The 258,612-nt window shown below is 53.8% G+C and overlaps 2 protein-coding genes and 1 non-coding gene across 6 annotated transcripts; 1 reads left to right on the plus strand and 2 right to left on the minus strand.

Moving 5' to 3' along the window:
• Positions 1-91,037: 91,037 nt before the first annotated feature.
• On the plus strand, positions 91,038-163,622 carry SLC25A13 (solute carrier family 25 member 13). The gene is made up of 18 exons (XM_029071136.2): positions 91,038-91,083; positions 96,867-96,920; positions 100,015-100,157; positions 107,289-107,404; positions 111,651-111,790; positions 112,084-112,230; positions 114,220-114,358; positions 115,711-115,804; positions 119,820-119,907; positions 127,066-127,153; positions 131,248-131,406; positions 140,971-141,023; positions 141,438-141,518; positions 145,319-145,459; positions 160,589-160,727; positions 161,407-161,565; positions 162,886-162,976; positions 163,188-163,622. Exons 1-18 carry the CDS (start codon positions 91,069-91,071, stop codon positions 163,345-163,347), a joined length of 2,007 nt encoding a protein of 668 aa, XP_028926969.1. The 5' UTR covers positions 91,038-91,068; the 3' UTR covers positions 163,348-163,622.
• A 2,053-nt stretch (positions 163,623-165,675) lies between these two features.
• DYNC1I1 (dynein cytoplasmic 1 intermediate chain 1) lies at positions 165,676-240,228 on the minus strand. 4 transcript variants are annotated; one of them, XM_029071241.2, is made up of 17 exons: positions 240,159-240,228; positions 229,119-229,235; positions 227,763-227,877; positions 225,420-225,477; positions 220,386-220,445; positions 217,453-217,574; positions 212,427-212,516; positions 210,572-210,734; positions 208,478-208,577; positions 207,123-207,248; positions 199,949-200,095; positions 198,878-198,991; positions 197,568-197,701; positions 193,625-193,769; positions 181,429-181,569; positions 174,297-174,422; positions 165,676-166,117 (listed from the first exon to the last, which is right to left on the minus strand). In XM_029071241.2, exons 2-17 carry the CDS (start codon positions 229,224-229,226, stop codon positions 166,007-166,009), a joined length of 1,860 nt encoding a protein of 619 aa, XP_028927074.1. In that variant the 5' UTR covers positions 229,227-229,235; positions 240,159-240,228; the 3' UTR covers positions 165,676-166,006. The 4 variants fall into 4 exon arrangements, with proteins under 4 accessions (XP_028927074.1, XP_028927072.1, XP_028927073.1 ...); XM_029071239.2 differs by having other exon boundaries at positions 225,420-225,510; XM_029071240.2 differs by lacking the exon at positions 240,159-240,228 and adding an exon at positions 231,832-231,980 and having other exon boundaries at positions 225,420-225,510.
• LOC114814094 lies at positions 173,784-173,921 on the minus strand. Its single transcript, XR_003761836.1, has one exon. It is a non-coding gene; the product is annotated as a small nucleolar RNA SNORA7 (small nucleolar RNA).
• Positions 240,229-258,612: the final 18,384 nt, after the last annotated feature.

Genomic DNA, 258,612 nt, shown 5'->3' on the forward strand with positions numbered 1-258,612 from the left:
GGGTTTGCGGGTCAGAAGGCCCCGGGTTCTGATCCCGCTCCGCCACATGTCTACTGTAAGCAGCGTGGCTCAGTGGCAAGAGCCCGGGCTTGGGAGTCCGAGGTCATGGGTTCGAATCCCGGCTCTGCCGCTCGGCAGCTGGGTGACCGCGGGCGAGTCGCTTCACTTCTCTGGGCCTCGGTGACCTCATCTGGGAAATGAAGATTAAGACCGTGAGCCTCGCGCGGGACGACCCGATGACCCCGGATCTCCCCCAGCGCTTAGAACGGTGCTCGGCACATAGTAGGCGCTCAGCGGATACCAACATTATTATTCAGTTCTGTGGACCTCAGTCACCTCCTCTGCAAAATGGGGATGAAGACCGAGAGCCCCATGTGGGACGGGGACCGTGTCCAACCTGATCAGCTCCTATCTACCCCAGTGCTTAGGACGGTGCTTGGCACATGGTGCCAAGAAGCAGCGTGGCTCAGTGGAAGGAGCCCGGGCTTTGGAGTCAGAGTTCATGGGTTCGAATCCCGGCTCGGCCACCTGGCGGCCGTGTGACTTTGGGCGAGTCACTTCGCTTCTCGGTGCCTCGGTGACCTCATCTGGAAAACGGGGATGAAGACCGGGAGCCCCACGTGGGACGACCCGATTCCCCCGTGTCTACCCCGGCGCTTAGAACGGTGCTCGGCACGTAGTAAGCGCTTAACAGATACCAACATGATTACATAGTAAGCCCTTAACAGGTACCGTAATTAGTATTATCATCATTATTATTGCTATCATTATTCCAACAGAAGAGGCGGGCAGACACATTCATCCACAGTGGAATCAGAATAAATAACTGGCCAATGAAGTACCCTCTAAGCGCTCAATAAACCCCACTGAATGAATGAACTCAACTATATATATCTTTTTATCACCCTATTTATTTTGTTTATTTTGTTTAATGAGATGTCCGTCACCCTGATTCTATTTATTTGCCACTGTTTTTATGAGATGTTCTTCCCCTCGATTCTATTTATCGCCGCTGTTCTCGTCCGTCCGTCTCCCCCGATCAGACCGTGAGCCCGGCGAAGGGCGGGGATTGTCTCTCTCTGTTGCCGATTTATACGTTCCAAGCGCTTAGTACCGTGCTGTGCACATAGTAAGCGCTCAATAAATACTACTGAATGAATGAGTGAATGAATGAATGAACGAATGAAGGAGATCGATGGTTTGATCCCGGTAAAATTCCTTGGAATGCTTGCTCAGGTTGATGAGTGGGAATTTAGTGTTCTTGCCTTAAAATCGAGCTTCAACAGTAAAATCTTGCCCTCAAAGGGAGCAAATCAAAGAATCAAGGGAAAGCTGCAAGGCCTAGGGGGGTAGAGCACGGGCCTGGGAGTCAGAGGATCTGGGTTCTAATCCTAGCTTATAATGACGTCCGCCTACTTCTACTGATATCTGTCTTTCCCCCTTCTAGTGTGTGAGCTCGCCGTGGGCAGGGATTGCCGCTCTTTATTGCCGTATTGTACCTTCCCAGGCACTTAGTACAGTGCTCTGCACATAGCAAGCACTCAACAGATGCGATAACAGACACACTCTCCGCCCGCAACAGGCTCAGAGTCTAGTACAGAAGCAGCATGGCTCAGGGGAAAGAGCCCGGGCTTGGGAGTCAGACAGAGGTCACGGGTTCTAATCCCGGCTCCCCTCTCGGCAGCTGTGGGACTTTGGGCCGGTCACTTCACTTCTCTGGGCCTCGGTCGCCTCATCTGGAAAATGGGAAGACTGTGAGCCCCCCGGTGGGACAACCTGATCACCTTGCATCCCCCTAGCGCTTAGATCAGTGCTTCGCACATAGTAAGCGCTTAACAAATGCCATCATTATTATTATTATTATTATTATGACAGTCTTGTACTTCCTCAAGAACGGGGTAGGGCAGGGAATATATCTGTTTAGTGTTGTACTGTACTCTCCCAACCGCTTAGTACAGTGATCCACACACAGTAAAAGCTCAATAAATATGAATGAATGAATGAATGAATGAATGAATAATTATGGTACCAGGTAAGCCTTTATTATATAATGTTGGTATTTGTTAAGTGTTTACTATGTGCAGAGCACTGTTCTAAGCGCCGGGGTAATAATAATAATGTTGGTATTTGTTAAGCGTGTGCTATGTGCAGAGCACTGTTCTAAACGCCGGGGTAATAATAATGATAATGTTGGTATTTGTTAAACGCTTACGATGTGCAGAGCACTGTTCCAAGCACTGGAGTAGATACAGGGTCAGCAGCTTGTCCTCCGTGAGGCTCACAGTTCATCCCCATTTTCCAGATGAGGTCACTGAGGCCCAGAGAAGTGAAGTGACTTGCCCACGGTCACACAGCTTGGTACACTGTTCTAAGCGCCGGAGGAGACAAAAAGTCATTCAGACCGGACACAGTCCCCGTCCCTCATGGAGCGCCCACTCTTAATCCCCATTTTACCGATGAGGCCCAGAGGAGTGAAGCGACTGGCCCGAGGCCACCCAGCAGACAGCCGGTGGAGCCGGGATTTGAACCCAGGTCCTTCTGACTCCCAGGCCCGGGCCCTCTCCACTAAGCCGCACTGCTCCGCACGCTAAGCTTTCTCGTCGCGGTTGTCGGCTCGCCGTCCCCCTGGAAGGAAATCGAGACGTCTGTATTCATAAACCGCGCCGTGTGGTGACGCTTTGATACTCGGCTGAACTGCCGGAGTGTGTTGACTTATTCTTCGGCGCTGACACCGGGACAAAACAGTACTAAGGAGGAGAAATCAGGAACGTAAATAATCATCTTTACAAGTCCTTCTGTGACAAAAAGGATTAAGTAGACGATTCCTTCCGGGTCTGGGCGCTAACGCTTTCTGTCATGAGCTGAGCCACGTGTGGGGTTATCTGCCTTTCTGCTTTTCGGAGCCAGGTAATAGTAGTATTTTCTTTTTGTCTGGGGAGCTTCTGGTCTTTGGGCAATTTAAAGTGAGGGTTTTTTTATCGTCATCATTACTATTCTTATCATTATCGCTATTGTTGTCTTTTGTTTCCTTCGGTAAGCAGCGTGGCCAGGCAACGTGGCCTAGAGGCCAGAACCCAGGCCCGAGAGTCAGAAGGACCTGGGTTCTAATCCGGGCTCTGCCGTTCGTCTGCTGGGTGACCTTGGACAAGTCACTTGACTTCTCTGGACCTCAGTTTCCTCATCCGTAAAATGGGGATTAAGACGGAGAACCCCATGTGGGCCGGGGACTGGGTCCAATCGGATTAAGCGGTGGGGTACATCCAGGGTCATCAGGTCGTCCCACATGAGGCTCACAGTTCATCCCCATTTTCCAGATGAGGTCACTGAGGCCCAGAGAAGTGAAGTGACCTGCCCACAGTCACACAGCTGCCGAGTGGCAGAGCTGGGATTCGAACCCACGACCTCTGACTCCCAAGCCCGGCCTCTTGCCACTGAGCCACATGATAGTCTAGAGGGGTGAGACAGACATATATATATATATATATATATATATATATATATATATATATCTAGTAGTTTTATATAGTATATAGTAGTAGTATTTAGTAGTTTGTAGTAGTATATAGTATTCATTCATTCATCCATCCATTCAATAGTATTTATTGAGCGCTTACTACGTGCAGAGCACCGTACAGAGCGCTTGGAATGAACAAGTCGGCAACAGATAGAGACGGTCCCTGCCGTTTGACGGGCGCACGGTCCGATCGGGGGAGACGGACAGGCGAGAACAATAGCAGACATTAATATATATATATATATATATATATATATACGTATATAGTATAGCATAGCAATATATATTATATAATTGTATACATATATAATTATATCTATATAAATAAATGACAGTTATGGACACGGTAAGGTCTCAAAGAGTAGAACTGACCGATTGCCTCCTCCCCACCGACCCTCCAACAGGGCCTCTAGGCCTCCGCGGAAACCCGACTTCCAATTTCTGCCAGTGACCCCTTGGGAAGAAAGAGCGGGCGAGGTTCCGTGCAGGTGTCCAGCCCGAGCTTAGTGAGTCCGTCTTGGGGGGTCCCCCGGGGGAAGGGGTGGGATGGCATCCTTGGGGCTCTGCCCTCGGCGGGAAAGGAGGAAGAAATGCGGCAAACGGGGCCGGGCCGGGGGTGGGCCGGGCGGCGGGGGGGGGGGGAGGCTGGAGCTGCTTCCAGCCATTCCACCTGGAGACGGTTGCCATGGGAACCGCTTGGGCTCCCCTCTCGGGCTCCGAGGAAGGCACGAAATGGCAACCGGAGGGGACGGACACCGGAAAGGCCGCAAGACGGTTCCGGGCCTGGGGCCGTCCCGTGCCCGGGAACGTGACGGGCTAGCGCTCACTTGGCCGGGGAGGATGAAATAGGGGCTAAGAGGCATGGCCGGGCCCGGAGGGGCTACCACGTGGAGGCCTTGGCCGGGCCCAGAGTGGCTACCCTAGGTTGGTCTTGGCCGGGCCCGGAGTCGCTACCAGAAGGAAGTCTTGGCCGGGCCCCAAATGGCTACAAGATGGAGGCCTTGGCCATGCTCAAACTGGCTCTCTTAGGGAGGTCTTAGCCACGCCCAAAGTGGCTACCAGATGGAGGCTTTGGCTGGGCCCAAAGTGGCTATGAGATGGAGGTCTTGGCCGGGCCCAAGATGGCTACAGGATGGAGGACTTGATCGTGCCCAAACTGGCTATCGTAGAGAGGTCTTAGCCACACCCAGAGTGGCTACCAGCTGGCGGCTTTGGCCGGGCCCCAAATGGCTACAAGATGGAGGCCTTGGTCATGCCCAAACTGGCTATCGTAGGGAGGTCTTAGCCACGCCCAAAGTGGCTACCAGATGGAGGCTTTGGCGGGGCCCAGAGCGGCTACCAGATGGAGGTCTTGGCCGGGCCCAAAATGGCTACTAGATGGAGGCCTTGGCCATACCCAAACTGGCTCTCGTAGGGAGGTCTTAGCCACGCCCAAAGTGGCTACCAGATGGAGGCTTTGGCCAAGCCAGCAAGGTGGGAGCCGACCGGCCTCCGGTGAAAGTGAGCCAAGGCGGACATATTTTCTAGCTGGTCCGCTCTTCTGGGACCAGGGAGACGGCCTAGTCAAGTAGAAACCACACGGGGCTGGGCCTCAGGAGACCTGGGTTCTAGTCTCGACTCTGCCATTTGACCCTGTGCAAATCCCAATATTGCTCTGTACCTCAGTTTCCTCATCAGAAAAATGGGGATTCGATGCATGCTTTTTCCTCCCACTTAGACCGTGAGCCCCACGTGAGACAGGGACCGTGTCCTTTTCCCAACACTTAGTGCGGCGCTTGGCACAGAGCAAACACTTAATGCCACGGTTAGCATCATTATGGCCCGCGAGGCCTGTTTAGGACCGGGACTATATTTGAGCCGACTATCTTAATGATAACTGTGGTATTTGTTAAATGCTTATTCTGTCCCAATCACTGGAATGGATAGAAATAGTGAACTCTTGGCGAGCAGGGAATTCATTCATTCAGTCAGTCAGTCATATGTATTGAGCGCTTACTGTGTGCAGAGCACTGTACTAAGCGTTGGGGAAAGTACAATGCAACAATAAACCGTGGGAATTCATTCATTCAATTGTCTACAATCGTCATCTGTAAAATGGGGATCGAGACTGATTAGACTGTGAGCCCGTCATCGGGCAGGGATTGTCTCTATCTGTTGCCGGATTGTACATACCAAGCGCTTAGTACAGTGCTCTGCACACAGTGAGCGCTCAATAAGTACTATTGAATGAATGAATGAATGAATGTGAGCCCCCCGTGGAACAGGGACTGTGTCCAACCCGATTTGCTTGTCTCCACCCCGGGGCTTAGTACAGTATCTGGCACGTAGTAGGTGCTTAACAAATGCCACAATTATTATTATTATTACAGAGGAGGAAACTGAGGCCCAGAGAATTCAAGGGATCGGACGAAAGTCACAGAGCTCTAGACTGTGAGCTCGTTGTGGGCAGGGATTGCCACTGTTCACTGTTGTACTATAATAATAATAATAATGATGTCGGTATTTGTTAAGCGCTTACTGTGTGCAGAGCGCTGTTCTAAGCGCTGGGGTAGACACAGGGGAATCAGGTCGTCCCACATGAGGCTCACAGTCTTAATCCCCATTTTACAGATGAGGTAACCGAGGCACAGGGAAGTGAAGCGACTCGCCCACAGTCCCACAGCTGCCAAGCGGCAGAGCCGGGATTCGAACCCGTGATCTCCGGCTCCCAAGCCCGGGCTCTTTCCACTGAGCCACGCTGCTTCCCATACTATGCTTTCCCAAACGCTTAGTACGGTGCTCCGCGCACGGTAAGCGCTTAATAAATACGACTGAATGAGACTAAGAACCGAGGCCTCCGGTTGGCAAATGGGCCAACTGGGACGAAAGACGCTCCTTGGAGCAACTCCAGCGTCTTTAAGGCGCTTAACCAAGCCGCGGGGACCTGCCGGCCTGAAGCTATTCTATTATTTTTCCCTTTCCCGCCTCCATCCGCCCGGGAATACAATCTCGCCCTCGTTCCACGCGAGCTTTGTTTGGAACGGAGAGAAGGAAAGGGTGTCCTCCCGCCCCCCCAATCCCCTCACCTTCTTAAACCCAAGAGGCAGACAAAGAGCCCCAACCCCGGGCCCCTTCCCCTTCCCCTCCCGATACAAAAGAGATGTCATCGGCTTTATGTCCGGTGACCGGTCCCCATTTAGCAAAAAAAAAATGATCCGCCCCGGGCGAATGTGCCGAGGTTGCTCCCGGACTTCAAAGGGAGAAATGGGGTCCCAGGTTCCACCGCTGTTCTACGCCGGCCGGACAGCTGTCCAAACAACAGCTGCCCTGAGGAAATCGACATTGAAATGGTCCTTGTCCGAAACCGCTCCATCCCTTCACACCTAATAATAATAATAATAACGGTGGTATTTGTTAAGCGCTCACTATGCGCCGAGCACCGTTCTAAGCGCTGGGGGAGACACAGGGGAATCAGGTCGTCCCACGTGGGGCTCACGGTCTTCATCCCCATTTTCCAGATGAGGTCACTGAGGCACCGAGAAGTGAAGTGACTCGCCCAAAGTCACACGGCTGACAAGTGGCCGAGCCGGAATTCGAACCCATGACCTCTGACTCCAAAGCCCGGGCTCTTTCCACTGAGCCACGCTGCTTCTCTTAGGCCTTCACCTAAAGGCCCCGATGGGAATTAGGGAATCGTCATGGGAATTAGGCACCGGAAGCAGCGTGGCCTAATTCATTCAATTCATTCGATAGTATTTATTGAGCGCTTACTACGTGCAGAGCACTGGACTAAGCGGCGTGGCCTAGTTCATTCATTCAATCGTATCCGTCGAGCGCTTACTGGGAGATTGTATTCCCGGGCGGATTGAGGCGGGAAAGGGAAGAATAAAAATATAAATAAAGATAAAATATCTTCAGGCCGGCAGGTCCCCGCGGCTTGGTTAAGCGCCTGAAGACGCTGGAATTGCTCCAAGGAGCGTCTTTCGTCCCAGTTGGCTAACTGGACTAAGCGCTCGGAACGGGCGGTTCGGCAACAGATAGAGACCATCCCTGCCCAGCGACGGGCTCACGGTCTAAACGAGCCCGGCGCTTAGTTCAGTGCCTGGCACAGTGAGCGCTTAGCCGATTCAATGATGATAATAATAATAATAATAACAACACACTTAGCTGTGTGACTGTGGGCGAGTCACTTCACGTCTCTGTGCCTCGGTTCCCTCATCTGTAAAATGGGGATTAAGACCGTGAACCTCACGTGGGACGACCTGATTCCCCTCCATCTCCCCCAGCGCTTAGAACGGTGCTCTGCACCTAGTAAGCGCTTAACAAATACCAACATTATTATTATTAATGCTTGTTCTACCTTCTCCTTGACAGTGAGCCCCACGTGGGATGGGTTTGGGTTTTTTTAAACGGTAGCTAAGTGTATATTTTGTGCCAGGGACTGTACTAAATGCTGGGTTGGCTACAATTTAATTAAGTTGGACCCATTCCCGATCCCATATGGGGCTCACAGTCTTTACAGATGAGGCGACTGAGGCACAGAGGAAGTGAAATAAGGGTCCAAGGTCACCTAGCAGACAAGAGGCAGAGTCAGGATTAGAAACCAGGTCCTCTGACTCCCGGGCCCGGGCTCTAGCCACCGAACCACATTGCTTCCGCCGCTCTCCTCCAGCTCACTGTCTTCTTTCCTCCCACGCCAGCCTCGTGGGAGACAGACGTTAATACAAATAAATTAATTACTGATATGGATGTAGTGCTGTGGGGCTGGGGAGTGAGAGAAGAGGAGAGGAGGGCGCAGTCAGGGAAGCCCTCGTGGAAGAGACGGGCCTTCAATAAGATTCGGAACAGGGGTGGGGAGAGGAATTGGCAGATGTGAAGAGGGAGGGCGTTCCGGGCCGGAGGCGGGACGTGGGCGAGAGGTCGGCGGAGAGATAGATGAGCTCGAGGTACAGGGAAGCAGCTCAGTGGAAAGAGCCCGGGCTTGGGCGCCCGAGGACTTGGGTTCGAATGCCGGCTCCGCCACTTGTCAGCCGTGCGACTGTGGGCGAGTCGCTTCACTTCTCTGGGCCTCAGTGACCTCATCCGTAAAATGGAGATTAAGACTGCGAGCCTCACGTGGGACGACCCGATCCCACCTCGATCTCCCCCAGCGCTTAGAACAGTGCTCTGCACAGAGTAAGCGCTTAACAAATGCCGACGTTATCATTATTATCATTACAGGGAGATGGTTGTTGGTAAAGGAGGAGCGAAGCGTGCGGGCCGGGTTGGAGTAGGAGAGCAGCGAGGTGAGGCAGGAGGGGGCGAGGGGATGGACGGCTTTAAAACCAAGGGTGATGAGTTTCTGTTTGATGTTGAGGTGGTCGGGCAACCACTGGAGGTTCTTGAGGAGGGGGGAGACACGGCCTGAATGTTTTTGTAGGAAAATGATCCGGGCAGCGGAGTGAAGCACGGACTGGCGTGGGGGGAGACCGGAGGCGGGGGGGGGGGGGGGGGGGGGTCAGCGAGGAGGCTGAGACGCTAATCAGGGCGGAATAGGATAACGTTAGTATTTGTTAAGCGCTTACTATGTGCGGGGCACTGTTCTAAGCGCTGGGTAGATACAGGGTCATCAGGTCGTCCCGCGTGAGGCTCACAGTTAATCCCCATTTTTACAGATGAGGTCACTGAGGCCCGGAGAAGTGAAGTGACTCGCCCACAGCCACCCAGCCGCCAAGTGGCAGAGCCGGGATTCGAACCCATGACCTCTGACTCCCAAGCCCGGGCCCTTTCCCACCGAGCCACGCTGCTTCTCTAAGGGCTTGGCCTAACGTAGTAGCGGTTTGTGGCTAGCGGCCCGTCCGGAATTAGAACCCAGGGCCTCTGACTCCCAAGCCCGGGATCTTTCCACTAGGCCGTTCTGTTTATCCTGATGAATTTCCCAACACCTCGGGCCAGATCACTCCTCCAGTAATCATTCATGATGGGATTTGTTAAGCGCTTACCATGTGCCGAGCTCTGTTCTAAAAGCTACCCGTCGTCGTCGTCTCTTAGGAGCTGGTTTATACCTTCCTCAACACTCTCGTATGAAGATATACTCCACTGTTTAATTGGGCGGCTCTTGTTGTCAACATCTTTGTGTCTGTCTCCCCCAGCTGTTAATGCTAACGGTAACAAATAATAACAAGAATAAGGTATCATAAGCACTGGGTTTGCTATAAGATAATCAGGTCCCCCATGGGGCTCACAGTCTAAGTAGGAGGGAGAACAGATGTCGAATCCCCCTCTTACAGATTAGGGAACTGAGGAAGTGAAATGACCTGCCCAAGGTCACGCAGCAGGCTGGTGGAGGGGCGGGGATTAGAATTCAGGTCCTCTGGACTCCCAGCCCTGGACCCTCTCCACTAAACCGTGCTGCTTCACGGTTATAATAACGATCATTATAATTACGATTCTCCTTAAGCGCTTACTGTGCGCCAAGCACTGTTCTAAGCATCGCGTCGGCCTCAGGATCATCAGGTTGGACACAGTCCCTGTCCCGCACGGGGCTCACACTCTTCATCGCCATTTTGCAGATGAGGTGACTGAGGCCCGGAGAAGTGAAGTGACTTACCCAGGGTCACCCGGCAGGCATGGGGCAAAACTGGGATTCGGACCCAGGTCCTTCCGACTCCTAGGAGTGGAAGCTCCTTGGGGGGCTAGGAGCCCGTCAGGGTCCTGGCTCCGGCTGGGCTCCTCCAGGCCCCCGATCGTCAACAGTATTTATTGAGCACTTAGTGTGTGTGGAGCACAGTAAGCGCTTAACAAGTACCACCATTTATTTTATTTATTTTATTTTTATTCATTCATTCATTCAACAGTATTTACTGAGCGCTTACTATGTGCAGAGCCCCGTACTGAGCGCTTAGGGAAGTATAACAGAGTTGGTAGACGAGTTCCCTGCCCGCAAGGAGCTTACAGACTAGAGGGGGAGACAGATTAATGCAGATCAACGATGGATAATACATCATTTATAGATAGGTAATGTAATTTATAGATATGTAGGACCCCCACCGCCCCCGATCGGGGGTCTCTCCCCACCGCCGCAGACCGTAACCTCATTGTGGGCAGGGAAGGTGACTGTTTATTGTTGCATTGTACTCGCCCAAGCGCTTAGTACAGTGCTCTGCACTCAGTAAGTGCTTAATAAATACGATTGAATGGAGGAATGAATGTCAGTGGGCTGCAGCTTGAAGCTGTTAGGGTGCAGTTTTTAATAATAATAATAATAATCATAATGATGTTGGTATTTGTTAAGCGCTTACTATGTGCAGAGCACTGTTCTAAGCGCTGGGGGAGATACGAGGTCATCAGGTTGTCCCACGTGAGGCTCCCAGTCTTCATCCCCATTTTACAGAGGAGGGAACCGAGGCCCAGAGAAGTGAAGTGACTTGCCCACAGTCACACAGTTGACGAGTGGCAGAGATGGGATTCGAACCCATGACCTCTGACTTCCAAGCCCGGGCTCTTTAGACTGTGGTATTTGTTAAATGCTTATTATGTGCCAGGCACTGTACTGAGCGCTGGGGTGGATAGAAGCAAATCGGGTTGGACACGGTCCCCGTCCCAGGTGGGGCTGACCGTCTTCGACCCCATTTTACAGACCAGGGAACTGAGGCCTAGGAAAGCGAAGAGACTGGCCCAAGGTCGCACAGCCGACCGGTGGCAGAGCCGGGATTCGAACCCATGACCTCTGACTCCCAGGCCCGGGCTCTAGCTACTACAGCGTGCCCATGGTGGATTTCTGCTCTCTGCTCGCCGGACCGTCGGGCGAATCCATCGTAAGGGGGCACAGAGAGGAACCGCCGTCAGCTCACTGTGGGCTGGGAACGTTTCCTTTCCCCGTCGTATCGTCCTCTCCCCAGCGCTTAGCCCAGTGCTCTGCACACAGTGAGCGCTCCATATAATACGACGGAGTGAAAGAATGAGCGACGCGGCTCCTTCGCGTATTTCCGTCTCAGGTCTCGGCCGGGGGGCAAGCGGTGACCCCGGGCACCGTTTAGGGTGGACCTGATCCGAGACGGGAAAAAAAAAAATCATAATAAAATAGATCCCGGGCAATTAGAGGGGCCTCCCGGCTGAAAAGGAGGGGAGGGGGGCTTCCCGCCCCACCCCAGCTCCCCGTGCTGGAATTTGTGAGCCTGGGCCTTCCCTCCCTGTAATTTGGGGGGTGAATTCAGGCCGCAGGCGGTGGGAAAGTGCCCACCTTCCCTCCCGGCCCTCCCCCCCTCGACCCCTGGGAGGGGCTGGGCAAGGGGGTGTGCCGCGCTAAGCCCCCCGCTAAGCCCCCCAAGTCCCGGCCCCCTTCGTTCACCCGAGAGGCTCCTTTCATGGCTAACAAAGGCCCCTCGGGAGCAGGAAACACAATTGATCCAGGTGCTTCCCTCGATCCCCGCCAACCAGCCCACCATTCGTTCATCCCTCAGTCGTATTTATCGAGCGCTCGGGGGAGGACGGCAGAACGACGGACGGGCGCGTTACCCGCCCACGACGAACCTTAACCGACCGATGTCGGCGGTCGAGAGGGAGACGCCGACATTCGTGGAAAGAAATGAATTTCGCCTGCGGGCGGAAGTGCCGTCCGTTCCTTCGTTCAGTCGTACTCGTTGAGCGCTTGCTGTGTGCGCAGCGCTGGGCTGAGCGCTTGGGAGAGGACGGCATGACGGTAAACAGACGCATCCCCCTCCCTCAACGAGTCTGAAGTCCAGAGAGGGACACAGACATTAATAGAAATTGATAAATAACAGCTATGGACTTAAGTGCTCTCCGTTCGTTCGTTCGGTCGCATTGGTTGAGCGCTCACCGTGCGCAGAGCGCCGTACGAGGCGCTCGGGAGAGGACGATATAACGATAAACAGACACATTCCCTGCCCACAACGAGCTCACGGCCGAGAGCAGGAGACGGACACGAAGAACGGTGCTTTGCACATAGTAGGCGCTTAACAGATACCGCAATTTATGAGGAGAAATCAATAAACGACAGATCCGGACGTCGGGGGTGTGGGGCCCCGGGGGAGGTGGGATGAAGAAAGGGAGCAACTCCGCAGTCAGGGAAGGCCTCTTGGAGGAGGTGGGCTTTCACTAAGGCTTCGAAGCAGCCGGCCAAAGAGCCGGTGAGTCCCCAAGCTCCCAAGATCACGCCTTTTGTCCGGATAAAGAAGGAGTAAAAAGGGGGAAGGGACAACTCGTTCCCCTCTTTTTTTTTTAATGATATTCGTTCAGGGCTGTGCCAGGCACTGTACTAAGCGCTGGGGTGGATAATAATAATAATGCTGGTATTTGTTAAGCGCTTACTCTGTGCAGAGCACCGTTCTAAGCGCCGGGGTAGACACAGGGGAATCAGGTCGCCCCACGTGGGGCTCACAGTCTTAATCTGCATTTTCCAGATGAGGGAACTGAGGCCCAGAGAAGTGAAGTGACTCGCCCACAGTCACCCAGCTGACAAGTGGCAGAGGCGGGAGTCGAATCCGTGACCTCTGACTCCCAAGCCCGGGATCTTTGCACTGAGCCGCGCTGCTTCTCTATACAACCAGGCCTCTGTGGGTAGAGGAAGGGTTTAAAGTCAATATATTTGGGAGGGGGGCTGAGCGTGGCCGTGCTCGTACGCATCAAAGCAGACGCACAACCCCATCCCTACTCTACTACTACTAATAATGATGTTGGTATCTGTTAAGCGCTCACTATGTGCCGAGCACCGTTCTAAGCGCTGGGGGAGACACGGGGGGATCAGGTCGTCCCACGTGGGGCTCACGGTCTTCATCCCCATTTTCCAGATGAGGGAACTGAGGCCCGGAGAAGTGAAGTGACTCGCCCACAGTCCCACAGCCGCCGAGTGGCCGAGCCGGGAGTCGAACCCATGACCTCTGACTCCAAAGCCCGGGCTCTTTCCACTGAGCCACGCTGCTTCTCTACTGTCAGGGCCCCAAAAGAGCCAGCTAATGAAAGGTGACCAACACACCAGGAGTGTTTCAAATGGAAGGAAAGTGGGGCTGGACCTGACGGATTTATTTATTTCTATTATTGTCCGTCTCCCCCTCTAGACAGGAAGCTCACGGCGGGTAGGGAATGTGTCTGTTGTATTGTACTCTCCCAGGCGCTTAGTACAGGGCTCTGCGCACAGTAAGTGCTCAATAAATACCACTGAATGAGCGAAAGGGCCCCGTTGCGAGCTGGAGCAGCCACAGAGGAAGCTCCTCGTGGGGCAGGGAGGGCGTCTAATCTGTTGTATTGGACACTCCCGAGCCCACAGTGGAGTGCTCTGCATCCAGGGAGCGCTCAGTAAATACCCCTGATTGAGAAACGGGGTGGGCCAGGGGTAAAATATGGGCTCCCCACTCCTTCCTGGTCAGATCGGAGACCCCCAGGGAATGCCCCCTCCCCTACACCTCTCCCCTAGACCGCTCCCCTCCCCTCCCCTCCCCTCCCCTCCCCAACAAGCAGGTCGCTTGCGATGCCTCAGCCGGGCCCGGGGCGGTGGAGTTAAACGGTGGGAAAACGAGTTGGGAGAAATGAAGCGATTGGAAAACTCTCCGGGATAATCCAACTTTATGGAAATGGAGGCTTAAGGAAAAAAGGATGCTGAATGCGGGGTGTGGATCTGAGCGACCCGGGGAGCCGGGTTCTAATTTCGGAGCCTGTAGTTCACTTTGCTCAGGGGCTCAGGACAGGCCTTTTTGTTTGTCTGTTTGTTTGCTTACGACCGAGGAAAGAGCTGACGGTCCTTATAACAGGCAGATGGAAGACCTTGCAGAGAGCTGGGGGGCTTGGCTGCTTATCTGGAGGATCCATCGAAGCCAGCTCCAGTGGACCTGGCTGGCGTTTCTAAAACAGGCGGAGTTAAAGGGAATGAAAGAAACACCCCCCTGGAATTCACGTTATAACAACCACCACCACCAAAAAGCTAAAACCCGAGAGGGGAACCCTACCCTTAACTGAAGAGAACACGAAAAACTCCGACTGAGTTGCCTAGGGTCCGAGGACAATTGCAAACTCACTCTGCTCCTTTTTTAATGGTATCTGTTCAGCGCTAACTATGTGCCGGGCACTGTACTAAGCGCTGGGGTAGATACAAGCTCATCAGGTCGGACAGAGTTCGGGTCCCACGTGGGGCTCGTGGTCTTTGCTGTCCGTCTCCCCCGTTTAGACCGTCGGGCCCGTTATCGGGCAGGGATTGTCTCCATCTACCCCAGCGTTTAGAACAGTACTCCGCACCTAGTAAGCGCTTAACAAATATTCATTCATTCGATAGCATTTATTGAGCGCTTACTAGGTGCGGAGCACTGGACTAAGCGCTTGGAATGGACAATTCGGCAACAGATAGAGACGGTCCCCGCCCGATGAGGGGCTCACGGTCTAGAGGAGGGGTCGGCGTGAGGAAGGGGAGGGAGATCTGCCCTGAGGGTGCCCTCCTTTCCCCCCATGCCCTGGCAGTGGGGATTGGCCCCGGGCACAGGGCGGCCCACTGTCAAGCCGGCCCTGGGGACGGCGGACCCCAAATACCAACATTGTTATCATTATTATTATTATTATTATTATTATTATTATTACCAAAAGGCTTTGAAGGTGGGAAGAGTCATCGTCTGGTCCTCTGACTCCCAGACCCAGGCTCTCTCCACTAAACCTCGCTGCTTTCAGCAGGTTTGGGGCAGACCCGAAAAAACTCAAGGGGGAGAAACCAGTAGATGGAAACATGCTTTTAGACCGCGAGTCCATTGTTGGGCAGGGATCGTCTCTATCTGTTGCCGAACTGTCCATCCCAAGCGCTTAGTCCAGTGATCTGCACACAGTAAGCGCTCAATAAATACGATCCAATGAACGAATGACCGCATGCTCTGGAAGGGCGGGTGATTTTAATCGGATAAAGCGAGCCGGGGCCTCTGACTTAGCTCCTTCCTTCCGCGCATTCCCTTGCGGTAGGGGGTTGCTGCGCTTCTCGGGGAGAATAATGAAATAGCTACAAATTATCCCCGGGGTTGGGTCACTGGTGGGAGACGGAGAGATGAATGGGGAGATCTCGGGCCTAATTCCTCCCTTCGAGAGAAGGGCTTCTTTTCATGTGTGAATATGGAGCGGCCGTGGCTTTCTCCCTGAATGGGCGTGTTATTTTTGTGCATGACCTCTGAAACGCTTTCCATTACCCCATCATCCGCAGTCACTCAGCACCGGAGACGCCTGTGGAGGGGAGCGCGTGGAGAAATAGTGTTGCTCCGGACCATTTGCCTGTTTCGGAGAAGATGCGGATGGGCCGCCGGCTGGCTCGTCTCTCTGCCTCTCTCCCTCCTTCCCTTCCTCTCTCCCTCCTGGCCGCCTTTCCAGCCTCCTCCTTCCCTCCCAGCCTTCCTGTTGGTCCGCCTCCCTCTTGCCCAGGCTCCCTGCATCCCTTCCTTCCTGCCTCCCTTCTTCCCCGTCTTCCAGCTTCATTCCCAGCCTTCCTCCTTCCCTCCCGGCCTTCCTGTTGGTCTCCCTTTTCCTCTCTCCCTTCTTGCCTCCTTCCCAGCCTCCCTGCCTCCCTTCCACCCTGCTTCCCTGCTTCCTTTCCCTCCTGCCTACCTCCTTCTGAGTTTTCCAGCCTCTCTCCTTCCCTTCCAGCCTTCCTGTCAGTCCTCCCCCTACCCGTTTTTTTTTTTTTTGTAATGGTACTTGTTAAGCTCTTACTATGTACCAGGCACTGTACTAAGCGCTGAGGTAGCTCAGATTGGACGAGGTCCCTGTCCCAGATGGGGATCCCCATCTTCATCTCCATTTTTCAGATGAGGTCACCGAGGCCCAGAGGAGTGAAGTGACTTGCCCAAGGTCACACAGCAGACGAGTGGCGGAGCGGGATTAGAACCCACGCCCTCTGTCCCCCAAGCCTGTGCTCTTTCCACTAAGCCACAGTGCTTCCCCGTAGCAACGGGGTAGAGCCGGGCCTGGGAGTCAGGAGGTCATGGGTTCTAATCCTGGCTCCGCCACTCCTCTGCTGCATGACCGTGGGCAAGTCACTTCACTCCTCTGGGCCTTGGTGACCTCATCTGAAAAATGGGAATAAAGACTGTGAGCTCCCTGTGGGTCAACCCGATTGCCTTCTATCTACCCCAGTGCTTAGAACAGTGCTGGGCACATAGTAAGCGCTTAAAAACATACCGTAATAATAATAACAATAAGCCGCACTATTCCTCTGGGTCCCACGGGCTCAGGCTTCGTGCTCCCGGGGGGGGTGGGGGGGTCTGCCGGCGGAATGGCGGTTCTCCACCTGAGCCCACAGTGACCCGGGGAGACAAAACTTCCACGCCCCCTCTCCCCGCCCCCTCAGGACGCACTTAGGGAAATTGTGTTTTTCCCCCGCTGCTGCTGACCTTCCACTCTAACGGTTGCTTCTGAGATTGTTTTGACTTTCAGGGAAAATACACTTGCCATTTTTCAACCTTCACAGAAAGGGTAAGAAGTCCCAGAACTCAAAGGGAGTCTCTCCTTGGCCCCTCCGCTCCTCCCCCCCCAATCCAAAACCATTAGCCGACAGGGTCGGGGAGGGAGTCCTCCAACTTGCCTTCTGCAAAACATTCATCCAAACGTATTTAGCGAGCGCTTACTGTATGCAGAGCACTGTACTAAACGTTCAGGAGAGTACAGTCCATCTCCAGGTGCTCGTGGGTAATTGATACTTTGGGATTTTTTTTTTCTGGTATATGTTAAGCACTTACTACGTGCCAGACACTGTGCTTGGCGCTGCGGTAGATGCAAGCTGATCAGGTTGGAACCAGTCCCCGTCTCACAAGGGGCTCCCGGTCTTCATTCCCATTTTATTCATTCATTCAATAGTATTTATTGAGCGCTTACTAGGTGCAGAGCACTGTACTAAGCGCATGGAATGGACAATTCGGCAACAGATAGAGACCATCCCTGCCCATTGACGTGCTCACGGTCTAATCGGGGGAGACGGACGGACGAAAACGAGACAACTTAATCGCGATAAACAGAATCGAGGGGGTGGACACCTCATTAACAAAATAAATAGGGGAATAAAAATATATACAAATGAGCACAGTGCTGAGGGGAGGGGAAGGGAGAGGGAACTGAAGCCCAGGGAAGTGAAGTGCCGAGGTCACCCAGAGCAGAGCAGAGGAGGAGCCAAGATTAGAACCCAGGTCCTTTGGATTCCCGTGCCCGGGGCCTAATAATGTCGGTATTTGTTAAGCGCTTACTATGTGCAGAGCACTGTTCTAAGCGCTGGGGGAGATCCGGGGGATTCAGGTTGTCCCACGTGAGGCTCACAGTTAATCCCCATTTTACAGATGAGGTAACTGAGGCATAGAGAAAGGGAAGTGACTCGCCCACGGTCACACAGCTGACAAGCGGCAGAGCCGGGAGTCGAACCCATGACCTCTGACTCCCCAGCCCGGGCTCTTTTCTACTGAGCTGCTTCTAGCCACTAGGCCTTGCTGCTTCTCTACCCCGATGGCCCCTCTTTGCCCCCCGCCCATTCTCCCCACCCCCCGGTGTCCCCTCCCCCCTCAAACTTCACCCCCTTAACTCCACGCCCCCGCCATCCCCCCCCCCCCGCCCAGTGCCCTCCTCCCTCTCATCTCCACCCCACTCTAACCCCCTCCACTGCCATCTGCCCCCGGCCCACCGACACCAGTCGAACATCCCCCTCCTCTCTTTGATGGGGTTGGAAGCGTTGGGTTGTTTAAAAGATTCCAAGCTACTGTTCAACCAAAATTCCCTAAATCTACACCAGATGTCTGCTTGACCCTGCCGGCGTGAATTAGGGAAGCCAGCGGGAGCCCTGGGCGGATGGGGAAGAGAAAGAAGGCGGGCGGGGGTGCCGGGAGCACTGTACTGATGGGAGGCGAGCGACGGGGGAATGGGGAGCACCGTACAGGTGGGGAGGGGGACCGAAGGGGGCAGAACCAGTGGAGACACTATAGGGGTGGGGCGGGAGGGGTGGGAGGAGAGCACTTTACAGATGGAGGGAGAGCAAGAGGGCCTTGGGTGGCAAAAGCGTCGGATAATGATAATTACGGTATTTGTGAAGCGCTCACTACGTGCCAGGCACTGTTCGGAGCACGGGGAGATACAAGCAGATCGGGTTGGACGAGATCCAGCGTGGGGTCCACGATCTCCATCCCCATTTTCCAGGTGGGGTAACTGAGGCCCAGAGAAGCGAAGCGATTTGCCCCAGGTCACACAGCGGGCCCGTGGTGGAGCTGGGGTTAGAACCCGTGACCTTCCGACTCCCAGGCCCGTGCTCTGTCCACTGCGCCGGGCTCTCCCAAGTGCTTAGGCCAGTGCCTGCCGCATAGTATGCACTTAATAAATACCATCCTTCATTCATCCCTTTACTTGTCACACTGGCTCGTTAGGGATCGAGGTCAGGATCCTACCTTTCACTCTTTCTAGCATTTCCTCAAGGGCCCAGTAGAGCGTTCGGCATATAGCAGGCTTCCAGAACGGTGCTCAGCACACGGTAGGCATCTGGTACAGCTGTTTGCACACATAGGGGGCCCGGGGCGGAGCTCAGCAGAGAAACAGCGTGGCTCAGTGGAAAGGGCCCGGGCTTGGGAGTCAAAGGTCATGTGTTCTAATCCCGCCTCCGCCACTCGTCTGCTGGGTGACTTTGGGCCCGTCACTTAACCTCTCTTGGGCCTCAGTTACCTCATCTGCAAAATGGGGATTGAGACTGCGAGCCCCACCTGGGACAGGGACTGTGTCCAACCCGATCTGCTTGTGTCCACCCCAGCGCTTAGTGCAGTGCTTGGTACACAGTTAAGCGCTTAACGAATACCATAATTATTATTATCGTTGTTAATTCGTTCAGTTGTATTTACTGAGCGCTCACCATGTGCAGAGCAGTGTACTAAGTGCTTGGGAGAGGACAGTACAACAATAAATAGACACATTCCCTGCCCACACCGAGCTGACAGCGTCCAGTATAGCACTCAGCACACAATAAGTGAGAAGCAGCGTGGCATAGTGGAAATAGCCAAGGCTTGGGAGTCAGAGGTCGTGGGTTCTAATCCTGACTTCGCCACCGATCAGCTGGGTGACTCTGGGCAAGTGACTTCACATCTCTGTGCCTCAGTTACCTTACCTGTAAAATGGGGATTGAGACCGTGAGCCCCACGTGGGACAACCTGATTACCTTGTATCTACCCCAGTGCTTAGAATAGTGCTCTGCACCTAGTAAGTGCTTAACTAATGTCATCATCATTATTATTATTATTAAAGAGCACAGGCCTGAATATCAGAAGGACTTATCTGCTCTGGGCCTCTGTGACCTCATCTGTAAAATGGGGTTTAAGACCGTGAGCCCCTTGCGGGGCAGGGACTGTTTGCGATCTGTTGAGTTTGTGTCTCCCCCAGTGCTTAGAACAGTGCTTGACACCCAGTAAACACTTAACAAATACCATTACTATTATTATTATTATTATTATTATAAGTGTCCAGTAAAGGTCTCCGTAGGCAGTTAGCACCCAATTCAACGTTCTCCATCCATATAGCAGGCATTTAGTACACAGCTCTGCCCCATAAAGATGCTCAGTAAATCCGGTTGTTCATTCATTCGGTCAGTCGTATTTATTGAGCGCTTACTGTGTGCAAAACACTGTAATAATAATAATAATAATGTTGGTATTTGTTAGGCGCTTACTACGTGCCGAGCACCGTTCTAAGCGCTGGGGTAGACATAGGGGAATCAGGTGGTCCCACGTGGGGCTCACGGTCTTCATCCCCATTTGACAGATGAGGGAACTGAGGCCCAGAGAAGTGAAGTGACTCGCCCACGGTCACACAGCCGACAAGTGGCAGAGCTGGGATTCGAACTGAGAGTACAAGAGAACAATAAACAGACACACCGTTGAAATAATAATGATGATAATCATGATTATAATAATAATATTTATGGTACTTGTTAAGCACTTAAAATAGTGCTTGGCACACAGTAAGCGCTTAACAAGTGCCATAAATATTATTATTGTTATTATTATTATAATAAATATTACCGTTAAGCACTCACTGCGCGCCAAGCACTGTTTCAAGCGCTAGGGTAGATGCAAGACGTTTACGTTGAACGCGGTCCCCGTCCCACAGGGGGCTCACAGTCTCGATCTCAATTTACAGTTGAGATAACTGAGGCCCAGAGAATAATAATCGATTATAGGATCTGTTAAGCGCCCACTATGTGCAAAGCACCATTCTAAGCGCCGGGGGAGCTACAAGGTTGTCAGGTTGAGGTCACTGAGGCCCAGAGAAGTGAAGTGACTTATTCAAAGTCACACAGCAGGCATGTGTTGGAGATGAGATTAGTACCTAGGTCCTTCTGACCGCCAGGTCCGGTCAATAGCTACTAAGCCACGCTGCTCTGATGATGAAGCGCGTTATTTAATAATGTTGGTATTTGTTAAGCGCTTACCATGTGCAGAGCACCGTTCTAAGCGCTGGGGTAGATACGGGGTCATCGGGTCGTCCCACGCGAGGCTCGCGGTCAATCCCCATTTTACAGATGAGGTCTTGGAGGCACAGAGAAGTGAAATGACTTGCCCACAGTCACAGCGCGGACGGGGGGCAGAGCCGGGATTCGAACCCATGACCTCTGACTCCCGAGCCCGGGCTCTTTCCACTGAGCCGCGCCGCTTCCCCGCCAATCCCCCCGGGCGAGGTCATCGTCTGGTCAATCCTGCCCCCGCACGCGCGGCAAATGGCCCCACTCTGGCCGCAAATCCAGGGCTGCCCGTGGGGCCTCTCGGCTTCCCTGGAGGCCCCAAACCGCCCGGTACCCCCCCCCGACTCTCCCCTCTCCATCCCTGACCCGCCCCCCTGCCGACCCGGTGGCCCAGAGAGGTGAGGCGACTTGCCCCAAATCACCCAGCGGACGTGGCGGAGCCGGGATCAGTACTTAGGCCCTGACTGCCGGGCCCGGGCTCTCCCCTCTCCGTCCTTCGCTTAATGATAACGGTATTTGTTAAGCGCTTACTGTGTGCCGGACGCTGCCTTGCCCCCGTGGCCCGACGTGGACCCTCCCACGCCCCTGGCTCTCCCCTGTCCACCCCTGACTCTCCCCAGTGACCCAGAGTGGACCATCCAACCCCCCTGCCTCTCCCCTTTCCATCCCCGACCCTCCCTCGGTGAACCAGCTTGGTCCAGCCAATACCCTTGACGTTACCCCGGCGCCTCTAGATCCTCTTTATTTTATCCCACTCGGTCGGTCTCCCTCCTCCCCTTTCCCAGCCTCCTGTTCAGCCACTGATTTCCCAGTCAATATCCCCCCCCCCCCCCATCCCATGGCTCAGAGGAAAGAGCCCGGGCTTGGGAGTCAGAGGTCATGGGTTCTAATGCCGGCTCTGCCGCTTGTCAGCTGGGTGACTGCGGGGAAGCCGCTTCACTTCTCTGGGCCTCCGTTCCCTCGTCTGGAAAATGGGGATTAAAACTGCGAGCCCCACGTGGGACAACCTGATGACCCTGTATCTCCCCCAGCGCTTAGAACGGCGCTCTGCACAGAGTAAGCGCTTAACCAATACCAACATTATTATTCTCTGGGCCTCAGTTCCCTCAGCTGTCAAATGAGGATGAAGACGGTGAGCCCCACGTGGGACAACCCGATTAACTTGTCTCCCCTCCAGTGCTTCGCACCGCGCTTGGCACGTAGTAAGTGCTTAACGAATACCTTCATTCTTATTCTCCCGCTCCCTTCTGCGTCACCCCGACTTGCCCCCTTTGCTCTTCCCCCATCCCAGCCCCACACCACTTAGGTATATATCTCTAATTTATTTATTTCTACTGGTATCTGGTCCCCCCACCCCCATCTAGTCTGTCGACTTGTTGTGGGCAGGGAATGTGTCTGTTTATTGTTGTATTGGACTCTCCCAAGCGCTTAGTACAGTGCTCTGCACACAGGAAGGGCTCGATGAATTCGACTGAATGGGCGAATGAATCTGCCCCTTCTCTGACCCCCTGACTCGGGGGTCCTGTGTTGAACTCGGACCGTGTCTTACCTGATGAACTTGAATGATGATGATAATGACTGTGGTATTTGGTAAGCGCTTACTAGAGAAGCAGCGCGGCTCAGTGGAAAGAGCCCCGGCTTGGGAGTAGGAGGTCATGAGTTCGACTCCCGGCTCTGCCACTTGTCAGCTGGGTGACTGTGGGCGAGTCACTTCGCTTCTCTGGGCCTCGGTTCCCTCATCTGGAAAATGGGGATTAACTGTGAGCCTCACGTGGGACGACCCGATTACCCTGTACCTACCCCAGCGCTTAGAACGGTGCTCGGCGCATACTAAGCGCTGAACAGATACCAACATTATTATCATTAACATTATTATAATGATGATTAGGGTCCTTGTTGAGCGCTCCCGATGTGCCGAGCACGGTGGTGGATAAAGGTTAATCAGGTTGGCCAGAGACCGTCCCCCACATGGGGCTCCCGCTCTTCACCCCCATCTGACAGATGAGGTCACTGAGGCCCAGAGAAGTGAAGTGACTTTTCCAAGGTCACACAGCAGACAAGCGGCAGAGCCGGGATGGGAACCCAGGTCCTTCTGGCTCCCAGGCTCGGCTCTAGCCACTAGGCCACTAGCTCCTGACGGAGCACAGGCGAATCCGTCGTGAAAACCAACCCCCCCCGACAGTGAAACACGAGTCGGTGAAGAATTGCCGGCAGGGAGGCGACTTGTCGCTGGCCCCGGGTCAACGACTCTACACCTGCAGTTTGCGACTGGCAAATCCGCAATAAGGAATAACGACTCGGAAAGTGCTTGGCTTCGCCTAGCGGCTCGGTTCCCCTGGCCTGCTCCCGGGGATTGTGGATTGAGCCGGGGGGAGATCCCACTATCGCAGGTAATAATTAATGATAATTATGGTGCCCGTTAAGCGCTTCCTATACGCCAAACACGGTTCTAAGCGCTGCGGGAAATACAAATAAATTCTTCATCGTGGGAAGCGGCGTGGCTCAGTGGAAAGAGCCCGGGCTTCGGAGTCAGAGGTCACGAGCTCGACGCCCGGCTCTGCCGCTCGTCAGCTGTGTGACTGTGGGCGAGTCGCTTCACTTCTCTGGGCCTCAGTTGCCGCATCTGTAAAATGGGGATTAACTGTGAGCCTCACGTGGGACAGCCTGATGACCCGGTATCTCCCCCGGCGCTTAGAACAGCGCTCCGCACATAGTGAGCGCGAGTTGATCAGGTTGGACGCGGCCCCCGTCCCACATGGGGCTCCACGCTCTTAATCCCCGTTTTCCAGTTGAGGCCCAGAGGAAGTGAAGTGACTTGCCCAAGGTCACACGGCAGACGAGTAGCGGGGCTGAGATTAGAACCCAGGTCCTTCTGACTCCCGGGCCCGGGCTCCATGCTGCGACACCTACAGGAGGGTGGGAAGCCCAGAGTCTGTTCAGCCTCCGTCCGCCATCCATGAGGAGCAAAGCAGCCTAGCGGAAACAGCCCAGGGCTGAACAGCAGAAGGACCTGGGTTCAAATTCCGGCTCCCCCACTTGCCTGCTGTGGGACCTTGGGCACCTTATTCCTCTGGGCCTCAGTTTCCTCATCTGTAAAATGGAGCTGACACACCTGTTCTCCCTCCACTGTAAATTACGAGCCCCGGGCGGTACAGGGACTCTGTCTGACCTATCTTGCATCCACCCCAGTGCTTAGTACAGTGGTTGGCGTATAATAAGTGCTTAACAAATACCGCGATTACTGTCTCTTCACTGTGGGCAGGGAACGAGTCTACCAACTCTGCTATATTGTACTCTCCCAAGTGCTTAATACAGTGCCCCACAGGTGGGCAGGGGACGTGTCTGTTTATTGATGTACTCTCCCCAGTGTTCAGTGCAGTTCTCTGCACACAGTAAGCGCTCAGCAAATACGACTGACCGACAAGAGCCCAACAAATACGATTGATTAATTGATTGACTGAGCAATCTGTAAATGGGGATGAAATCTCTCCCCCTAACACTGTGAAGCCCCGTCTGGGGGTAGGGAGCCTTTTCTGATTACCATTCTACCCCATTCGCTCATTCAACTGTATTTACTGAGCGCTTACCGTGTGCAGAGCGCTGTACTAAGCGCTTGGGAGAGCACAATATAACAAGAAACAGGCGCATTCCCTGCCAGCGCTTAAAATAGTGCTCGGCACATTGTAAGCGCCCCGTCGATGCCAGATTACAGCCGTTATTATTGTTATTATTACTACCCGAGGCTGCCTCTGGCCTGCGTACGGCCTGTCATCGCCTCCAAATATCCTCGTCGGGCAGCGAAAGCAACAGCTGGCCCGTAAACCCGGGGAAAGTCCACGGGGAGGGGGAAATCCCGACTCCACCCAAGAGCACGACGTATATTTACGGCCGAGGGCCGAAATTCAACCTGCGGAGAGCCGGGGTGCTCTGCCCGCCCCAGCCCTCAGGTCTGAGGGTAATTGCTTTCCCAATCCGAAACAGATGAACCCATTTCCCGTCCCCCACGGCTCCGGAAGGGCCCCGAGAACGGCTCAGGAGGGGAGGACCGCCCCGGCCGGGGGGGGTTTTCTGACTCTCTCCCCCTTGGGATGTGGCACCCCCTTGGTCTCCCTCACGAGGAGATCCCCGCTCCCGGCCCTCGCTCGGACGCGGGCCTCGCCGCCGAGTCCGGGATTTTAGGCCGCGCGGGTTCCAAGGGCGTACGTGGGTGTGTGTTGGGCGTGTTGCCGTGCGTGTCGTGCGGAGGGGGGACTGGGTCCTGAGGCGGGCCGGGGTTCCCGCGTGCTCGGGCTAATGGGGGCTTGCGGTTAGCCGCCGATGAGACGCGAAGCTATTTACTACGAGGCGCGTTGCGCTCTCTCCCGCTCCAGCTCCAGAGCCCATTAATCACAGCGCCAAGCAGACATCCAGAGAGCGGCAAGAAAACCTTTCTGGTTTCTGTCTGAGCAGAGCACGGGGTAATAAAACCCGCGGGCCTGGGCCGTAAAACTCGTTGGGGATCGCGTCCAGGAGGCGGACAATTGTTGGAGAAAATAAAAGTGTGTGGAGATGGGGGGCCGGGCGGGGGGGGGAATTGCAGGAGTCTGGGGAGGGCTGAGATGGAGACTTTCTCGTCGTGGGCGGGGAATGTGTCTGCTTATTGCTTATTCCGCTAAACGGCGAGGCTCAGTGGCAAGAGCCCGGGCCCGGGAGTCAGAGGTCGCGGGTTCCAATCCAGGCTCCGCCGCTCGTCTGCTGTGTGACCCTGGGCAGGTCGCTTCACTTCTCTGTGCCTCAGTGACCTCCTCTGTAAAATGCGGATTAAGACCGTGAGTCCCACGTGGGACGACCTGATGACCTCCTATCTCCCCCAGCGCTTAGAACAGTGGTTGGCACACAGTAAGTGCTTAACAAACGCCATCGTTATGAGTAGGGGAAGCAGCACGGTGTAGTGGATAGTGCCCGGGCCTGGGAGTCAGAAGGTCATGGGTTCTAATCCCGGCCCCGCCACTTGTCTGCTGTGGGACCTTGGGCGAGTCGCTTCGCTTCTCTGGGCCTCAGTTACCTCATCTGTAAACTGAGGATTCAGACTGTGAGTCTCACGTGGGACAGGGGCTGCGTCCAACCCGATCTGCTTGTAATAATAATAATAATAATAATAATAATAATAATAATGTTGGTATCTGTTAAGCGCTTACTACGTGCAGAGCACTGTTCTAAGCGCTGGGGGAGATCCAGGGGAATCAGGTCGTCCCACGTGAGGCTCACAGTTAATCCCCATGTTACAGATGAGGTCACTGAGGCCCAGAGCAGTGAAGTGACCTGCCCACGGTCACGCGGCTGACAAGTGGCCGAGCCGGGAATCGAACCCATGACCTCTGACTCCGAAGCCCGGGCTCTTTCCGCTGAGCCACGCTGCCTCCCTAACCACCCCGGCGCTTAGTACAGTGCCTGGCACGTGATAAGGGCTAAATAAATCCCATCGTTATTATTACCAATGTCATTATTCATTCATTCATTCATTCATTCGAGCGTATTTATGGAGCACTTACTGTGTGCTGAGCACTTGGGAGGGTACAGTAGGACAATAAGCAGACACATTCCCTGCCCACGACGAGTTTACGGGCTAGAGGGGGAGACGGACATGAGGAGAAATCAATAAATGAGAGATGTGGACGAAAGCGGTGTGGGGCCGGGAGGGGGAATGAAGAAAGGGAGCGAGGCAGGGTGACGCAGAAGGGAGAGGGAGAAGAGGAGAGGAGGGCGCAGGCAGGGAAGACTAACATCCCCAACACCTCCCGCTGTCGTCCTCACCCTCTCCATCCCCGTCCCCGTCACCCCGTCGCCACCGCAGGCCGCTCCTCTGTGGAAAGTTTCCTCACAAAGACCCGTGAATCCAAGGCGGAGCGCTGTCTCGATGGATCCATCGGAAGTATCGGATGCTTGCTCTGTGCGGAGCGCCGTGCTAAGCCCTTGGGAGAGAGGACGATACGGTCAGTCGGGCATCCTGTTTCCCGCTTCCTCTCTGACCTCCCTTCCGTTTTCCCGGCCTCCGCGTGAATCCTGGGTGTCCGTCCGACTCAGAGAAGGCAGGGCCCGGAGGACTCTCCCAAGAGGTCGGTGTAGCGGACGCTCCGTAACTCAACGAATTTCCTGGTAGAATCGGTGGAAACCCCGCGGGCCCGGGAGTTCGAATCCCGGCTCTGCCCCTTGCCTGCTGTGTGACCCTGGGCCGGTCGCTTCGTTCATTAATAATAATAATAATAATAATAATGGTTATAATAATCACTTTTCTGTGCCTCAGTGACCTCGTCTGTAAAATGGGGACGGGGACTGTGTCCAACCCCATTTACTTGTCATCAGGCTGTGAGCCCCATAATAACTGTAAGCCCGTCAAGCGGCGGGGACCGTCTCTATCTGTTGCCGACCTGTTCATTCCAAGCGCTTAGTGCAGTGCTCTGCACGTAGTAAGCGCTCAATAAATACTATTGAAATACTATTGAATGAATAATAACGATAATGGTATTGGTTAAGCGCTCACTACGGGCCAAGCGCTGGGATAAATACAAGGTGATCAGGTTGTCCCGTGTGGGGCTCAATGTCTTCATCCCCATTTTCCAGGTGAGGTGACTGAGGCCCAGAGGAGGGAAGTGACTTGCCCAAAGTCACGCAGCTGACAAGTGGCGGAGCCGGGATTCGAACCCACGACCTCTGACTCCCAAACCCGTGCTCTTACCACTAAACCACGCTGCTTCTTGCGGGAACTGCGTCCGACCCGATTTGCTTGTGATCACCCCAGTGCTTAGTACAATGCAGGGCACAAAGTAAGCACTTAACAGATACCAAACTCATTATTATTATTATCTCCTTGCCTGGCACGTAGTAAGCACTTAATGAATACTATTATTATTTCTCTCTCACTGAGGTCTGATCTCTTCCGCACATGGGGCTGACACCTCAGCCAGTCGATCGTGATAATAACGATGGAATTTGTCAAGCGCTGACTGTGCGCCAATCACCGTTCATATTTTTTGAGGACTGCGTGCCGGGGACTGTACTAAGCGCTTGGGAGGGTATACTAGCTAAACGGACACATTCCCTGCCCACCAGGAGCTTAGAGGCTAGAGGTGTCCGCCGTCGGATGCCCGTGGGTGGGCTCGGCCGGGGGGCGGGGGGGGGGGGGGCGCAGCGGAAAGAGCGCGGGCTTTGGAGTCAGGGCTGACGAGTTCGAATCCCGGCTCGGCCACTTGTCAGCTGTGGGACCGTGGGCGAGTCACTTCACTTCTCTGGGCCTCAGTTCCCTCATCTGTCAAATGGGGATGAAGACCGTGAGCCCCACGTGGGACGACCCGATTCCCCTGTGTTTACCCCAGCGCTTAGAACAGTGCTCTGCGCATAGTAAGCGCTTAACAAATACCAACATTATTATTATTATTATTATTATTAAGGGGCGACGGCGGGGGGCTTCCCGGTGGTCGGCCCCACCTCGGGGCTCCATCCCGCAGTCGGGGTCTTGGGGCTCTGGTTTCTCCATCAGCGGAGGCGCGGGCCCCAGGCCAGGCCAAGCGGAGCTTCCGCGAAGGCGCCAGGTTCCTCGCTGGGTGGCCCGGCTCCGTCTTCTGGAAGCACCTCGCCCCTTGCTGCGAGGGTTTATCGTTCTTTTGGACTCTCCCCGGCGCTTAGTACAGAGCTCTGCACGCAGTCAGGGCTCAATCAGTACAATAATAATAATAATGTCGGTATCTGTTAAGCGCTTACTATGTGCCGAGCACTGTTCTAAGCGCTGGGGGAGACACAGGGGAAACAGGTCGTCCCACGTGGGGCTCCCGGTCTTCATCCCCATTTTCCAGATGAGGTCACTGAGGCACCGAGAAGTGAAGTGGACTTGCCCAAAGTCACCCAGCTGACAAGCGGCGGAGCCGGGATTCGAACCCAGGACCTCTGACTCCCAAGCCCGGGCTCTTTCCACTGAGCCACGCTGCTTCTCTTGATGAGGGTATTTGTTCAGCGCTTACTACGTGCCAAGAACTGTTCTAAGCGCTGGGGGAAGCAGCCTGGCTCAGTGGTAAGAGCCCGGGCTTGGGAGTCAGAGGTCATGGGTTCGAATCTCCGCTCTGCCGCTCGCCAGCTGTGTGACCGTGGGCAAGTCATTTCACTTCTCTGTTGTCTCAGTTACCTCATCTGTAAAATGGGGATTAAGACTGTGAACCCCATGTGGGGCAACCTGATCACCTTGTATCCCCCCAGACCTTAGAACAGTGCTTTGCACATAGTAAGCTCTTAACAAATACCCCCATTATTATACAAGACCATCAGGTTGGCCCACGTGGGGCGTACGGTCTTCATCCCCATTTAACAGATGAGGTCACTGAGGCACGGAGAAGCGAAGTGACGGGGAAGCGGCGTGGTTCAGTGGAAAGAGCCCGGGCTTCGGAGTCAGAGGTCATGGGTTCGACTCCCGGCTCCGCCACTAGTCAGCTGTGTGACCGTGGGCGAGTCACTTCACTTCTCTGTGCCTCAGTGACCTCATCTGTCAAATGGGGATGAAGACTGTGAGCCTCACGTGGGACGACCCGATGACCCTGTATCTCCCCCAGCGCTTAGAACAGTGCTCTGCACATAGTAAGCGCTTAACAAAAATGCCAACATTACTTGGCCAAAGTCACACAGCTAAGTGGTGGAGCCGGGATTAGAACCCACGACCCCTGACTCCCAAGCCCGGGCTAGAACTCCGAGAGCCAGCGGGGAGGCTGGAAGTGGGAAGGCCGGCAGCAGGGGAGGCCAATGGTGGAGGAGGCTGGCGATGAGGGGAGGCTTGCGGTCGGGGAGGCCGGTGGTGACCGGGGAGGACTGTGTCGGGGGGAGGTGGTGGCCGGGGAGGCCGGTGGTGGGGGAGGCCAGGGATGGAGGAGGCTGGTGGAGGGCGGGCGGGAAGCCGGCCGTCGGGGAGGCTCCTGGTGGGAGAGGCTGGCCACAGGGGGAGGCCGGCATTGGGGGAGGCCAGCGGTGGGGGAGGCCAGCGGTGGGAGAGGCTGGCAGTCGAGGGAAGCCTCTGGCGAGCGAGGCGGGGAGTGGGAGAGGCTAGAGGCTGGACGTAGGGGAGGCCAGTGACGGGGGAGGCCGTCTACAGGGGAGACCGGTGGAGGGGGAGGCTGGCAGTGGGGAGGGGGCAGGTCTCTGGCCGGGGAGGCCACTGGGGGAGAGGCCAGTGGTGAGGGAGGCTGATAGTCGGGGAGGTCGAAGGTGGGGGAGGCTGGCAATGGGGGGAGGCCAGCGGTGGGGGTGACCGGTGGTGAGGGAGGCCGATAGGGAGGTCAAAGGTGGGAGAGGCTGGCAACGGGGGGAGGCCATCGGAGGGGGAGACCGACGGCAGGGGAAGCCGGGCAGGAGGAAGGAGGCCGGGAGGGTAGGGGAGGCCGCTGTTTACCGAGCACTTCCTTTGTGCCGAGCACTATTATTATCACGATGATATTTGTTAAGCTCTTGCTATATGCCAAGCACTGACCCAACCGCTGGGGTAGATACGAGCTCATCACACTGGACACAGTCCCGGTCCCATCTGGGGCTTAAGGTCTAGCTGAGAGGGAAAATAGGAATCCATTGCTCATTTTTTCCAGTTGGGGAAACTGAGGCACAGAGCAGCGACACGCCTTGCCCCAGATGACACAGCCGCCAGTTGGCAGGGCTGGGATCGGGACCCAGATCCCCTGACTCCGGGAACGTGCTCCGTCCGCTAGGCCGGGCTGCCTGCCGGGCACTGTGCTGAGCGGTTGGGAGAGTACGGCTTCGCAGAGTGGGTAGACACGTTCCCGGCCCACGACGGGCTTCCGGTCTGGTCTAGAGGGGCGGCTACTGCTTAAGCAGAGCACTGGGCTGAGCACTGGGAGCCAACTGGTCCCTGCCGTTTATTGGGGGGGCCCGGGTACCCCCCACCCTGGCGGCAACAGCAGCAGCAGGCAGAGCCCGCAACGCCAAGCTCACGCAGCGGATAATACCGTTGGTATTTGTTAAGCGCTCACTATGTGCCGAGCACTGTTCTAAGCGCTGGGGGAGATGCAGGATAGTCGGGTCGTCCCACGTGAGGCTCACGGTTAATCCCCATTTTACAGATGAGGTCACGGAGGCCCAGAGAGGTGAAGTGACTCGCCCACGGTCCCGCAGCTGACAAGCGGCGGAGCCGGGAGTCGAACCCATGACCCCTGACTCCGAAGCCCGGGCCCTTTCCGCTGAGCCACGCTGCTTCCCATATTTGTTAAGCGCTTACTATGTGCAGAAGCAGCGCGGCTCAGTGGAAAGAGCCCGGGCTTTGGAGTCAGAGGTCATGGGTTCGAATCCCGGCTCGGCCACTCGTCAGCTATGTGACTTTGGGCGAGTCACTTCACTTCTCGGTGCCTCAGTGACCTCATCTGTAAAATGGGGATGAAGCCTGTGAGCCCCACGTGGGACGACCTGATTCCCCTGTGTCTCCCCCAGCGCTTAGAACGGGGCTCGGCACATAGTAAGCGCTTCACAGATACCAACATTATTATTATTATTATTATTAGAGCACTGTTCTAAGCGCTGGGTTAGATACAGGGTTAGATACAGATACATACCCATACAGGGTATGGAGAAGCAGCGTGGCTCAGTGGAAAGAGCCTGGGCTTCGGAGTCAGAGGTCATGAGTTCGACTCCCGGCTCTGCCACTTGTCAGCTGTGTGACTGTGGGCGAGTCCCTTCAGTTCTCTGGGCCTCAGTTCCCTCATCTGTAAAATGGGGATTAAAAGTGTGTGAGCCCCACGTGGGACAACCTGGCTACCCTGTATCTCCCCCAGCGCTTAGAACAGTGCTCGGCACCTAGTAAGCGCTTAACAAATACCAACATTATTATTATTATTGTTATTACAGGGTAGTCAGGCTGTCCCACGTGAGGCTCACAGTTAATCCCCATTTTACAGATGAGGTAACTGAAGCCCAGAGAAGTGAAGCGACTCGCCCACAGTCACGCAGCTGACAAGTGGCAGAGCCGGGAGTCGAACCCTTGACCTCTGACTCCGAAGCCCAGGCTCTTTCCACATGTGGCGGAGGCAGGGCACTTCAGAGGTCATGGGTTCTAATCCCACATCTGCCACTTTCATTCGTTTATTCATTCATTCTTTCAATCGTATTCATTGAGCACTTACTATGTGCAGAGCACTGTACTAAGCGCTTGGAATGGACAATTCGGCAACAGATAGAGATAATCCCTGCTTTATCAGCTGTTTGACCTTGGGCAAGTCACTTCACTTCTTGGTGCCTCAGGAGCAGCGTGTCTCAGTGGCAAGAGCCCGGACTTGGGAGTCAGAGGTCATGGGTTCTAATCCCGCCTCTGCCGCTTGTCAGCTGTGTGACTTTGGGCGAGTCGCTTCACTTCTCTGGGCCTCAGTTACCTCCTCTGTAAAATGGGGATGAAGACTGGGAGCCCTACGTGGGACAACCTGATTACCTTGTGTCTCCCCCAGCGCTTAGAACAGTGCTCGGCACATAATAAGCGCTTAACAAATACCAACATTATTATTAAAATGGGGATGAAGACTGTGAGCCCCACGTGGGACAACCTGATTACCTTGTATTCACTCCGACCCGCGCTAGAGTTTAGAGCTTAGAACAGTAAGCGCTTAAGAAATGCCACTATTATTATTATTATTATTATTTCTGACCTCTGGAGAGAGGAAGCCCTCCGTTAATTGTTATACTGGCCTCTCCCAAGCGCTTAGTACACAGTGCTCCGTACCCAGTAAGCACTGGGTAAGTACGACTGCCTGACTGGTTGAGGCGGGAGAGGATTTTCCTCCTTTTGTGTTTGCCCTGTGGGTTCCCAAATCATTCTCAGCCTGCCCGGTGCTGTGCTGGGTCACCCTGGGTCTTCCCTGGGTCGCTCAGTACACTGTCCGTCGGACTCCCTCCTCGCCTCCCCAGGACCGAGCCGGAGGCTCGTTGGAGCAACCAATCCGTGGCCCGATTGGAGAAGCGGCGTGGCCTGGTGGGGAAGCAGCGTCGCCAAATGGTTAGAGCCCGGGTCTGGGAGTCAGCAGGACCCGGGTTCTAATTCTGGCTCCGCCACTTATAATAATAACGATGATGATGGCATTTGTTAAGCGCTTACTATGTACCAAGCACCGTTCTAAGCGCTGGAGAGGATACAAGGTGATCAGGTTGCCCCACGTGGGGCTCACAGTCTTAATCGTGGCTCGGTGGAAAGAGCCCGGGCTTGGGAGTCAGAGGTCATGGGTTCGAATCCCGGCTCTGCCACCTGGCAGCTGGGTGACTGTGGGCAAGTCACTTCACTTCTCGGGACCTCAGTTCCCTCATCTGTCAAATGGGGATGAAGCCCGTGAGCCTCACGAGGGGCAACCTGATGAGCCTGTATCTACCCCAGCGCTTAGAACAGTGCTCTGCACATAGTAAGCGCTTAACAAATACCAACATTTATTTATTTTTATGTTCCCCGATCAGGCGGTTCCCCTTAAATCTTGCCCCTGGAGAGCAGGGGTGTGGTGCGAGTCATCCCCTCTAGACCGTAAGCTCGACGTGGGCAGGGAATGTGTCTGCTTCCCGCTGTATCGTCCTCTCCCGAGCGTTCGGTAATAATGATGTTGGTATTTGTTAAGCGCTTACTATGTGCGGAGCACCGTTCTAGGCGCCGGGGTAGACGTAGGGGAATCAGGTCGTCCCACGTGGGGCTCACAGTCTCAGTCCCCATTTTCCAGATGAGGTCACCGAGGCCCAGAGAAGTGAAGTGACTCGCCCACAGTCCCACAGCTGACAAGTGGCGGAGCTGGGATTCGAACTCATGACCTCGGACTCCAAAGCCCGGGCTCTTCCCACTGAGCCACGCTGCTTCTGGCGTACGGTGTCCCGCACGCAGTAAGCGCTCGATGAACGCGACCTGGCCGAATGGACGACTCCACGACGATGCCACCCGGCCGACAGGGCCGTCGAGGGAGTCCCCGGCCCCTCCGCGGGATCAAGCCGGGAAGCACGCGCCCCAGATTTCCCACCCGGCTCTCGGGCCCTGCCTGCCAAACCGCGGCTTCACATCTGGGATAAGGAGGCGGCCAACTCAGACACGCATCTTGACCTTATCATGTGGTTGGAAATCCATGTTATTCTTGTTCTCGTTGCCAAAGGGTCTGCACAGTGTCAGCGGCCCCCATCCCCGGATCCACCGTGGGCGAGGAGGGGATGTGGCGGGGGGGGGGGGGGGGGGGGAAGGCGCTCCCCCCCATCTTGGGGAATGCGGTCGCTCCACGATTCCAGACGCTGCTACTGTGGAAATCGGAGAGGCGCAAACCCGCGGCAAATAAACACAGGTGGCATGATTTCGCCCCGGAGAGGCCGAGCCGCTGGCGGCTAGAGCCCGGGCCTGGGAGGCAGAGGACGTGGGTCCCGGTGTATTTTATTAAGCGCTGACGACGTGCCGAGCGCTGTTCTAAGCGCTGGGATATACAGGGTAATCAGGTCGTCCCACAGTCAGAGGCTCACGGTCTTAATCCCCATTTTACAGATGAGGTCGCTGAGGCACAGAGAAGTGAAGGGACTCGCCCACAGTCCCGGCTCTGCCGAAGATCAAGCGCTTGGGAGAGTCCGATAGCGTGGCCTAGGGGAAAGAGGCCGGGCTTGGGAGTCAGGGGAAGTGGGTTCTAATCCCGGCCCCGCCGCTGGTCAGCTGGGTGACTTCGGGCAACTCGCTTCACGACTCTGGGCCTCAGTGGCGTCATCCGTAAAATGGGGATGGAGACTGGGAGCCCCACGTGGGACAACCTGATGACCTTGTAGCCATCCCGCCGCTTAGAACAGTGCTCGGCACATAGTAAGCGCTTCACGAATGCCATCATTATTATTAGAACCACAGTGAGCGGGCACGCTCCCTGCCCGCCAGCAGCTTACAGTCTAAGAGAAGCAGCGTGGCTCAGTGGAAAGAGCCCGGGCTTGGGAGTCAGAGGTCATGGGTTTGAATCCCGGCTCTTCCACTTGTCAGCTGTGTGACTGTGGGCAAGTCACTTAACCTCTCTGTGCCTCAGTTACCTCATCTGGAAAATGGGGATGAAGACTGTGAGCCTCACGTGGGACAACCTGATGACCCTGTATCTACACCTGATGACCCTGTATCTACCCCAGCACTTAGAACGGTGCTCTGCACATAGTAAGCGCTTAACAAATACCAACATTATTATTATTATTATTAAGAGGGAGTCCCCCACACTTCCCCCCTGCTCCCCAGGGGTAGAATTAAGGGGAACTGCCTGATCGGATAACATGGCGATCAACTCTGGTGCATTGTAATCATGGCTGCTGTGCGACCTAGGACAAGTCACTTCACTTCTCTAGGCCTCAGTTGCCTCATCTGTAAAATGGGGATTGAGATCGGGAGACCCACAGGGGACAGGGACCACGTGTCCAATCTGACCTCCTTCTGGCTGTACGTATTTTGCATCCTATTGAGGGATTTGGGGGCTTTTAAGCCCGTCATCGGGCAGGGATTGTCTCTATCTGTTGCCGAATCGTACATTCCAAGCGCTTAGTACAGTGCTCAATAAATACTATTAAATGAATCAATGAATGAATTCCAGTTTCATTTCATGATCATTGTGGTGGAAGGGCAGGGTAACTAGGGCTCCTTTACCTCACAGCCGAACTTCACCCCAAAGCCAAACCCGATGACCTTGGATCTACCCGAGCGCTTAGAACAGTGCTCCATTCATTCGATCGTATTTATCGAGCGCTTACTGTGTGCAGAGCACTGGACTAAATGCTTGGAAAGTACAATTCAGTAACAGAGAGAGACAATCCCTGCCCACAACGGGCTCACAGTCTAGAAAGGGGGAGACGGGCATCGAAACAAGCAAAGTGTGTGGGCTGGGGAGGGACGTGGGAGAGGGGGAAGGAAGGTGTAGTGCTTGGCACATAGTAAGAGCTTAACAAATACCGCAATTACTAGTATTATTATTATTAAGAGAACTGGCCTTTCTGATATCCAGTCAGCATCCTCGCTGGGGTAATAATAATAATTAATCGTAATGATGGTATTTGCTAAGTGCTTAGAACAGTGCTTGGCACATAGTAAGCACTTAAATACCGTAATTATTATTATTATTATTCCTTCCCTCCTCCTCCTCTTCCTCTCCCTCCTTCTACCCCTCCTCCGCCTCCTCCTCGTCCCCCTTCTTCTTTTCCTCCTCCTCCTCTCTCTCCTCTTCTTCCCCCTCCTCCTCCTCCTCCTCCTCCTCCTCCTCTCCTTCCTTCTCTCCCTCCTCCTCTTCTTCCCCCTTCTCCTCCTCCTCCTCTCCTTCCTTCTCTCCCTCCTCCTCTTCTTCTTCCCCCTTCTCTTCCTCCTCCTCTCCTTCCTTCTCTCCCTCCCCTTCTTCTTCTCCCTTCTTTTCCTCCTCCTCTCCTTCCTTTTCTCCCTCCTCCTTTTCTTCTTCCCCCTTCTCCCCCTCTCCTCCTCCTCTCCTTCCTTCTCTCCCTCCTCTTCTTCTTCTTCCCCCTTCTCCTCCTCTTCCTCCACCTCCTCCTCCTATTCTCCTTCCTCCTCTCCCTCTTCCTCTTCTTCTTACCCCTCCTCCTCCTCTCCTTCCTCCTTTCCCTCCTCTTCTTCTTCCCCCTTCCCCTCCTCCTCTCCCTCCTCCTGCTCTCCTTCCTTCTCTCCCTCCTCCTCTTCTTCCCCCCTTCTCCTCCTCCTCCTCTTCCTCCATCTCTGCTCCCTGGGTCCCTCCTTGTGTGGGGATAATGAGAAGGCCCAGCCCCTGAACCGCCCGGGGCATTTTCCAAGGTGCTTCTCCTTTCCTCTCCGCATTGGCCATCTGGGAACGTTTATACATGTTCTGGGGGTGGGGGTCCAGACCTGAGACTGTGTGTGTGTGTGTTTGTGTGTTTGTGTGTGTGTGTGTGTGTGCTTGTGTGTTGGGGGCGGGGGGTGTATGTGAACAGAGGAAAGCAGCGTGGCCTAGTGGAAAGAGCCCGAGCTTGGGAGTCAAGAGGACGTGGGTTCTCATCCCGGCTCCTCCACTGGTCTGCTGTGTGACCTTGGGCAAGTCACTTCACTTCTCTGAGCTTCATTTATCGGAAAATAGGGATAGGACCGTGAGCCCCATGTGGGACAGGGACTGTGTCTGACGTGACTACCTCGTATCTACTGCAGTGCTTAGGACAGTGCCTGTCGCACAGTGAGCACTTTACAAATGCCAGAATTATTATTATCATTCTATCACGTGCATATGTGAATTTATGGACAGTAAGCAGCGTGGCTCAGTGGAAAGAGCCGGGCTTGGGAGTCAGAGGTCATGGGTTCAAATCCCTGCTCTGCCACTTGTCAGCTGTGTGACCGTGGGCAACTCACTTGACTTCTCTGTGCCTCATTTTCCTCATCTGTAAAATGGGGATTAACTCTGAGCCTCACGTGGGACAACCTGATGACCCTGTATCTCCCCCAGTGCTTAGAACGGTGCTCTGCACATAGTAAGTGCTTAACAAATACCAACATTATTATTATTATTATTATTTATATTAATGTTTGTCTCCCCTTCCAGGCTGAAAGCTTGCTGTGGCAGAGAATGTGTCTACTATTCTATTGTCCTCTCCCAAGCGCTTAGTCCAGTGCTCTGCACCCAGTAAGCGCTCAATAAATATGATTGAATGAATGAATGCATGTGGGTTCTAGCTAGGGTTCCAATCCGAGCTTTGTTACTTGCCTGCTGTGTGACCTCGTGCAAGTCATTTGACTTCTCTGTGCTGCAGTTTCCTCATCTGCAAAATGGGGATTCGATCCTTGTTCTCCCTCCTACTTAGATTGCGAGCCCCATATGGGACAGGGACTGTGTCCTGCCTGATTGTCTCGTATCTATGCCAGCGCTTAGCACAGTGTCTGCCATGGAGTGTACACTTAAAAGATACCACACTTTACATTATTTTCACCATGTGGGCAGTTGTCCGTGTGGTCATATCTGTGTGTGCCTATATATGAGCGAGTGTATAATAATAATAATGTTGGTATTTGTTAAGCGCTTACTATGTGCAGAGCACTGTTCTAAGCGCTGGGGGAGATACAGGGGAATCAGGTTGTCCCACGTGAGGCTCACAGTCTTAATCCCCATTTGACAGCTGAGGTAAGTTTAGCGACTTGCCCACAGTCACACAGCTGACAAGTGGCCGAGCTGGGATGAGTAGGAGAGTACAGATGTGTAGTTATGTGAATGTCGGGACGTGTATGGTATTTGTGACTTTTTGTGTGAGTGAAAGGGTGTGCGTGTGTGTTTGTATGGGTGCCTGTGGACATGTATGTGACCACGTCTTTGAAGCCATCCATCCTCTTGTCCCCTCCTGCCTCACCTCGCCTCTCTCCTTCTCCAACGGAGCCCGCACACTCCACTCCTCTGCCGCCGCTCACCTCCTCACCGTCCCTCCGTCTCGTCGATCTCGCCGTTGACGCCCGGCCCACGTCCCGCCTCCGTCCCGCAACGCCCTCCCTCCTCAAATCCCACCAGACAACCAGTCTCCCCCTCCCTTCAAAGCCTTTCTGAAGACCCACCTCCTCCAGGAGGCCTTCCCAGACTGAGCCCCCCTTTCCCTCATCTCCCTTCTGCGTCACCCTGACTCGCTCCCTTTGCTCTTCCCCCCCTCCCAGCCCCACACCCCTTCTGTCCACATCGGTCATTTTATTTCTTTGTATTAATATCTTTCTCCCCCCCCCCCGAGATTGTGAGCTCAGCGTGGGCAGGGAATGTCACTGTTTATTGCTGTGTTGTACTTTTCCAAGCGCTTAGTACAGTGGTCTGCACACGGTAAGCGCTTAATAAATACGACTGAATGAAAGAGTGAATGAGTGCATGGATGGATGTGTGCAGGAATGCCTGTGGACATTTGAAGGCCTGCACTTCTGTGAGTCTTTAGTACAGTGCTAAGCGCTTAGTACGGTGCTCTGCACATAGTAAGCACTCAATAAATACTGTTGAATGAATGAGTGCAGGAGACATGTCTGCAGACTGATGCGTGTGCACATTTTAGGGCTTAAGAGCTCTTTCCTCTTCTCCCTCGCTCTTCTTCATCACCCTGACTCGCTCCCTTTCTTCATCCCCCCCCCACCCCAACCCCACACCCCTTATATCCACCTCGGTCATTTATTGATTTCTATTCCTGTCCGTCTCCTCCTCTAGACCGTCAGCTCTTTGCGGGCAGGGATCCGTGTCTGTTGTTCTATTGCCCTCCCAAGCGCTTAGTACAGTGGTCTGCACACAGTATGTGCTCAATAAATACAGTTGACAGGGTGTAGGTGCCTGAACATGCAGGTGCCTGTGTGTGTGTACGTGTGTACGTGTGTACGGGCTCGGGGGTCCAGGGTGGGCAGCGTCAGCAGCGATGTTTCCGTTTCTTGTTACATTGAACGAATGCCAACTCTGTTGTGGGCAGGAAATGTGTCTGTTGTTACACTGTCCTCTCCCTTAGTCCAGGGCTCCGCACACAGTAAGCGCTCCGTAAATACGATCGAAAGAATGAATGACGACTGCGGCGGGGGTTCTCAGATTTGGGTGAGGGGCTCCACCGAGGAGGAAGACACCATCTGGATCGACTCAAAGACCCAACGCCACCTCCAGGGCCGGCCCGGCCCCGGGGAAGACAAGATTTCTCTGAGGCCGGAGCGGGGCGGGGGGCCGGGCTGGGCCCGGGGTCCGGGGGCATGGGTTGTGTATCCTTTATTCGAAGTGAAAGATGTTAAACAGAACATTTCAGAAGCCCTGGGCTTGGAAAGCAGAGACAAGGAGATCAGCAGAGAAAAACAGACCCTACCGGCCGGGCGTGTGTGTGTGTCTGGTGGGGGGTGGGGGGATAAGAGGGGGGCAAATTAGCCCAAAACCACCGCCGGGAATGACGGCTTCCTGACAAGCTGTCCATCATCAAGCCACCGGCCCAGGGCGCCCTGACCGAGGCCCGAAAACCCCGAGGGCGGCAAGAAGGGTGAGGGGCTTCCTTCTGCTGAGGTGGGGCTTGGGGTGGGGGCCACGGAGGTAGTGTGGCTGAGTGGAAAGAGACTGGGCTGGAAGTTGGGACGTCCAGATTATTAATAATAATAATAATAATAATAATGATATTTGTTAAGCGCTATGTGCCGAGCACTGTTCTGAGGGCTGGGGGAGATACAAGGTAATCAGGTTGTTCCCCATGGGGCTCACAGTCTTCATCCCCATTTCACAGATCAGGTCACACTGAGGCACAGAGAAGTGAAGTGACTTGCCCAAAGTTACACAGCCGGCAAGTGGCCGAGCCGGGATTAGAACCCATGACCTCTCTACTAAGCCAAGCTAGTCTTCTCTAGACCCAGCTCCGCCTCCAGACTGCTGTGTGACCTTAGGGACGTCACTCAAGGTCTCTGGCCTCAGTTTTCTCATCTGTAAAATGGGGACTCTTGCCCGTTTGGGGGTTTTTATGGTGATTGTTAAGCCCTTACTATGTGCCAAGCTCTAGTCTAAGCACTGGGATAGATACAAGGTAATCAGGTTGGACACAATCTCTGTTCCACGTGAGGCTCACACTCTTCAGCTCCATTTTACAGATGAGGGTACTGAGGCACAGGAAGGGAAGAGACTTGCCCAAGATCACCCAGCAGACAAGTGGCACCTCCCTTTTCCACTGTGAGCTCTGCATATCCTTAGCACAGCGCTTGGCACCTAATAAGCACTCAATCAGCTCCAGAATGAAAGATTAAGGCAGGAGAGGCTGAGAAGCAGTGTGGCCTAGAGGGTAGAGCCCAGACCTGGGAGGTAGGAGGACCTGAGTTCTAGCTCTGACTCTGCCACTTGTCTCCTGCGTGACTGTGAGCACGTCACTTGACTTCTCTGAGCCTGTTACCTCTTCTGCAAAATGGGGATTAAGACTGTGAGCCCCAGTGGGACAACCCGATGACCTTGTATCTACCCCAGCTCTTAGAACAGTGCTTGGCACATAGTAAGTGCTTAACAAACACCATAAAAAGTCAGTCGATCGTATTTATTGAGCAATTATTAAGTGCAGAGCACTGTATTGAGTGCTTGGAAGAGTACAGTAGAACAATACAAGTGATACAGAGAAGCAGCATGACCTAGTGGCAAGAGAGCGGGCTTGGAAGACGGGGATGTGGGTTCTAATCCCGGCTCTGCCACTTGTCTGCTGTGTGACCTTGGGCAAGTCACTTAACTTCTCGGTGCCTCTGTTAGAAAATGGGGATGAAGACTGTGAGCCCCTCGAGGGATGATCTGATTAGCTTGTATCTGCCCCAGGACTTAAAACAGTGTTTGGCACATAATAAGCACTTAACTATGATTGTTATTATTATTTCCTGCCCACAACAAGCTTGCAAGGGATTGCAGGGATTCGTGGTGAGGCAGAGCAGAACGGCCCGTCAATGGGCAGGGATTGTCTCTATCTGTTGCCGAAGTGTACATTCCAAGTGCTTAGTCCAGTGCTCCGCACATAGTAAGCACTCAATAAATACTACTGAATGAACGAACCCCACCGACTCAGGACTGTCAGCCTTCCCTCCCACCCTAGCCCGGGGCACGTAACCACCCCGGGATGTCACCCACAGGATGTTGATTAGATTTTGAGCCCGTCAAAGGACAGGGACTGTATCTGTTGCCGATTTGTACATTCCAAGCGCTTAGTACATTGCTCTGCACATAGTAAGCGCTCAATGAATACTATTGAATGAATGAATGAATGAATGGAAGAAACTGGGTGCAGGTTCTCCACCTGGACATCCACCCTCATGGTCAGCTGAGGACCTCCCAACCCTCTTGCCTCTCCCCTGTCCATCCCTGATTCCCCCCCAGTGACCCAGCACTGACCAGCAACACCCCTGCATGGACCATCCAACCCTCCTGACTCTCCTCTGTCCATCCCCGACTCTCCCCCAGTGACCCAACACTGACCATTAACACCCCTGATTCTCCCCTGTCCACCCCTGACTCCCCCCGGGTGACCCAGCACGGACCATCCACCACTCCGGACTCTTCCCCCTCCATCCCTGACTCTCCCTCCGTGACCCAGTCTGGACACTCATCCCTAGTTCTATCCTAACCCCCAAATCTCTGTCATATTATGCTCTCCCAAGTGTTTAGGGCACTGCTTTGCACACATTAAGCGCTCAGTAAATAATACTGATGTTAATATATAAAAACACACCTACACTCACTGAACAAGGTTCAGTCCATACACACAGCTACGCAAGTAATACAGACATACTTTGTCCTTGTAAAGCTCTCTTAAAATCCCATCTCCTTCAAGATGTCATTTGTCTTTTTATTTTTAAATGGTATTTGTTAAGGGCTTACGATGTGCCATCCCCTCTCAGGGTGGCATCTGGAGAGTTTTCAGTCCTCTACCAGTCTCGGCTACGGGAGGGGGAGTCAAGCCGAGGCCCGTCCGTCCCATTCCTAGCTTGGCCGGTGGCTAGCGCGTGGATGGCAACCTGCTGCAAGTCAAAACTCAACCGTGCTGGGCACCAGCGGCACGGGAGAGAGTCGAGGGCGGAGACTCGAGTTTACTGCGCAGAAAGCGGCAGTGGTCAACCACTTCTGGATTTTGACCAAGAAAACTCTGTGGATCAGAACGATAGCAGATGGAGAGCGAGGCGTTCTGGACGAGATGTGTACATGGTGTTGCTATCGGTCGGAAATGACTCGACGGCGTAAGACAAGACTAAGATGTGCCAAGCCCAGTACTAAGCGCAGGGGTAGATGCGGGGTAATCAAGTCAGACCCAATCCCTGTCCCACATGGGACTCACAGTCTAAGTGGGAGGGAGAACAGGCATTGAATCTCCATTTTACAGTTGAGGAAACTGAGGCAAAGAGAAGTGAAATGATTCGCCCAAGGTCACACAGCAGGCAAGTGGCAGAGCTGGGATTCGAATCCAGGTCCTCTGACTCCCAGGCCTGGGCTCTTCCCATTAAACAACAAGGCTTAGCCAGACCTTTTCTGATAAAGTCCTTATTTCCCCTCCTCCCTCTCCCATCTTAGGTCTTCACCCTTGAACTTGGATCTGAAACCTTTAAGCACCTGATTGTCACCCCAACTCCAGTCACTCGTATTTATTGAGCACCTGGGAGAGTCCTGTCATATGCTACCTCCGACCCGTAACGACTCCATGGAGACATCTTTCCCAGAACGCCTCCACCTCCAACTGCAGTCGTTCTGGTAGATGATTCATTCATTCATTTATTAAATTGTATTTACTGAACGCTTATTGTGTGCAGACCACTGGACTAAACACTTGGGAAGTACAATTCAGAAACAAAGAGAGACAATCCCCGCCCCCAACGGGCTCACAGTCTGGAAGCGGGGAGACAGTCATCAAAACAAGTTAAACAGGCATCAATAGCATCGATAGGAATCACTAGAATTATAGATAAATACACATCATTAATAAAAATAAATAGAATTATAATTTTAAATATGCATGTATAGATACCAGTGGGGCGGGGATGGGGTAGAGCAAAAGAAGCAAGTCGGGGCGATGGGGAGAGGACAGGGAGCAGAGGACAAGGGGGGCTTAATTTGGGAAGGTCTCCCGGAGGAGGTGAGAATTGGATCTGTAGAGTTGGGAAAAATCCAGAAGTGGTTGACCATCGCCTTCTTCCGTGCAGTCAATTCGAGTCTCCGCCCTGGACTCTCTCCCGTGCCACCGATGCCCAGCACGGGGGAGTTCTGACTTGTAGCCGGTGGTCTGCCGCTCGCTAGCCACCGGCCAAGCTGGGAATGGACCGGACGGGCCTCGGCTTGACTCTCCCTCCCGTAGCCGAGACTGGTAGACGACTGGAAACTCTCCAGGTGCCGCCCTGAGAGGGGCTTGGGAGAGGCCGTTATAACAATGCAACAGACACATTCCCTGCCCACAACAAGCTCTCAGTCCTGCCTCCCATTACTTAATGATCTCATTTGTTAAGCGCTTACTATGTGCAAAGCACTGTTCTAAGCGCTGGGAGGGATACACGGTGATCAGGTTGTCCCACATGGGGCTCACAGTCTTCATCCCCATTTTCCAGATGAGGTCACTGAGGCACAGAGAAGTGAAGTGACTTGCCCGAGGTCACACAGTTGACAAGTGGCAGAGCGGAAATTAGAACCCATGACCTCTGACACCCAAGCCCTTGATTACTATGTGCAGAGCACTGTTCTAAGCGTTGGGGTAGAAACAGGGTAATCAGATTGTCCCACGTGGGGCTCACTTTTTTTTTTTAATCCCCATTTTTACAGGTGAAGTAACTGAGGCCCAGAGAAGTTGTGACTTGCCCAAGGTCACACAGCAGACAAGTGGCGGAGGCGGGATTAGAACCCATGACCTCTGGCTCCCAAGCCCGTGCTCCGATTCTCTAATTCTCTGATTCTCTAATCTGATTCACTACTTCCATACATGTGCTTATGCTCTGCCTTTTCCCCTCCCTTTAATATACTATAGAAGCAGCGATGCCTACTAGCTAGAGCCTAGTCCTGGGAGTCAGAAGGACCTGGGTTCTAATCCCGGCTCCTCCATTTGTCTGCTCTGTGACCTTGGGCAAGTCACTTCACTTTTCTGGGCCTCAGTTTCCTCCACTGTACAATGGGGATTCAATGCCTGTTCTCCCTCTTCCTCAGACTGTGAGCCCCATGTGGGACAGGGACTGTGTCTGACCTGATTAGCTTGTACCTACCCCAGCGCTTAGAACAGGGATTGGCACAGAGTAAGAGCTGAAGAAAAACCATTTAAAAAGAAAAAGAAAAATGTCTCAGTTCCCTCTTCTGTCAAATGGGGATTAAGACCGTGAGCCCTATGTGGGACAGGGACTGCGTCCACCCCATTTAGCTTGTACCTACCCCAGTGCTTAAAACAGAGCCTGGCACGTAATAAGCTCTTAATACCATTATTATTATTATTATTATTATTATTCCCCACCTTCTCACTGAGAGGCAGTGTTTCCTAGCAAAAAGAGCAAGGTGCTGAAAGTGGGAGCCCCAGGTTCTAATCTTACCTCTGCCCCTTGCCTGCTGTCTTGGGGTAAATCACCTAATCTCCCTTGCCCTAAATCAGTCTGTGGCATTTATTGAGAGCTTACTGCATGCAGCGTACTAAGAGCTCGAGAGAGTGATAATCATAATTACGGCATTAGCTAAGCGCTTACTATGCGTTAGACACCGTACTAAGCACTGGGATAGATACAAGCAGATAGGGTTGGACACAGTCCCTGTCCCAAGTGGGGCTCAAAGGCTCAATCCCCAGTTTGCAGATGAGGGAACTGAGGCCCAGAGAAGTGAAGTGACTTGCCCGAGATCACCCAGCAGACAAGTGGTGGCGTCGGGATTAGAACCCACGACCTTCTGGGTTCAGCTCTGTGACTTTGGGCAAGTTACTTCACTTCTCTGTCCCTCAGTTCCCTCATCTGTAAAATGGGGATTTAGACTGTGAGCCCCACGTGGGACAAACTGATTACCTTGTATCTACACCAGTGCTTAGAACAGGGCTTGGCACATAGCAAGCACTTAACAAATACCATCGTTATTATTATTTATTATTATCTGAGCTTAAAAGACAGGGAGAGTGGAGGAATGTAGGAAAACAGCCACTGGCCTCCTCACTAAACCCAGTCCAAAGTGAGAATTCATTCATCCGATCGTATTTATTGAACACTTACTCTGTGCAAAGCACTGTACTAAGCGCTTGGGAGAGGACAATACAACAACAAACAGCACATCCCCCGCCTACAAAGACCTCGCAGTCTAGAGAAGGAGACAGACATTAATATATAGAAATAAATGAATAAATAAATTACAGTCTGTGAGCCCTTCAATGGGCAGGGATGGTTTCTATCTGTTGCCAAACTGTGCATTCCAAGCGCTTAGGACAGTGTTCTGCACATAGTAAGCGCTCCATAAATACTACTGAATGAATGAATACATGTGTTGTGGGGAGAACGAGTAGAATACGGAGCAGGAAACCAAAGGGGGCCCAGTTTAGCGGCTTCCCTGGAGTGAAGTCTCCGTGTCCTTCGCGGGGAGACGGTCTCTCGGCGAAGTGGGAATCGGCCTCTCTTCAGTTCCACTTCCTCTCTTTTCGTCTCTCATTGCGCCGCTAATTATTCAATTAATCTTGTCAACAAGAGGAGGCTTAGGGTCCGTGGCTGTTCATCGCTGCAGTCTGCTAATTATTCTTAGGGAAGATCTTTAAATCCTCGGCGAACTTTGTCCAATCCCGGCCAAAGACAGGCAGAGAAGAGCTCGCTTAATTAAGGAATGAGAACAATTAGCTTGTCAGCGTTTAATTCCCACAGCCCTTGATTCGCGGATGCCTAACACGGTAGCTATTGACCTTTCAACTCTCCTTCTCTTCTGATGTTGTTCAGTGGAAACTCACTTTAGTTTGTCAGCCTAATAACCCAGGTGATGAAGCCGACTCTGGTTTCCGACTCTGTTTGGCTAACGCTAATTTTAGAAAGTTAAAAATAGACCGCCGGGCCTTATTTTGGATGGGCTAAAATAAACCCGGCCTGCGGGGTTTTTGCGCCACAATTGACCTCCTGTTCTCCTGTTTCCTCAGACTCGCTGGACTTCAAGGGGTCTCCCCCCACCCGCCGGACAAGGGAAAACAGAAGGGGGTTTGGCCGGAGAAATGGACTTCGGGGATGGTCAGCGGCGGGGGATGGTCAGATTTTTCGGACTAAAGGAAGAAAGTGAAGCTTGAGGCCCCGGTTTCGGCCGCCAGAGACGGAGGCAGATTCTGAGATTTACTGGGGTCGGCTGGTGCCTCGCTCTTTCATACATTCATTCAATTGTATTTATTGAGAGCTGACTGTGCGATAATAATAATAATGTTGGTATTTGTTAAGCGCTTACTATGTGCAGAGCACTGTTCTAAGCACTGGGGGAGATACAGGGTAATCAGGTTGACCCACGGGAGGCTCACAGTTAATCCCCATTTTACAGATGAGGTAACTGAGGCACGGAGAAGTCAAGTGACTTGCCCACAGTCACACAGCTGACAAGTGGCAGAGCCAGGAGTCGAACTCATGACCTCTGACTCCGAAGCCCAGGCTCTTTTCCACTGAGCCACGCTGCTTCCCAGCCTGCTAAGCACTGAGCGCTTGGCAGAGAATGCTAGAACAATAACAGGCACATTCCCTGCCCACAGTGAGCTGACAGTCTAGAGGGGGAGACAGACACGAATAGAAATAAATAAATGGCAGATATGGACATAAGTGAACATTAGAGATATTAGAGAAGCGTCATGATGTAGCGGATAGAGCACAGACCTGGGAGTCAAAAGGTCATGAGTTCTAATCTCCGCTTTGCCACTCATCTGATGCGTGATTTTGGGCAAGTCACTTCACTTCTCTCTGCCTCAGTTCCCGCATCTGGAAAATGGGGTTGGAGACCGTGAGCCCTACATGGGACAGGGACTGTCTCCAACCCGATTTGCTTGGATCCACCCCAGCGTTTAGTACAGTGCCTGGCACAGGGTAAGCTTAACATATACCACGATTATGATTATTATTCAGTGCTGTGGGGCTGGGAGGGGTGGTTCATTCATTCAGTCAGTCAATCGTGTTTATGAAGTGCTTGCCGTGAACAGAGCACTGTACTAAGCGGTTGGGAGAGTATAATACACAGTAAAGAGTGATAATTCCCCGCTCACAACGACTTCATGGTCTAGAGGTGGGGAGACAGACATTGATACAAATAAATAAAATTACAGCTATATCCAAGTGCCGTGGGGCTGGGGGATGGGGGAAGAGCAAAGGGGGCAAGTCAGGGCGATGCAGAAGGGAGTGGGAGATGAGGAAAAGGGAGGCTTAGTCTGGGAAGACCTCTTGGAGGAGATGGGCCTTCAGTAGGACTCTGAAGGGGGGGAGAGTGGTTGTCTGTGGGATTTGAGGAGGGAGGGCGTTCCGGGCCAGAGGCAGGACGTGGGCCAGGGGTCGACGGCGAGATAGATGAGATAAAGGCCCAGGGAGGAGGTGAGCGGCACCGGAGGAGCGGAGTATGCGGGTGGGGACGGAGAAAGAGAGAAGGGAGGTGAGGTAGGAGGAGGCCAGGGGATGGACGGCTTTAAAGCCAATAGTGAAGAGTTTTTATCTGATGCGGAGGTGGATGGGCAACCACTGGAGTTTTTCGAAGAGCGGGGTGACCTGTCCTGAACGTTTCTGTAGAAAGATGATCGGGGCAGCAGAGTGAAGTATGGTCTGGAGTGGGGAGAGGCAGGAGGTTGGGAGGTCAGAAAGGAGGCTGATGCAGGAATCTAGGCGGGGTAGGATGAGGGATTGTATTAACGTGGGAGCAGTTTGGATGGAGAGGAAAGGGTGGATTTTAGCCATGTTGCGAAGGTGGGACCGACGGGATTTGGTGACGGTTTGAATATGTGGGTTAAATGAGAGAGAGGAGTCAAGGATAACACCAAGTTTATGGGCTGGTGAGGCGGGAAGGATGGTGGTGCCGTCTACAGTGATGGGAAAGTCTGGGAGAGGACGGGGTTTGGGTGGGAAGATAAGCAGCTCTGTTTTGGACATGTTAAGTTTGAGGTGACAGGAGGATATCCAAGTAGAGATGTCTTGAAGGCAAGAGGAAATTCGAGCCTGGAGAGAGGGAGAGAGATCAGGGGAGGAGATGGAGATTTGGGAATCATCTGCATAGAGGTCGTAGCTGAAGCCGTGAGAGCAAATGAGTTCTCTGAGGGAATGAGTGTAGATGGAGAATAACAATTATAATAACGTTGGCATTTGTTAAGCGCTTACTATGTGCAGAGCACTGTTCTAAGCGCTGGGGGGATACAGGGTAATCAGGTGGTCCCATGTGAGGCTCACAGTTAATCCCCATGTTACAGATGAGGGAACTGAGGCACAGAGAAGTGAAGTGACTTGCCCACAGTCACCCAGCTGACAAGAGGCAGAGCCGGGGATTCGAACCCATGACCTCTGACTCCGAAGCCCGGGCTCTTTCCACTGAGCCACGCTGCTTCTCTAGAATAGAAAATAGAATAGAAAACAGAGAATAGAAAATGAGAAGTGAATGAATCATGAGGGTTCCCCCAGAGTTAGGGGGTGGGAGGCAGAGGAGGTCCAGGAGGGCAACCAAGACCCCGGTCCTCAAAGCGTGGACAGTGATACTGACCCAGAAATGGGTCAGGGGAATCAATCAGTCAATCATTCAATCTGTGCTATTTACTGAGCCCTCACTATATGCGAAGCATTGTTCTAAGTGCTTGAGAGAATACAGTATAAGAGAATTAGCAGGCACTGTTCCCTGCCCCTAATGATAAGCTTAAAGTCTAGAGGGGGAGACAGACATGAATATGAATAATTAATTTATAATCAATAATTTAAAGATAAAGGACCAGGTCCAATCCCCGGGTGATTGGGCCACACTGGCTCAAGGAGAACGGGAATTGCCACACGGACCGGAGGCTTCTGGGAGGGGAAGGGTGTTGTCCGGTGGCATTTTTACAACTGCCCCGCGGTAAATCGAAGAGCCCCAGGTTCTGTGTAGTCTCGACTTCCAGGTCAGTGGGTCAACTGTCAACCAGTCGGTGGTTTTCATTGACAGCCTACTGTGTACTGGGTCATGGGTTCTAATCCCGGCTCCGCCACTCGTCAGCTGGGTGACTTTGGGCAAGTCACTTAACTTCTCTGGGCCTCAGTGACCTCATCTGTAAAATGGGGATGAAGATGTGAGCCCCACGTGGGACAACCTGATCACCTTGTATCCCCCCAGCGCTTAGAACAGTGCTTTCCACATAGTAAGTGCTTAACAAATACCATCATTATTATTATTATTATTACTGAGCGCTGCACTGGACTCCAGTGAGAGAACAACAGAAGCAAAGTTTGGACGCTGAAGACTGTAAGCTCCTTGCGGGCAGGGAACATGTCTACCAACTCTGTTATATTGTACATTCCCGAGCGCTTAGTACAGTGTTCTGCATACAGTAAGTGCTCAGTAAATACCACTGATGGATTGACTGAGATTGTAAACTCACTGTGGGATTAGATTGTGGGATTAGAGCTCATGACTACCAAATCTGTTCTCTCCCAACCACTTGGTACAGTGGTCTGCACACAGTAAGCCCTCGAAAAATATGATTGATCGATTGAAGGACACATATTCGCACCAGGAGCGTGCAATCTAATGGGCGAGAACCAGGAATTCTTCACAAATCCCAGGAAGAACTGGAAGAATATGGATATAACAAGCCAGAGTGCAAGAATGTCAGGGTGAAATAGCTGAATAAGGGATTGAATCTGTAAGTAAATGAAGAATAAATAAGTGCTGAGAATGGGCACGCATCAGTGAATTGCCTGTTCTTCTCCTAAGCCCTTAGGGTAATTGTGAGAGTAGACTCTAGACTGTAAATTCCCTTTTTTAAAAATAAATGGTATTTGTTAACGCTCACTAAGTGTCAGGGACTGTACTAAGCGCTGGGGTAGATACAAGCTAATCAGGTTGGACACAGTCTACGTCCAACGTGGGTCTCATAATCTTCATCTCCATTTTACAGATGAGGTAACCCAGAGAAGTGAAGTGACTTGCCCAAGGTCACCCAGCAGACAAGTGGCGGAGCTGGGATTAGAACCCGATCCTTCTGACTGCCAGGCCCGGGCTCTATCCACTAGGCCACGCTGCTCCTTGTGGGTAGGGATCATGACAAACAACTCTATTCCGTAGTAATAATAATATAATAATGTTGGTATTTGTTAAGCGCTTACTATGTGCAAAGCACTGGTCTAAGCGCTGGGGGGATACAAGGGGATCAGGTTGTCCCTCATGGGGCTCCCAGTCTTCATCCCCATCTTACAGATGAGGGAACTGAGGCCCAGAGAAGTGAAGTGACTTGCCCAAAGTCACAAAGCTGACGAGTGGTGGAGCCGGGATTAGAACTCATGACCTCTGACTCCCAAGCCCTGGTTCTTTCCACTGAGCCACGCTGCTTCTCTCCTAAGCACTAAACACAGTGCTCTGCACCCAGTAAGTGCTCAATAAATGCCCCTGATTGACAGGGGGAGGGCAGAAGAAAAGAAAAGAAAATGGGAGGATCGGTGAAAGGAAAACTCCCGGATGAATCCTCCTCCCCCAGACAACTTGGAAAGTGTCCCAGTTTGTGATTCTAGGTTGGATGAATTAAATATTTATGTAGTACTTTAGCAGTTCAATAATTACGGTCTCTGAATAAGAAACATTGTTTTTCCAGATGTCTTCACCGTCAGAGCCGAAAGTGGAAATTAAAGAACAATCTTCTAGGTTATCAAGCAATCAATCCATCAGTCAATCAACGGCATATATTTAGCACTTACTGTGTGCAGAGCACTGTACGAAGCCCTTGGGAGCGTACGGTGCAACCGAGGTGATAGACGTATTCTCTGGCCTACGGATCCGACTGACTCGTCTCTACCCGCTGCTTGTCAGCTGTGTGACCGTGGGCAAGTCACTTAACTTCTCTGTGCCTCAGTTACCTCATCTGCAAAATGGGGATGAAGACTGTGAGCCTCATGGGGGACAACCTGATGACCCTGTATCTCCCCCAGCGCTTAGAACATTGCTCGGCACATAGTAAGCGCTTAACAAATACCAACATTATTAGAATAAGCTGCTGATCAGATATCGTAAAAAAAGAAGTTTACAGTCTAGATGGAGTGGCAGGCAGTAAAATAAATTAAGAATGTAGATGTTAAGAGTCGTGGGGCTGAGGGTGGGGTGGATAGCGAGTGCTTGAAGGGGACGGATCCAAATTCAGGGGTGACGTAGAAGGGAGAGGGGGCCAGGGCAAAAAGGGATCAATCAGGGAAGGCCTCTTGGAGGAGATGCCACCTGAATGAGGATTTGAAGGTCGTGGTGGTCGTAGGAGTGGTGGCCTGGTGTCTATGGAGACGGAAGGAGTTCCAGGCTAGGAGGAGGACGTGGGAAAGCGGTCGGCAGTGAGATAGATGAGATCGGGAGTCAGAGGATGTGGGTTCTAATCCCGCCTCCGCCACTTGTCTGCTGTGTGACCTCGGGCGAGTCACTTCATTCTCTGCGCCTCTGCTACTCCATCTGTAAAATGGGGATGAAGACTGTGAGCCTCACGCGGATCAACCTGATCACCTTATATCTACCCCTGCGCCTCGAACAGTGCTTGGCACATAGTAAGCGCTGAGCAAATACCATCATTATTATGAGGGACAACCTGATGACCTTGTATCCACCCCAGCACTTGACTGTGAGCCCGTTGTTGGGTAAGGGATTGTCTCTAACTGTTGCCAAATTGTACTTTCCAAGTGCTCTGCACACAGTAAGCGCTCAATAAATAGGACTGATTCAATGAACAGCATTTGGCACATAGCAAGCCCTTAACAAATACCATAATTATGATTATCGTTATTATTATTGGGGCACAGAAAGTAAACTGACGCTCAATCCTCTGCCCTCTGCTCCCTCCCCCCCTTCACCTCCCCTCAGCTAAGCCCCCTTTCCCTCTGCTCCTCCTCCTCTCCCTTCCCCTCCCCTCAGCACTCTGCTCATTTGTATATATTTTTATTACCCTATTTATTTTATTAATGAGGTGTCCATCCCCTTGATTCTATTTATCGTGATTATGTTGTCCTGTTTTTGTCTGTCTCCCCCGATTAGACTGTGAACCCCTCATTGGTGAGGGATGGTCTCTATCTGTTGCCAAATTGTCCATTCCAAGCGCTTAGTCCAGTGCTCTGCACATAATAAGCGCTCAATAAATACTATTGAATGAATGAATGAAAAGGAGCAAAGTGTGCAGTCTAGGCAGTAGCAGGAAATCAGGGAGGTGAGGTTAGAATGGGGCGAGCCGTTGGAGTAATTTAAAGCCGATGGTAAGGAATTCCTGTTTGATTTGGAAGTGGATGGGCAACCCCCGGAGGTTCTCGAGGAGCAAGGAGAGGTGCACTGAATGGTTGTGGTTTTTTTAAGAAAAATGACCTGGGCGGCAGAGTGAAGAATGGTTGTTTTTTCCCTCAGAAAATTGACCTGGGCGGCAGAGCGAAGTGGGGAGAGACAGGAGGCAGGGAGGTCGGTGAGGAGGCTGATGCGGTCATCCAGGTAGGATCGGATAAATGCTCGGATCCGTGTGGTGGAATTGGGATGGAGAAGAAAGGGCGGCTTCTAGCAATGTCGCGAAGGCTGAAACAACAGGATTTTGTGACACTGAATAGGTGGAGATGAATGAGAAAGATGAGTCGAGGCTATTCCTTGGTTATGGATGTGTGGGATACGAGAGGGTGGTGGTGTCGTCTACAGTGATGGGACATTCCCAGTGCCTAGTACAGCGCTCAATAAATACTACTGAATGAATGAAATAAGGGAGAGGATGGGGTTTTTGGCGGGAAGATGAGGAGCCCTGGGTTGGACGTGTTAAAGTTTTCTCAACAGTAATGCTGGTCAGGGAACTACTGTAGAAGATGTAGAATTAGGAGAAGCAGCGTAGTGGCAAGAGGCCGGGCTTGGGAGTCAGAGGTCATGGGTTCGGATCCCAGCTCTGCCACTTCTCTGCTGTGTGACTGTGGGCAAGTCACTTCACTTCTCTGGGCCTTAGTTACCTCATCTGTAAAATGGGGATGGAGACGGTGAGCTCCATGTGGGACAACCTGATGACCTTGTATCTACCCCAGTGTTTACAACAATGCTTGGCACATAGTAAGTGGTTAACAAATACCATTATTATTATCATTATTATTACACACTTAACAAATACTATTATTATTATTTCTTCTATTACCACTGCTACTTCTACTATTATTACAGAAGGGACTCAGTGGATAGCAATACTTCTACTACTATTAATAATAATAATGATGGTACTTGTTAAGCACTTACTACGTGCCAACCACTGCTCTAAGCACTGGGGCAGACACAACGTAATCAGGTCGTCCCATCTGGGGCTCCCAGACTCATCTCCAAGCAACAAGCAGCATGTCTTGAGAAGCAGCGTGGCTCAGTGGCAAGAGCCCGGACTTGGGAATTAGAGGTCACGGGTTCTAATCCCGGCTCTGCCACTTGTCAGCTGTGTGACTGTGGGCAAGTCACTTCACTTCTCTGGGCCTCAGTTCCCTCATCTGTAAAATGGGGATTAAGACTGTGAGCCCCACGTGGGACAACCTGATTCCCCTATGTCTACCCCAGCGCTTAGAACAGTGCTCGGCACATAGTAAGCGCTTAACAAATACCAACATTATTATTATACATTCCCTGCCCACAACAAGCTTAGTGATGATAGTCACTAGGCATATCCTGGATGCCACGCACTGTACTGAACGCATGGGAAATGCAACAGAAATTTGACACGCATTCCCTCTCCACGAGGAGCATTCACTCGAATGGAAATCTCATTTGCCGTGACATTAAAATTAGTGAATCAATATCTTCATCTTGCAGAAATCCCTCTTACTCATTCCCCAGGAACTGCAGTTACCCCCAGGATTCTGGAAGCTGCTTTATGGTCCAGGGAAAATTTAGGGAGCAAATATTTTTACCCGACGCGAAGCATCCTCAGTTTGATATTCATCGCATTCAACCGGTAAAAGAACATTTTTCTCCCCCACTACAACCCTGTGCCCTCATGACAACTTATCAAGCCCAGAACACTAAGTAATTCGGCAATTCTTTTCTTTTTTTCCCCTACATAAAATAAATGTTCTTCTCAAGATCTAGAAAATGACACTAATGTACTATTTCAAATTGTAAATGTCAGCTCAGAATACCGTGTTCGTTTCTGAGCATTAAAATAAATTAGGGATTTTTTTCGAGGTGGCTCTCGGGATATCTCCTTCACGCTGTGGCAGACCGGCAGCGGGGGGGGGGGATTGGAGGCTTCCCGGAAACCTGCTCATCTGGACTTTTGTGGGGATCCCAAAGGGTGAGGGAGGTGAGAAGCAGCGTGGCTCAGTGGCAAGAGCCCGGCCTTAGGAGTCAGAGGTCATGGGTTCTAATCCCGGCTCCGCCACCTGTCAGCTGGGTGACTTTGGGCAAGTCACTTAACTTCTCCGGGCCTCAGTTCCCTCCTCTGTAAAATGGGGATTGAGACTGGGAGCCTCACGTGGGACAACCTGATTACCCTGTATCTACCCAGCGCTTAGAGCAGTGCTTGGCACATAGTGAGCGCTTAACAAATACCAACATTATTATCCCCGGTTCTGCTTGCACAGGAGACTGTAAGCCGGGTGAGGGCAGGGATTGAGGATTTAACGTGCGAGCCCCACAAGAGACAGAGACTGTTTGCAAACCAATTTGCTTGCATCTACCCCAGTGCTTAGTACAGTGCCCGGCACATAGTGAGCACCCAAAAGAAAGCATAATTATTATTATTATTACTATTACTGCTCCTGCTACTATCTACAGTCCCTCTTAGCCAACTGACCGTTCCCACCCCTATGGTCAGTCAGGACCCCCTCCCCCTTTCCCTTGCCCCCGTAGAGGCTGGGCAGGGAGAACAGATTTAAAAGGCGGGTTGGGTTTGCAGTTTTAAACCATATTTTATTAGAAAGGCTGAACTCCAGCCTACTGGTAAACTGGGAATTCTTTTTCAATCCTGTGTAAACACTTTGGAAGTGGGATGCTGGAGCCAGATGCCGGTCACCACCACCCCCTGCTTCTTCCTCCTCCACTTCAAGCTCCTGCTCCTTTCTTCTGCTTCCTCTCCCTATTTCCTCCCCTCTGCTCCTCTTCCGGCTCCCTCCCCTGACTTCTTCCTACCCCTGCTTCCTCTCCTTCCTCCCTCCTCCTTCTTCTTCTTCCTCTCTGCTCCCTCCTCCTTCCCCCTTGCTTCCTCCTCCTCCGCTTCAAGCTCCTGCTCCTTTCTTCTGCTTCCTCTCCCTGCTTCCTTCCCCTCTGCTCCCTCTTCCGGCTCCCTCCCCGCCTTCTTCCTACCCCTGCTTCCTCTCCTTCCTCCCTCCTCCTTCTTCTTCCTCCTCTCTGCTCCCTCCTCCTTCCCACTTGCTTCCTCCCCCTGCTCTCTCCCCCTCTCAGTTTCCCTTCCAGCCTCCCCGCAACCCCTGGTAAGGAACTGAGAGGCTTTTCCTCATCTCCCACTCCCCTCCAGGTCACCCTGACTCGCTCCCTTTGCTATTCCCCCCCTCCCCACCCCTCAACACTTATGTCTATATCTATGATCTTATTTATTTATATCGATTCCTGCTTATTTGCTGTCCGTCTCTCCCTCTCTAGACTGTGAGCTTGATGTGGGCAAGGATTGTCTCTATGGCTGTATTGTACTTTCCCAAGCACTTAATACAGTGCTCCGCACATAATAAATGCTCAGTAAATACGATCGAATGAGTGAATTGGGAGAGAGGCAGCTGCTTGGAAGTGTCTCTGAGGCCTAGGGTGACGTTCCCCCACCCACCTACACCCACCCACTCAAACACTCAGTGGGGGCCTTCTGACCACCCTCCTCCTCCCCGCCCCCCATGACTCTTCCTCGGTCAGGGCCCAGGGTCCAGCGGATCCTTCCCTTCTCCCAGCGGGACCCGGCACTGGGCAACTGGACGCGTCTCCCGCCGTCATCATTTTTCCAGCGCCCAGACTCCGGCCACCGAGTGTCACCGAGTGCCGTGGCCCCCGGAAAGAAGGTGAAGTAACACCCACACCCTTCCTGCCTTCGCACCTAACCTCCAAACCATCCATCCAGTCCTCACCCCCTCCCGAGACGACGGTGCGTGTCCGCCAGCCGGCCACGTCCATCCCACTGGGCCCATCCGGCCGGCTAGCGTGGTCGGAGATCCCAGAGCCGGTAGTTGGCTCCTAGACGCCTTCCTTCCTCGGACTCGTTTATGGACACACGCCCTCCTGGCTGGACTTTGTTTTTCTGTCCTCTTCCCGGACCCTTGGCTAACAAAAATAACCTAAATAATAATGATAATAACGGTATTTATTAAGCCCTTACTATGTGCCAAGCGCTGTTCTAAGCGCTAGGGCAGATACAAGCTAATCAGGCTGGACACAGTCCCCGTCCGACGTGGGGCTCACAGTCTTAAACCTCATTTTACAGATGAGGGAAGTGAGGCCCAGAGATGTGAAGCTTCTTGCCCAAAGTCACACCGCAGGCAAGTGACAGAACTTGCCTGTCACTTGATTATCTTGTATTTATCCCAGTGCTTAGTAGAGCGCCTGGAACATAGTAAATGCTTAACAAACACCATAAAAAAAGAGAGAGAGCATTGGTCGGAAGGGGAGAGAGAACAGCCCAAACCTTAGAGCCGGCAGTCACTGCAGAGAGAAACTCCTATTTGCCAAAAAGCTATGAAAAGCAGCACGGCACAGTGGATAGAGTGGATAGATCCCAGGTCCTGGGTTCATTCCTTCATTCGATAGTATTTACTGAGTGCTTACTATGTGCAGAGCACTGTACTAAGCACTTGGAATGGACAGTTTGGCAACAGATAGAGACCAACCCTGCCCAGTGATGGCTCACGGTCTAAACGGGGGAAACAGACAGCAGAGCAAACCGGGACAAAACAAAAGAAGACATCATCAAGATAAATAGAATCATGGAGATGTACACCTCATTAACAAAATAAATAGGGTAATAAATAATATATGCACAATGTATACAAATAAGCTGGGATAAGAACCCATGACCTTCTGACTCCCAGGCCTGTGTTCTTTCCACTACGCCTTGCTGCTTCTGCATGTTTACTCTGTGCCAAGCACTAGGGTAGACAAAATAAAATCAGATCAGGCACAGTTCCTGGCCCACATGGGAGGAGGAAACTGAAAATGGATTGACCGACTGACCCCTCCATCCACTGACTCCCATAACTGACCCATCCGCTGACCCCCATAACTGACCCCTCCATCCACTGACCCCCCCATATCCACTGACCCGATAACTCCATCCTCCAGCTGCCCCCCTTCATCTCTTCCCCACCAAGCCCCCTCCCTATTGAGAAGCAGCATGGCCTAATGGCTAGAGCACAGGCCTGGGAGTCAGGAGGTCATGGGTCCCCGCTGCGCCACTTGTCCGCTGGGTGACCTTAGGCAAGAGACTTCACTTCTCTGTGCCTCAGTTACCTCATCTGTAAAATGGGGTTTGAGGCGGTGAGCCCCACGGGGGACAGGGACTGTGTTCAACCTGATTTGCCTGTATTCACCCCAGCATTAAGTACAGTGTCTGGCACATAGACAGCACTTTAAATACTATAATTATTATTAGTATTATCCTTTACTCCCGGCTTCCCAGCCTTCTTCCCACCCATCACCTTCCTCTGGCTGGACCCTATCCTCCCTCCCCAGCTCACTCAATCACATCTCTCTCCACTTTGAAAGCCCTCCTGAAAACACATCTCTCCGAGGAAGCCCTCCTGGATTACCCCCCAGCACCCATTATGTGACTGAGTCGAAAGAGCACAACCTTGGGAGTCAGAGGTCACGGGTTCTAATCCCGGCTCTGCCACTCGTCAGAGGTATGACTTTGAGTAAGTCGCTTAACTTCTCTATGCCTCAGTTACCTCATCTGTAAAACAGAGATTAAGACTGTGAGCCCCTTGTAGGACAACTTGATCACCTTGTATCTCCCCCAGTGCTTAGAACAGTGCTTGGCACACAGTAAGCACTTAAATACCATCATTATTATTATTATTCCATCAGCCACCTGTCAGTTTATGATACATTGGTTTATTCATTCATTCATTCATTTACTGAGTACTTACTGTATGCCAGGCGCTGTGCTAAGCACCAGGGTGGATACCAGCAAATCGGATTAGACACGGTCCCTGTCCTAGGTGGGGCTCACAGTCTCAATCCCCACCCTACAGATGAGGAAACTGAGGCTCAGGGAAGTGAAGTGACTTGCCCAGGGTCAAGCAGCAGACAAGCGGCAGAGCTGGGACCAAAACCCACAACCTCTGCCAGGATCATGCTCTATGCTCCCAAGTGCTTAGTACAGTGCTCTGCACATGGTAAGCGCTCAGTAAATCCAATTGTATGGCTCAGTAAAAAGCCGGGGCTTGGGAGTCAGAGCAGGGTTCGAATCCGGCTCTGCCACTTGTCAGCTGTGTGACTGTGGGCGAGTCACTTAATTTCTCTGTGCCTCAGTTCCCTCATCTGTAAAGTGGGGTTGAAGACTGTGAGCCTCACGTGGGACAACCTGATGACCCTGTGTCTACCCCGGCGCTTAGAACAGTGCTCTGCACATAGTAAGCGCTTAACAAATACCAACATATTACTATTATTATTATTGATTGATGAATGAATGAATATATGAATGAATATATGAATGAATGAATGACATGAGTGACTGAGTGAGTGAGTGAGTGATGAGTGAATGATATGAATGAAAGGGGGGAGGGCGGGCGTTCGGCACGAGGTCCGAGCGACTCCAGCGCCCCCTGCTGGCCAGAGCCGAACGCGATCCCGGGCCAGGGAAGGAATAATTAGAAAATATTATAGTATTTGTTAAGCGCTTAATTTGTGCCAGGCACTGTACTAAGCGCTGGGGTTGGACACCGTTGTTGTACTGAGCAGATCGGGTTGGACACCGCCCCCGGTCCCACGTGGGCTCACGATCTTCATCCCCATTTTCCAGATGAGGGAACTGAGGCCAGAAATATGAAATGACTTGCCCAAACTGCACAGCAGACAAGTGGTGGAGTGGGATTATAACCCAAGACCTTCTGACTCCCAGGCCTGGACTCAATCCAATAGGCAATGCTGCTTCTGTACTGCCTGCAGGAGAGGTAATAATAATAATAATGTTGGTATTTGTGAAGCGCTTACTATGTGCAGAGCACTGTTCTAAGCGCTGGGGGAGATACAGGGTCATCAGGTTGTCCACATAGAGCTCATAGTCTTCATCACCATTTACAGATGAGGGAACTGAGGCACAGAGAAGTTAAGTGACTTGCCCAAGGTCACACAGCAGACCAGCGGTACACTGTTCTGTATTAGAGTTAAGTACTTTAGTATTGGTTAGAATTTAGTATTAGTTAGTTACTAAGGGTATTAGTTTGAGTGCTTACTATGTGCAAAGCACTGTTCTAAGCGCCAGAATAGATACAAGGTGATCTGATTGGTCACAGTCCCTATCCCACATGGGGCTCACAGTCTTAATCCCCATTTTACAGACGAGGTATGCCTATTTTTTTCAGATGAGGGAACTGAGGCCCAGAGAAGTGAAATGACTTGCTCAAAGTCACACAGCAGATACATGGCAGAGCCGGGATTAGAACCCATGACCTTTGACTCCCAGCTGTAGCCACTCCACCATGATGCTTCCCAATGCATGCACTGCCCGCAGCGGTGCTACACTGTGCGGGCACTCTCAGCAGGCGCTGCTCTGGGTGCACTCCCAGCAGGGGGGCTGCGCTGGGCGATGCCGGGATTTTCCCACCCGGGCGAGGTGGATCTACCGGCGCGGACACTCCGGCCACCGCCCGGTAAGGCTGCGGGCTCGGTTGGGCCGAGCGGCAGGGCTGGGCGGATGGGCTGAGCTGGGCAAGGCTGGGCTGGGCAGGGCTGGGCTGAGCTGGGGGGATGGGCAAGGCTGGACAGAGGAGAGGAGAGGAAGGAAGAGAGAGAGGAGGAAGTGAGAAAGAGAGACAGAGACAGAGAGGAAGGGAGAGAAAAGAGGAGGAAGAGAAAGAGAGAAAGAAGAGGAAGAAAAGGAGAGAGAAAGAGAGGAAGGGGAGAGAGAAACAGGGAGGAAGAGGGAGAGAGAAAGAGGAGGAAGAGAAGGGGGAGGAAAGATGAGGAAGAGAGAGGAAGGGTGGAGAGAGGCAGAGAAGAGGAAGGTGAAGTGACAGAGTGAGAAGAGAAAGGGGAGAGAGACAGAGAAGAAGGGGAAAGAGAAAGAGGAGGAAAAGGGGGAGAGAGAGAGAGAAGAGGAAAGAGGAGAGGAATGGGAGAGAGAAAGAGGAGGAAGAGGGGAGAGAGAGAGATGGGCGAGAGAGAAAGAGAGAGAAGAGGAAGGAAGGGGAGAGAGAGGAGAGGAATGGGAGAAGAGGAAGAGAAGGGGAGAGAGACAGAGATGGAGGGGGAGAGAGAAAGAGGAGGAAGAGGTGAGGGAGAGATGAGGGACAGAGAAAGGAGGAAGGTGGGAGTGAGACAGAGAAGAGGAAGGTGGAAGTGACAGAGTGAGAAGAGGGAAGGGGAGAGAGAGAAGAGGAAGAGAGAGGGGAGAGAGAGGAAAGGAATGGGAAGAAAGAGAGGGGGAGAGAGAAGACAGAGTGAGAAGAGGAAAGGGGAGAGAGAGAGAAGAGAGAAAAAAGGAAGAGAGAAGAGAGAAAAAGGAGAGGAAGAGAGAGAGAGACAGAGAGAGAAGAAAGAGGGAGAGGTGAGGAAGGGGGGGAGAGAGAGAAGGAGAGAGACAGAGAGAGAAGAGGAAGTGGGAAAGAGACAGGAAGGGGGAAAGAGAAGGCGGGGGAGAAAGACGAGAGAGAGAGAGAAGGGGCCGGGGTGGGGTGGGGGGAAGTCGGCTTTTACTGAGTCCTGTCTTTGGGTCTGAGTGCCAATGCCGGTAGGAAGCCCACCCCCTGTCCACTGCCCACCTCCCACCTCCCAGTGCCCCTGGGCCTCCCCTCCTCGCCCTCAGACCACGGCCCTTGCCTTTCTGCCGGCCAGCTCTTCCGGCTGCACTTTGACCACAGACGGCTCGGCTGACCTGCGAGAGGCGGTCCTCGCCCCCCATCCCCCAGCCCCCCACCCCGGGCCACTGGCCCCTTGCCCAGCTGGCAGCAGCCGCCCAGGACATCGGTCCGCAGGGGCGGGCGCCCCCGGGGAGCCGAGTCCAGGTCGAGGGCAAGAACGGAGCAGGCCCCAGCAGGAAAGGCAAGGCTGACCGGACTGGGCCGAGGGGTCGAGGGACAGACGGCTGAAAACTGCCACCTGGCACCGTCCCCGCTGACCCCTTTCATTCATTGATTCAGTCATATTTATTAGGCACTTACTGTGTGCAGAGTACGTACTAAGCGCTTGGGAGGAGACGGAATACAACAATCAGCAGTGACAATCCCTGCCCACAATGAGCCTCAAAGTCCGGGAGTGGGAAGACAGATATCAATAGGAATCAATAAAATGCCAGATATGGACATGGTGCTGTGAGGCTGGTTAGACGGGGGTGCGGGAGAGAGAAAGGGAGCAAGTCAGGGCGACGCAGAAGGAGTGGGAGATGAGGAAAAGTGGGACTCAGGCTGGGAAGGCTGCCGGGAGGAGGTGGGCCTTCAGTAAGGATTTGAAAGGGGGGGAGAGTCAGTGTCTGTGGGATTTGAGGAGGGAGGCAGAGGCAGGACGTGGGCCAGGGGTCGGGGTCGAGCTAGGCGAGACCCCTTGTGCTGAGGCCGCAGCTTGGAGCGGACCAGATCCGGGACCCTCCCAGACCTTCCGGCCCCTTTCCTCCCTTCTTCCGGACTCCCTCCCCACCAAATCCCACCTCTCTCCTTCCCACACTCCTTCTCTCCCCTCCCCTCCCTTTCCCCTCCCTCTCTCCCCTCGCCAACGTCCCATTCCCCCTTCCTTGTTTCCCTCCCTCTGTGGCTTAGTGACTAATAATAATAATAATAATGTTGGTATTTGTTAAGCGCTTACTATGTGCCGAGCACTGTTCTAAGCGCGGGGTAGACATAGGGGAATCAGGTTGTCCCACGTGGGGCTCACAGTCTTAATCCCCATTTTACAGATGAGGGAACTGAGGCACAGAGAAGTGAAGTGACTCGCCCACAGTCACACAGCCGACAAGTGGCAGAGCTGGGATTCGAATCATGAGCCCTGACTCCAAAGCCCGTGCTCTTTCCTCTGAGCCACGCTGCTTCATTAGCTTGTGAGTCAGAAGGTTATGGGTTCTAATCCCATCTCTAACACTTGTCTGCTGTGTGACCTTGGGCAAGTCGCTTTACTTCTCTGTGCCTCAGAACCCTCATCTGTAAAATGGGGATTAAGACTGTGAGCCCCACGTGGGACAGGAACTGTGTCCAAATCGATGTGCTTGTAGCTACCCCCAGTGTTTAGTATAGTGCCCGGCACATAGTAAGCGCTTAACAAATGCCAATATTGTTATTGTTATTCTCTGGGCCTCAGTGACTTCATCTGTGAAATGGGGATTGAGACTGTGAGACCCACGTGGGACTGTATCCAACCCGATTTGATTGTCACCACGAAAGCGCTTAGTACAGTGTCTGGTACATAGTGAGTGCTAAAGAAATACCACAATTATTATTATTATTATTATTATTATTACATTACCTTTTACTCCCCCACCCAAAACTATCCCTCCCTCCCCAGCCTCAACCTCCCACTGCACCCTTTCCTGCTCCTTGGCCCCTCCTGTCCCTCACCCTGTTGCCCCGGGAAACAGCGTGGCTTAGTGGCAAGATCCCGGGCTTGGGAGTCAGAGGACGTGGGTTCTAATCTCGGCTCCGCCACTCGTCTCTGTGTGACTTTGGGCAAGCCACTTAACTTCTCTGTGCCTCAGTTATCTCATCTGTAAAATGGGGATGAAAACTATGAGCCCCAAGTGGGATAACCTGATCACCTTGTCCCTACCCCAGCGCTTAGAACAGTGCTTGGCACGTAGTAAACGCTTAACAAATGCCATAATAATAATAAAGCGGAGGAGAGGAGAAGAGAGAGGGGGGAGAAGGGAGAGGAGGGAAGAAAGAGAGGAGAGGACAGGAGGGGCGAGGCAGGGCGGGACACAGCGGACTGTCCACTCTGCCGCACGAGCCCAAGGGACAAAGGAAAAGTTCATTGCGTCCTGTCCCAGCCGGAGGAGGACGACGACGATGACGACGAAGAGGACAAAGGTTCCGTTGTGGCCTGCCGGTGCGGCCGCAGGGGAATTGGAAAGGAAAACTTTGATGTCTGGAGGAGCCGGCCGGTCGGGCTGGCGGCGGCTGAAGTCTCCAGAGTCCTTCACCGCCCGGGCCTCCCCGCTCCCAACCCCTTCACCGGCCCGGCCTCAGCCTCCTCATTCCAGCCCCGGCTCCAGCCTCCTCCCCCTGGCCAGCCTGGCTGGGCCTCAGTTTCCTCCGGCCAGCCTCCTCGGCCCAGCCTCCTCCCCATGGCTCGGTCACGTCCTCATTCCAGCCCCGACCTCCCACCTCCTCATCCTGGCTTCCGCCCCTCCGCCCCGGCCTCCTCTCCTCCCCGGCCTCCTCTCCTCCCCGTCGCAGCCTCCTCTCCCCGCCCGGCTCCGGGCCAGATTCAGGCCTAGCCCCAGCCTCAGCCCGAGCTCCCTCCTTCCCCGGCCCCAGCAGATCCAGCAGGTCCAGACCAGGAGCCCTGACCAGGGGTCCAAACCGGGAATTCGGATCGGGAATCCAGACTGGAAGCCCAAACTGGGAGCCTATATCTGGGACCCAGATCACCCACTGGGGCCTCAAAGTGCTCTGGGCACAAGGGGGATCTAATAATAATAATGTTGGTATTTGTTAAGCGCTTACTATGTGCAGAGCACTGTTCTAAGCGCTGGGGGAGATACAGGGTCATCAGGTCGTCCCACGTGAGGCTCACGGTTAATCCCCATTTTACAGATGAGGTCACTGAGGCCCAGAGAAGTGAAGTGACTTACCCACAGTCACCCAGCTGACAAGTGGCAGAGCCGGAATTCGAACCCATGACCTCTGACTCCCAAGCCCGGGCTCTTTCCACTGAGCCACGCTGCTTCCTATCTATCCCCACCCCAGCCCCGCCATGGGCTGCTTCTCCCCAAACCCAGCCGGTCATGGCCATCACGGCCAGAAGCGAGCAGGAGCAGGCCGGGCCTTTTCCAAGAAGGGAGAAGCGGAGGACGTCGAGGCCCAGAGAGGTTCAGCAACTGACCCAAAGTCACACCGCAGGCGGGGGCAGAGCCCATCTCAAAGCTGACTCCATGAACCGGGCTCTGACCATTAGACCGTCCTGCCTCTCTGCCCACCTGAGGGACCACCCTGTTGCTAGAGAGGTTGGCTCCCGGGCCCCCGAGACCCCTGTTAGCACAAGTCGGATCCAACCCTGTGGCTCAGCGCCACCCAGGGCTCCAAATCCGCCTCTTTCCTCCCTCCCTCAGTTAATCATATTTATTGAGCGCTTACTGTGTGCAGAGCACTGTACTAAGCACTTGGGAGAGTATAATAGAACGACGAATTCCCTGACCACAGAGACCTCACAGTCCAGAGGGGGACTTACCCTCTCCCTTCCTCCCTCTCCCCTTTCCTTCCCCCTTCCCACTACCCTCATCATCAACCCCCAACCTGCCTTCCTCCTCTATTCCCATCTCCACACTCCACGGGAGCCGGGAAGGGGGCTTCTCCCTGCCACCCCTAATAATAATAATAATAATTATGGTATTTGTTAAGCACTTAGATTCATTCATTCATTCAATAGTATTTATTGAGCGCTTACTGTGTGCAGAGCACTGTACGAAGCGCTTGGAAGAGTCCAACAGAACAATTAACAGACCCATTTCCTGCTCACGATAATAATAATAATAATGGTATTTTCATTCATTCAATAGTATTTATTGAGTGCTTACTATGTGCAGAGCACTGTACTGAGCGCTTGGAATGGACAAACCGGTAACAGATAGGGACAGTCCCTGCCCTTCGATGGGCTTACAGTCTAATCGAATAATAATAATAATGGCATTTGTCAAGCGCTTACTATGTGCTAAGCACTGTTCTAAGCGCTGGGGTAAATACAGATTAATCAGGTTGTCCCATGTGGGGCTCACACTTTTAATCCCCATTTTACAGATGAGGTAACTGAGGCACAGAGAAGTTAAGTGACTTGCCCAAGGTCACACAGCAAACAGATGGTGGAGCAGGGATTAGAACCCATGTCCTCTGACTCCCAAGTCCGTGCTCTTTCCACTGAGCCACGCTGCTTCTCTATGTGCCAGTCACTGTTCTAAGCACTGGGGTAGATACAAGGTAATCAGGTTGTCCCACGTGGGGCTCACAGTCTTCATCCCCACTTTACAGATGAGGGAACTGAGGCCCAGAGAAGTGAAGTGACTTGCCCCAAAGTCACACAGCTGATGAGAAGCACCGTGGCTCAGTGGAAAGAGCCCGGCTTTGGGAGTCAGAGCTCATGGGTTCGAATCCCGCTCTGCTCCTTGTCAGCTGTGTGACTGTGGGCAAGTCACTTCACTTCTCTGGGCCTCAGTTCCCTCATCTGTAAAAATGGGGATTAAGACTGTGAGCCCCACGTGGGACGACCTGATTCCCTTGTGTCTCCCCCAGCGCTTAGAACAGTGCTCTGCACGTAGTAAGCGCTTAACAGATTTATTATTATTATTATTGATGAGTGGTGGAGCCAAGACAGAGCACAGGCCTGGAAGTCAGAAGGACCTGGGTTCTAATCTACTGAGCGCAGTCCACTGTACTGAGCACTTGGGAGAGGACAGTAGCGTTAGCCGACGCTATCTCTGCTCTCCAGGAGGTTTTAGACTTCTCTGTGCACAGCACTGTGCTGAACACTTGGGAGAGGATAATACAGTTAGTCGACACCATCCCTGCCTTCCAGATTGCATTTGAAAATGGAAAGGGGACATGTGGTGGAGAAACCAATTAATCAATCATTCAAAAGTATTTACTGAGCGCTTCCTGTGTGCAGAGCACTCTACTAAGTGCTCGGGAGAAGACGTCTACCACAGAGTTGGTAGACGTCTTCTCTGCCCGTGTTCCACATGTCACGGACGGGGAATGTGTCTGTTTACTTTTCTATCGTGCTCTCCCAAGTGCTTAGTACAGTGCTCTGCACACAGTAAGTGCTCAATAAATACGACTGAATGAATGAATGCCCACAAGGAGCTTACAGTCTAGAGGCAGAGACAGACATTAAAATAAATCAATAAATCATGGTATGATAATGATGGCATTTGTTTGTTAAGCGCTTACTGTGTGCCAAGCACTGTTCTAAGCGCTAGGGTAGACACAGGGTAATCAGGTTGGATACAGTCCCTGTCCCACCTGAGGCTCACGGTCTTAATCCCCATTTTCCAGACGACGGAACTGAGGTTCAGAGACGTGAAACGACTTGCCCAAGGTCACACAGCAGACACGCGGCGGAGCCGGGATTAGAACCCATGACCTCCTGACTCCCTGGCCCCCGCTCTGTCCGTCTACGTTGATAGGGGCGTAAGTAGAGGGGGGCTGAGGGTGGGGTGAATCAAGGGGGCAAATCCAGCTGCAAGGACGATGCAGAAGGGAGTGGGAGAACCAGAAATGAGGGGTTAGTGGGTGAAGGCCTAAAGGCAGGGGAGGAACTTTCGGGCCAGAGGGAGGTTGAGGGTAAGGGGTCGATGGCGCAATAGTTGCGTTCAAAGTACAGTGAAGAGGTTGGTGTTAGAGGAGTGAATGTCCGGGGCTCCACTGTTGTATTCATTCAGTTTTTCAATAGTATTTATTGAGCGTTTACTATGTGTATTGAGCGCTGGGAATGTACAATTCGGCCACAGATAGAGACCATCCCCGCCCGACGAGGGGCTCGCGGCCTAGAGGAGGGGTCGGCGTGAGGAAGGGGAGGGAGATCCGCCCAGAGGCCGCCCTCGTTTCCCCCCCCCCCCCCCCGGTCCCCTGGCAGCGGGCACAGGGCGGCCCACGGTCGAGCCGGCCCCGGGGCGGACGGGCCTCGCCGCCCCGACTCACCGCGACCAGACGCTCCTCGACGAACGGCGTGAGGACGTGGGGGCGGACGGTCACCACGATGTCCCGGATGTCCAGGGCCGTGACCCTCCCCGTGCGAGGGCCGACCCGCTGATCGAACGCCTGCTTGGCGTGTTCTAGATGGATCTCCAATGTAGGAGATGAGCCGAGCTAATCTCTGTAATTCCATCTCGTCTGTCCACGTGGACAGACCACTGCTCTCCCCTGCTTCCCAGCCTCACCAAAATGCCATCTCCTCCAAGAAGCCTTCCCCGACTGAGCCCTCATCTCCCCTCCTCCCTCTCCGGTCTGCATCACTCTTGCACTTGGAGCTGTGCCCCCTGAGAAGCAGCGTGGCTTGGTGGAAAGAGACTGGGCTTAGGAGTCAGAGGTCATGGGTTCTAATCCCTGCTCCGCCGCTTGTCAGCTGCATGATTTTGTGCAGGTCACTTCTGTGGGCCTCAGTTCCCTCATCTGGAAAATGGGGATGAAGACTATGAGCCCCACGTGGGGCAACCTGATTACCCTGTATCTACCCCAGTGTTTAGAACTGTGCTCCGCACATAGTAAGCACTTAACAAATACCAACATCATTATTATTATTATTATTTCTCACACACACCCTCAACCTATAGCACTTAAGTATTAATAATAATAATAATAACTGTGGGATTTGTTAAGTGCTTACTGTGTGCCAGGCACTGAGGTGGATACAAGCAAATCAGGATACAAGCAAATGCCCATAACTGTAATTTATTTTAATGTCCGTTTCCCCCTCCAATAAGAATGATAATGGTGGTCTTTGTTAAGCACTTACTAGGTGCACAGCACTGTACTAAGCAATGGGGTAGCTACAAGCAAATGTACATATCTATAATTTATTTTAATGTCTGTCTCCCCCTCTAATAAGAAGAATAACGGTGGTCTTTTTTAAGCGCTTACTAGGTGCAAAGCACTGGGGTAGATACAAGATGATCAGATTTCAGATGGAGCTCACAGAGTAAGTAGGAAGCAGTTTAGACTCAAGTGTCGGCCTGGGAGTCAGAAGGACCTGGGTTCAAATCCCGGCTCAGCCACTTGTCTGCTGTATGAGCTTGGGCAAGTCACTTCACTTCTCTAGACCTCAGTTTCCTCATCTGTAAAATGGGGATTGAGACTTTGAGGCCCATGTGGGACAGGGACTCTGTCCAACCTGATTACCTTTTATCTACCCCGGCACTCAGAACAGTGCTCTGCACATAGTAAGCACTTAACAAATACCTCCCTTCTTGTGCCTCAGTTCCTTCATCTGTAAAATGGGGATTGAGACTGTGAGCCCCATGTGGGACAGGGACTGTGTCCAACCTGATTATCTTGCATCTATCTAGCTCTTAGTACAGTGCCTGGCACATAGTAAGCGCTTAACAAATCCTATTATTATTATTAGGAAGGAGCACAGATATTGAATCTCCATTTTGCAGATGAGGGAACTGAGGCACAGAGAAGTTGTGAGTTGCCCAAGATCACCCAACAGATAAGAGGCAGAGTCACTGTAAACTGTAAGCTCCCTGTGGGCAGGGAACCTGCCTACCATCTCCTCGTATTGTAGTCTCCCAAGTGCTTAGTACAGGGCCCTGCACGCATTAAGTGCCCAATAAATATGATTGATCGATTGATTGGTTGATGAATGGGGGAGAGAGCCGATTGAGTGCATTAAAACCAATGGTAAGGAGTTTCTAACTGGTGAGGAAGTGGATGGGCAACCACCGGAGGTTCTTGAGGAGAGGGGAAACATGGGTTGAATAATCTGGCAACAGAGCGAGTGGGAAGAGACAGGAGGCAGGGAGGTCAGCAAGGAGGCTGATGCGCCAATCCAGGCGGGATTCATTCATTCAATCGTATTTATTGAGTGCTTACTGTGTGCAGAGCACTGTACTAAGTGCTCGGACAGTACAACTGGGCAACGGAGAGAGACGATCCCTGCCCAACAACGGGCTCACAGTCTAAAAGGGGGAATCAGACAGCAAAACCAAACAAGTAGAGAGGATAAGACAAGTACTTGGATCGGTGTGACAGCGGATGGGATGGAGAGGAAAAGATGGAAAGAGGAAAAGTGTTTCGATGGTTAGAATATGCAAGTTGATAAGTAGAGTGCTCAGCCCAGTGCTCTGCACACAGTGAACTATAAACTCCATGGGGGCATGGGGGATATTGTTCTATCCCTAGTCCTCAGCCCAGTGCTCTGCACACAGTAGACTGTCAGATTCTCAAGGACAGGGATCCCCTCTACTAACTCCATTGTTCTCTCCCAAGTGCTCAGCCCAGTGCTCTGCACACAGTTGACTGTCAGATTCTCAAGGACAGGGATCCCCTCTATTAACTCATCATTCAGGGGCCTCTCTCTAACAGAGGCCTTCCCGGACTACGTCTCCCTTTTCCTCATCTCTCACTCCCTTCTGCGTCACCCTGACCTGCTCCCTTTTCTCTTCCCCCCTTCACCCCAAGCACTCATGTTCCTATCTTTAATTTCATTTACTTATATTAATGTCTGTCTCCCCCACTCTACACTGTGAGCTCGCTGTGAGCAGGGAATGTCACCGATTATTGTTGTAGTGTACTTTCCCAAATGCTTAGCAGACTGCTCTGTGCACATTAAGTGATTAAGTGCACATTAAGTGATTAGACCGTAAGCCCGTCAAACGGCAGGGACTGTCTCTATCTGTTGCCGACTTGTTCATTCCAAGCGCTTAGTACAGTGCTCTGCACATAGTAAGTGCTCAATAAATACTATTGAATGCTCAATAAATAGGATTGAATGAATGAATTCATTCCCAACCCTCAGTCCAGTGAACCCGCTAGACTAGTTTCCCGTCTAGACGATAAGCTCCTTGTGGGCAGGGAATGTGTCTGTTGTAGTGTTAGATTGTCCTCTCCCAAGCGCTTAGTACAGTGCTCTGCACTCAGTAGGTGCTCAATAAATACGATTGACTGACTGAGATTGTAAAGCTCCCTTTACCCTCGTTGTGGGCAGGGAATGTGTCTGTTTATTGTTCTTTTGCATTCTCCCAAGCGCTTAGTACAGTGCTCCGCACCCAGTAGGCACTCAATAAGTGCTACTGAATGAATACGATGTGTGCAGAATGGCCTTTAAGAAAACAGACCCAGGCTACTCCTAGAAACAAATAATGGCTGAGAAATCACCCAGACGGGCTGAGTTTTTAAGGCCTGTTTTCTCTAAGGTTTGAGGAGGAAAAGGCCAGCACAGAAACTAAACACTGGGACAGAGTCACTTGTAAAAGAAAAAGAAAATGACTTTTTTTTTTGCCCCGGTGAAAGGGGTTGGCGGTGTGTTTGTGATTGTGTCAGCAGCTGCCGTCTCGGCAGACCGTAGCTGCTCCCAGAAATTGAATTGCTTTCAAAGCAAGTAACGGGGCAGCTCAGTGGAGGAGAGAGCGTTTAAGACCTTCTGCATTCATTAGCATTTATTTGGGGACTGATAAATCTTTCATAGATGTCAAACAGTCGTCTTTTCTGCTTTATTTTAAAAGCGGCATTTGAAGATCTGAAAGCAAACAACGACGTGAAAGTCGCCTTAACAGGATATCCTGGTTCATTTTTGCCTAGTAAAATGGGTGTTTATGGCTTGTAATGCAGTATTGGAAGGAAAAAGGGGCAAGGAATGAAAGATATAAACTCCTCAGGCTCTAGAGCAGAGCAGGGTGGGGAAGCGGGCCTCCCCCCCTTCCCCAAATCTTTAGTTAAAAGAATCTGAATCTCCATTTATTACCCGTCTCGTCCCAGCAAACGTATTGGCCCCGCATCTGGGATTTCCTCCATTTCCATGGAATGGGGCTATGACATCACCGGGGCTTGGTTGGCATGGACCTGGACTCGGTTAACCCATGGCTTGTTGTGTTTCTGGAAGCGCTCCCTGGGTGGAAAAACCGTTTCACGTCGACTGAGCTGGCTTTTTCCGCTCCAGTGAGGGCGGGCTGGTCTCGGTCTCCCCCTCTAAAGATTCCTTCTTTCGTCTCTCCATCCTTGAATCTCTCCCAGTGACCCAGCATGGACTGTCCATCACCCCTGATTCTCCAGACAGCAGAGTGAAGTACCCGGATTGGAGTGGGGAGAGAGAGGAGGCAGGGAGGTCAGGGAGGAGGCCGATAAAGTAATCAAGGTGGGAAAGGACAAGGTGCTTGGACGAACGCGATCGCGGTTTGGATGGAGAGGAAAGATCGTAGCGCTGTGGGGAAGGTGGAACCGACGGGATTTAGTGAGGGATTGAATATGTGGGTTGAATGAGAGAGAGGAATCAAGGATATGAGCCTGTGAGACAAGAAGGGTGGTGGTGCTGTCTACAGTGATGGGAAAGTCAGGGGAAGGACAGGGTTTGGATGGGAAATGAGTAGCTTTCTTTTTCATTCATTAGTATTTATTGAGCGCTTACTATGTGCAGAGCACTGGACTAAGCGCTTGGAATGGACAAATCGGCAACAGATAGAGACAGTCCCTGCCCTTTGACGGGCTTACGGTTTAAACGGGGGAAACAGACAGACAAAAACAATAGCAACATGTTAAGCTTGAGGTGATGGGAGGACATTCATTCATTCAGTCAGTCAGTCATTCAGTCAATTATATTTACTGAGCGCTTACTATGTGCAGAGCACTGTACTGAGCACTAGATGTCTTGAAGGCAAGGGGAAATGCGGGGCTGCAGAGAGGGAGAGACATCAGCATCCCCTTTGAACTTCAATTTGCCTCCTTTATCCCTCCCTCCTTCAGCCCCATAGCATTCCTTGCCATATCCACCATTGATTTATAGAAATTCATGTCTAGAACAGTGACCGGTGCTTGAAACAGTGCTTTGCACATAGTAAGTGCCTAACAAATGCCATCATCATAGAGCAGTGTGGCTCAGTGGAAAGAGAACGGGCTTGGGAGCCAGAGGTCATGGGTTCGAATTCTGGCTCTGACACCTGTCAGCTGTGTGACTGTGGGCAAGTCACTTCACTTCTCTGGGCCTCAGTGACCTCATCTGTAAAATGGTATTAATAATAATAATTTGGTATTTGTTAAGAGCCTACTATGCGCAAAGCACTGCTCTAAGTGCTGGGGGGGGGGTACAAGGTGATCAGGTTGTCCCACATGAGGCTGACATGCTCAACTTGAGGTGACGGGAGGACATCCAAGGAGAGATGTCTCGAAGGCAGGAGGAGAGGCGACACTGCAGAGAGGGAGAGAGGTCGGGGCTGGAGAGGGAGATTTGGGAATCGTCCACCCAGAGGAGGTGGTGGAAGCCGTGGGAGCGAGTGAGTTCCCCGGGGGAGTGGGTGGAGCTGGAGAAGAGAAGGGGACCCAGAATAAAGAATTGAGAATATATCATTTATAGATCTGTATGGAAGTGCTGTGCGACTGAGGGTGGGGCAAATATCAAATGCCCAAAGGTCACAAATCCAAGAGCCAAACGCTGTACTAAGCGCTGGGGAAGATACAAATTAATCAGGTTGGAGCCAGTCCCTGTTCCACATGGGGGTCACAGTCTCAGTAGGAGGGAGTGGGATTTAATCTCCATTTTATGGATGAGAAAACTGAAGCGCAGAGAGGAGAAGCGACTTGCGCAAGGTCACGAGACAGACGTGTGGCAGAGCTGGGATTAGAACCCAGGTCCTCCGGCTCCCAGGCCTGTGCTCTTTCCACTAAGCAATGTGCATCCGTTCGTAATAAGTGTATGCTAGAGATGAGCTGGGGAAGGCTTCCTGGAGGAGGCGAGATTGTAGGAAGTTTTGAAGATGGGGGTCTTTGTGGTTAGGGATTGATTGTATCTATCGATCCTGTTGTATTGGACTCTTCCAAGGACTTAGTACAGTGTTCTGCACATCATCAACACTCAATAAATATCATTGATTGATTTAGAGGGCTGTGGTCTGGTGGATTTGAGTAGGAGGGGTAGTTATTATTATGAATAACAATAACAATAATGATAATAAAAGAGGTATTTGTTAAGCACCTACTATGTGCAAGCAATGTGTGTTGATACAATATAATCAGATCAGACACAGTCCCTGACCGAGAAGGAGTTCATAGTCTAAGGGGGAGAGAAAACAGGAATGAACCAGATGAGGAAACTGAGGCCCAAAGAAGTGAAGTGACTTGCCCAAGACCACAGAGCAGGCAAATGAAGCAACATGGCCTAGTGGAAAGAGGCCGGGCCTGGGAGTCAGAGGATGTGAGTCCTAAACCCGGTTCTGCCACATGTCTGCTGTGTGACCTTGGGTAATTTTACTTCTCTGTGCCTCAGTTACCTCATCTGGGAAATGGGGATTAGGACTGTGAGCCCCATATGGGACAGGGACCGTGTCCCACTCGATTATCTTGTATCTCCCCAGAGCTTAGAACAGGGCTTGTCACATAGTAAGCGCCCAACAAATACCACAGATATTATTATTATTATTATTAAGTGGCAGAGCCAGGATTAGAACCCAGATCTCCTGACATCTGTCCTGTGTTCTTTGGGCTGAAGCAAATGTGGGATAAAATGAAAAGGGGAGCGCCTGGGAGGAGTGAAAAGAGCAAGCTGTGAATGTGTGTGGAGGAAAGAAGAGCAGCAGCTGAGCCTGGGAGTCAGAAGACCCGGGTTCTAATCCCACCTCCATCACTTGCCTGCTGTATGACCTTGGACAAGTCACTTCTCCTGGCCTTAGTTCCCTCATCTGTAAAGTTGGGATGAGATCCCTACTCTCCCCTCCCCCTTAGACTGCGAGCTGGAGAGACCCCGGGCTTGGGAATCAGAGGATGTGGGTTCTAATCCCGGCTCCACCACTTGTCTGCTGTGTGACCTTGGGCAAGTCACTTCACTTCTCTGTGCCTCAGTTACCTCCCCTGTAAATTGGGGATTAAGACCGTGAGTCCCATGTGGGACTGGGACAGTAAAGGCTCAACAAATGCCATTGATTCACTACTTGATTGCTAAGTGCTGGAGTAGATACAAGCAAATAAGGTAATAATAATAATTATGGTATTTGTTAAGTGCTTACTGTGTGCCAACCACTGTTCTAAATGCTGGGGTAGATACAGGGTAATCAGGTTGTCCCACGTGGGGCTCACACTTTTAATCTCCATTTTACAGATGACGTAACTGAGGCATAGAGGAAGTGAAATGACTTGCCCAAGGTCACACAGCAAACAAGTGACGGAGCTGGGACTAGAACCCAGGTCCTCCGACTCCCTGCCCTGGGTTCTATCTGTGTGTCAGTTATATTGTTCTAGTGTAATAATAATAATGATGTTGGTATTTGTTAAGCGCTTACTACGTGCAGAGCACTGTTCTAAGCGCTGGGGGAGAAACAGGGTAATCAGGTCGTCCCACGTGAGGCTCACAGTTAATCCCCATTTTACAGATGAGGTATCTGAGGCGCAGAGAAGTGAAGTGACTTGCCCACAGTCACACAGCTGACAAGTGGCAGAGCTGGAAGTCGAACTCATGACCTCTGACTCCGAAGCCCGGGCTCTTTCCACTGAGCCACGGACTCCCAAGTGCTTAATACAGTGCTCTGCACACAGTAGGTGCTCAATAAATACGAATGACCGACTGAATTCTCAGACCAGCAGGCCCTCACTGCCAACACCAAAGCACTGTGCTATGCATTTGGGAGAGCAACGATAGAGTTGGTTGTCACAACCCCGGCTCTCAAAGGAGTCTACAATCTAGCACGTAGTGAGTGCTTAGTAAAAACCGTAACCCCTTGAAAGCAGCACGGTCAGTGAGTTAACCGAACAAATTTAAAGCTCTGACCATCTGAAATTTAAACAACTTTGCATTAGAAGCGGTGGGACTAATAAAGAATCTGATCCTGTGGTACGGATCTCTCAAAATAAAGGTTCTTTCAGTCATCCACGGTCTGACAATATACATCAAACTGGTCCTCCCTCGCTAGTCATAACAAAATTTACCTGAAACATATGCAGTGGTAAGGAAAGAATTTCAGGATAGAGGCTGGGAAAATTCAAAGGCAAAAAAAAACCACCCAACTTTTCCCAAGAATGCGGAAAATCCTGACCTCTCCCTGTCTCTCCCCGCTCACCCCCGAACCCCATCTAGACTGTGAGCCCGCTGTGGGCAGGGATTGTCTCTCTTTAATGCTGTATTATACTTTCCAAGCGCTTAGTACAGTGTTCTGCACACAGTAAGCACTAAATAAATACAATTTAATGAATGACTGTAAGCTAATCAGGTCAAATATAGCCCCTGTCCCACCCGGGGCTCACAGTTTAATCTTTATTTTACAGGGGAGGTAACTGAGGCACAGAGAAGTGAGGTGACCTGCCGAAGGTCACACAGCAGACAAGTGGCAGAGCCAGGATTAGAATCCAGGTCCCGCTGCCCCCCAGACCCGGGCATTTTCCGTGTGTCTGTTCTGTGGTACCCTCTCAAGCGCTTCGTACAGCGCTCTGCACAGAGTAAGCGCTCGATAAATACGACTGACTGACTGAATCCTCCAAGACAGACCAGCAGGGCTCGCCGCCATCAAGGGGAGAGTCGCTCTGCGCGCAAAAGCGTCTTAACGAAAGACAGACAAGGTGGAAAAGGAGAAAAGAGCAGCAAGGCGCCGAAAAGACTCAATACAACAACACAACAAAGACGGTCTTTCTGTGTACCCATTGTGGTGTGGGACAGTGGGTCAGGAGTAAATTTCATCATCAGTGTTGCCTTCTTTGAGGGCGAGAGAGAGAGACAGCTGGCTAATCTTTTGGGAGATTAAACCTGGAGAGAAATCATTCGTGTGGAGTCCCCTTTTAATATCATCTGGAACCTATCGTTGGCCCCGAGAGGATCCTGTCACAGATATCCGTCCATCGATTAAAAAAAAAACACCCAGCAAGAACTTTCTCATAAACCTGTCACTCTTAAGCAGTGTGGCCTCATGGATAGAAAACATGGGCTTGGGAGTCAGAAGGACCTGGGTTCTAATCCCAGCTCTGCACTTGTCTGCTGGGTGACCCTGAGCAAGTCACTTCGCTTCTCTGTGTCTCAGTTCCCTCATCTGTAAAATGGAGGTGAAGACCGTGAGCCCCACGTGGGACGTGGACTGTGTCCAGCCTGATTACCTTGCTTCTAGCCCAGCGCTTAGAACAGTGCTTGGCACGTAGTAAGTGCTTAACAAATACTATTTTTAAAAAGTGCTCAGTACAGTGCTCTGCACACAGGAAGTGCTCAGTAAATACCATTGATTGACTGATGGATTTGCCAAATCCGGATTCCACTTTTGTTTAGGGCAAACTCGGTACAGAGCACACTCTAGGCAAACCTGGTAGGAGTTCAGAGACCTGGGTTCTGATCTCACCTCAGCCGATTTCCTGCAATATGACCTTGGACAGGTCCCTTAACTTCTCGGAGGCCTCAGTTTCCTTATCTGTAAAGTGGGGTTCAAATACTTGTTCTCCATTCCCCTTTGATTGGATGTCTCCCCCCGATTAGACCGTAAGTCCGTCAAAGGGCAGGGACTGTCTCTATCTGTTACCGATTTGCCCATTCCAAGTGCTTAGTACAGTGCTCTGCACATAGTAAGCGCTCAATAAATACTATTGAATGAATGAATGAATGAATGAATGAATGTCTCATGTGGGACAGGGACTGTGTCTGATCTGATTGTGCTGAAATTACCCCAGTGCTCAGAACAATGCTTGGCACGTGGTAAGCACTTTAAAAACCCCTTAAGGGTTATTTTTTCAGGGCTTAGAATAATAATAATAACGTTGGTATTTGTTAAGCGCTTACTATGTGCAGAGCACTGTTCTAAGCGCTGGGGGGAGATACAGGGTCATCAGGTCGTCCCACGTGAGGCTCACAGTTAATCCCCATTTTCAGATGAGGTCACTGAGGCACAGAGAAGTTAAGTGACTTGCCCAAGGTCGCACTACAGACAAGTGGCAGAGCCAGGATTCGAACCCATGAGCTCTGAGTTGCCAGGATTTGAACCCATGACAGTGCTCAGCACTTAGAACAGTGCTTGGCACATAGTAAATGCTTAAAAAATAACATTATTATTATTAATATTAATTAAGTTACATATACTTTGCAAGCGCCATGTGGGCAGAGAATAGGTCTTTCAACTCTGCTGAAGTTTAGTCTCCTGAGCGTTTAGTACAGACCGTAAGCTCGTCGTGGGCAGAGAATGTGTCTGTTATATTGTTTCGTTGGCTCTCCCAACCGTTAAGTACAGTGCTCTGCCCACAGTAAGCGCTCAATAAATGCAACTGACTGACTGACAGCAGACAGCAAGCGTTCAGTAAGTACCCTTGATCGACTGATCCATCGAAGAAGGCTGCCTATGTAAATGTGCTCTATCTTGCGTACATTTCTCTTCATTCATTCAATCGTACTTACTGAGCGCTTGCTGTGTGCAAAGCACTGTACTAAGCACTTAGGAGAGGCTCATTTGTATATATTTTTACTACCCTATTTATTTTGTTAATGAGATGTGCATCCCCTTGATTCTATTTATTGCTATTGTTTTAATGAGCTGTACATCCCCTCGATTCTATTTATTGCTATGGTTTTTGTCTGTCCGTCTCCCCCAGTTAGACCGTAAGCCCGTCAAAGGGCAGGGACCGTCTCTATCTGTTGCCGATTTGTACATTCCGAGCGCTTAGTACAGTGCTCTGCACATAGTAAGCGCTCAGTAAATACTATTGAATGAATGAGAGTCCAATAGAATAATAGACACAACGAGTTTACAGTTTAGAGGGGGAGACAGACATTAATAGGAATGAAAAAATGACAGATATGTACCTAAGTCCCCTCTGGACTGCGAGCTCATTGTGGACAGGCAGTGTCACCGTTTATTACTGTATTGTACTCTCCTAAGCGCTTAGCAGAGTGCTCTGCACGTAGTAAACGCTTAATAAATACGATTGAAGGAATGAAATGGTGTGGGACTGGGAGGGGGGATGAATAAAAGGGGCAGGTAAGGGGGAAGCGATGCTGATTCGTTCCCCCACAGTCTAGCTTTGATCCTCAGGGTTGAGGGGAGAGAGGGGCGTCGGGGGGAAGGGTCGACTGTTGCCTCGGACAGAGGGTGGAGGGGAGAGGCGAACGCGTGTCCTTCACTGACGGTGACCTGCTCCTTTCCTCGTGCACAGAGGCGCAGGAGTTACGAAAATCCCGGCCGAGTCGGCCCGGGCCGGCTTTGATCCGCGAAGGTCAGTCGGGCCCGTGTGGGCGTGTGTGTGAGTCCGGGCCCCGCTCCCCTCGGCCTCACGTTGGCCAAAGTAAACGCCACGTGGCCGCCCGCCCCGTCCACCCAGCCCCCACCACCCCAGGGGAGCCCCTCACCCATTACCCTTCCTCTCCCCGCACCATCCACCTCCTGGGACTCACTTCTGGACTTCCGCAGTCCGGTTTCTCCCGGGAGGTGCGTGGCGGGGACTGTAGACAACACCCGGCCAAGAGGTGCAGACCTGAGGACAGAGCGGAGGGCTGCTGGAAAATCAGGAGCCTAGTGGATAAAACTCGGGGCCTGAGAGTCAGAGGGACCTGGGTTCTAATCCCAGCTCTGCCTTTTGCCTGCTGGGTGACCTTGGGCAAGTCATTTCACTTCTCTGGGCCTCAGTTACCTCATCTGTCAAATGGGGATCGGGACTGCGAGCCCCATGTGGGACAGGGACTGGGTCCAACTCAATAAACCGGTATCTACCCCAGTGCTTAGAACAGTGCTTGACACATAGCAGCATTTAACAAATCCCACCATCGTTGTTATGATTCTAATCCCAACTGTGCTCCTGGCTTTCTTTGAGACCTTAGGCAAGTCGCTTAGCTTTCTGGGCCTCGGTTTCCTCCTCTGTAAAATGAGGATTCAATCCCTGTTCTCCTTCCTCCTTAAACTGTGTCCGACCTGATTACCTTGTGTCTATTGTATTGATACAATAGATGTATCTATTGAGAAGCAGCGTGGCTCAGTGGAAAGAGCCCGGGTTGGGGAGTCAGAGGTCATGGGTTCAAATCCCAGCTCCGCCGCTTGTCAGCTGTGTGACTTTGGGCAAGTCACTTAACTTCTCTGTGCCTCAGTTCCCTCAACTGTAAAATGGGGATGAAGACTGTGAGCCCCACTTGGGACAACCTGATGACCTTGTATCCTCCCCAGCGCTTAGAACGGTGCTTTGCGCATAGTAAGCGCTTAAAAAATACCATCATTAGAGAAGCAGCATGGCTCAGTGGAAAGAGCACAGGCTGGAGACTCAGCGGTCAAGGGTTCAAATCCCAGCTCCGCCACTTGTCAGCTGTGTGACTTTGGGCAAGTCACTTAACTTCTCTGTGCCTCAGTTCCCTCAACTGTAAAATGGGGATGAAGACTGTGAGCCCCACTTGGGACAACCTGATGACCTTGTATCCTCCCCAGCGCTTAGAACAGTGCTTTGCGCATAGTAAGCGCTTAACAAATGCCATCATTATTATTATTATTATTCCAGTGCTCGCCTCTCAAGGTGGCACCTGGAGAGTTTCCAGTCCTTTACCAGTCTCGGCTATGGGAGGGAGTGTCAAGCCGAGGCCCGTCCTTTCAGCCACCTCCGGATTTTCCCAAGAAAATTCTATGGATCCACTACCGGAACGATGGCAGATGGAGAGCGGAGCGCTCTGGGAGAGATGTGTCCCTGGTGTCGCTATGGGTTGGAAATGACTCGGCGGCATAAGACAAGACAAGACTCCAGTGCTTAGTACAGTGTTCTGCGCTCAGTAGACTGTAAACTCTTTGAAGACAAGGGATCGTGTCCACCATCTTCATTGAACTCTTCCAAGCTCTCAGCATAAGGCTATGCACACAGTAGACTGGAGGGTGCTTGAAGGGATTGATTGTGTCTTACCTACCCTATTAAGCTCTCCGGAGCATTTAGTACAGTGCTCTGCATCCAGTACTGTCCTTTCCCCACAGAACCATTGGTTAGTGGCTTTTTTAAAATGGAATTTGTTAAGCGCTTATTACGTGCTAGGCACGAGAGAAGCAGCGTGGCTCAGTGGAAAGAACACGGGCTTGGGAGTCAGAGGTTGTGAGTTTGAATCCAGGCTCCGCTGCTTGTCAGCTATATGACTGTGGGCAAGTCACTTAACTTCTCTGGGTCTCAGTTACCTCATCTGTAAAATGGGGATGAAGACTGTGAGCCCCACCTGGGACGACCTGATTACCCTGTATCTCCCCCAACGCTTAGAACAGTGCTCTGCACATCGTAAGAGCTTAACAAATACCAACATTATTATTAACTTCTCGGTGCCTCAGTTACCTCATCTGTAAAATGGGGATTAAAACTGTGAACCCCACGTGGGACAACCTCATCACCTTGTATCCCCCGATGCTCAGAACAGTGCTTTGCACATAGTAAGTGCTTAACAAATACCACCATTTATTTTTTTTATTATTACCCCAGCCCTTAGAACAGTGCTCTGCACATAGTAAGCGCTTAACAAATACCAACATTATTACTAAGCGCTGGGGTAGACACAAGCTAATCAGGTTGGACACAGTCTCAATCCCCATTTTACAGACGAGGTCACCGAGGCCCAGAGAAGTCACCCAGCAGGTGAGTGGCAGAGCCGGGATTAGAACCCAGAGATGGATCCCACCTTCAAGCCAAGAGTATTTTAAAAAGAGAATTTTTTTTAAAACATTAAAACTCTCATTAAAGAGTACGTAAAATGGCTGCCTTCCCGGCTCTCTCCCCTACTCCCTCACTGCCCCAACCCTAACATTCCTCTCCTGTGGTTCAAAATCATGAAGAAGCTCTTCTCCTAAAGCCCTGAAGGTTACGGGAGTCTAAGACTTGCCTTTGCAAATCAGATGTTTCTTTAAAATTCACCAAATTTTCAATGAGGTTTAATTAGGCAAAGAAATTGATGGCAGGACTCATTTTGTAAAACTTGCATAATAATCAGGTAGCATCAAAGGGTATTGTTAAGTTCTAAACAGTAAACAACCGAGTGTTAATAATTTAACCGATTCCAAACATCATCTGCTCATCAGCACTCTACCCTGGGGCTGCTTTTTTAGAGCCAGTGTCTTAGATTAGTGATTTATCCCACCCAGAACCTGATCCCAGGACAGGAGGTCACTCATTCCGATGATTTATCCCACCCAGAACCTGATCCCAGGACAGGAGGTCACTCATTCAGGCCCCAAGTGACCGCCTGTGAGGAGAGAAAAATGAGAGGACCCTCAGTTCTCTCCTGCATTATCCCAATACCCCCGGTTTAGGGACCCCAAGACCTGTGCTGCTTGGACAGATATTTTCCCCCTCTAGACTGTAAGCTCCCTGTGGGCAGGGAAAGTGCCTGTTTATTGTTATACTTTATTCCTCCACGCCTTTAATGCAGTCAATGTATGATGATGAATCGTACTTTCCAAGTCCGTAGTACAGTGCTCTGCACACAGTAAGCGCTCAATAAATACGATGGAATGAATGATGGTGGTAATAATAATAATAATGGCATTTGTTTAGTGCTTACTATGTGCAAAGACTGTTCTAGGCGCTGGGGAGGATACGAGGGGATCAGGTTGTCCCACGTGGGGCTCACGGTCTTCATCCCCATTTTACAGATGAGGTCACTGAGGCATAGAGAAGTTAAGTAACTTGCCCAAGGTCACACAGCTGACAAGAGGCAGAGCCGGGATTTGAACCCACGTCCTCTAAAATCCCCAGCCCGTGCTCTCTCCACTGAGCCACGCTACTTCTCTGGTATTTGTTAAGCGCTTACTATGTGTCAAGCACTGGGGAAGACTCAAGGTAATCAGGATGGATACAGCCCCCGTCCCACATGGGGCTCACGGTCTTAATCCTCATTTTACAGATGAGGTCATGGGGGCCCAGAGAATAATAATAATAATTGATAATTGTGGTATGTGTTCAGGGCTTACTATGTGCCCGGTACCAAACTAAGCGCTGGGGTGGAGCCAAGCAAATCGGGTCGGACGCAGTCTCTGTCTCATGTGAGGCTCACCGTCTCAATCCCCCTTTTACAGGTGAGGTAACTGAGGCCCAGAGAAGTTTAAATCACTCGCCCAAGGTCACGAGGCAGACACATAGCAGAGGGGGGATTAGAACTCAGGTCCTGCTGGCTGTGGGGTGAACCATTTAGTATGCCCTAGTGTTGTCTGGTCAGTGCTCACCCCAAGAGCAAGAGACCATTCATTCATTCAATCACATTTATTAAGCGCTTACTGTGTGCAGAGCACTGTACTAAGTGCTTAAAACCCAGAAAACCCTATTGGGTGCCTAAGGACACATTGTGTGACTGTCTCTATCTGTTGCCGATTTGTCCATTCCAAGCGCTTAGTCCAGTGCTCTGCGCATAGTAAGCGCTCAATAAATACTATTGAATGAATGGGCAAGATTCCCACTGTAACCTCGGGTGGCCCTCGGGCTTCAGTTCTGGGTCCCCTTCTCTTCTCCATCTACGCCCATCCCTCGGAGAACTCATTCGCTCCCATGGCTTCGACCACCACCTCTACGCGGACCATTCCCCAATTTCCATCTCCAGCCCCGATCTCTCTCCCTCTCTGCAGTCTCGCATCTCCTCCTGCCTTCAAGATATCTCTACTGGGATGTCCTCCCATCACCTCCAATTTACCATGTCCAAAACAGAGCTCCTTATCTTCTCACCCAAACCCTGTCCCCCCCGTGACTTTCCCGTCACTGTAGACGGCACCACCATCCTTCCCGTTTTACCCTTGGGGTTATCCTTCACTCCTCTCTCTCGTTCAACCCCCATTTCAATCTGTCACTAAATCCTGTCAGTCCCACCTTCACCACATGGCTAAAATCCACCTTTCCTCGCCATCCTAACCGCTCTCGCGTTAATACAATCGCTCATCCTATCCGGCCTGGATGACACATCAGCCTCCTTTCTGTCTCTCCCCACTCCAGTCCACGCTTCACTCTGCTGCCCGGATCATTTTTCTACAAAAAGTGCTCGGGACATGTCATCCTGCTCCTCAAAAACCTCCGGTCGTTGCCCATCCATCTTGGCATCAAACAAAAATTCCTCACCGTTGGCTTTAAAGCAGGCTACCAACTTGTCCCTTCTCCCCTCACCTCATTACTCTCCTTCTCCATCCCAGGCCGCACACTCCGCTCCTCCGGTGCCGCTAACCTTCTCCCTGTCCCTCCATCTCGCCCATCTTGCCGCCGATCCCTGGCCTACGTCCTGCCTCTGGCCCGGAACGTCCTCCCTCCTCAAATAACGTTGGTGTTTGTTAAGCGCTTACTCTGTGCAGAGCACTGTTCTAAGCGCTGGGGGAGATGCAGGATAATCAGCTTGTCCAATGTGGGGCTCACAGTCTTAATCCCCATTTACAGATGAAGAAACTGAGGCCCAGAGAAGTGAAGTGACTCGCCCAGCGTCACCCTGACAAGTGGCAGAGCCGGAATTTGAACCCATGACTTCTGACTCCCAAGCCCATGCTCTTTCCACTGAGCCACCAAGACTCTCCCCCTCTTCAAAGCCTTACCGAAGGCCCACCTCCTCCAAGAGGCCTTCCCTGACTGCGCCCTCCTTTCCTCTTCTCCCGCTCCCTTCGGCGTCGCTCCGACTCGTTCCCTTTCTTCATCCCCCCTCCAGCCCCACACTGCTTATGTCCACATCTCTCATTTATTGATTTCTACTCATGTCTCTCTTCCCCTCTAGACCGTAAGCTCGCTGTGGGCAGGGATTGTGTCTGTTTATTGTTCTAGTGAACTCTCCCGAGCTCTCTGCACACAGTGAGTGTTAAATAAATGCAATCGAATAAATCAGAGATTTTCCCCGAAACATTTCCACTAGCCTAAGAGAGGCAAAGAACACACCCGTGTTTCTGTGATCAAATCCCAATTTTATTAGCGTGGCTTAGTGGAAAGAGCACCGGTTTAGGAGTCAGAGGACGTGGGTTCTAATCTTGGAGAAGCAGCGTGACTCAGTGGAAGGAGCCCGGGCTTGGGAGTCAGAGGTCATGGGTTCGAATCCCGGCTCGGCCGCTTGTCAGCTGTGCGACCCTGGGCAAGTCACTTCACTTCTCTGTGCCTCAGTTCCCTCATCTGTAAAATGGGGGTGAAGACTGTGAGCCCTCTGTGGGACAACCTGATTACCTCGTATCTACCCCAGTGCTTAGAACAGTGCTTGGCCCATAGTAAACGCTTAACAAATACCAACATTATTATTATTATCATTGCTGTGTGATCTTGGGCAAGCCACTTCACTCCTCTATGCCTCAGTTACCTCAGCTGTAAAATGGGGATTAAAGCTGTGAGCCCCAAGGGGAACCACCTGACTACTTTGTATCTACTCCAGCACTTAGGGCAGTACCCGGCACATAGTAAGCGCTTAACAAATACCATAATTATTATTATTCTTTATCTATTAGCATATGCTTCCCTTTCACACTCACATACCCCTCCTCTAGACTGTGAGCCCGTCACCGGTCAGGGATGGTCTCTATCTGTTGCCGAATTGTCCATTCCAAGCGCTCAGTCCAGTGCTCTGCACATAGTAATAAATACTATTGAATGAATACATGCATATTTACCTCCTCCCTTCTTGAACTTGCCCAGCTGAAGCTGAAGCTACAGGTGATGGGTTGGTTCTGAATATCTGAATTATTTTCCCCCCTGCATAGACCCTTCTTTGTTTATGAGCTTCTAAGCCAGAAGGCTCCTCTTATCTTATCTCCTCTTGCTCGAGAAGAATCGGCAGTTTTTTTCTGACCTTCAGATGTTGCCATTTAGGTGGGGAGTCTCCCCTTCTCCCAGAGATGAGGGAAAGCTACTAAGACCATTCAGTTGTACAAACTTCTCCGGGCACAGAAACCATTCTTCAAGCATCGGGGAGTTTTATTAATAATAATAATAATAATAATAATATGATGGCATACGTTAAGTGCTTACTATGTGCAAAGCACAGTTCTAAGCGCATGGGAGATGGTCCCATGAGGGGCTCACAGTCTTCATCCCCATTTTGCAGATGAGGTCACTGAGGCCCAGAGAAGTGAAGTGACTTGCCCAAGGTCACACAGCTGACAGAGCAGAGGCAGGATTAGAACCCATGACCTCTGACTCCCGAGCCCGGGCTTCTTCCACTGAGCCACGCTGCTTACCAAGACCTCGAGAAGCAGCGTGGCCTAATGTTAACAATAATACTGTTGGTATTTGTTAAGCGCTTACTTTGTGCCGAGCACTGTTCTAAGCGCTGGGGAAGATACAGAGTGATCAGGTTGTCCCACATGAGCCTCACAGTCTTAATCCCCATTTTACAGAGGAGGTCACTGAGGCACCGCGAAGTCAATTGACCTGCCCAAAGTCACACAGCTGACAGGTGGCGGAGCGGGGATCAGAACCCATGACCTCTGACTCCAGAGCCCGTGCTCTTTCCACTGAGTCACGCTATCTAGTGGATAGAGTGTGGGCCGGGCAATCTGGGTTCGAATCCCGGCTCCGCGGCTTGTCTGCTGGCTGGCCTCGGGCAAGTGGCTTCTCTTCTCTGGGCCTCAGTTCCCACATCTGTAAAATGGGGATTAAGATTGGGAGCCCCATGTGGGACCTGGACCGTGTCCAAACTGATTAGCTCAAATCTACCCCAGCGCTTAGGACAGTGTCTGGCGTGGATACGAGGACTGTATCCAACCCGATTAGCTCGTATCTACTCCAGCGTTTAGTACTAGTGCCTGGCACATAGTAAGCGCTTAACAAATACATTAAAAAAAAAAGATTCCCTTGTCAACACTCTTTCTCTGGGTGCGTATCCAGAAATATTTCCCACATCCCCCCTCCGGTCTGGAACACCCTCCCACTTCATAAACTGACAATCCACCGCTCTCCCCACCTTCAAAACCCTCCTCGAATCCCATCTCCTAGGGAAGCAGCGTGACTCGGTGGAAAGGGCCCGGGCTTGGGAGTCAGAGGTCATGGGTTCGAATCCCCGCTCTGCCACTTGGCAGCTGGGTGACTGTGGGCAAGTCACTTCACTTCTCTGTGCCTCAGTCACCTCATCTGTAAAAGGGGGATGAAGACTGTGAGCCCCACGAGGGACAACCTGATGACCCCGTATCTCCCCCAGCGCTTAGAACAGTGCTCTGCACATAGTAAGCGCTTAACAAATACCAACATTATTATTATCTCCTCCTGGAGGCCTTCCCGGACTAAAGCCTTCATTTCCCCTCCTCCACCGTCCCCTCTGCGTCAGCTACGCGCTTGGCTCTGTACCCCTTAAACACTTTGATACTCACCCCAACCCCACAATACTGAGGGAAACCTTAATAATAATGAATAATTGTGGTATTTGTTAAGTGCTACTATGTGCCAGGCACTGTACTAAGCCCCGGGGTGGATCCAAGCAAATCGTGTTGGACACAGTCCCTGTCCCAGGCACAGAGTCTCATTCCCCATTTTACAAATGAGGTCACTGAGGCTCACAGAAGTGAAGTGACTTGCCCAGGGTCATAATAATGATAATGATAATCCAACCCAGCGCTTAGTACAGTGCCTGGCACATAGTAAGTGCTTAACGAATATCATAATAATTACAATAACTCTACTGGGAAGCAGCGTGGCGTAGTCGGGGAAGCAATGTGGTTTAGTGGAAAGAGCACGGGCTTAGGAATCAGAGGTCGTGGGTTCTAATCCTGGCTCTGCCACTTATCAGCTGGGTGTCTTTGGGCAAGTCACTTCACTTCTCTGTGCCTCAGTTACCTCATCTGTGAAATGGGAATTAAGTCTGTAAGTCCTCCATGGGACAACCCGATGACCTTGTATCTACCCCAGCACTTAGAGCAGTGCTTGGCACATAGTAAGCGCTTAACAAATATCATTACCCTTTATCACGTCTTTCTTCAACCTGCACGTTCAGTCTTTCATGATAGAGCCTTCCCTCACCCCCCACAGCTCAGATTGGGGTCTAGTGACCCCCCATTTTTCACGGCTCTGGAGGCTCCCTCTCCCCTCCTCTCCCACGGGGTCTTGGAGATGGGAGGTTGAGCCGGGGTCGGGAAGAAACCTCCATACTAAAAGATATTTTTTGCTTCTATCCATCCCAGCGCTTAGTACAGTGCCTAGCACATAGCAAGCGCTTGACAAACGCCACAATTTTTACAAGCATAGAGAGGATCCCTCTAGAGAGTAAGCTCGCGGTGGACAGGGAATGTGTTTGTTTATTGTTCTATCATTCATTCAATCATATTTTTGAGCGCTTACTATGTGCAGAGCACTGTACTAAGCACTTGGAAAGTACAATTCAGAAACAAATAGAGACGATCCCGGCCCACAATAGGCTCACAGTCTAGAAGGGGGGAGGCAGGCACTGAACTCTCCCAAGCGCTGAGTCCAGTGCTCTGCACGTAGTAAAATTTTTAAACTGATCGTATTTGTTAAGCGTTTACTATGTGCCATGCACTGTACTGAGCACTGGGGTGGATACAAGTGAGTCGAGTTGGACACAGTCCCGGTCCCATGTGGGGCTCACAGTCTCAATCCCCATTTTCAGCGTGGCTCAGTGGAAAAAGCACGGACTTAGGAGTCAGAGGTCATGGGTTCTAGTCCCGGCTCCGCCACCTGTCAGCTGGGTGACTTCGGGCAAGTCACTTACCTTCTCGGTGCCTCAGTTCCCTCCTCTGTAAAATGGGGATGAAGACTGTGATCCTCACGTGGGACAAACCGATTACCCTGTATCTCCCCCAGCGCTCATAACAGTGCTCGGTACATAGTAAGCGCTTAACAAATACCAACATTATTATTGTTATTATTATTTTCCAGTTGAGGTCACACGGCAGACAGCGAAGCACTCAATAAATACGATGGAACGAATGACCGGGTCCGTTGGAGTCTGGACCACTCGAAATCATCGGTATAATCATCGTTATCGTCACGCCTTTCCAAATCCCGGACAGGGTGGTTTTATGGGGAAAGATTCCCCTGAGGGGCTCCCAAGATCTCCAGCCCCGACCTTGTGATCAATATTCCGAACATGTACTTCCACAACTCTCTCATCAGGGCTGCCTTGTTTCCCTCCCATCACCGATCCTGATAATTAATCAGCCGAAATGAATCTAGAGAATAAACAAGTCTGTTTTACCCGAAGGATGATTATTTTTCTTTCAGTTACTTTCATAACTTATTCATGCCCCCGGGGTTCTTGGCTGGCTGCAGCCCTTCTGTGGAGGAAAGAAAATATCCTTCAGGGCCGAGGTTTCTTCCCTGCCCAGCTCAACTCCCCGGTCCAGATCCCTCGGGAGAGGAAGGGAGAGGGAAACCCCAGAAGCGGGAAAAGTGGGGGGTCACTAGAAACCCCCAGTCTGAGCCGGTGAGGAGGGGGCCGCTCTCGACCGGGAGAGATTGAACGTGGGAGTCGAATGAGAGACACGAGTCGAGGATAATGCCAAGGTTGTGGCCTGGTAAGGCGGAGAGGATCGTGGTCTACGAGGGAAGGAGAACAGATATTGAATTCCCACTCTATAGAGGGGGAAACTGAGGCCGAGAAGAACAGAAATGGAATTCCCACTCTATAGAGGGGGACACCGAGGCGGAGGAGAACGGATGTTTAATTCCCACTCTTTAGAGGGGGGGAACTGAGGCGGAGGAGAACAGATATTGAATTCCCACTCTATAGAGGGGGGAAACCGAGGCGGAGGAGAACGGATATTGAATTCCCACTCTACAGAGGGGGGAAACCGAGGCGGAGGAGAACAGATATTGAATTCCCGCTCTACAGAGGGGGAAACCGAGGGGGAGGAGAACAGATATTGAATTCCCACTCTATAGAAGGGGAAACTGAGGTGGAGGAGAACAGATATTGAATTCCTACTCTATAGGGGGGAAACCGAGGCGGAGGAGAACAGATATTGAATTCCCACTCTATAGAAGGGGAAACTGAGGTGGAGGAGATATTGAATTCCCACTCTATAGAAGGGGAAACTGAGGTGGAGGAGATATTGAATTCCCACTCTATAGAAGGGGAAACTGAGGCAGGGGAGAACAGATATTGAATTCCCACTCTATAGAGGGGGAAACTGAGGTGGAGGAGGACAGATATTGAATTCCCACTCTATAGAGGGGGAAACCGAGGTGGAGGAGAATAGATATTGAATTCCCACTCTATAGAAGGGGAAACTGAGGTGGAGGAGATATTGAATTCCCACTCTATAGAGAGGAAAACTGAGGTTTTTCTAAAATCACATCTCCTCCAAGTGGGGTTCTGCAGGGAAGGGGAGGAGAGGAGTGGGGATTTGATGAGCTTTATTGCTATTGTTTTTGTCCGTCTGTCTCCCCGGATTAGACCGTGAGCCCATCATTGGGTAGGGATGGTCTCTGTTGCCAAATTGTCCATTCCAAGCGCTTAGTCCAGTGCTCTGCACATAGTAAGCGCTCAAAAAATACTATTGAATGAACGAAGGAGCTCTCTGGAAGAGAAGGGGAGGTGTCTATCCGGCCTTCTGTCTCCTCGGCTAGACTGGAAGCTCCTTATGGGCCGGGAATGTGTCTCCTAATTGTCGTCTCTCGATAATAATAATAATGTTGGGATTTGTTAAGCGCTTCCTAGGTGCCGAGCACTGTTCTAAGCGCTGGGGGAGATCCAGGGTCATCAGGTTGTCCCACGTGAGGCTCACCGTCTTCATCTCCATTTTCCAGATGAGGGAACTGAGGCCTAGAGAAGTGAAGTGACTTGCCCAAGGTCACTCAGCTAAGGGGCGGAGGCGGGATTCGAACCCACGACCTCTGACCCCCAGGCCCGGGAATTAAGCCGTGCTGTTGGTCTGTTATTGGGAAGCAGCGCGGCAAGAGGCCGGGTTTGGGGGGGTCAGAGGTCATGGGTTCAAATCCTGACTCTGCCCCTCCTCAGCTGTGTGACTGCGGGCAAGTGACTTCCCTTCTCTGGGCCTCAGTTTCCTCATCTGTGAAATGGGGATAAAGACGGCGAGCCCCACGTGGGACCACCTGATCACCTTGTAAGAAAAATGGTGGTATTTGTTAAGCGCTCGCTAGGTGCCAAGCACTGTTCTAAGCGCTGGAGGAAGACAAGGTGATCAGGTGGTCCCACGTGGGGCTCCCAGTTAATCCCCATTTTCCAGATGAGGGAACTGAGGCCCAGAGAAGTGAAGTGACCGGCCCACAGTCACCCAGTGGACAAGGGGCAGAGCCGGGATGTCCCCCAGCGCTTAGAACAGTGCCTGGGACACCGTAAGCGCTTAAGAAATAACACCATTTTTTAATTTTTATTGTTGTTTTGTGTTGTTGTTGTGTCGTTGTGTCGCGGTTGTGTTGTTGTGTCGTTGTCGTCCCAGCCGTGCTGGGCCCCGCTGGACAGCGCCGCCGGGGGGGGGGGGGGGGTCACGTGCGGCCGCCGGGGTCACGTGCGGCCTCCGGCGGGGGCCACGTGCGGGGGCGCCACGTGCCGGGGGGGCGGATGACGTCACGGGGGCGGCTCGGCCAATGAGCGGGCGGCCGCCGCGGGCCGGGGGGGCGGGGCCGGGCGGCGGAGGGGGCGGGGCCCGGCGCACGTGGGCGGACGCCGATTGGCCGCGCGGGGGCGGAGGGGGCGGGGCCCGAGGGCGGGGGGCGGGGCCTAGACCACGTGGTCCGGGGCGGGGGCGGGGCAGGGCGAGGGAGGCCCACGGCATGGCGGCTGCCAAGGTGAGTGCCACCCTGGGGGGGGGGAGGCATTGATCCGTCCATCGATCCATCGATTTCCATTGATAACGACGGCCCTTCTTCAGCCCCCACCCCTGTGCTAAGCGCTGCGGGGGATCCCGGCTTCTCCCTCCCCATTGTCCAGGTGGGGTCACCGAGGCCCAGAGAAGTGACTCGCCCAAGGTCGCACAGCAGACAAGTGTCGGAGGCAGCATTCGAACCCACGACCTCCGCCTCCCAGGCCCGGCCTCTTGCCGCTGGCTTCTCTAAATAGGATAGCGTTTCTTAAGCGCTTACTATGGGCAGAGCACTGCTCTAAGCGCTGGGGTTCATCCAAGGTAATCAGGTTGTCCCGCGTGGGGCTCCCCAGACGCCCCCATTTTCCAGGTGGGGTCACTGAGGCCCAGAGAAGTGACTCGCCCCAGGTCCCACAGCAGACAAGTGTGGGAGGGGGGATTCGAACCCACGACCTCCGCCTCCCAGGCCCGGCCTCTTGCCACTGCTCCCCAGATGGGCAGGGATGGTCTCCATCTGCTCCTGAATTGTCCGTTCCAAGCGCCTAGTCCAGTGCTCGGCACCTAGTAAGCGCTCAATAAGTACCCTTGAATGAATGAATAAATCTAGGATAGCGTTTGTTAAGCGCTTAGTATGTGCCAAGCACCGTTCTAAGCGCTGGGGGAGATACGGGGGCATCAGGTTGTCCCGCGTGGGGCTCCCAGGCTTCATCCCCGTCTCCCCCCGCAGACACTCAGGGAGTTTTTGCATTCATTCAATCGTATTTATTGAGCGCTTACTATTCATTCATTCATCTAATAGTATTTATTGAGCGCTTACTATTCATTCATTCATCTAATAGTATTTGTTGAGCGCTTACTATTCCTCTAATAGTATTTATTGAGCGCTTACTATTCATTCATTCATCTAATAGTATTTATTGAGCGCTTACTATTCGTCTAATAGTATTTATTGAGCGCTTACTATTCATTTCATTCATCTAATAGTATTTATTGAGCGCCTACTATGTGCAGAGCACTGGACCAAGCGCTTGGAATGGACAATTCGGCAACACATGGAGACCATCCCTGCCCAGTGACAGGGATTTTTCTGCTCTAGTGGACGGCCCCAAGCGCTCAGTACACAGCAGGCGCTCAGTACGTTCAACCGTTTCCCCAGTTTAGACTGTGAGCCTGTTGTTGGGCAGGGATGGTGTCTATCTGTTGCCCAGTTGTCCATTCCAAGCGCTTAGTACAGTGCTGTGCACACAGTAAGCGCTCAATAAATGTAATAATCATAGTAATGCTGGTATTTGTTAAGCGCTTACTATGTGCAAAGCACTGTTCTGAGCACTGGGGGGATACAAGACGGTCTGTCTCCCCCGATTATCCCTTCGTTCAGTACTATTTATTGAGCGCTTACTATGTGCAGAGCCCGTCGTTGGGCAGGGATGGTGTCTATCTGTGGCCGAATTGTCCATTCCGAGCGCTTAGTACAGTGCCCTGCACATAGTAAGCGCTCAATAAATACGATTGAATAAATGAGCACATATCTGTAATTTATTTATATGAGTATCTGTCCTCCCTTAGATTCAGAACTCGTTGAGGGCAGGGATTGTGTCTGTTTGCTGTTATAGTGTCCTCTCCCGAGCGCTTAGTACAGTGCTTGGCACACGGTGAGCGTTCAGTAAATATGGATGAATGAATGAGTACGTATCGGTAATTTATATTTATATCTGTCCGCCCTTAGATTCAGAGCTCATTGTGGGCGGGGAATGTCTCCGCTGTTATCGTGTCCTCTCCCGAGCGCTTAGTACAGTGCTTGGCACACGGTGAGCGTTCGGTAAATATGGATGAATAAATATATATCAGTAATTTTTTTATTGGTTTCTATTAATGCCTGCTTCCCCCTCTAGACTGTCATTTCGTCGTGGGCAGGGAACGTGCCTATTTATTGTTGTACTGTCCTCTCCCGAGCGTTCAGTACAGTGCTCCGCGCACAGTAAGCGCTCAATAAATCCGACCGAATGAATGAACAGACCCAACCCCTGCCCACAGTGAGCGGACGGTCTAGAGGGGGAGATGGCTATTAGAAATCAAATAATGACAGAGGTGGATATAATTATTATTATTAATATTATCATTAAGTGACGTGGGGCTGGGAAGGAGGGGGAAGAAAGGGAGCAAGTCGGGGTGATGCAGAAGGGAAGCAGCGGGGCTCAGTGGAAAGAGCCCGGGCTTGGGAGTCAGAGGACGTGGGTTCGAATCCCGGCTCTGCCGCTTTCAGCCGTGTGACCGTGGGCGAGTCACTTCACTTCTCTGGGCCTCAGTGACGTCATCCGTAAAATGGGGATGAACTGTGAGCCTCACGTGGGACAAGCTGATGACCCTGGATCTCCCCCGGCGCTTAGAACGGTGCTCTGCACAGAGTAAGCGCTTAACAGATACCAATATCATTATTATTGCTGTTAATCCCGGCCCCGCCACTTGTCAGCTGTGTGACTTCGGGCCAGTCACTTCGCTTCTCTGTGCCTCGGTGACCTCATCTGTCAAATGGGGGTGAAGACCGCGAGCCCCACGTGGGCCCACCTGATGACCTGGCATCTCCCCCAGCGCTTAGAACAGTGCTGGGCACATAGTAAGCGCTTAACAGATACCATAATTAGCGTTATTATCATTCATTCATTCATCCAATCGTATTTATTGAGCACTTACTGTGTGCAGAGCACTGGACTAAGCGCTTGGAGGAGGACGGTTCAACGATATAAAGAAGCAGCGAGGCTTAGCGGCAAGAGGCCGGGCTTGGGAGTCAGGGGACGTGGGTTCTAATCCCGGCTCCCCCTCTTGTCTGCCGTGTGACCTTGGGCAAGCCGCTTCACTCCTCTGGGCCTCAGTCCCCTCATCTGTAAAATGGGGATGAAGACTGGGAGCCCCACGGGGGCCCGCCCGATGACCCTGTATCTCCCCCAGCGCTTAGAACAGTGCTCGGCACATAGTAAGCGCCTAACGAATACCACAGTTATTACTGTTGATAAACAGCGACATTCCCTGCTCACGACGACGTCCATTCATTCGTATTGAGCGCTTACTGTGTGCAGAGCACTGTACTAAGCGCTTGGAAAGTACAGTACAGCAATAAAAGAATTTTTTTGTTTTGTCGGCTGTCTCCCCCTTCTAGACCGGGAGCCCGTCGTTGGGCGGGGATGGTCTCTCTCTGTTGCCCAATTGTCCATTCCAAGCGCTTAGTCCAGTGCTCTGCACATAGTAAGCGCTCAATAAATAGGATCGAATGAATGAATGGAGACACTGCCTGCCCACGAGGGATTTAAAGTCCGGGGGTTGGGGGGGGAGACAATTGTCAATACAAGTAGATAAATGAGGGATGTGGACAGGAGCGGTGTGGGGCCGAGAGGGGGATTGAAGAAAGGGAGCCGGTCGGGGGGCCGCAGGAGGGAGCGGGAGATGAGGGAAAGTGGGCTTAGGGAAGGCCTCTGGGAGGACATGGGCCTTCACAGTGCCCAGCGCTTAGAACAGTGCTTGGCACATAGTAAGCGCTTAACAAATACCATCATTATTATTATTATTATTAATAAGGCTTGTGGGGAGAGTGGTTGTCTGTGGCATTTGAGGAGGGAGGTCGTTCCAGGCCAGAGGCAGGATACGGGCCAGGGATTGGCCCACGGTCTCCCTTCTTCCCCCTCCCCTTTTCCTTCTTCCTTTCCCTTCCCCCCTTTCCCCCCTCCTTCCCCCTTCCCTATTTTCCCCCTTTTCCCCCCTCCTTCCCCCGCACCCCTTCCCTATTTCCCCCCTTTCCTTCCCTCTTTTCCCCCTCCTTCGCCCCCACCCCTTCCCTATTTCCCCCCTTTCCTTCCCTCTTTTCCCCCTCCTTCGCCCCCACCCCTTCCCTATTTCCCCCCTTTCCTTCCCTCTTTTCCCCCCTCCTTCCCCCCCCTTCCCTATTTCCCCCCTTTCCCTCCCCCTTATCCCCCTCCTTCGCCCCCACCCCTTCCCTATTTTCCCCCTTTCCCTCCCCCTTTTCCCTTCTCCTTCCCCCCCACCCCTTCCCTATTTTCCCCCTTTCCCTCCCCCTTTTCCCTTCTCCCCCCCCCCACCCCTTCCCTATTTCCCCCCTTTCCTTCCCTCTTTTCCCCCCTCCTTCCCCCCACCCCTTCCCTATTTTCCCCCTTTCCCTCCCCCTTTTCCCTTCTCCTTCCCCCCCACCCCTTCCCTATTTTCCCCCTTTCCCTCCCCCTTTTCCCCTCTCCTTCCCCTTCCCTATTTTCCCCCTTTCCCTCCCCCTTTTCCCTTCTCCCCCCCCACCCCTTCCCTATTTTCCCCCTTTCCCTCCCCCTTTTCCCTTCTCCTTCCCTCCCACCCCTTCCCTATTTTCCCCCTTTTCCTCCCCTTTAAAGCCTCACGGGGGACCACCTGATGACCCTGTATCTCCCCCAGCACTTAGAACAGTGCTCGGCACATAGTGAACGCTTAACGAATACCAACATTATTATTATTATTAGTGGAAAGGGCCCGGGCATGGGGGTCAGAGGTCATGGGTTCGAATCCCAGCTCCGCCACTTGTCTGCTGTGTGCCGGTGGGCGAGTCACTTCACTTCTCTGGGCCTCAGTTCCCTCGTCTGTACAGGGGATGGTCTCTATCTGTGGCCGAATTGTCCATTCCAAGCGCTTAGTCCAGTGCTCTGCACACAGTAAGCGCTCAGTAAATAGGATCGAATGAATGAATAAAATGGGGATGAAGACTGTGAGCCCCATGTGGGACAACCTGATGACCCTGTATCTCCCCCAGCGCTTAGATCAGTGCTTGGCACCTAGTAAGCGCTTAACAAATGCCATCGTTATTATCATCATTATTGCTTTAAAGCCGACGGTAAGGAGTTTCTGTTGGGTGCAGAGGTGGATGGGTGACACCTGGAAAATCATTCATTCATTCGATAGTATTTATTGAGCGCTTACTATGTGCAGAGCACTGTACTAAGCGCTTGGAATGGACGATTCGGCAACAGATAGAGACAATCCCTGCCCAATGATGGGCTTACGGTCTTGAGGAGTGGGGAGATTGGATGGCGAGGATTTTGTGAAAAGGTTTTTTGAAAGAACTGAAAGAATTTGGTAACAAACTGAGTAATGATAATCATAATAGTGTTGGTATTTGTTAAGCGCTTACTATGTGCCAAGCACCGTTCTAAGCGCTGGGGGAGATACAAGGGAATTAGGTTGCCCCACTTGGGGCTCACAGTCTTCATCCTCATTTTACAGATGAGGTCACTGAAGCGGAGAAGTGAAGTGACTTGCCCAAAGTCACACAGCCCCACATAGGACGGGGATTGCGTCCACCTCAATTTGCTTGTATCCACCCCTGCGCTTAGTACAGTGCCAAGCGCTTAGTACAGTGCTCTGCACACGGTAAGCGCTCAATAAATACTATTGAATTGAATGAATGAATACAGTGTCTAAGTATGTAATAAGTGCTTAACAAATACCATCATTATTATTATCGTGATTATTATTGCCCACAGCGTAGCTCAGTGGAAAGAGCCCGGGCTTGGGAGTCGGGGGTCATGGGTTCTAATCCCGGCTCCGCCACCTGTCAGCTGTGTGACTTTGGGCGAGTCGCTTAACTTCTCGGTGCCTCAGTTCCCTCATCTGGAAAATGGGGATGAAGACGGTGAGCCTCACGTGGGACCACCTGTTCACCCTCTATCTCCCCCAGCGCTTAGAGCAGTGCTCGGCACATAGTAAGCGCTTAGCAAATACCAACGTTATTATTGCCCACAGGTATCATCAATCAAGCGGGCGGACGCGGCAGAGCTGAAGGCGATCTTCCTCAAGGTCAGTCTGGACCCCCCCTCCACCTTCACCCTCACCCCTTCCTGCCCCCCCCGGGGCATTTCCCCCAACAGGGTGGCCCCGGGGGGTGCCGGTGGCCCCGCTGGAGGCAGAGGAGGAGGGCGGGGAGGACTGGGAATGGGCCTTCAGATCCCAGGCCATGCTGGGAAGCAGCACGGCATAAGGTCTAGGGCCTGGAAGTCTGAAAGTCACGGGTTCGAATCCCGGCTCCACCACCTGCCTGCATGGGTGACACTTGGGCAAGTCACTTCACTTCTCCGGGCCTCAGGTCCCTCATCTGGAAAACGGGGATTGACGCTTTGAGCTCCCCGGGGGACAAGGGACGGTGTCCGACCCAGTTTGCTTCTATCCACCCCAATGCCTGGCACGTAGTAAGCGCTTAAATACCACAATTATCATCATTATTATTACTTTGAGCCCCATGTGGGACGGGAACTGTCCCCAACCTGATAATCTCTTATCTACCCCAGGGCTTAGTCCAGGGCCTGGCACATAGTAAGCGCTTAATTACCACAATTATTATTATTATTATTCTTACTAGTGAGCCCCATGTGGGACGGGAACTGTCTCCAACCTGATAATCTCTTATCTACCCCAGGGCTTAGTCCAGGGCCTGGCACATAGTAAGCGCTTAATTACCACAATTATTATCATTATTATTACTGTGAGCCCCATGTGGGACGGGAACTGTCCCCAACCTGATAATCTCTTATCTACCCCAGGGTTTAGTCCAGGGCCTGGCACATAGTAAGCGCTTAAATACCACAATTATTATCATTATTAATACTGTGAGCCCCATGTGGGACGGGACCTGTCTCCAACCTGATAATCTCGTATCTACCCCAGCGCTTAGTCCAGTGCCTGGCACATAGTAAGCGCTTAATTACCACAATTATTATTATTATTATTACTGTGAGCCCCATGTGGGACAGGGACTGTATCCAACCTGATGATTTGTGTCTACCCCAGTGCTTTGTACGGTGCCTGGCACCTAGTAAACACTTAAATGATGCAATTATAATTGTTATCATTATTCTCTGGACCTCAGTGACCTCATCTGGAAAATGGGAATTGGGGCTGTGTGCCCCACATGGGGCAGGGACTGTATCCGACCCGATTTGCCCCAGCGTTTGGTAACGGTGCCTGGCACATAGTAAGCACTTAAATGCCAAAGTTGTTATTATTATTATTTTTATTGCAATTTTTATCAGGCTGGGGAAAGAAGGAGACCAGGGCGCCCTGGAATTATTTAGCTTCTCACGGTTTCCTGGTGGGCAGACGCAGGCGGGTATCTGGGCACGGGTTCGGTTGAGGTCCGGCTGGGCAGCCTGAAACTGATCCTGGGGCGAGCCGCCCTGCGGGGAGAGTCGGGGATGGAGAGGGATAGAGAGGCAGCGTGGCTCAGTGGAAAGACCCCGGCCTCGGGAGTCAGAGGACGTGGGTTCGAATCCCCGCCCTGCCACTTGTCAGCTGTGTGACTGTGGGCAAGTCACTTCAGTTCTCTGGGCCTCAGTTCCCTCATCTGTAAAATGGGGATGAAGACAGTGAGCCTCACCTGATGACCCTGTATCTACCCCAGCGCTTGGAACAGTGCTCTGCACGTAGTAAGCGCTTAACAAATACCAGCGTTATTATTATGATTATCCTCGGTGTCAATCAGTAATAATAATAATAGTGGTATCTGCGAAGCGCTTACTTTGTGTCAAGCACTGTTCTAAGAGCTGGGGTAGAAACAAGCTAATCAGGTTGGACACGGTCCCCGTCCCTCATGGGGCTCACAGTCTTAATCCCCATTTTACAGATGAGGGAACTGAAGCCCGGAGGATAATAATAATAATAATAATAATTGTGGTATTTGTTAAGCGCTTATTATGTGCCAGGCACTGTACTCAGCACTGGGGTGGATCCAAGCAAATCGGGTTGGACACAGTCCCTGTCCCACATGGGACTCACAGCCTTAATCCCCCTTTTACAGATGAGGGAACTGAGAGCCCGAGAAGTGACTTGGCCACCCCGCAGGCAGGTGGCAGAGTCAGGATTAGAACCCATGACCTTCTGATTCCCAGGCCCGGGCTTTATCCGCTATGCCATGCCGCTTCTCAGAGAAGTTAAACGACTTGCCCAAGGTCACACAGCAGACAGGCAGAGAAGCCGGGATTAGAACCCAGGGCCTTCTGACGCCCAGGCCAGTCAGTCGTATTGTTTGAGCTCTTACTGTGTGCAGATCACTGTACTAAGCGCTTGGTAGAGTACAATATAACAATATGACACCAGTCACCTGCCCGCAATGAGCTCACGGTCTAGAGGGGGAGATAGACATTAATAGAAATAAATTAATAAATGGCAGATATGGACGTGATAATAATAATGGTAATAATGTTGGTATTTGCTACGCGCTTACTATGTGCAGAGCACTGTTCTAAGCGTTGGGGTAGATACAGGGTCATCAGGTTGTCCCACGTGAGGCTCACAGTTAATCCCCATTTGACAGATGAGGTGACGGAGGCCCAGAGAAGTGAAGTGACTCGCCCACGGTCCCCCAGCTGCCAAGTGGCAGAACCGGGATTCGAACCCGTGACCTCTGACTCCCAAGCCTGGGCTCTTTCCACGGAGCCCCGCTGCTTCTAATGATGCGGGGCTGGGAGGAGGATGAATAGAGGGAGCAAGTCGGGGCGACGCAGAAGGGAGAGGGAGAAGAGGAAAGGAGGGCGCAGTCGGGGAGGCAGTCGGGGAGGCCTCTGGGAGGAGGTGGGCCTTCAGTATTCAATAGTATTTATTGAGCGCTTACTATGTGCAGAGCACTGTACTAAGCGCTTGGAGTGAACAAGTCGGTAACAGATAGGGACGGTCCCCGCCGTTTGACGGGCTTACGGTCTGATCGGGGGAGACGGACGGACGAGAGCGATGGCAATAAAGGCTTTCAGAGTCTCGGGGCCGTGTCCGCTGTACCCGACGCCACTCCAAGCGGGTGGCATGGGGGTGCCCCTCCCCGTCCGACCCACGTCCCCGGGCCCGGGCGGCCGTCCGTGCCCCTGCCATCCTGCCGGCAGGCTGACGGTGCCCCCTCCCGCCGCAGTATGCCAGCGTCGAGAAGGGGGGCGAGTCCTTCATGTCCCCGCACGACTTCGTCACCCGGTACCTGAACCTCGCCGGGGACGGGCGGCTCGATCCCAGCACCGAGGCGCTGCTGGCCGGCGTCGTGGACCAGACCAAAAATGGGTACGTGGCTCGGCCGCCCCCTCCACCCGGTCTGCAAAATGGCGGGCGGGGTGGGGGAGGCTCATTCATTCATTCAATCCATCAATCAATCACCGCCCTGTCTCCGGTTCCCCGTGGGGTAGATTGGGGTAGACTGGGGTAGACTGGGTAGATTGGAGGTCATTGTTTCATCGATCCATTCAATCAATCACGTTTTTACCTCCCCCACCCTGTCATTTGTTCTCCATGGGGTAGATTGGAGTAGACTGGGATAGATTGGGTGGATTGGAGGTCATTCATCGATTCATCGATCCATTCAATCGATCACGTTTTTACCACCGGCACCCTCTCATTTGTTCCCCATGGGGTAGATTTGGGTAGATTGGAGTAGACTGGGGTACACTGGGATAGATTGGGTGGATTGGAGGTCATTCATTGATTCATTCATCCATTCAATCAATCAATCACGTTTTTACCTCCCCCACCCTGTCATTTGTTCCCCATGGGGTAGACTGGGGTAGACTGGGATAGATTGGGTGGATTGGAGGTCATCGATTCATCGATCCATTCAATCAATCACGTTTTTACCGCCCCCACCCTGTCATTTGTTTCCCCATGGGGTAGATTTGGGTAGACTGGGGTAGATTGGGTGGATTGGAGGTGATTCATCGATTCATCGATCCATTCAGTCAGTCACGTTTTTACCTCCCCCACCCTGTCATTCGTTCCCCGTGGGGTATAGATTTGGGTAGATTGGGTGGAATGGACGTCATTCATTGTCAGTCGATCACATTTATTACCGTCCCCTGCCCTATCCTTCGTTCCCGGTGGCGGGTTCATTCATTCATTCATAATAATGATAGTATTTGTTAAGCATTTACTACGTGCCAGGCACTGTACTAAGCGCCGGGGCGGTACAAGCCAATCGGGTCGGACTCAGTCCCCCGTCCCTCGTGGGGCTCACGGTCTCAGGCCCCGTTTTACAGATGAGGCACAGAGAGGCGAAGTGACTTGCCCAAGGTCACACAGCAGGCGGGTGGCGGAGTCAGGATTAGAACCCATGACCTTCTGACTCCCAGGTCCGTGCTCTATCCACTATACGCCATGCTGCTTCTCGCTGATTCATTCAATCAGTCCTATCAGTAAATACGATCGAATAAATTTATTACCGCCTCTGCCCTCTCATTGATTCCTGGTGGGGGGATTCATTCGTTCGTTCAGATGGTCTCTATCTGTTGCCGGATTGTCCGTTCCAAGCGCTCAGTACAGTGCTCTGCACATAGTAAGCGCCCATTAAATGCTATTGAATGTAGAGAAGCAGCGTGGCTCAGTGAAAAGAGCCTGGGCTTGGGAGTCAGAGGTCATGGGTTCGTATCCCGGCTCTGCCACTTAATAATGTTGGTATTTGTTAAGCGCTTACTACGTGCAGGGCACTGTTCTAAGCGCTGGGGGAGATACAGGGTCATCAGGTTGTCCCACGTGGGGCTCACAGTTTGAATCCCCATTTTAGTAATAATAACCATGTTGGTATTTGTTAAGCGCTTACTATGTGCCGAGCACTGTTCTAAGCGCTGGGGTAGACACAGGGGAATCAAGTTGTCCCAAGTGGGGCTCACAGTCTTAATCCCCATTTTCCAGATGAGGTAACTGAGGCACAGAGAAATGAAGTGACTCGCCCACAGTCACCCAGCTGCCAAGTGGCGGAGCCGGGATTCGAACCCATGACCTCTGACTCCAAAGCCCGGGCTCTTTCCACTGAGCCACGCTGCTTCTCTAATCCCGGCTAAATCTAAATCCCGGCTCTGCCACTTGTCAGCTGTGTGACTGTGGGCGAGTCACTTCACTTCTCTGTGCCTCAGTTTCCTCATCTGTAAAATAGGGATTAAGACTGTGAGCCCCACCTGGGACAACCTGTTGACCTTGTATCTCCCCCAGCGCTTAGAACAGTGCTCGGCACATAGTAAGCGCTTAACAAATACCAACATTATTATCATTATTATTATTATTACGTGGGGCACGGACTGTGTCCAACCCGATGAGCTTGTATCTACCCCAGCGCTTAGTACAGTGCCCAGCACGCTCTGAGCCTCAGTTCCCTCATTTCTAAAACGGGGTGAAGCCTCTGAGCGCCACGTGGGGCACGGACTGTGTCCAGCCCGATGAGCTTGTATCTACCCCAGCGCTTAGTACAGTGCCCGGCACGTAGTTAAGCGCTTAACAAATACCGTAATAATAAAAAAAAGTCTCCATCCACCTGTCCATCCATCAGCGGGAGGGTAGGGCTGGGGTGAGGCCACCCCAGTTCCCGCCGGGCAGCAGCGAGGGTGAAATTGGGGATGTGCAAGCGCTTAGTACAGTGCCCTGCATACAGTAAGCGCTCAGTAAATACGACTGAATGAATGCTGAGAGGAAAGGGGGGGAGTGGTCGAGCCGGGCGGCGGAGAGGGGGAAACCGATCCGGGCCTGGGACCAGCGTGTATCCCCCTCCCCCACCGACCGTGGGGCCGAGGGGGCGAACTCAAACGGAAAAATCCCGGCTCGGTCGATTAAGCGATTTTTCCCCCCGGTTTTTAATCTTCATAATAATAATAATAATCATCATCATCAGTAACGGCAGCCAGAGAGGAGCTGGGATTTCTCTCAAGGCGCGCCATCAGGCGCCCAAATTAATCTCCCAAAACAAAAAAGCTCATTAGCGGAGCTCTCAGCGAATCAGTCATTTTTACCCCCCTCTCAAGACGTTTGATTATCCACCCCCCCCCCCCCCAACCCTCCGGCTCCCCCCCCATTTTTGGCTCCCTCTTTTTGGGAGATTGTTCGATGTCTGAAAGCACGCGAGAGGCACACGGGTTCTGTCTGGATCAGCCGTCCGCGGGAGGAGGAAGCTGATCGGAGAGAGAAAGCGGGTGGAAAATGTGTTTCTGAGCGGGCCTGACTCAGGGAGAGTGGGATGGACTTCATTTCCTCCGCCCTGGGATCCGATCCTCCCTCCCCCAATAATCTCCCCACCTTCGAAGTCTTATTAAAAGCACATCTCCCGATCAATCCCATTTATTGAGCACTTACTATGTGCAGGGCACTGTATTACGTGCTCGAGAGAGTATACGACAATATAACAGACACATTCGGTGTCCACTACGAGCTGATAGTCATTCGAAAGTATTTATTGAGCGCTTATCATGCGCAGAGCACCGGACTGAGCGCTTGGAATGGACAAATCGGCAACAGAGAGAGGCAGTCCCCGCCCTCTGACGGGCTCACGGTCTGATCGGGGGAGACGGACGGACAAGAACAATGGGGATAAATAGAATCGAGGGGAAGAACATCTCATTAAAACAATAGCAAAAAAATAGAATCGAGGCGATGTGTATCTCATTAGCAAAATAAATAGGGTGATGAAGGTATATACAGTCGAGCGGACGAGTACGGTGCCGAGGGGAGGGGACGGGAGAGGGGAGTCTTGAGGGGGAGACGGACATTAATAGAAATAAATGACCGATGTGGATATAAGTGGGAGCGGGGGGTGAATAAAGGGAGCCAGTCAGGGTGATGCAGAAGGGAATGGGAGAAGAGGAAAGGATTAGTCAGGGAAGGCCGCTGGGAGGATTATTATGTTGGTATTTGTTAAGCGCTTCCTATGTGCCGAGCACCGTTCTAAGCGCTGGGGTAGATTCAGGGTCATCAGGTCGTCCCACGTGAGGCTCCCAGGTAATCCCCGTTTTACAGATGAGGTAACCGAGGCCCAGAGAAGTGAAGTGACTCGCCCACAGTCCCACAGCTGCCAAGCGGCAGAGCCGGGATTCGGACTCATGACCTCCGACTCCCAAGCCCGGGCTCTTTCCAGTGAGCCACGCTGCTTCGAGGAGATGGGCTTTGAAAGGGGAGAGAGTAGTTGTCCGTCGGATATGAGGAGGGAGGGCGGTCCAGGCCGGGGGCGGGACGTGGGCGAGAGGTCGGCGGCGAGACAGACGAGATGGAGGCCCGGGGAGAAGGTTGGCATCAGAGGAGCGGAGTGTGCGGGCTGGGTCGGGCGTAGGAGGGCAGCCAGGTGAGGTAAGAGGGGGTGAGGGGATTGATGGCTAAGGGTGGGGGGAGTTTCCGTTTGATCCTCGAGTCTCCCCCAGGCCTTCGCCTCCGGAGCCCGTCCCACCCAGGATTCCGTCTGGGGCAGGAATGTGGACGCTGAGGGCGACGGGTCGTGGATGGGACAGCCACCCTCACGATTAGGGCCGAGAGCATCCAAAAGCTCCGGCTCTCCTCTCTCCATCCCCTCTTCTCCCCCAGCGACCCAGCACGGACCATCCCACACCCCTGCCTCTCCCCTGTCCATCCCCGACTCTCCCCCATTGACCCCACAGAGACCAATCAACCAGTGGTATTTACTGACTGCCCTCTTTGCACAGAGCTCCGTGCCGAGCCCTTGAAAGAGAACAATAGAGTTAGTAGAAATAATCCCTCCCCTCATGAAACTGACAGACTTTTTTTTTTGAGGGCACTTGTTAAGCGCTTACTCTGTGCCGGGCACTGTAATAATGATAATAATGATGTCGGTATTTGTTAAGCGCTTACTACGTGCAGAGCACTGTTGTAAGCGCTGGGGTAGATACGGGGTCATCGGGTCGTCCCACGTGAGGCTCACAGTTAATCCCCGTTTTACAGATGAGGGGACCGAGGCCCTGAGAAGTGAAGTGACTCGCCCACAGTCCCGCAGCTGCCAGGCGGCAGAGCCGGGATTCGAACCCCTGACCCCTGACTCCCAAGCCCGGGCTCTCTCCACTGAGCCACGCTGCCTCTCTGTAATAATTTTGGTATTCGTTAAGCGCTTACTTTGTGCCAAGCACTGTTCTGAGCGCTGATATAGATACAAGGTTATTAGGTTGTCCCGCTTGGGGCTCACAGGCTTCATCCCCATTTGACAGATGAGGTCACTGAGGCCCGGAGAAGTGAAGTGACCGGCCCAAAGTCCCACAGCTGACAAGTGGCGGAGCTGGGATTCGAACCCATGACCCCCGACTGTCTCCATCTGTTGCCGATTGGTCCATTCCAAGCGCTCAGTCCAGTGCTCTGCGCATAGTAAGCGCTCAGTAAATACTATTGAATGAATGAATGACTCCCAAGCCTGGGCTCTTTCCACTGAGCCACACTGCTTCTGTACTAAGCGCTGGGGTAGATACAGGCTAATCCGGCTAGACGCAGTCCCTGTCCCACGTGGGGCTCACACTTTTAATCCCCAGTTTACGGACGAGGTCACTGAGGCCCAAGGAGGTTCACTCAGTCGTATCTATCGGGCGTTTGTCGTGTGCAAAGCACTCTACTAAGCGCTTGGGAGAGGACAGTGTAACGGACACATTCCTGCCCACAACGAGCTCACTGTCTAGAAGCGAAGTGACCTGCCCAGGGTCGCAAAGCAGAGAAGGGGCCAAACTGGGATGCGTTCATTCGATAGTATTTGCCGAGCGCCTACTAGGCGCAGAGCCCCGGACCGAGCGCTCGGAGCGAACGAGGCGGCGGCAGATAGAGACGGTCCCCGCCGTCCCGACGGGCTCCCGGTCCGATCGGGGGAGACGGACGGACGAGAACGACGGCGACGGACAGAGTCGAGGGGGAGGACGTCGCGTAAAAACGATGGCGGCCGAATGGAATCGAGGCGATGTACGTCCCATTAACAGAATAAAGAGGGTGATGAAAATACATACGGTCGAGCGGACGAGTGCGGCGCCGAGGGGACGGGAAGGGAGAGGGGGAGGAGCGGAGGGGGGGGGGGGGAGAAGAGGGTTAAGCTGCGGAGAGGTGAAGGGGGGGCGGTGGAGGGAGTAGAGGGAGAAGGGGAGCTCGGTCTGGGAAGGGCTCTTGGGCTCGGGGGGTCTGGGATGAGAATCCAGGTCGGTAGCCACTAGGCCACGCCGCTTCCCCCGTGCGCAGAGCGCCGTCCTCTACGCCGTCTGTGGGCGGAGATTGTCACTCTTCACTGTTGGACTGTGCTTTCCCAAGCAGTTAGTACAGTGCTTTGCACCCAGTAAGCGCTTCATAAGTACGGCTTCCAGGCTGTCCATCCCCTCGCCCCTTCCCGCCTCTCCTCCCTGCTCTCTCTCCACCGCCGCCCCGGCACGCTCCGCTCCTCCGCCGCCCGCCCCCCTCGCCGGCCCCCGTCCTCGCCCGTCCCGCCGCCGACCCCCGGGCCGCGTCCTCCCGCGGTCCCGGAACGCCCTCCCTCCTCGCCTCCGCCGAACTCATTCTCTTCCCCTCTTCGAAGGCCTACTTAAAGCTCACCTCCTCCGAGAGGCCCTCCCAGATTGAGCTCCCCTTCCCCTCCGCTCCCTCTACCCACCCCCCCCTTCACCTCTCCGCAGCTAAACCCTCTTCTCCCCCCTTTCCCTCCGCTCCTCCCCCTCTCCCGTCCCGCCCCCTCGGCGCCGTACTCGTCCGCTCGACCGTACAGATCTTCATCACCCTCTTTATTTTATTAATGAGACGTACATCGCCCCGATTCTATTTAGTTGCTGTTGTTCTAAATGAGACGTTCTTCCCCTCGATTCTATTTATCGCCGTTGTTGATAATAACGTTGGTATCCGTTACGCGCTTGCTATGTGCCGAGCACCGTTCCGAGCGCTGGGGTAGACGCAGGGGGATCAGGCTGTCCCACGTGGGGCTCGCAGTCTTCATCCCCGTTTTCCAGATGAGGTCACTGAGGCCCAGAGAGGTCAAGTGGCCCGCCCACGGTCGCACAGCCGACGAGTGGCGGAGCCGGGATCCGAACCCATGACCTCGGACTCCAAAGCCCGCGCTCTTTCCGCCGAGCCACGCTGCTTCTCTGCCGTCTGTCCGTCTCCCCCGATGAGACCGTAAGCCCGTCGAAGGGCAGCGACCGTCTCCATCTGTTGCCGATCTGTCCATTCCAAGCGCTTAGTCCAGCGCCCTGCACAGAGTAAGCGCTCCATAAATACGATTGGATGGATGAATGACCGCACGAACGAATGAGTCCTAGGGGGAGAACCCTGGCGCTTATAGACGATCCCTGCCCACCCCGGAGCCTGCGAACTGCGGGCGTGAAGCCCTGCGGGACACGCTCGCCCCGCCGGACGTCCCCGGGGGGGGTCGGGGCCGGCCCGGTGCCCTGAGCCCGGCCCCTCGGGGGCTTCTCCGTGTTTCAGCCTCATCTCCTTCCAAGAGTTCGTGGCGTTCGAGTCGGTGCTCTGTGCCCCCGATGCCCTCTACCTGGTGGCCTTTCAGCTCTTCGACAAAGCGGGCAGAGGAGAAGTCACCTTCGGTAAGTCCCGCCGCCTGGCTCTGATAATAATAACGTTAGTATTCGTGAAGCGCTTACTATGTGCCGAGCACCGTTCTGAGCGCTGGGGGAGGTACAGGGGGATCGGGTTGTCCCGCGTGGGGCTCCCGGTCTTCATCCCCATTTTTACAGATGAGGGAACTGAGGCACCGAGAAGTGAAGCGACTTGCCCAAAGTCACCCAGCTGGGATTTGAACCCACGACCGCTGACTCCGAAGCCCGTGCCCTTTCCACTGAGCCACGCTGCTTCTGCCCGTGTACTCGTGTGTCCGGCCGCTGGTGATGGGTGGTGGCTCAGTGGAAAGAGCCCGGGCTTTGGAGTCAGAGGTCATGGGTTCGAATCCCGGCTCGGTCACTTGTCAGCGGGGTGACTTTGGGCGAGTCACTTCGCTTCTCGGTGCCTCAGTTACCTCATCTGTAAAATGGGGATGCAGACTGTGAGCCCCACGGGGGACGACCTGAATCCCCTGTGTCTACCCCAGCGCTCAGAACAGTGCTCGGCACATAGTAAGCGCTTAACAAATACCAACATTATTATAACGATAACGATGTTGGTATTTGTTAAGCGCTTACTATGTGCCGAGCACTGTTCCCAGCACTGGAGAGATGCAAGGTCATCAAGTTGCCCCACGTGGGCCTCACAGTCTTCATCCCCGCTTTAATAATAATAATGTTGGTATTTGTTAAGCGCTTGCTATGTGCAGAGCACTGTTCGAAGCGCTGGGGGATGCGAGGTGATCGGGACGTCCCCCATGGGGCTCACGGTCGTCATCCCCATTTTACAGATGAGGTCACTGAGGCCCAGAGAAGTGAAGTGACTTTACGGAGGAGGTCACTGAGGCACCGAGAAGTGACCTGTCCAAAGTCACTCAGCTGATAAGGGGCAGAAGCGGGATTAGAAGCCCCGACCTCTGACTCCCAAGCCCGAGCTCTTTATAATAATAACGTCGGTATCTGTTAAGCGCTTACTATGTGCCGAGCACCGTTCTGAGCGCTGGGGGAGATACGGGGTCATCGGGTTGTCCCGCGTGAGGCTCGCGGTTAATCCCCATTTTACAGATGAGGGAACCGAGGCCCAGAGAAGTGAATAATAATAATAACGTTGGTATTTGTTAAGCGCTTACTCTGTGCAGAGCACTGTTCTAAGCGCTGGGGGAGACACAGGGGAATCGGGTCGTCCCACGTGGGGCTCGCGGTCTTAATCCCCATTTTACAGATGAGGTCACCGAGGTCCAGAGAAGTGAAGTGACTTGCCCACGGTCACACGGCCGAAGTGACTCGCCCACAGTCACCCAGCTGACAAGTGGCAGAGCCGGGATTCGAACCCGTGGCCTCGGACTCCGAAGCCCAGGCTCTTGCCACTGAGCCACGCTGCTTCTCCCGAGCGACTGTCGGCATCAATCAAGCCCTTACTGTGTGCCAAGCACTGTACTAGACGCAGGGCGGGGAGACGGTCCTCCAGACCATAAGCTTGTCGTGGGCAGGGAATACGCCTGTCTGTCATTCAGTCGTATTTACTGAGCGCTTCCTGTGCGCAGAGTACCGAACTAAGCATTCTATTGGACTCTCCCAAGCGCTTAGCACAGCGCTCGGCCCACGGCAAACTCCGGGATTAGAATTAGGATTAGAATCAATTATTATTATTATTAGAATGATTAACTTTTAATGTCCGTCCCCCCCCTCTAGACTGCGAGCTCGTTGTGGGCGGGGAATGTGTCTGTTGTTATTTTGTACTCTCCCGAGCGCTCAGTACAGTGCTTGGCACACAGTGAGCGCTCGGTAGATACGATTGAATGAACGGACGAACGGAGAAACGCCTAGGTCAGTGTGCGTGCCCCGGCCCGTCGTACGATGGGTGGTATTGGTTCGGCGCTTACTGTGGGCCGAGCACTGTACTAAGCGCCGGGGGCGACACAGGATGATCGGGTCAAGCACAGTCCCCGTCGCACCGGGGACTCACTGTCCAGGTGTGCGGGGGGAACGGGGATTCGAATGCCCATTCTACAGAGAAGAAGACCGAGGCCCGAGTGGGTAAGTGACTCGGCTTGGGGCGCTCAGCACAGTGGAGGGGGCGGCTGGGACCCGAACCCGATCTTCCCGGCTCCCCCGGGGGTGAGGGAAGCCAGGGCCGGGCGAGCCAGGGGACGGGGCGGGTGGGCCATGGTGGATTTTTTTTAATGGTATTTAATGATGATGATGATGATGATGATGATGATAAAGGTATTTGCTAAGTGCTTACTACAGTCGTAATAATGTTGGTATTTGTTAAGGGCTTACTATGTGCAGAGCACTGTTCTAAGCGCTGGGGGAGGTAGAAGCAGAGTGGCTCAGTGGCAAGAGCCCGGGCTTGGGAGTCAGAGGTCGTGGGTTCTAATCCCGGCCCCCGCCCCTTGTCAGCTGGGTGACTGCGGGCAAGTCACTTCACTTCTCTATGCCTCAGTTCCCTCATCTGGAAAATGGGGATGAAGACTGGGAGCCCGACGCAACCCGATCACCTTGGATCCCCCCCAGCGCTTAGAACAGTGCTTTGCACAGAGTAAGCGCTTAACAAATGCCATCGTTATTATACGGGGTCGTCAGGTTGTCCCAGGGTGCCAGGCCCTGTTACAGTCGATTAGACCGTAAGCCCGTCAGTGGGCAGGGATGGTCTCTCTCTGTTGCCGAATTGTCCGTTCGAAGCGCTTAGTACAGTGGCCTGCACATAATGAGCGCTCAGTAAATACTGTTGAATGAATGAATGGATAAGCACCGGATAGAAGCTAATCAGGATGGACCCAGTCCCAAATGGGGTCCACAGAATCCTAATCCCCGTTTTCCAAAGGAGGGAACCGAGGCCCAGAAAAGTGAAGCGACTCGCCCCCGGGTCATACGATAGACAAACGGCCGAGCCGGGATCCCAACTCGGGTCCTCCTGCCTCGCAGGCCGGGGCTCCAGCCGCTACATCCCGGCTCCTCCGCTTGTCGGCTGTGTGACTTTGGGCGCGTCACTTGGCTTCTCGGTGCCTCAGTCACCTCATCTGTAAAATGGGGATGAACTGTGAGCCTCACGTGGGACCGCCTGATGACCCTGTATCCACTCCCGCGCTTCGAACAGTGCTCTGCACAGAGTAAGTGCTCAACAGATACCAACAGTATTGTCATCATTATTATTATTCTCTGTGCCTCAGTTCCCTCAACCGTTGAGAGGCAGCGTGGCTTAGTGGAAAGAGCCCGGGCTTGGGAGTCAGAGGTCATGGGTTCGAATCCCAGCTCTGCCACTTGTCAGCTGGGTGACTGTGGGCGAGTCGCTTAACTTCCCTGTGCCTCAGTTCCCTCATCTGTCAAATGGGGATGAACCGTGAGCCCCACGAGGGACAACCCGATGACCCTGTCTCTCCCCCAGCGCTGAGAACGGTGCTCTGCACAGAGTAAGCGCTTAACAGATACCAACATTATCATTATTATTATTAAAATGGCCATTAAGACCGTGAGCCCCTCGTGGGACAACCTGCTCACCTTGGATCCTCCCAGCGCTTAGAACAGTGCTCTGCGCATCTCGTAGGCCACGCTGCTTCTCGGGGTGAGGGCGGGCTGACCCCCTCCCCAACCCAGGGCAGGACAGGAAGACCCTCACCTACCATCGGGGGGGTCTCTGCCAGCCCCAGCCCCCAGGGGCAGATGGAGGACGTCCTACGCCCCCCCCCGCCCCCGGATCGCCCCCGGGGCCTGGGGCGGTCAATAATAATAATAATTATGGTATTCGTTAAGCGCTCACTATGTGCCGAGCACCGTTCTAAGCGCTGGGGGAGATACGGGGTCATCGGGTCGTCCCGCGCGAGGCTCACGGTTAATCCCCGTCTTACAGGTGAGGGAACTGAGGCCCAGAGAAGTGAAGCGACTCGCCCACAGTCGCACAGTTGACGAGTGGCGGGGCCGGGATTCGAACTCACGACCTCTGACTCCCCCGCCCGGCCTCTTTCCACTGAGCCACGCCGCTTCCCCAACGTCTAACGTCGGCGATCGATAAGTCGCACCGTGTGGCTTAGCGGAAGGAGCCCGGGCCGGGGAGTCAGAGGTGGCGGGTTCTAATGCCGCCGCCGCCCGTCGGCTGCGTGACTTCGGGCGAGTCGCACGACCGACTGATTGAGCGTCAGAGTGAAGTTCTCCCCGCCTCCCCGCCCCCTTTTTCTCTCCCTTCCTCTCTCTCCCGTCATCCGTCCGTCATCCGTCCGTCATCCGTCCGTCCCAGAGGACGTGAAGCAGGTGTTGGGGCAGACCGCGGCTCACCGGCACATCCCCTTCAACTGGGACTCGGAGTTTGTGCGGCTGCACTTCGGAAAAGACGGGAAGCGACCCCTGTCCTACGCTGAGTTCATCCAGTTCTTACTGGTGGGTGGCGGGGAGGCCGGGGCTCGGACCCGGGTTCGAGTCCCCCGTTAAAGCCGGCGGTCTTGATTGAGTGCGCCGCGGTAGATAGCGGCTAATCAGATGGGACGCCGTCCCGCCCGCCGCTCCCGGGCCGAGAGGGCGAGCCCGGACGTTATCCCCGTTTTGAGGACGAGGAGACTGAGGTCCGGAGAGGGCAAGGGACCCGCCCCAGGTCATCCAGCGGGACCGGGGGGAGGGCCGAGACTAGAATCTCGAGTTCCTCCCCCAAGACGGGCCCCTCCCGCCGCCCACAGGAGATCCAGCTCGAACACGCCAAGCAGGCGTTCGTCCAGCGGGACGGCGCTCGCGCGGGGAGGGTCACGGCCCTGGACTTCCGGGACATCATGGTGACCGTCCGCCCCCACGTCCTCACGCCGTTCGTCGAGGAGCGACTGGTCGCGGTGAGTCGGGGCGGCGAGGCCCGTCCGCCCCGGGGCCGGCTCGACCGTGGGCCGCCCTGTGCCCGCTGCCAGGGGACGGGGGGGGGGGGGAACGAGGGCGGCCTCTGGGCGGATCTCCCTCCCCTTCCTCACGCCGACCCCTCCTCTAGGCCGCGAGCCCCTCGTCGGGCGGGGATGGTCTCTGGCTGTTGCGAATTGTCCATTCCAAGCGCTTAGTCCAGTGCTCCGCACATAGTAAGCGCTCAATAAATACCATTGAATGAATAAGGAGCCTTCCCTAAGCCCTCCTTTCCTCTTCTCCCGCTCCCTTCTGCGTCGCCCTGATTTGCTCCCTTTATACATCCCCCCTCCCCCCCCCGCCCCGGCCCCATAGCATTTATAATAATAATCGTAATCATAATGATCGTGGTATTTTTTTAAGCACTTACTCTGTGCCGGGCCCCGAAGGAAGCACTGGAGTGGATACAGCCCGGTCGGGTCGGACACGATCCCTGTCCTGTATGGGACTCGTAGTCTCGGTCCCCATTTTCCAGATGAGGGCACTGAGGTCCGGAGAGGTGAAGTGACTTGCCCGAGGCCCTACAGCTGACACGTGGCGGAGTCGGGATTAGAACCCGTGACCTTCCGACTCCCGGGCCCGGGCTCTAGCCACTACGCCACGCTGCTTCTCACCACGCCACGCCACGGAGAAGCAGCGTGGCTCAGTGGAAGGAGCCTGGGCTTCGGAGTCGGGGGTCATGGGTTCGACTCCCGGCTCTGCCCCTTGGCCGCCGTGGGACTGTGGGCGAGTCACTTCCCTTCCCTGTGCCTCATTTACCTCGTCTGTAAAATGGGGATTAACTGTGAGCCTCACGTGGGACGACCCGACGACCCTGCATCTACCCCAGCGCTTAGAACAGTGCTCTGCACGTAGTAAGCGCTTAACAAATAACCAGCGTGATTATCACTTCTCCCTTCTGTCTACCTCCGTCATCTATTTATTTCTATTAATGCGTCCCTCCCCCTCTAGCCCGCGAGCTCGTCGTGGGCGGGGAGAATGGGAACTGTTATATTGTTGAATTGGACTCTCCCAAGCGTTTAGTCATTCATTCATTCGCTCGATAGTATTTATTGAGCGCTCACTCTGGGCAGAGCACTGGACTAAGCGCTTGGAATGGACAGATCGGCCACAGATAGAGACAATCCCTGCCCACCGATGGGCGCACGGTCTAATCGACTGTAACAGTGCCTGGCACCGTGGGACAACCTGATGGACCCTGTATTTCATTCATTCATTCGATCGCATTCATTGAGCGCTTCCTCTGTGCAGAGCACCGTCCTAAGCGCTTGGAATGGACAAATCGGCAACGGATAGCGACCGTCCCTGCCCACCGACGGGCTCCCGGTCTAATCGGGGGACGGACGGACGGACAGAAACGGTAGCGATAAAGAGAATCGAGGGGATGGACATCTCGTTAAAACAGAAACGATAAATAGAATCGAGGGGGCGTACACCTCATTGACAAAATAAATAGGGTAATAAAAATATATACGAGTGAGCGGACGAGCACGGCGCCGGGGGGAAGGGAGAGGGGGAGGACGGTAAGCGCCCTATCACCCTATTTATTCATCACCCTCTTTATTCTGTTAATGGGACGTACATCGCCTCGATTCCATTCGGCCGCCATCGTTTTTACGCGACGTCCTCCCCCTCGACTCTGTCCGTCCCCGTCGTTCTCGTCCGTCCGTCTCCCCCGATCGGACCGGGAGCCCGTCGGACGGCGGGGACCGTCTCTACCTGCCGCCGCCTCGTCCGCTCCGAGCGCTCGGTCCGGGGCTCTGCGCCTAGTAGGCGCTCCGTAAATACCGTTGAATGAATGAATGAATGAGAAGCGCTGAAGCAATACGATCGACCGCCCCCACGTCCACCCTGAAAAACGTTTCGCGAGAACGTTTCCCTCGGAAGAGGGCAGGGCCTCACCCGGCCTCCGTCCGTCCGTCCGTCCTCAGGCCGCCGGAGGGTCCCCGTCCCGCCCGGTCAGCTTTTCCTATTTCAAAGCCTTCAACTCCCTGCTGAACAACATGGAGGTGGTCCGGAAGGTCTACGGCACCGTGGCCGGCCTCGGGAAGGACGCGCAAGTCACCAAAGGTCGGCGGGCCGGGGGTCGGGGGCGAGGGTCGGCCGAGCGGGGGGGCGGGACGTCCCCTCGGGGCGCGGAGCTCCTGGGTCGGCACCGACCCGGGGAAGGACGGGGGTCCCGGCCCCCGGGGAGACGGCCGGAGGGAGCGGGGGGAGGCGGGAGGAAGACGGGGGTCCGGGTTCGGGGATCCGGATTCCGGAAAGCCGCGGGGTAGGTGGGTGGGAGATTACATCGGTTATGGGAAGCAGCGCGGCTCAGCGGAAGGAGCCCGGGCTCGGGAGTCCGAGGTCACGGGTTCGACTCCCGGCTCTGCCACCCGTCAGCCGGGTGACCGTGGGCGAGTCCCTTCGCTTCTCTGGGCCTCGGTTCCCTCATCTGGAAAGTGGGGATTAACCGCGAGCCTCGCGCGGGACGACCCGATGACCCCGTATCTCCCCCAGCGCTTAGAACGGTGCTCGGCCCAGAGCGAGCGCTGGACAAATACCAACATTCTTATTATTATTCCTTTCTTCATTTCTGTTAACGTCCGTCTCTCCCTATAGACCATAGGCTCACCGTGGGATGGGAATGAGTCTGTTAGGTTGTTCTGTCGCGCTCGCCCCAGCGCTTAGTTCAGTGCCCTGCACGCCGTAGGCGCTCAATAAATCGGATCGAATGACCGGCAGGGGAGAGCGGTGGTTGGCTCTGGGACCCTCAAGCTGAGAGGGAGGGGTAGGGGGCTTCCTGGAAGGTCGGGAAGCGGCGGGGCTCGGCGGAAAGAGCCCGGGCTTGGGAGTCGGAGGTCAGGGGTTCGAATCCCGGCCCCGCCCCTTGTCAGCCGGGTGACCGTGGGCGGGTCACTTCACTTCTCTGTGCCTCGGTTCCCCCATCTGGAAAATGGGGATGAAGACTGGGAGCCCACGCGGGACAACCCGATTCCCCTGTGTCCACCCCAGCGCTTGCCTCTGTTTATCGCCGTCGTTCTCGTCCGTCCGTCCCGATGAGACGGTGAGCCCGTCGAACGGCGGGGACCGTCTCTATCTGTTGCCGACTTGTCCATTCCCAGCGCCAAATCAAGTGCTCTGCACATAGTAAGCGCTCAATAAATACCAACGTTATTATTAAATACGACGGAATGGATGATGGAATGAGGCAGGAGGGCTCAGACCAGTCCAACTCTGAGGAGGAACCCACGGGGCGTCCCGCCGGGGCCCCCCCCCCCCCCCCCCCCCCCCCCGGCTTTCTGCCTCCGGAATGCCCGGTGGGACGCGGGGCGGCTTGGGGCGGGCGGGGCCGGCCCGGGGCGGGGGGGTGGGGGGTGGGGTGGGGCCGGGGGGTCCCGCTCCCCGGCTGACGCCCCGGGCCCACCCCCCCCCCGCAGAGGACTTCCTCCTGACCGCCCAGAGGTTCGGCCAGGTGACGCCCATGGAAGTGGACATCCTGTTTCAGTTGGCGGACCTGCACGAGCCCCGGGGGTAAGGCCCGCCGCGCCCGCGGCCCCGTCGGGAGGCGGCGCCGTCCAGCGGTTAGAGCCCCGGGGCGGGGGGACCTGGGTTCTAATCCCGCCTCCGCCCCCTGTCAGCCGGGTGACCGTGGGCAAGTCACTTCTCTGAGCCTCAGATCCCGTCGGATGGGGATTAAGACTGTGAGCGGGACAACCTGATCACCTTGTATTCCCCCCCCCCCCCCCAAGCGCTTAGAACAGTGCTCAGCACAGAGTAAGCGCTTAACAAACACCAACGTGATTATTAGTATTCTCTGGGCCTCAGTTCCCTCATCTGGAAAAGGGGGGTGAAGACTGTCAGCCCCACACGGGACAACCCGATGACCTCGTATCTCCCCCAGCGCTTAGAACGGTGCTCGGCACATAGGAAGCGCTTAGCAGATACCAGCATTATCATTATTAATCCCAGGTCCCCCATTTGCCTGCTGGGTGACTCTGGGGGAGTCACCTCTTTTCTCCGAGTCTCCTCTGTATAATGGGAGTTCACTACCTGTCCTCCCTTTGTCTTAGACTGAGTGCAACGTTTTTTTAATGGTGTTTGTTAAGCGCTTACTATGTCCCCGGTACTGTACTGAGCGCTGGGGGAGATGCAAGGTCATCGGGTTGGACACAGTCCCAGTCTTAATCCCCATTTAACAGATGAGGTAACTGAGGCTCAGGGAAGAGAAACAACTTGCTCAGCGTGGCTCGGTGGAAGGAGCCCGGGCTCGGGAGTCGGAGGTCATGGGTTCTAATCCCGGCTCCGCCGCTTGTCAGCGGGGTGGCTTTGGGCAAGTCGCTTCACTTCTCTGGGCCTCAGTTCCCTCATCTGTCAAATGGGGATGAAGACCGCGAGCCCCACGGGGGACAGCCCGGTCACCTTGTATCCCCCCCCCCCCCAGCGCTTAGAACGGTGCTTGGCACATAGTAGGCGCTTAACAGATACCATCGTAATCATTAACTTGCTCGGGATCACCCAGCAGACAAGTGGTGGAGCTAGAATTAGAACCCAGGTCCTTCTGACTCCCAGGCCTGGGCTCTAGCCACTGGGTGGGACAGGGACTGCGATCCCCCCCGATCGGCTTGTTATACCCCAAGCACTTTAACGCAGTGCTCGGCACATAGTAAGCGCTTAACAAATACCGCAGTGGTTATTTGTTATCGTTATCTGCCCCACGGAGGGTGAGAGGCTGGGGGAGGGTGAGAGGCTGGGGGAGGGTGAGGTGCGTAATAATGTTGGTATTTGTTTTTCGTTAAGCGCTTACTCTGTGCCGAGCGCCGTTCTAAGCGCCGGGGGAGATCCAGGGTCATCAGGTGGTCCCACGTGAGGCTCACGGTCTTCATCCCCATTTTACAGATGAGGGAACTGAGGCACAGAGGTGCGCGGATGCCGAAGGGTGGGATTGGGGTGGGCGGAATCCCCAGCCCTTGGGGGCTCCCCACAGCGCATCTGTAATTTAATTATTTGTAACAATAATAATAATGTCGGTATCTGTTAAGCGCTCACTATGTGCCGAGCACCGTCCTGAGCGCTGGGGGAGATACGGGGTCATCGGGTCGTCCCGCCTGAGGCTCATGGTCTTCATCCCCGTTTGACAGAGGAGGTCACCGAGGCACCGAGGAGTGAAGTGACCCGCCCACGGCCACACAGCTGACAAGCGGCAGAGCCGGGATTCGAACCCATGACCTCCGACTCCCAAGCCCGGGCTCCTTCCGCTGAGCCTCGCTGCTTCCCATATTAATGCCTGTCTCCCCCTCCGGACTGTAAGCTTGTTGTGGGCAGGGAATGTGTCTCTTACTTGGTTCTGCTGCCGTCTCCCCAGCGCTTAGAACAGTGCTCTGCGCACAGTGAGCGCTCAATAGGTTTGGCTGAATGAATGCCAGCCACTGTCCTAAGCACTGGGGCAGATTAGAGAAGCAGCGTGGCTCAGTGGAAAGAGCACGGGCTTTGGAGTCAGAGGTCATGAGTTCGAATCCCGGCTCGGCCACTCGTCAGCTGGGTGACTTTGGGCGAGTCACTTAACTTCTCTGGGCCTCAGTGACCTCATCTGTAAAATGGGGATTAAGACCGTGAGCCCCCCGTGGGACGACCTGATTCCCCTCTGTCCCCCCCAGCGCTTAGAACGGTGCTCGGCACCTAGTAAGCGCTTAACAAATACCAACATCATTATTATTATTATTAGATTCAAGATAATCAGATTGGACACAGTCCCTGTCCCACGTGGGGCTCACGGTCTTAATCCCCACTTTATAGATGAGGAAACCGAGGCGCGGAGAGGTTGTGACTCGTCCCCAGGTCGCAAAGTGGACAAGCGGCGGAGCAGGGATTAATAATAATAATAATAATGTCGGCGTCCGTTAAGCGCTTACTCTGGGCCGAGCACTGTTCTAAGCGCCGGGGGAGACGCAAGGCTCACAGTTCATCCCCATTTTCCAGATGCGGGAACTGAGGCCCAGAGAAGGGAAGGGACTCGCCCACCCAGTCACCCAGCTGACGAGCGGCGGAGTCGGGATTAGAACCCGCGACCTCTGACTCCCGAGCCCGGGCTTTTTCCACTAAGTCCTTCCGACTGCCAAGACCCGGCTCTCCTCACCGGTCCACGCCGCTTCTCAACTTTGTTAATGGCACGAGCCCGGGCCTGGGAGTCAGAGGGCGCGGGTTCTGATCCCGGCTCCGCCGCTTGTCAGCTGGGAGACTTTGGCCGGGTCACTTCACTTCTCTGGGCCTCACTGACCTCATCTGGAAAATGGGGGTGAAGATTGGGAGCCCCACGTGGGACCACCCGATGACTCTGTGTCTCCCCCAGCGCTTAGAACGGTGCCGGGCACATAGTGAGCTATCTATTGCTATTGTTCCCGTCCGTCCGTCCGTCTCCCCCGGATAGACCGTGAGCCCGTCGAAGGGCAGGGACCGTCTCTGCCTGTTGCCGATTTGTCCCTTCCAGGCGCTTAGTACAGTGCTCTGCACCTGGTAAGCGCCCAATAAATACTATTGAATGAATAGTAAGCGCTTAACTCGCGCCGTCATTACTCTTATTAGGAATGGTGTTTATCAAGCTCTTACGGTGTGCCGAACGCTGTTCGACGCCCTGGGACAGACCCAAGGCCAGGGACCGTATCCACCGAGGGAAGCGGCGTGGCTCGGTGGAAAGAGCCCGGGCTTCGGAGGCAGAGGTCGCGGGTTCGACTCCCGGCCCCGCCACCCGTCGGCCGGGCGACCGTGGGCGAGTCGCTTCACTTCCCTGGGCCTCGGTTCCCTCCTCTGGCAAATGGGGATTAACCGTGAGCCTCACGTGGGACGACCCGATGACCCCTGTGTCTCCCCCAGCGCTTAGAAGCAGAGAAGCAGCATGGCTCAGTGGAGAGAAGCGGCGGGGCTCAGTGGAAAGAGCCCGGGCTTTGGAGTCCGCGGTCATGGGTTCGAATCCCGGCCCGGCCACGTGTCAGCTGTGTGACTTCACTCCTCGGTGCCTCAGTTCCCTCAACTGGAAAATGGGGATGCAGGCTGTGAGCCCCACGTGGGACGACCTGATTCCCCTGTGTCTACCCCGGCGCTCAGGACAGTGCTCGGCACATAGTAAGCGCTTAACAGAGACCGACGTTATTATTCTTATTAGAACAGTGCTCTGCCCGTAGTAAGCGCTTAATCAATACCAACGTTAGTACGAATGATTAAATTACAGATCGCCATCGTTCTCGTCCGTCCGTCTCCCCCGATCGGACCGTAAGCCCGTCGGACGGCAGGGACCGTCTCTATCTGTTGCCGACTTGTTCGTCCCAGGCGCTTAGTACGGTGCTCTGCGCATAGGAAGCGCTCCATAAATACTATTGGATGAATGAATGAATGCTGTGGGGAGCCCCCAAGGGCCTGGGGATTCCTCCCAACCCCCACAACGTTATTATTATTATCGTATTCTACTGTCCCGGGTGTTTCCTCCGGCGCCGGGCACGTAGGCGCTCAGTGAGCAGGATCGTTGGGTTGACCGACGCCGGTTGTCGCCCCGCAGCTGCGTGACGCTCGCCGACATCGACAGGATCGCTCCCCCGCAGATGCCGGCCGCCCCCTCCGGCCTCGGCCCCGAGGCCCGGAGACAGGTAGGACCCCGCGGCCCCCTCCCCTCCTCCTGCCCCCCCCCCCCCCCCCAGGCCCAGGCCGTCCTCCTCGGCCAGGGGCTCCCTCCCCACCGTGGCCTGGTGGTTAGAGCCCGGGCCCTGTCTGCCGGGTGACCTTGAGCCAGTCACTTCACTTCCCAGGGCCTCCGTTCCCTCGTCTGGAAAATGGGGACCGTGACGCCGAGGCCCGTGTGGGACGGGGACTGGGTCCAACCCCATCAGCCGGTATCTACCCCAGCGCTTAGAACAGTGCCTGACCCGTCGTGAGAAACAGCGTGGCTCGGTGGAAAGAGCACGGGCTTTGGAGTCAGGGCTCATGAGTTCGAATCCCAGCTCTGCCACTTGTCGGCTGTGTGACTGTGGGCGAGTCACTTCACTTCTCTGTGCCTCAGTTCCCTCATCTGGAAAATGGGGATCAAGACTGTGAGCCCCACGTGGGACGACCTGATTCCCCTATGTCTACCCCGGCGCTTAGAACAGTGCTCGGCACATAGTAAGCGCTTAACAAACGCCAACATTATTATTATCATTATTAGGTCAGGGGTTCGAATCCCGGCTCTGCCACTTGGCAGCTGTGGGACTGTGGGCGAGTCACTTCGCTTCTCTGTCCCTCAGTTCCCTCATCTGCAGAATGGGGATTAACTGCGAGCCTCGCGTGGGACGACCCGATGACCCCGTATCTCCCCCAGCGCTTAGAACGGTGCTCGGCACATAGGAAGCGCCTAACAAATACCGACGTTATTATTATTATGAGTGATTAACAAATACAGTTATTATGATTAACTTCCCCAGTTCATCCCTAGACCGGAAACTCCTGGGGACAGGGACCGTGTCTACCGACTCTCTTATCTTGCAGCATGGCTTAGTGGAAAGGGCATGGGCTTGGGAGTCCGGGGTCACGGGTTCGAATGCCGGCTCTGCCGCTTGGCAGCTGGGTGTGACTGTGGGCAAGTCACTTCCTTTCTCGGCGCCTCAGTGACCTCATCTGTCCAATGGGGATGAAGACTGGGAGCCCCACGTGGGACAACCTGATGACCCTGGATCTAGAGAAGCAGCTCGGTGGCAAGAGCCCGGGCTTGGGAGTCAGAGGTCAGGGGTTCGAATGCCGGCTCTGCCACTTGGCAGCTGGGTGACTGGGGGCAAGTCGCTTCACTGCTCTGGACCTCGGTTACCTCATCTGTAAAATGGGGATGAAGACTGTGAGCCTCACGTGGGACGACCTGATGACCCTGTTTCTCCCCCAGCGCTTAGAACAGTGCTCTGCACGTAGTAAGCCCTTAACAGATGCCAACATTATTATTATTATTACCGCAGCACTTCAAAACAGTGCTCGGCGCATAGTAAGCGCTTAACAAATACCGACATTATCATTATTACATTGGACTCTCCTAAGCGTTTAGTACAGTGCTCCGCACACAGTAAGTGCTCAATAAGTGGGTACGATTGACTGCTAGCTGATCCTGCCATCCCCCCCACTGCTCTAGGAAGCTCAGCTTTATTCCCAACCCCAGTCAACCAGTAGTACTTGAGCTCTGCACACACCAAGCGCTCAGTAAATACGATTGAACGAATGCACGAGCGGCGATTACGCGTAGAGCCCTTTGATAAGAAATAATAAATGGTGGGACTCGCTAAGCGCTTACTGTGAGAGAAGCAGCGTGGCTCCGTGGAAAGAGCCCGGGCTTTGGAGGCGGAGGTCACGGGTTCGAATCCCGGCTCCGCCACTTGTCAGCTGGGTGACCGTGGGCGAGTCACTTCACTTCTCGGGGCCTCGGTTCCCTCATCTGGAAGATGGGGATGAAGACCGTGAGCCCCACGTGGGGGGACCTGATTCCCTGGTGTCTACCCCAGCGCTTAGAGCAGTGCTCTGCACGTAGTAAGCGCTTAACAAATACCAACATCATTACTATCATTATTATGATGATGATGTGCAAAGCACTGTTCTAAGCGCTGAACGGCACTGAACTTTACTACATGCTTGGGAGAGTACAGTGTAAGAGAGCTGGAAAACCCAATTCCTGCCTACAGAGCTTACAATCTGTAGGGGCAGACGGACATTAAAATGAATTATTAGTATCATTTAAGAATAACACTTGTGGTATCTATTAAGCGCTTACTATAATAATAATAATAATAATGTTGGTATTTGTTAAGCGCTTACTATGTGCAGAGCACTGTGGTAAGCGCTGGGCTAGATACAGGGTCATCAGGTCGTCCCACGTGAGGCTCCCAGTCTTCATCTAGAGAAGCAGCGTGGCCTAGTGGCAAGAGCCCGGGCTTGGGAGTCAGAGGTTGTGGGTTCTAATCCCGCCGCCGCCGCTTGTCTGATGTGTGGCCTTGCTCTCGCACACATAATGGAGGGAGCAGGGCTGAACGAGCGCTTAGTACAGTGCTCTGCAAAGAGTAAGCGCTCAGTAAATACCCCCGAGGTGGAGCGACCGCATACCCTGACGTGCGCCAAGGGTGGGGCTCGGCAGTCGCTCAGCCGATCGTACTCATTGAGCGCTTACTGAGTGCAGACCTCATCTGGAAAATGGGGATTAAAACGGTGAGCCCCACGTGGGACGGTCCGATGACCTCGGATCTCCCCCGGCGCTTAGAACAGCGCTCTGCGCAGAGTAAGTGCTTAAATGCCATCAGTAATATTATTGTTAAGAGGATCCAAGTGCCAGAACGACACAGAAGGGAGGAGTAGAGGAAACTGAGGGGACAATAATAATGACGGTATCGGTTAAGCGCTTACTGTGTGCCCAGCACCGTCCTAAGCACTGGGGTAGAAACAGGGTCCGTCAGGTCGTCCCACGTGGGGCTCGCAGTCTTCGTCCCCAGTTGACAGATGAGGGAACCGAGGCCCAGAGAAGTCAAGCGGCTCGCCCAAGGTCACGCAGCAGGCGGCGGCGGAGCCGGGGATTCGAACCCACGTCCTCTGACTCCCAAGCCCGGGCTCTTGCCACTGAGCCACGCGGCGATTTTAATAAGGTTGAGTGGTCTGACCTAAATCAAGGGGGAGGGGGTTCCAGGCCAGGGGGAGGAGGTGGGCAAGGGTTCGACCCATCAGCCGTACTTATCGAACGCCTACTGCGTGCAGAGGGGAGGACAGTCAAACGGTCGAGTAGAAATGCTCCCTGCCCATACAAGAGATGAGACGGAGGTATAATGGGATGCGGGCCAGTGTCGTACCGGACTCTCCCCGGCGCTTAGTACAGTGCCCTGCACTCGGTAAGCGCTCGATAAATACGACGGCCCGACCGACCGCCGAGCCCAACCCTTCGCCACGTTAGGGTATTCGGTCGATCCGTCTCGATCACTCGGGGGTATCTCCTGAGCGTTTGCTCTTTGCGGAGCACCGTACTAAGCGCTCGAACGTCCATCCTCCCCTCACCCCCCGCCGCTGTGAGCTCCTCCCGCACGGGGGACCTGGGTCTGGCTTCGGCCCTACTCCCCGCACGCGTAGCGCAGTGCTCTGCCCTCGGCCGGCCTCGGTGCGGGTGGAGCGGGGGCGGAGCGCTCTGCCCAGTGTGGGAACGAGGTGGTTTTTGTTTAGTCCGCGGCCTTGCCCGCCCGTCTCCCAGGTCAGGAACGTGGAAGGAATCTGAAGAATGTCCAGCTCCGTTTTATGGCCCACCGAGACCTGATCCTTGGCAGGGGAGGAGGAGGAGGAGGAAGAGCGGGAAACTGGAGCCGGGGATGGCAGAGGAAGGGAGAAAGGGAAGGAGGAAGGGAGGGAAGGAGGGATGGGGCTTCCCTCGTTAACTCTTCTGAACCCTCCGCGCAAATGGAGGGATGACGGGAGACCCCCCCCCAGAGCGGGCCAGAGCTGTGCGGGAGGGAAGGGAGGGAGGGAGGGAGGGAGGGAGGGAGGGAGAAAGAGGGAAGGAGGAGAGGAGGGGAAGGAGAGGAGGAGGGAGAAAGGGAGGGATGGATGGAAGGAGAGAGGGAGGGAGAAAGGGAGAGATGGAAGGAGGGAAGGGAGAAGAAGGGAAGGAGAGAGGGAGGGAGAAATGGAGGGATGGATGGAAGGAGGGACGGGAGAGGGAGGGAGAAAGGGAGGGATGGACTGAAGGAGGGAAGGGAAGGAGAGGGATGGAGGGAAGGGAGAGGAAGGAAAGGAGAGAGGGAGGGTAAACAGAAGGAGGGAAGGGAGAAGAAGGGAAGGAGAGAGGGAGGGAGAAGCAGAGGGTTGGACGGAAGGAGGGAAGGGAGAGGAAGGAAAGGAGAGAGGGAGGGTAGACAGAAGGAGGGAAGGGAGAAGAAGGGAAGGAGAGAGGGAGGGAGAAGCAGAGGGATGGACGGAAGGAGGGAAGGGAAGGAGAGAGGGAGAGAAAGGGAAGGAGTAGGAGAAAGGGAGAGAGAGGACGGGAAGGAGGGATGGAGGAAAGGACAGAGAGGGAGGGAGAGAGAGAGAGGGAGGAAGGGAGGGAGACACAGAAGGAGGGAAAGGGAGGGATGGAGGAAGGGAGAGAGGGAGGGAGAGAGATGAAGGGAAGGAGAGAGGGAGGGAGAAGGGGAGGGATGGATGGAAGGAGGGAAGGGAGAAGAGGGAGGGAGGGGAGAGAGAGGGAGAGAGAGAGAAAGTTGCCCTAGGGGCAGGACACGGATCTGTAGGAACCAGACTCTGTCAGTGGTGCCCAGGTGACCGGCACGGGACCGGCTGCCCGCCGGGGCTCGGCTCGGACCCTAGGCCACACCCTGGGGCTCCGGGAGGCTCCCCCGGGTGGGGTGGGGGTGGGGAGGGGTGGACCAGCGCCACAACGCACCGCTTTCAGCCTGTCCCCCTCGAGACTTTAAGCTCGTGGTGGGCAGGGAATGTGTCCGTTCCCTCGTTCCGTTGTCGTAAGAAGAATAGTAATTGTGATGTTTGGTAAGTGCTGACTGTGCGTCAGGCACACGGTGGGCTGGGGTGGACGCGAGCTAATCAGGTTGAACCCAGTCCCTGTCCCACATGGGGTTCACAGTCTCCATCCCCATTTTACAGATGAGGGAGCTGAGGCCCAGAAAAGTGAAGTGACTCGCCACAGCAGGCGAGTGGCGGAAACGGGATCGGAACCTAGGTCCTTCTGAATCCCGGGCCTGGGCTCTCTCCACTAGGCCACACTGCTTCTCTCCCAAGCGCTCAGCGGAGGGTTCTGCGCACGGTAAGCGCCCAACAGATATGATCGATCGGCGTCTTCTCCAGACACCCCCCGAGTGGCCTGGGAACTCGATCGGTCGGACAGTTGACCGCGTCCGGGTGACCACTCAGGTTGGAAGGCCTGCTCCCTGCCCACAAGGAGCTGACGGTCTAGGGGAAGCGGCGGGGCTCAGCGGAAAGAGCCCGGGCTTCGGAGTCAGAGGTCACGAGTTCTACTCCCGGCTCTGCCACCTGTCGGCTGTGTGACTGGGGGCGAGTCGCTTCGCTTCTCTGGGCCTCGGTGACCTCGTCCGTAAAGTGGGGATTAACTGTGAGCCTCCCGTGGGACGACCTGATGACCCCGTATCTACCCCAGCGCTTAGAATCGTGCTCGGCACACAGTAAGCGCTTCACAGATACCAACGTTATTATTAGAAGGGGAGGCAGGCATCGAAGTAACTGAAGATATGGACTTAAGTGATTTGGGGCTGAGGGCGGGGGGGGGCGGGGAATAGTAAACGTTTAGAGGAGACAGAGCCGAGGACAAGGACGACGCAGAAGGGCGAGGGAGGAGGGGAGATGAGGGTTTAGTCGGGGAAGGCCTCTTGGAGGAGGTGGGATTTTTAATGAGCTTTGTGGGGGGGGGGGGACGGTCATTGTCCGATGGATACGAAGAGGGAGGGCGTTCCGGGACGGGGGCGAGAGGTCGGTGGCCAGATAGATGAGATGGGGGCACGGTGAGAAGGTTGGCATTAGAGGAGAGTGAAGTGTGCGGGCTGGGCAAATAGAGAAGCGGTATGGTCTAGTGGCTAGAGCCCGGGCCTGGGAATCAGAAGGACCTGGGTGCTAATCCTGGCTCCGCTATTTGTCTGCCGTGGGACCCTGGGCAACTCACTTCGCTTCTCTGCAACTCAGTTACCTTATCTGGAAAATAAAGTAAAAAAAAATAAATTGTGGTCTGTAAGGGCTTACTATGTGCAAAGCACTGTTCTAAGCGCCGGGGGATACAAGGTGATCAGGTTGTCCCACGTGGGGAGCCTCATGTAGGGACACCTCACGTAGGCGGCGTGGCTCGGTGGAAAGAGCCCGGGCTTGGGAGTCGGAGGTCAGGAGTGCGAATCCCGGCTCTGCCGCTCGTCGGCTGTGTGACTGTGGGCGAGTCACCTCACTTCTCTGGGCCTCGGTTCCCTCATCTGTAAAAGGGGGATTAACTGTGAGCCTCACGTGGGACCACCTGATGACCCTGTATCTCCCCCAGCGCTTAGAACAGTGCTGGGCACACAGTAAGCGCTTAACAGATACCAACATTATTATTATAAGGACTGTCCCACCAGATTTTCTTATACTCCCCAGCCCCCTCCAGTTCTCGGCACAGTGCCGGACACATCGTAAGTGCTTAATAAATGCCACTGTCATTATTAGGGCAGCGAGAATAATAACAATGTTGGTATGCGTTAAGCGCTTACCGTGTGCAGAGCACCGTTCTAAGCGCTGGGGTAGATACAGGGTCATCAGATTGTCCCACGTGAGGCTCACAGTTAATCCCCCTTTTACAGATGAGGACACTGAGGCCCAGAGAAGTGAAGTGACTCGCCCACAGTCACACAGCTGACAGGTGGCGGAGCCGGGATTTGAACCCATGACCTCTGACTCCCAAGCCCGGGCGAGAAGAGACTGATGGGAAGGCCAAGTCAGAGAGGAGGGGGATAGTCAGGGAAGACCTCCCTTAGGAGGAGGAGGAGGAGGGAAATGGTTTCTCAGAGACCCCGAAGGTGGGGAGAGCTGTAGTGGGGTAGGGTGGGTGAGTGGGTGGTGCGGGGGTGGAAAGGCAGCAGGAGCCGGGGGCCTGTGGAGCCTAGAGAGGTGAAGGGATGCACCCAAGGTCACGCAGCGGGCGGAGGCGGATCCGGGTCTTGAGCCCGGGTCTCCGGACCCCTCCGAGGCCTCGCTCCCGACCGGGCGGTGGGTTTCGAACCCGGGGCCTGCGCCTCGCTGACGTCTCTTCTGCGTTTGCCCCCCGTCCCCCACAGCCGCCGCCTCGGGGAGACGCTCCGCGTTCGGTCCTGATCCAAGCGGCCGAGTCGGCGTACAGATTCGCGCTGGGCTCCGTCGCCGGAGGTGAGCCGTCGGGGTCCCCGGGACCGTGGTTGGGGGGCGACGGGGCCGGGAGGCACGGGGGGGGGGGGGCCCATCCGGCCGGCCCGGGGCTTCGGGGCTGCCTCTTTGCGTCTCTCTGCCTCTCTGGTTTTGTGTGTCTCTCAGTGTCCTTCGCCCCGCTGCCCGGATTCTCTTTCTACAGAAAGGCTCTGGGCCTGTCACCCCCCTCCTCAAAAACCTCCTCAAAATCAAACAGAAACTCCTCACTCTTGGCTTCGAAGCTGTCCATCCCCTTGCCCCCTCCTACCTCACCTCCCTTCTCCGTCCACGCGCGCACGCTCCGCTCCCCTGGCTCCGCTCACCTCCTCACTGGGCCTCGTTCCCCGCCCGTCCCGCCGTCGACCCCTGGCCCGCGTCCTCATAATAATGATGACGTTGGTATTTGTTAAGCGCTCACTATGAGGTCCCCGAGGCACCGAGAAGTGAAGTGACTCGCCCACAGCCCCACGGCTGCCGAGGGGCGGAGCCGGGATTCGAACCCATGACCTCTGACTCCCAAGCGCGGGCTCTTTCCACTGAGCCACGCTGTCCTACCTCTGGCCTGGAACGCCCTCCCTCCTCGAATCCGCCAAACTGACGCTCTTCCCTCCTTCAGAGCCCTGCTGAGAGCTCACCTCCTCCAGGAGGCCTTCCCAGACTGAGCGCTCCCCTTTCCTTTCATTCAGTACTATTTATTGAGCGCTTACTACGTGCAGAGCACCGTACTAAGCGCTTGGAACGAACAAGTCGGCAACAGATAGAGACGGTCCCTGCCGTTTGACGGGCTTACGGTCCTCTGCTCTCCCTCTCCATCGCCCCGACTCCCTCCCTCTGCTCTACCCTCACTCCCCGCCCCACAGCACTGATTTATATTTGTATATACTTATTATTCTATTTATTTTGTTAATGATGTATATAGATCTACAATTCCGTTTATCTATTTTGATGCTGTCGATGTCTGTCTGGCCCCTTCTAGGCTGTGAGCCCGTTGTTGGGCGGGGATTGTCTCTATCTGTTGCCGAATTGTACTTTCCAGGTGCTCAGTACAGTGCTCTGCACACAGTAAGCACTCAGTAGATACTGTTGAATGAATGAATGAATGAATGTACGTGTCTGTCTCTTCGCCGCTGTCCCCTTTTCCGACTGGATTTCTCTCGGTGTCTCTGGCTCCTTCTCTGGGTGTCTCTGTCCGCCTCCGCCCTCTGGCCATTTTGCCGGATCTCTGAGTCTGGACTTCTCTCGGTGTCTCTGGCTCCCCCACTGTGTCTCTCTCGTCTCTGTCTGTCTCTGTTCTCTGGCTGTTTTACGGGTCTGACCGTACTCTCCGTGTCTCTGGCTCCTTCACCTTGTCTCTCTGTCTCTCCCCTCGTCTCTGTCCAATCCTGCTTCTGGCTGTTTCGCCGAGTCCGTGAGCCTACATCTCTTTGTCTCTCACTATTCAGTATCTCTGGCTCCTTCACTCTTGTCTCCCCACATCTCTGCTCGTCCCTCCTCTGGCCATTTTGTCATATCTCTGACTGTGGACTTCGCTCGGTGTCTCTGGCTCCTTCACCATGTCTCTCTCTCCTCTTGTCTCTGTCCGTCCCTGCTCTCTGGCTCTTTTGCTGAGTCTCTGGCTGTACTTCTCTCTTTGTCTCCGGCTCCTTCACCGTGTCTCTCCTCTTGTCTCTGTCCATCCCTGCCTGCTCTCTGGCTGTTTCTCCGAGTCTCTGACTGTTCTTTTCTCTTTGTCTCTGGCTCCTTAACCATGTCTCTCTCTCTCTCTCTCTCTCTCTCTCTGTCCACCCCTGTTCTCTGTTTGGCCGAGTCTGTGACTCTACTTCTCTCTGGGTCTCTGACTCCTTCACAGTGTCTCTTTCTCTCTCTCTCCTCTTGTCTCTGTCCCTCCCTGCTCTCTGGCTGTTTCGCTGAGTCTCTGCCTGTACTTCTCTCTGTGTCACCGGCTCCTTCACGGTGTCTCTCTCTCCTTGGCTCTGTCCGTCCCTGCTCTCTGGCTGTTTTGCCGAGTCTGTGACTCTACTTCTCTCTGTGTCTCTGGCTCCTTCACTGTGTCTCTTTCTCTCTCTCTCTCCTCTTGACTCTGTCCGTCCCTGCTCTCTGGCTGTTTCTCTGAGTCTCTGCCTGTACTTCTCTCTTTGTCTCCGGCTCCTTCACGATGTCTCTCTCTCCTTGTCTCTGTCCATCCCTGCTCTCTGGCTGTTTGGCCGAGTCTGTGACTCTACTTCTGTCTGTGTCCCTGGCTCCTTCATAGTGTCTCTTTCTCTCTCTCTCCTATTGTCTCTGTCCGTCCCTGCTCTCTGGCTTTCTCGCTGAGTCCCTGACTGTACCTCTCTCCTTGTATCTGGCTCCTTCACAGTGTCTCTCTCTCCTTGTCTCTGTCAATCCCTGTTCTCTGGCTGTTTCGCTGGGTCTCTGACTGTACTTCTGTCTGTGTCACCGGCTCCTTCACGGTGTCTCTCTCTCCTTGTCTCTGTCCATCCCTGCTCTCTGGCTGTTTGTCCGAGTCTGTGACTCTACTTCTGTCTGTGTCTCTGGCTCCCTCATAGTGTCTCTTTCTCTCTCTCTCCTATTGTCTCTGTCTCTCCGTGCTCTCTGGCTTTCTCGCTGAGTCCCTGACTGTACTTCTCTCCTTGTATCTGGCTCCTTCAGTGTCTCTCTCTCCTTGTCTCTGTCCATCCCTGCTCTCTGGCTGTTTGGCCGAGTCTGTGACTCTACTTCTGTCTGTGTCCCTGGCTCCTTCATAGTGTCTCTTTCTCTCTCTCTCCTATTGTCTCTGTCCCTCCCTGCTCTCTGGCTTTCTCGCTGAGTCCCTGACTGTACCTCTCTCCTTGTATCTGGCTCCTTCACAGTGTCTCTCTCTCCTTGTCTCTGTCAATCCCTGTTCTCTGGCTGTTTCGCTGGGTCTCTGACTGTACTTCTGTCTGTGTCACCGGCTCCTTCACAGTGTCTCTCTTTCCTTGTCTCTGTCCATCCCTGCTCTCTGGCTGTTTGGCCGAGTCTGTGACTCTACTTCTCTCTGTGTCTCTGGCTCCTTCACTGTGTCTCTTTCTCTCTCTCTCTCCTCTTGTCTCTGTCCGTCCCTGCTCTCTGGCTGTTTCTCTGAGTCTCTGACTGTTCTTCTCTCTTTGTCTCTGGCTCCTTCACGGTGTCTCTCTCTCCTTGTCTCTGTCCGTCCCTGCTCTCTGGCTGTTTCGCTGAGTCTCTGACTGTACTTCTCTCTGTGTCACCGGCTCCTTCTCGGTGTCTCTCTCTCCTTGTCGCTGTCCATCCCTGCTCTCTGGCTGTTTTGCCGAGTCTATGACTCTACTTCTCTCTGTGTCTCTGGTTCCTTCACAGTGTCTTTCTCTCTTTCCTTGTCTCTGTCCATCCCTGCTCTCTGGCTGTTTTGCCAAGTCTCTGACTGTACTTCTCTCTTTGTCTCTGGCTCCTTCACAGTGTCTCTCTCTCCTTGTCTCTGTCCATCCCTGCTCTCTGGCCGTTTCACCGGCTCTGTGACTGTACTTTTCTCCATGTCTCCGGCTTCTTCACTGTGTGTGTTTTTCTCTCTCTCTCTGTCTGTCTCTTTCTCCTCTTGTCTCTGTCCGCCCCTGCTCCCTGCCAGTTTAACTGGGTCTCTGACTGTACTCCTCTCGGTGTCTCTGGGCTCCTTCACCTCGTGTCTCTCTCTCCTCTTGTCTCTGACCATTCCTCTGGGTCCCTGACTTTTAATCCCTGCCTCCCCCCTTCTAGACTGTGAGCCCGTCGTGGGCAGGGATTGTCTCTATTTGTTGCCGAATTGTACTTTCCAGGCGCTTAGTCCAGGGCTCTGCACGCGGTAAGCGCTCGATAAATACCATCGAATGAATGAATGAATACTCCTCGATGTCTCTGGCTCTTTCGCCGTGTCTCTCTGTCTCCCCGTCTCTCCTGTTGTCTCCGCCCGCTCCTGCTCTCTGGCCGTTTCTCCGGGTCCCTTGACGCTATTCCTCGGTGTCTCCGGCTCCTTCACCATGTCTCTCTCTCTCTCTCTCCTTCCTGTGGTCTCTGGCGGTCTCTGCGGCGGCGTGGTCATTTCCCGGGCCCGGGTCGGCGCGTAGCGGTGGGGGCGACGGCGGTGTACCCCATCGACCTGGTGAAGACCCGCATGCAGAACCAGAGGTCCACCGGCTCCTTCGTGGGCGAGCTCATGTACAAGAACAGCTTCGACTGCTTCCGGAAGGTTCTGCGCTACGAGGGATTCTTCGGCCTCTATCGAGGTCAGTGTCCACCCTGGGTTCGGGGAGGAGGGGGCTGCCCGGGGGTGGGGACAGCCAGGGGCACTGTGGAGGGGCTAGAGCCCGGACCTGGGAGTCAGAAGGTCGTGGGTTCTAATCTCCGCTCCGCCTCTCGTCCGCTCTGTGACCTTGGGCCACTCACTTGGCTTCTTGGGCCTCAGTTCCCTCATCTGGAAAATGGAGATTGAGACTGTGAGCCCCACGTGGGACAAGGGACGGTGTCCAGCCCCATTTGCTTGTGTCCACCCCGGTGCTTAGTACAGTGCCAGGTATATAGTAAGCGCTTAACAATTACCGCAGTTATTATTATTATTACCGTGAAGCCCCGTGTGGGATGGGGACTGCGTCCAATCTGATTATCTTGTATCTCCCCTAGTGCTTAGTACAGGGCCTGGCACATAGTAAGTGCTTAACAAAATTACCACAGTTATTATTATTATTATTATTACTGTGAGCCCGGACAGGGACTGTGTCCAACCCGAGTTGCTGGAATCCACCCCTGCATTCGTTCATTCATTCAATAGTATTTATTGAGCGCTTACTGTGTGCAGAGCACTATACTAAGCGCTTGGAATGTACAAATCGGTAACAGATAGAGACGGTCCCTGCCCTTTGACGGGCTTACAGTCTTAGTACAGTGCCTGGCACCAAGAAAGCGCTTAAGTGTCACAATTATTATTATTATTCTTATTTATTTAGGAGCTGCCAACTTTGTCCCTTCTCCGCCCCTTCCTCTCCTGGCAGCCGCGCTCCAATCCTCTTACCCTCCACCCTCATCCGAGGTCTAGGAAAATTGTGGAAAGTTGTGGGGCAGGGGCCTCGTGGGGTCGTTCATTCGATCGTATTTAATGAGCGCTTACTGTGAGCAGAGCACTCAACTGCGTGCTTGGGAGAGTACAATATAATCATAAATACATAAATCCCCTGCCCACAACGAGCATCGCCGGCCCGCCGGAGAGGAAGCCCCTCGACGTCTCTTCTTCCACCATTAATAATAATAATCATTATAATAACGATGGCATTTGTTAAGCGCTTACTATGTGCCAAGCACTGTTCTAAGCCCTGGGGTAGATACGAGCACATCAGGTTGTCCCACGTGGAGCTCGCCGTCTTCATCCCGTTTTACAGATGAAGTAACAGGCCCGTTGCCATCCGCAGCCCCTCACCTGAGTTGCCCAGATGGAAGACACGAGGGACAAGTGGCTCAGTGGAAAGACCATGGGCTTGGGAGTCCGAGATCATGGGTTCGAATCCCGGCTCTGCCACTTGTCAGCTGTGTGACTGTGGACAAGTCACTTTGCTTCTCTGTGCCTCAGTTACCTCATCTGTAAAACGGGGATTCAGATTACGAGCCTCATGCGGGACAACCTGATGACCCTGTATCTCCCCCAGCGCTTAGAACAGTGCTCGGCACATAGTAAGCGCTTAAATACCAACATTATTATTAAAAACAATCCCCCAAGCTTCTCCCCACCCGGAGAAGCCCGCCAGGCTCCTCTTAATGAAGCTGCTGCTTGGAGGGAGCAGGGAGAGACGGAGCAGAACCCAAGACAGGAGAGATAATCTCCCTTCAAAGGTCTTTTTGATCTCTTTCCCTGTCCCTACCCCTCGGCCCCGCCCCTCCGAAACTGGAAAGAAAGGTCTCCCCCGACCTCTGACCCAGGCGACTGAGGTTGCCGTCCACCTCACCTGTCAAAGGTCACCGCCCTCTCGGCCCACAGAAGGGGTCTGTTTTCTCCCCGTCTCCACCCCCCCGAGCGGTCCTGTCTCCTCCACGTCCCCCACCCCGATCCCCCGGGGCGGTGGGCGGACACCCACCCTCCCGTCCCTGAGTGGATTTGATTTCTGCATGCCCGGGTCTGCTGACCGTTGGCCGGCGGGGCAGGATCGGCCCGCCCGCTGACCCTTTGTGCCCTTACTGGGGGCTGAAAATGCACCCTGAGGGGGAGACCTACAAACACACGCACACTCTGTCTCACACCCCCTTCCCCCCCGCAAAAAGGCTGCCAAGAGCAGATAATGGCATCTTTTAAGCACTTACTACTGGCCAGGCACTGTACTAAGCGCTGGAGTGGATCCAAGCAAATCGGGTTGGACCCAGGCCCTGTCCCACGTGGGGCTCACATTTTACAGCTGAGGTAACTGAGGCCCAGAGAATAATAATCATGGTATTTGTTAAGCACTTGGTTTGTGCCAAACACTGTTCTAAGCACTGGGGTAGGCAGAAGCTAATCAGGTTGGATACAGTCCCCATCCCATTCATTCATTCAATAATATTTTTTGAGCGCTTACTAGGTGCAGGGCACTGGACTAAGCGCTTGGAATGGACAATTCGGCAACAGATAGAGACAATCCCTGCCCGATGACGGGCTCGCGGTCTAATCGGGGGAGACGGACGGACCAAAACAAGACAACATAATCACGATAAATAGAATCGAGGGGATGGACACCTCATTAATAAAATAAATAGGGTAATAAATAGTATCTACAAATGAGCAGAGTGCTGAGGGGAGGGGAAGCGAGAGGGGGAGGAGCAGAGGGAAAGGGGGGAAAGGGGGCTTAGCCGAGGGGAGGTGAAGGGGGGGGCAGAGAGGCAGCAGAGGGAAAAGGGGAAGCTCAGTCTGGGAAGGCCTCTTGGAGGAGGTGAGCTCCGGGGCTCTCGCTCTGAATCCCCATTTTACAGATGAGGTCACTGAGGCACAGAGAATTTGAGTGACTTGCCCAAGGTCACATAGCACTCAATAATAATCACAGTAATTATGTTATTTGTGAAAAGTGCTTCCTAGGTGCCAGGCACTGTATTAAGCGTTGGGGTGAATTCAAGCAAATTGGGTTGGACACAGTCCCTGCCCCGTGTTTGAGCTTCACAGTCTCAATTCCCATTTTACAGATGAGGTAGCTGAGGCCCAGAGAAGTCAAGTGAGTTGCTCAAGGTCACAGAGGAGACCGATGGTGGAGCCGGAATTAGAACGCAGGTCCTTTTTGACTGCCAGGCCCGGGTTTTGTCCACTAAAGCCGTGCTGCTTCCCAGAAGTGGAGGGTGTATGTACTGAGTGCCTAGCTGGTGTGTTTGGCACCGCACTGAACGCCTGGGGGAGAGCCCTGCCCTCCGGGACCTGACGGTCTCTACAGTCAGCGAGCCACCATCTGCTCCACCGCTTCCACACCCAGGGATTAAATATCACTGCCCACAGCTCCCTCTTTGAGCCTTGGGCGTCTTCACCTGCCTGTTGCCTGTAATAATCACTACATTCTTTGTTAAGCGCTGGCTGCGGGCCAAGCACTGTGCTGACCCCTGGGGTGGATTCAAGATAATCAGGCCGGACCCAGTCCCTGCTCCGCGCGCGGGACTCACGCTATGAGCAGGAGAACAGGGATTGAATCCCCGTTTTGTAGACGAGAACACTGAGGCCCATTCATTCATTCATTCGGATTTATTGAGCGCTTACTGGGTGCAGAGCGCTGTACTAAGCGTTCGGGAAGTACGGTTCAGCAACAAATAGAGACAGTCCCTGCCCACAGCGGGCTCGCGGTCTAGAAGGGGGGAGACAGACATCGAAACGAGTAAACAGGCATCAGTAGCATCATTATAAATGAATAGAAGTAGAGTTATATACACATCATCAATAAAAATAAATAGAATTATCAATATGCACATATATACACAAGTGTCGTGGGGCGGAGAAGGGGTAGAGCAAAGGGAGCGAGTCGGGGTGATGAGGGGGAGCTGAGGAAAAGGGGGGCTTAGTCTGGGCCCAGAGAAGTGAAGTGACTGTAAGCTCATCGTGGGCAGGTAATGAGTCTGTTTATCGTTCATTCATTCAATAGTATTTATTGAGCGCTTACTATGTGCAGAGCACTGTACTAAGCGCTTGGAATATACGAATCGGCAACAGATGGAGACAGTCCCTGCCCTTTGACGGGCTTACGGTCTAAATCGTTGTATCGTCCTCTCCCAGGCGCGTAGTACAGTGCTCTGCTCACAGTGAACGCTCAGTAAAATAGGATCGACTGACTTGTACACGGTCACGCAGGAGGCCGGGGATGCGGCTGGGATTAGAACCCGGGTCTCCCGACCCCTTCCTGAGTTTTTTTGCCACGAGCCGGTCCTGCGGCAGGTGCATACCCGTAAAGGGCACGTTAGCTGACCGTGTGAGTTCCCGCCTTTCCCTGGCGATAATAAAAAATAATAATAACGATGGCATTTGTTAAGCGCTTACTATGTGCGAAGCACCGTTCTAAGCCCTGGGGGATACGAGGCGATCAGGTTGTCCCACGTGGGGCTCACAGTCTTAATCCCCATTTTACAGATGAGGGAACTGAGGCCCAGAGAAGTGAAGTGACTTGATTCAATAGTATTTATTGCCCAAAGTCACACAGCTGACAGGTGGCAGAGCCCGGGATTAGAACCCATGACCTCTGCCCCATACACGGGCTCTTTCCACTAAGTCACACTGCCCCGGGGGATAGCCGCTCCGGATTTCCAAGGGATTCCAAGGAGTGATTCCCCGCGGAACCTCGTGCTGGACTGATCCTGCAAATAGTAGTAATAATTATGATACTTGTTAAGCCATTACTATGTGCTAAGCACTCTTCTAAGCGCTGGGGTGGATACAAGTTAATCTGGTTGGATGCAGTTCCTGTCCCACATAGGGCTCACACAGTAAATCCCCATTTTACAGATGTGGTAATGGAGCCCAGAGAAGTTGAATAATAATAATAATTATGTTGTTATTTGTTGAGCGCTATGTGTAGAGCACTGTTCTAAGCGCTGGGGGAGATACAGGGTCATCAGGTGGTCCCACGTGAGCTTGCCCAAGGTCACACACCACACGTGTGACGGAGCTGGGCTGTGTGACTTTGGGCAAGTCACTTCCACTTCTCTGGGCCTCAGATACCTCATCTGTAAAATGGGGTTGAAGACTGTGAGCCTCAAGTAGGACAACCTGATGACCCTGTACCTACCCCAGCGCTTAGAACAGTGCCCTGCACATAGCAAGCGCTTCACCAATACCAACATTATTATTATCTTTTGACTCCCGGGCCCGGGCTCTAACCACGAGGCCACGGGATGTGTCAGTGTCTGGAAGCGGGAGGATGCCTAGATCGAAGGATCGGTCAATCAGTGGTATTTATCGAATGCTTACCGTGAGCCGAGCACTGTACCGAGCGCTCGGAAGAGAGCGATACAAGAGACTCGATAGGATCCTTCCCCACAAGGAGCGTGCGATCCAGAGGGAGGCGGACATTGAAATAAATAAGGATATGGACATAAGTGATGTGGGGCTGAGGGTGGGGTGAATAAGGGGTGCAAATCCAAACGCAAGAAGGGAGTGGGAGAAGAGGAAATGAGGGCTTAGTCAGGGAAGGCCTCTTGGAGGAGGTGTGATTTTTCTGTCTGTGGATACGAAGGGGGAGTTCCGGGCCCCAGCCAGGACATGAGATCGAGGTACAATGAGTAGGTTGGCATTAGAAGAGCCAAATGAGTTGTGTTGGTGAGGTAGGAGGGGGCAAGGGGATTTTTATTATTATTATTATTATATATTATTATTTAGAGAGAGAGAAGCAGCGTGGCTCAGTGGAAAGAGCCCGGGCTTGGGAATCAGAGGTCATGGGTTCGAATTCCGGCTCTGCCGCTTGTCAGCCATGTGACTGTGGGCAAGTCACTTCACTTCTCTGGGCCTCAGTTACCTCATCTGTAAAATAGGGATTAACTGTGAGCCTCATGTGGGACGACCTGATGACCCTGTATCTCCCCCAGCGCTTAGAACAGTGCTCTGCACATAGTAAGCGCTTAACAAATACCAACATATATTATGTGCTTAAAAGCCAGTGGTGAGGAGTTTGTGCTTGACGCAGGGGTGGATGGGCAACTCCTGGAGGTTCTCGAGGTGTGGGGAAGCATGGACTGAACGCTTCTGTGGGAAAAATGATCCGAACGGCAGAATAAAGTGTGGACTGGAGTGGGGAGAGACAGGAGGCAGGGAGGTCAGCGAGGAGGCCGATGCGGTCGTCAAGGCGGGAGAGGGTAAGTGATCGTATTAATGTGGTTGTATTTGGACGGAGAGAAAAGGGCGGATTTTAGCGACGTCGTGAAGGTGGAACCGACGGGATTCGGCGACATTCCAGTACGTGGAGTTGAACGAGAGATGAGTCAAGATAATGTCGAAGTTGCGGGCATGAGAGACAGGGAGGTTGATGGGGTGGTCTACAGTGGAGAGGAAAGTTCGTGGGAGGACATTTTGGGTGGGAAGATGAGGAGCTCTGTTTTCAACAAGTTAAGTTGGAGGCGTTGGCGGGACACCCAAGGAGAGATGTCCTGAAGGCAGGAAGATATGGGAGTCTGCAGAGGAAATAGGGCAGGAGACGGGGGAATCATCCACATAGAGATTCGCACATGGAAGCGAATGAATTTTCCGAGGGAGTGGGAGTAGATGGAGAAGGAAAAGAGGAGTGCCATTGTCCCCGACAGTTGTCTGTCCTTCCTCCGCACCTTTGTCCCTCTCCGCCGCCCATGTTGCCCCCTCACCCCCCTCGATGATCGAGGTTCTAGCGTTGTCAGTCACGCTGAGAAACAGCCTCTGCGGCCGTGTCTACGCCCGGGAAGTAACACCACCGATAATCTAAATCCCCCGGGGGGGGGATGGGAATCCTCTCTCCTCTCATCCCTCAACCCCAGTCCCAGTCCCTCCTTGCTCTCCATGCCCTGACCCCAGTCCCAACTTCCTCCACTCCTTGACCCCAGTCCCAGCATCTTTCACTCCCTGACCCCCGATCCGCCCTCCGATCCCAGTCCCAGTATCCCCCCGCTCCCCTCTCCCTGACCCCAGTCCCGGGATCTTCCCGTTCCGCATTCATTCCCAGGGAACATCAGCTCCTTGCGGCCCGTGGGCGTCCACGGGTAGCCGGAGAGGCGTAGACGGTGAGGGGGATGCAGGGGGGCAAACCCAGACCAGTCCAGAGCTGCTGCCGGGACACCACCCGGGAAGGAATCCCTCATTAGCGACCCGCCCTTCAGGTTCCTTGAACGGCCAGCCTCGGCCTTTAAAGTCGGTCCCCCTTTAAAGTTGGTCACGGTCCCTCCCTCCAGGACAGGTAAGCGCTCAATAAATACGATTGAATGGATGAATGACAGGTGGGGATAAACAGATCGGAGGGGGTGGGGGGTTGTAAAGCAGGAGTGGGGAGGGGAGGGAGCCAGAGGCTCAAGCAGCGGGGGCGGCGGGAGGTCACTTTTCCTTGCCGCTCGGGCCTCCGAAGGGCAGGGTTGAGGAAGGGTGAACGTGGCACCAGCCCCTCCGTGCGGGGCCCTGGTCCCGAAGTCAGGTTCGTCCGTCCCTGCCGGCGGGGGCTCGGTCCACCACCTCTCCGGGCGCTCGGTGCAGTGGTCCGGGCGCGGCGCGGCGCTCAGCCGTCCGGCTGACGGATGGCCGGACCGGTCGTCCACGGTCCCGGAGGTCACGGGGCGGCCCCTTGCCCGCCGTGGGCTCCCAGGCCAGTCCGGGCAGCCCGGTTCTGCTCCCGGGATCCTGGTTCTAGGGCCTTCGAGGGGTCTCCTGCCCTCTCCATTACCCCCATCCCCGACTTTTCCCTTCCCCGGACTGGACTCTTCCACCCTCCCCGCTCTCCGCACCCTGGACCGGACGGGGACACTTCTATTCCCCCACCCTGCCCCCAACTGGACTGGACTCTTCCAGTCTTTCCATTATTCATTCAATCATATTTATTGAGCGCTTACTTGCACTGTATTAAGCGCCTAGTGGACTCTCCCCTCTCCAGACTGGACTCTCCACTCCCTGACTCCAGATCAGACTCTCCCACCCTCCCCCATTACTGGACTCCTCCATACCCCCCATCAGAGAAGCAGCGTGGCTTAGCGGGAAGAGTCAGAGGATGTTCATTCATACATTCAATCGTAGTTATTGAGCACTTACTATGTGCAGAGCACTGTACCGAGCCCTTGGAATGGACAATTTGGCAACAGATAGAGACAATCCCTGCCCAACAGCGGGCTCACAGTCGTCATCCCCATTTTACAGATGAGGTAAATGAGGCACAGAGAAGTTAAGTGACTTGCCCAAAGTCACGCAACTGACAAGAGGAGGAGTGGGGATTAGAACCCACGACCTCTGACTCCCAAACCTGTGTCCACTAAGCCACACTGCTTCAATCAGGTGGTCCCACATGGGGCTCACGGTCTTAATCCTCATTATCCAGAGGTGGTCGCTGAGGCCCGGAGAAGTTAAATGAATTGCCCAAAGTCATGCAGCTGACAAGTGACGGAGTCGGGAATAGAACCCACAACCTCTGACTCCCAAGTCCGTGCTCTTTCCACTAAGCCACGCTGATCCTTCTGCACTGGGCCTTTACTGATTGTGGAGCACTGAAATGAGCCCCTACTATGCGGGGCACTATAGAGGGCACCTAGGGAGTAAATTCACCCATTGGACCCCAGCCACATGGCCATGGGAGGAGTCGGTGGCCGTGACAGAGCCCAGCGTGGCCCGTTCGCCACGAGAACTGGGGTGGAGGGGCCACCGCCCTCCCCTGACTCTTATTTGTTCACTCATTCATTCCATCGTCTTTATTGAGCGCTTACCGTGGGCAGAGCACTGTACTAAACGCTTGGGAAAGTACAATACAGCAACAGACATATTCCCTGCCCACAGTGAGCTTTCGGTCTAGAGGTGGGGAGACAGACATCGATAGAAAGAAATTCATTCATTCAATAGTATTTATTGAGCGCTTACTATGTGCAGAGCACTGTACTAAGCGCTTGGAATGGACAATTCCAATTGGAAGCAGCGTGGCTCAGTGGAAAGAGCCTGGGCTTCGGAGTCAGAGGTCATGGGTTCGACTTCCGGCTCTGCCACTTGGCAGCTGTGTGACTGTGGGCGAGTCGCTTCACTCCTCTGTGCCCCAGTTACCTCATCTGTAAAATGGGGATTAACTGTGAGCCTCACGTGGGACGACCTGATTACCCTGTATCTACCCCAGTGCTTAGAACAGTGCTCTGCACATAGTAAACGCTTAACAAATTCCAACATTATTATTATTATTACAATTCGGCAACACAGACAATCCTGAATGACAGATCTGGACCTGTTATTTTGTAAATGAAATGTACATCGCCTCGATTCTATTTAGTCGCCATTGTTTTTACGAGACGTTCTTCCCCTCGACTCTATCTATCGCCATCGTTCTCGTCCGTCCGTCTCCCCCGATCGGACCGGGAGCCCGTCAAACGGCGGGGACCGTCTCTATCTGTTGCCGACTTGTTCATTCCAAGCGCTTAGTCCAGTGCTCTGCACATAGTAAGCGCTCAATAAATACTATTGAATGAATGACCTCAGTGCCGTGAAGCTGGGAGGGGGGACGAATAAAGGGAGCGAGTCAGGGCGACGCAGAAGGGAGCGGGAGAAGAGGAAAGGAGGGCGCAGTCAGGGAGGGCCTCTGGGAGGAGGTGGGCCTTCGATAAGGCTTTGAAGCGGGGCGGGGGGAGAGTCATTGATCATCGTGCCCCATCTGCTCTCTGCCCTGGTCCAGGCTTGGTGCCCCAGCTGCTGGGAGTTGCCCCGGAGAAGGCCATCAAACTCACAGTGAGTGCCCCGGGGGTGGCCCTGGGGGGTGGGGGACGGGAGGGGACGGCCCAGAGAGGTCGACTGCTTTGTCCGAGATCACACAGGCCAGACACCCAGCCCTGGGTCCTTCCGTGCTCCGTCCTCGAGGTGAATGCGGACCCCACCCCTCGTCCTCCGGGGTCCCCTCTGCCCGTCCTGCTAGGTTTCGGACCGCGGGCCGGAAGCCCCCGTGCCCTCGGCCCTTTGGAGCTGCAGATCCGGGCGCGGGACCGACCCCCCCAGCCTCCCCGGCCACCTGGGTTCTCTCCGAGAGGCGCTGGGGGAGGCTCTACGCAGCCGGCGGGGCCACCTGACTCGTTTGCCCCGGCGGGCCGGTGGCCACCCCCCCCCCCCCCCCCCCCCCCCCCCCCCCCCGTCTGCTTCCGCCTTCAGGTGAACGACTTTGTGCGGGATAAGTTCACGGGCAGAGACGGCTCCATCCCCTTGGCCGCCGAGATCCTCGCCGGGGGCTGCGTAAGTACGGCCGCGAGACGGCCAGGGGGTCCGGGCGGCGGGACGGGGGGGGGGGACACGCGTGCGGACCGAGGCCTCCGTCCCACCCGGACCCGGGCCGGTGACTCTCCCAGGCCTGGGCGGGAGCTTACGCTCAGTAGCTGCGGCACAGGCCTGGGAATCAGAAGATCGTGGGTTCTAATCCCGGCTCTACCACTTGTCTGCTGTGTGACCTTGGGCGAGTCATTCTCTGGGCCTCAGTTCCCTCATCTATAAGATGGGGGTGGAGACGGTGAGCCCCGTGTGCGACAGGGACCGTGTCCAACTCATTCGTTCCTTCAGTCGTATTCATTGAACGCTCACCGTGTCTTGATTCTGTTTAATCGTGATTATGTTGTCTTGTTTTTGTCCGTCTGTCTTCCCCGGTTAGACTGTGAGTCCGTCATCGGGCAAGGATTGTCTATCTGCTGCCGAATTGTACATTCCAAGCGCTCAGTACAGTGCTCTGCACATAGTAAGCGCTCAATAAATACTGTTGAATGAATGAATGAAAGCACTGTACTAAGCTGTCGGAAGAGTACACTTCAACAACAAACAGGCACCTTCCCTGCCCACAACGAGCTCGGTTTGCCTGTAATAATAATGTTGGTATTTGTTAAGCACTTACTATGTGCAGAGCGCTGTTCTAAGCGCTGGGGGAGATACAGGGTCATCTGGTCGTCCCACATGAGGCTCACAGTTAATCCCCATTTGACTGATGAGGTAACTGAGGCCCAGAGAAGTGAAGTGACTTGCCCACAGTCACACAGCCTGTACCCTCCCCAGCGCCTGGCACATAGTAAGCGCGTAATAACTACCGTTATTAGTATCGGTGGGTCATCGGTCCGCCGGCCCCCCGCCCGCCCCCGGGGTCCGGTGCGTTGCCATGACCAGTGCTGGCGCGGCAGGTGAACGGAAGATTTGTGTGCCGCCAGGGGTGGGGGGGCCGGGGGCGGGTTAGGGCCCGGCCAGCGTGAAGAGGACGGCTTTGATTTGCCAGGCGGAGCAGCCCTGGTCGGTCCCCCCGTCCCCTCCCCGCCATCGGCGAGCTCCTGCCGTTGCGGGCAGAGGGGGCGGGGGGGTCTCTTGTCTCGGGGGCCTTCTGGGGAACCACGGGGGGGTCGGGGGGTGCCCGGGGCAGAGTCCCACCCCGGGGGAGGGTCTGCGGCCTCCCGCTTTTGATCAGTGACCTGCAGGAGGGGAGGCGCCAGGTGGCTCCTGTCCCTCCGGGGGAGGAGGACGACGGGGGGCCGGGCGACGGGCGGCAGAGCGGGGAAGGAATCTCTGATAATAACGATGGTACTTCTTAAGCGCTTACCGTGTGCCAAGCACCGTTCTAAGAGTTAATGAGGGGTCCATCCCCTTGATTCTATTTACCGTGATGATGTTGTCTTGTTTTTGTCCGTCTGTCTCCCCCGATTAGACTGTGAGTCCATCATTGGGCAGGGATTGTCTCTATCTGGTGCCGAACTGTACATTCCGAGCGCTTAGGGCAGTGCTCTGCACGTAGTCAGAGCTCAATAAATACTATTGAATGAATGAGTACAAGGTAATCAGGTCGGACACAGTCCCTGTCCCACATAGGCCTCACAGTCTGTATCCCCGTTTTCCAGATGAGGGAACTGAAGCCCAAAGAAAGGAAATGACTTGATCAAGGTCATCCAGCAGATACGTGGCGGAGCTGGGATTAAAACCTGTGACCTTTCGGGCGCAGAGCTGGGGAAGGAGTCTCTAATAATAACGATGGTACTTCTTAAGCGCTTACCGTGTGCCAAGCACCGTTCTAAGCGCTGAGGAAGATACAAGGTCATCAGGTTGGACACAAGCCCTGTCCCACATAGGCCTCACAGTCTGTATCCCCGTTTTCCAGATGAGGGAAACTGAGGCCCAAAGAAGGGAAGCGCCAAGGTCGACTGTTAGCCTGTCATCGGGCAGGGATTGTCTCTATCTGTGGCCGAATTGTACATTTCAAGCCCTTAGTACAGTGCTCTGCACATAGTTTTTCCCCCCTTTCCCTCTGCTCCTCCCCCTCTCCCTTCCCCTCCCCTCAGCACTGTACTGGTCCGCTCCACTGTATATATTTTCATCACCGTATTTATTTTGTTATGAGATGTACATCGCCTTGATTCTATTTATTTGCTATTGTTTAATGAGATGTTCATCCCCTCGATTCTATTTATTGCTATTGTTCTTGTCTGCCTCCCCCGATTAGACCGTAAGCCCGTCAAAGGGCAGGGACTGTCTCTATCTGTTACCGATTTGTGCATTCCAAGTGCTTAGTCCAGTGCTCTGCACATAGTAAGCGCTCAATAAATACTATTGAATGAATGAATAGTAAGCGCTCAATAAATATAATTGAACGAATGAAGGTCACCCAGCAGATATGTGGCGGAGCTGGGATTAAAACCTGTGACCTTTTGACTCCCAGGCCCGGGCACTAAGCGACGCCGCTCCCGGGGAGATGATTGAGGGGCTGCAGTCGGCTGGAGCCCCCCGCCCCTCACCACCGTTGGTGCCTGGGCCAGTTGGAGTGGGGAATGGGTAGAGGGAAGATCCTTTCCTCTCCATTCCAAACCACTGCCACATTAATATAATCACTCATCCTCCCCCGCCTGGATGACCGCATCAGCCTCCTCCCTGACCTCCCAACCTCCTGCCTCTCTCCGCTCCCAGCCCATACTTCACTCTGCATGCCCCGATCGGTTTTTTCTACAAAAACGTTCAGGACACGTCACCCGCCCCTCAAAAAACTCCAGCGGTTGCCCATACCACCTCCTCATCAAACAAAACTCACCTTCGCTTTAAAAGCGCGTCCCTTCACCTTGCCCCTCCTACCTCCACCTCTCTGCTCTCCTGCTGTGAATGAATGAAAGACCTTGGTCCTCAGTCGATCAGTTGTATTATCGAGCGCTTACTGGGGTGCAGAGCACTGTACTCAGACTGGGGAGGGTTACAGTCACAACGATAACAGACGCATTCCCTGCCCACAACGAGCTTACGGTCTAGAAGGGGGAGACAGACGTGAGTAGAAATCAGTTGATAAACAGACGTGGACATAAGCGGTGTGGGGCTGGGGAGGGGAGATGGATAAAGGGAGCGAGTCGGGGCGACGCAGAAGGGAGTGGGAGAAGAGGAAAGGAGGACGCAATCAGGGAAGACCTCTGGGAGGAGATGGGCCTTCCCTTGGAACGGGGAGAGTCATTGTCTGTCGGCTATGAGGAGGGAGGGCGTTCCCGGCCAGAGGCGGGATGTGGGCAAGGGATCAGCGGCGAGATAGAGGAGGTGGAAGGTTGGCATTAGAGGATTGAAATGAGTGGATGGCAGAGGAGGACATGGGTGGGGGGATGCCAAGGGTCCTACGCTGGGACCCACCAGCCTCCCGGGCGGCCACCAAGATCAACAGGCGTCGTCTCCCTCTCTAGACTGAGCTCACTGTGGGCAGGGAATGTATCTGGTATATTATATGGGACTCTCCCAAGTGCTTAAAACAGTGCTCTGCACAGAGTAAGTGCTCAGTAAATACCACTGACTCTAGACTCTAGGCTCATTGGGGGGCAGGGAATGTGTCTGTTGGATTGTTATATCGTACTCTCCCAAGCGCTTAGTCCGGTGCTCTGCAAACGGTAAGCGCTCGATAAATCTGACTGGAGATTGTGAGTCAGTGTGGCCAGGGAACCTGTCCTTCTTTGTCGAATCGTCCTCTCCCAAGCGCTTAGTACAGTGCCCTGCACACAGTAAGCGCGCGATATATCCGACTGACCGACTGCCCTGTTGACTTGCAGGCCGGTGGTTCCCAGGTCATCTTCACCAACCCCCTGGAGATCGTCAAAATCCGGCTGCAGGTGGCCGGGGAGATCACCACGGGCCCTCGCGTCAGCGCACTGTCCGTGCTCAGGGATCTGGGCTTCTTCGGACTGTACAAGGTAAGCCCTCCCGGTCAGCGGACCCAGCGGCCGGCGAGCCCGGGCCCCAGCTGGCCAGAGGAAATCAGTCGTAGCCTCTGACTGCCCGCCGTTGGGTTGTTGCTGTTGATAATGATATTTGTTAAGTGCTTATTATGTGCCAGGCACTGTTGCTGAACCGCCTGGGGTAGACAAGCTAATCAGGTTGGACCAGTCCCTGTCCCACTGGGCTGCACTGTCTTAATCCCCATTTCATAGATGAGGTAAGAGAGGTCCAGAGAAGTGAAGTGACTTGCCCAAGGACCATCCAGCAGATAAGTGCCCAGCCGGGACTAGAACCCGGGTCTTTCTGACTCCCACTAGACCAGGTTGGCTTCTCAGAGACCCGGCACAGCTACCCAACACCCTAACTCTCATTCATTCAGTCGTATTTACTGGAGTGCTTACTGTGTGCAGAGCACTGTACGAAGCGCTTGGATGGACAGTTCGGCAACAGATAGAGACGATCCCTGTCCAGTGACGGGCTCACAGTCTCCCTGACTCTCCCCCAGTGACCCAGCATGAACCACCCAGCACCCCTGACTCTCCCTTCTCCGACCCTGACCTCCTCCCAGTGACCCAGCACGGATCGGCCAATTTCCGTGATTCTCCTCCCCGTCCACCCCTGATTCTCCCCCAGATTCTCCTCCCCTGTCCACCCTTGATTCTCCCCCAGATTCTCCTCCCTTATCCACCCCTGATTCCCCCCCCAGATTCTCCTCCCCCCCATCCACCCCGATTCTCCCCCAGTGACCCACCAAGGACCATCCAGCACCACTGACTCTGCTTTGATTGGGCAGTCATTTGGGGGGCAGAGATCTGTTTCCCCGGCCTAGTCCTGAAGAATGACCTCTTTATCGTCACAGTGCCCTTATGGGGTATCCCAGGGAGGGGAGGCACATTCATTCAATCTATTTATTGAGCTCTTATAATAATAATGTTGGTATTTGTTAAGCGCTTACTATGTGCAGAGCACTGTTTTAAGCGCTGGGGTAGATACGGGGTAATCAGGTTGTCCCACATGAGGCTCACAGTCTTCATCCCCATTTTGCAGATGAGGTCACTGAGGCCCAGAGAAGTGAAGTGACTTGCCCACAGTCACCCAGCTGACAAGTGGCAGAGCCTCGATTCGAACCCATGACCTCTGACTCCCAAGCTCGGGCTCTTTCCACTAAGCCACGCTGCTTCTCTGTATATCTTACTATATGCAGAGCACTTTACTGAGCGCTTGGGCAAATACAAGGCAACAATAGACACTCTCCACACCCGCAAGGAACTCACAGTCTAGAGTGGCCAGTTCTCCTCCAAGAGGTCTTCCCTGATTGCGCCCTCCTGTCCTCTTCTCCCACTCCCTTCTGCGTCGTCGCCCTGACTGGCTCCCTTTTTTCCTCCCCTTTCCCAGCCCCTCAGCGCTTAGGTCCACATCCCCCATTTATTTATTTCTATTCACGTCTGTCTCCCCTTCTAGATTGTAAGCTCACTGTGGGCGGGGAATGCGTTTTGATTTGTCCTCTCCCAAACTCCTAGCCCAGTGCTCTGCACACAGTAAGGGCTTAAGCTCCTTCATCGTATCTCTCTCCTCTTGTCTCTGTCCATTCCTGCTCTCTGGCTGTTTTGCCGGGACTGTGACTCGACTTCTCTGTGTGTCTCTGGCTCCTTCATGGTGTCTCTCTCTCTCTCCTTGTCTCTGTCCGTCCCTGCTCTCTGGCTGTTTCACCGGGTCTCTGACTGTACTTTCCGCCATGTCTCCGGCTTCTTCACTGTGTCTCTCCCCATCTCTCTCTCTCCTCTTGTCTCTCCCTGCCTGTTTTACTGGGTCTCCGACTGCACTCCTCTCAGCGTCTCTGGCTCCTTCACCCTGTGTTTCTCTCTCTCTCCCTCCTCTTGTCTCTGACCGTTTCTCTGGGTCCCTCACTTATTTTAATTCCCGTCTCCTCCCCTTCTAGCCTGTGAGCCCGCCGAGGGCAGGGATTGTCTCTCTCTGTAGCCGAATTGTACTTTCCCAGCTCTTAGTAAGGTGCTGGGCACAGAGTAAGCGCTCAATAAATACGATCGAATGGATGAATGAATGAAAACGATGGAATGAGTGAGTAAATGAGTGTGGGGGCGGGAAGGGGATGTGTGTGTGTTTAGGCCTGGGAAGCTTCCCAGGTGGAAAGATGTTTCCCTGGGCTGTTTCCCCTCCGCATTGTCTTGCTAAATTGCTGCCCCTCTTTAGTGAATCCGCTCCCAGTTGGCCCTATTGTCTCTGCAAAAGGCAGCCTATGCAGGGGGGATGTTGACAGCTGAAAAGGGGGCGCTTAAGCCTGACCCTTCCCGGGGAGAGGGGCCCACAGGGAACCCGGGGTCCTGGGAATGGGCTGGCAGGGCCTGGGAATCGATCAGTTAATAATAATGATGGGGTTCGTTAAGCTCTTACTATGTGCCAAGCACTGTCCATTCATTCAAACGTATTTATTGGTATTTATTGAGCGCGTACTGAATGCAGAGCACTGGACTAAGCGCTTGGAGAGTGCAATTCGGCAAACAGATGGAGACAATCCCTACCCAACAGCGGGTTCACAATCTAGAAGGGGGAGGCGGAGGACAAAACAAAAGCAAACCAAGTAGAGAGGCATCAATAGCATCAATATAAATAAACAGAATTATAGATATATACACTGTTCTAAGCGCGGGGTAGTTGCAAGGTCATCGGGTTGTCCCACGTGGGGCTCACGCTCTTCATCCCCATTTTACAGATGAGGGAACTGAGGCACAGAGAAGTGAAGTGATTTGCCCAAGGTCACACAGCTGATCAGTTGTATTTCTTGAGCACTTACGGTATGAAAGCACCAGATTAAATGCTTGGGAAACTAATAATAATGATTATGATGAAAGCTCCAGATTAAATGCTTGGGAAACTAATAATAATAATTATGATGTTTGGTAAGCGTTTACTTATTCGTTCAATTGTATTCATTCATTCAATAGTACTTATCGAGCACTTTATTGAGCGCTTACCGTGTGCAGAGCACTGTACTAAGCACTTGGAAAGTACAATACAGACAATCCCTGCCCACACCAGGCTAACAGTCTTGAGGGGAGTGGGGGCTGAGGAAAATTGGGGAAAAGGAAAAGTTTACTATGTGCGAAGCACTGTTCTAATCGCTGCGGTAGATTCAAGGTAATCAGGTTGGACAAAATCTGACTCTAGACCATAAGCTCGTTGTGGGCAGGGAATGTCACTGTTTATTGTTGTACTTTCCCAAGCGCTTAGTACGGTGCTCTGTACACAGCAAGCGCTCAATAAATACGATTGAATGAGTGAATGAGAGAATTACCACTGTGGCGTGAATTGGGTGCTTACTATGTGCAGAGCACTGGAGTGAGCGCTTGGGAGAGGACAATTCAGTGGAGTTGGTAGATACGTTCACTGCCTGCAATGAGTTTCCAGTCTTACAGAGGAGACTGATAAGGAAATAATTTCAAGATAGGAGGTAAGGTAGAGATGTGCAGGTCAAGTGTGGTGAAGAGGGTGTAAGAAGCAAGTGCTTAGATGATAATGATAATAATAATGATGATAGTATTTGTTAAGCGCTCACTATGTGCCAAGCCCTGTTCTAAGCGCTGGGGGAGTTACTTGGTTATCAGGTTGTCCCAGGTGGGGCTCATAGTCTTAATCCCCATTTTACAGATGAGATAACTGAGGCACAGAGAATAATAATAATTATGGTATTTGTTAAGCACTTACTATGTGCTGAGCACTGTTCTAAGTGCTGGGGGAGATACAGGGTAATCAGATTGTCCCATATGGGGCTCACATTTTTTAATCCTCATTTTTACCGATGAGGTAACTGAGGCACAGAGAAGTTAAGTGACTTCCCCAAAGTCACAGATCTGCCAAGAGATGGAGTTGGAATTAGAACCCACATCCTCTGACTCCCAAGCCCGTGCTCTTGCCACTCAGCCACGTTGCTTCTCTAACAGATTGGGTTGGACACAGTTCCTGCCCGACGTGGGGCTCACGGTCTCAGTCCCCATTTTACAGATGAGGGAACTGAGGCACAGAGAAGTGAAGTGACTTGCCCAGGGTCACACAGCAGACAGGTGGCAGAGCTGGGATCAGAACCCATGATCCATGGGGAATGGCTCAGTGGAAAGAGTCTGGACTTCGGAGTCAGGGGTCATGGGTTCGACTCCCGGCTCTGCTACTTGTCAGCTGTGTGACTGTGGGCAAGTCACTTAACTTCTCTGTCCCTCAGTTCCTCATCTGTAAAATGGGGATTAACTGTGAGCCTCACGTGGGACAACCTGATTACCCTGTGTCTACCCCGGCGCTTAGAACAGTGCTCTGCACATAGTAAGCGCTTAACAAATACCAACATTATTATGATCTGCTGACTCCCAGGCCCGGGCTCTCTCCACCACGCCACGCTCCTTCTCCTACCGTGAGCGGTGCTCAAGAAGCAGTAGGCCGGGGAATAGAGTGGGGAGATAGATCATTCAGTCGTAACCTACTCTGATCAGGGCACTATACTAAACGTTCGGGAGGGGACGAAACAACAATAGAACAGACATGAAAGATGAGAGAAATGAGAGATGAGAAGCAGCAGCTTGGCCTAGCGGCTAAAGCCCGGGCCTGGGAGTCAGAAGGACCTGGATTCTAATCCCAGCTCCGGCATCTGTCTGCTGTAGCTTGTATCTAACCCAGCGCTTAGTACGCTGCCTGACACGTAGTAAGCGCTTAATAAATACCACAGGTATTATCGTCATTATTGTCCTTTATCCCCTCTCTGTCGGGCTGAGAGCTGTGTTGGGGCCAAGGGCAGTGCCCGGCCTGTGCCCATCGCCGCCCTTGGCTCCCAAGATGGGTATAGTAGACGCTGCCGCTGTCGTCGCTTAAACTGCTCCGGGCAGTCCCGGAGGGCCTCTGTGGGGCGGTGGCTGGGGCCGAGAATCGTCGTGTTTTACCCTGTCGGGACCTTGTACCCTCAGTTTGTTTTTTGGACACCCTGACCTGGGCAGGCCCACCTCTCAGTCAATCACTGGTACTTACTGAATGCCTACTATGTACAGAACACTGTTATAAGTGCTCGGGAGAGTACGGCGCAAGAGAATTAGCAGACACGTCCCCTGCCCATAATGGATTTATAGTCCAGAGGGGGAGGACAGGCATGAATGCGAAATTCCAATTGAGTCCTGCCAGTTCTGCACACCTCCCCAGAATCAATCAGTCAATCAGTGTTATCTACTGAGCACTTACTGTGTGCAGAGCGCTGTATTAAGCGCTTGGGATAGTGCAGTGGAGTTGGTAGAAATAAATCCCGCCCAGTGCTTGTATCTACTCCAGTGCTTGGCTTAGAGCGAGCACCAAAGGGGAAAAAAAGCTTTTCAGTCTAGAGGGGGAGATGGACATTCCATAATAAATGTCATTCATTCATTCAATAGTATTTATGGAGCGCTTACTATGTGCAGAGCACTGTACTAAGCGCTCGGAATGGACAATTCGGCAACAGATAGAGACAATCCCTGCCCAACGATGGGGCTCACAGTCTAATCGATGACAGCTGTGGACATAAGGTAGCGGAAGGGTGAATAGAAGCACTTAAAGGGGACAGATTCATTCAATAGTATTTACTGAGTGCTTACTATGGGCAGAGCACTGTACTAAGTGGCGGGACGTGGCGGGGTCAGGGGTCAGGGAGGGATGGTAGCTTCCACGGAGGGGGATTTCGGGGACAACTATTTTGACCCTCCAGGGACTCCCTGATGTCCATCCTTGCTTGTGTGTCCCCTGCCAGTGCTTGGTTCATAGTAAGTGCTTAAGGAGTATCGCAATCATTCATTCAGTCGTATTATTGAGCGCTTACTGTGGGCAGAGCACTGTACTAAGCGCTTGGGAATGGACAGTTCGGCGCCAGATAGAGGCCATCCCTGCCCGACAATGGGCTCACAGTCTAAAAAGGGGAGGCAGACAGCAAAAACAAAACAATTATTATTATTCTTATGCCTCAGGGTGAGTTGGGAGGGGGGTGAGGGTGGGGCCTTACTTGTGCATACCCGCACACACACAAACATGCACACACACTTCCTCCCCCCCCACACACACTTCACACACACAATAATAATAATAATAACGACCCGCCGGTGTTTGTCAAGCACTTACTCTGCGCCAGGCCCTGTACTAAGCGCTGGGGTAGATACAAGCCGATCGGGTTGGACACTGTCCCTGTCCCACGTGGGGCTCACTTCTCTGCACATTTCCACCCACACTTGCACGCTTCAGCACGCACACACTCCCTCCCCCACACGTATTGGGCCCGCCCCCTCCCCATCCCTGCAGGTCTGGCCGTCCTGGGGCGGCCGGAGAATGGGCAGCGGGCAGCCGCCGGCCTCAGAGTGACCAACCCCCTCTCCTGCGCTCCCTCCCACCTCCCCCCCAGCCCCTTATCTGCTGGGCTGAAGCTGGGGGGCCGGGGGTGAGGTGGGGCTGGCCCCCATCCTCGGCTATTAGTCCAAACCTGCTATTCAGGTATCGGCAGCCCCTCCCCCCGCCCCTCGGGGGTCTCCATTCTCAATGAGGGGTGTGTGTGTTTGTGTCTTCCTGCTGCACCTCCCTCCCCCATCCCTCCCTCTCCCGCCACCCCACGGAGCCCCAGAGGGAAGGAGCCAGCTGGGGCTTCCCGGATAAGTGGGGAGGGCCTTTGGGGGAGGTGAGGCTGGCGGCTTGGAGGCTGGACCCCTCCCCCCTAACTTTGGGTTGGGATTTCAGGGACCCTTGGGGCGGGAGGGGGGAGACGCTGCTTCCTCCTCCTGGCTTCTGAGGCTGGGGGTGGGGGAAGCGGGGCTGGGACCGGAGACACAGGGAGGACTGCTGTTCCCCAAATCCACCCCCCCCCCGGGGGAGGAGCTCCCTGCCCCCCAGCCCACCCCTACCCTCAGCATCCACTTTAGGTCACCGGGGGAGAGGCAGGGGGGTTGGATGGTCCACGCTGGGTCGCTGCGGGAGAGTCAGGGATGGACGGGAGAGGCGAGGGCCACGTTAGGTCACCGAGGGAGAAGCAGGGGTGTTGGATGGTCCGTGCTGGGTCACTGGGGGAGAGTCAGGGATGGACAGGGGAGAGGCAGGAGTGTGGGATGGTCCACGCTGGGTCACTGCGGGAGAGTCAAGGATGGACAGGGGAGAGACGATGGTCCACGCCGGGTCACTCGGGGAGAGTCAGGGATGGACGGGAGAGGCAGGGGTGTGGGATGGTCCGTGCTGGGTCGCTGGGGGAGAGTCAAGGATGGACAGGGGAGAGTGGGGGGCGTGGGATGGTTCGTGTTGGGTCACTGGGGGAGAGTCAGTGATGGACAGGGGAGAGTCGGGGGTGTGGGATGGTCCGTGTTGGGTCGCTGCGGGAGAGTCAGGGATGGACGGGGGAGAGGCAGATGTGTTGGATGGTCCCTACTGGGTCACTGGGAGAGTCAGGGATGGATGGGGAGAGACAGGAGTGTCGGATGGTCCACGCTGGGTCACTGCGGGAGAGTCAGGGATGGACGGGGGAGAGGCAGATGTGTTGGATGGGCTGTACTGGGTCACTGTGGGAGAGCCAGGGATGTCGGATGTTCCGAGAGTCAGCGATGGAGAGGGTAGAGTCAGAGGGGTTGGACGGTCCACAGTAGGACACTGGGATAGTTGCCATTGTTTTCGAGACGTTCTTCCCCTTGACTCTATTTATTGCCATCGTTCTCGTCTGTCCGTCTCCCCCGATTAGACCGCAAAGCCCGTCAAACGGCAGGGACCGTCTCTATTCTGTTGCCGACTTGTTCATTCCAAGCGCTTTAGTACAGTGCTCCTGCACATAGTAAGCGCTCAATAAATTCCTATTGAATGAATGAATGGATAGAGTGAGAGGTGAGTGGTCTGGTAGTGTGGACTGCTAATGATGCTGCCCCTCCTTAGCTTCGAGGCCATTCCCCTCTTCCCGAGGCCACTCTCACACACATCTGCTCTCTTCTCCCACACCACCCCAGCTCGGACTCTGAGCCCTCCCTCACAAGGCTCCAAACCCTCCAGCCTCCTGACACTCCACCTCCAGCCCGCAGCTCACCTCCTGCTCCCGGCTGGAAACTCCCTCCCTGCCTCAGCTTTGCCTACCCAGCTCTCTGTCCTCCTTCAGTGCTCTCCTAGAGGGCCGCGCTTCTCAATAACCTAAGCCTGGTATTTACTGAGCGCTCACCGGCTGCGTGTGGAGCACCTGTACTAGAGAAGTAGCGCAGGGCCTGTTAAAAAACAGAGCCCGGGCCTGGGAGCCAGGGGACCTGGGTTCTAATTCCCGCTCTGCCACTTGCCTCCTCTGGGCCCTTGGGCGAGACGTTTCACTTCTCTTTGCTTCAGTTCCCTCATCTGTAAAATGGGGATGAAGACTGCAAGCCCCACGTGGGATATGGACGTGTGTGTCCAACCTGATTAGCTTGTTTCTACCCCGGGACTACCGTGTCATCATTGGGCAGGGATTGTCTCTTTCTGTTGCCGAATTGTCCATTCCAAGCGCTTAGTACAGGGTTCTGCACATAGTAAGCGCTCAATAAATACTATTGAATGAATGAATGTGAAGCAGAATTCACCAAGCGTTGGATTGTTCACCCACTAATAGGGAACGTGAGCTGGCATTAGACCGTCGTGAGACAGGTTAGTTTTACCCTACTGATGATGCAGCGTGGCTCGGTGGAAAGAGCACGGGCTTTGAAGTCAGAGGGCATGGGTTCGAATGCCGGCTCGGCCACTTGTCAGCTGTGTGACTGTGGGCGAGTCACTTAACTTCCCTGTGCCTCAGTGACCTCATCTGTAAAATGGGGATGAAGACTGTGAGCCCCACCTGGGACGACCTGATTCCCCTGTGTCTACCCCAGCGCTTAGAACAGTGCTCTGCACATAGTAAGCGCTTATTAAGGTTTATTTTCTTGAATTGTAATTCTTAAGCGCTTACTCTGTGCCCGTCACTGTACTAATCGCTACGTTAGATGCAAGATAATTAGGTTGGACGCAGTCCATCTCCCACATGGGGCTCACAGTCAATCCCCATTTTACAGATGAGGTAACCGAGGCCCAGAGAAGTGAGCGACTCGTCCGAGGTCACAGAGCGGACGAGTGGCAGAGCCGGGATTAGAACCCAGGTCCTTTTGACTCCCGGACCAGGGCTTTTCTTTGTCCACCTGGTCATACCGTCCCTTCAGGGATGGTACCCGCTGGACTTAATTGTTGCTCTTGGATTTCTCCCAGTTATTTTTTATTTGTCAATCAGTCAGTCAGTGGGGTTTATTGAGCGGTTATTATGTGTAGAGCACTGTACTAAGCGCTCTTTATGTATTCGGTCGGCAGACAGAACACCGCCTCCACCTGCGAGCCCATTGTTGGGTAGGGATCGTCTCTATCTGTTGCCGAATTGTACTTTCCAAGCGCTTAGTCCAGTGCTCTGTACCCAGTAAGGGCTCAATAAATACGACTGTATGAGTGAAAATGTGACTGGCAACTCCGCAAGGGCCAGGGATTCTGTGTTTTACTCCCAACCACCCACTCCTGCCGTCTATACCTGTTGGCATCCCATACTGTGCGCTCCGTACCCCGCGGGAATTCAATACAGTGCTCTGAGCACCAGACGCACCCAGTACATTTAATTGATGGTATCGATTGAGCGCTTACTGTGTGCACTGTACTAAGTGCTTAGGAGGGTACTGTAGAATCGAGTCGGAGGACCCGTTCCCTTGGCCAAGAGGAGCTTACCGGCAAAGGAATCCTGGGCTTGGGGGTGTATTCTAGAAAAATAATCAGACCCATTCCCTGCCCACCGATGAGCGGACAGTCTGGCGGGGGAGACAGGAATAGAAATCAATATCCCAGCTCTGCCACTTAATGTTGGTATTTGTTAAGCACTTACTATGTGCAAAGCACTGTTCTAAGCGCTGGGGGGATACAGGGTGATCAGATTGTCCCACGTGGGGCTCACAGTTTTAATCCCCATTTTACAGGTGAGGTATCTGAGGCACAGAGAAGTTAAGTGACTTGCCTAAAGTCACACAGCTAGCAAGCGGCAGAGCCGGGCTTCGAACCCATGACCTCTGACCCCCAAGCCCAGGCTCTTTCCACTGAGCCACGCTGCTTCCCTTGTCACTTGTCAGCTGTGTGACCGTGGGCAAGTCACTTAACTTCTCTGGGCCTCGGTTCCCTCATCTGGAAAATGGGGATTAACTGTGAGCCTCAAGTGGGACCACCTGATGACCCTGTATCTACCCCAGCGCTTAGAACAGTGCTCGGCACAGAGTAAGCGCTTAACAAATACCGACATTATTAAATGAGGGATGGGGACATGGGTGATGTGGGGCCGGGAGGTGGGGGATGAAGGAAGGGAGCGAGTCGGGGCGACGACGCAGAAGGGAGTGGGAGAAGAGGAAAGGAGGAGGGGGGTTGCCTGATGCGAATCCCGCCGCCCCCATCCCCACCCCCGCCCTGGGCCTGGGTAATGGCCCGCACAAAGGGAGCTCTGTGCCGCCCCGAGCAGCCGCCAGTCTGGGAGACCCGCCCCGGCTCCTGCCATGAATGGGCATTGTCTGCCCGGGGGCGGGAGGGGCCGCGGAGGGTCCCGGGGGGCGAGGGGCCGGGGGGAGGTGGCGGAGGGGCCGCGGTAGGTATTCCCACCCGGCACCTGCCTCTCTCCGGGCCGCAGGCCGAAGCCCCATCTCGGCGCATCCACGGCGCTGGGGCGGAGCGGCCCCGAGTTGTCCGGCCACACTTAATAATGATAACGTTGGTATTTGTGAAGCGCTTACTATGTGCAGAGCGCTGTTCTAAGCGCTGGGGGAGATACAGGGGCATCTGGTTGTCCCACGGGAGGCTCACAGTTAATCCCCATTTTACAGATGAGGTTACTGAGGCACAGAGAAGTTGAGTGACTTGCCCACAGTCACACAGCTGAGAAGTGGCACAGCCGGGAATCGTGCCCATGACCTCTGACTCCCAGGCCCCGGCCCTTTCCACCGAGCCACGCTACTTAACACTGCCCTGGGGGCGACGGGGGTCTTCGGGACGAGGGGAGATGCCCCCCGGTATGTTAAGCTGCCCGCTGGTGCCCTCCCTGCCCTGCTTCTTTGCTGGTCCACCCGTCCTGCCCTAGTAATAATTGTAGTATGTGTTAAGGGCTTACTGTGGGCTAGGCACTGTACTAAACGTTAGGGTGGTTACAGGCAAATTGGGTTGGTCACTGTCCTCCATGGGGCTCACAGCCCTAATCCCCATTTTCCAGATGAGGCCCAGAGAAGTGATGTGAGTTGCCCAGAGTCACCCAGCAGACAAGTGGAGGAGCCGGGATTAGAACAATAATAATAATAATAATAATGATGGCATGTGTTAAGCGCTTACTACGTGCAAAGCACTGTTCTAAGCGCAGGGGAGGATACAGGGTGATCAGGTTGATCCACGTGAGGCTCGAAAGAGCCCGGGCTTGGGAGTCAGGGGTCATGGGTTCGAATCCCAGCTCTGTCACATGGCAGCTGTGTGACTGTGGGCAAGTCACTTACCTTCTCTGTGCCTCAGTTACCTCATCTGTAAAATGGGGATGAAGACCGTGAGCCTCACGTGGGACAACCTGATTACCCTGTATCTACCCCAGCGCTTAGAACAGTGCTCTGCACATAGTAAGTAAGCGCTTAACAAATACCAACGTTATTATTAATGCCCACTTTACAGATGAGGGAACTGAGGCCCAGAGAAGTGAAGCGAGTTGCCGAGGCCACACAGCGGGCAAGTGGGGGAGCCGGGATTAGAACCCAGGTCCTTCTGACTCCCAGGCCCTAGCCACTCTGCGGATTCTCCCTACCTGCTCCCACACCTTTGTGCTGGTGATCTCGTGGAGCGACGCATCCCCGGGACAGAAATCAGGCCCCCAGACCCCCAACCTTCATCCAACTCCCCCCACCAAATAGGTGACCACCCGCCCAGACCCAAGCTACACGAGGGTCCAGTTCTGAAGTCCTCTGGGTCCAGCAGCCCGTGCCATGGAGCAGCGTGGCTTAGTGGCAAGAGCCCGGGCTTGGATGTCCAGAGGTGGGTTCTGATCCCGCCTCCGCCCCCTTGTCTTTTCTGTGACCTTGGACAATCCACCTCGCTTCTCTGTGCCTCAGTTCCCTCATCTGTAAAATAGGGATTAAGACTCTGAGCCCTACGTGGGTCAACCGATGACCTTGTATCTAACTCAGCGCTTAGAACAGAGCTTGGCACATAATAAGCACTTAAATACCGTTATTATTATTGTTATTAGTGAAGGAAAGGGGGACCACTCGTCCCCGGCCCCTGGAAACGGTGACTGGGGTCTCGCGGTGGTGCCATTTGAGGAGGACGCCCTCAGTTTAATCTTGTGGCCTTATGTTTCATTTATTTATTTCTAATAATGTCCGCCTCTCCCGGCTAGCCTGTGAGCTTATAGTGGCAGAAATGTGACTGGTTTATTGTTGTACTCTACTCTCCTGAGCACTCAGTGCAGTGATTTGCACACAATAAGTGCTCAGTACATAGGAGTGAATGAATGAATGGTTGCAAGTGGGGAATTTTGGGGGGGCCCGGGAGGGGCTCTGCCCTGCTCCTAGCCTGCCTGACCACTGGACTGGACCCTGAGCTATCCATCAATCAATATCAATGGTATTTATTGAGCATTTATTTTGTGCAGAGCACTGGTCTAAAGCGCTTGGGAGAGTTTAATATAACAGAGTTGGCAGGCACATTCCCCGCCCACAGGAGCTTACCGTCTAGTAGAGAACCTTTTCTTTTTATGTTATTTTGTTAAGCACTTACTATGTGCCAGGCACTGTTACTAAGCCTGGGGCTCACAGTCTTAATCCCCATTTTCCAGATGAGGTAACTGAAGCCCACAGAAGTGAAGTGACTTGCCCAAGGTCACCACAACAGAGACATGGCGGAGGCGGGATTAGAACCCAGGTCCTTCCTGATTCCCAGGTCTCTGCTCTCCGCAAGGCCACACTATATTCTGCCTTTAACCCAGTGTGATAATGGCTATCAGTAATGCTGGTGTTTAAGCACTTGCTCTGTGCTAAGTGCTGAGGAAGATAGAAGATAATCAGGTCAGACACAGTCCCTGTCCTGGCGTGAGGCTCCCATTTTAAGGTGGATGAAGAACAGGTATTCACTCTCCACTTTAGAGACGAGGAAAGTAAGGCAGAAGAGTTAAAGGACTTGCCCGAGGTCACACAGCAGATAGGTGGGGGAGTCTGGATTAGAACCCAGGTCCTCTGACTTCCAGGCCACTGTTCTTTCCACGAGGCCCCGCTGCTTCTCTGTTCCTTCCAGAATTAGTTGTCCACTGGGGCACTGCTGCTGGTCGCCCTCCTGGACTCAGTCGTCACAGTTAGGGATGGACCAGTCAACGCCCCTGACTCTTCCCCAGTGACCCAGCAAGGACCATCCAGCACCCCTGACCTTCCCCTCTCCATCCTACTGAGAGCTCACCTCCTCCAAGAGGCCTTCCCAGACTGAGCTTCCCCTTTTCCCTCTGCTCCCTCTCTGCCCCTTAACTTCACCTCCCCTCAGCTAAACCCCCTTTTCCCCCCCTTTCTTCTGCTTCTCCCCCCTCCCTTCCCCTCCCCTCAGCACTGGGCTCGTCCGCTCATTTGTATATATTTTTATTACCCTATTGATTTTCTTAATGAGATGTACATCCCCTTAATTCTATTGATTGCTATTGTTTTTGTCCGTCTGTCTCCCCCTGATTAGACCGTAAGCCCGTCAATGGGCAGGGATCGTCTCTGTTGCCGAATTGTCCATTCCAAGAGCTTAGTACAGTGCTCTGCACATAGTAAGCGCTCCATAAATACTATTGGATGAATCCCCGTCTCCCCCAGTGACCCAGCATGGACCGTCCAACAGCCAACTCTCCCCTGTCCACCCCTGGCCCTCCGCCGGTGACCCAGGACGGACCATCCACCACCCGACTCTCCCCTGTCCATCCCTGACTCTCCCCCGGTGACCCAGCACGGACCGTCCCGCACCCTGACTCTCCTCTCTCCAACCCTGATTGTCCCCCGGTGACCCACCATAGATCATTCAGTCCCCTGACTCTCCCCGTCCACCCCGACTCTCCTCCAGTGACCCATCGCAGACCAACCAACACCTTGACTCTCCCCTCTTCGTCCCTGACCCTCCCCCAGCGATCCAGCACGGACCATCTAGACGTGAGCCGCAGGGTAGGGATTGTCCCTATTTGTTACCGAATTGTACTTTCCAGGCGCTCAGTACGGTGCTCTGCACACAGTATGTGCTCAATGAATACGACTGAATGAATGAATCCACCATCCCTGCCTCTCCCCTCCCCACCCCTGACTCTTCTCCCGGTGACCTAGGGTGGATGCTCAGCCGTGGATCTGCCCAGATCCCTCTGGACCTACAGGAGCTCACGTGACATAGACCGTTTCCTAAGCGTTGGAGTTGGATTTTAGCAGAGAACATCAAGAATGACTTTCCAGATCTAGCGCCAGACAGAAGGGAAGCAGTGGACCCTAGTGGACAGCTCACGGGCCTAAGAGTCAGGAGCCCCGGGTTCTAATTCACTTCGCCTCTCTGTGACTCAGTTTCCTCCTGCCCTCCTTTCCTCTTCTCCCACTCCCTTCTGCATCACCCTGACTTGCTCCCTCTGTTCATCCCCCCCCCCCCAGCCCTACAGCACTTATGTCCATGTCTGTCATTAATCCGTTTAATATTAATGTATCTCCCGCTAATGTGTCTGTCATACAGTTCTGTTGTCCTCTCCCAAGCACTTAGTACAATGCTCTGCCCACAGTAAGCGCTCAGTACATACGTTTGACCGATGGTGAAATAGGGAGGAGATCCCTGCTCTCCTTCCCCCTTAGACTGTGAACCCCCAGGGGGACAAGGACTCTGTCCAATCTGATCGTCTTGTATCAGCGCAGTGCTCGGCGCTCAAGGAGAACCGGCATCGTTACGGTCGTAGCGGTCGTTAGGCAAGAAGCAGCTGTGCTGGAGGGAAGATGGGTGACTTTTCGGGGCCGGGCGGTGGCCGGGTGATCTTGCCTGGGCCCCGGGCTGAGCCACCCGCCGACTGGGCCTCTCTTCTCACCCCCGTTTAGGGAGCCAAGGCTTGCTTCCTGAGGGACATCCCGTTCTCGGCCATTTATTTCCCGTGCTACGCCCACACGAAGTCCTTCTTCGCCCAGGAGGACGGGCGCGTCAGCCCGGGACACCTCCTCCTGGCCGGAGCCATCGCCGGTGAGTTCCCCGAGACCCCCCCACGACCCCAGGTCCTCTCACCGCCGCCCCCTCCCCGGGTCCTGTGACCCCTGCTTCCCTTCCCATCTGACCCTTGCCCTCTGACCCCTCCCCAGTACCCCGTGGCGGGAGTGTTACCTGGAGCCGCCCTGGTTTTGGGGTGCAGGGTGGGTCAAAGGACAGTCACCCCAGGCCAACGGGGAGGCCAGAGCTCTGTACTGAGCTCTTGGCGGGGAAACCAGTAGTTACTACATCTGATCACTGCCCTTGAGGAGCTTAGGGTTTACCGTGTGCAGAGCACTGTACTGAGCGCTTGGGCAAGGATGACAGAATTGGGGGACACAATCCTTGCGGTCAGAACTGAGAGAAATTAAGGGTGATTGAGTTGTATGTATGTTTGTGTATGCATGTAAGTGAAAGAGAGTAATCTGGGGAGATTGAGTTGTGTATGTGTGTGTGAGAGAGAGAAATTCAGGGAGATTGTGTGTGTGTGTAATTCGGGGAGATGGCTTGAGTGTCTGTGTGTTTGTAGGGGTTTGTGTGCCCGGACTATTGGCAGCTTCCCTTCTCTCCGCGGGGCCCTGCTGAGATTCCTCTGCCCGGCCCCGCCCGGCCGTCGGCTGGGCTGGGGCCCCGGTGCCGCGGTCCCGGGTGTGACCCCGCCGCGCCTCTCCCACAGGCATGCCCGCCGCCTCCCTGGTCACCCCCGCCGACGTGGTCAAGACGAGGCTGCAGGTAGCCGCCCGCGCCGGCCAGACCACCTACCGGGGCGTGGCCGACTGCTTCCGCAAGATCCTGAAGGAGGAGGGGCCCAAAGCCCTCTGGAAGGGGGCCGGAGGTACGCCCCGGGCATCCGGCGGGTGGGGAGGGCGGCCGGGGGCGCTGGGGGCACCGGGGGGGCGTCGCGGGGGGACCGGAGAGCAGCTGGAGGTACGGACCCGGGGCATCGGTCAGTCAAGGGGCTGGCCGTGCCGGGGCAGGGTCCCGGACGTTGGTCAGCTACGGTGTCAGCCGGGAGGTGCAGACCGGGCAGTGGTCACCCGGGGGCTCGTCCCAAGGTGAACGCCGTCAGTCGGGATAAGGATAACGATTGAGGTGATGGAAAGTCCTTACTCTGTGCCAAGCACTGGTCTAGAGTCCCCCCCCAAACCCCTGCCGCCCCCCCGCAGCCTACGTGGGGCTCCCAGTCCAAAGGGAGAGCAGGGATGTCATCCCCGTTTTGCAGGTGAGGAAACTGAGGCTCAGGGAAATTAAGTGACTCGTCCAAGATCACGCAGCAGGCAAGCGGCAGAGCCGGGGTTGAGAACCCCGGTCCCCCAAGTCCCCAGCCTGGGCTCTTTCCATTGGACCACTCCGCTTCCCTAGATTGGATGAGATCAGACACTGCCCGTCTCATGGGGCTCACAGTCTGAGCGGCGGGGAGAGCTGGGGATCTGATCCCCATTTGACAGAGGGAAACTGAGGCCTAGGGACCAGTTTGGGGCTGGGCCTCGAACCCAGGGCCTCTGGCTCCCGGACCTGGTGTTTAGGGGCATCCTGAGCACCGGACATGGTGATGAGAAGCAGTGTGGCGAAGTGGAGGGAGCATGGGCCTGGGATTCAGAAGGTCATGGGTTCTAATTCCGGGTCTGCCATTTGTCTCTTGTGTGACCTTGGGCAAATCACTTCACTTCTCTGGGCCTCAGCGACCTCATCTGTACAAAGGGGATTGAGACCGTGAGCCCCACATGAGACAAGGGACTGTGTCCGACTCGAGAAGCAGCGTGGCTCTGTGGATAGAGCACGGGTGTGGGTCACAACGTCCTGGGTTCTAATCCTGGCTCCGCTACTTGTCTGCTGTGTGACCTTAGGCAAGTCACTTCACTTCTCTGAGCCTCAGTTACTTCATCTGTAAAAATGGGATGGAGACTGAGCACCCCACGTGGGACAGGGACCGTGTCCAACTGGATTTGCTTGTATCCGTCCCGGCGCTTAGTACGGTGCCTGGCACAGAGTAAGCGCTTAACAAATACCATCATTATTATTATGATGGTGGGGTTCCGGGCTGGGCCTCTGGCTCCCAGACCTGCCGTTGAGGGGCGGCCCGGACCCCGGGCACGGCGGTGGTGGCGGAATTCCGGGCCGGGCCCGATGATCTTCCCGTCCCTTGTGTTGGCAGCCCGCGTATTCCGCTCTTCCCCGCAGTTCGGGGTGACTCTGCTGACCTACGAGCTGCTGCAGCGCTGGTTCTACGTGGACTTCGGTGGCCCGTACGTGGTCGGAGAAGGGCGACGGTGGGGGCTGGGGGAAGCGGGGGGCTCTGCGCAGGGTGAGGGGCGGCGGGGGGCTCCCGCCTTCGCGGTAGGCGCTTTCCCCTCTCCGGTCGGAACGGCCCCGGGGGAGCATTTGGGGGTGCGGGGAGGGGGAGCAGGGCGGAAGCCGGGGCCACCGTCCATCGGCCCTCGCTTCGTCCCCCCACAGGAAACCGGCCGGCTCCGAGCCCGCCGCCGGGACCCCCGCCGCCCTGCTGGACCCCGACCACGTCGGCGGCTACCGACGGGCCGTGGCCACCTTCGCCGGGATCGAGAGCAAGTTCGGACTCCAACTCCCTCGCTTCTCGTCGGCCTCGCCCGGCCTCTAGCGCCGGTCGGTGCCCACCCTCTCCGCCCCCGCCGGCCAGGGACCACCCCCGTCCCCGCTGGCTGGCCACGGTCGTGCCCCTTGGGGAGAGAAAGTCCTGCGGGTGGGGGGCTAACTTTAAATCACTGTGAAATCCTGCCCCGTCCAGGAAGCAAGCGCTGGCTCTTTCTGCGAGCTCTGGCTCCAGCGGGCGCACCGGGCGGCCCCCTTCCCCCACCCCCGCTGCGTGAAATGGCGAGGGGGTGGAGAGGGGCCGGGGGGAGGAGGGAACGGAAGGAAAAGGGAGAGAGGAAGGGAGGGGGGAGAGGGAAGGGGGAGGAGGAGGGATGGGGAAAGGAGGTGGGAGGAGAGAAGCGGGGAGGGGGCCCTGTCGATGGTCGGCCGCGGGCCGGTGACACGGATCCGCCCGGGCACCGAAGCCCGGCCGGGACCGGGACGCGTCCGGCGGGCGCGGCTGGATGGCGAACCCGACCTCTGGTGGGAGCCAGTCACCCTGGCCGGCCACTCGGTCGGCAGATCGGGGACCGGGCCTCTGCCCTCCCGGGGAGGAGATCCCCGGCCCAGAGACGTCCAACGGGCCGCCGCCACAGCCTCTCTCCGGCCTTCCCGAGGGTGGCGGCCGGTCCGGAGGACCGACCCGACTCGTGAGGGTACTCCCCATCTCCCCCCCGGCCCGGGCCGGGACTCCCGCTCAGGGGGTCGGGGAGGGTTCGTGGGGGCCGGGGATGGGGGTGGGGGGGGAGCATTCCTTACCGAGGGATTCGTGGGTTCCCGGGTCAAAGAGTTGTACCCGTGGAGGGAGAAATAAAGCCTTGCGTCCACTGGACATCGGCCCGTGCTACGGTAACTGGATGCGTGTGGGCCGGGGGCTCTTGTTGGGCCTGGGGGTCGCGGGCCGGGAACGGCCGGACAGGACGGGGGAGAGCGGGACGGCCGAGCCCGGACACCAGGGCTGGGGAAGCACAGGGAGCTCGGCCGAGCCCGGACGCCGGGGTCGAGCCTGGCCCCCAGCTCGCTGCAGCGGGTAAGACTAATAATAATAATGGTATGTGTTAACTGTGTGCCAAGCACTGCGGGAGATACAGAGAACTAGCTTGGCTCAAGGGAAAGGGCACAGGCTTGGGAGTCAGGTGTCCAGGGTTCTAATCCCCACCCCGTCGCTTGTCAGCTATGTGACTGTTGGGCAAGTCGCTTCCCTTCTCTGGGCCTCCGTTCCCTCGTCTGTAAAATGGGGATTAAAGACCGAGCCCCACGTGGGACAACCTCATTACCTTGTGTGTCCCCCAGTGCTTAGAACAGTGCTTGGCACATAGTAAGCGCTTAACAGATACGACATTATTATTATTTATCATCGTTAAGCGCTTACTATGTGCCAAGCACTGTTTTAAGCCTCGGGGTAGATACAAGGCAATCGGGTTGCCACAGTCCCTGTACCCAGGGGGACTCACCGTCTTCATCCCCGTTTTCCAGATGAGATAACTGAGGCACAGAGAAGTGAAGCGACTTGCCCAGGGTCACCCAGCAGACGAGCGGCGAGGCGGGGATTAGAACCCATGACCACCTGCATCCGGCCTGATGATCTCGCATGTATCACAGTGCTTGGCCTAGAGTAAGTGCTTAACAAATACCCCAATCATTTGTCCTGACTCCCAGTCCCATGTGCTGGCTCCATACCAGAAGAAGCAGCGTGGCTCAGTGGAAAGAGCATGGGCTTTGGAGTCAGGGCTCATGAGTTCGAATCCCAGCTCTGCCACTTGTCGGCTGTGTGACTGTGGGCGAGTCACTTAACCTCTCTGTGCCTCAGTTCCCTCATCTGTAAAATGGGGATTAAGACTGTGAGCCCCACGTGGGACGACCTGATTCCCCTATGTCTACCCCGGCGCTTAGAACAGTGCTCGGCACATAGTAAGCGCTTAACAAATACCAACATTATTATTATTATTAAGACGCTATGGGGGCACCGGAGAAAGGGACAGTTGCTGTGGGTTATGAAGTAGCGGATAGAGCACGGGCCCGGCCGTCAGAAGGCCACGGGTTCTAATCCCCGGCCTTCCACTTGTCTGCTGCGAGACCTTGGGCAAGCCACTTCCCTTCTCTGGGCCTCAGTTCCCTCATCTGGAAAATAGAGATTGAGACGGTGAGCCCCACGTGGGACAGGGACTGTGTCCAACTCGATTTACTTGCGTCCACCCCGGCGCTTAGTGCAGGGCCTGGCACATAGTAAGCGCTTAACAGATAGGACAGCGTTATTGAAACAGCTTACAGGGTCCATCAGAACCCCTGACCCGTCCGTCTCCCTCACCCCCCGGGGAACCCCGACGCCCCTCACTGCAGCACAAGCATTGCATACTTTATTGGCAGGCCGGGCAGCACGGCTCGGCCGGGGTGGCGGTAAATAAACGGTCATCCCGCCCTCCTCCATCCCCCCTACCTGGGCGGTTTGTCCACGGCCTCCTGGGGGCTACCGTGGGGTGTGGTTAGTTCTCGGGCCGCCCGGCCGGATACGGGCTGGAGCGAGTGGCAGGGGCGGGCGTGACGGAACCAACACTGGACACGGCAGACAGGGGAGGGGAGAGGCTTTGGTGAGGGGTGGTGAAGCGGGGAGACCTGGTGGCTGGAGACCCCCCCCGGGACGGGGGGATCGGGGGAGGCGGGGTCGGCTAGGCGCAGAGCTCCACGGCCCCCTCCTCCTCGCTGTCCGCTCTGTTGGCCCGGATCTCGGCCAGCGTGCGGGCAAAGCGGGTCCACTCGTCGCTGCGCGGGATGGCCAGCTGCAAGGGAAAAGGGACACGGGAGAGGTGGGCACGGGCCACGTGGGCGCAGGTGAGACGGCACAGGAGAGGTGATGAGAATTGTGGCTTTTGTATACAAGGTAATAATAACGTTGGTGTTTGTTAAGCGCTTACGAGGTGCAGAGCACTGTTCTAAGCGCTGGGGAAGACACAAGGGAATCAGGTTGTCCCCCGTGGGGCGCTCAGTCTTCATCCCCATTTTACAGATGAAGGAACTAAGACCCAGAATCTAATAATGTTGGTATTTGTTAAGCGCTTACTAAGTGCAGAGCACTGTTCTAAGCGCTGGGGTAAACACAGGGGAATCAGCCCACGTGGGGCTCACAGTCTTAATCCCCATTTTACAGATGAGGGAACTGAGGCACAGAGAATGAAGTGACTTGCCCAAAGTCACACAGCTGACAGGTGGCAGAGCTGGGATTCGAACCCATGACCTCTGACTCCAAAGCCCGTGCTCTTTCCACTGAGCCACGCTGGTTGGACACAGTCCCTCTCCCAGGTGGGGTTCACGGTCTCAATCCCCATTTTCGGATGAGGTCAGTGAGGCTCAGGGAAGTGGAGTGACTTGCCCAAGGTCACACAGCAGGCAAGTGGCAGAGCTGGGATTAGAACCCACGACCTCTGACTCCTCAGCCCGGGCTCTTTCCACTAAGCCACGCTGCTTCGGGCACAGGAGAGATGGTTTGCCCTCCATGTCCCCCTTTAGACTGTAAGCTCTTTGGGCGCAAGAAACGTGCCCATCGACTCGGTGATGCAGCACTCTCCCAAGCGCTTAGTCCAGTGCTCTGCATAAAGTGAGCGCTCAATAAATACAGCTGGTGCCAAACCAGGCCCAGGAGCTCCTCCCCAGTGACGGGGAGGGCCAGCGAGCGAACGGAGGTGTTTACTAAGCACCAGTGGTCAAATTGGCCGCTGGCCCGTTCCACATGGGCCGGCAGCATAGAGAAGCAGTGCGGCTCAGTGGAAAGAGCCCGGGTTTAGGAGTCAGAGGTCATGGGTTCTAATCCCGGCTCCCTCCCTTGTCAGCTGTGTGACTTTGGGCAAGTCATTTCTCGGTGCCTCAGCTACCTCCTCTGTAAAATGGGGATTAAGACTGAGCCTCATGTGGGACCATCTCCCCCCTTTAGACCGTAAGCCCGTCAAACGGCAGGGACCGTCTCTATCTGTTGTCGACTTGTTCATTCCAAGCGCTTAGTCCAGTGCTCTGCCCATAGTAAGCGCTCAATAAATACTATTGAATGAATGAATGACAACCTGATGACCTTGTATCTACCCCAGCGCCTAGAACAGCGCTCGGCACGTAGTAAGCGCTTAACAGATACCAACAACATGGGGCTCCAGGATTTAGCCGCGGGAGCCGATCCCCATTTTGTGGAGGAGGAAGCGAAGGCCTAGAGAGGTGAAATGACTTGCTCAGCATCACACGGCACAGACCAGGGACGTCCGGTCCAGGCTCTCTTTCCCCTCAAGAACCTCCAGGGGTTGCTCATCCCCCCAGGTGCTTAGTACAACGCCCAGCACAAAGTAAGCGCTCAGTAAATACAATGACTGACCTCTGCATCGAAGAGAGACTCCTCACCACTCCTCAGCTCGCCTTCTCCTACTTGGCCTCGCTGATTGCACACATAATCAGAGAAGCAGCGTGGCTCAGGGGAAAGAGCCCGCGTTTGGGAGTCAGAGGTCATGGGTTCGAATCCCGCTCTGCCACTTGGCAGCTGTGTGACTGTGGGCAAGTCACTTGACTTCTCTGGGCCTCAGTTACCTCATCTGGAAAATGGGGATTAAGACTGAGCCCCACGTGGGACAACCTGATGACCCTGTATCTCCCCCAGCGTTTAGAACAGTGCTCTGCACATAGTAAGCGCTTAACAAATACCAACATTATTATTATAATCCAGCCCGCACACTTCTTCTAATGCCAACCTTCTCACTGACCCTCCAGCTGGTCTATCACGCCGCCGACCCCTCACCTACATCTTCCCTCTGGCCTGGCATGGCCTAGTGGCTATCTGTTGCCGAACTGTACATTCCAAGCGCTTAGTACAGCGCCCTGCACATAGTAAGCACTAAATAAATACAATTGTATGAATTAATGAATAGAGCCCAGGCCTCAGAAGGACCTGGGTTCTAATCCTGGCTCTGCCACTTAGCTGTGTGACTTTGGGCAAGTCACTTGACTTCTCTGTGCCTCAGTTACCTCATCTGTAAAATGGGGATTAAGACTAAGCCACACGTGGGACAACCTGACTACCTTCTGTCTACCTCAGTGCTTAGAGAAGCATGCGTGGCTCAGTGGGAAGAGCCCGGGTTTGGGAGTCAGAGTTCATGGGTTCAAATCCCGGCTCCCCCACTTAGCTGTGTGACTGTGGGCAAGTCACTTCACTTCTCTGGGCCTCAGTGACCTCATCTGTAAAATGGGGGTGAAGACTGTGAGCCTCAAGTGGGACAACCTGATTCCCCTGTATCTACCCCAGCGCTTAGAACAGAGCTCTGCACATAGTAAGCGCTTAACAAATACCAACGTTTTTTTTTTTTAGTAAGTGCTTAACAAATACATCGTCATTATTACTATTACCTGCAAAATGGGGATGAAGACTGAGTCCAATGTGGGACAGGGCCTGTGTCCAGCCCAATTACCGTTTATCTACCCCAGTGCTTAGTATAGTGCCTGGCACACAGTAAGCGCTTAACAAATGCCAGAGTTATTATTACTATTATTCATATCCATCAAGCTCCATATCCTCTAAGCCCTCCTAAAGCAACATGGCTTAATGGACAGAGCCCGGACCTGGCGGTAAGATGACCTGGGTTCCAATCCTGACTCCAGCACTTGCTTGCTGTGTGAACTAGGGAAGACCCTTCACTTCTCTGAGCCTCAGTTCCCTCATCTGTAAAATGGGGATTAAATCTTCACTGATTCAATCGTATTGCTTTCTGTAGGCAAGGCACTGTACTAAGTGCTTGGGACAGTAAAAGACAGCGACAGATTCCCTGTTCACAATGAGCTCATTGTCTAGAAGAGAAGACAGACATTAATATACATAAATAAATAACATATGTGGCGTGGCTCAGGGGAAAGAGCACGGGCTTGGGAGTCAGAGGACATGGGTTCAAATCCCAGCTCTGCCACTTGTCAGCTGTGTGACTGGGCAAGTGACGTAACTTCTCTCTGCCTAAGTTACCTCATCTGTAAAATGGGGATTAAGACTGTGAGCCCCACGTAGGACAAACTGATCACCTTGCATCCCTCCCAGCGCTTAGAACAGTGCTCTGCATGTGGTAAACGCTTAACAAATACCAACATTATTATTATTATTATTATTATCTGTATACGTGCTGGATGAAGGATGAAAGAAGGGAGCAAGTCAGAGGGATGCAGAAGGGAGTTGGAGAAGAGGAGAGGAAAGTTTAGTCAGGGAAAGCTTCTTGGAGGAGTTGTGCCTTCAATACTCCTGCCTTTTGAGACTGTGTGGGACAGGGACTCTGTCCTCTCTGGTTATTTTGGGAGTCAGAGGTCATGGGTTCGACTCCCGGCTCTGTCACTTGTCAGCTGTGTGACTGTGGGCAAGTCACTTCACTTCTCTGGGCCTCAGTGACCTTATCTGTAAAATGGGGATTAACTGTGAGCCTCACGAGGGACAACCCGATTACCCTGTATCTACCCCAGCGCTTAGAACAGTGCTCTGCACATAGTAAGCGCTTAACAAATACCAACATTATCATTATTATTTTTTACATAGCCCAGTGCTTAATACAATGCTTGGATAGTAAGCACTTAACTAGTATCATTGTTCATTCAGTCATATTTATTGAGTGCTTACTTCATGCAAGCATTGTCCTAAGCGTTGGAAGAGTACAATGTAACATCATCATCATCACCTCCTCCAAGAGGCCTTCCCAGACTAAATCATCCCCTCTCCTTATTCCCCACCATTCATTCATTCAATAGTATTTATTGAGCGCTTACTATGTGCAGAGCACTGTACTAAGCGCTTGGGATGAACAAGTCGGCAACAGATAGAGACAGTCCCTGCCGTTTGACGGGCTTACAGTCTAATCGGGGGAGACGGACAGACAAGAACAATGGCACTAAACAGCGTCAAGGGGAAGAACATCTCGTAAAAACAATGGCAACTAAATAGAATCAAGGCGATGTACAATTCATTAACAAAATAAATAGGGTAACGAAAATATATACACCTTCCACCAAACTTCCACCTCACCAAAACAATCGGTTTTTACTGAACACTTACTGTGAGCAGTGCACTGTTCTAAACATTTGGGAGAGAATAGAGAAGCAGCATGTAGTGGATAGAGCAAGGGCCTGGGAGTCGGAAGGTCATGGGTTCCAATTCTGACTCCGCCACTTGTCTGCTGTGTGACTTTGGGCAAGTCTCCTCACTTCTCTGGGCCTCAGTTACCTCAGCTGTAAAATGGGGGTGCAGACTGTGAGCCCCACGTGGGACAGGGACCGTGTCCGACCCGATTTACTCGTATCCACCCCGGTGCTTAGTACAGTGCCTGGCACATGGTAAGCACTTAAATACCATCATCATCATCATCATAACAGAGTTGGTAGACACATTCCCCGCCCAAAGGAGCTTACAGGACAGGGACTGTGTCCAACTTGATGAGCTTGTGTCCACCCTAGTGCTTAGTGTGGTGCCTGGCACTTAAAAGCATAAAAAAGGGCCTAATTTTAATAGTTTGACATTTCAAAACACTGTCATTAGAGACACCCTCACATCCAAGCTGCTGGTGAATGTGATCGTCGATGATGGTATTTATTGAGCACTTACTGTGTGCAGAGCACGGTATTACGTGCTTGGGAGAGTACAAAACAACGGGATTGGCAGAGACGTCGGGATGGAACGGAACCATGAAAGAATCATGAAGATGACCACTACAAACTCCTTTCTGTCGTCCAAGGGTTATAAATCACAAGGCATGGATCACTCCAGAGAGTAGTCACAAATTCCAGTGGATTTTTCAAATTCCTCCACACACACGTGAACTTGGGTTCGACAAAATGAGACATCAGATTTTGTCCAGGGGCGGAAGGCAGGGGGGAGGGTGGGCAATTCTTTCGAATATCACATAAACCCCTCTCCGATTTTTCTCATTTTCAGCGCTTTGTCTTTATCAGTGAGCTGTGGCAGCCAGTGAGAAACTATTCACCGTGATTCAAACCCCCTCAACCCTCTTGAGAGGAAAGACACTCTTAAGATGAATACTGCCGAATTTTAAAATCTTGTCAAATCCCCAGTTTCGTACCTGGGTCGTTGACTGTCTCCATCTTGAATGCTAAAAGATCTTTTTTCAAATGCCGGCCAGTTTATATTATGCATAAATAAACCCGCGGCCAGATCTGAATCAAAAATTTCTAAATATGTCATCCGACCCAAGTACACATCTGCACGCTACAGAAGTGGTGGGGTGTGCGTGGGGGTGTGTAGACGGTCCGGCCTTTAAGACAACCACATGGACATGGAAACTTAATCAGTATTTTGCCCTGGGAAAAGCAAATTAAGTGTTTGGCTTCAGCTAATAAAATAACACTATTTATCTACTGAATAATCAACCGATACTAGTGCAAAGGCCTCAAAGCCTCCGCTGAAACTTAAACTCCCTGTACTGGGTAATGAGAAACACAAGTATTTCGGGGTGATAATGACTGGAGTTCTGTGGGCTCGGCCCTGCTTACCCCCTATGGAGAAGACCAAAGCCTAAACATTTTATCCCTCTAGTAAATCAGCAAAGGGTAAGAGCCTGCCATAAAACACAGTAATTAAACTGACTGATTTCAAACCAATGTCTTTTTTTCATTAAGGAGCCCTTATTTCAGCTACCAACCAGAGGGCAGGCTTGTTTGTGGGCAGAGAAAATATACCTGGAATGTGGTTTGTTAATCTATGTGTATACGCACACACACACATAGATATATATATTATATATATCTATGTGTATGCGCACCCACACACATATATATTATATATATATGTAATATATATTTTATATTATATAAAATATATATATATGAAATTGTATTTACTGAGCGCTTACTATGGGCAGAGCCCCTGTGCTAAGTGCTTGAGAGAGTACAGTATAACAGGTTTAGTAGACGTGTTCCCTGCCCACAACAAGTTGACAGTCCATAGGGGAAGATAGGCATTAATATAATCAAAGGCATTTGGGGAAGCAGTGTGGCTCAGTGGAAAGAACCCGGGCTCGGGAGTCAGAGGTCATGGGTTCGAATCCCGGCTCTGCACTTGGCAGCTGTGTGACTGGGGGCAAGTCACTTTACATCTCTGTGCCTCAGTTCTCTCATCTGTAAAATGGGGATTACGACTATGAGCCTCACGTGGGACAACCTGATTACCCCGTATCTACCCCAGCGCTTAGAACAGTGTTCGGCACATAGTAAGCGCTTAACAAATACCAACATTATTAAAATGGGGATGAAGACTGTGAGCCTCACGTGGGACAACCTGATTACCCTGTATCTACCCCAGCGCTTAGAACTGTGCTCTGCACATAGTAAGCACTTAAATACCAACATTATTATTATTATTAGAGCACTTAACTATGTTCAGAGCACTGTACTAAGCACTTAAATTATCATGTACAGAAGTGCTGCGGGGCTGAGGGAGGGGTGAATAAGGGGTGCAAATCCAGGTGCTGGGCGACAGGAAAGGGAGTGGGAGAAGAGGAAATGAGGGCTTAAATCGGGGAAGGCCTCTTGGAGGAGATGGATTTCGATAAGGTTATGAAGGTGGGGAGAGTAAGTTTGATAGAATCAGTTGTCCATTGTAGTTGAAGAACGAATGAAATGTGGGCCACGGAAGATAGGTCATGGGTGGTTACCACCTCCAACTTCCTCCAAAAACTTCAATTCGTGACTGACCCTCTTACTTTGTTGGGGCGAGGTTATGATGAAAACTCTTTGGAAGTTGATATATAAGTAGGCACATTGAGAATCGAATATCTGGATGTGTTTGCTTTGACCGGAAACAAAGCTGAACGTAAAGAAAACTGCTGGGAAAGAGGTTGGTGGAGAAAGGAAAAATAGTCCGTGAGCTCCCTGTGGGCGGGGCCCGGGAGAAGAGGAAATGAGGGCCCACGGTCAAAGTAGGAAGGAGAATCCCCATTTTACAGATGAGACCCAGAGAGGGGAAGTGACTTGCCCAAGGTCACACTGCAGGTATGTGTCGGAGTCAGGATAGGACCCAGGTCCTCTGACTCTTAGGCCCGGGCTCGTCCCACTGGGCCACCCTACTCCTCCACAGCCTTGCCACAGACAGGGCGGGTGTCAGAGAGAACGTGGGAAAGGAAACCAAGGCCACTCCAGGTTTGACAATGGAGCTTTGTCCTGTCTTATGCCGTCGAGTCGTTTCCGACACCAGGGACACCAGGGACACCAGGGACATCATAGCCACACCAGGGACAGCTCTCTCCCAGAACACCCCCCTCTCCATCTGCAATCGTTCCGGTAGTTTATCCAAAGAATTTTCTTGGGAAAAATCCAGAAGTGGCTGACCACTGCCTCCTTCCACACAGTCAACTCGAGTCTCCTCCCTCTTCTCTCTCCCGTGCTAATGCTGTCCAGCACGGGTGAGTTTTGACTTGTAGCAGATGGCTTTTTTTGACTTGTAGCAGATGGCTTTCCACTCGCTAGCCACTGGCCAAACTAGGAATGGAACGGACGGGCCTCTGCTTGACTCTCCCTCCCTTAGCCGAGACTGGTTGAGGACTGGAAACTCTCCAGGTGCCACCCTGAGAGGGGACTGGCAATGGAGACTTGGGGGATAATTTGCTTGCTCTGGAACACCTTTCTCGCCTGCTGCCGGATGGGAGTGGGAGGAAGGGAGGAGGAGGAGCATTTCTCTGCAAAAACATTCAGGCCATGTTTCCCCCCTCCTCAAGAACCTTCAGTGATTGCCCGTCCACCTCCGCGTCGAACAGAAACTCCTCGAAGAGCTTTCAGCCTAATGCCGACCTTCTCGCGGTACCTCAGCCACCAACCTCTCGCCACGGCCTCCCTCTGGCCTGCCTTCCCTCAGATGTGATAGACGATCGCTCTCCCCACCTTCAAAGCCTTACTGAAGGCACACACACAAATATACACACCCACCGCCCGCCGGAGGCCGCACACGCCTACCTCTCCCACGTCGTAGATCCAGATCCGGCCCTCGGAGTCCCCGACGGCCACCTCCTTTCCCGTCTGTGCCCAGCGCACTCGGTTCAGGGCCGACGCCCCCTCGATGGCCACGCTGGCCGTGGGCACCTGCCGGACGGGAAGCGATATTGAGGGCACGGGCCATCACGAGGGTAGCTGATATTGGACCGTAGCCTCTATCGACGAGAAGCAACACGGCGGAGTGGATAGAGCACAGGCCCGGGAGTCAGCGGGTCATGGGTTCCGATCCTGACTCCGCCACTTGTCTTCTCTCAAGGCCATGTTACTTTGCTTCTCTGGGCCCCAGTTACCTCATCTGGAAAATGGGGACGAGGACTTGGAGCCCCATGTGGGACACAGGGACTGTGTCCATCCTGCTGAACTCGTATCTACCCCAGCGCTTAGAACAGGGCTTGGCGCATAGTAATAATAATTATGATGGTATTTGTTAAGCGCTTACTATGTGCCAAGCACTGTTCAAAGCACTGGGATAGAAACAAGATTAACAGGTTGTCCCACGTGGGGCTCACTGTCTTAATTCCCATATTTACAGATGAGGCAACTGAGGCACAGTTGGGACCCCACTTCGTGAAGAACCCACGACCTCTGACTTCCAAGCCCGAGCTCTTTCCGCTAAGCCAAGCTGCTTCTGTAAGCGCTTAACAAATACCATCATCATCAGTATTATCATCATCTACCCCAGTGCTTAGAACAGTGCTTGACACATAGTGAGTGCTTAACAGATATCATCATTATTATTATTTTGAAAAAGGAAACAAAATGTCAATGGAATGGAGACTTTGAGTGGGAAGGGTGGGGTCCGGGGGTGCTCTTGAGAGTGTCTCACAGTACAGCTTTAATATTTGTAGTTGTTAAGCGCTTACTAGGTGCGAGGCACTAAGTGCTGGGGCAGACACAGTTGGGTTGGACCCAGTTCCTCTCCCACATGGGGTTCCCACTCTTAAGTCCCATTTTATGAATTAGGGAACTGAGGTGCAGAAGTGGAGTGACTTGCCCAAAGTCACACAGCAGACGAGTGGCAGAGCCAAGATTAGAACCCAGGTCCTTCTGACTCCCAGACCCGTGTTTCTATCCACTCAGCCATGAGGCCCGAGTCCGATTAACATCCTACACCGGATGGAAACGAGGTGTCCTCGGTCTCCTGCCCACCGAAACCTTCTCTGTCAGATGGATCATCCTCCACCGTGCCGTCAACACCCCCAACCACAAGGAGACCCCCGCTAAACTTTGCCTCAATCCAGAAGTCGACCAATCAGTGCTATTTATTGAGCGCTTACTGTGCACAGAGCACTGGACTGAGCCTCCGATCAAGAAAAATGTCCCCGGTGCCGAAAGCAACATCCGTTTTAGGTTATCGTGGGTGAATATGTGACAACCAAAGTGTCGTCTCAATGATCCACAAACTACGCCTTGTCTTTTTTACCGTCTCCTAAGAACCTTAGCCGAGGCTTAGACCCCGAATGGTAAACCAAATGCCTCCAAGCCTCTCATCGAGACTGATCATTCCCTAATACTAATAACAATAATGTTGGTGTTTTGTTAAGTCCTTAGTATGTCCCAAGCACTGTTCTAAGCCCTTGGGTAGATACTGGGTAATCAGGTTGTCCCACTTGGGGCTCACACTTTTAATCCCCATTTTACAAATGAGGTAACTGAGGCACAGAGAAGTGACTTGCCCCAGGTCACACAGGAGATAAGTGAGTTCACCTCCTCCAAGAGGCCTTCCCAGACTGAGCTTCCCCTTTTCCCTCTGCTGCCCCTCTACCCCCCCTTCACCTCCCCTCAGCTAAGCCCCCTTTTCCCCTCCTTTCCCTCTGCTCCTCCCCCTTCCCCTCCCCTCAGCACTCTGCTCATCTGCTCATTTGTACATATTTTTATTACCCTATTTATTTTGTTAATGAGATGTACATTCCCTTGATTCTATTTATTGCTATTGTTTTAATGAGATGTACATCCCCTTGATTCTATTTATTGCTATTGTTTTTGTCTGCCTGTCTGCCTGTCTCTCCCGATTAGACTGTGAGCCCGTCAATGGGCAGGGACTGTCTCTATCTGTTGCCGATTGGTACATTCCAAGCACTTAGTACAGTGCTCTGCACATAGTAAGCGCTCAATAAATACTATTGAATGAATGAATAAGTGGCAGAGCCAGGATTAGAACCCAAGTCCTCTGACTCCCAAGCCCGGGCTCTTTCCACTAAGCCATACTACTTCCCACTATTGATACCCCTCACTATTGATAAGGGTATTAAAAATAGCTCCGGGCTAGGAGCAAAACTGTAGATTAAAATGCCTTCGGGCAACTTAAAATAGTCTCCACTATTTTTTTTTGGACTGACATTTGTTAAACACTTACTATGCACCAGGCACTGTACTAAATGCTGGGGTAGATACAAGCTAATCAGGTTGGACACAGTCCACGTCTCACAGAGGGCTCACAGTTTTAATCCCCATTTTACAGATGAGGTCACTGAGGCCCAGAAAAGTGAAGTGACTTGCCCAAGGTCACACCCAGCAGACAAGCGGCAGAGCCGGGATCAGAAACCGGGTCCTTATGACTCCGAGGCCTGGACTCTATCCACTAGGCCACGCTCCTTCTCCACTATTCACTGAGGTTGTTAGCCAGGCAGCTGGAAGAGTCAAATATCCCATTCCAGGTTTGCTGGGAAAGCTTCTACCCAGAGACGACGCCCTCATTCAGACCAGAACTTCCTTCTCTTACTTAATCTGAAACCCCGTTTAGAATATGTGTTCCTCACCCCAGTCTATAAATCTGAAGCCCCATATCCGTATCTCACCCCAAACTTAGCCTTTCCCCAATATCTCCGCCCCGCCAGGGTACGTTTTTTCTCTTTTTCAGCTTTATCTCTAACCGGGCTCCACGGAAAGAAAGACGTCGGTCCGGCCTGGGACGCGGTTTCTGGCCCTGGGGATTTCTCTCCATTTTCCCCGGGCGGGACTTTGAAAAGGCGTTAGTGGAATTTGATCCGGAGCCCGCGGATTTTGTCTTTCATTTTCAGACTGAGGCTTTGGCAAGGCCTTCTCGGATCATCTATTTCCCGAGCTCTAATGTGCGCAGACAACCGATGGCAGACGGCCTAAGGAAGCCTCGAGACTTTGCCACGGGAGGAAGAGGGTGATGGTTAGAGGGAGACTAGCCAGCCTCCCTCCCCTCCCCCTTCTAATTCCCTGCCTTCCTTCTTGGTAACCCAAGAAAGCGGCGTGGCTTAGTGGCCAGAGCCCGGGCCTGGGAGACAGAAAGACCTGGGTTCTAATTCCACATGCCTGCTGCGTGACCTTGGGCAAAGTCACTTCATATCTCTGGGCCTCAGTTCTCTCTTCTGGAAAATGGGGATGGAGCCCTATGTGGGACAGGGACTGCGTTCAACCCAATTCCCCCACAGCTTAGTCAATAACTGGCACATAGTAAGCATTTAACAAATACCACAATTATTATTATTATTATTAATACCCCTAATGAACCCCCTCACCATCCAAGCCCCCTCCTGACAAGGGCCATATAAGCCCTCCTTTCCTCACTCTCTTGTGTCACCCTGACTCGCTCCCTTTCATCCATCTCCCCTCCCAGGCCCCCACCACTTACAATAATGATGGTATTTGTTAAACGCTTACCATGTACCATGCACTGTTCTAAGCGCTGGGGTAGATACAAGGTAATCGAGTTGCCCCACGTGGGGCTCACAGTCTTAATCCCCATTTTACGGATGCGGCAGAGAAGTGAAGTGACTTGCCCAAAGTCACACAGCTGGCGAGCGGCGGCGCCGGGATTAGAACCCGTGACCTCTGACTCCCAAGCCCTGGTTCTTTCCACTGCGTCACGCTGCTTCTCCAATTGTGCCTGGCTGATAGTAAAGCGCTTAACAAATACCACAATTATTATTAAGATAATCAGGTGAACACAGTCCCTGTCCCACAAGGGACAATCAAACTCAGAGGGAGAAGGATTTAATCCCCATTTTATAGATGAGAAAACCGAGGCCCGGAGAAGTTAAAGTGACTCACCCAAGGTCGCACAGCAGACAAGTGAACGAGTCTAAATCGTTCAGCGGCCGCCCTCTTGAGAGACGCCATCCTGGCTTTGGCCGTCGCCCTCATCACCGCACGACTTCCGCTACGACTGGGAAACCGTTTCCCCCGTTTGATGTGGGAATTTGGGAATCCACTTGGAAATCACAGTACCTAAAAAGTTGGGTTTTCTCTTGGTCCTCCAGAGGGAGCGGCCAAGACTGGAATTCTGTCTTAAAGAAACAGGTCTCTAGGGGTGGCGAGGTGGTTTGTACCTCCCACATCTCCCGCTGCTGTCAGAGGCTGGTCTGGGGTGGGGAGAGGGGGTTTCTCTTATTTTCTTTTTTTTATGGTATTTGTTAAGCATTTACTATGTGTCAGGCACTGTAATAATAATAATAATAATAATGTTGGTATTTGTTAAGCGCTTACTATGTGCCGAGCACTGTTCTAAGCGCTGGGGTAGACACAGGGGAATCAGGTTGTCCCACGTGGGGCTCACAGTCTTAATCCCCATTTTACAGATGAGGGAACTGAGGCACAGAGAAGTTAAGTGACTTGCCCAAAGTCACACAGCAGACAAGTGGCCGAGCCGGGATTCGAACCCATGAACTCTGACTCCAAAGCCCGTGCTCTTTCCACTGAGCCACGCTGCTTCTCTAATGCTGGTATGTGTTAAGCGCTTACTATGTGCAGAGCACTGTTCTAAGCGCTGGGGGAGATACAGGGTAGTCAGGTCGTCCCACGTGAGGCTCACAGTCTGAATCCCCATTTTACAGATGAGGTCACTGAGGCAGCGAGAAGTGAAGTGACTTGCCCAAAGTCACACAGCTGATAAGTGGCGGAGCCAGGATTCGAACCCATGACCACTGACTCCCAAGCCCACGCTCTTTCCACTGAGCCATGCTGCTTCTCAATTACAATGGTATTTGTTAAGCGCTTACTAAGAGGAGCATGGTAGAGTGGATAGAGCATGGGCTTGGGAGTCGGAGGGTCATGGGTTCCAATCCTGACTCTGCCACCTGTCTGCTGTACATGGTAATCTGTACCTGTTCATTGCTGTACATATATATGTGCTACACACAGATACAAGGTAATAATAATAATAGTGGTATTTGCTAAGCGCTTGCTATGTGCAAAGCAGTGTTCAAGGCACCGCGAGGATACAGGGTGAACAGGTTGTCCCACGTGGGGCTCACAGCTTTTAGTCCCCATTTTACAGATGAGGGAACTGAGGAACAGAGAAGTGAAGTGACTTGCCCAAAGTCACACAGCTGGTAAGCGGCGGAGCCGGGATTCAATCGGTTTGCTGTCTTCTGTGTGACTTTGGGCAAGTCACTTCACTTCTCTGGGCCTCAGTTGCCTCGGCTGTAAAACGGGGATGAAGATTGGGAGCCCCACGTCGGGGACAGGGACTGTGTCCAACCCGATTTGCTCGTATCCACCCCAGTGCTTAGGACAGTGCTTAGCACATAGTAAGCGCTTAACAAATGCCATTTCTTTCGATGTGTCAAGCACGGGACCCAATCCCTGTCCCACCTGGGGCTCACAGTCTAAATCCGCGCTTGACAGATGAGGCCACCGAGGCCCAGAGAAGTGAAGTGACTTGCTCAAGGTCACACCCAGCAGACAAGTGGCGGAACAGGGATTCGAACCCGGGTCCTTGTGACCGCCAGGCCCGGGCTCTACCCACTGAGCCACGCCGCTTCTCGGGATTTCAGGAGGGAAGGGTTAATGCTTGTTTTTTGAAAAAATCTTGCTCTCCGGCGGTCCCGGAGTAAACAGGTTGGCGAGCAGGGGCCTGGGGATCCAGAAACACCACCTGAGGCCCCTTCCTCCTCCTCCTCCTCTCCCGGCCCCCCGCCCCGCTCCCCGGAGCCCGGCCCGGTCCCCCTGGGGGACCCTCCACCTGTCGCCTTTATCGTCGGGAGGAAAGGACGGGGGACGGCCTAGTCCCACCGGCCTAAGCCCCCTCCTCGGCCCCCTGCAAGTTGGAGCCCCGAGCGGCCGTGGGGTTGGGCCGAGAGGCCGGGGCTTGTTCTCTGGACACCCACAAAAGTTGCGGGCAGGGAACGCGTCCGTTTGTGGCTGTATTGGAGCCTCCCAAGCGCTTAGTACAGCCATTCCATTCATTCAATAGTATTTATTGAGCGCTTACTATGTGCAGAGCACTGTACTAAGCGCTTGGGATGAACAAGTCGGCAACAGATAGAGACGGTCCCTGCCGTTTGACGGGCTTACGGTCTAATCGGGGGAGACGGACAGACGAGAACGATGGCGATAAACAGCGTCAGGGGGAAGAACATCTCCTAAAAACAACGGCAACTAAATAGAATCAAGGCGATGTACAATTCATTAACAAAATACAGCGCTCTGCACCCGGTAAGCGCTCAATAGAGAAGCAGCATGGCTCAGTGGAAAGAGCCCGGGCTTGGGAGGCAGGGGTCATGGGTTCTGATCCCGACTCCGCCGCTTGTCAGCTGGGTGACTTTGGGCAAGTCACTTCACTGGGCCTCAGTGACCTCATCTGTAAAATGCGGATTGAGACCGTGAGCCCCAGTGGGACAACCGGATCACCTTGGGTCTCCCCCCCAGCGCTCAGAACAGTGCTTGGCACATAGTAAGCGCTTAACAAATACCATCATTATCATTATTATTAATAAACACGACTGAACGGGCCAGGAGAATCCCTCCCTGGTGCAGGCTTCCCTGCTGGACTGAGAGCTCCTCCGGGCCAGGGATATTTTCTTCTCACTGGTGTGGGCTCCCAACCGCTCAGTACAGTGTTCTGTACCCAGGAGACTGGAAGCTCCCTGAAGGTGGGGATCGTGCCCAACTCTACGCACTCGCCCAAGAGCTTAGTAGAGTGCTCTGCGCACAGTAGACTGGAAACTCCTCGAGGCCAGGGATCATGTCTCCAAACTCTGAACTCACCTAAGTACTCAGTACGGCGCCCCGCGCTGAGTAGACTGTAATAATAAGGATTATGGTATTTGTTAAGCACTTACTATGTGCCAGACACTGTAGTCGGGCCCCCCAGATCCCACCCCACCAGGACCCCGCCCACCTCGGTGTCGCTGTTGAGGTCCCACAGGTCCAGGCGGCCCATGCCGTCCACGCAGGCGAAGAGCGCGGGATGCGCGGGAGACCACATGGCGTCGTATACGTAGTCGGCGCTGTCTTCAAAGGAGTACAGCGGCTTGTTGTGCTGGGGGAGGGACGGACCACAGGTAGACCGCGGGCGGAGAGCCCGCCGGACACACGCAAGGACGGACACTCAGGTCTGGGCGTCCTGACCAGTCCAGACCAGCCCAGTTCACCCAGCCCAGTTCAATTCAGTCCAGCCTAGTAAAGCCCAGTCCAGCCCAGTTCAATTCAGTCCAGCCTAGTTCAGTCCAGCTCAGCCCAGTCCAGGTCCAGTTCAATTCAGTCCAGCCTAGTTCAGTCCAGCCCAGCCCAGCCCAGTTCAGCCCAGTCCAGTTCAGTCCAGGCCACTTCCAGTTCAGTCCAACCCAGTCCAGGTCCAGTTCAGCCCAGTCCAGGCCAGGTCCAGTTCAGTTCAACCTAGTCCAGGCCAGGTCCAGTTCAGTCCAGCCCAATTCAGTCCAGCCCAGCCCCATTCAGTCCAGTCCAGCCCAATTCAGGCCAGGCCAGGTCCAGTCCAGCCCAGGCCAGGTCCAGTTCAGTTCAACCCAGTCCAGGCCAGGTCCAGTTCAGTCCAGCCCAGTCCAACCCAGTTCAGTCCAGTCCAGCCCAATTCAGGCCAGGTCCAGTTCAGTCCAGTCCAGGTCAGCTTCAGCCGGCCGCCCCCTTGGGTCTCCGACAAGGGTGAGTCGGGAGAGAGATTTCCCAGGAGCCCCGGCCCGGACCCAAGTAGACGCCCCAGGGAACCACGTGGACGCCCCGCCCCCTCCCCCTCAGGTAGGCCGGGGACGCCCCGCCCCCTCCGCAGATATTCATTCATTCATTCAGTAGTATTCATTCATCCCTTCATTCAATCGTATTGATTGAGCGCTTACTAGGTGCAGAGCACTGGACTAAGCGCTTGGAATGGACAATTCGGGCAACAGATAGACACCATCCCTGCCCAGCGACCGACTCAGTCTAGAGGAGGGGTCGGCGTTTATTGAGCGCTTACTGTGTTCAGAACACTGTACTAAGCGCTTGGAAAATCATCATCATAATAGTATTGTTGAGCGCTTACTAATAATAATAATGTTGGTATTTGTTAAGCGCTTACTACGTGCCGAGCACTGTTCTAAGCGCTGGGGGAGATACAGGGCAATCAGGTGGTCCCACGTGAGGCTCACAGTTAATCCCCATTTTACAGATGAGGGAAATGAGGCCCAGAGAAGTGAAGTGACTTGCCCGCACTCACACAGCTGACAAGTGGCAGAGCCGGAATTCGAACCCGTGACCTCTGCCCGGCCTCTTGCCACTGAGCCATACTATGGAAGCTTGAGAAGCAGCGTGGCTTAGTGGCAAGAGCCAGGGCTTGGGAGTCGGAGGATGTGGGTTCTAATCCCGACACTGCCGCTTATCAGCTGTGTGACTTTGGGCAGGTCGCTTGACTTCTCTGAGCCTCAGTGACCTCGTCTGTGAAATGGGGGTGGAGACTGTGACCCCCCCCACGTGGGACAACCTCATTATCTTGTATCTAACTCGGTGCACGGAACAGTGCACGGCACGTAGTGAGCGCTTAACAAGTACCATCATTATTATGATGTGCAGAGCACTGTTCTAAGCGCTGGGGCAGAACCAAGGTAATTAGGCCTCGCCCCTCACTCACTCCTTGGCCTCGCCCACTGTATATTGTATATGGAGAAGCAGCGTGGCTCAATGGAAAGAGCCCGGGCGTCAGAGGTCATGGGTTCGAATCCCGGCTCCGCCACGCGTCAGCCGAGTGACTGTGGGCCAGTCACTTCTCTGGGCCTCAGTGACCTCATCTGCGAAATGGGGATGAAGACTGTGAGCCCCCCGTGGGACCACCTGATGACCCTGTATCTCCCCCAGCGCTTGGAACAGTGCTCTGCACATAGTAAGGGCTTAATAAATACCAACATTATTATTATTAACAAATACCAACATTATTAAAATGGGGATGAAGACTGTGAGCCCCACGTGGGACAACTCGATCACCTTGTATCTCCCCCAGCGCTTAGAACAGTGCTTGGCACATAATTATTAAAATGGGGATGAAGACTGTGAGCCCCACGTGGGACAACTCGATCACCCTGTATCCCCCCCAGCGCTTAGAACGGTGCTTGGCACATAGTAAGCACTTAACAAAGCCATTATTATTATTATTATTAATAATAATAATAAAAGCCTGCGTCGGGTCCGGCTGGGAAGGTGACGCCTGCCACCTGGTGGCCGTGCCGGGGAACTGCTGCCCCTGCGGTAGCCACGCCCACTCTGCCCTTCACACCTGCCCAGGAGTCCGCCCTCACTCCTTATGAACAGATGTTCTTTTGATGATGATGACAATAATAATAATAATAATAATAATAATAATGATAATAATGATGTTGGTATTTGCTAAGCGCTTACTATGCGCAGAGCACTGTTCTAAGCCCTGGGGGAGATACAGGGTCATCAGGTTGTCCCACGTGCGGCTCACTGTCTTCATCCTCGTTTGACAGGTGAGGTAATAACAACGATAATAATGTTGGTATTTGTTAAGCGCTTACTAAGTGCAGAGCACTGTTCTAAGCGCTGGGGGAGATACAGGGTCATCGGTTTGTTCCTTGTGAGGCTCAAATCTTAAGCCCCATTTTGCAGATGAGGTAAATGAGGCCCAGAGCAGTGAAGTGCCTGGCCCACAGTCACACAGCGGCCAAGTGGCAGAAGCGGGATTCGAACCCCTGATCTCTGACTTCCAAGCCCGGGCTCTTTCCACTGAGCCTCGCTGCTTCAACTTAGGCATGGAGAAGTGAAGTGACTTGCCTACAGTCACACAGCTGACAAGTGGCAGAGCAGGGATTCGAACTCAGGACCTCTGACTCCCAAGCCCGGGCTCTTTCCACTGAGCCATGCTGCTTCTCAATAATGATGACGGTATTTGTTGAGCGCTTACTATGTGCCAAGTGCTGCTCTAGGTACTGGGGGAGATACAGGATCATCAGGTCATCCCATGTGGGGCTCATGATCTTCATCCCCATTTGACAGATGAGGGAACTGAGGCCCAGAGAAGTGACTTACCCAAAGTCACACAGCTGAGAAGTGGCAGAGTCAGAATTAGACCCCCTGACCTCTGACTCCCAAGCGTGGGCTTTTTCCACTGAGCCATTCTGCTCCTCACATATATGTATAAGTATAAAGTGCCATGTATATATGTTGGTATTTGTTAAACGCTTACTATGTGCAGAGCACTGTTCTAAGCGCTGGGGTAGATACGAGGTAATCAGGTTGTCCCACGTGAGGCTCACAGTTAATCCCCATTTTACAGATGAGGGAACTGAAGCACAGAGAAGTGAAGTGACTCGCCCACAGTCACACAGCTGCCAAGTGGCAGAGCCGGGAGTCGAACCCATGATCTCTGACTCCGTAGCCCGGGCTCTTTCCACTGAGCCACGCTGCTTCCCACATATACACATAAGTATTAACTGCTACATATATATATATAATTTATAATTATAATTTATAATTGAAAAATAAATGTATAATTTTTTTATGATGCCTGATTCATTGTTTTGATGTCAGTCTCCCCCTCTCCAGCCTGTAAACACATTGTAGGCAGGGACTGTCTCTCTTTATTGTTGTATACTTGCCAAGAGCTTAGTACAGTGTCTGGGCCCACAGTGCCAGATCAGAAGGTCATGGGTTCTAATCCGGATCCTCCAATTGTTTGCTGTGCACCCTTGGGCACGCCGCTTAAATTCTCTGTGCCTCAGTCACCTCCCCTGTAGAATGGGGATTGAGACTGTGAGCCCCTCGTGGGATAAGGGACTGTTGCTTAGTACAGTGCTGGGCGTATAGTAAGTGTTTAACAAGGACCATAAGCACTTAGCATGTGCCGGGCACTATACTAAGCGCTGGGGTACCTACAAGATAATCAGGTGGGACACAGTCCCGGTCCCACATAGGGCTCTCAACCCCCATTTTATAGATGAGGTAATTGAGGCCCAGAGAAGGGAAATGACTTGCCCAAGGTCACACCGGAGACAAGCGTGGCTCAGTGGAAAGAGCCCGGGCTTGGGACTCAGAGGTCATGGGTTCGAATCCCCGCTCTGCCACTCGTCAGCTGTGTGACTGTGGGCAAGTCACTTCACTTCTCTGGGCCTCAGTGACCTCATCTGGAAAACGGGGATTCAGATTGTGAGCCTCACATGGGACAACCTGATGACCCTGTATCTACCCTAGCGCTTAGAACAGTGCTCTGCACATAGTAAGCGCTTAACAAATACCAACATTATTAAGTGTTGGGGCTGGGATGAGAACCCCCGACTTAGTCCAGCGCTCTGCACCTAGTAAGCGCTCAATAAATCCTATTGAATGAATGAAAACTCTCAGGCCTGCGTTGTATCCACTCGGCCATGCTGCGTCCCTCGGTCCCTGTCCTCGAGGAACCGAAAGTGTACTGTGCGCAAAGCACTGTACTGAGCACTTGGGAAAGGACGATAGGGTTAGTAGATACAAGCTAATCAGGTTGGACCCAGTCCCTGTCCCACATGGGGCTCACGTTCTTAATCCCTATTTTACAGAGGAGGTCACTGAGGCCCAGGGAAGTGACATGACTTGTCCAAGGTCACACAGGAGACGTGTGGCGGAGGCGGGACTAGAACCCAGGACCTTCTGACTCCCAGGCCCGATTCTAGCCACTAGGCCACAGTGCTTCCCTAAGCATGAACAGGGAGAGGGAAATCAGGGACCCCGCTGACCCCTCCCCACACCGGGCAGGCAGAGACCCTCGCCCGGGGTCTTTCCCGAGAAATCGTGATGCCAGGGAGGCACGGGGGTCACGTGGGCGGGCGGGCGGGTGGGAGCCCCCCCACAGCCTGGCAAGAGAAACACCCTGTAATTGGGCCTCATGAATTATTCATCCCATCCGGCTTGTCTCCTTCTAATTTCTGCATAATGGCTTCGCTAATCCCTGATCAATTAATGGAAAATGAAATTTAAATGATAATAAAAACCCTGGAGATAAAGGAAATTAAGTCTTCCCTTCTCCCCTGACAGAAATCTAAACAATGAGCTCTCTTTCCTCTCTCGTTTCCCCTCCCCCAGGTCCCCCCAGGACAGGTTGACGGTCGCCCCCCACCCCAACCCCACCCCCGGTCCGTCCGGCCGGCCGTCGGTCCGTCCGGCGGACACCGGCCGGGGCGGCCACCGAGGCCCTCTACGATCCTCTTTTGGACTCTCCCAAGTGCTCAGTACGGTGCTTTTTCCACGGTTTCCATACATGTTATTGATTCCTTCAGTCGATCGTATTTATTGAGCACTTACTGGGTGCACAGCACTGTACTAAGCACTTGGGAAAGCTTGCTGCAACAATAAACACAGTCCCTGCCCACAGTGAGCTTTTACCCCCCGGCAGCCCTTCCATACCCAGGTAGCCAACCTCATTTAAATCCCAGCGGAGAAGAAGTCTAGGTATCTTGGACCACTTATATCCGTGTATAAAATGATTTGCACCCCCAAACGCACGGGAAAAGGCCGGAAATAAAACGCAGACCCCACTTTCCTGCATCTGGCTGGGCCTTTTCAGCTTGGCGGCCCGCGTTTCGGCATTCCTGCTTTAATCTCTCCACCATTTCCTTCCTCATTTGATTAGAATTTAGCAGATCATTCTATGACTAAGCCAGGTCACTTGGAACTCGATCAATCAATCAATCAATCAATTGAATTTACTGAATGCTTACTAGGGGCGGAGCACTGTACTAAGCACCGGCGAGGGCATAAATGAAAACTGAGGTGTTTGTTAAGCGCTTACCATGTGCCAGGCACTGAGCTAAGCGCTGGAGTGAATACAAGCAAATCGGGTTGGACCCAGTCCCCGTCCCATGGGGGGGGGCTCACAGTCTCGATCCCCATTTTACAGATGAGGTCACTGAGGCCCAGAGAAGTGAAGTGATTTGCCCAAGGTCACACAGCAGACAAGTGACGGAGCTGGGATTAGAACTCATGACCCATGATACTTATGAGAAGCAGCATTGTGTAGTGACTAGAGCTCAGGCCAGGGAATCCAAAGAACCTGGGTTCTAATCTCTGCTCCTCCACTTGCCTGCTGTGTGGGACCTTGAGCAAGTCGCCTCATTTCTCTGGGCCTCAGTTCCCTCATCCGTAAAATGGGAATGAAGACTGTGAGCTCAACGTGGGACAGGGACACAATCCCCCACTCCGAGACAATCTGATTACCTTGCATCAACCCCAGTGCTTAGAACAGTGCTTGGCACCTAGTAAGCGCTTAACAAATACCATTATCATTATCATTACCTGTGTCTTAGTATATGGTCCTCTCCCAAGCGTTTAGTATAGTGCTTTGCACACAGTAAGTGCTCTGTAAATGCGATTGAATGAATGAATGAATGAATATAGTGCTTGGCACATAGTAAACACTCAACAAATACCATAAAAAAAATCAAGTAGTGGGAGGGAGAACAGGTATGCAACTCCCATTTTACAGATGAGGAAATTGAGACCCAGCAAGGTGATTTTTGTCCTGAGATGTCCCCTCCTTCTGTCCCTAGGGTGGACTTTGAGGGGCTCCAGCCCCGTTCTCAGAGCACTGGCCCAGGTCCGGCTGGGAGACCCTGATATCTGCAGTGGAGGGGTTGTGGGGGCTCAGATCTCCAAGGGAGAGTGACCCCCATCTGCAGCGGGCACCCCATTCTCTGATCTCCACTGCAGAGCATAGAGTGACCCCCCCCAATCTCCACCAGGGACCCCGATCTCTGATGTCCAGGGGTTAGTGACCCCCCCTCATCTGCAGCAGGGACCCCGATCTCTGATCTCCAGTGGAGAGCAGAGAGTGCCCCGCCCCCCCCCCAATCTCCACAGGGACCTGATGTCGTGGCTCAGAGAAGCAGCGTGGCTCGGTGGAAAGAGGCCGGGCTTGGAAGTCAGAGGTCATGGGTTCGAATCCCGGCTCTGCCACTTGGCAGCTGTGTGACTGTGGGCGAGTCACTTCACTGGGCCTCAGTGACCTCATGTGTAAAATGGGGATTAACTGTGAGCCTCACGTGGGACAACCTGATTACCCTGTGTCTACCTCCGCACATAGTAAACACTTAACAAATGTTAGAGAAGCAGCGTGGCTCAGTGGAAAGAGCATGGGCTTTGGAGTCAGAGATCATGGGTTCGAATCCCCGCTCTGCCACTTGGCAGCTGTGTGACTGTGGGCAAGTCACTTCACTTCTCTGGGCCTCAGTTCCCTCATCTGTAAAATGGGGATGAAGACTGTGAGCCCCACGTGGGACAACCTGATTCCCCTGTGTCTACCCCAGCGCTTAGAACAGTGCTCTGCACATAGTAAGCGCTTAACAGATACCGACATTATTATTATTATTATTAACAAATACCAACATTATTATTATTATGTCCAGTGGTGAGTGACCCCCCCCCCGCCATTTCCAGCAGGGACCCTGATCTCCAGTGGAGAGCATAAAATGACCCCCTAATCTCCACCAGGGACCTGATGTCCAGCGGCAAGTGGCTCGCTCCCTTTGCTCCCCCCGCCTCCCGGCACAGCACTTACGTAGAGATCCGTCATTCTATTTCTGTATATCGATGTCTGTTTACTTGTAATGACGTCTGCCTCCCTCCCCGTCTAGACTTTGAGCTCACCGTGGGCAAGGATTGCCACTGTTTACTGCTGTACTGTGCTATCCCAAGTGCATAGCACAGTGCTCTGCACACCGTAAGCACTTAATGATATGATTGAACGAATAAAGTGAGCCCATTCGGCAGCTGGGATCCCTGACCTCCAGCGGAGAGCCTAGAGAGACCCCCGCCATTCTCCACCAGAGACCCCGATCCCCAGTTGTGAGTGCCCCCCTCTGCAGCGAGGAGTGACCCCGATCTCTGATCTCCAGCGGAGAGCAACCCCTATCTCTACAGGGACCCCGTTCTGAGGCGGAGGAACTCCGATGTCGGACGGTGGTTTCCCGATTGCCGCGGGCGGACCCTTCTCTCTGGCAGGGGAGTCCGATCTCCAGCCGGGACCCCGATCTTTGGGAGAGACCCCAATCTCCAGCAGGGGAACCCCGATCTCTGGCAGACGAGGGCCGGCTGGGAGCCCGAAGCGGACTCCTCCGGCCCGATTGAAATCCACGCAAAGGGCCCGGGTCGGTGAGCGGGACTCAGGCAGGGCGGCGGGGACAAGGGTGGCGATAGGCTTTTTTTAGACTGAGCCCATTGTTGGGCAGGGATTGTCTCTTTGTGTTGCCGAATTGTGCATTCCAAGCGCTCAGTACAGTGCTCTGCACACAGTAAGCGCTCAATAAATACGACTGAAAGAATCGACAGGCCATGGGTGAGAAGCCGTGCTCTAGCTCGGCGAGCAGCGGGATCTTGTAGAGAAGCATCGTGGCCTCATGGCTAGAGCCCAGGCCTGGGAGTCAGAAGGACCTGGGTTCCGCTGCGTGACCGTGGGCAAGGCCTTCACTTCTCCGGGCCTCAGTTTCCTCATCTGGAAAATGGGGACGAAGACCGGGAGCCCCACGTGGGCCGGGGATTGGGTCCCGATTGGCAGGTCAGGGACTGGGCCCCAGAGCCAGCCTGGTGCCAAGGCTTGCTCGCCCGCCCTGCCCGGGATGGCTCCCCCGGCCTATGAGGGGAGTCGCGCCAAGCCCGGCTCTCCCGGCCTGCCCCTGTGCCGGCTCGGCTCGCAGGGAACAATCCCCTAATCCTGCAGGCGCCGCTGAGAAAGTAGGTAATTACCCACCCAGAGGAATGCGCGTCCCGTCCCGGCAGCAGGCTGGGACCGGAGCCCGGATCACCGGGGAAGCCTCCCCGCCCCCTGCCTTTCCGCAGAACCCACTCTCCCAGCGCAGCCCGCTTCGAATGGTTCTTGCTAAGAAGAAGAATAACGTTGATTATAATTGGGGCATTCGTTAAGCGCTTACTACGTGCCAAACTCTGTACTAAGCTCTAGATGGGGTAGACTCAAGATGATCAGGTCCCACGTGGGGCTCACGGTCCAAGTAGGAGGGAGCCACGGGTTTCGAATCCCCATTTTGCAGAGGAGGGAACTGAGGCCTAGGCAAGTGAAGTGACTTGCCCGAGGTCACACAGCAAGCTTTTGGCAGGGCCAGGATTATTACTATTATTAAAGGCTAATGGGAGGGGTAGAACGCAGGCTCTCTCGCAACACGGGGCTGACCATCTAACGGAGGGAGGGACAGCGGGGATCTCATCCCCGTTTTACACAGCGGCGCGCGGAAAGGGGAAATGACCTGGCCGAAGTCACACAGCGGGCGAGGGGTGGAGCTGGGATTAGAACGTGGGTCTCCCGACTGGCGTCCTGTGCCCTTTCCCATGAGGGCAGCCAATCTGGAGTTTCCCTCAGAGGACTGCCTATCTGGCCCATCCCCCAGGGACTGTCCATCCACCCCAGACCTGTCAGCCACTCACCCCTCCGCTGCCGCCTCCCCCGGGGGGACTGGGTGGTCCGGGGCCCCCTGAGTCCGTCCCCAGGACCCCAAGACACACAGTCCCATCCCCAGATCCCCATAGGCCCACGTGGGGCTCCCGGTCTGCGTCCCCGTTTTCCAAATGAGGAAACTGAGGCTCGGAGAAGTGAAGTGTCTTGCCCAAGGTCACGCAGCAGAACCCAGGTCGAGTCCAAATTCCATGGACACAGAATTCTCCAGCTGGAGTCACGTCCGGCTGGCGGGCGGGGCCTCACCCCTCCCCTGGGCCACCCCGCCCCCCGTGCCCGCTTCTGGAGGGGCGAGAGTCGGCCCACCTGCTCACGCCATCGGCCAAACATCGTGCCGGTACCGTGGCCCGTTCGGCCCCCACGCTGCACCTTAGGGCGGGGGGGCTGGTCCTGGACCACCAACCGGCGGGGCCACTGCCCTGGGACGACTGACCTGGCACGACCACTGAGCCGAGGCCACCACCTACCGGCTCCTTTCCCCCGACCGCCTGGCAGAATCGGCCAGAAGACGTCATTGACTGTGACAGGAATGCTGGCATGTCATCACATGACAAAAAAACACACACACACACTCAGCTTCGCTGGGCCACCCATCCAGGGGCCAGGAGGGCATCCTCCCGCACTTGCCCCGGTCCAAATGGGCAAACTCCAGGTGGGGCCGGGCAGACGCGGGTAGACGGGGCTGGGGAGGTACATTAGAGGACCAGCGCGGGGTGACACCTGATCCAATCGATCGATTAATTCTATTTATCGAGCGCTGTGCGCAGAGGACTGTACTAAGCACTTAGGAGAGCACAAAATAAGCGCTGGTAGACACGGTCCCTGCCCACAACGAGTTTACTAGACTGAAAAGGGGAGACAGATATTAACGTAAATGACGGATAAGGACGAAAGTGCTGTGGGACTGAGGGACGGGTGAATAAAGAGCAAAGGTGATGTATGAGGGAGAAGGAGTTGGGGAAATGATGGCTTAGTTAGGGAAGCCTTCTTGGAGGAGATGTGACCTTAATAAGCCTGGCACATAATAAGCGTTTAACAAATAGCATAATAATAATAAGGCTTCGAAGGTGGGTCTGGAGATGATCTGGAAGCAGGAGGAAATACAGGACTGCAGAGATGGAAAGAGATGAGGGCTGGAGAGAGGTCAATTTGGGAATCATCTCCAAAGAGATGGTAGCTGAACAATAATAATAATAATTATTATTATTATTATGGTATTTGTTAAGTGCTTACTATGTGCCAGGCACTATATTAAGCGCTGGGGTGGATACAAGCAAATCGGGATGGACACAGTCCCTGTCCCAAGTGGGGCTCACGGTCTCGATTCCCATTTTCCAGGGGAGGTCACTGAGGCCCAGAGAAGGGAAGCCCAAGCTCACACAGCAGACAAGCGGCAGAGCCGGGATTAGAACCCATGACTTTCTGACGCCCAGTCCCGTGCTCTATCCGCTACACCATGCTGCTTCTCCACTGTCCTTTCCAAGCACTTAGTACACGCTGAGAAGCAACGTGTCTCAGGGAAAGAGCCCGGGCTTGGAAATCAGAGGACATGGGTTCGAATCCCAGCTCTGTCACTTATCAGCTGTGCGACTGTGGGCAAGTCACTTAACTTCTCTGTGCCTCAGTTACCTCATCTGTAAGATGGGGATTAAAACTGTGACTCCCCCCCCCACGTGGGGCAACCTGATGACCCTGTATCTACCCCAGTGTTTAGAACGGTGCTCTGCACATAGTAAGCGCTTTAAGAATACCAACATTATTATATTATTATTACAGTGCTCTGCACAGAGTAAGCGCTCAGTCAATACGATTGAATGAATGAATGAATGAATGAATGAAGCCATGGGAGTGAATTAGTATTCCAAGAGAGTATAGAAGGGGAACCAGAACTGAGCCATGAGGGGCTTCCGCAATTTGGGGGTGGGAGGCAGAGGAGGAGCCCGCGAAAGAGACGGAGAATGAGGGGCCAGAGAGATAGGAGGAGAACCAGGAGAGGACAACGTCAGTGAAGCCGAGGTCGGATAATGTTTCCGGGAGAAAGGGATGGTCGACAACGTCGAAGGCATATGAGAAGTCGAGGAGTAGAGGTTGAGGGATTTGGCAAGAGGGAGGTCACAGGTGACCTTAAAGATGGCACTTTCTCTGGAGCGAAGGAGACGGAAGCCACGTTGGAGGGGGCCGAAGGGAAAATTGCAGAGGAACTGGAGACAGCTCGCTCAAGGAATCTGGGGAAGAACGGTAGGAAGGAGATGGGGTCATGACTGGAAGGAGCCGTGGGGTCGAGGGTGGACTCTCCTCTAGATCGCAAGTTTGTTGAGGGCAGGGAACGTGTCTACCAACTCTGTTATTCTGTATCTTCCCAAGTGCTTAGTGCAGGGCTCTGCGCACAGTAAGTGCTCACTAAATACCACCGATTAATAGGGGATGTTTGAAAACAGTGGGGAAGGAACCACTGGAGAGTGAGCGGTCCAAGACGGAGGTAAGGGAGCGGGCAAGTGTTTTAATAAGTCGTGAAGGGAGTCCACAGCTCGGCGGTCTGGTCCAGTGGCCGCGCGATGATAAGACTGTGAGCCCTGTCTCTCTTGGTTGCCGAGTTATACTTTCCAAGCGCACAGTAAGCGCTCAATAAATACGAATGAATGAATGAATGACCCTAACTTACCTTGGGAGTCCACAGCTTGACCGTCCAGTCGAACGACGACGTGATAAACAGGTGGGAAAAATCGACGGGGCCCACGGCCATGTGGCAGTTGATTCCCGTCACCGGCCCCTGGTGGCCTTCGAAGACCTCGCCGATCCCCGCTTTGCTGCAAGAAGCCCGGGCACAAATTCACGGTCAGTGCCCCCCGGCGTCGGTCCCGCCCCCAACGTCCGTCCCCCTCCTCCCCACCAAGCCGACCCCTTGGGGTCCCTCCTGGAAAGCACAAACAACACCTACACCGACAGATAGTAATAAGAATAACTGTGGCATTTGTTAAGCGTTTACTATGTGCCAGGCACTGTACTAAACGCTGGGGTGGATACAAGCAAATCGGGTCGGATCCAGGCCCTGTCTCACGTGGGGCTCACAGTCTCAATCCCCATTTTACAGATGAGGGAACTGAGGCCCGGAAAAGTGAAGTGACTTGCTCAAGGTCACCTAGCAGACTAGTGGAGGAGCCCGCATTAGAACTCAGGTCCCGCCGACTCTCCGGCCCGTACTCTGTCCACGCTGTTTCTCCCACAGATAGCGTTAACGGCAAAACGTCACTTGACGCGACAAATAAAATTGACCTCGAGAGAGAGATCCCGTCCTTGATCCCGACTACCTTAGCATCAGTTGATCCTTGTCAGAAATGGGTCACTTCTTTTCTAATGGCTTTTCTTAAGCGCTTACTATGTAGCTTAATAAATACCGGTAATAATAAGCAGGCAAGTGGCGGAGCCGGGATTATTCATTCATTCAATAGTATTTATTGAGCGCTTACTATGTGCAGAGCACTGTACTAAGCACTTGGAATGTACAGATCGGCAACAGATAGAGACAGTCCCTGCCCTCTGACGGGCTTACGGTCTAATCGGGGGCTTAGAACCCACGTCCTTCTGATTCCCAGGCCCACGTTCTATTCACTACCCGCTCAATAAATACGATTGACCGACTGTCTATAATTTCCTCTCCCAAGTGCTCAGGGCAGTGCTCTGCACATACTAAGTGCTCATGGTTTAGTGGCTACAGCACGGGCCTGGCAGTCAGAATAATAATAATGTTGGTATCTGTTAAGCGCTTACTATGTGCAGAGCACTGTTCTAAGCACTGGGGTAGATCCAGGGGAATCAGGTTGTCCCTCGTGAGACTCACAGTTAATCCCCATTTTACAGATGAGGTAACTGAGGCCCAGAGAAGTGAAGTGACTTGCCCACAGTCGCCCAGCTGCCAAGTGACAGAGCCGGGAGTCGAACCCATGACCTCTGACTCCGAAGTCCGGGCTCTTTCCACTGAGCCACTCTGCTTCATGGGTTCTAATCCCTGCTCAGCCACTTGTGTGCTGTGGGACCTTGGGCAGGACTCTTCACTTCTCTGGGCCTCAGTTACCTCATCTGGAGGATGGGGATTGAGACTGCGAGCCCCACGTGGGACAGGGACTGTGTCCAACTCCATTTGCTTGTATCCACCCCAGCACTTAGTACAGTGCCTGGCACACAGTAAGCGCTTAACAAGTACCAGAATTATTATTATTATTCTTATTAACAAATACCACTGATTGATTTATGGGTTGATTGATTGCTCTCTGCTCCTGGGCATGGAATGGGAGGAGCCCTTGATCCCTTGAACATGGGTTCTAATCCCATCTCCATCACTTGTCTGCTCTATGACCTTGGGCAAACCACTTAAATCCTCCGTGCCTCAGTTCCCTCATCTGGAAAACGGGGATTAAGACTGTGAGCCCCACGGGGGACAATGTGATGACCTTGTATCTCCCCCAGTGCTTAGAACAGTGCTTGGTACATGGTAAGCGCTTAACAAATACCATCATTATTATTATTATCCGCAGGGCACTGGCAGACCCCGCCCAGGAGCTGAGCACCAGGGCCCCCAGGGACCACCTAGGCCTCGGGGAGGCCACGGGACGTGGCCGAGGTGGGCTCGGATCACAGGAGCCCGGGGGGCTCGAGTCTCCGCCCCGCCCATCCGGGCCGCCCTGGACCCCTCCCGGAAGGTCCGCCATCGATCCACGGAGTATCAAGCAAGCAATCGATCGATCAATTGACAGATCATTGGTCTCCCCCACCTCAAAGTCTTATTAAAGGCCCGTTTCCTCCAAGAAGCCTTCCCTGACTGCGCCCTCCTTTCCTCTTCTCCCTCTCCCTTCTGCTTCACCCTGACTTGCTCCCTTCATTCATCCTTCCTCCCAGCCCCAATGCACATATATTGGTATATATCTGTCATTTATTTATTTATTCATGTAGATATAATAATGATGGCATTTGTTAAGCGCTTACTATGTGCCAAGCACTGTTTTAAGAGTTGAATGTAGATTAATGTCTGACTCCCTGTCTAGACTGTGAGCTCAGTGTGGGCAGGGAATGCACCTGCTTGTTCTTGTATTGTAATAATAATAATAATGTTGGTATTTGTTAAGCACTTACTATGTGCCAAGCACTGTTCTAAGCACTGGGGGAGATATAAGATGATCAGGTTGTCCCACGTTCGACTCACAGTCTTCATCCCCATTTTCCAGATGAGGGAACTGAGGCCCAGAGAAGTGAAGTGACTTGCCCAAGGTCATACAGCTGACAAGTAGTGGAGCCGGGATTAGAATCCATGACTCCCCAGCCTGGGCTCTTTCCACTAAGCCACGCTGCTTCTCTCTTGTACTCTCCCAAGTGTGACTGTGGGCGAGTCACTTAACTTCTCTGGGCCTCAGTGACCTCATCTGTAAAATGGGGATGAAAGACCGTGAGCCTCACGTGGGACAACCTGATTACCCTGTATCTACCCCAGCGCTTAGAACAGTGCTCTGTACATAGTAAGTGCTTAACAAATGCCATCATCATCATCCCAAGTGCTTAGTACAGTGCTCTGGACACGGTAAGCGCTCAATAAATATGATCGAATGAATGACTGACCAACTGGAAATGCATCCTCAGCGCCTGCCAGACCGGACACCTTACTGAGGGCCTGCTGAGGAGTTACACTGTACTGAGTGCCTGCCGGGAGACGGCATTATACTGAGTGTCCGTCAGGGCATGGTGCTGTACTGAGCATCTCAGAGGGAACACCAGAACCAAGAGAGGGTCCCTGCAGGAACTCACCGTTTAAAGGGGGAGACAGGCAGAAATGGCTTCCTACCTGGGGGAGAAGCCCTCTTCTCCGAAATGATGATGTTGGTATTTGTTAAGCGCTTACTATGTGCAGAGCACTGTTCTAAGTGCTGGGGAAGACACAAGGGAATCAGGTTGTCCATTTTACAGATGAGGTAACTGAGGCACAGAGAAGTGAAGTGACTTGCCCACAGTCACACAGCTGACAAGTAGCAGAGCCGGGAGTCGAACTCATAACCTCTGACTCTGAAGCCCAGGCTCTTTCCACTGAACCACGCTGCTTCCCCTACCTACCCCCACCCCTCCTCTCCAGCCTCTCTCGTGGACATAACAATAGTAATAATAATGATGGCATTTGTTAAGCGCTTACTATGTGCAAAGCACTGTTCTAAGCGCTGGGGGGATATAAGGTGATCAGGTTGTCCCACGTGGGGCTCACAGTCTTCATCCCCATTTTACAGATGAGAGAACTGAGGCTCAGAGAAGTGAAGTGACTCGCCCGAAGTCACGCAGCCGACAAGTGGCGGAGCCGGGATTAGAACCCATGACCTCTGACTCCCAAGCCCGGGCTCTTTCCACTGAGCCACGCTGCTTCTCTGCAATAATAATGCAGAGACATCAGGAGGACGCCAGCTGGGGGACCCATCGATTGAGCTCCCGGCGGGCAGGGGACGTGTCTGCCAACTCTGCGGTACGGGGCTCTCCCAAGCGCTCAGGACACTGCTCCGCTCACAGTCAGCGCTCGATAAATACCCCCGATCGATCTAAAGCAGCCGGAGAGGCGGAAGGCGGCGGGGGCTCACCTGCCGTGGCGACAGGCGGTGTAGACGGTGCCCTCCTCACTGCCCACCACGAAGTTGTTGACGTCGCCGGTGGGGAAGGCCAGCCCCGTCACGGCCACCGGCTTGGACTTGTTGTACACCAGCTCCATACTCTCCTGCCGACAGACCCACCGCGAGGGTCAGGCCGGCCGCGGGGTCGGGGGGAGGGGGAAGGGCCGGGCACAGTCCGGCCGGGGGGTCGGAGGCAGGACGTCGGGGGGCGGGGGGTGGTCACAGTCCAGCTGGCGAGGGGTCAGAGTCAGGCTGGGCGGCGGGGATGTCACAGTCAGCCCTGGAGGGATTAGAGAAGCAGCATGGCCTAGTGAACGGATCCTGGGCCCGGGGGGTCAGAAGGTCATGGGTTCTAATCCCCGCTCTGCCACTTGTCTGCTTTGTGAACTTCGTTTAGCCACTTCACTTCTCCGTGCCTCAGCGTGACCTCATCTGTAAAATGGGGATTAAGACTGTGAGTCGCCCGGGGGACCACCTGATTGCCTTGTATCTACCCCAGCGCTTAGAACAGTGCTTGACACACAGTCAGTGCTCAACAAACACCGTCATCATCATCATCTGGAAAATGGGGATGGTGACTGTATCCAGCCTGATCTGCTCGTATCCACCTCAGCGCTCACTACAGTGCCTGGCACATGGTAAGTGCCTAACAGATACCACTATCATTATTATAGTCCAGCTTGGGGGGGGACACGGTCAGGATGGGAGGGGGTGAAAATCTGGGAGGGGAGAGAGATGGGAGGGCACGGGGTCATAGGCCAAGGGTCGGGGGGGAATAAAAGTAGGGCCGGGGAGGGTCACAGTCAGACTGAGGGGGGTTACAGTCCAGCTGGGGATGGGGGGTGGTCATAGTCAAGTGGTGGGGGGGGGTCACAGTCAGACGGGGGGTTACAGGCCAGCTGTTGGGGGGTTCATAGGTCAGGGGGTAACACTCTAATAATAATAATGTCGGTATTTGTTAAGCGCTTACTAGGTGCCGAGCACTGTTCTAAGCACTGGAGTAGATACAGTGTAATCAGGTTGTCCCACGTGAGGCTCACGGTCTTGATCCCCATTTTACAGATGAGGTAACTGAGGCACCGAGAAGTTAAGTGACTTGCCCACAGTCGCACAGCTGACACTCTGGCCGGGGGGGGCACAGTCAGGACGGGCGAGGTCACAGTCGAGAGTGGGGGGGGGGGGCACAGTCAGGATGAGGGGGGTCACGGTTCGGATGGGAGGGCACGGGCTGGTCAAGGGGAGGTGAAGGGGGTGAAGGGGAGCGGCGGAGGGACCCGCACCTGTGGGAAGGACAGCATATCCAGGCTCCAGGAACACATCTTTCCGTCCGTGGAGACGGTGATGAGGTTGTGGGCATTCTGGGTCCCCAGGACATTGACGCAGTAGACGGGGTGCTGTGGACGAGGAGGGGAGGGGAAGGGGACCACCCGTCAGCCCCCACGCCCTCCCCACCCGCCCAGGACCCTCACCCCGGGACGGCCGCCCCTTCCTGGGTCACCTCCACTTGCGTGGTTGCAATAACCGCCATCGGGACCGCCCCGACCAAGTGGTTACCCGGAGCCGAGCGCTGAGATGGACGGCAGAGAATTCATTCATTCGATCGTATTTACTGAGCGTTTTACGAGATGCAGAGCACCGTACTAAGCGCTGGGGAGAGGACGATACAACAACAGACACATTCCCCGCCCACAACGAGCTGGCAGTCTCAGAGGATCGGGCCGGGCACGGTCCCTGGCCCGTGGTGGGGCGCGCAGGCCGGTGGCGGGGAGGTAGAGGCAGGGGTCGCTCTCCACATTTTACAGAGGAGGAGTCCTCTAGACTGTCAGCTCGCCGTGGGCAGGGAATGTGTCTGCTTACTGTTCTGTCGTACTCTCCCAAGTGCTTAGCACAGTGCTCTGCACACCGTAAGTGCTCAGTAAATGCGACTGACGGACACCTAGCAGGCGGGGGCAGAGCACCACCCGCCCACACCATCCATTAGGCTACACTGCCTTCCACCGATAGCGATCTGGGCAAAGCCCAGAAGGCTGGCAGACCCAGACCGTCGAGCGTCTGCCGGAGGTCGCAGCGGCAGCGGGAAAGGTCTGTGTCGGCAATGACAATCGTTAGCGATCGTGCTGTTCGTTAAGCGCTTACGACGTGTCAAGCACTGTTGGAAGCGCTGGGGTAGGGACGAGGTCATCGGGTTGGACCCAGTCCCTGTTCCACGTGGGGCTCACCGTCTTAATTCCCGTTTTACGGAGGAGGGAGTTGAGGCCCGGAGGAGTGAAGTGACTCGCCCAAGGTCACACAGGAGAGGTGTGGAGGAGCCGGGATTAGAACCCGGGACCTTCTGACTTATTATGACTGACCGTGTGCGCGGCGGCGGACAGTGGGGTGCGTTGGACGGGGGTCCTCCGGTGACTGCGGTTGTCCCACAGGACGATCTGTCCGGAGTAGGTGCCGCCCACCACCAGGTTGGGGTGGAAGCGGGCGAAGCAGACGGACATGACGGACGACTGCGGCAGAGCGGGGGCGGAGGGGGGACAGCGGGGGCAGCCAAGGTCAGCGGGGGCTCCCGGCGACCGGCCCCAGCCACCCCCGCTCCCCCCCGCCCCCCGGGGCCTGAGCCTCGGCCGAACCGCAGCCGGGCACCTGCGATAATCATGATAATAAGAATGATGATATTGGTTAAGTGCCTACTATACGCCAGGCACCGTACCAAGCGCCGGGGTGGATCCAAGCAAATCAGGTTGGACACAGTCCCTGTTCCATGTGGGACTTCCAGTCTCAATCCCCATTTTCCAGAGGAGGTCACTGAGGCCCAGAGAAGGGAAGTGGCTTGTCCAAGGTCACACCCAGCAGACGAGTCGCTGAGCGGGGATTAGAACCCGTGACTTTCCGACTCATTCATTCAGTAGTAGTTATTGAGCGCTTACTATGTGCAGAGCACTGGACTAAGCACTTGGAACGGACAATTCGGCAACAGATAGAGACAGTCCCTGCCCATTGACGGGCTCACGGCCTAGTCGGGGGAGACAGGCGGACAAAAACAAGACAACATAATCACGATAAATAGAATCAAGGGGATAATCAAGCGGACTCCCAGGCCCGGGCTTTAGCCACTCCATCACGGTACCTGCAGGGGTTTCCGGGGGAGCTGGATGGACCCTTCCCCAAATTAAGCCCTCTTTTCCCTGGCTCCCTCTCCCTTCTGCGTCATCAACGCGTTTGGATCTCTGACCTTCGGACACTTGATATTCACCCTACCTCCAACCTCACAGCACATGTGTGCGTAGCTATAAATTGTTTATTATAAATTACGTATATATGTGCGCTGTACATATCTGTAATTACATATCTTAAAGCATTTATTTTACATGATTTGCTTATTATTAATAATGATGATGATAATAATGAAATTTGTTTAGCACTTACTAGGTGCCAGGCACTGTACTAAGCACTGGATGGATACAAGGAAATGGGGTTGGACACAGTCCCCGTCCCACGTGGGGCTCACACTCTCAATCCCCATTTTACAGGGAAGGTAACTGAGGCCCAGAGAAGTGAAATTACAGCCCATGGTCACCCAGCAGACAAGCAGAGCCGGGATTAGAACCCACAACCTTCTGACTCCCTGGCCCGGGCTCTATCTGCTATACCAGCCTGCTGATTAACGTCCGTCTCCCTCTCTAGACTGCAAACTCACTGTGGGCAGGGAACGTAGCTACCAAATCTGTTATAATATTATATCGTACTCTGCCACGCACCTATGTAGTTATGTTCAATAAATGCAATCGATTGATTATTTATATTAATGTCCGTCTCCACTCATTCCATCGTATTTATTGAGCGCTTACGGTGTGCAGAACACCATAGTAAGCGTTTGGAAAGTACAATTAGGCAACAAAATCTCCATCTCTAGACAGTGAGCTCGTTGTGGGGTAGGGGACATATCTGCTAACGCTGCTGTACTTTACCAAGCGCTTAGGACAGTGCTGTGCATGCGGTAAGCGCTGAATTAGAACCCACGACCTCCGACTCCCAGGCCCGGGCTCTATCCACGATGCCATACTGCTTCTCAGTATCTCAATCTCCACAGAGCCTCTAGAAGTGCTTAGATATTAAAAGCAATCTCTCTCTCCCTCCCTCTGTCTCCCCTTCTTTCATTCATCCATTCAATTATATTTATGGAGCTCTTACTGTGTGCAAAGGAATGTACTAAGCGCTGGTGGAAAGCGCAACAATAAACACACGTTCCCTGCCCACGGCGAGCTCATAGTCTAGAGGGGGAGACAGACATTAAAATAAGTAAAGAAGTAAATAAAATACTGAGATACACATAGGTGCCGTGGGGTTGGGAGGGAGGATGAAAGGAGCGAGGCAGGGCGACGCAGAAGGGAGTGGGAGAAGAGGAGAGGGGGGCTTAGTCGGGGAAGGCTTCTTGGAGGAGATGGGCTTTTGATAAGGTTTTGAAGAGGGGGAGAGCAATTTTCTGTCTGATACGAGGAGGGAGGGTGTTCCAGGGCAGAGGGAGGACGTGGGCGAGAGGTCGGCCGTGAGATAGACGAGATGGAGGCCCAGAGAGGAGGTTGGCATTAGAGGAGCGGAGCGTGCGGGCTGGGTTGGAGTAGGAGAGCAGCCAGGTGAGGTAAGGGGGGGCGAAGGGATTGAGGGCTTTCCCTTCTCTCTTCCTCTCCATGTCTCTCCCTCTCCCCCTCTCTGTCTCTCTCCCTCTGTTTCTCTCCAAGGATTCCCCGCCAAGCGGCCTCCTGTTGCTCTTCGGGCCCCGCCAGTCTCCAAGCAAAACTAGGTTATCGCTGCGAAACCGCTGTGAAAATCACTGGGAAGCAGCGTGGTCTAGTGGAAAGAGGCCGGGCCTGGGAGTCAGAGGACCTGGGTTCTAATCCCGGCCCCGCCACTCATCTGCTGAGTGACCTTGGGTGAGTCGCTTCCCTGTGCCTCAGTTACCGCATCTGTAAAATGGGGAAGACAGCGAGCCCCGTGTGGGACAGGGATTGCTTCCAACCCAATTGTCTGGTATGCACCCCAGCGCTTAGTAAGTGTTGACCACATAGTAAGTGCTTAACAAGTACAATGAAAACAAAGCAAAATGGTAATTAAGTTTAACAGATACCATAAAAACAAAATAATAATAATAATGTTGGTATTTGTTAAGCGCTCACTATGTGCCGAGCACCGTTCTAAGCGCTGGGAAAGATACAGGGTAATCAGGTCCCATGTGGGGCTCCCAATCTTAATCCCCATTTTCCAGATGAGGTAACTGAGGCACAGAGAAGTGAAGTGACTTGCCCAAAGTCACACAGCTGACTAGCGGCAGAGCGGGGATTAGAACCCATGACCTCTGACTCCTAAGCCCGTGCTCTTTCCATTGAGCCACGCTGCTTACACCTTATGACCACGTCAGCCCTGATAAAGATAAAATTATGAGACGCAGTGCTGCCTAGTGGAGAAAGCACTGGCCTGGGAGTCAGAAGGACGTGGGTTCTAATCCTGGCTCCACCACTTGTGTGCTGTGACCTTGGGCAAGTCACTTAACTTCTCTTTGCCTCAGTTCCCTTATCTGTAAAATGGGCATTAATACCACGAGCCTCATATGGGGCATGGACAGTGTCTAACGTGACTAGCTTTTATCTACCCCAGCGTTTCTTAGTGGCTCAGTGGAAAGAGCCCGGGCTTTGGAGTCAGAGGTCATGGGTTTGAATCCCAGCTCTGCCACTTGTCAGCTGTGTGACTCTGGGCAAGTCGCTTAACTTCTCGGTGCCTCATTTACCTCATCTGTAAAATGGGGATGAAGACTGTGAGCTCCACGTGGGACAACCTGATTCCCCTGTGTCTCCCCCAGCGCTTAGAACAGTGCTCGGCACATAGGTAAGTGCTTAACAAATACCAACATTATTATTATTATTATTATTACCAGAAGAACCCAGGTCCTCTGACTCCCAGGCCCGGCCTCCTTCCACTAGACCATCCCGCTTCCCAGTGATTTTCACAGTGGTTTCGCAGCGATAACCTAGTTTCGCTTGGAGACGGGCAGGGGCTGAAGAGCAACAGGAGGCCACTTGGCGGGGATCTTATTGGGTGATGTCTGGCACAAAGAAAGTGCTTAACGTACCCATAAAATTAAAAGAGGAATGTTGATTCTTCTATTCTCTCCCCCTGTTTAATAAGATGCCGGGCATGTAGTAAGTGCTTAATAAATAGCATTTAAAAAAAAAGAGAGAAATGTTGATTTCTCGATTCTATCTCAGTGCTTAGTACAGTGCCTGGCCAAAGCGCCAAAGACCACCAAAAGAAAAAGAATGATCACACATCAGTCGTGATAAATCAAGGAGAGATGTCTACTCCTCTCTTCTCTCCCAGCACTTAGTACACGCACTGTACCCAATAAATCTTCTCACTGTACCTCCATCTTTTCTATCGCGCTGCCCACCCCTCGCCCAAGTCCTGCCTCTGCAACGCCCTCCCTCCTCAAATCTGATAGACGGTGACTCTCCCCCGCTCCCCCTGCCTCAGCCCTCCTTTCCTCATCTCCCACTCCCTTCTGCGTCACCCTGACTCGCTCCCTTTCTTCATCCCCCCTCCCGGCCCCACATCCCTCATTTATTGATTTCTATTCACGCCTGTCTCCCCCCCCTAGCCTGTACGTTCGTTGTGGGCAAGGAATGTGTCTGTTTATTGTTGTAGTGTCCTCTCCCAAGCCCCAGTGCTCTGCGCACAGTAAGGGCTCAATAAATACGATCGAATGAAGGAACGAATAAATGCTTAATGACTGTTTCTATGTGGGGAGAGCGCCAGGCCCACACCCAGGATCTTCGAAGGGCGTGATTTCTACAAGATCAAAAGAGGGGTTTGAAAGCTTCCTCCTCTCAGAAAGCCCAACTGCGACCCTCGGCCGAGAATCGAACCGTCCTCTCGAAAATCTGAACGTAATTAAGACCCCCACGCTGCCCTCCCCCACCCGCCCATCCGGGCCCTGGCCAGAAAGAGCCTATCAGAAGACCACATTTGATACTCTGAAAAAATAAAACGTTCTGATTTCAAAGGTTAAGAAAAATAAAGGCTGTTTACTGCACAGGCGTAGGCTTCTGGCTAAGTCGTCTGGAAGATCCTGCACTAAATTGGAAAAACGTGAGCCAGTTAAGGTTCCTCAATCAGGTTGAAGCAGTAGCTTTTCCTCCCCGGGGTCTATCTGATCCAGGAAGTCTAAACACACTTTTAGAGTTAAAACGATGTCTGGGGCTCAGATTTGCAATGACATTAAGCTTCAGAGGGCCGGGGGGGGGGGGAGGAGGGGGGGGTTGGGGGTCTGACTGCCAGAGGCCCCCCAGGAAGCAAACCCACCCCCCAGGGGCAAATCCGCTCTCTTCCCCGCTCCCTGCTTTGAGCAAGTCTCTGCTCAGACCAAGTTTTCCTTCCTCCTGCTCCAATCTTGGCCTCTCTGGGTCACGTCACAAACTCCTTGAGGGCAGGAGGACTTAGATCTTGCTCCTGGGGTAAGGGTGGGAGGAGGAAGAGGGGCTTTCCCAAGCGCTCGGTACAGGGCCAGGCGCCCAGGTGGTAGTCAGTGTACACAACTCACTAAATGACGGACTCGGTGATGGATTATCGAGCGCCTAGACTGAGCGCTGGGCCCGGAGATAAACTGAGCCCTGGGAGGAGCACTGGGCTGAGTGCTGCGACCCGGTGACAGACCGAGGACTGGACTGAGCGCTGGAACGAGCACTGGAATGAGCGCCGGACCCGGGGATAGACTGAGCACCGGACTGAGCAATAGACTTGAGTGTTGGACGTGGAGATAGACTGGACCTTGGACAGAAGACTGGACCGAGCGCTGGATCGAATGGTGGATCGAATGCTGAACTGATGACTGGACAGAGGAGGCGGGGGGAGATGGGGGAGGGGAGTATTCATTCATTCAATCGTATTTATTAATAATAATAATAACTGTGGTATCTGTTAAGCATATACTATGTGCCAGGCACCGTACTAAGCACTCGGGGGAGATACAAGCAAATGGGGTTAGACATAGTCCCTGTCCCACGTGGGACTCACAGTCTCAAACTTTCCTGAGCTCTTACTGTGTGCACAACACAGTACTAAACGCTCGGGACAGTACAATAGAACAGACACATTCCCAGCCCACAACGAGCTGACAATCTAGAGGGGAAGACAGACATCAATAGAAATAAATAAATGACGGATTTGGATATAAGTGGTGTGGGGCTGGGAGGGAGGATGAATAAAGGGAGCGAGTCAGGGTGACGCCGAAGGGAGAGAAGAGGAAAAGGAGCGGGGGGGTGGAGGGAAGGGGGATGGAGATGATAATAATAATTAGGGTATTTGTTAAGTGCTTACTAAGTGCCAGGAACTGTATAAGCGCTGGGGTGGATACAAGCAAATCGGGTTGGACACGGTCCCTCTCCCACATGAGGCTCGCAGTCTCCAACCCCATTTTAGAGATGAGGGAACTGAGGCCCGGAGAAGTGAAGCGACTTGTCCGAGGTCACACGGCAGACGAGTGCCGGAGAGGGGATTAGAACCCACGACCTCCTGACTCCCAGGCCGGGGCTCTAGACACTGCGGAGACCACGGGAGGTGGGGGGGCAGGGAGAAGGGGATGTGATTGACGGACAGACAGACATTCAGACAGCATCCTGGCTGCAGGCAAGCCCGGATCAAGTTTGAGCAGGAAGGTCTAGGCCTCTCCCCTCCGGCTCCTCTCCATCCCCTGGTCTGAGACGGGGAGGGGGGTCCCCACTGTCCCCTGTTGCCCTCAGGGGGAGCCTGGGCAGAGCCAGCCCTGAGCTGAGGCCGGGGGACAAACCAGATTTGCTTGGGAAATTGTCCTATCCGCACATTAGCTCCGCACGTGCTAAGTGCTCAGTAAATACCATCAATTGATCGAATAATAATAATGTTGGCATTTGTTAAGCGCTCACTAGGTGCAGAGCACTGTTCTAAGCGCTGGGGTAGTCATCAGGTTGTCCCACGTGAGGCTCACAGTTAATCCCCATTTTACAGATGAGGGAACTGAGGCACAGAGAAGTGAAGTGACTTGCCCACGGTCACACAGCTGACAAGTGGCAGAGCCGGGATTCGAACCCATGACCTCGGACTCCCAAACCCGGGCTCTTTCTCCACTGAGCCACGCTGCTTCTCTATCGAATGATCACACCCACGGACACCCACCCTCACACACACTTAAACACAGCGTGGCGTAGTGGAAAGAGGCCGGGTTTGGGAGTCGGAGGATGTGGGTTCCAATCCTAGCTCTGCCACTTGTCTGCTCCGTGACCTGGGGCAAGTCACTTCACTTCTCTGGGCCTCAGCGACCTCATCTGGAAAATGGGGATTAAGATCGTGAGCCCCACGAGGGACAACCTGATTACCTTGTATCCACCCCAGCGCTTAGAACGGTGCTTGGCACATAGTAAGCGCTTAACAAATACCATAATAACGATAATAATGATAATTAATAACAGTCACCCCCGCGTGTGTCATTCCCACCCCGTGGGTTCTTACCTGGCAGTGGAAGACGTATTCTGGGGTGGTTTTCTTAAACTTCATGTTCCAAACCAAGGCCACCCCATCCGGTTCATGGGGCGTGTCTTCGTTGTGGTTGTAAGAGGCCACCATCAGCTCGGGGTACTGGAGGGAAGAAAGCCGGGCATCGGCGTGTGGCTACTACGGAGGCCGGCCAGTGCCCCGTAGACACCACCACCAGCACCAGCAGCACCACCACCGCCCGCCAAGAGTCCCCACGAGACCCCTCGTTCCTCTATGGCCGAACGAGAAGCGGTGCTGCCTAGTGGCTAGAGCCCGGGCCTGGGAATCGGAAGGACCTGGGTTCTAATCCCAGCTCCGCTGCTGGTCTGCTATGTGTGACCTTGGGCAAGTCACTTCTCTGTGCTTCAGTTCCTTCATCTGTAAAAGGGGGACTCAATCCTACTCCCTCCTTTGTAAAGTGTGAGCCCTATTCAGCGTGGCTCACTGGAAAGAGCCCGGGCTTGGGGGTCAGAGGTCATGGGTTCGAACCCCGGCTCTGCCACTTGTCAGCTGTGTGACTTTGGGCGAGTCACTTAACTTCTCGGTGCCTCAGTTACCTCATCTGTAAAATGGGGATTAAGACTGTGAGCCCCACATGGGACAACCTGATTCCCCTGTGTCTACCCCAGCGCTTAGAACGGTGCTCTGCACCTAGTAAGCGCTTAACAAATACCAACATTATTATTATTATTATTGTTCAGCACAGGGGCTGTGTCCCACCTGATTACCTTCTACTTACCCTAGTGCTCAGAACAGTGCTTGGCACACAGTAAGCATTAACAAATACTATTATTATTATTATCCATATGATGATAATAATAATAATATAATAATGCCTGAAGAGGATAGGGCCCCCACTCCCTGGAAAAGCCAACTATCAAAATGAGACCCAAATGTCAATTTAATCAGACATCTCAAATAAACCTCTGCTGCTTCTTTTATCCACACTCAAAAGATCCTCTGATAACGGGGCAGCTTTAATTCGCAACGTTGTTATCGTTATTTCTTCCTTTGGCAACTTGCTCTTCCTCCTTCTAAGAGTGGGGCATGGGGCACAAGGACCGTGTCTGACCTAATCAGCTTGACCTCCTCCGGCGCTCAGTACAGTGCTCGGCACACGGTGAGCGCTTAACAGCCCCTTTATTATTGTTAGAACTGCAGGACACATGGGGATTTGCGGGGAGGGGGGGATGGACCGCCCCATCCGGGCCCCCCACTAGGGCCCGAGGCTCCCTCCGGACCCCCGCTCTCCCCCCGCCGGGCTTCCAGGCCGGACCACGGGGGGCTTCTGGGAGGATCCCAGTGTGTGGGGGGGGTCCCTTGTTCCCTACCTGTACAGACCAGTCCATGCAGGTGACCACGCGATGCTTGGACCAGTGCTCGTCGTAGAACTGGCGATGGAAAGAGAGGTTGACGCCGGCCTGGACGTCCCTGCGAGGAGGGGTCAGCGGGGGGAGTCAGGGGGCGCAGAGCCGACCAGACCCCCTCCGGGCTCCCACCCCAGCAAACGCTGGCGAGCTCGGGGCCACGAACTACCCTCTCAGCCCCACCACCCCGGTGGTTGCCCATCCACCTCCTCATCAAGCAAAAACTCGTCACCATCGGCTTAAAGCCGTCCATCCCCTGGCCCCCTCCTGCCTCATCTGGCTACTCTCCTTCTCCAACCCGACCCGCACACTCCGCTCCTCTTAATGCCAACCTTCTCCCCGGGCCTCCATCTCGTCTATCTCGCCACCGACCCCTGGTCCACGTCCTGCCTCTGGCCTGGAACACCCTCCCTGCTCATATCCACCGGACAATTGACTCGCCCCCCAATTCAAAGCCTTATTGAGGGCCCGCCTCCTCCAAGAGGGCCTCCCTGAGTAAGCCCCCTTTTCCTCTTCTCCCGCTCCCTTCTACGTGGCCCTGACTCCTTTTATTCATCCCCCGTCTCGGCCCCACACCACTCACGTCCACATCTGTCATTTATTGATTCTTATTCATGTCCGTCTCTCCCTCTAGACTCGTTGTGGGCAGGGAATGCGACTGTTATATTGCGTTATCCTCTCCCAAGCGTTTAGGACAGTGCTCTGCCTACAGTGAGCACTCGATAAATACGATCGACTGACTCACTGAGGCTGGGGCCATTCCCCGGTTCCTCGCCCCCGGGAAGAGAGCCACTCTGAGATGTCAGAGTGGGAAGCAACATGGCTTAGTGGAAAGAGCACGGGTTTAGGAGTCAGAGGACGTGGGTTCAAATCCCGGCTCTGCCACTTGTCTGCTATGTGACCTTGGGCAAGTCACGTAACTTTTCTGTGCTTCAGTTACCTCATCTGTAAAATGGATATTAAAACTGTGAGCCCCACGTGGGACAACCTGATTACCTTGTACCCCCTCCAGCGCTTAGAAAAGTGCTCGGCACATAGTAAGTGCTTAATAAGTACCATTATTATTATTGTTATTAATATGTCGCCATCCAGCCCCCACAGCTGGATGGGAAGATTGATCACCCTTTCTGACCACAAGCAAACACACAAGGAGCTCTCGGTTCTCAGATCTCTGTCGACTCTCCCAGCAATCGATCCGTTAATCGTATTTATTGAGCGCTTTCTGTGGGCAGAGCACTGTACTAAGTGCCTGGGAGAGTACATTAGAACAGCATTCAATTAGTCAGTCAAGCGTACTTATTGAGCGCTTATACTTGGTGCAGAGAACTGAACTATGTGCTTGGGAGAGTTCAATTGAGCAGAGTTCAATCAGTCAATGGTATTTATTGAGCACTTACTGGGTGCAGAGCACTGTCCTAAGCACTTGGGAAAATACAATATAACAATAAACAGACACATTCCCTGCCCACAGGGAGCTTAGAATCTAGAGAAGGAGGCAGACATGAGACTAAAAGAATAAATTCCGGTTATGGACATAAGTGCTGTGCGGCTGAGGGAGGAGGGAATAAAGGTCGGGCTCATTTTCCCATTTTACAAGAAAGGAAACTGAGGCCGAAAGAGGGTCTGCAACTTGCCCAAGGCCACAAGACACCGGGTTTCTTGACTCCCTGTCCCCAAGGCCATGCTCTCTCCTTCTCAGAGGGTGGAGCGCTATTACCCCAGTGGGGCGGGGGGGGGGGAGACAAAAGGGGGAGCCTACCCCGAATCCTACTACGTTTCTCTCTCAGTCCCTCCTCCAGGCTTCTATTCCTCCCACTTTATTCCACTTGTTGCGCCTCTCAGAGAGCCAGTGAAAGAGCTGAGCCAAACTCGAAAGCTCCCCATCGTCAAAGCCCTCCAGAAATCACATCTCCTCAACGCCCCATCTCCCCAGCTAGACTCTCTGGCTCTGAGGAGGTCACTAAGGGCCTCGGGGCACTCTCCTCCCCTTCCCCGACCCGGCCTCAAAACGTCGCCACCCTGCCCGGTGCCCGGAGAAGGGACGGGGAAGCCGCGGACCCGTCTTTCTCGTCCAGCTCCCGGCCGCTGTAGTCAAAGAAGATGTCCGAGTCTTCGGCCAGCGCCCGCTCCATGACCCGGATCGTCCGGTCGAAGAAGATCAGGAATTCTTCCGAATGGAGAATCTGCTGTTTCTCCTCTTCGGTCAGCTCCCTGGGGGGTGCTGAGGAAGGGCGAGGTCAGTTGAGGACAGACAGGACAGGGCCAGGCAACGTGGCCTAGTGGGTAGAGCCCAGGCCTGGGAGTCAGCGGCGTCTGGGTTCTGATGCCGGCTCTGCCACTTGTCTGTTGCGTGACCTTGGGAAAGTCATTTCTTCCCAGAGAAGCAGCGTGGCTCAGTGGCAAAGAGCCTGGGCTTGGGAGTCAGAGCTCATGGTTTCGAATCCCGGCTCCGCCACTTGTCAGCTGGGTGACTGTGGGCAAGTCACTTCACTTCTCTGGGCCTCAGTGACCTCATCTGTAAAATGGGGATCAACTGTGAGCCTCACGTAGGACAACCTGATCACCTTGTATCTCCCCCAGCGCTTAGAACAGTGCTCGGCACATAGTAAGCGCTTAACAAATACCAACATTGTCATTTCACTTCTCTTGGCCTCAGTTACCTCACCTGAAAAATGGGGATTGAGACAGTGAGCGCCATGAGGGACAGGGACTGTGTCCAACCGGATTAGCTTGTATCTACCCCGGCGCTTAGAACAGTGCCCGGAACACAGTACGTGCTTAACAAACACCATTTAAAAAAAAAGAAAAGGAGCAGGCAGGGACGGGGGGCAGGCGAGATTGGGGAGAAGCGGTCCCGACCTCGTCACCCTCCCCATTGTCTGCCATGATTGTATTGACTAAGCGCTGACTCTTGGCCAAGCACTGTGCCGAACACTGGGGCAGACAGAGGGATACCAGATCAGACACGGTGCCCGTCCCACTCGGGACTCAGTCTCAAAGGGAGGGAAAGCATGTGTCTTCTCTCCTTACAAGGAGTAAACTGAGGCCCAGAGAGGTTAAGGAGCTCGGCCCAGGTCACGCAGCAAGCCGGGGGCAGAGCTAAGACTAGAACTCCAGGTTCCCAACCCCCAGGCCTCTCCCTGCAGGGCCAAGGGAGAGTGGTCTCAACATCCTTCTCCCCCGCTGCACTCCCAAAGAACCACACCGTGAGGTAAAAGTTCATTCCGGGAAACTAATAATGCCGGTATTTGTTAAGCGCTTACTGTGTGCCGAGCACTGTTCTAAGCGCTGGGGTAGATACAGGGGAATCAGGTCGTCCCACGTGAGGCTCACGGTCTTAATCCCCATTTTACAGATGAGGTAACTGAGGCACAGAGAAGTGAAGTGACTCGCCCACAGTCACACAGCTGACAAGTGGCAGAGCCGGGACTCGAACTCATGACCTCTGACTCCCAAGCCCGGGCTCTTTCCACTGAGCCACGCTGCTTCTCTGGGTTAACAATAATAATGAAACTGGGATAACAATAATAATGATAATGGTATTCGTTAGGTGCTTACCATGTGCCAGGGACTGTACTAAACACTGGGGTGGATAGAAGCAAATCCAGGTGGACACAGTCCCTGCCTCATGTGGGGCTCACAGTCTCAATCCCCATTTTCCCGATGAGGAAACTGAGGCACAGAGAAGCGGAGCGACTTGCCAAGAGTCACACAGCAGACAAGAGGCAGAGCCGGGATTAAAACCCATGACCTTCTGATTAGCGGGTCCACGCTCTATCCACCACGCCTTGCGGCCTTCCCGGCTCCCCCTGCCAGATGGGGAATTCCAAGAATTCCGGGGACGGGGAAGAGCCGCCAGATACCTGTTCCAATCAACTGCCCTCCCTCACTTCCTCCCTCCGTGCCCCAGTACCTTCTTCCACCTCTGGCTTCTGCTCCTGGTTTTCCGGGTCTGAGTCGCGTCTGCCCTTGGCCTCCACCAACTCTTCATCCTCCTCATCCTCTAAAAAGAAAAGCGGGAATGGGAAAAGACGCGCCCACGTGCTTCACTTCTCGCCGACCGAGGTCCGGGAGGGACGGAGGACGAGAAGGAGGGGGACACTATCCAGACCGCTTCGGGGCTTTCCGAGGAAGCCGCGGCGGAGGGCCACCGATAGCTGACGGACGGTGGTCACGGGGCGTCTAATCCCACCACAGATGCAGCCTCTGGCGGAGTGTGTGTGTGTGTGTGTGTGTGTGTAAGGCACGAGCCTTGAAGAGTGCCTGACAGCAGTGAGAATGTCCCAGACGTTATTTTTATTATTATTATTACTATCATCATCATCATCATCATTGTTGCACTCGTTTCGCACTTCTTAAGTGCCGCGCACTGTACTAAGCGCTGGGGAAGATTTAGGATAATCACGTTGGCCGCAGTCCTTGTCCCACGTAGGGCTTTGTCTCGGGGGGAGGAAGACCAGGTATTTTATCCCCGTTTTACAGAGGAGAAAACTGAGGCCCAGAGATGTGAAATAACTTGTCCAAGGCCACGCAGCAGACAAGTGGCAGAGCTGAGATTTGAACCCAAGCGTCCTGACTCCCAGGCCCGGGCTGCTTCCCCTAAGGCGTCATCAGCCCCCTGAAACCCACTGCCCGGAGCCGTAAGGCAGAGAGGGGGTGGGGTGGGAGGGGGGGCATGGACAGCAGTGCGGCCTAGTGGCTACAGCCCGGGCCTGGGAGTCAGAAGGACCTGGGTTCTAATCCCTGCTCCGACACTTGCCCGCTATATGACTTGGGTCAAGTCGCTTCACTTCTCTGTGCCTCAGTTCCCTCATCTGTAAAAATGGGGGTGAAGGCCGTGAGCCCCACGTGGGACAACCTGATGACCTTCTATCTACCCCAGCAGTTAGAACAGTGCTTGGCACCTAGTAAGTGCTTAACAAATACCATCATCATGTTTATGTGTATAGGGCACAGAAGAAGCAGCGTGGCGCAGTGGAAAGAGCGCGGGCTTTGGAGTCAGGGCTCATGAGTTCGAATCCCAGCTCTGCCACTTGTCGGCTGTGTGACTGTGGGCGAGTCACTTCACTTCTCTGTGCCTCAGTTCCCTCATCTGGAAAATGGGGATTAAGACTGTGAGCCCCACGTGGGACAACCTGATTCCCCTGTGTCTACCCCTGCGCTTAGAACAGTGCTCTGCACAGAGTAAGCGCTTAACAAATACCAACATGATTATTATTATTAGGGCACAATCGGATCAGACAGGCCCCATCCCACATGGGGCTCAGAGTCTAAGGGGGAGGGAGGCTGAGTATTGAAGCAGTGTGGCTCAGTGGAAAGAGCCCGGGCTTGGTAGTCGGAGGTCATGGGTTCGAATCCTGACCCTGCCACTTGTCAGCTGTGTGACTGTGGGCAAGTCACTTCACTTCTCTGTGTCTCAGTGACCTCATCTATCAAAGGAGGATGAAGACTGTGAGCCTCACATGGGACAACCTGATGACCCTGTACCTACCCCAGAGCTTAGAACAGTGCTTTGCACGTAGTAAACGTTTAATAAGTACCAATATTATTATTATTGTACATTTCCCCCATTTTTCAGAAGAGGAAACTGAGGCACAACCCTTTGCGGCAATCAGGGTCTCAGGCGCGGGCCAGCAGCGCCCTCTGCTGGCCATTCGGGGACCGACGCCAACGGCCCCGGCCCAGATAATAATAATAATAATAATAATAGTATTTAAGTGCTTACTCTGTGCAAAGCACTGTTCTAAACGCTAAGCTTGATCAGGTTGTCCCACGTGGGGCTCTCCGTTTTAATACCCATTTTCCAGATGAGGGAACTGAGGCCCAGAGAAGTGAAGTGACTTGTGCAAAGTCACCCGGCTGGCAAGCGGCAGGGCCTGGATTAGAACCCATGACCTCTGACTCCCAAGCCCGGGCTCTTTCCACTGAGCCACGCTGCTTCCCAATGGGGTCACCCGCGTTACTCAGGTCAATAAATCCGGCAAGGCCGGGGGGGACCCAGGGCAGGCCGGCCGGCCCACCTCCGGGGGGGCAATCCCTTGGGCGGACGGGGCTGGCCCCGGCCCTGCCGATAGGAAATGAGCCAGCTGAGAGCGGGGGTCCCTCTCCTGCCCGGGGTGGGGGCGGGAAGGGGGTCAGTCTTGCAGGCTGGAGGTCAGCACAGAAGCGGTCAGGGAATCAGCCGTCCAAAGCAGCGTGGCTCAGTGAAAAGAGCATGGACCTGGGAGTCAGAGGTCATGGGTTCGAATCCCACTCTGCTACTTGTCAGTTGGGTGACTGTGGACAAGTCACTCCACTTCTCTGTGCTTCAGTTACCTCATCTGTAAAACGGGGATGAAGACCGTGAGCCTCACGTGGGACAACCTGATTACCCCTTATCTCCCCCAGTGCTTAGAACAGTGCTCTGCACATAGTAAGCGCTTAACGAATACCAACATTATTATTATTATTATCAGGGGACATGGGCAGCTGGGCAGTGTGGGCAGGATGGGAAGGGAAGGGCCGTGGAGGCAGCGGGCAGTGCCCCGGGAGGGCACTGCACTGTAATTATAATAAATAACGACGGTATTTCTTACGCCTTTACTATGTGCCGAGCCCTGTTCTAAGCACTGGGGGAGCTACGGGATAATCAGGTTGCCCCATGTGGGACTCACAGTCTTAATCCCCCTTTTCCAGATGAGGTCACTGAGGCCCAGAGAAGTGGAGTGGCCCGCCCAAGGTCACACAGCGGACAAGCGGCGGAGACGGGATTAGAACCCACGTCCTCCGACTCCCAAGCCTGGGCTCTTGCCACTAAGCCGCGTGGCTAAACTGTGTGCAAAACGCTCGCATGTGCCTGTCCTGCCCATTTCTGTGGACAAAAGGGGCCATCCAGGGGAGGGAGACCCCCAGCGCTGGCTACAAAACCCCTGAAAGCCCCAGGAGGAAGGCCCAGGGGTGTGGCTTTATTAAAAAGCCTTTCTGTGATGCGACGAGATAATAAATATAACAATTGTGGTTTTTGTTAAGCGCTTACTATGTGCCAAGCCCTGTACTAAGCACTGGGGTGATACAAGCAAATCAGGTTGGCCACGGTCCCTGTCCCACGTGGGGCTCACAGTCTCCATCCCCATTTTACGGGTGAGGGCACTGAGGCCCAGAGAAGTGAAGTGACTCGCCCAAGGTCACACAGCGGCCAAGGGGCCACAGAAATGGGGCCACGGTCCGCGTGGCCTGTGACCGAAGCGGATCCCAGCGGAAGTGCCCGGTCGTGGCTTCTTGCCTTGGTCTGTCTTCCCCCTGGGCCACACTTGCCCCCCAGAGGTGCCCTGCCCTGCCCTGTTCTGTCCTGAACTGCCCTGCCCATAGCTCCTGGGCCCGGGAATCAAAAGGTCATGGGTTCTAATCCCGGCTATCACTTGTCTGCTGTGTGACCTGGGGCAAATCACCTCACCCAGTAGGACAGGGACTGGGTCTCACCTAATCACCTTGTATCTCCCCCAGCGCTTAGAACAGTGCTCGGCACATTGTAAGCATTTAACAAATACTATTATTATTATCATTATCATTATCATCCTTGCCCGACCGGTCCCCGCCATCCCAGACGTTGGCACGGTGGACTCACCACGGGATTGGCGGGGGACGCCGGGGGTTGGATCCGGATCATCTACGGTGGGCGGGGGGGGAAGAGGGGAGGGGGGTGCACTGGTAGGGGGGCTTATGTGGAGGGAGTTGGTCCCCCCCACTCACCGCCCGTCCTGCCCGCAAGGGTAGCCAAGGCATAAGCCCAACCCAGATGGAAGAGCCGGGCGGGTCCCCGGAGCCCCCAGTCCCCCGGAGTCCTGGACCCCCGGCCCAGCGACCCCCAGCCTCTCGACCCAATGCCCCCCTGCCCCCCGGCTCCCCTGGCCCCCCAGGCCCTCGGCCCAGTGACCCCCCCCAGCCCCCCCGACCTCCCCACCCTAGTGATAGGCAGCCCCCTGGGCCCCCACACCCTTACCCCTATGATCCCCAACTCCTCAGCCTCCCAACCCAACAACCCCTAATCCCCCGGTCCCCAAGGCCAGCGACCCCCCAGCCCCTCAACCCAGTGACCCCCAGGCCCCTAGCCTCCCGGCCTCTCTACCCAATACCCCCCAGCCCCTCGGTCCAGCGACCCCCCACCCCCCCAGCCCCCAGGACTCCCACCCCAGTGATCCCCAGCGCCCCCAGCCCCTCACCCCAGTAACCCCCAGTTCCCCAGCCAGCCCACGCCTGGCCCCCGGCCCCCAATCCCAGCGACCCCCCCAGCTCTTCAATCCGTGACCCCCAGTCCCCCAGCCTCCTGGCCTCTCAGCCCAGTGACCCCCAGCTTCGGGCCAGCGACCCCCAGGCCCCCAGCCCCCCGGAGAGGTGAAGCAGAACTGCTCTCCCAGGTGTGGCGGGTCTGCTCCTCAGCTCGCGGGTTGACCCCTCTGCCCCCCGCCCCATCTTCCCCTCTCCCACGGGGCCCCAGGGCTGATCCCGGGCCCCCTCCCCAGCCCCAGCCGGGCATCACCCCTGCACTCACAGACCCCCTCATCCCCCCAAAACTCTTATTTCCAGAAGCCTCCCCGGCAGAGACAAAGGGATAACACGCCTGACCCCGGCCGGAACCCTCTTGTCCAGGGCAAGGAAGCTCCTTGTGGGCAGTGAATGTGTCTGCTTATTGTTGTATTGCACTCTCCCAAGTGCTTAGCACAATGCCCCGCGCACAGTAAGTACTCACTAAATACAAATAAATGAATGAATGATCAAGTGTGACCCACCCCAGCTTCCCCACCAGACCCCTTCCACCCTGAGCAAATGTGACCCCTGACCCCACCCAGAGCAAGGGTGACCCCGGCCCGGATCCGGCCCGCCCCCGGCCCCTCCCCACGTCCCAGAGCGGCACCAGAGAGCGGAAAGCAGGAATCGCGGAGCGTGTCGCGCGCTGTCGTCACCTTCGGCGGCGGATTGGAAGGCCGTCAGAGGGGTCTGGGTCTCCTTGGAGTAGGTCACCAGCTCCCGGGGCAGGAAGTCGGCCTGGGTCAGCTTGGACACTCCCAGTCTATGCAGCCTGTGCCTGGGGTCGGGCCGGAGAGCGGGGGTCAGTCAGGGGTGGCCGAGGGATGGGGAGGGGGCCGCGCCGCCCCAGACCGCCAGAGGTTCACGTTACCCCAATCCCGGGCCTGCTGCGGATCGCTCTGCGGGGACAGCCTCATCTCCCGTCCCCACCTAACCCCGCGAGACCCCCAACCCCTTAGCTCGTGGAAAATCCACCTGGCCGGGATCCAAGGGGCGTCTACACCACCGCCTCTGTCACCTGGGTAATTCCACAGAGAAGCAGCGTGGCTTAGTGGAAAGAGCCCAGGCTTTGCAGGCAGAGGTCATGGGTTCTAATCCCAGCTCTGCCACTTATCAGCTGTGTGACTTTGGGCAAGTCACTTCACTTCTCTGTGCTTCAGTTACCTCATCTGGAAAATGGGCTTTATTAATAATAATAATAATAATGTTGGTATTTAAGTGCTAGCTATGTGTCAAGCACTGTTCTAAGCGCTGGGGTAGGTACGAGGTAATCAGGTTGTCCCACGTGGGGCTCACAGTTTTCATCTCCATTTCATAGATGAGGTAACTGAGGCACACAGAAGTGAAGTGACTTGCCCAAGGTCACACAGCTGACAAGCGGCGGAGCCAGGATTAGAACCCGCGTCCTCTGACTCCAAAGCCCAGGCTCTTGCCACTAGGCCACACTGCTTCTCATTAAGACTGTGAGTCCCGTGTGGGACAACCTGATTACCTTATATCTACCCCAGTCCTTAGAACAGTGCTTGGCACATCGTTAGCACTTAACAAATACCATCATCATCATCATTATTATTATTAGAAGATGTACTTCCCCTGAACAGATGGTGGACTCAACTGTCACTACCGCTCTCTCAAGTGAACCTCGTCAGAAGGACCTGGGTTCTAGTCCCGGCTCTGCCCCTCGCCTGCTCTGAGACTTTGGGCAAGCCACTTCACTTCTCTGGGCCTCAGTTACTTCATCTGGACAATGGGGATTAAGGCCGTGAGGCCCCTTGTGGGACATGGACGGTGTCTGACCCGATTAGCGGCGCTTAGTACGGTGCCAGGCACATAGCGCTTAGCAAATACCATAAAAAGGATGCTCTGTACAGTGTCCTGCACCCTGCAGATGCTCGGGACAGGGCCTTGTACCTAGTAAACACTCAGCACAGTGCCCCGCACCCAGGAGGCATTCAGTAAATAGTACTGGCTGATGGAATTTCCCCTCGAGAAGGACAGAGGAGGCTCAGTGCATGAAGGAATGAAGGCAGGGCATGTTCTAGGTGAGATCTGACAGACTGAGAGGGGGCATTAATCGGGGAAGATCGCCTCAGTCTCCCCTCTCCATCCCTGGCTCTGCCCCAGTGTCCCAGCACGGACCATCCGACACCCCTGACTCTCCCCTCTCCATCCCTGACTCTCCTCCAAGTGACCGCAGCAAGGACCGTCCAACCCCCGCCCCCGACTCTCCTATCTCCATCCCCGATTCTTCCCTCCTGATGGACCAGGATGGACCAGGCAACGTCCCTGACTTTCCCCACTCCAGCCCTGACCCTCCCCCAGTGACCCAACATGGACCATCCGACACCCCGACTCTCCCTTCTCCATCCCTGACTCTCCCTTGGTGACCCAGGATGGACTGTCCAATCCCCGACTCTCCCCTCTCCATCCCTAACCCTCCCCTCGTGACCCTGCAGGGACACCCCACCCCCCCACCTCCATCCCTAGCTCTCCCCCAGTGAGCCAGCTCGGACACTCATCCCTGGCTCTGTCCAAACCGCTCTGGACCTGCCGGAGTCTCCTTTTGCCTGGCTCCCTGGGGGCCCGGATTCCCCGCGCCCACGTCCAGTCCACGGGGAGAAGCTGTGCTTCCTACTCTTGGTTCCGAACTTGCGGCCCTGAGGCTATTTCTAGTTGACTTTTGGGGGTCACCAGTCAGCACCCCTTCGAAAAGTCATGGGGGTTGGACAGTCCAGAGTCAGGGGTGCCGGATGGTCCGTGCTGGGTCACCGGGGCAGAGTCAGGGACGGAGAGGGGAGAGTGAGGAGATCTTCCCCGATTAATGTCCCCTCTCAACCTGTCCCTCCCAGCCTTCCCGGCAGGATTCCTTTCCTTTCTGGGGTGACAACCCGGAAGATAGGGGTTAGGGCGTCCAGAACTCACTCTACGATACCCATCCTGTCCTTTCCCAGAAATTAGAATAATAATTCTGGTATTCGTTAAGCGCTCAAGCACCGTTCTAAGCGCTGGGGTGGACCCGAGCAAATCTAGTTGGTCGCAGTCCCTGTCCCCCATGGGACTCACGATCTCAATCTCCATTTTGCGGATGAGGTAACCGAGGCACAGAGAAGCGAAGTGACCTGCCCAAGGTCACGCAGCCGACAAGAGGCAGAGCCGGGATTATCCGGTTCTGGGAGGTAGGAAGAGGAGAATGATGACTCCCATTTTACACGTGAGGAAACTGGGGCCCAGTCCTAAACCGACCACCCGGGTGACTTGGGGACCGGAGTCGGGGGAATCACTCACTCAATCGATCGGGTCGGCATAGCGCTTACCGCGTGCAGAGCATTGTACCGAGCGCTCGGGAGGAGGGAGAGCAAGGAGAAGCGCCAGCCGCAAGAGAGATCCCTCCACCCTCCGGAGACGGCCCCCTTCAAAGCATCCCAGCCCCGGAAGGCTCCCGGGAGGAAGCCCCAAGGCTCAGGAGATGCTGGAAGATGCGGGGGTGCGGGGAGGGGGCGACCCCGGAGCTCAAGCATTTCCCTGGGTGAGGGGGGAGGTTGAGAAGGGGGACGCGGACGGGACAAAGAAGGAAAGCGATGATCTGTACCCGAGATCCGTGTCCGACTGAAGCTGCAGAGCCGAGGGGTCCGTGTCCCACTGCAGCGTCCTAAGAGGGAACAGAACACCCCGGGGTCACCCTCTGGGGGGCCGCACCGTCTCGGCCCGCGCTCCCCCACTCGGGGGCTCGCCGCCTTACTGGGAGTGGGGGGAAGCGGGTGGGGTACACCGGATTATTGGGGCCCGCGGGTGTGGCCCACAGTCAAAGTAGGAAGGAGAACGGGTCTTGAATCCCCATTTTACAGATGAGGCAACTGAGGCCCAGAGGAGCGAAAGGACTGGCCCGAGGTCGCACAGCAGGTACGAGCCGGGATTAGAACCCAGGTCTCCTGACTCTCAGGCCCGGGCTCTTCCCGTTGGGCCACACCGCTCCTCCACAGCCATGCCACGGGCGGGCCGGGGGTCAGGGAGAACCTGGGAAAGGAAACGGGGGCCGCTCCGGGTTTGGCGATGGAGATTTGGGGGATAATTAGCTTGCTCTGCAACACCTTTCTAACCCGCTCCCAGGTAGGGGTGAGGGGGGTGAGGAAGGGGAGGGTAATCGGGTGGGGCACACTGGGTCACTAGGGGAGCAGGAGGGCACACCGGATTACCAGAGGGTGCGAGTGGGGCCACTGGGGCTACCGGGCGAGGGGGCGAGGGACTCTGGGTCATCGGGGAGCAGGTGAGGTGCACCGGCTCACCAGCAGCACGGGTGGTACGCGGGCAGGCTGGGCACACATCGGCGGTGGGGTGCACGGGGTCGGCAGGCGGGCCGCACGGGGGGGACCATCGGCACGGGTGGTACGCAGGCAGGGCCCAAGGAGCGGGAGCGCCACGTGGGTTGGCGGGCTAGCGCAGGGGGCCGCACAGGGTGAGCATCAGCGAGGATTGCATGGGGGAGGAGGGCACCGGTGAGCACACCTCGCACACGGGACCACGGGCCGGGACAACTGTCAGACTCTCCGTGGAGGCCCCGGGGAAGAAGCCCCAAACTGATCCCGGTGGGTCGGGCCTGGGCTCGGCCCAAGACAGGGGTCCGGGCCCCGCGAGCCCCAAGCCCCGAGCCGGGGGTGGGCCCGTCCAGGTGGACCGATGGGTCAGTCTAAGTAGGACGCAGAACGGACTTTGAATCCCCATTTTGCAGATAAGGGAACTGAGGCGCAGAGAAGTGACGGGACTTGCCCAGGTCGCTTATTATTAATAGTTATTAACATCATTATTAAGTAAGGAGAACCAGCGTGGTCTAGTGTCTAGAGAACAGGCTGGAAAGTCAGAAGGTCCTGGGTTCTAATCCCCTCTCGGGCACTTGTCTGCTGTGTGACCTCGGGCAGGTCACTTCACATCGCTGAGCCTCAGTGACCTCATCTGGAAAACGGGGATTAAGACTTTGAGCCCCATGTGGGACAACCTGATTACCCAGCGCATAGAAGCAGCGTGGCTCGGTGGCAAGAGCCCGGGCTTGGGAGTCAGAGGTCATGGGTTCGAATCCCGGCTCCGCCGCCTGGCAGCTGTGTGACTGTGGGCGAGTCGCTTTACTTCTCTGTGCCTCAGTTCCCTCATCTGTAAAATGGGGATTAACTGTGAGCCTCACGTGGGATGACCTGATTACCCTGTATCTCCCCCAGCGCTTAGAACAGTGCTCTGTACATAGTAAGCGCTTAACAAATACCAACATCATCATTATTATTAGAACAGTGCTTGGCAAATCTCTGATTCTTTGACCCCATCCAATTTTCTCAAGTTCATCATGCCCCATTTAGTCACCATATCCAAACTACTTTCCCCTGATGACTAAACTGACGCCCTCAACTCCGCCCTCTTGTCTATATGTCCATATTTATAATTCTATTTATTTGTATTGATGCCTGTTGACTTCTTTTGATGTGTATCTATCTATAATTCTGTTTATTTGACTTGTTTTGATCTCTGTCTCCCCCCTTCTAGACTGTAAGCCCGGTGTGGGCAGGGATTGCCTCTCTTTATTGCTCAGTTGTACTTTCCAAGCACTTAGTACAGTGCTCTGCACACAGTAAGCGCTCAATAACGACGATTGAATGAATGAATGATTGAATTGAAAGAATACGATTGAATTGAATGAATGAAATAGTAAGCGCTTCACAAATACTGCTATTATTACTATTATCCCTTGGCACAGAGTAAACATTTCCTAAATGCCATTTGTAGAGCAGGCTTAGCCTTTGTCGGTCTCTCTTATTTATTGAACGCTTACTAAGTGCAGGGCACTGTATTAAGCACTTGGGAGCTGACAATATGATCATAATAATAATGTTGGTATTTGTTACGCGCTTACTATGTGCAGAGCGCTGTTCTAAGCGCTGGGGTAGATACAGGGTCATCAGGTTGTTCCACGTGAGGCTCACAGTCTTCATCCCCATTTTACAGATGTGGTCACTGAGGCACAGAGAAGTGAAGTGACTCGCCCACAGTCACCCAGCTGACAAGTGGCAGAGCCGGGATTCGAACCCATGACCTCTGACTCCCAAGCCCGGGCTCTTTCCACCGAGCCACACAATATAGCAATACAAGAGGCATATTCCCTGCCCACGATGAGCCTCCTTCCCTCCCTCTCCTCTCTTCCTCTTCCCTTCCTGTTCCCCAAATCCCTGGGTTTCCAGAAGATGCCCAGTGCTCTCCCCCGCCCCATCCAACACATAGTCTGCCAATCCTATTTACTGAGCGCTTCCTCTGTGCGGAGCACCATCCTAAGCACCTGGGCAAGTATGGAAGCAGCGTGGCTCAGTGGAAAGATTCCGGGCTTGGGAGTCAAAGGTCAAGGGTTCGAATCCCGGCTCTGCCCCTTGGCAGCTGGGTGACTGTGGGCGAGTCACTTCACTTCCCTGTGCCTCCGTTACCTCATCTGTAAAATGGGGATTAACTGTGAGCCTCACGTGGGACGACCTGATTTCCCTGTATCTATCCCAGCGCTTAGAACAGTGCCCTGCACGTAGTAAGCGCTCAACAGATACCAACATTATTACTTAACTTCTCTGTGCCTCAGTTCCCTCATCTATAAAATGGGGATTAAGACTGTGAGCCCCACGTGGGACCACCTGATTACGCTGTATCTAACCCAGCGCTTAGAACAGTGCTCCGCACGTAGGAGGCGCTTAACAAATACCAACATTATTATGATGATGATGCTATAAGAATATAGCAGACATTCGCTCCGCATCATGACACGAGGACCCCCCTCGAGACCTGCCAGACTGCAGTCCCCCCTTCTCCCCCGGCCTCCGGCTGACTTCCCATCCGTCCTGGGGCTGGCTGGACCCACGCCACGCGGGCCCGTCGGAGTTGGCATTTAGGGACGCGGGGCGGGAAAGCAGGCAGGGGCGGGAAGCGATGGAGACCGAGCCGCCTTCCGGCCGGAAGACGACACCTCTGGAATCCCGAGCCACCCAGGCGGCGGGTGGAGCTGAAAACCCTCAGGAAGCCACCCCCATCCCGCTGGGATGCGCAGGGTCCACAAAACATTCACTCAGTCATTCAATCGTATTTATTGAGCGCTTACTGTGTGCAGAGCACTTGGGAGAGTACGATACAACAATAAACGGACACATTCCCTGCCCACGATGAGCTGACGGTCTAGAGGGAGCTTACACGCACCCACACACGCGTACACAAGTATACACACACATCTTGCAAGAGCCTCCACTGGTTGCCCGCCCACCTCCGCATCAAACAGAAAGTCGTCACCGTCGGCTTCAGGGCCGTCCATCCCCCGGCCCCCTCCGACCTCACCTGGCCGCTCTCCTGCTCCAGCCCGGCCCGCACGCTCCGCTCCTCTAATGCCAACCTCTACACCGGGCCTCCATCTCGTCAATCTCGCTGCCGACCCCTCGCCCCGGTCCTGCCTCTGGCCTGGAACGCCCTCCCTAACCTCAGACCCAACGACGACTCTCCCCGCTTACAAAGCCTCGTTGAAAGCTCACCTCCTCCCAGAGGCCTTCCCTGACTGCGCCCTCCTTTCCTCTTCTCCCACCCCCTTCTGCGTCGCCCTGACCTGCTCCCTCTCTTCATCCCCCCTCCCAGCCCCCCACCACTTAGGTCCACATCTCTCATTTATTGATTTCTATTCCTATCTGTCTCCCCCTCTAGACTCTCAGCTCGTCCCAAGTGCTTAGTACAGTGCTCTGCGCCCGGTAAGTGCTCAAAAAGTACAATCGAATGAATGGGAACGTGTCTGTTCTACTGTTCTATTGTACCATCCCAAATGCTTAGTCCAGTGCTCTGCACACAGTAAGCGCTCAATAAATACGACTGAATGAATGAATGGGAATGCGTCTGTTCTACTGTTCTACTGTACCGCCCCAAATGCTTAGTACAGTGCTCTGCACACAGTAAGCGCTCAATAAATACGACTGAATGAATGAATGGGAATGTGTCTGTTCTATTCATTCATTCAATAGTTTTATTGAGCGCTTACTATGTGCAGAGCACTGTACTAAGCGCTTGGAAGGAACAAGTCGGCAACAGATAGAGACTGTTCCACTGTACTCTCCCAAACGCTTAGCACAGTGCTCTGCCCACAGTTAAGTGCCCAATAAGTACGACTGAATGAGTGAATAATAATGTTGGTATTTGTTAAGCGCTTACTATGCGCCAAGCACTGTTCTAAGCGCTGGGGGAGATACAAGGTAACCAGTTAGTCCCACGTGGGGCTCACAGCCTCAATCCCCATTTTACAGATGGGGTAACTGAGGCACAGGGAAGTTAAGTGACTCGCCCAAGGTCACACAGCTGGCAAGTGGCTGAGGCGGCATTTGAACCCATGACCTCTGGCTCCCAAGCCCGGGCTCTTTCCACTGAGCCACGCTACTTCTCTGAATGGGAATGTGTCTGCTCCGTTCTTCTATCGTACCGTCCCAGACGCTGCTTGCAGAGCCCCCCCCGCACCGTAAGCGATCAATCCATATGATTGCTATTGGCAGAAGGCGGCACGCACCCACGGGCTTCGCTCTGAAATCTCCTTCGTGCCCAGGGCGGTTCCGTCCCCGGGCGATCCCGCGCTTCCTCTTACCTGGCCAGGGGTCCCAGGTCCCCGGAGTCCTGGCTGCCAGCATCGCTGGGCGTACTCTCTGATTTCGAGGAGGGAGACAGAGGGGTCAGAACTAAACAGTGGAGATAACAATGTCCTGTGTTAGGGCCCCAGGGCAGGGGCCCACCCGCCCGCTCCATAGGAAGCCCCCAGACCCCCCCAGGGACAGAGCCGGGGAGAGGGCAGCGTGGGACCCCCGAGCCCAGGGGGAGAGGCGGCCGGGGAATTTTCCATTTCGGGGAAGGGTTCTGGCAACCGAGGTTGGGACCGAGAGAGCCAGGGCACGTCTTCCTCAGACACCTTTCCCACTTTCCGCCCCAAATATTCATCCATTCATTCATTCAATCAATCGTATTTATTGAGCGCGGAGCACTGGACTGAGCGCTTGGGAGAGGACAATACCACAGTAAAGAGATGCATTCGCTGCCCACAGCGAGCTTAGCCGGATAACGGACCCCTGCCCTGCCCTGCCGAGGCGGGCCCGGGTCCCTGGGCTCGCCCCACTCTCGGGGCCGGACGACTCCTGGGCTCCTCGGGGGCCTTCGGCGGGACGGAAACCAAGTGTGAACCCAGGAGGTGGGGGTAGTTGGGAACGGGAGGATGCAAACGCTTAGTACAGTGCCTTGCGGTCATTAAGTGCCCCATAATGACCAGGATTGAGGACCCTCCCTGTGTGAGGGACCTGAAGCCTGCAGGCCCTGAGTGGGGAGGGGTTTTAATCAATCAATCAGTAGTACGTATTGAGCGCTTCCCGTGTGCAGAGCACCGTACTAAGCACTCGGGAGAGGACGGGAGAACAATACAGCAGACACGTTCCCTGCCCACAAGGAGTTCCCGTCTTCTGCGGGTGGACAGGGGCCCGATGATGACCTGGGCTGCATAGGGGTTGGGCGCTCTCTGCTTCCCCCGCCTCCCCCAGGGCCGAGTTTGTGGGCACACTGGGCATACACTGGGCAGCCTGGGCACCCCCAGCCCACACGCCTCCCCCCTGTGGTCTAGGTGGGGGGGAGGGAGCTGCCCCAGGATCACGGGGCCCGGGGCTCACTTGCTCACCTGTTGGGAGATGCAAATCATCCCTCCCAGACTGGACGGCGCAGAATGGACGGCTTTGGAGATAGCCACCAGCCCACGCCAATGACGGACCGGCCTGCTCTGGCCCGGGACCGCCCAGCACCCCCCCCGAAGGAGCAACGCGAAGGATGGCAGGCTTCCCTCTGGCGCAGCAGGGAGCCCCTGGCCCGCGTCCTGCCTCCTCAAATCTCACGGACAACGACTCTCCCCACCTTCAAAGCCTTACTGAAGGCCCATCTCCTCCAAGAGGCCTTCCCTGATTAAGCCCCACTTTTCCTCATCTCCCCCTCCCTTCTGCGTCGGCCTGACTCGCTCCCTTTCTTCTTCCCCCTTCCCAGCCCCACACCACTCGTGTCCATAGCTGTCATTTATTTATCTCTATTAATGTCTGTATTCCTCCCTCTAGACTATAAGCTTGGTGAGGGGAGGGAATGTATCCATTTATTATTGTATCGTCCTCTCCCAAGAACTTAGTCCAGTACTCTGCACACAGTAAGCGCTCAATAAATCGTAGAGGACAGAGCACGGGCCTGGGAGTCAGAAGGTCATGGGATTTAATCCCTGCTCTGCCACTTGTTTGCTGTATGACCTTGGGCAAGTCACTTCACTTCTCTCTGCCTCAGTTACCTCACCTATAAAATGGGGACTGAGACTGTGAACCCCATGTGGGACAAGGACTATGTCCAATCTGACTTGCTTGTATCCACTCCAGCATTTAGAACAGTGTCTGGCACATAGCAAGTGCTTAACAAATACTATTGAAAAATATACATATTAAGATAGAACAGTGCTTGGCACAAGTAAGCGTTTAACAAATACCATTACCATTATTATTATTATTATTATTAGAGAGGTGGTCAAAAGTGTTCAACCTGAGTTGCTTGTATCCACCTCAGCGCTTAGAACGGTGCCCGGTATATATTTAGGGCTTAACAAATATCATAATTAATAATAATAAATACGATTGAATGAATGACAGGCCCCGGAACCCCCCGCTCCCATCTCCCCACAGCAGTTGGAGAGAGGTTGAGAACCATTCTGTTGCCGAATTGTACCTTCCAAGCGCTTAGTACAGTGCTCTGCACATAGTAAGCGCTCAATAAATACTACGGAATGAACCGTCTCGCCAGGGCCCGACCCGAAACGCCCACCCCCGGGACCAAGGCCCGCTGGCGGCCCCCGGCTCTTTGACCCCTAGGGAGCCCCGGGACCACGAGGGGCGGCCGACACGGGGGGATGCCCACGGCTACCAACCTAGAGGCGGCTCGGACGAAATCCCGATGCTCTGCAGCAGAGCCTCGGTCTCTCTCCTCTTGCGGTCCAAGTCCGAGTCCTCTTGGATCGGCTCCTTCTTTTGCTGGAGTTCCGCCTGCAGGGGAGCACGAACCGACGTCCACGGCCGGGCCGGGGCACGGCGGGCACCGGACCCGGCCGGAGGGGCCGCGGGGCGCGCGAGGCCAACAGGGCCGTGAGCCGTCATCTGGCACCCTGGGAAGCGGGAGCCAGTGTGGTCTGGTGGACCGGTTCTAGACTCCGCTCTGACCCCAGGCTGCTGGGTGACCTCGGATAAGTCACCTCAACTAGGGCTGGGCGCCTACGGCCTCTCCGGACACCTCTCCGGTAATAATAATCGTACACATATGTTTAAATGGTATTTGTTAAGCACTTACTATGTGCCAGGCACCGTTCTAAGCGCTGGGGCAACTACCTAGTAAACAGGTTGGACACAGTCCAGGTCCCACATGGAGCTCACACTCTTAATCCCCATTTTTTACAGATGAGGGAACTGAGGCCCAGAGAAGTGAAGTGACGTGCCTAAGGTTACCCGGCAGACAAGGGGCAGAGCTGGGACTAGAACCGAGGTTCTTCTGACTTCCAGGCTTGTGCTCTATCCTCTAGACCCTGCTGCTTCTCAATTAATAATAAATTGATTTATTTAGCACTTATTTATGATTTAGCATCTAACACTGTGCTAAACCCTGGGGTAGAAACAAGGTAATCAGCTCACAGTCTTAATCCCCATTTTCCAGCTGAGGTAACTGAGGCACAGGGAAGTAAAGTGACTTGCCCAAAGTCACACAGCTGACAAGTGTTGGAGCCGGGATTAGAACCCACGACCTCTGACTCCCAAGTCCGTGCTCTTTCCACTGAGCCACGCTGCTTCAATAATAGTAATAACGGTGGTATTTGTGAAGCGCTCATTATGTGCCAAGCCCTGAGCTACGCACTGGGGTGGATAGATAGATAAACAGAAAGCTAGGTAGAGAGATAGACCGTAAATTCGTTGTGGGCAGGGAATGTGTCTGTTTATTGTTGTATCGTCCTCTCCCGAGCGCTTGATCCAGTGTTCTGCACACAGTAAGCGCTCAATAAATACGACTGACTAAGAAATAATCGTGCTAGACACAGACCCTGTCCCACATGGGTCTCACATTCTCAGAAGGAGGTAGAAGAGGTATCAAATCCCCATTTTACAGAAGAAGGAACTGAGGCCCAGAGAGGTGACACAACGTATCCAAGGAGAAACAGCAAACAAGTGGCAGAAATCAGATCAGAACCCAGGTCTTCGGACCCCCGAGCCATAGCGGCCTCTCCCTCCCCGCTGCTCACCTCTTTCCTCTTCCTCTCCTCTTCCTTCCGCTTCTTCTCTTCCCGGATCTGAGCCAGGCGCTGCTTCTTGCGTTCCAGTTCAGCTTTTAGGTCGCTTTTGTCGGACATGGCTGCCTCCTGGAGAGGGGGACGGGAGGAGATGCGTGGCCGCCGGGGTCCCCGGGGGACCCCCCGGTTCCCCGTCCTGGGCGGCCCCAGAACCATGGGGGTGCTGGACCAACGGGGGCAGAACCCGTGGGTGGCTTGGGCCGTACCGGACCATGAGAGACCAGATGTGTCCGTCGGTCAGTCGCATTTCTTGAGCTTTCACCCTGTGCAGAGCACTGTACTAAGCACTCGTTATTGTTAAGCGCTTACTACGTGCCAGGCACTGAAATAAGCGGCCCTGGGGTTGGACACAGTCCCTGTCCCTCTCACAGTCTTAGTCCCCATCTGGCAGATGAGGGAACCGAGGCGCAGAGCGGTGAAGCGACTTGCCCGAGGTCACATAGCGGAGGAGCTGAGATTTGAACCCAGGTCCTTTCTGACTCCCAAGCCCGGGCTCTATCAATTTCTAGAGTGCTGAGACTGTAGCCTGTGAGCTCGGTGAGGGCAGGGAACATGTTTGCCAGCGCTTAGAACAGTGCTTGGAACATAATAAGCGCTTAAATACCATCGATATCATTATTAACTCGGTTGCACTCTCCCGAGCAGCATGGCCTAATGGATAGAGCGCGGGCCTGAGTGTCATAAGGACCTGGGTTTATTTATTTTTTATGGTACTTGTTAAGCACTCACAAAGTGCCAAACACTTTACTAAGCACTGGACTTCCACCACTCGTCTGCTGTGGAAAGTCACTGCTTGGGTAAGTCACTTCCCTTCTCTGTGCCTCAGTTCCCTCATCTGCAAAATGGGGATTGAGACTGGGAGCCTCAACTTGTAACTACCCCAGCGCTTACATAGTAAGCGCTTGACAAACACCACGGGATTACTATTATAGTAAGTGCTCAATAAATACCATTGATTGACTGATCGATGGATTGGTTCTGTGCCCACAGGAGGCATCCACCACAGCGCGCTTCCAGGCACACATGAAGTTTACGCCTTGAAGAACTATGACCCACCCACCCGAACTTTGAGTTTCTTTACATTATTATTATTATTAATAAACATATTCCACCAGTTGAAAGCATTGATATATGAAATGTTAATGAGAGATAATTGCTCTCCCCCATCTTTTTTTTTTTTTTTTGGTATCTGTTAAGCGCTTACTATGTGCCGAGCACCGTTCTAAGCGCTGGGGTAGACACAGGGGAATCAGGTCGTCCCACGTGGGGCTCACAGTCTTAATCCCCATTCTACAGATGAGGGAACCGAGGCACCGAGAAGTTAAGTGACTTGCCCAAAGTCACACAGCTGGCAAGTGGCAGAGCTGGGGTTCGAACCCATGACCTCTGACTCCAAAGCCCGTGCTCTTTCCACTGAGCCACGCTGCTTCCATCTCAAAACCTAATTATAATTATAGTATTTGTTAAGTGCTCACTATGTGCCAGGCACTGTACCGAGCGCTGGGGTGGATACAGGTAAATCGGGTTGGACACAGTCCCTGTCCCATTTCGGGCTCACGGTCTTAATCCCCATTTTACAGATGAGGTAACTGAGACACAGTTACAAAATCGCCCAAGTCACTTAATTATTATTAATAATTATTAGCATCCCTATTAACTAAGGAGAAGCAGCGAGAAGCACACTGCAGCTCTAATTTTTGAAGCCCCATCTCCTCCAAGAAGCCTTCCCTAAATCCTCCTTTCCTCTTTTTCCACTCCCTTCTGCGCCGCTCTGACTCGCTCCTTCGTTCATCCTCCCTCCCATCCTCACGGCACATATCTATAGATCTGTAATTTATTTATTTATCTATTTATTTATATTAATGCCTGTCTCACCCGCTAGACTGTGAGCTCGTTGTGGGCAGGAATGTGTCTGTCTGTTGTTATACCGTAGTCTCCCAAGCGCTTAGTAGAGTGCTTGGCATAAAGTAAGCGCTCAATAAATACGATTGAATGAATAGATGAATGAATGAGTTACTTCCTCCGATTGATTCCCCAGGACAGGATTTGATTGGCAGGGTGAGGGAAGAAAATGGCAGCGGAAGCTCCATCAGGACACCACTTTGATGCCGGGATTTGTCCCGGTAATAATTACAATAATAACGTCGGTATTTGTTAAGCGCTTACTACGTGCAGAGCACTGTTCTAAGCGCTGGGGTAGATACAGGGGAATGAGGTTGTCCCACGTGAGGCTCACAGTCTTTATCCCCATTTTACAGATGAGGTCACTGAGGCCCAGAGAAGTGAAGTGACTTGCCCCCAGTCACCCGGCTGACAAGGGGCAGAGTCGGGATTCGAACCCGTGACCTCTGACTCCCAAGCCCGGGCTCTTGCCACTGAGCCACGCTGCTCCTCTACGTCCCTGTCTGACATTTGTTTCTGAAACGTACGGATGGATCCACCAGTGGGAATTTCTGAGTGCCTGCTGGGTGTACAGCACTGTACTAAGCGCTTGGGTGACGTGGTAGAGATGGTCAATGCCCACAGTGAACTTACAGTCTAGAGAGGGAGAGAGACATTAACAGAAATCAATAAATGACAGATACGGATAAAAGTGCTGTGGGGCGGAAGGACGGTGAATACCGAGCGCTCGAAGGGGACGGACCCAAGGGCGAGAGCTACGCACGAGGGAAAGGGCATCGGGACGAAAAGAGGATTTAATCAAGGAAGGCCTCTTGGAGGAGATGTGCTTCGATAAGGCTTAGAAGGTGAGGAGAGCGACTGTCTGCTAGGTCTGGGGACGGAGGGCGTTCCGGGCCAGAGGCAGAAAGCGGGCGAGAGGTTGGCGGCGAGAGAGACGAGATCGAGGTGCAGCGAGAAGGTTGGCATTAGAGGAGCGAAGCGTGCGGGCCGGGTTGGAGTAGGAGAGCAGCGAGGTGAGGTAGAAGGGGATTGAGGGCTTTAACGTCGAGGGTAAGGAGTTTCTGCTTCGTTCAGAGGCGGATGGGCAACCACTGGAGGTTCTTGAGAAGCAGCGTGGCTCAGTGGAAAGAGCATGGGCTTCGGAGTCAGAGGTCATGGGTTCGAATGCCGGCTCTGCCACTCGTCGGCGGGGTGACTGTGGGCGAGTCGCTTCACTTCTCTGCGCCTCAGTTCCCTCATCTGGAAAACGGGGATGAAGCCCGTGAGCCCCACGTGGGACAACCTGATTCCCCTGTGTCTCCCCCAGCGCTTAGAACAGTGGTCCGCACGTAGTAAGCGCTTAACAAATACCAACATCATTATTATCGAGGGGTGGGGAGACACGGACTGAACGTTTTTGTAGAAAAAAACCCAGCAGGACAGCAGAGCGAAGTACGATCTGGAGTGGGGAGAGACAGGAGGCAGGGAGGTCGGCAAGGAGGCTGATGCGCTCATCCGGGCGGGAGATTGCTAAAGTAGCAGTTTGGATGGAGAGATTTTCGCCGTGTCATGAAGGTTGAACCAACGGGATTTAGGGATAGAATGAATATTTGGGTTGAAAGAGAGACAGGAATCAAGGATAATGCCGAGGTTACGGGCCTGTGCCCTCTCTCAGAACCTGGAGCGTTTCTAGTGCTCTACCAATCTCAGCTATGGGAGGGAGAGGGAACTAATGTTGGTATTTGTTAAGCGCTTACTATGTGCACTTACTATTGATTCTATTTAGTTGCCATTGTTTTTACGAGACGTTCTTCCCCTCGACTCTATTTATCGCCATCGATCTCGTCCGTCCGTCTCCCCCGATCAGACCGTGCGCCCGTCAAACGGCAGGGACCGTCTCTATCTGTTGCCGACTTGTTCATTCCAAGCGCTTAGTACAGTGCTCTGCACATAGCGCTCAATAAATACTACTGAATAAATACTATTGAACGAATGTGCCGAGCACCGTTCTAAGCGCTGGGGTGGATACAGGGTAATCAGGTTGTCCCACGTGAGGCTCACAGTTTATCCCCATTTTACAGACGAGGTAACTGAGGCCCAGAGAAGTGAAGTGGCTTGCCCAGAGTCACACAGCTGACAAGTGGCAGAGCCGGCATTCGAACTCATGACCTCGGACTCCCAAGCCCGGGCTCTTTCCACGGAGCCACGCTGCTTCCCAGAGAAGCAGCGGGGCTCGTGGTTCAGAGGTGGTGGGTTCTCATCCCAGCTCTGCCACTTGTCTACTGTGTGGCCCTGGGCAAGTCACTTTAAAGTAATGATAATGATGGTATGTATTAAGCGCTTACTCTGTGCCAAGCGCTCTTTTAAGCGCTGGGGGAGGGGGGGGTGATACAAAGTAATCAGGGACAGTTTACAGCCCCATTTACAGACAAGGTAGCCGAGGCACCGAGAAGTGAGGCGACGTGCCCAAAGTCACACAGCTGACAGGTGGCGGAGCCGGGATTAGAACCCATGACCCCTGACTCCTAAGCCTGGGCTCTTTCCACTGAGCCGCGCTGCTTCTACTTCGCACTTTCCACTAGTGTTATTTTAGCGTCCCTGGCTATTGCTTCTACTCTACACTGTAAGTTCGTCGTGCACAAGGATGGTGTCTGTTTACTGTTGCATTGTACTCTCCCAAGCGCTTAGTGCAGTGCTTTGCACACGGTAAGCGCTCAAAAGATATGATTGCATGAATGAATACTCCAAGAAGCGCTCACACAGTGGTCTGAAGAGAGTAAAAGCTCAGTGATTGCTCCGCCCCCATCTGCCACCCAGCACAAAGCTCTCCCCGCAGAGAGCGCTCAGTAAATAGCACTGACTGGCATCCCCTGAGTTCCGCTGTAGCCCCACAAGTGCTTTTGGTCTTTTCCCCCCTCTAGACTGTCAATTCGTTACGGGCAGGGAACGCATCTCCCAGTAAACGCTCAATAAATACTACCGGTTGTCTATGCACTTGGATAATGATGATAATAATGATGATGGTACTTGTTAAGCGCTTACTATGTGCCAACCACTGTTCTAAGCGCTGGGGTTGATACCAGGTAAGCAGATTGTCCCATGTGGGGCTCACAGTCTTCATCGCCATTTTCCAGATGAGGGAACTGAGGCCCAGAGAAGTTGAGTGACTTGCCCAAAGTCACACAGCTGACAAGTGGCGGAGCCGGAATTGCAGTCACTTCTCTGGGCCTCAGTTCCCTCATCTGGAAAATGGGGATGAAGACTGTGAGCCTCACGTGGGACGACCTGATGACCCTGTATCTCCCCCAGCGCTTAGAACAGTGCTCTGCACATAGTAAGCGCTTAACAAATACCGACATTATTATTATTATTAGAACTCCCTTCAAGGATCTTCCCCCTTCAAACACTTGCCATTCACCCCGCCCTCAGCTCCATGGCACTTGGGTCCAGATCCATAATTGATTTTAATGTCGTTCTCCCCCTCTAGACAGTAAGGTCACTGTGGGCGGGGAATGTTTGGGCCAGCTCTGTTGTACTGGACTCTCCCAAGCGCTTAGTACAGTGTTCTGCCCACTTGTAGAAACTTTTCATTAAGTTTCTATAATAAATAAATACCACTGATTGATGGATTGATTGGTTGATTTCGCGTCAGCCCAGGAACCCTCGGCACCGTACTCGTCCGCTCAACTGTATAGATCTTCATTACCCTATTTATTTTGTTAATGAGATGGACATCACCTTGATTCTATTCTATTGTTTTAATTAGATGTTCATCCCCTTGATTCTATTTATTGCCATTGCTCTCGTCCGTCCGTCTCCCCCGATTAGACCCTGAGCCCGTCAAAGGGCGGGGACCGTCTCTATCTGTTACCGATCTGTCCATTCCAAGCGCTCAGTCCAGTGCTCTGCACGTAGTAAGCGCTCAATAAATACTATTGAATGAATGAATGAATGAATGACTGGCAGGGGCATCCAGTCCTGTGCCTTGGCTGTTCCCGGGACACGACACGAGATCTCCTTCTCTCCCCTAATAATAATAACACTAATTAGCACTATAATTACTTTAATTATTATTATGATTTTTGTTGTCGTATTTGTTAGGCGTTTACTATAGGCCAGACCCTGACTAAGCGCATGCGCTAATCAGACTGGAAACAGGTTGGACCCTGTGCAAAGCACTATACTAAGTGGTTGGCGGCATGCTTTAGTGGACAGAGCCCGGGCCTGGGAGTCAGAAGGACCTGGGTTCTCATCCCAGCTCTGCCACTTGTCTTCTGTGTGGCCTTGGGCAAGTCACTTTAAAATAATAATAACAATGATGGCATGTGTTAGGCGCTTACTATGGGCCAAGCGCCGTTTCGAGCGCTGGGGCGGATACGGAGTAATCAGGTCGTCCCACGTGGGGCTCACAGTCTTCATCCCCATTTTACAGATGAGGCAGAGAGAAGCGAAGCGACCTGGCCAAAGTCACGCAGCTGACAAGTGGCAGAGCCGGGATTAGAACCCACGACCTCTGAATCCCAAGCCCGGGCTCTTTCCACTGAGCCCCGCCGCTTCTCTGGGCCTCAGTTACCTCATCTGTAAAATGGGGATCGAGACTGTGAGCCCCTCGTTGGACAAGGACTGTATCCAACCCGATTTGCTTGTATTAACCTCAACGCTCAGTACAATCTCTGGCACATAGGAAGCACTAACAAATACAAATAATAACAAATAATAATATTATAATCATTATTATTACAGGGGAAGCAGCGTGGCTCAGTGGAAAGAGCCCGGGCTTCGGAGTCAGAGGTCATGGGTTCGACTCCCGGCTCTGCCACTTGTCAGCTGTGTGATGGTGGGCAAGTCACTTCACTTCTCTGTGCCTCAGTTACCTCATCTGTCAAATGGGGATTAAGACCGTGAGCCTCACGTGGGACAACCTGATTAACCTGTATCTTCCCCGGCGCTTAGAAGAGTGCTCTGCACGTAGTAAGCGCTTAACAAATACCAACATTATTATTATTGTTACACAGTTCCTCTCCCACATAGAGCTCCCAGTCTTCATCCCCATTTTACAGATGAGGTAACTGAGGCCCAGAGAGGTCAAGTGGCCTGCCCGAGGTCACACAGCAGACAAGTGGCGGAGCCGGGATTAGAACTGAGGTCCTTCTGACTCCCAGGCCCGAGTTCCAGCCACTGGGCCACAGCAGGCAAGTGACGGAGCCGGGATTAGAACCCGGGTCCTTCTGACTCCCAGGCCCGGGCTCTACCCACTAGGCCACGCTGCCTCTCCTCCTCCACAACGGGGGAGGGGCAGTGGCCACAGCCGGCTACCGTGGCTGCAGCCGGCCGCCCGCTAGAGGAAGAAGGGGAGACGTCTCCCACAAGTACGACATCTGAGATGGCTCTTTCCCTAGGAAAATGATTTCAGTCAATCCATCAATCCATGGTATTTATTGAGCGCTTACTGCGTGCAGAGCGCTGTGCCGAGCCCCGGGAGGGAGCACAGCACAACACGCCGGCCGCCCGCTAGAGGAAGAAGGGGAGACGTCTCCCACAAGTACAGGGACTGAGATGGCTCTTTCCCTAGGAAAACTATTGCAAACAATCAATCCATCAATCCATGGTATTTATTGAGCGCTTACTATGTGCAGAGCGCTGTGCCAAGCCCCCGGAGAGAGCACAATACAACACAGTCGGTAGACACGTCCCCTGCCCACAACGAGCGCTCCGCCTATAATGTCCTTTGGACCGCTTGCCAGCCGTGTGACTGTGGGCAGGTCCCTTCGCTTCTCTGGGCCTCAGTGACCTCATCTGTAAAATGGGGATTCAAACTGGGAGCCCCACGTGGGACAACCTGATCACCGCGTATCTCCCAGCGCTTAGAACGGTGCTCGGCTCATAGTAAGCGCTTAACAAATGCCATAATTTATTTATTTTATTTTTACTTTTGTCCTTTAGATGAAGAGAGGAAGGGGGAGATTCCGACGTCTTGAGATGAACTTCAAATATAAACCGCAGGCGGCAAAACCTTTAAGTAGCGATGGTGAAACAATCGTGTACAATTCTTAGACCTACAGAAAAAACCTGCACGATTTTTAAAAACTAGAAATACAAATAATGGCAAGATGACACCACGTGAAATAATAATGATGATAATAATAATAATAATAATGTTGGTATTTGTTAAGCGCTTACTATGTGCCGAGCACTGTCACCACGTGAAATAATAAGAATAATAATGTTGGTATTTGTTAAGCGCTTACTATGTGCACAGCACTGTCACCACGTGAAATAATAAGAATAATGTTGGTATTCGTTAAGCGCTTACTACGTGCAGAGCACTGTTCTAAGCGCTGGGGGAGATACAGGGTCATCAGGTGGTCCCACGTGAGGCTCACAGTCTTAATCCCCATTTTACAGGTGAGGTAACTGAGGCACAGAGAAGTTAAGTGACTTGCCCACAGTCACACAGCTGACAAGTGGCAGAGCCGGCATTCGAACCCGTGACCTCTGACTCCCAAGGCCGGGCTCTTTTCACTGAGCCACACAAGTTATTAGCAGAAACTGGAATAATGAATTATGAAAACTGGAATGGTCACCGCCAGCATGTAACCGGATTCTATGTCAAGAAAAGCATCCCAAATTGTGCACGTAAAAAGTGAACGGGTGTTCCGTAGGCCGCATTAAACGTCTTGCGAGTCATTGCAGTAATAAAGCAGGGAAGCAGCGTGGCTCAGTGGAAAGAGCCCGGGCTGGGGAGTCAGAGGTCATGGGTTCGAATCCCCACTGCCCCACTTGTCAGCTGTGTGACCGAGGGCAAGTCACTTCACTTCTCTGGGCCTCAGTGACCTCATCTGTCAAACGGGGATGAAGACCGTGAGCCTCACGTGGGACGACCTGATCACCCTGTATCTACCCCAGCGCTTAGAACAGTGCCCGGCACGTAGTAAGCGCTTAACAGATACCAACATTATTATTATTATTATTCTCTGGGCCTCAGTGACCTCATCTGTCAAATGGGGATGAAGACCGTGAGCCTCACGTGGGACAACCTGATGACCCTGTATCTACCCCAGGGCTTAGAACAGTGCTCGGCACATAGGAAGCGCTTCGCGAATGCCGACATTATTAATAACGTTGGCAGTTTTATACCACGCTAACCGAGGCAATAAAGCCACCGCCGGCTTGTCAATCAAAAAAGGAACGATTGAAAATCATCTCCTCCAAGAGGCCTTCCCCGACTGCGCCCTCCTCTCCTCTTCTCCCGCTCCCTTCTGCGTCGCCCCGCCTCGCTCCCTTTCTTCATCCCCTCTTCCAACCCCACACCGCTTATGCGTCCATCTCTGCCATTTATTGATTTCCGTCGACGTCCGTCTCCCCCTCTGGACCGTCAGCTCGTTGCGGGCAGGGAATGGGTCTGTCGATTGCCGAAGCGTTCTCTCCCCGGTGCTTAGCCCAGTGCTCCGCACGCAGTAAGTGCTCGATTCATCCATTCAGCGGTATTTATCGAGCGCTTACCGCGTGCAGAGCACTGTATCAATCGCCGGACCACTGTACCGAGCGGTAGCTCCATGACTACGATTGACTGAAGGAGGCCCGGCCCCCGGTCCGGACCCGTCCTTTCCGGCCAAGGCTGCGGACCTGGGCCCGGGCCGCATTCTCGGCCACGGCCGTCCATCCGTCGACCCGTCCATCGGTCGATCGACCGGTCCATCGGTCGATCCGTCGATCCGGGGCGTTTATTGAGAGCTTCGGTCGGCCCGGCTCCACGCCGGTCGCTAGGCCTCATTCCGCTTTCTCAGACGCCCCCCAGATCGGGTGACCGGGGTGACCGGCTACACCGAACCCCGGGGGCCACCGGGCCTCCCCCCAATCCCCCCACCCAAAAGCAGGGTCTCGGCTCCTCTGACCCCGAGGCGGAGTCCGGGAGCAGGGAGGGACCCCTGCCCGCTCCTACAGGCCCGGGCCCTGCACACTGACTGATCACCACCCCCCGCTTTGCCCCCCACCCCCTCCCCCACCGTCTCCCCTCCCCCTCCCTTCGGCAGAGACCCCCTCCTCTGCCCCCGGCCTCCCCTTTTGGGACAGGGGGAGGCGGGGCAATCTTTCCTGATGGAAATGGGGGTCGCTCCTTCCCAGCCCCTCCCCACATTACCCTCCTCACCCCCCTGGGGGCTTCAACTCCCTCATCCCTTCCTTCTGGGGGAGGGGAGGCGGGGCCAGCTTTGTTTCTGGTTCTGGGGAGACTCTGGCGACCCCCTCCCCCCAAACCCAAGTTCAGCTTCCTGGGGTGGAGGGGAAGGGAGCGACAGTTCCGAGTGACCTTCACCCCCGTCCCTTCCCCATGCCCCCCTTCTCCTTCCTCCTCCTCCCTCATCTCCCTCCCCCTTCACCCCCCACCCCACTCCACACTCCTATCACCCCCTCCTCCCCCTCCCCATCACCCCCCACCTCACTCCATCACCCCATCACCCCCCTCCTCCCCTCCTCATCACCCCCACCCCACTCCATCACCCCTATCACCCCCCTCCTCCCCTCCTCATCACCCCCACCCCACTCCATCACCCCTATCACCCCCCTCCTCCCCTCCTCATCACCCCCACCCCACTCCATCACCCTTATCCCCCCCCTCCCCTCCCCATCACCCCCACCCCACTCCATCACCCTTATCCCCCCTCCTCCCCTCCCCATCACCCCCACCCCACTCCATCACCCTTATCCCCCCCTCCTCCCCTCCCCATCACCCCCACCCCACTCCATCACCCTTATCCCCCCCTCCTCCCCTCCCCATCACCCCCACCCCACTCCATCACCCCTATCACCCCCTCCTCCCCCCCTCCCATCACCCCCACCCCATTCCATCATCCCTATCACCCCCTCCTCCTCTTCCCCATCCCCCTCCCCCCAGGCCCTGTCACCCCCAACTCCCCCATCCTTCCTCCTCCCACCCCCATCCTCCTGCCCCCTCCGCCTCCCCCCTCCCCCCACCCCCCCAGCCCTCTTTCCCCATCCCCTCCACTTCCCCCAGATCCCCCATCCTTCCCCCATCCCTCTCCCTCGCCCCCCGTCCCCGCTGTCCCCGCTGTCCCCCGGTGGGCCCCGGCCCCCCCGGGGGGGCAGTTTTACCTCTGCGGGCGTTGCGGGGCGTTGCGGGAGACAGGGATGCGGAGGAGGCGGGGGGGGGGGGGAGGCGGGGAGGACGAGGGGAGGATGCCGGGGGGATGGAGGAGGGGACGGAGGAGGGGATGGGGCGGCGGCAGGGAAATGTGCTGCCTCACTGTGCTACGCACGGGTCCCACCTCGGGGACCCGCCCCCCAACCCCGCCCCCATAGCAACGGCCCCCACGGCCACGCCCCCGCTTCACGCCCCGCCAGCCACGCCCCATAGCAACCCTCCCCTGGCAACGCTCCCGTAGCGACGCCCCATAGCGACGCTTCCATAGCGACGCCCCCATAGCCGCATCCCCCCCCCCCCCCGCCCCCCCGAGAATAATAAGGCCGGGATTTGTTAAGGGCTTATTATGCGCCAAGCACTGTTCTAAGCGCTGGGGAGGATACAAGGTCATCAGGTGGTCCCACGTGGGGCTCACCGTCTTCATCCCCATTTTCCAGATGGGGTCGCTGAGGCACCGAGGAGTGAAGGGACTGGCCCGAAGTCACACGGCTGAGAGGTGGCGGAGCCGGGGTTAGAGACCATGACCCCAGGATTCGAGAAGCCGCGTGGCTCCGTGGAAAGAGCCCGGGCTTGGGAGTCAGAGGTCATGGGTTCGAATCCCGGCTCTGCCACTCGTTCATTCAATAGGATCTATTGAACGCTTCCTATGTGCAGAGCACTGTACTAAGCGCTTGGAATAGACAAAGCGGCAACTCCTCAGCTGTGTGACCGTGGGCGAGTCACTTCACTTCTCTGTGCCTCAGTTCCCTCATCTGTCAAATGGGGATGAAGACTGTGAGCCTCACGAGGGACAACCTGATTACCTCGTATCTCCCCCAGCGCTTAGAACAGCGCTCTGCACATAGTAAGCGCTTAACAAGTACCAACATTTAGACCGTAAGCCCGTCAAAGGGCGGGGACCGTCTCTATCTGTTACCGATTTGTCCATCCCAAGCGCTTAGTCCGGTGCTCTGCACATAGTAAGCGCTCGATAAATACTATTGAATGAATGAACATTATTATCATTATTATTATGACCTCTGACTCCCAAGCCCGGGCTCTTTCCACTGAGCCACGCGGCTTCTCTTATAGCAGCGAAGCCGCGTGGCTCAGTGGAAAGAGAGCGGGCTTGGGAGTCAGAGGTCATGGGTTCGAATCCCGACTCCACCGCTAGTCAGCTGGGTGACCTTGGGCAAGTCACTTCACTTCTCTGGGCCTCAGTTCCCTCATCTGTCAAATGGGGATTCAAAGTGTGAGCCCCACGTGGGACAATCTGATCACCTTGTATTCCCCCAGCGCTTAGAGCAGTGCTTTGCACATAGTAAGCGCTTAACAAATACCACAATTTCTTTTTATGGCCCTGCCCCCAGGGTCACACCCCAGCAGCCATGTCCCCCCATAACAACGCCCCCAGGGCTCTTTGTAAACCACTGTCTTAAGCGCTTGGAAGAGTCCAGTCTAACAATATACATCATTCATTCATTCATCCATTCAGGCAGTCCTATGTATTGAGCGCTTACTGTGTGCAGAGCACTGTACTAAGCCCTGGGGAAAGTACAATTCAGCCACAGAAAGAGACAATCCCTACCCAACAGTGAGTTCACAGGGTAGGAGGGGGGAAGCAGCCACACGTCCTGCCCTCAACCAGCTTCCAGTCCAGAGGAAGAGGACACGGAGAAGCCGGGATACATAATAATAATAATAATGCTATTTATTTAGCACTTACTATGTGCCGGGCGCTGTACGAAGCGCTGGATCAGCATGGCCCGGCGGCAAGAGCCCGGGCTTGGGAGTCAGAAGACCTGGGTTCTAATCCCGGCTCCACACTCCTCTGCTGTATGACCCTGGGCAAGTCACTTCACTTCTCTGGGTCTCGGAGACCTCACCTAGAAAATGAGGATTAAGACTGTGAGGCCCGTGAGGGACAACCTGATGACCTCGTATCTCCCCCAGCGCTTAGAACGGTGCTTGGCACATAGTAAGCGCTTAACAAATACCAACATTATTATTATTATAAATGCTCCACAGCTACTTCCCGTCCTCCCTCAGGCCGGCAGGGATGGCCTCGTGGGCAGTGGACGTCCACGGGAGAAAGCGGAGCCCATTCTCGGAGATGGCCCTGGGGACCCGGGAGGCAGTAGGGGTCCAGGGGTCCCGAGACCCGGGTTCGAGTCCCAGCTCCTCTCTGGCCTACTGTGTGGCCGGGTCAACTCGACCTCTCTGAACCTCTGTTCCTTTCTCTGCACGATGGGGGCACAATCCCTCCTCTCCCATCTCCTGAAAGTCTGAAGGCGACTTGATGTCTTGACCCCGATGCCTGGCACAGTGCTTGGCACAGAGTAAGAGCTCCGGAAATGTAGATGTGATTATGGGGGAAGTGGCGTTGAGGAGGCCCAGCTCGGTGCACGATAAAAACAGCTGTGGCATTTAATAATGATGGTATTTGTTAAGCGCTTACTATGCGCCAAGTACTGTTCTGAGCGCTGGCGTAGCTACAAGGTGATCAGGTTGTCCCACGTGGGACTCACGGTCTTCATCCCCATTTCACAGATGGGCTAACTGAGACACAGAAAAGTTAAGTGACTTGTCCAAAGTCACACAGCTGATTGGTGGCAGAGCCAGAATTAGAACCCACGACTTGTGACTCCCAAGCCCAGGGTCTTGCCACTAAGCCACGATTTGTTAAGTGCTTACTATGTGCAGAGCACTGTTCTAAGCACTGGGGTAGATACAAGGGGTCCAGGTTGGACAAAGTCCTTGTCCCACATGGGGCTCACAGTCTTCATCCCTATTTTACAGGTGAGGTAACTGAGGCCCAGAGAAGTGAAGTGACTTTCCCAAGGTCACCCAGCAGACAGTCGGCGGAGCCGGGATTAGAACCCACGTCCTCTGACTCCCAAGCCCGGGCTCTTCCACTGGGCCTCGCTGCTTCTGCTCCGGAGCCCCAGGTCCAGCAATCCCCCCGCCTCAGGACCCCTGGCCTCGGGTGGGACTCCCGACACGCCCCGACGCCTCGCATGGTCATCCTGGCTGTGGCCGAGGGGCCGAGAATGATAACGTTGGTATCTGTTAAGCGCATACTATGTGCAGAGCACCGTCCTCAGCGCTGGGGTAGATCCGGGGTCATCAGGTTGCCCCACGTGAGGCTCACAGTCAATCCCCATTTTCCAGATGAGGTCACTGAGGCCCAGAGAAGTGAAGTGACTTGCCCACAGTCACACAGCTGACAAGAGGCAGAGGCTGGATTCGAACCCGTGACCTCTGACGCCCAAGCCCAGGCTCTTTCCACTGAGCCACGCTGCTTTGAGCCTCTCGTCCCCGGGGAAGGGGACGGGAGCTGGCTGCCTAATACGTCCCCCTCCTTTCCTCCCACAGGACCGCCGGGAGTCACTGGAAACCGACTATGGCGTCAAGGAAACACAGTCGGACTTTGATCCCTTCCAGTCGGATTGGGCCTCCTTGCACAAACAAGAGCTTTCTCCATCCCTCTGCCCTTCCCAACCCAACCACCCCCTTGCCCTCCTCAGCCCTCCCCCCGGCCCTCGTGGGCAGGGAATGGGTCTGTTCTATTGTCACATTGAACTCTCCAAGCACGGTGCTCTGCACACAGTGAGCGCTCAATAGATGCCGCTGACTGACAGGCTGACTGACTCCCAGTAGGGATGGCGAGTGAGACAAGGACTGGAGGGGAGTCTCTCCTCCTCCCCCTCTCCCGTCCCACCCCCTCGGCCCCGTACTCGTCCGCTCAACTGTATATATCTTCATCACCCTATTTATTTTGTTTAATGAGACGTACATCACCCTGATTCTATTTAGTTGCCATTGTTTTTATGAGATGTTCTTCCCCTCGACTCTATTTATTGCCATTGTTCTCGTCTGCCCGTCTCCCCCGATATTAATAATAATAATAATGTTGGTATTTGTTAAGCGCTTACTATGTGCCGAGCACTGTTCTAAGCGCTGGGGTAGACACAGGGGAAGCAGGTTGTCCCACGTGGGGCTCACAGTCTTAATCCCCATTTTACAGATGAGGGAACTGAGGCACAGAGAAGTTAAGTGACTTGCCCACAGTCACACAGCTGACAGGTGGCAGATCTGGGATTCGAACTAGACCGTGAGCCGGTCCAAGGGCAGGGACTGTCTCTATCTGTTGCCCATTTATCCATTCCAAGCGCTTAGTACAGTGCTCTGCACCTAGTAAGCGCTCAATAAATACTATTGAATGAAGGAATCAATCAATCAATGGTATTTATTGAGGACTTACTGGGTGCAGAGCACTGTACCAAGTGCTTGGGAGAGGACAATACAACAGAATCAGCAGCAAGGCCTAGTGGATAGAGGACGGACCTGGGTATCAGAAGGTCATGGGTTCTAATCCCCGCTCTCAATCTGTCTGCTGTTTGACCTTGGGTAAGTCAGTTCAATTCTCTGTGCCTCAGTTACCTCATCCGTAAAATGGGGCTGGAGACTGTGAACCCCACGTGGGGCGGGGACTGTGTTCAACTCGATTTGCTTGTATCTGCCCCAGCGCTTAGTTCAGTACCTGACACATAGTTTGTGCTTAACAAATGCCACGATTATTATTTGGAGTGCCCTCCCTCCTCATATGCAACAGGCAATGACTCTCCCCTATTTCAAAGCCTTATTAATAGTAATAGTAATAATGTTGGTATTTGTTAAGTGCTTACTATGTGCAGAGCATTTTTCTAAGCACTGGGGTAGATACAGGGTAATCAGGGTTGTCCTACATGAGGCTCACAGTCTTCATCAGCGTGGCTCAGTGGAAAGAGCACGGGCTTTGGAGTCAGAGATCATGGGTTCGAATCCCGGCTCGGCCATTTGTCCGCTGTGTGACTTTGGGCGAGTCACTTAACTTCTCGGTGCCTCAGTTACCTCATCTGTAAAATGGGGATTAAGACTGTGAGCCCCACGTGGGACAACCTGATTCCCTTGTGTCTAACCCAGCGCTTAGAACAGTGCTCGGCACATAGTAAGCGCTTAACAAATACCAACATCATTATTATTCATCCCCATTTTACAGATGAGGTCACTGAGGCACAGAGAAGTGAAGTGACACCCACAGTCACACAGCTGACAAGTGGCAGAGCCGGGATTCGAACCCATGACCTCTGACTCTCAAGCCCGGGCTCTTTCCGCTGAGCCACGCTGCTTATTGATGTCACACCTCCTCCAAGAGGTCTTCCCTGACTAAGCCCTCCTTTCTTCTTCTCCCACTCCCTTCTGCATCCCCCTGACTTTCTCCCTTCCATTCATTTATTCATTGTCGTAATTATTGAGCGCTTACTTGTGCAGAGCACTGTACTAAGCGCTTGGAAAGTACAGTTCGGCCACGGATAGAGACAATTCCTACCCAACAACGGGTTCACAGTCTAGAAGTGGGATACAGACAACAAGACAAAAAAAGTAGACAGGCATCAATAGCACGTATTTAGCATCCCTTTATTCATCCCCCCTCCCAGGCCCGGGAGCAGCGTGGCTTAGTGGCAAGATTCCGAGCCTGGGAGTCAGAGGTCGTGGGTTCTAATCCCGACTCCATCACCTGTCTGCTGTGTGGCCTTGGACCTCAGTTACGGCATCTGTAAAATGAGGAAGATAATAATAATAATGTTGGTATTCGTTAAGCGCTCACTGCGTGCCGAGCACCACTCTAAGCACTGCGGTAGATACAGGGTAACCAGGTTGTCCCACGTGAGGCTCACGGTCTTCATCCCCATTTTACAGATGAGGTAACTGGGGCACCGAGAAGTGAAGTGACTTGCCCAAAGTCACACAACTGACAAGCGTCAGAGCCAGGATTTGAACCCATGACCTCTGATTCCCCAGCCCGGGCTCTTTCCACTGAGCCACACTGAGGATTAGGCCTGTAAGCCCCATGAGGGAAAACCTACTTAGCTTGTGTCTATCCCTGCGCTTAGAACAGTGCTTGGCACATAGTAAGCACTTAACAGTACTATTATTATTATTATGTCCAGATCTATCATTTATTGATTTCTACTCGTGCCTGTCTCCCCCTCTAGACTGTAAACTCCTTGTTGACAGGGAATATGTCTATAATATTGTTGTGTGGTCCTCTCCCAAGGGCTTAGTACAGTGCTCTGCACCCAGTAAGCGCTTAATAAATACGATTGATGGATTGATTGATTTATTATGGGAAGCACCGTGGCTCAGTGGAAAGAACCCGAGCTTGGGAGTCAGAGATCATGGGTTCGAATCCCGGCTCCGCCACTTGTCAGCTGTGTGACCGTGGGTAAGTCACTTCACTTCTCTGGGCCTAAATTCCCTCATCTGTAAAATGGGGATTAACTGTGAGCCTCACGGGGGACAACCTGATTACCCTGTATCTACCTCAGCGCTTAGAACAGTGTTCTGCACATAGTAAGCGCTTAACAAATACCAGCATTATTATTTATTGACGGAGCTTCAGAATCCCCCCCTTCTTGTCCTGCTGCCTGGGGCCCCGAGCTGCTGCAGTGACGCGCAGAGGACACTAGAGGGCGCTAGAACCCTCCTCTCCGGTGACTTATATTCATTCATTCATTCATCCATCCATCCATTCATTCATTCCTTCATCCATCTATCCATTCATTCATCCATCCATCCATCCACCCCTCCATCCATCCATCCATCCCTCCATCCCTCCATCCCTCCATCCATCCATCCATCCTCCATCCATCCATCCAACCATCCATCCAACCATCATAATAATGTTGGTATTTGTTAAGCGCTTACTATGTGCCGAGCACTGTTCTAAGCGCTGGGGGAGATACAGGGTCATCAGGCTGTCCCACGTGAGGCTCACAGTTAATCCCCATTTTACAGATGAGGTCACTGAGGCACAGAGAAATGAAGTGACTTGCCCGTAGTCACACAGCTGACAAGTGGCAGAACACTGTTCTAAGCGCTGGGGTAGACACAGGGTCATCAGGTTGTCCTACGTGAGGCTCACAGTTAATCCCCATTTTACAGATGAGGTAACTGAGGCACAGAGAAGTTAAGTGACTTGCCCATAGATCCATCCATCCATCCATCCATCCATCCATCCATCCATCCCTCTATTCATTCATTCACTAGTATTTATTGAGCACTTACTATGTGCAGAGCACTATACTAAGCGCTTGGAATGGACAATTCCCTCCATACATTCATTCGATCGCATTAATTGAGCGCTTCCTGTGTGCGGAGCACTGTACCAAGCTCCTGGGAGAGTGCAATAGAACAATAACCACTAATAATAACGATAGCAACGATAGAGAAAGCAGCGTGGCTTAGTGGAAAGAGCCCGGGCTTGGGAGTCGGAGGTCATGGGTTCTAATCCCGGCTCTGCCACCTATCGGCTGTGGGACTTTGGGCAAATCGCTTAACTTCTTTGGGCCTCAGTGACCTCATCTTTAAAATGGGATTAAGACTGTGAGTCCCATGGGGGACAACCTGATTACCTTGTATCTACCCCAGCGCTTAGAGAGGTGCTTGGCACACAGTAAGGGCTTAACAAATACCATAATTATTAATAACCAGTCACATTTCCTGCCCACAACGAGCTGGCCCGGGTCTGTGTCTCTTCCTGGCTCTGAAGATGGTCCTGACCTGGAAATCCGAGGGTACCCTGTAAAGTCCTCCTGCAATCACACCTCCTCCAGGAAGCCTGCCCCGATGAATTCCCAACACCCCGAATCACCCCCACTGAGCACCCACCCTCAGCCCTTAGGTCCATGGGTATATTTCGGTGTATATTTCAGCGTTTAGAACAGTGTCCGGCATCTAGTAAGCGCTTAACAAACATCACAGTAATTTTTATTATTATTATATTTAATTATTTGCTCAGGTCTGTTTTTTCATGGTATTTATTAAGGGCTTACTAGGTGCCAGGCACTGTACTATGAGCTGAGGGTGGAAACAAGACAATCAGGTTTGATGTAGTCCAAGTCCCACATGGGGCTCCCGGTCTTAATCCCCATTTTACAGATGAGGGAACTGAGGCAGAGAGAAGTGAGGTGACTTACCCAGGGTCACGCAGCAGACGAGTGGTGGAGCCGGGATTAGAACCCAGGTCCTCTGACTCCCAGGCTGGTGCTCTATCCATTAGGCCACGCTGCTTCTCCTTACAGGGTGAGCGGGGAATGATCATCATCCTCCGCTGACCGTGAAGCTCCAGGCTCGTGGGGGAGCGGAAAGGGGTGGAGGGGCCCACGGGGGCAGTGAGGGTGGTCCAGCACAGTGGTCCAGCACAGTCCATGCCTTCCCCAGACCGGGCTGGCGCAAGGGGAATGGAGGAGGGGGTTGGGGTAAGAAGCTGAATGGAAGAGAAGCAGCGTGGCATAGTGGATAGAGCATGGGCCTGCAAGTCAGAAGGTCATGGGTTCTAATCCCGGCTCCGACACTCATCTGCTGTGTGACCTTGGGCAAGTCACTTAAGCCCATCAGTGGGCAGGGATTGTCTCTATCTGTTGCCGAATTGTCCATTCCAAGCGCTTAGTACAGTGCTCTGCACATAGTGAGCGCTCAATAAATACTATTGAATGAACTTCGCTTCTTCGGGTCTCAGTTACCTCGTCTGTAAAACGGGGAGCGAGACTGTGAGCCCCACGTGGGACAGGGACTGTGTCCAACCCAATTATCTTGTATCCACCCCAGCGCTTAGAACAGTGCCCGGCACTGTATTTATCATTATTATTATTAAGCTGGTCTCCAGTGCCCACTCCTCTCTCTCTCTCAGTGCTCTCTCTCAGTGCTCTCTGAGAGCAGGGGCAGGGGAAAGTCGGTCTCTCCTGTCTTCAAGACGCAGCCTGACCGGGCGGAAAGGGCGTAAATTTGGAAGTCAGGAGACCAGGGTACGAACCCCGGCTCTGCCTCTCGCCTGCCGAATGACCTTGAGCCAGTCACTTCACCAGCACGGTTTAGTGGATCGGGGTCTGAGAGTCAGAAGGACCCGGGCTCCCCCTCTTAGACTGTGAGCTCGTTGGGGGCAGGGATTGTCACTGTTTATTGTTGGATTGTTCTTTCTCAAGCGCTTAATACAGTGCTCTGCACACTGGAAGCGCTCAATAAATACGATTGAATGAATGGATAATCCTAGCTCTGCCTCCCGTCTGCTGCGTGACCTTGGGCAAGTCACTTTACTTCTCTGGGCCTTGGTTCCCTCACCTGTAAAATGGGGATTAAGACTGTGAGCCCCACGCGGGACAGGGACTGCGTCCAACATGATTACCTTGCATCTACCCCAGTGCTTAGAACTGTGCTTGGCACATAGCACTGTGCTCTGCGCATAGTAAGCGCTCAATAAATACTATTGAATGAATGAATAGCCCTTGACAAATGCCATTATCAATATTATTATTATTATGTCTCCCCACACTTCCCCCAAGGGTCTGATGGTGGTCCATCCACTTAGAAGAGAAATTCCTTTCCTTCAGCCTAAGACACTCCACCAACCATCTCCCTCCTACCTCACCTCGCCGACTTCCTACTAATAATGTTGGTATCTGTTAAGCGCTTACTATGTGCAGAGGACTGTTCTAAGCGCTGGGGTAGACACAGGGGAATCAGGTTGTCCCACGTGGGGCTCACAGTCTTAATCCCCATTTTCCAGATGAGGTCACTGAGGCCCAGAGAAGTGAAGTGACTTGCCCAAAGTCACACATTTGACAAGTGGCAGAGCCAGGGTTCAAACCCATGATCTCTGACTCCAAAGCCCGGGCTCTTTCCACTGAGCCACGCTGCTTCTCTGCACAACTCCATCTGCACACTCTGCCCCCCTAATGCCAACCTACTTTCCGTATCTCCGCATCATGTATCCCGCCACCAACCCCTTGCCCACTTCTCCCTCCCCGCTTGTATCCAAGTCGACCCCTGGCCCACGTCCCACCGCTGACCTGGAACTCCCTCCCTCCTCACATCGGCCAAACTAACTCTCTTCCCCCCTTCCAAGCCCTACTGAGAGCTCACCTCCTCCAGGAGGCCTTCCCAGACTGAGCCCTCCCTTCCCCTCCGCTCCTCCTCCCCTCCCCATCGCCCCGACTCCCTCCCTCTGCTCTACCTCCTTCCCCTCCCCACAGCACGTGTGTATATGCGAATATATTATTTGTTACTCTATCAATTTTATTAATGATGTGTATAGATCTATGATTCTATTTATCTATTTTCATTCATTCATTCAATAGTATTCATTGAGAGCTTACTATGTGCAGAGCACTGTACTAAGCGCTTGGGATGGGCAAATCGGTCTTTTGATGGTATTGCTGCCTGCTTGTTTTGTTTTGCTGTCTGTCTCCCCCTTTGTAACTGTGAGCCTGTTGTGGGGCAGGGATCGTCTCTATCTGTTGCCGAATTGTCCATTCCGAGTGCGTAGTCCAGTGCTCTGCACACCGTAAGCGCTTAATAAATACGACTGACTGAATGAATGAATCCAAGTCTAAGGCTCCCGTACTTTTAAAACCTTCCAAAAGCCCATGTCCTCCAAGAGGCCCTCCCAGACTAAGCCCTTTCTTTGCTCTATCCACCCTCCCCTCTGCATCAATTATGCCCTTGGCTATCCACCATTAATTATGAAGCAGGGGCAGAGAAGCAACCTGGCTTACTGGAGAGAGCCCTGGCTTGAGAGTCAGAGGACGTGGGTTCTAATCCTGGCTCCGCCACTTGTCAGCTGTGTGGCCTTGGGCAAGACACTTCACTTCTCTGGGCCTCAGTTCCCACGTCTACAAAATGGGGATTAAGACTGAGAGCCCCACGTGGGACGACCTGATTACCTTGTATCTACTCCAGCGCTTAGAACAGTGCTTGGCACAGAGTGAGCGCTTAACAAATACCATTATTATTACTACGTATCTGTAATTCATTTATTTATGTTAAAGTCTGACCCACCTCTAGATTGTAAGCTCGACGTGGGCAGGGAATGTGTCTGTTTATTGTTCTAGTGCACTCTCCCAAGCGCTCAGTCCAGTTCTTTGCCCACAGTAAGCGCTCAACAAACATGATTGAATGAATGAGTAAATGAACTGTGGACCCCTTTAGCACTTGAACGTTCCTCATAGCCCCAAGCATGTTGTAAATACACTCTAGAGGGTTTGGTTCATTCATCATTCAGTCATATTTATTGAGCACTTACTACGAGCACGTACTATTGAGCACTTAGAGAAGCAGCGTGGCTCAGTGGAAAGAGCCCGGGCTTTGGAGTCGGAGGTCATGGGTTCGACTCCCGGCTCGGCCACTTGTCAGCTGTGTGACTTTGGGCAAGTCACTTAACTTCTCGGTGCTTAGTTACTTCATCTGTAAAATGGGGACTAAGACTGTGAGCCCCACGTGGGACAACCTGATTTCCCTGTGTCTACCCCAGTGCTTAGAACAGTGCTCGGCACATAGTAAGCGCTTAACAAATATCAGCATAATGCTGGTATTATGTGCAGAGCACCGTACTAAACTCTTGGGAAAGTACAACACAAAAATAGACAGTGATTTGCCCTGACCACAGACATCAATCCAAATAAATAAACCTGAGGCACTCCCGTCTGAAAGGTCGGAATGCAGCTGACCTTTAACCTCTGACCTTGCCGGGTCGGGCTTCAGGCTGGCACGTCATGTCGCTGGAGGCAAGCGGGCACACCGAGCTCTGCCCTGGCCTGGCTGCTGGCCAGGGGAGTGGACAAGAGACGCGTCGGGGCAGAGACGGCCAGGGCTATCCTAAAGGTCCCAGCTTGTTTCTGCTCCAAAACAGGACCTGGGAAGTCCTCATTCCTTCATTCATTCATTCAATCGTATTTATTGAGAGCTTAGTGTGCGCCCAGCTCTGTATTAATTGGGAGACCACGATACAACGGTAAACTGACGTATTCCTCGACGATCAAGTCTCCCTATGAGATTCTGGGACAGGGAGGGGAGGGTCAGGGTGGAAGCGGGAGAGGCGGGGGTGGTGGGTGGCCCGTGTTGGGTCAGTGGGGGAGAGGCAGGGATGGACAGGGGAGAGGCAGGGGTGTGGGATGGTCCGTGCCGGGTCACTGGGGGAGAGTCAGGGATGGAGAGGGGAAGGTCAGGGGTGTAAGATGGTCCATGCTGGGTCACTGGCTGGTGAGTCCCATTCTGAAATGCCAACCAACCCTTTGGGTTACATTGGTGCTGAGAGTCAGGGATGGACAGGGGAGAGGCAGGGGTGGAGAGGGGAGAGTCAGGGGTGTGGGATGGTCTGTGCTGGGACAATGGGAGAGAGTCAGGGATGGAGAGGGGAAGGGCAGGGGGGTGGGATGGTCCGTGCTGGGTCACTGAGGGATAGTCAGGGATGGAGAGGGGAGAGTAAGGGGTGTGGGATGGTCTGTGTTGGATCCCTGGAGAGAGCTAGGGATGGGAAGGAGAGAGTCAGGGGTGTGGGATGGTCCGTGCTGGGTCACAGGGGGAGAATCAGGATGGAGAGGGGAGAGTCAGGGGTGTGGGATGGTCCGTGCTGGGTCACTGGGAGAGAGTCGGGGATGAAGAGAGGAAGAGTCAGGGGTGTGGGATGGTCCGTGGTGGGTCACTGGGGGAGAGTCGGGGATGGACAGGGGAAGGTCAGGGGTGTGAGATGGTCCGTGCTGGGTCACTGGCTGGTGAGTCCCATTCTGAAATGCCAACCAACCCAAAAGGATGTCAGGGATCCCAAACCCAAAGAGAGTCTGGGATGGAGATGGGGAGAGCCGGGGGTGGGGGAAGGTTCGTGCTGGGTCACCGGGTGAGAGTCAGGGGCGGAGAAGGGAGAGTCTGGGGTGGGGGAAGGTTCGTGCTGGGACACTGACCGGTGAGTCCCATCCCGAAATGCCAGCCAACCCTTGGGGTTACATGGGTGCTGCTAAGCAACCGGCAAAATAGACCAGTGTTCCCTAGCCAATTATATGACTCCTGGAAACTCTAGAAACAAGTCAGCCACCCAGTCCCTCAAACAATCGATTAATCAACCAATCGATAGTATTAACGAATAGCTGCTGGGAACGGAGCGTCGTATATATGTTTGGGAGAGTATAATAGACCGTCGGCTCGTCCTGGGCAAGGAACACGTCTACCACCTCGGTTGGATTGTTGTTTTTTTCATATAGTATTTTTATATGGTATTTGTTAAGCGCTTACTATGGGCCGGGCACTGTTCTAAGCGCTGGAGGGGGATACGAGGTAATCAGGTTGTCCCACGTGGGGCTCACGGTCTTCAACCCCATTTTCCGGATGAGGTAACTGAGGCCCAGAGAAGTCGAGTGACTTGCCCAAAGTCGCACAGCTGACAAGTGGCGGAGCCGGGATTAGAACTCACGACCCTTGACTCCCAAGCCCGAGTTCTTTCCACTGAGCCACGCTGCTTCCCTCCCAAACGCTTGGTACAGTGCTCTGCGCACAATAAGCACTCCATCGTCAATCATCATCATCATCATCAATAAATCGTATTTATAGACGCTCCTTCTAGACTGTGACCCCATTGTTGGGTAGCGATTGCCTCTATTTGTTGCCTAATTCTACTTTCCAAGCGCTCAGTACATTGCTCAGCACACAGTAAGTGCTCAATGAATATGACTGAATGAACGAATATTTACTGAGCATTTACTGTGTACAGAGCACTGTACTAAGCACTTAATAATAATGTTGGTATTTGTTAAGCGCTTACTATGTGCAGAGCACTGTTCTAAGCGCTGGGGGAGACACAGGGGAATCAGGTCGTCCCACATGGGGCTCACAGTCTTAATCCCCATTTTACAGTTGAGGTAACTGAGGCCCAGAGAAGTTAAGTGACTTGCTCACAGTCACACAGCTGACAAGTGGCAGAGCTGGGATTCGAACTCATGACCCCTGCCTCCAAAGCCCATGCTCTTTCCACTGAGCCACGCTGACTTGGGAGAGTACAATAGAACAACAGAACAGACACATTCCCTGCCCACAGTGAGCTTATAGTCTAGAGGGGGAGGCAGACATGAACATAAATGAATAAATTATGGATGTGGACGTAAGTGCTGTGGGGCTGGGATGAGGATGAGTAAAGGGAAGCAGCATGGCGTAATGGATAGAGCACGGGCCTGGAAGTCAGAAGGTCACGGGTTCTAATCCCGGCTCCGCCACTTATCTGCTGTGTGACCTTGGGGAAGTCACTTCACTTCTCTGGGCCTCAGTTCCCTCATCTGTAAAATGGAGATTGAGACTGCGAGCCCCATGTGGGACAGGGACATTGTCCAACCCGATCGGCTTGTATCCACCCCCAGCGCTCAGTACAGTGCCTGGCACATAATTAAGCGCTGAACAAATACCATAATTAAAGGGAGAGAGTCAGAGCGACGCGGAAGGGAGTGGGAGAAGAGGAAAGGAGGGCGCAGTCAGGGAAGGCCTCCTGGAGGAGATGGGCCTTCAATAATGTTGTGAGGAGGGGGAGAGCGGTTATCTGTCTGATATGAGGAGGGAGGGCGTTCCCGGCCAGAGGTGGGATATGGGCAAAGGGTCGGCAGTTAGATAGACGAGATGGAGGCCCGGGGAGGAGGTTGGCATTAGAGGAGCGAAGCGTGCGGGCTGGGTTCGAGTAGGAGAGCAGCCAGGTGAGGTAAGAGGGGGCGAGGGGATTGACTGCTTTAAAGCCAATGGTGAGGAGTTTCTTTCCGATGCAAAGAGGGAGTTTGACGCAGAAGTTGATTGATTGGTTACAAAAGAGCTTAGAAGACACATAATAATTATAATAATGATAACGTTGGTGTTTGTTAAGCCTTACTATGTGCAGAGCACTGTTCTAAGTCCTGGGGTAGATACAGGGTCATCAGGTTGTCCCACGTGAGGCTCACAGTTTATCCCCATTTTACAGATGAGGTAACTGAGGCCCAGAGAAGTTAAGTGACTTGCCCACAGTCACATAGCTGTCAAGTGGCAGAGTGGGATTCGAACCCATGACCACATTCCTGCTATCAAGGAGCTTCCAATCTAACAGAGATGACAGGCAGTTTTTTAAAAAATGTTTTGTTTTGTTTTTAATGGTATGTGTGAAGCACTTACTAAGTGCCAGACACTGTACTAAGTGCTGAGGTAGATACAAGCTAATCAGGATGGACACAGTCCATGTCCCAGATGGACTCACAGTTTGAATCCCCATTTTACAGATGAGGTAACGGAGGCACAGAAAAGTCAAATGACTTCCCCGAAGTCACAGAACGGATGAGTGGCGGAGCCAGAATTAGAATCCAGGTCCTCTGACTCCCAGGTCTGTGCTCCATCAACTAGGCCATGCTTTTTTAGACTGTGAGCTCATTGTGCACAGGGAATGTGTCTATTTATTGTTGTGTCATAGTCTCCCAAGTGCGTAGTCCAGTGCTCTGCACACAGTGAGTGCTCCATAAACATAATAATGATAATAATAATAATAATGTTGGTATTTGTTAAGCGCTTACTATGTGCCGAGCACTGTTCTAAGCGCTGGGGAAGACATAGGAGAATCAGGTTGTCCCACGTGCACTTGGAAAGTACAATTCAGCAACAAAGAGAGACAATCCCTGCTCACAGCCGGCTCACAGTCCAGCGTAGCTCAGTGGAAAGAGGCCGGGCTTGGGAGTCAGAGGTCATGGGTTCTAATCCCGGCTCTGCCGCTTGCCAGCTGTGTGACTTTGGGCAAGTCATTTAACTTCTCTATGCCTCAGTTCCCTCATCTGTAAAATGGTGATTAAAACGGTGAGCCCCACGTGGGACAACCTGATCACCTTGTATCCCCCCAGCGCTTAGAACAGTGCTTAACAAATACCACCATTATTATTATTATTAGAAGGGAGGAGATAGCAAAACAAGCAAACAGGCATCAGTAGCATCAATAGAAATAAATAGAATTAGAGAGATATATATACACATCAGAACAAGTTCCTCCTTGCTCTGCCCCATCCCTTGCCAACCCCTGCCCCAACCCAACCCTACCCCCGTTCCCCTGTCCGCTGCTCTGCCCCACTCCTGCATCCCCCCGGCGCCAGGTTTCCTGCTGCACTGTCCGGTGGGGAGGGGGCATCTGCACCAGACCCCTCCTTTTTTATTTTTATAGTATTTGTTAAACACACCAGACCCCTCCTTTTTTATTTTTATAGTATTTGTTAAACACTTCCTAAATGCCAGACCCAGTACTAAGCCCTGGAGTAGCTACAAGACCATCAGGTTGGACACCACAGTCCGTGTCCCACTCGGGGCTCACAGCTTTAACCCTCATTTTACAGATGAGGGAACTGAGGGCCAGAGAAGTGGAGCAAGGGGTCCAAGGTCACGCCGCAGCCACGTGGTAGAACCGGGGTTAGGATCCAGGTCCTCTGACTCCCAGGCCCCTGTTTCTTCCCACGAGGCCGCGCCGCTTCTCCTTGCTTCCCTGCTCCCTTCCTCATCTCCTCCGGGATGCCGGATTCCCAGCTGACCCGTCCAGTTTGGCCACCCGTTTGCCCTTTGGTGGGGGGAACGGGGAGACGGACCGCGGGCCCAGACCGGGCTGTCCGGTCAGCCCCACGCCAGTGTCTGGCCGGAGACGGAGGAGGGGGCCCGGGCGAGGAGGGGGCCCCGGCTCAGACGGTCTGACCCAGCCCGAGTCCCCAGCCCGGCCCCCCGGAAATGTCACGGTAAAGGACACAGATCCCTCACTGTCGGTTCTCCCGCTGCCCCAGGAGGAAATTGATGGCTCGGAGAAGTCTCTGAGACATCTCTGAGAAGGTAATGTGTCTCTGACACGTCTCCGGGGAGGTGATGCGTCTGTGACACGTCTCCAGAGAGGTGATATGTCTCTGAGCCGTCTCCCGGGATGTGAAGCGCCTCCGACACGTCTCCGGGGAGGCGATACATCTCCTGTCGGTTGCGTCTCGGCTGACGGCGGCCATGGCCTAATCTTGGACGCAAGAACCATGGCCGACCACCCCCAGGGGCTTCTCAGGATTCTCGGGACGCCGGGTCCCTGACATAGCTTAGTGCATGGAGCACGGCCTGGGAGTCAGAAGGTCGTGGGTTCTAATCCACCACTCGTCCGCTGTGTTACCTTGGTCAAATAACTTCAATTCTCCATGCCTCGGTTTCCTCATCTAGAGAAAGGGGATGAAGACCGTGAATCCCATGTGGGACAGGGCTGTGTCCAACCCCATTCGCTTCATTCATTCATTGGATCGTATTTACTGAGGGCTCACCGTGTGCAGAGCACTGTACTGAGCGCTTGGAAAGTACAATTCGGCAACAGATACCCCAGTGCTGAGTACAGTGCCCGACACACAGTAAGAGCTAAACAAATACCGTGACAGCAGATAGTGAAGCAGCGTGGCTCAGTGGAAAGAGCACGGGCTTTGGAGTCAGAGGTCATGAGTTCAAATCCCGGCTCGGCCACTTGTCAGCTGTGTGACTGTGGGCAAGTCACTTCACTTCTCTGGGCCTCAGTTACCTCATCTGTAAAATGGGGATGAAGACTGTGAGCCCCATGTGGGACAACCTGATTCCCCTATGTCTACCCCAGCGCTTAGAACAGTGCTCGGCACATAGTAAGCGCTTAACAAATACCAACATTATTATTATTATTATATGAAGGGGGAGGGAGTTTCAGGACGTGGGCAAGGGGTCGGTGGTGAGATAGACGAGGATGAGGTAAAGCGAGTAGGCTAGAGGAGAGAAGCGTGTGGGTTGGGTTGAGGTGGGAAATCAGAGAGGTAGGAAAGGATGAGGTGATTGAGTGCCTTAAAGCCGACGATAAGGAATTTTCTGTTTGATGCAGAGGTGGATGGGCCACCCCTGGAGGGTTTTAAAGAGGGGAGAGACATGTACTGAACGTTTTTCGCTTTTAGGAAAACGATCCGGGCAGCAGAGTGAAGTCTGGATTGGAGCGGGGAGAGACAGGAGGCCGGGAGGTCAGCGAGGAGGCTGAGGTGGTAATCAAAGCAGGTAAAGATAAAAATAATAATGTTGGTTTTGTTAAGCGCTTACTATGTGCCGAGCACTCTTCTAAGCGCTGGGGTAGATACAAGGGAATCAGTTTGTCCCACGTGGGGTTCACGGTCTTCATCACCATTTTACAGATGAGGTCACTGAGGCACCGAGAAGTGAAGTGACTTGCCCAAAGTCACACAGCTGACAGGTGGCACAGCCGGGATTAGAACCCACGACCTCTGACTCTTAAACCCGTGCTCTTTCTTAAGGGGTAGAGCAGGGGCCTGAGAGAGAAGCAACATGGCTCAGTGGAAAGAGCATGGGCTTGGGAGTCAGAGGTTGTGGGTTCAAATCGCGGCTCCGCCTCTTGTCAGCTGTGTGACTTCGGGCAACTCACTGAACTTCTCTGTTCCTCAGTGACCTCATCTGGTAAATGGGGATTAAGACTGTGAGCCCCACGTGAGACAACCTGATTACCGTGTATCTACCCCAGGGGTTGGCACATAGTAAGCGCTTAACAATTGCCATCATTATTATTATTATTTTCATCCCGGCTCCGCCACT

Source organism: Ornithorhynchus anatinus, chromosome 8, assembly GCF_004115215.2.
Source record: "Ornithorhynchus anatinus isolate Pmale09 chromosome 8, mOrnAna1.pri.v4, whole genome shotgun sequence".
Taxonomy (NCBI): Eukaryota; Metazoa; Chordata; class Mammalia; order Monotremata; family Ornithorhynchidae; genus Ornithorhynchus; species Ornithorhynchus anatinus.

Excerpts from the sequence above, each read along its gene's own strand:
- SLC25A13 (XM_029071136.2), top strand. Across the intron at positions 111,791-112,083 it reads AGTTCATCCAGTTCTTACTG|GAGATCCAGCTCGAACACGC; the intron begins GTGGGTGGCGGG and ends CGCCGCCCACAG. Across the intron at positions 131,407-140,970 it reads ATTCTTCGGCCTCTATCGAG|GCTTGGTGCCCCAGCTGCTG; the intron begins GTCAGTGTCCAC and ends GCCCTGGTCCAG.
- DYNC1I1 (XM_029071239.2), bottom strand. The coding sequence starts at position 229,226 with ATGTCCGACAAAAGCGACCTAAAAGCTGAACTGGAACGCAAGAAGCAG. Across the intron at positions 174,423-181,428 it reads ACCTCAACAGCGACACCGAG|GTGCCCACGGCCAGCGTGGC; the intron begins GTGGGCGGGGTC and ends CCCGTCCGGCAG. Across the intron at positions 166,118-174,296 it reads GGATCTACGACGTGGGAGAG|CTGGCCATCCCGCGCAGCGA; the intron begins GTAGGCGTGTGC and ends TTTCCCTTGCAG.